This window comes from Chiloscyllium punctatum, chromosome 48 (genome assembly GCF_047496795.1).
Source record: "Chiloscyllium punctatum isolate Juve2018m chromosome 48, sChiPun1.3, whole genome shotgun sequence".
Classification (NCBI taxonomy): Eukaryota; Metazoa; Chordata; class Chondrichthyes; order Orectolobiformes; family Hemiscylliidae; genus Chiloscyllium; species Chiloscyllium punctatum.
Window position 1 is genome coordinate 40,871,545 of NC_092786.1, and position 270,168 is coordinate 41,141,712.

The 270,168-nt window shown below is 41.2% G+C and overlaps 2 protein-coding genes and 1 long non-coding RNA gene across 8 annotated transcripts; 2 read left to right on the forward strand and 1 right to left on the reverse strand.

Annotated features, from left to right (window-relative positions):
* Positions 1-18,047: 18,047 nt before the first annotated feature.
* Positions 18,048-158,605, reverse strand: LOC140468923 (SHC-transforming protein 1-like). Of its 5 annotated transcripts, none has more exons than XM_072565035.1 (13): positions 150,495-150,512; positions 110,224-110,352; positions 90,660-90,730; positions 56,241-56,304; positions 55,151-55,270; positions 53,065-53,118; positions 41,667-41,718; positions 39,992-40,130; positions 39,643-39,820; positions 35,692-35,764; positions 32,616-32,804; positions 27,326-27,579; positions 18,048-19,486 (listed from the first exon to the last, which is right to left on the reverse strand). In XM_072565035.1, the coding sequence occupies exons 1-13, from the start codon at positions 150,495-150,497 to the stop codon at positions 19,370-19,372; spliced, it is 1,443 nt and encodes a 480-aa protein (XP_072421136.1). In that variant the 5' UTR covers positions 150,498-150,512; the 3' UTR covers positions 18,048-19,369. The 5 variants fall into 5 exon arrangements, with proteins under 5 accessions (XP_072421136.1, XP_072421137.1, XP_072421138.1 ...); XM_072565036.1 differs by lacking the exon at positions 150,495-150,512 and adding an exon at positions 158,562-158,605 and having other exon boundaries at positions 18,049-19,486; XM_072565037.1 differs by lacking the exon at positions 150,495-150,512 and adding an exon at positions 150,135-150,151 and having other exon boundaries at positions 18,049-19,486.
* Positions 111,187-128,665, forward strand: LOC140468924 (uncharacterized). Its single transcript, XR_011955885.1, has 3 exons — positions 111,187-111,467; positions 115,819-116,220; positions 128,523-128,665. It is a non-coding gene; the product is annotated as an uncharacterized lncRNA (long non-coding RNA).
* Positions 158,606-225,585: 66,980 nt separating the features above from the next.
* Positions 225,586-259,138, forward strand: LOC140469166 (regulator of G-protein signaling 7-binding protein-like). 2 transcript variants are annotated; one of them, XM_072565477.1, is made up of 6 exons: positions 225,586-225,817; positions 226,110-226,276; positions 237,565-237,695; positions 241,097-241,256; positions 243,154-243,224; positions 247,504-248,434. In XM_072565477.1, the coding sequence occupies exons 1-6, from the start codon at positions 225,752-225,754 to the stop codon at positions 247,563-247,565; spliced, it is 657 nt and encodes a 218-aa protein (XP_072421578.1). In that variant the 5' UTR covers positions 225,586-225,751; the 3' UTR covers positions 247,566-248,434. The 2 variants fall into 2 exon arrangements, with proteins under 2 accessions (XP_072421578.1, XP_072421577.1); XM_072565476.1 differs by lacking the exon at positions 247,504-248,434 and adding an exon at positions 258,623-259,138 and having other exon boundaries at positions 225,588-225,817.
* Positions 259,139-270,168: the final 11,030 nt, after the last annotated feature.

Here is a 270,168-nt window from a genome sequence, read left to right on the forward strand (position 1 = left end):
TCAACATTCACTTCCAGTATTACCATTGCAGTGGCAGCAATGTGAACCAGCTACAAAATGCACTATGATCACTCACCAAGCCTTCTCTGGCAGTATCTTCCAAACCTGCAACCTCTACCATCTAGGAGTGCAAGGGCAACAGATGCCTATGAAGAATATAACTAGTTTGATCTCCTCCCCTGTGAGCCACACACTATCCTAACTTGGAACTATATTGCCGTTTCCTCATTGCCGCGGTGTCAAAATCCTGGATCTCCTTTGCTAAGAGCGCTATGGATGTCCCTACACTCCATAGACTGCAGTTCAAAAAAAGCCAGTTTTCTCTAGTGTGGGCAATAAATGATTGCTTAGACAGCAACACCATGTAGTAAACTGATTTAGCTCAGTTGGCTAGAATGTCAGTTTGCAAAGCAGTGTGATGCCAACTGTGTGGGTTCAATTCCCATCACCGGTTTGAGGTTACCATGAAGGACTCTCCTTCTCAACCAATTCCCTCGCCCAAGGTCTGGTCGCCCTCAGGTCAAATTACCCTCAGTCGCTTCTCTCTCTGTTGAGAGAGCAGCCCCTATGGTCTGGAAAGACTATGGCAACACAACAAACACCCTTGTCCCATGAACAAAAATATAATAAAGTAGAATTGCATTATTTGCTAGCAACATTCTTGTTTAAATGATTGGATAATATGTTCTAGCATTAACTCATGGTATAAAAGTACTGACAAACAACTGAACTCTGTATTAAAAGCCCAATAACAATTCAAGCATATGGGCAGATGCAGTAGGTGTCTTTTCAGTCTCCAATCAACAGTCTTCTTAACTGCCTCGGCATGTATTGGATTTATAAAGATTTGCAAATGAGATGGTGGCAACGTACCAAATCATAACATTGCTTTTTGCCAGTTAATATCAAAGGACATTGATCCACTATAAAACTTTTGAAATTTGAGCTTCTAAAGTTTGATGCATTTCAATATGAAATTCAATATTAGAAATAGTCTAAAATACTTCTATTTAGGAGCACACAAACAAAAAGAAAAATGGTGGCAGATGGGGGAGGAAGTTGGTGTTACCTCTTGCTCTCGTTCATAATCTTCCCTGTCATACTCCTCATCCTCATGTTGGGTTGGCAAAGCCACGCTGTCAAAGTCCATTGACATAGTAAGAGGTTTTTTAAGAGAAAGAACCCTAACAGAAATATAAAAAGTACAATTCTTTGTTTAAAATTCAAACTGTAATTACATGATTAACTTCCAAACATAGATAACATTAACACAAAACAAATAACTGTTGATGTTGAAAAGTCTGGAACAAAAACAGAAGTTGCTGGAGAAACTCAGTAGATCTGGCAGCATGTGTGAATGGAAAACAGAGTTAATGTTTTAAATCCAGTGACCCTTCTTCAAAACTGATTGTAGGTAAGAAAGGTGGTATTTACAGTGAATGTTTGGGGAAAGGGTTTAATCAGCTGAATATCAGCTTTTCTTACCGTCCATCCCTTTGTCTCCTTGACTGTCATTCTCTCTATAGGTACCATCCCCAGCTATCTGCTCGCTCTTTTCCACACCCCTGTCTTCAGTATAAATATCACCTTTTCCAAGCTACTATCAGTTCTGAAGGAGGGTCACTTGACTGGAAACATTAATTCTGCTCTCTACCCATACATGCTGCTAGACCTGCCTGAGTTTCTCCAGCAATGTGTGTTTTTGTTTAGATAACATTAATATTTGGATTTAATCACTTGTGTTAATATCGTGAAATATAGTAAATTATCACATTATGTAGTTCTTTGGACTCCCAAACACCTGGTACACATTGGTGGTACTATCATACCTAAGTCACAAGACCTTAATTTTAAGTCTTATTTCAGAGCTTGAGCACAAAAATGAGCAATCCCCAGCATTTACTGAAGGTGTATTGCATGCCCAAAATGCCATATTTCAGATGAGACATTGGAATTAAGATCCCTCTCCTTGCTTTGATGGATGTAAAAGATTCCAAACACAATATCAAAAGAGCTCTGGGGTTTATCCCAGAGCTGACCAACGTTTCCACAAACAAAATAAAGAAAAATATCTACTCATTATCACAATGAGGGAGTTTATTATGCGCAGCATTTTTCAAGTTACAACTGTGGCTACACTTCAAAATAATGGTTTATCAGCTATTAAACATTTTGAGATATCTGATGATCATGTAAATCGCTGTAATAATATATAATATATCTCACTGTACTTACCATCGAGAAAGACATGAAGACTTGGAAACTTGAGGATTTAGTGGTGTTATTTTGGGAACAGCCCATATCATAGTAGAGGAGGTGTTGGATGTATTAGAATGTACGAAGGCGGATAAATCTCCTGGTGCTGACCAGATATATCCAGAACACTTCAAGACACAAGAGAAGAAATTGCAGGGGCCCTGGCTGATATTTTTGCATCATCAATAGTCATGGGTGAGGTCCAGGAAGACTGGAGGGCAGCAAATGTTGTGCCATTATTCAAAAAGGGCTGCAAAGGCCTGGGAACTATAGACCAGTAAGCTTAACATCTGTGATGGCTAAGATGCTTGAGAAGATTCTGAGGGATAAGATATACATGCATTGGAAAGACAGGGTTTGATTAGGACCAGTCAGCATGGCTGTGAGAGTGGTAGACCATGCCTCACAAATTTGTTAGAGTTCTTTAATGAAGTGAACAGGAAGGTTGATGAGGGCAGGGCTGGAGACATATTGCAATACATAAAGACTAAGGCTTTTGATAAAGTTCCACATAAAGTCAGAGATGTACAGCATGGAAACAGATCCTTCAGTCCAACCCGTCCATGCCGACCAGATATCCCAACCCAATCTAGTCCCACCTGCCAGCATCCGACCCATATCCCTCCAAACCCTTCCTATTCATATCCCATCCAACTGCCTCTTAAATGTTGCAATTTTATCAGCCTCCACCATATCCTCTGGCAGCTCATTCCATACACGTACCACCCTCTACGTGAAAGCGTTGCCCCTTAGGTCCCTTTTATATATCTTTCCCCCCTCACCCTAAACCTATGCCCTCCAGTTCTGGACTCCCTGACCCCAGGGAAAAGACTTTGCCTATTTACCCTATCCATGCCCCTCATAATTTTGTAAACCTCTAAAAAGTCCCTCAGCCTCCGACACTCCAGGGAAAACAACCCCAGCCTGTTCAGCCTCTCACTGTAGCTCAGATCCTCCAACCCTGGCAACAACCTTGTAAATCTTTTCTGAACCCTTTCAAGTTTCACAACACCTTTCCGATAGCAAGGAGACCAAGCAATATTCCAACAGTGGCCTAACCAATATCCTGTACAGCCGGAACATGACCTTCCAACTCCTGTACTCAATACTCTGACCAATAAAGGAAAGCGTACCAAACGCCTTCTTCACTATCCTATCTACCTGCGACTCCACTTTCAAGGAGCTATGAACATGCACTCCAAGGTCTCTTTGTTCAGCAACACTCCCTAGGACCTTACCATTAAGTATATAAGTCCTGTTAAGATTTGCCTTCCCAAAATGCAGCACCTCGCATTTATCTGAATTAAACTCCATCTAACACTTCTCAGCCCATTGGCCCATCTGGTGCAGATCCTGTTGTAATCTGAGGTAATCCTCTTCACTGTCCACCACACCTCCAATTTTGGAGTCATCTTCAAACTTACTAACTGTACCTCTTATGCTCGCATCCAAATGATTTATATAAATGACAAAAAGTAGAGGGCCCAGCACTGATCCTTGTGGCTCTCCATTGGTCACAGCCTCCAGTCTGAAAAACAAACCTCCACCACCACCCTGTCTTCTACCTTTGAGCCAGTTCTGTAACCAAATGGCTAGTTCTCCCTGTATTCCATGAGATCTAAGCTTGCTAATCAGTCTCCCATGGGGAACCTTGTCGAACGCCTTACTGAAGTCCATATAGATCACATCTACTGCTCTGCCCTCATCAATCTTCTTTGTTACTTCTTCAAAAAGACTCTATCAAGTTTGTGAGACATGATTTCCCATACACAAAGCCATGCTGACTATTCTGAATCAGTCCTTGCCTTTCCAAATACATGTACATCCTGTCCCTCAGGATTCCCTCCAACAACTTGCCCACCACGAGGTCAGGCTCACCCGGTCTATAGTTCCCTGGCTTGTCTTTACCGCCCTTCTTCAACAGTGGCACCACGTTTGCCAACCTCCAGTCTTCCGGCACCTCAGCTGTGACTACCGATGATACAAATATTTCAGCAAGAGGCCCAGCAATCACTCTTCTAGCTTCCCACAGAGTTCTCGGGTACACCTGACCAGGTCCTGGGGATTTATCCACTTTTAACCATTTCAAGCCATCCAGCACTTTCTCCTCTGTATTCTGGACATTTTGCAAGATGTCACCATCTATTTCCCCACAGTCTATATCTTTGATATCCTTTTCCACAGTAAATACTGATGCAAAATATTCATTTAGTATCTCACCCATTTTGTGTGGCTCCACACAAAGGCTGCCTTGCTGATCTTTGAGGGGCCCTATTCTCTCCCTAGTTACCCTTTTGTCCTTAATATATTTGTAAAAACCCTTTGGATTCTCCTTAATTCTATTTGCCAAAGCTATCTCATGTCCCCTTTTTGCCCTCCTAATTTCCCTCTTAAGGATACTCCTACTTTCTTTATACTCTAAGGATTCACTCGATCTATCCTGTCTATATCTGACATGTGCTTCCTTCTTTTTCTTAGCCAAACCCTCAAATTCTTTAGTCATCCAGCATTCCCTATACCCAGCAGCCTTCCCTTTCACCCTGACAGGAATATACTTTCTCTGGATTCTTGTTATCTCATTTCTGAAGGATTCCCATTTTCCAACTGTCCCTTTACTTGCGAACATCTGCCTCCAATCAGCTTTCGAAAGTTCTTGCCTAATATCATCAAAATTGGCCTTTCTCTGATTTAGGACTTCAACGTTTAGATCTGGACTATCCTTTTCCATCACTATTTTAAAACGAATAGAATTATGATTGCTGGCCCCAAAGTGCTGCCCCACTGACACCTCAGTCACCTGCCCTGCCTTATTTCCCAAGAGTAGGTCAAGTTTTGCACCTTCTCTAGTAGGTACATCCACATACTGAATCAGAAAATTGTCTTGTGCACACTTAAGAAATTCCTCTCCATCTAAACCATTAACACTATGGGAATCCCAGTCGATGGCTGGCACATGGTAGGCTGCTCTGGAAGATTAGATCGCATGGAGCCCAGAGCGAGCTGGCAAACTGGATACAAAATTGGCTTGATAGTAGGAAACAGAGGGCAACAGCAGAAGGATGCTCGTCGGGTCGGAGGCCTGTGACTAGTGGAGTGCCTCAGGGATTGGTGCTGGACTTATTACTGTTTGTTATCTATATCAATGATTTAAAGTAGAATGTAAAAAGCATGATTAGTAAGGCTCTTGATGACACTAAAATAGGCTATATTGTGGACAGTGAGGAAGGTTGTCAGAAATTGCAGAAGGACTTCGATCAGCTGGGGAAGTGGACTGATTAATGGCAAATGGAGTTTAATACAGATAAGTGTGAAGTTTTGCATTTTGGAAAGTCAAATCAAAATAGGAGTTACACAGTGAATGGTAGGGCCTTAAGGAGTATAGTGGAATAGAGGGATCTTGGAGTTCAGGTTCAGTTCTCTGAAGGTGGAGTCACAAGTAGACAGGGCAGTGAAGGTGGTATTTGGCATACTGGCCTTGATCAGTCAGGGCATTGAGCATATAAGTTGGGAAGTTATGTTGCAGTTATATACGATGTTGGTGAGGCCACACTTGTAGTATTGTGTTCAGTTTTGATCACTTTGCTACAGGAAGGATGTTATTAAACTAGAAAGAGTGTAGAAGAAATTTACAAGGATGTTGCCTAGACTCAATAGTCTTGAGTTTATAGGGAGAGGTTGGACAAGCTAGGACTTTTTTCTTTACAGCATAGGAGACTAGGGGAAACCTTATAGAGAGGTGTGCAAGATTATGAGGCATGGATAGGGTGAGTGCACTCAGTCTTTTTCCCAGGGTTGGGGAAATTGAGGACTCGAGGGCATCAGTTTAATGTTGGAGGAGAAAGAATAAAATGTAAGCTGAGGGGCAAAGTTTTTTTTTTAAAAACACAGAGGCTGGTACGCATATGAAACAAGCTATCAGCGGAAGCGGTTGAGGTGGGTACACTAACATTCAAAAAGCATTTGGGCAAATGCATGGACAGGAAAGGATTAGAAGGATATGGGTCAAGTGCAGGTAAACAGGGTTAGCATGGGCAGACATTTTGGTCAACATGGTCCAGTTTAGGCCAAAGGGCCTGTCGTTGTGCTGTAGGAGTCTATGACTGTATAATTAATACTGATAATGTAAGAACACCTTCGCCTCCAAAGTCTCTTTTCTATTACCCAGACCATTCAGAAGCCCCCATTTGATTCCATTCTGGTCTATGGATTTTGTTATCAGGGCATCTCCACTCAGTTTTTCTTAATTCCACATGATCACTCCCCAAAGAATCCTTCATTGCCTTCTATCCTCATTTTTATCCATATACCCTCCTTTGACAGGAAGGCAGCCAACCTATCACCTGTGCTGTAAGAAATAATCTGTAAGTCAGACCAAAATTTATTTTCAGCCAAGTATAAAAAGATTTGATTCCATCATCTTTTCCTCCTTACAGACTTTATTATTACTCTTCTAATAGACAGTCAAGCTTCCTGAAAATATTCTTGTTTGCCTCATTTTTGGGGTCAATCTGATGCAACAGCTTCTCCACCACAAAGGCAGCATACTTCATTTCTCTACAATAATCTACCTCCATGCCTAACTCAACTTACTCACTGTATCACTGATGGTCACCTCCAGGCACAATTAATTCAATGCTTTCCCAGACAGCCTCATGTGCTGCACTATCCAAAAAGCTAAACTCATTTTATATTCTATTCCACTCATAATCTGCACACTCTTTCAACTGAATAATCCTGTCTGCACTGCCCTACATGAGTTCTAGGGCATTGTTTGAATGAGAACTTTAAATTTTGAATTTAACTTGTGGATGACCTCACCTTCCAATCTTTGCAACTTCCCCTGGCATTAGAATCTCTATTACTAAATTCTTTTAATTTCCACTTCCTCAGCCATATAAATATTAACAATTGCTGAGACTCAATTCATCTCACAACAGCATCTGGTTACAATAATTGAGAAATCAATCTTCATTTGCAGTAAAACCAAACAACTGATGTAAGAACAGAAGAAGAAACCTGGAAGAATATATCTAAGTCTGCTGATGACATTTAATTAAGTGGGAATGTAAACTGTCAGGTAGATGCAGAGGCTGAAAGTACTCTAGATAGGTTGTAAGTGGGCATCAAGGTGGCAACTAGGAAATAATGTGTGGAAGTGTGTAAAAATTCACATTGGTAGTGAAAACAAAAGCATAAGTTTTTTAAAAATGTGAACTTTGTAATTAATGTTTTTCAGAGGGACTTGGGCATACTCATGAAAGATACGCAGTTAACACACAGGTACAGCAAGTAATTAGAAAGTTAAATGACATGTTCTCTGTTGCAAGAAGATTAGAATAAAAGAATATAGAAGTCTATCTGCAACAAAGTGGGGTTTTGGTGAGATCACACCTGAAGAATTGTATGTAGTTTTGGTCTCAAAATTTTTAAGGACATTGGAGGCAGTATACTAAGGCTCACTCCATTGGCCCCTGGGATAACAGGATTCTATGATGAGGGGATGAATAAGTTGAGCCTCTAGACTCAAAGAATAAATGACCTGATTGGAACACTGGGGTGCGTAAGTGGGAATAAAGCCTCTCTTGGCCCAGACATGCTGATTTACAGTACTTTTTATTCCACATCCCTCCTGTAAGTCTTCTGAATGCTTATCACATTGTATCATTATATGGCTAACCTCCATGAGCACCTGCTTGACAGAACATCAGCTCCTAAAAAAAAAGAACTGGGTTCTATTCTATTAAAAATCACTGTTTGGCTAACAGCTGCAGAGAATATTTTTACACTGGTAATCACCTTCAATAGACCTGTTGTTGATGTGTTATAATTAAAATGAAAACCCTAAGCATGGGGAAAATGCTAGATGTTAGACTTAACATTTTCTTTAAAATAGGCCACTCTTGTCACGGGCAATTAAGGATAAACAACAAATGCCAGCCTTGCCAGCAACACCTAAGTCCCATGTTCAGAAGAGAACACATTTAAGATACATGTGACCAACAGACAAAAGTAACCACTGCAAACTTGGTTGGAAATGCAACTTTTTTAAAAAAAAAACTAAAATTAGTCTGCAATGATATTAAAAAAGTAATTATATATGTAAGAGTGGCATACATTTAAGTTGATTACATTTTAAATCAAAATAAGAGCTGCAAACAAAAAACACCACGTCGGTCTGTTTTTGCAACTGATGTCATTGAATACTGTAAATTGATTGCCAGAGTGTTTATAAATGTGAGTACACTTAAGCCATGCACCATTATAATCATTATTCCAAATTTACAAGTGGATAAAGCATTTTGCTAAATAGTCAGGTGACAGATTTGTCAAAGTTAAATGGAAGGTACTGTACCAGCATGGATTCAAGGTTGGTTAAGTGACAGAAGAGAGCAGTGTCGAACAGTAAGTTTCTTTGGACAGCAAGATGTCAATTGTATAGAAAGAGCTTCCCAAGAGGCCAGTATGAAAACCACTGCTTATTGATGCTAATGACCTTCAATTTGGGAGTGCAGCGCACAACTTCAAACTTTGCAGATGATCTAAAACTTGAAAGCACTGAGCCGATTGGGCAATAGTGAAAATGGTAGAATGGGTGGACAGATAAAGCGATGCAGAGAAGTTTGTAACAATATAATTTGGTAGGACAAATAAAGAGGAAATATAAAACACAATTCTGTGGGACCTAAGATTTAAAAGGGGCAAAGGACTGAAAAACAGGATAAGGCCACTCCGCCCTTTTAGTCTGCTCCACTATTCAATAAATCATGGCTGATTTCACCGTGGTTTCCGCTCCCCTTTCCTTTCTGCATCCACAACCCTTAATTCTTATCTATTGAAAATCAGGCTTGATCACATTCATTCCCACATCAGATGTTAGATGGAATTGTACAGTTTCCTACTTTATGCCTCTCACCTTTCTTGAATAAAGGTGTGCATTTGCCAATTGTCGATGCACTAGATTATTTCCAGAATCTAAGGACTCTTTGGAAAATCATAACCAACATGCCTACTAGCTGTGCTGCAACTTCTTTTAAAGACCAAGGATAGAGACATTATAGTCCTGGGGACTTGTCAGCCTTTGCTGCAGTAGTTATCCCAGTACCTTCTCCCCAGTGATGCGACTATTTTATGTCCATCCCTCCTATCACCTTTCGATTTTCAATTATCTTTGAGAGGTTTCCCAAGTCTACCAACAGGTAATCTGACATGAAGTGTTATAAATATTCAAAGCCTCCACCATCAGCTCACTCTCTAGGTTACCAATACTACTTAGTCATTCCTAATCAGACACTTGTAGAAACCCATTTGTTTTACTATTATTGGAGGCTTTCTACATTGTTATCATTTTAGTTATGCTTTGCATGTTTCTAGAGTTCGTCCAATCATTTGATCAACCACTAATCTTTGCAGATTTGTACAATATTTCTTTCAATTTAATACCATCCTTAATTTCCTAATTTAGCCACAGCTGAAACATCCTTCTCAACCAGGCTTTCTTTCTCACCAACACAAGAATTATTAATCACCATCTCCTTAAAAATCTGAAGGGTACCATCTCACTTTTCAACTAGGTTTTCTGTTTGCCTTAGTCAGTTCTGCCTTCACAACCTCATACAGGCCCAGATTTCCCAATAGCCAAATAGTAGTTTTTGCACCACAGTTGGGAGTTGCACGGCAGGACCCCACAGAATCCCCAACATAGCTGACTTAGGTAACTCCTGATGAAACTGATGATCCCATCAGCCAATTCTTCTACACCTAGAAACACAGTCACTGAATTTGGATCTTTCACACCCCGGCACCCTAATATTTATACTTGTCTTATGACTTCCCTTTCACAAAAGCTGTCAAAACAGCCACCTGTGATGCTCAGAATACAACTCAAGTATACTGCAGCTACTACTGTGAAAAAGGGAACATTGTTTGACTTCTTTCAACTCCTTTCACTTAGAAGGACCTGTCAGATCTAATGTATACTCCACATTTCTGAATGGAACCGGATGGAAATTTGCCAGAAATGCAAACCACTTTCTTAAAGGAAAAATATTGGATTGAAGTAGTGATTGCTCCTCAACTTTCTTAAGGTTTTAAATGCTACTCACTGACCACACTTCTACGTATCGACTTGAAAATGAAATTCTATCATGCTGTGGTCCCTGTCACATGCTTTAACATGATGTTATTGATCAAAGCTGTTTTATTGCATATAACTAGGCACAACAGCCTACTCTTGGGCTGGTTCTAGAACAACTGTTTTCAGAATAGTTTCTTAAAGCAGTATGAACTCATTTTCCAGTCATGATAAACTTAAATGAAACAATGATTCTGCATCAATTGGCTTATAAACCCTCTTATGGTATGAGAAACTGCAGAAACGATTTATGAGGATGTCTTCAAGGATGATGAACTTTAATTATGTAAACAGATTGGAGACGTTGGGACTATTCTCCTTGAAGAGAAAGTTAACATTTGATAAAGATGCTCAAAATCAGGAGGAATGAAGAGAGAGTAGATAGAGGGAAACTATTCCCATTGACAGAAGTACGGAGAACCTGAAGACACCAGTTTAAAAGATGAACGTCAAAAGCAGCAAAGATAACAGGAGAGAGAGAAAAAAAGTTAAAAACACAGTACATAGCTAGGGTCTGGAAATGCACTATTTGACAGTTATATCGGATATTGGCTTTCAAACGGAATTGAATCATTATCTGAGGAGGAAAATAGTTACAGGAACCCAGGAAAAGGCATGTAGCTCTTTCTGAGACAGCAGTCATGATGGGCCGAATTTATGAAATAGAATTGCTCATAATGCAGAGAAATTGCGTCTCGATTGATGATGAACACGACCACAAATAAATATATTTCGGCCGCTTATAGAAGGATTAACCGTGCTGCTGGTCGGCTTTGGGAGGATGGAAGCTGCGATTAAACCTCAAAATAAGTGAAACTTACCAAAGTTGAAATTAAGGCCAGAACTTGTGGACTTTTCATGCCAGTACTTAAAATTACTGGCCCTGGCAACCAGATAAGAATTATACCATCAACCAGACTTCAGAGAGGGACTACCATAGAATGTACCATCATCACGGCCTCAACTTGACTTTACATTATAAACCGGGCGACGTATCTTGAATGGCAGCCGAGTGTAACCAGAGATGGCCCGGGCTGCGATAGGAACCCAGCTCTGTACCAATCGACGGCTCGGTAGGCGGGACTTCCGACGCCAGTACAATTTGTCCGTTACAGGCGCGAGGATTATTTGTTCGAAACCTGGCGCTCGAACGCCCGCGGAGTGAGGCGGGAAGAGCGCTGCCACCTACAGTTCACGACTTTGTCACGTGGTTCTTTTGCGCACTCCGATTGGGCAACGGCCGCCGATGATTGACAGGTGGAGGAGGCGATCGATTTTAAGATGCCCGGCGAAAGGTCATTGGTAATATCAATTTTGTAGATTAAGAGGAGTAAATGAAATGATGGGCATTGTTAGAAGACTGTGAGGCAGCAGTGCTAACCACTGAGCCACCATGCCACCTCCCTCATTAGAACAGTTCTGGTTTGCCCCATTTTACCACCACATCTACATTGTCTTGTAATTTAAATTTTTCTTCCTGTTTACCACATAACCAATTTTCATGTCACCTTGTAAGTTACTGCTCAAAATATCCGAGTTAGTGCGTAGTTCATTAATGTACATTACAAACAACAAGGAATCCAGTACTGAACTCTGCCCTTTGTTTCCAGATTTCCAGTAAAAAAATACCTTCAACCATCACTTTCTGCCTTCAGTTACAAAATCAATTTTGGATCTCACGGGCTCTTACATTCTTGTTCAATCTCCAGTATGAAACCACATCAAAAGTCTGACAAATCCATACAGACTACTTCAACTGAACTACGTTGATGAGCATAGCCAGTGACCTCCTGAAAAACTCAAATCTGACTTGACCAGATGACCCATAACAAATCTAAATTAACCGGCCTTGATTAATCCTTAAGTCTGCAAATGGAGATCAATTACGTGACAGGAATATTTTCCACAAGTTACCCTACTGCTGATTTTAGATTCACTGGTCTGTAGTTTCCAGGCTTATCCCTTACAACCTTCCTGAATAAAGATCACACTTGGCTGTATTCCAGTGTTTTTCCAGATGCTGCCTGACCAGCTGTGCTTTTCCAGCACCACACTTTTTGACTGTCTTCCAATCTTCCTGTGGTTGGAAAGGATTTGAAAATTAATGTCAGGGCCTGTAATTTTCTCCTTTATCTCCAACAGTAACCTGGGATACATCTTATCTGGGCTTCAATATTTATCCACTTTCAAGTCTGCTAAACCTGTTTATATCCTCTCTCCCTCTGAATTTGTACGAGTATATCACAGCTCCCTCCTTGATTTCTATACCTAGATTGCATTTGTCTTCACTGTAGAGAAGGACTAAGTATTCATTTGAAACCTCAGCTGTATTTTCTGACTCCACAAACATTGCCACTTTGGTTCTTAATAGGAGTACTTCATTCCCTGGTTATTAAGTTTCCCCCAATATATTCAAGACACTTTTGGATTTTTTTTTGTTTTGCCCACCATATTTTGTCATGGCCCCGCTTCACTGTCTTAATTTTTGAGTTATTCCTTTTGCATTTTCTGTACTTAGAGGGCTTCCTTTGTTTTGAGGCCCTAGAATCTACCATAAACTTCCCTTTTTCTAAAACTCCTGTTTCCAACCCTGTACACTCTCAAATGTCCAGATTATTTGGATTGTTGGTTCTACTGACTTCCCCTTTACAGAAATATCTTGGCTGTTCACTCACTATTTCCTTGTTGAATGACTCCCACTGCTCTGATGATTTACTTATAAGTAGCTGGTCTCAGTCCAATTTGGTCAGATTTTGTCTTATTGTCAACCTTCCCCCAATTCAGAATCTTTATTTCGAGTCCATTTTTTGTCCTTTGCTATGACTACCTTACTGAGTTATGATCATCATCAATGAAATGCTCTCCTATTGTCTTTCCACCTGTTGTCCAGCTTCTTTCCTTCGTATCAGGACAGCAACATCCCCTCTTTGTAGCACTTTTTAATGTGCTGAAAAAGCTTTCTTGGATATATTTTAAGACTTCTGTACCCCCTCTAAGCCTTTCACATTTTATCTATCTGTCTTTAATATTGGCGAAGTTTGCCTACATAAATTGGTCCTTCTATCTCTCTCAGATGGTTGAGAGGTCTACAGTATACTCAACAATGTAATTGCTCCTTTTTACATTTTAAATTTAACCTATTTTTCTAAATCTTTTCAGAGAGGTTATTATAAAACTCTGAAGCAGATGGGAATTGAACCTGAGCTGCTCAGTCCAGGGGTATGGCTTTAATTGAGGAACCTTCTAAAATGTCACCCCTAGTATTTGCAGTAGTTGACTCCTTGATCAATATTGTGACATGCTTCCTCTTTTCACCCTCTGTCTAGCCTGAAGATTTTATAATTGAGAGTGTGGTGCTGGAAAAAGCACAGCAGGTCAGACTTCAGAGGAGCAGGAGAATTGACGTTTCGGGCATAAGCCCTTCATCAGGAATGAAGCCGCCTTTTCCAGCACCACACTGTCAACGCTGATCTCCAGTATCTGCAGTCCTCACTTTCTCCTTCCTGAAGATTTTATAGCAGGAGTATGGAGCCAATAGTCTTTCATTGCTAATACAAATAGTTTAAATAATGATATGGTATGATATGCATCTCTTCAAATCAGCACCCTCGCATCTACCTTACTCGACTCCTCACATTAAAAATAAATGCCATTCAGCCTTGCTGTGCTTAAGTTGACTATATATGCTGTGTCTTCCAAACATATTTTTTCCCCAGCATGACCACTTGAATCTCTCCATCTACTCCAATCCTTCCCTATCCAAACGTGCAACCCTCCATCCCAACCTCCATCTCACCGTCAAACCAGCTGACAAGGGAGGCACAGTGATAGTTTGGCACACCGATCTCCAGCTCACCGAAGTCTCACTAACATCTCCTCCCACTATTCCGTCAATCACGACCCGACCTCTCATCACCAAACCATCATCTCCAAGACCATCACAATCTCATCACCTCAGGAGATCTCCCATCCACAGCTTCCAACCTCATTGTTCTCCAAACTTGCAACACCCATTTGTCTCCTCCCCAAAATTCATAAACCTGACTGCCCTAGTTGATCGATCATTTCTGCCTACTCCTGCCCCATTGAACTTATCTCGACTCCATCATGTCCCCTTTGGTCCAGGAACTCCCCACTTACATTAGGGACACCACCCTCACCATTCACCTTCTTCATGACTTATTCCCCGGTCCCCAACACCTCATTTTCACCATGGACATCCAGTCTCTCTACACTTGTATCCCCCATGAGGAGGGCCTCAAGGTTTCTTCCTCCCACAAACCTAAACAGTCCATGTCCACTGACATTCTCATCTGCCTGGGCAAAAATGGTCCTCACCCTTAACTTTTCCTTTCAATCTTCCTACCTCCATAGAGGTGGCCATGAGTATCTACATGGGTCTGAGCTATGATGGCCTCTTCATAGGGTACGTGGAACAGTCCCGCTTCTGTAGTGCCCATGTAACTATCTCCCACCTTTTTCTCCTCCACATCAATGACTGTATTAGAGCTATATCATGCTCCCACAAAGAACTGGAACAGTTCATCCACTTCGATCAACCTTCCCCCAAATTCAGAACCTTTATTTCCACCTTCCGTCTTGACCTTAAAATTCACATGGACCATCTCTAAAACCTCCCTCTCCTTTCAGGACCTCTCTGTCTCCAGCAACCGACTCAGCACCAACATCTATTATAAACCCACTGATTCCCTTGGTTACCTCGATTACACCTCCTCCCACCACCCCTGCTAAAATATGATCTCATACTCCCAATTCCTCCACCTCTGCCATATCTGCTCCAGGACATTCCAGATGTTCTCCTGCTTCAAGGACCGCAATTTCCCCTCCCGCGTGATCAACAATGCCCTCAACCGGATCTCCTCCTTTTCCCGCACCTCTGCCCTCAAACAAAAAAACCCTCAACCACAATAAGGAGAAAGTCTCCCAATCTTCACAACCCACCCCACTAACCTCCAAGTCCAAAGCAGCATCCTCCACCACTTCTGCCACCTGCGGTCTGAACCTAGCACCAAAACAATTCTCCTCCCCTCTCCCCCCTCCCCCCCACCCTGTCCAAGACCCTGAAGACTCATTCCAAGTCCAGCTGTAATTCACGTGCATTTCCTCTTGCCTGATTTATTGCATCAAATGCTCCCAATGTGGTCTCCTCTATATCAGAGAGGCTGAGTGCAAACTTGGGAACCAGTTCGGGAAACATGTGTGGTCTGTACACTCCATTTAACACCCACCTTCTTGTTACCAGCCATTTCAACTCCCCCAGCATATTCTTCCTGGGCCGCCTCCACTGTCAACACAAGGCCACATGCAAACTGGAGGAAGAACACTTCATCTTCCGTCTCAGGAGCTTACAACCATATGGCATTAATATAAAATTCACCACCTTTCAAACCTCCCCACCCACCTCATCCTAGGCCCAAGCCCTTCCTCTCCCCTTTAACCTTACTATCTTCCTTCCCACCCATCCACTCCAACCTTCCCACTGACCAATCACTGCCACCTCCTACCTGCATCCACCTATCACCATCCCACCCACCCTCTCAATTTCTCAGCCCCCTTCCCCTCCCCCAGTCCTGATTAAATGTTCCAACCTGAAACACCGACTCCCCTTCTCGGATGCTGCTTGACCTACTGTGCTTTTTCAAGCTCTGCTCTTTATCCACTCTGACTCTCCAGCATCTGCAGTTCTCACTATCTCTAAACAGGACTAGCAAACCTGCACCCCTCCCCGAAATGTTTACCATCATTTCAGATTTCCAGCAAGGGCAGTATTGAGCTATTTGGGGGGGTTGGGGGGGAGGTAAGGAAATGTTGGATTATGAGATTAGTGAAAGTTATGCTTTTTTATTTGGAGAATCAGCTTGTTTATTAGCATGCTGGAACTGAGATAATATTGCCTGTGCTGCTTCTTTACCTAAAGCATTGCTATATAGGAGGTTCTTGGATTGTTAAGGTTTTGAACTCTCCTTCCTCTTTTTATCAGATGAGGTGTTTATATTAAGACCACTGTTCAATGTCATGTGATCCAGTCACTAGGATAGGAAAAGTGCAGCAATGGATGAAGGTTTGCTTGCTGAGCTGCAAGGTTCATTTCCAGATGTTTTGTTACCCTACTAGGTAACATCTTCAGTGGGCCTCAGGCAAAGCAATGCAGAATATTCCTGCTTTCTATTTATATGTTTGGGTTTCTTTGGGTTGGTGATGTCATTTCCTGTGGTGAAGTCACTTCCTATTCCTTTTCTCAGTGGGTGGTAGATAGGGTCTAACTCTGTTTGTTGATAGAGTTCCGTTTGGAATGCCATACCTCTAGGAATTCTCGTGCGTGTATTTGTTTGGCTTATCCTAGGTTGGATGTGTTGGCCCAGTCAAAATGGTGTCCTTCCTCATCTGTATGTGAGGATACTAGTGAGAGAGGGTCATGTCTTTTTGTGGCTAGTTGGTGTTCATGTAACCTGTTGGCTAGTTTTCTGCCTGTTTGTCCAATGTAGTGTTTGTTACAGTCATTGCATGGTATTTTGTAAATGACATTAGTTTTGTTTGTTGTCTGTATCGGGTCTTTCAAGTTCATTAGCTGCTGTTTTATAGTGTGTTGGTGGATTTGTGGGCTACCAGCAGCAGCTAATGAACTTGAAAAACCCTAGACAGACAACGAGCAAAACTAATGTCATTTACAAAATACCGGTGCAAGGACTGTAACAAACACTACATTGGACAAACAGGCAGAGATCTAGCCACCAGGTTACATGAGTTAGACCCCATCTACCACCCCGAGAAAAGGAATAGGATGTGACTTCACCACAGGAAAAGACGTCACCAACCCAAAGAAATCCAAATATATAAATAGAAAGCAGGAATTTTCAGCATTGCTTCCCGTGAGGCCCACTGAAGATGTTACCTAGTAGGGAAACGGAATGTCTGGAAATGAACCTTGCAGTTCAGCAAGCAAACCGACATCCAAAACTTCACCTGAGCTACAAATCTTCTCAAAACTCACTAAAATGCTACAATTTATATTGACATGCCAACTTCCACTGAATTCAGAAGGAGAAAAGAAAAATTCCAGAGCTTGCGTGAACAATACAAAAAAAGTGCCAAAACCATATGGGCTTGCATTGATTTGTACTGCCAAAATGAAATTTCAATTCGTCATAATCAACCTCTATTCAAATTTAAGTTGTGCAGGGTGTTGTACATCCTTCCACTGTTGTGACAGTTCACTAATGACACAAGGCAAATCTTTACATCAACAAGGCTACAATTATTTAGTTTTGCCACCAGAGGGAGATGTTGTTGAGAAATAGAGGGAAGATTGCTATAACAATTTATTTTAAATGTAGCTATGTTGTGAAGATAGCTTTCTGCAGTTTCAGATGGTGACTCATCACAGACTTTCATATTAATTGTATTAATGATCATTTGGGATTACTTGAGAAATAACTGCATTTCCGTTTGGCATTTTAACAGGGTTATTATGCCATGACATTCATTGTGAAACTAGGATATAAAACAAACTTGCTGTATTCCAATATATTCATTGTATTACAGATTCCATTTGCAATCTATTCAACATTATAACTTAAAATAGATGAAGGCACTTGAGTAGTTGAATAATAAAATGCTTTATGCTATTTAATATATCCCTCGCTGTTTAAAAATCAAAGCATCATGAGATAGCAATGAACAAAATAACCTTTTATTCTTCACGTGCACAGCATACCTGCACAAAATTATTTACAAATGATACTGCATTAGAAGTCATGCATGATTCACAATTTTAAGCATTAAAAATACTTCAACTGATTTTCTTTAATAAACTGTTTCAATTGGATGAAGTTATCATGCAATGGAAATAACTTATCTGTTCCTTGAAATCTGGCATCAAGTTAGACTGATAGAAATGGGATATGTTCAGTAAAATAAATTGTCCAATGTTTTGATGCAAGGATGAAGGTAATTGACACATGTATATTGTACTTCAGTGTGGAAACCCAGCCAAAAATATTAAAAATATCATTCTGCTTCCAGAATTCTAACTTTCTCCTTGTTACTATTCACAATATTATAAACAAGCGGATACACATAGAATTAATTTGCTTTATCTAAAATTATCCTGCATTTATCAGCTATGAAAAAGTTTGATCCTGCAAAATTTATTTTCCTCCAATAGCTTCAATACACTAATTAACATAACATGAATATGAAAAATCAATATTCCTTTAGAAATGTATTTATTTAATATGATATATATATTATATATATACACACACACACACACATGGATACATGTGTTTTTGTATTTGTGATAAATCTTTGAACACTCAAAAGAAAGGGAAACAGTAAAACCCTGCATTGGTAAGGTGCTTTTCAAAGCAATATGGGCATTAGTACTGAAAATGCAAACTGCATTGGCACAGAGCAAAGGCATTACTAAAACTCCATTCCACTTCCTAAACGTTTTTGCTTATTACAATTCTGGCGTAAAGGCAGTGAAATAGTTTCCAAACAAATGATTTTAATGTACTGAATACTGCAAATAAAATCATTTGGAAAAGAAAAGCTTGTTCATATGCGTAATTTCTCTTTGGAATCAAGGCACATTTTTATAGTCTGCATTTCATTGGGATTGACCTTTGCACGTTTTCAATGCCATTTGTGCTTAGAAATAAAGAAAACAAACATTCACACAGTATGTAACTACACTTATTATTTCTTCATTTATATTCCTTAAAATATTATATACATTGACACATTAAATTTATTACTTTCTTGTAGCAAACACCAAGTCAGAGGTACAAAGTGATTGTGACCATTGCAGCCTACAATGTTTTTAAACATTATTTTGAAAACAACTCTGCAATCAATCTGTGGGTAATCGTTCAGAAGACAGCTTTCCAAAAAACCTGCACAAGTGCAAATTACTATATCTGCAAGCAGACTATTTGTCTGAGTTCTTTAATGTTTGTTTTAGACAGTTCTTTTAAGATACAGTTGGTTTCCTGATGAGATGATTGGCAGCTGGTTGTCCACGTGGTAGCTGATCAAATGACTGACACTATCAAATATGCAGTCCTTTGTTCTCACCTTTTATAGGAGAAAAAAAATAGGGATGTATTTAAATAAATTAAGTGAAAATTAAAGATTTTTTTAAGAGCACAAAAATTCTCCAGTGTGAAGAATGCAAAATACAGTTTCATTTTTAGGTAATGAACAATAAAATTGTTAAATGTTGCACTGGAAGGGCACAAGTTTAACATACTGAGCTGTCAGTATGAATTACATTCAAGTTAATAAATCAGCACAATAGAAAATACAGTTGGAAGCTCTTTTCTTGCAAAGGAAACAGTAAACCCTTTATTGCTGCATGCATACTGGAGGAATAAGGTGCCAGAGTTCCTTTAACCTTCAATTAATTCTCTGTATTTGGAAATATTTCTTTTTGCATGCAATTATTTCCCTAGTCGTCTTAAGCTGTCTGCATTTGACATGAATTTCTGTATCATAATAATTTTCTCACTGCATCTAAACTATTCACTTATACCTTTTAATCAGGACTATTGTGGCTAAGGCAGATGAACTTAGGGCTTGGATTTGTACCTGGGAGTATGACATTATTGCGATCAGAGAGACTTGGTTTAAGGAAAAGCATGATTGTCAAAAATGTTCCAGGATATAGATGCTTCAGACAGGACAAGGAGAGAAGTAATAGGGAGGAGGCAGTGGGGGGGGGGGGGGAGGAGTTGCATTGCTGGTCAGGTATGATATCACGGCTGAGCTGAAGGAGAACACTATGGAGGGCTTGAGCAATAAAGCGTTATGGGTGGAGTTGAGAAATAAGGGTGCACTTACATGGGTGGGGCTATACTACAGGCTCCCCAACAGTGAGTGAGTGTGATGTAGAAGAACAAAGAGGTAAACAAATTATGGAAAGATGTAGAGGCAACAGTATGGTAGTGATGGGAGATTTTAATTTTCCCAACATTGACTGGGATACACTTAGTACCAGAGCACTGGATGGGGCAGAATTTGTAAGGACCGTCTAGGAAAGTTTTTTCTACAGCAGTATGTCAATAGTCCGACAAGGGAAGGGGCCATATTGGACCTGGTGTTGGGGAATGAGCCAGGCCAGGTGGTAGAAGTTACAGTGGGGGATTTCTTTGGGAATAGTGACTACAATTCTCTAAGTCTTAGAATAATCATAGACAAAGATGAGAGTGGTCCTAAGGGACGAGTACTAAACTGGGCCAAGGTCAATTATATCAAAATTAGGCAGGAGCTGGGAAATGTGGACTGGGGGCAGCTAATTGAAGGGAAGTCCACATTTGATATGTGGGAAGCTTTCAAAGATAGTGCAGGATAGGCATGTCCCTTTAAAAACAAGGGATAGGAAAGGCAAGATTCGTGAACAGCGGATGACAGGAGAAATTGTGCAACAAGCCAAGAGGAAAAGGGAAGCGTACATAAGGTCCAGGCAGCTTATAACAGAACGGGCCTTGGAGGAATATCGGGAGAATAGGACCATTCTTGAGTATTGAGTACAGGAGTTGGGAGGTCATGTTGTGGCTGTACAGGACATTGGTTAGGCCACTGTTGGAATATTGCGTGCAATTCTGGTCTCCTTCCTATCGGAAAGATGTTGTGAAACTTGAAAGGGTTCAGAAAAGATTTACAAGGATGTTGCCAGGGTTGGAGGATCTGAGCTACAGGGAGAGGCTGAACAGGCTGGGGCTGTTTTCCCTGGAGCGTCGGCGGCTGAGGGGTGACTTTATAGAGGTTTACAAAATTATGAGGGGCGTGGATAGGATAAATAGGCAAAGTCTTTTCCCTGGGGTTGGGGAGTCCAGAACTAGAGGGCATAGGTTTAGGGTGAGAGGGGAAAGATATAAAAGAGACTTAAGGGGCAACTTTTTCATGCAGAGGGTGGTACGTGTATGGAATGAGCTGCCAGAGGATGTAGAGGAGGCTGGTACAATTGCAACATTTAAGAGGAATTTGGATGGGTATATGAATTGGGAAGGGTTTGGCGGGATATGGGCCGGGTGCTGGCAGGTGGGACTAGATTGGGTTGGGATATTTGGTCGGCATGGACGGGTTGGACCGAAGGGTCTGTTTCCATGCTGTACATCTCCATGACTCTATAAACGAGGAATAGTTTAAGGGGTCATGAAATAGCTTTTGCGTGAAGAATTAGGGAGAATCCCAAGGCTTTTATATAAGAATCAAGAGGGTAACCAGAGAAAGAGTTGGTCCACTAATGGATAAGGAAGAAAAGGTTGTGTGTCGAACCTGAGAAACTGGGTGAGATTCTCAAATGATTACTTTGCATCAGTGTTCACTGAGCAACAGGAGGTGATGAATGTTGAGATTAGAGATAGAAGTTTGGTTACTCTTAATCACGTTGACATAAGGAGGGGCGATGTGTTGGGTAGGCTTAAGGATATTAAAGTGGACAAATCCCCAAGACCGGATGGGATGTATCCCAGATTGCTGAGTAAGGAGAGAGAGGAAATAGCGGAGGCCCTGACAGATATCTTCGTAGCATCCTTAAACACAGGAGAAGGTGCCGGAGGACTGGAGGGTTGCTCTTGTTGTTCCCCTGTACAAGAAGGGTAGTAGGGATATTCCAGGTAACTACAGACCAGTGAGCCTGACATCAGTGTTAGGAAAGTTAATGGAGAAGGTACTGAGGGATAAAATCTATTTATATTTGGAAAAGAATGAACTTATCAGTGATAGGCAACATGGTTTTGTGTGGGGTAGACCATGCCTTATCAACTTAAGAGTTCTTTGAGGAAGTGACCAAGTTGATAGATGAAAGAAGGGCTGTAGATGTCATATACATGGACTTCGGGAAGGCGTTTAATAAGGTTTCCCATGGTCAACTAAAGGGGAAAGTGAAGTCACATGGTGTGCAGGGTGTTCTAGCTAGGTGGATAAAGAACTAGTTGAGCAACAGGAGACAGATTAGCAGTTGAAGGGAGCTTCTCAAAATAGAGAAAGGTGACCAGTGGTGTTCCCCAGGGATGAGTGCTGGGGCCATTGTTGTTTGTAATATACATAAATGACCTGGAAGAGGGCATTGTTAGTCTGATCAGTAAGTTTGCAGATGACATGAAGATTGGTGGAGGAGCAGAAAGTATAGGGGACTGTCAAAGCATACAGATAGACTGGAGAGTTTAAAAATCACAACACCAGGTTATAGTCCAACAGTTTTAATTGGAAGCACACTAGCTTTCGGAGCGCCGCTCCTTCATCAGGTGATTGTGGAGGACATAATTGTAAGGCACAGAATTTATAGGAAAAATTTAGTGTGATGTAACTGAAATTATACATTGAAAAATAGCTTGATTGTTGACTCTTTCATCTGTTCGAATACCCTGGTGTTGTGTGATTTTTAACTTTGTACACCCCAGTCCAACATCGACATCTCCAAATCATGACTGGAAAGTTAGGCACAGAAATGGCAGATGGAGTTCAATCCAGGCAAATGTGAGGTGATGCATTTTGGGAAAGCTAATTCTAGAGCGAACTATACTGTAAATGGAAGAACCTTGGGAAATGTTGATGAGCAGAGAGATCTGAAAGTTCAGGTCCATTGTACCCTGAAGGTGGCTGCATAGGTGAATAGAGTGGTCAAGAAGGCATATGATATGCTTGCCTTCGTCAGATGGGGTATGCAGTATAAGAGCTGGCAGGTCACGTTAAAATTGTATAAGACTTTGGTTCAGTCGCATCTAGAATACGATGTACCATTCTGGTCACCACATTACCAAAAGGATGTGGATGCTTTGGAGAGGGTGCAGAGAAGGTTACAAGGATGTTGCCTGATATGGAAGGTGCTAGCTATGAAGAGGGGTTGAGTAGGTTAGGCTTGTTTTCATTAGAAAAAAGGAGATTGAGGGGGTCCTGATTGAGGTCTACAAAATCATGAAGGGTATAGACTGGGTGGATAGAGATAAGCTTATTCCCAGGGTAAGGAATTCAGTAACGAGAGGTCATGCGTTCAAGGTGAGGGGTGAAAAGTTTAAGGGGGATGTTCACGGCAAGTATTTTACACAGATGGTGGCAGGTGCCTGGAACATGTTGCCAGCAGAGGTATTAGAGGCAGGCACGGTTGATTCATTTAAGGTGCATCTGGACAGATGCATGAGTAGGCGGGGAGCAGAGGGATACAGATGCTTAGGATTTGAGAAATAAGTTTAGACAGTGGATTTGGATCGGCTCAGGCTTGGGGTGCCGAAGGGCCTGTTACTGGGCTGTAAATTTTCTTTGTTCTTCTTTCTAAACTGCAGAAAACAATTAATGCTATCTTAAACATTCTGCCTTGAATTCTGTCAGCACAGTCTGCACTAGACAGCACAACTAGAGTAAAAATGAAAGCTTAAAATTGACCCAAGAAAGAAATGCTTTATTTTTCCTCCAATAATTTTTCTACTGCTGGTGTAAAATGCCATAGACTTGAGAAGCATTCAGCTACATTGTTTGGGTTGGTCAGTTAGACAATCAGTGAAAGCCAGCGGGTAATGAGTCTATAATAGTGCTCAACCTGTACCTATTCTTGCCCATTCTCAGCACTAACAGATTTTCCACTGGGGACAATGGGGTAATGATTAGAAGTGGAAATCTTGGTTGAATTTTTCATTCTTAGATCAAGGTGCTTGAGGTCATTTGCAGACACCAATGGCAGTCCTAACTCAGCACCGCCTTGACATCAACCTAGGACTTCTTGCTCTGTATGAATTAATGCTGAAAATGTGTTGCTGGAAAAGCACAGCAGGTCAGGCAGCATCCGAGGAACAGGAGAATCGACGTTTCGGACATGAAGGGCTCATGCCCAAAATGTCGATTCTCCTGTTCCTTGGATGCTGCCTGACCTGCTGTGCTTTTCCAGCAACACATTTTCAGCTCTGATCTCCAGCATCTGCAGTCCTCACTTTCTCCTGTATGAATTAATACCAACTTGGTCAATATAGTTACACAACCATGATTACAGACTACAAGGGAAAAAAAAAGTTGTACCATGGTTAAAGGGAGCTAAGCAAATAAAATAGGAACTAATACACAAAATCCAATTTATTTTGCAATACAGTACATTTTAAATAGCAAGAACAAAAGCTATGACAAGCAGAACACAAAGATAGGTGAGAATACAATAATAATTACTTAAATGAGTTGGTTAGTCTAAACATTTGTAAGATAGATTTCTTGACTGAGTGACAGACTCTTCCAACTTTCACAGTATATTCTTACAAAGAATGCATTAATGTTTTACAACAGATTTTAGGAGTTAAAATAATTAAATCTTTACTAATTTGAGAGTTGAAAGAAATTTTCGGAGAAACTGACTAAGACTGATCTGTAGAAGCAAACAGATATCTGCAACACTGGGGCTACAGCTTCATTCCCAGATATAGAAGGACCTTAAATTGCATAAATTATAAAATTTAAATTGATGTGAGCTTTTCTTCTTTTTTGAAGCTGGTTGACAAATATTCAAAATGGCAGTAGATTTAAGGACAGTGCAGCCCTAAATTCAATCGCATCTGAGCCGACTACACTCAACTTGACTCCCTATTTAACTGATGTCGGTTTCTAGTCAAGCGGATTCAAACCAACTCAAATCCCTGCAGAACACCACAGATCACCAAGCTCCGGACTGAATACTTTCCATCTACTACCACCCTCTGCCTTTTATGAGCCAGCCAATTCTGTATCCAGACAGCCAAATATCCCTGTATCTCATGCCTCCTTACTTCCTGAATGAGGAACCTTATCAAATGCCTTTCTAAAATCCATGTATACCACATCCACTGTTATACCTTCATCAATATGTTTTGTCACATCCTCAAAGAATTCAATAAGGCCTGTGAGGAATGACCTGCCTCTCACAAAGCCACGCTGACTATCTCTAATCAAACTTTGCATTTCTAAATAATCATAAATCCTTTCTCTCAGAATCCTCTCCAATAATTTGCCCAGCACCTAAGACTGACTGGTCTGTGATTTCCAGGATTATCCTATTCCTTTGCTTGAACAAGGGAATAACATTTGCCACCCTCCAGTCATCTGGCACTATTCCAGTGGAACAGGGAGGACGTAAAGATCCTCTCCAAAGGCACAGCGATTTCTTCCCTCGCTTCCTGTTGAAGCCTTGGGTATATTCCATCTGGCCCAGGGGACTTATCTATCTTTATGTTTTTCAAAGTTTTCAGCACATTCTCCTCAACATTAACCTGTTTGGGCATATCAGCCTGTTTCCTGTTGTCCTCACAAACATCAAAGTCCCTTTCAGTAGTGAATACTGAAGCAAAGCATTCATTAAGGACCTCCCCAACCACCTCCAACTCTAGGCACAAGTACCCTCCCTATTCCTGAACAGCTCAACTCTCTCTGTGGCTACCTTCTTGTTCATCACGTAAGTGGAGAATGCCTTAGGTTTTCCTTAATGCTACCCATAAAGATTTATTATGCCCTTTCTAGACCTCCTAAGTCCATTCTTCAGTTACTTCCTGGCTACCTTATAACCATCTAGAACCCTATTCTATCTTTGCATCCTGAATCTTAAGTAAGCTTCCTTCTTCCTCTTGACAAAATGTTCCACAACCCTTGTCACCCAAGGTTCCTTCACCCTACCATCGATTCCTGACCTCAGTGGGACAAACTTATCCAGCACTATCAGCAAGTGCTCCCTAAACAACCTCCACATTTGTTGTGCATTTCCCTGAGAACATTGGTTTCCAATTTCCATGCCCAGTTCCTGTCTAATACCATTGTAATTCCCCCTCGCCCAATTAAATACTTTCTCATACAATCTGCTCCTATCCCTCTCCATGACAATAATAAAGGCCACTACCACTGAAATGTTTTCTCACCGAGAGATCTATCACCTGGCCTGATTCGTTGCTAAGCACCAAATCAAATATGGCTTCCCCTCTAGTCAGCCTACCTACATTTTGCATCAGAAGTCCTTCCTGGACACACCTGACAAAAACTGCTCCATCCAAACTATTTGAACTAAGGAGGTTCCAGTCAGTATTAGGGAAGTTAAATCACCCATGACAACAACCCTGTTACTTCTGCGTCTTTCCAAAATCTGCCTTCCAAACTGCTCCTCTGTATCTCTGTTGCTATTGAGGGGTTTGTAGAAAACTCCCAATAAAATGACTGTTCGTTTCCAGTTTCTGACTTCCACCCATTCTGACTCTGTAGACAAACTCTCCTTAATAACCTCACTTTCTGCAGCTGAGATACTATCCATCTCCTCCCCCCCCCCCCCCCCCCCCGCTCCTTTTGAAACATCTAAACCCTGGAACATACAACAACCATTCCTGCCCCTGTGATATCCAAGTCTCTGTTATGGCTACGAAATCATAGTTCCACTAAAAACATCATAAGAATTTATAAAAACATGTACCAAGTCCATTAATCTTCATTTGGAGACAACAGACATAGGAGATTAAATCAATGTGCTTTTAAATGAAGATCTTGTACTGTTATGTCAACACACTTACAGCCAAGGCTAAGGAACAAGTTAGCCAATATCAATAGTTCAGTATTTTGACAGAATGTACCACAGAGTGAAATATGCAAAGGGAAATGAAAAAAAGAAATTGTAGTATTTGTATGCATCATCAGCCTGTCATATTAAGATGCCTTGATGAACCTTAAGACTTGTACTGCAGGCCACCACAATGCAACACCATCAAGACTAATGTAGTAACATTTGCCAGGTAACAAGATTGTAATTTGTAGATTGTAACTTGTTGTAGTAACTTGTGTTAAAATTAAAAGTATTTCATATTTTTCATGGTAGAACAGGATTTGCTAGATATTTAATACACCTCTGCAGTTGTTAGTTTGCCATGGCATTCTTTAATCTTAAAACTTTTATTGTTATAATTGCTTCTCCACGCTAATACTTACCAAGCCTTCAGGATCCACCAGTAGTAAATGCTTAGCTTGTCCTCCCTGCAGCCCAGTCAGTACATATTGTTCTGGTGTGGTCACGCTTTCCCGTACCAGAAAGTCACCATCTTTTATCAGCAGCCTTTCAGCTTCCTGTCTGCTCATTCGTCCACGGTACCAGACTTCCTTTGCCAGCTGCTCTCTCATCGAAGACAAGGTATTGGACAGTGGGATAGCTGTAGTCCTGTTGAATGTTGCAGCATCCGCTTGTTCTGTGGTAAAATAATCAGTTTGGAAAATTATTGTAGACACTTATTTACTCTAAAATAATCAAAAAAACGAAGGACAAAACACTCACTACAAAGATAAATAGGCTGAGGACAAGCAGTCAGCATCACATAACACTAAATGTTGGTCCTGGATTACATCTGGAATTTTACTGTATTTCATCACTGGAGTATTTTTGACATTTGTTTTCGTTCTCCTTCTCTAAAAAAAAGGTGTCAACTCATGGTCACACATACTTTTCCAGATGCCATCAACTCTCTGGAACCCTACTAACATGACCATTTTTCAGGTGTATTACAAAACAGCAACATTTGTAGGATCTTTAAAAAAGATGACAGAGGAGATAAGAAGTGACAGACTATTGTGGAAGTAATGGACCAGTGATCGGGAAAATATTTATGGCTGAGTTTACCCTCCCTAATCTGAGGATGCCAAAGTCAACTAAAGCACTTTCACTAACACCCTTTTGTGTTAGCCAAAAAAGGCCAGCAAAGTAAATTGGAGAACTTTGCAAGTTTTATGCTTCAATATCCTACTTTGTGACGCAGTTAACAATTGATCCATCAGCAGAGCACCCAAATTATTTTGTAATTGAATATTAATAGCGTAGAAGTGTTTTGTTCAACCACTTAGCAGTCTTGGTGTTAATGTTAAAGCGTTCTCTAATACAAGACAGCTCATTTTTATATTTGTTGTAACACCGCCGCAATGCAACATGTTCAACATTGTTATCAAATGTCTATGAAGACAAGGCAGAGTGTTCAGATAAATACTGCTACACAATAGTCCAGAACGACATTTAGATACCCTTTGATAGTTATGTTGTTGTTTATTACTTCTAGTAATCCAGCACAACCTCGATGGTCTTGAACTTAAGGATTGTATTAATTGCATTTGACCTTTGAATTGAAAAGCAATTTAAGGATAAGTATACACACATGAAAGTAAGTGTATATTCATACGGTAGTAATTCTCTTAAATTTGTAACTTTTATCTTTGATTTCACAGGCACAGTAAAGAACGACAACAGTGGGTCATCTACCAGAGAGCAGTGGAGCCCAGGTCATTGAATATAGTTTAGGTGGAGTTATATTTTGATCTACAAGGGAGTTGAGGGTTACGAGAGAGCAGGCAGAATAGTGAAATTAAGACCACAATCAGATCAACCATCATCTTAAGTGATGGCAGAATAGGTTATAGGGCTCAAAAGGCCTGCTTCTTCTGCAGTTCTCTCCTTGTAAGTAATTCTGACCCACAGCAACTTAATCTCCATCACAGTTATGGAAAGGAAGCAGGTCCCAAACCCACCTCAATTCGAACTGGGATTGAACCCCTTCCTGTTGGCACCAATCTGATCCATATCAACCATCCAATCCACCAAGCCAATTGTCAGCTATTAATAAATCAGAATTGCTGTGGCAACATGCACTTTCACATGGATGTAGTAGCTTGGAGCTATGGATTGTGACGGGATAGGCTCCAATTTACTTTCATCACATTGTTGACCAGCAATCTCTCCTCACCATTGACATATGTTTCGAAGGATTACAAGATCATACTCAACCTGTTTGACTGCATTCTGAATGCAATTTCCTTTTCCATCAAATCCTATACTTGCTATTTCTGCTCCTGGTTCTTAAGTTCTTGTAACTGCTACAAATATGTTCTTTTGCTGTTTCTTTAAAAGAATGTGATTTTATTTATGGACTACCACAGACTATGTCTGGATTGCATTTTTTCACAAAGTTAAATTAGTGGACTGACAGCAGAGGCACTGATATCTGATGTGCTCATTAGTTAGAACCATATGTTGAGTTAATTTCCTGCAAATTAACAGGAAAACATAGACAAATCATATTACAGATAAGTCAAATTTCCAGAAAAGACTATCAAATGGTTTACTTACACTCTAGTACAATACCAGTTCAGAATGCCTTAAATGATTGCAAAAACAAAAAAAGTGAAACAGACAAAACAAAAATCCTGCAGTGCTAATGACTGCAAATCAGAAATGGCTCGATTCCAGTTCGGAGGTTTCATCAAACCCTTGCTTGCAAATGAAATGCTTCATCTGCACTAAGCAGATGATCTAATTTAATGTTTTAATTTCCATCTGGACCCTGCAGAGCAGGGGTTCTATTAGCATACAGTTTATTGGAAATGTGATAGCCATTTCCTGTGGGGATAGTCATACATCACAAGGACAAATCGTAGTTGGGTGGCTCTGTAAAAAAAAACAACTGCATTTTCAAAATTGTATTCTGCTTCATAGAAATGTTAATTTGATCAATAATTGTGATGCAGTTTTTTTGTAAAGTTAAATAGATTTTGAAATGCTGTGGAGAAGATAGCAAATGTGACACCAATTCATTGTTCTTTGATGCATGTGCACCAGGTATTACAATTTGGAGTATACTTAATTGAACATCTATGATATAATTATGAATAGGAAGCAACTTTGTTCATGAAAACCTAAATTTATTGCTGTGGGCTATAAGAATATAAAGAATTACCAGCTGCTTCTGAAACCAACTATCAAGGCATTGTCCACCCTCCTACAAACACACTCTCCAGTATTTACCTCAAGCTGCTTTCTCCACTTGCCCAACTGAACCCTACACCCTACCCCACTCTGAGTATTAATCCCTCTATTACGTATTTTGCTGCTACCCATCCGCCTTAAGCTTCCAATTAAATCTAAAACGTTTTGGCTGGAATAGGATCTATTGAGTATTCTGAAGATCAGTCAAGTAAATTTGCCACTTGAACTGTTGTCCAGATTTTGGTAATATCCTTGCTGTTTATAACTGTCTTGAGAGAGAGCAAAAAGGAGTTCAAAGATTATAGTTGGGTATCAACCAAACTAGGTTCATCTTCCTTCATAACAAATGGAGCAATAGATACTGGTTAAATGTTTCTGCCATATTCTCCTGAATATTTCTAATGAACAAAATCCTGTTCCTTAGACATAGTTCAAAGGGTGTGATCAATGCATCTTTTTGGTCAAGACTTAGCTTCTACTTTAAATGCAGCATTTGCAACCCACTTGTTACATTGCAATAATACATGTCTGTGTTGTACATTTGAATTTTGTCACAGACTATTCAGTTTTGCTGCAAAATGTTTCTTCAGGGATTAACTGCACATATTTTGATAGATTAACCAAGTAGCAGATAACCTCCCTTTCAAATTTACATAACTAGAAATATGGGCATTGCTGGCTAGGCCAGTATTTATTGTACATCACTAATTGCCCAGAGGGCAGTTTTCTTTCTGCATCTGGAGTGACATGTAGGCCAAACTAGGCAAGGATAACAGTTTCTTTCTCCAAAGGAGATTTATGAACCAGATGGGTTTTACCTGAGAATCATAATGGTTTCATGATCATCCAATTCCACCATCTGCCATAATGGGATTTGAACCCAGATCCCCAGAACATTTTCTGGATATCTGGATGAATAGTCTCACAGTAATACCATTAGGCCATTGACTCTTCTTGGAAGTTGAGGTTTGACTGATCAACAAATGGTCAGATTTTCAGACGACCATCAGATCAATTTGCTGACCAAATTATAACAATGTGGTAAAAGGACTGATCTTGTGCTTCTCACATCTAATTCGGGATATATCCAGAGCAAAACAGTAGGTGGTCAGGCTGGGAGATATTCTGGCTCTCTACAATTTGCAGAATTTTCTGCCTTACAAACAAATATGTGCATCATTATCAGAGTAATTCATTGGGATGGGAAATATCAAGCACTAGATTTACCATCCTTGCCCTCATAGCAATAGTAGAGGATACAAATAAGCATAACTGCAGTTTGTTTCGAAGATGGACAGGATTTTATGGTTAAGTAGACTCCACAAGATTTTAATTGATTATAGTTAATGGCCTAGTTTCAACTGATCACTCTACCTTACAAATAAGAAAAATAATTTTGTCTTCAGCTTCCACTGGCTGGTACCCTACCCTTAGATAGCTGAAGCTTACACAGTAGCAAATACACCAGTTCTTGCTGTCAGGGACAATGCAGGCAGCTATCTCTATCCCTGACCAAAATAAAGATTTTTTTTTCAGGAAAATTAACCAATGTTATCATGGAATTCCACCCACGTAGCAAATTCCATTCAATGCATCTCCTAGAAATCCCTACCAAAAATGATTGTAACCATTGTGTGTCCATGACTCAAGCCATCTAGTCAGTTTGATAGCCAATGCCAAAACCACAGCTATGCTGTTTTCTTAATGGTATATTCCTTCACTTTTAGTTATATTGATCTACTTTCCTCCCAATGCTGACACTTAGAGGCATTGTACATCTGCAACTTGAAGCTTGTTAATTATAACATGAGAATAATCCAAATGAGAACTCTGAATTTCAGATTCAAAGCAAAGCAGTGAGTGGGACATTTCAAAAAGAGTGGGGGAGTCAAAACATTTACCATGTCATCCTACAGCATCATTAACTGTCCCCAGCTACACTATCTTGAAGTTCTAAAATATTGGATGTGCTTTTCATTAAAGTTTTAATTGGCAGAATTAACAAATATATCCTGTGCAAATAACTAAAAGTTATATTTTTAAAAAACTGCCAATGGTGGAGATCACAAGTACAGAAGAAACTTCCAACATTAGCTCAAGTGTGAAAAAGGGAAGTTGCAGATTTTGCACCTGTTATCCATTCCACCAGAAGAGTAGAACGGGCAGTCAGCCCACTACTGACAGCTTTGTGCTACTCACCCAAGTTGAATAATTTCATCTATACTCAGAAAATGCTTGAAGTATTCAATAGATTCCAAGATAAATCGTCCATGGTTAGTGGCAAGAAATACCTCAAATGGGTTGAACATTTTAAAAGATTCAGTTATCAAATGTGAAAGTTGCTGTCAAATTAATAAAATAAACAGCCTATCCTTAAAAGATTACAAAACTACAGAGGCTTCTGAAGCCTGTGTCAATAGTAGCACAACAATGAACTTCAGTTTTGGATGGAAATTCTCAGTCTTTGAATTAACTTACTTTGGTCATATATATCTTTGCACAAGTTAGCAAAGATCTGGCCAGTTGCTCCATTCCTGGCAGAAGAGGTGGGTTTCTCCACATTCTGTGTGTTCATGTAAGATGGATCATCAAAAAGATCAGACCTGCTGCTGGCTTTGGTTGGCAGAATGTTTCTATTAGTTTGTGGAAATCTAGTCCATGAATTGCCTGAAATATTAATTATGTAGGATCCTTACTTTATAGAATCATTGAATTATTGCTTCGACAATAAAAGTAAATATGGAAGTTGCATTTTGTATTCTAAAACAGGTTAAAGTAATTCTGAATTTAAAGCAGCTGTTCATATGCAGATAACTCAGTGGAGCTGTTCAATCTACTTGGTAAATATCTGTTCCTAGAAAACCTTTAGCCATAAGTAGTTCCAGAGGACATCATCTAATATGCTGTAGAACAAAAGTTGTGTGTACTTATTTCAATTACATCTCACACAATAAATCACAACTTAAAAGTCTGAAGCATGCCCATGCTTAAGTAGCCAACAGAATTGAAAACCAAGTCACAAAACATTCACAAAATTTAAAAATAGGCAAGCCACCAGCAATAAGAAAAAAAAACTGAAAAAAAAGTAGGATAAAGAAGCACAAAAAGAATTAGCTTTACCAATTCTGTACCACTGTGTATATATAATCTCTTCTACAACTTCAAACATACTGCTTTCAGTGGTTTGGTGTCTGAGTGATAACTGCCAGCAGAAGAAACTCAAAAGCATCAAACTAAAACCCACTGGATTTTGTCCATGATTTACAGTATTTATAAAACAGGCCTGGATTTGTCACTCAACTTGCCATCTTCCAACATATATTGCACTGACTTGCCACCACCTCTCGCTGGCAATAAATGATAGACAATAAATTCTAAACTTGTTGTCCTTTGTGTCTATCAGTGGAAATGTTTAAGACTCAGTACTAAAAGTCTTAAAGTAGTCATTACTACACGTGAAACAGAAATTGTGCTTTATGACATGTAAATATCAAAACCAATAAAGCATAAATATTGGAACTTTAGCAAATGTAGGTAGGAGTCAACAGTGAAATTTAAATTCAAACACGGCATACTGTTTGTACAACAAGTGAGACTTGAAATTATTACGTCTTAACTTTCCATGAATATTTGGTCATATGTTTTAAGTGACTGCACATAAAAGAAATTCAGTTATGAGTTTTCCAATTCAGAGAACAATTGAACTAAAGACAATGTAGGAGGAGATGAATAATGACTGAATACTAAGATGAGACAGATGTGTGGATTGATGAGAAATGACAGTATCAGAAACCAGAATGCCAGGGAGGTCTGAATACTATGTGAGCATTTAGAAAAGTAGTCTTTGAAGGGAGACAGTGGCATAGAGATGTCATTGAACTAATAAACTAGAGGCACAAGCTAATACTTTGGAGCACTGGTTCATATCCTACCAGTGCAGATGGTGCAATCGGAATTCAATAGGGAGCTTACTTTTCAATTCCAGAAGTGGTAATCATGAAACAACAAATTGTTGCAAAATTCCATTTCCATCTAGTTCACAAACGTCTTCTAGGGAAGGAAGTCTGCCGATCTTACTTGGTTTGGCCCATGTTACTCGAGTCGCAAACCAATGTGCTTTACTCTTAACTACCTTCAAAATGGCTGAGCTGACCACTAAGTTTAAGGTGAATCAGGATAGTCAACAAAAACCTGCCTTGCAAAAAAAAAGGTTGAGAGGAGATCAAAAGGCCCAAGCACACATGGAAAAACATGGTGACAAGAGACTTAAAATGTTTTGTATTTGGAAGAGGAATGGGTGACTTGATAGGAAAAGATGGAGAAGGGTGATCAATTTATATTTTGGTGACACTACGGAAAAACTGGAGAAGCTCAAAGGTGCTGAAAACAAACTGGTTAACGAGTAATGAAAGTACTGGAAAGCTGGTGAAGCAAAGAAAACAGTGTACAGAGGGAAAAATGTTCTGAGCTGAAGGAGATGATTGCATGAGTAATTAAAAGTAGAAGGGGCAAGATGCACAAGATAATGGGTAACATGGGAAACATGTTTAAAGGAGGTTTGGATGGCTGAGTTCTGGGAGGTCAGATTGAGATGCAGACAAACATGCAAAACAGTTGTAAAAAAGCTCTAAGAGTGGAAGGATTTTATCGACATAGAGCACGGAATGTCAAAAGAGGAGGTGAGAACAGAAGTGAGATAAATTCCTGTAAAGGACGAGTGTCATAACACAAAAGGCTGATATTAGGAAAGACAGGTCTGACAGAGGGTAAAGTTCAGGAGGAAGACTGAGATGCAGGTAAGAGTTGAGTTAGCAGTAATCTGTGGGAAAGAAAACAAAGCCCAGAGATTGGATGATCCTGAGCTCAGTAAAAAGCAGAGACTCTGACAAGGAAGTACAGAAGTGAGATTCAGAAACCACATTGTAAAGTCAAGGGAGATGGTAATAGGCTTTGGAGCTGGGATGCAGGATTGAGGACCTTCCTGGCAGCTGATTAGTACTTCTTTCCTAGTAAAAGCAAAATCCTGCAGGTGGCTAGAAAATCTCAGTGGATCTGGCAGCATCTGTGAGAAAGAAACGGCTTTAATGTTTGAGTCCACAATGATTTTTCAATAGAAGTCATATTAGAATTGAAGCCTTAAAACTTTTTCTCTCTGTAGATGCTTAGTTTCTCCAGCACTTTGAATCATATACTGAGAGTGTAGTAAAACCAAAGTAGCAGCAACAAACCAATCAAAAACTCAACTGTGATTTGATTGAATCCAATTCAAAAGATACCAGCCAATCAAAATACTGAATCAAAAGGAACAAATTAAAACCTCATAACATAGCATTAAGCTAACCAAAAAGCTGAAACATTCAGTTAAGTATACTCAGTAACCAATGAACAATATCCTTAATCTTCAATTATTTATCTCCTAATCCATAAAAGAAAATCACAAAAATATGCAATTTTTAAAATAATCCAAAAGCAGAGTTACAATATTTATGACTAATTAAAGAAACGCAAATACTAAATTTTACAATTTTTAAATCCGGGAAGGTACATTACATACCTGCCATAATGAAAGTTTCTTTGTGTGGGTCTGAATAATTTTCATAAATGGTAACAGATGATGGGCTAGCAGTCTGTGAAAACAACATATTCAATGTCATGGAACAGCAAACCATTTTAAATAAAGTGCAATGTATAAAATTACTTTGTGTACAATAACTCAGTCAGACAGCAGAAAGATAGGGCAGAAAATTTCAGAGGTTGCACAGGATGGAGAGTTTGTAGTTTCCACAATCTTGGAAAGGACTGATAGACCATTATGAGACTCACCCTGTAATCTTAATATTGCTGCAGATGGGGTAAAGTGCCTAACTGAGGGATTTCCATCGTTTGTTCGTCCAGTGTTTGGGAGCTTCCAGTCAATCAATCCGATTAGCCAGAAGTTCTATCATTCCAAACAGCACCAAAGGTCAATAGTAGGCACCAGTGCCCATGACAAGAGTGGTACATCAGGCTCAATAATCAAAGTCTTAAATTTTATGGGCCAAAATGCTTGGGTCAAGGGAGGGCAGTGTCAGCACTGGGCCCCTGATTTCTCTGACTGGCCCTTATCAGAACTGTCCTGACAAAAGATAAGTTCCTGGATTTTAGGGTGGGGGCACTCAACGTCTTTGGGAGTGCTGCCCGTTTCAGGTGCTCTCTCTGTCTCTCTTCCCTCCTCTTTCTTAAAGGTCTTTAAAAATGGCCTGCCCATTCTCATCTAATGCCTACATTAACTGTTTTTCTTTCCTGCTTTGATTTAATTTGAAATATTATTAATTTACAATGGAATGTTGGCTCTACAAAGGGCATTGTTCATACTTTTATATCCAATCAAGCTTCATCGAATAATGACCTCACCCATGTATAACCACATCTAAATTCCAGTAGCCACCAGTGTGTTCCTTACGGCATCCTTTACCGTTACATGTTTGTAAGCCCCCTCCTTAAATTATATCACTAAATCCTTAAAGCTTTCAACAGCCACTGGATTTCTCCAAGAGTTGGAGGAATCAGCTCCATGCAGGCATATTTCCAGAAGGTAGTCAGATGAGGCTCAGAGTAATTAGCAACAGCAAAGGAGAGTTTTGGGCCCTGGGTCACTAGGTTGTGTAACAGCTGCCGAGCCATGTCCACCATGTTTCTGTATATTCTTCGGGTTGATTGAACTTTAAATAAGCACAATAGATCCTGAATTATTTACATTTGGTGGGCAAGCTTCCCATTTGGAACCCACCCACTGTATTAGGGGATTAGTTTGAGGTGAATGGGAAGGTGGTGGGCTAGCCACTTGACCTATTTTAAGTGACCCCATGTTGGAAACACTCAAAGGGAATATGTAATTTCCAGACCATCATCACTTTTATAGCATCTCACACAAAAGGGTACATATTGTGAACAGTAAAATAGGAAACTCAATTTTAAATGCAAGGAGTCAATGAGCTGGAATTTTAAAGAGTTTTGAAGTATACATGCAGGAGGCCATTCAACCCATCGAGCCTGCTCCTCAATCAACAGGATCGTGGTTGAGCATCCACTTCATTATCTTTACCCGACACTATCCCAATTTCTCTCTACATCATTGGGCTTTACAAATTTAGCTCTCTTTATTTTGCACGCAATTCAATGAGTGAGGTTTCACAGTCCTTTGGAAAAAGGATTCCAAAATTTCCCTCGTATCTTGAACTTTTGTTGCTGTCCCTCAACAGTAATAATATCCTTAAATCTCAGGGAACAAAATGTACATGGAACTCTTGCAGTCTAACCAAAGTTTTTTACAATTGAACATTATTCCACTCATCTTGTACTCAAATCCTCTTTTGATAAAAGCCAATATACATTACCCTGCATGTTCAGTGACTTATTGACAAGGAGGCACAGCATCTTTTATACATCTATAGACTCTCACCATTTAAGAAACACTCTGCATCTGTTCTTTCCACCAAAGTGGTAACCTCGCATTTTTCCACATTATATCCCATTGTGCATGTTCTTGCCCATTCACCAAGTCTGTCCAAGTTCTCTTAAAGTCACTTTACATCATCTTCACAGCACACATTCCCACAGTTTTGCATCATCCATAACCTTGGATATATTACATTTAGTCCCCACATCCAAATAAATGAATATATTATGAACAGCTAGATCCTAGGTACTGATCCTTATGGTACTCCACTGGTCACAGTCTGCTAGAGTGAGAATTACTAGTGTATTCCTAATGTTTTCTGCCTGTTAACGGATCCTTAACCTATGCCAATACGTTACTTCCTATTCCATGTGGTTTACATTTTGCTCACACAACTTTAGCCTTTTGAAGTCCAAGTAGGTCATGTCCACCAACTCACCATTATCAATTGTTAATAAAATTCTGAAAAATAGGCATTTTATTTTAATCTTAACTCCCTTTGTTAGCTAGTTACTTGACATTTTTGGGTTCCTGTGCCTTGAAGGATTGCATAGTTGCTCTAAACAACATAATTCTTACACCTTTTAATATACGCCCCATCCACCTTAGCCAGTGTACCCCAACACCTCCATTATTTCATTTGTTCAAATTTACACTGACTTGAAATCAAATTCTCTTACTTTCAAGCATAATGTACAATCATATCCCGTTACAGTCACACATCCCTAAAGGTTCTTTTACAACAGGACTAATTAACCCTTTTTGTTACATAATAGTAGAGCCCAGTAAAATAGCATATTCTCATTAGTTCCTCAACATTTTGCTTTAGAAAACAATCCCTAAAATACTTCAAAAATTCATATTATCATCCACGCAAACACTAATTTCCTGATTAGGGCTATGCTCCACCTTACCACTTCTGTTTGGTGCCCTGTAAACAGCTACAAATGTTTGCTACTCTTTGTTTCTTAGCTCCGCTTAAATAGATTCTTCCAATTGAAGCTGCTCCATTAGAAAGTACTGATTTGATCCCTCATCAGTAACACATCATGTGATTTTTTTTTGCTGGTCTTTCCTATATGATGAATATCCCATAATATTCACTTTCCCAGTCTTTGTCACCCTGCACCACAATGCATCTGTAATGGCTATTGCCCTAGCCTTCTTAACCTCAGCATGCCCACTAGTGCGCCCATGGTACCACAGCATCTCGTGTTTCATGGATCACTGCCATCAAGGAGGGCCTACTCAGCAAACAAAAAAAAAGGTGATTGTGTCAATGCTGCAGCGTTAACTGGAGACTGGGGAAAGATGTCTCAATGGTGGCAATCAAGATGCAGAACCTTCAGCAAATCAGAATCCCTACTGTGCAGATAGAGACCATCCAGCCCATCGAGCCGGAAGTCCATAAGACCTATCCCTGTTCAGCCCCTCCCTGTTCTACCATCCAATTGAATCACGGATGATCCGATACTGCTCTCACCCATTTCCCTGCCCTTTCCCCGCAACCCTTGAATCTCCTACTAATCAAGAATCTCTCTCAATCTTAAATATACATTCTGGATTCTGGCGTTACAGCTCTCTGTGACAAGGAGTTCCAAGAACCACTCAACTCTCTGAAGAAATTCCTCCTATCAGTCTTAAATTGGCATCCCTTAAATGTAGGATGAAGTCTAGTCCTGCTGGGAGGCAAACCCAAGACTACAACTCCAATACTCAACCTGCATTTTGCACATTTCCAGTACCAACTTCAGATCATCATGTTGGCAATGTCATTCTTTCGCAAATGTAATTTTCCATTCCTGCTACACAAATATTATTCATCCAGCTTTATCTTCTAGTCTGTTTAATAATGATAACTTGCACTATAAAGTTGGACTTGGGTTTCCTCTGCACAACTAAAGAAATAGAAGTACATAGAAGATGTAAAATCTTTCAAATAATTTCCAGCAATTCATATTCAATGCTAAAATGGCAGTCACCCTTTTGAAATGGGAATGTCTATATAAAGAATCTCATACCCTAGCTGTATCTGACATTGAAATACTACCAAACACTATCACTAACCTGTGAAAAGTCTCCATCTTTTTTTATTTGGCTGTTATTACTGTAGACTGCCGAGTCCTCCTTTCCTTTTGCATTTTCTGGGCTTCCTGGTGGTGCTAGTTTACCTGCCGTTTCATTGTAGTATCCATGGTTCTGATCTTCATCACCCTCCACATTCCATATTGCAAGGCCTGGCCTTCTGCAACACAAGAACAGCGCAAAGACTCTATAAAACATCTGCAACCACTTCATCAGATGATCTTGTTTTATGTAGTGGCCTGTATAAAAACCATTTCCTGGGTATTAGTTTGTCATGCTTATTAATGTTTTAAATTTTTTTTTAAAATTGGGAATATTCAGATATACTGACCTTTCATTACACCTTTCATTAGGTGTAATAACTACAGGTGAATTCTTCAAGTATTGTTTAAATCGAAGTTCAAATGCTTTTCCTATGGTATTTATAACATCCTGGGCTAAATCATCAGAACACTCTACAATATGGCAAGCTGAAATATAATGCAAAAAGAGTTTGATTTTGCCAATGAAATTACAGTAGAAGGTTACATGAATTCTGACACTTCCATTTCAAGTTTAACACACTCTAAAAGGAAGCAACTTTTATTATTGCTAAATATTGTGAACACCAATAATTAAGTACAAAAAAAGGATTAGTATTTAGCTCATGATGTACTTCTTCACTTGGTATCAAAGCATGGAATTGAACATTTTATGAAATAGTTAAGCAACTTGAGTTCTACATATTCACAGTGATCAAATTTATAGTAACTCCTGGCTGAATAGAATTGTGGCACAAAATTTGTAGTCTGCCTTTCCAATTATTCTAGTGATGTATTTTCCACAGGCATCAGAATAAAAAAAAAATGTTTAAAACTTGCAAAATTAAACAACCTTTACTTCAAGGACGGTGATACAAATAGAAATTGCCCATTAAGTAGATGCAGCATGGGTTCGTGAAAGGCAGGTCATGCTTAACTAATCTACTGGAGTTCTATAAAGATATTATGAGCATGGTAGACAACTGGGAACCAGTAGATGTGATGTATCTAGATTTCCAAAAGGCATTTGACAAGGTGCCACACAAATTGCTGCTGCATAAGGTAAAGTTGCATGATAATGTATTAGCATGGATAGAGAATCGGTTAACTAACAGGAAGCAAAGATTGGGGAAAAATGGGTGCTTTTCAGGTTGGCAATCAATAACTAGTGGTGTACCTCAGATCAGTGTTGGCACTGCAATTATTCACAATTAACATAAATGATTTGAAGTTGGGGACCATGTGTAGTGTGTCAAAGTTTGCAGACTGGAAATATATTCATTGGAATTTAGAAGAATGAAAGGGATCTTACAGAAACATAGAAATAAAGCGGATGTTTTTACTGCTGGGTAAAACCTGGACAAAAGAGGGTATAGCCTCAAAATTAGGGGCAGCAGATTTAGGACCAAATTGAGAAGGAACAACTTCAGCCAGAGGATTGTGAATCTGTGGAATTCCATGCCCAGTGAAGCAGTTGAGGATTCTTTGTTGAATGTTTCTAAAATGAAGAATTTTTTGAACAGTAAAGAATTTAAGGGTTATGGCGAGAGGGCAGGTAAGTAGAGCTGAGGCCACCAAAAGATCAGCCATGATCTTATTGCATGGTGGAGCAGCTTGAAGAGCTAGATGGCCTGCTCATTTTTCTTTTGTTGTTTTTATGTACAGTATAATCGCCATAGTATCATTAGATTTATTAGAGTCATAGAGATGTACAGCATGGAAACAGACCCTTCGGTCCAACCCGTCCATGCCGACCTGATATCCCAACCCAATCTAGTCCCACCTGCCAGCACTCGGCCCATATCCTTCCAAACCCTTCCTATTCATATACCCATCGAAATACCTCTTAAATGTTGCAATTGTACCAGCCTCCACCACTTCCTCTGGCAGCTCATTCCATACACATACAACCCTCTGCGTGGAAAAGTTGCGTTGAAATGGATTGCATGAAAGAAATTGCTGACAATTCCGAAAGCAATTACATACCTCTTTGATTTACTGGGTCCTTGGCAACGTAAGCTACATAATCAGTTGTATCCTAAAAGAGGGAGTTTTACAGTTATCATTCATAGCTTGTCAAGATTGAGTTCAACATCATTGTAATAAAATATCTGAAATTCAATGTGGAAATTCAGAACTGAATACTCCATTAGAAACTAGTGTGGAAATGCAGTTTCTGCATAAAGGAAATAGGAGACTCTATATGCAAAGTAAAACAAGCCCTGTACAGATAAAAACCACATGTGCTGGGAAATTGGAAAAAAAAATACAAGTCTTAGAAATATATATGGCAAGGGTCTGCCAATGCCTGAAAGAGAAAGCTAACTTTATGTTTCACAGATGTCCCTAACTGACTTGTCATGATCACGCAGGCAATGTTTCACTAAATTGCGTGGGTGCACTTCTGTGCTGCAATGTACAAAACAGCACAATAAACAGGCTGTACACAAAGAAAGAGGAAGGAGAACATTGCTGACAAAACAGCATGAACATAAAAGGGTTCTGTTGCCTTACAGTAACAATTCTGAAGAATCTTACCAAAAATGCTAACCCAATTCTCTTGAATACTGACAGAGTTTCTAACATTTACACAAATCCTGAACATAATGATCACTGCAAAAATTTCATTAAAAACAACTAACCTAAAAAACAAGGATTCTCATGTCCTGATAAAGGCACACAATTTTTAATAATTTCTTAATCTTTACAGCTCCAGATTCTGCCAATAAAGTGAGGTAATAAAAGTAAAATAAACAAGACTCTATTGCCTAGCAAATATTCCATAAATTGCAGAAGCCTTCTTCAGATAATCACAAAGCCGCAGCTTGATTGGAATTAATTTTGGAACCTACCATTTGAAATTAAGCATAATGACAAACATATAAAGTCATATTAATCATTTCACAAGAAATAAATATTCATGTTGTTGTGCAAGGAAAGATAATCACTGACAAATCAGCAACGCTCGTGAAAGAATTGGCACTTGGGGACAGAAGTGCTTGTTCAAAACTGTTGGAAATGCCTCATTAAAGCAGAAATGTGCTTCTGGCATTTCCTGATCGAGTCAGAGAGTCACACAGCACGGAAACAGGTTCATCGGTCCAACTTGTCTGTGTTGACCAGACATCCCAATTTGATCTAGTCCTATTTGCCATCATCATTTTGTCAATATCCTTCTAAATTCTTATTTTATAGCCATCCAGATGTCTTTTGAATGTTGTAATTGTACCCACTTCCACCATGTCCTCTGGCAGCTCATTCCATACACACACCATCTACGTGAAAAAAATGACACCTCAAATCCTTTTTAAATCTCACCCCCTTCACTTTAAGCCTATGCCCTCTAGTTTTGGACTTCCCTTGACTATTCACCCTATTCCTACCCCTCATGATTTTATAAACCTCGATAAAGGTTACCCTTCAGCCTCTGACACCCCATGTAAAAAAGCCCCCATCTATTCAGGCTCTCCCTGTAACTCAAACCCTCTAGTTCTGGCAGCATCTTTGTAAATCTTTTATGCACCCTTTCTAATTTAAGAACATCCTTCCTATAGGAGGGTGACCAGAAATGTGCACAATATTCCAAAAGTGGTCTCACCAATGTACTGTACAGCTGCAACACAACATTCCCAACTCCTATATTAAATATTCTGACCAAAGAAGGCAAGCGTACCAAATGTCTTCACCATCCTGTCTACATGTGACTGTACTTTCAAGGAACTATGCACCTGCACTCCTAGGTCTCTTTGTTTGGCAATGCTACCCAAGACCTTACCATTAACTCTACAAGCCCTTCCCTGGTTTGCCTTCCCAAAATGCAACATCTCTTGCTTATATAAATTAAACTCCATCTGCTACTCCTCAGCACATTGGCCCATCTGATCGAGGACCTGTTGTACTCTGAGGTAATCTTCTTCACTGTCCACTACAGGACCTATTTTGGTGTTATATGCAAACTTACTAACCGTACCTCCAATATTTATATCTGTTTTGAACCAGACCAGACTCAACCCCTTAAAATATATTAAGTGGCTAGCTTAGACCCTAATCTTTTTTAATTTTAAAGGCAAGTGCCAGGCATTTCACTCCGATGCAATTCAATTGATCAAACTACCAGATTTGAAGCAAAATACACCTTGTTTATACCCTATACTTAAAATACAACAAAAGAAAGAGGAAATTGGAATAACGCAACTATAGGTAGTTCATCTACAATGCAACATTTGTGTTTTGTGCAATTCCACATTATAGAAAAATCGTGCTTTAGAAGCAGAGCTTAAAGTGTTGGCGATATAATCCCATTACAGCCAATGCACATTTTAAATGTTCATGCTTTAGAAAGAATCCCCAATTTGTCAATCATGTTACAGTGAACTTACATGAACAAAATGAGCATTATAGTGGAATGACCTGTATTCAAAAATGTCAAAGAAATTTGCCCAATAGGTTAGAGATCACAAAGCACAGCTCGAAGTGAAATTGACAAACAGTTTATTGCAAGTGATATCACTGGAGGAGAAAACAGACTAGCTGACAGTCTGCACAGACAATTTGATTTCTCTTCCCAGAGCTGAGGATGAGACCAGTTTTATAGTAATGCTGCACAATGACACAGATTAAGAACTGGGAAAATACAATATTTCTGAAAATGGAGTAATTTAGTTGCAAGGGTGCTAATTGGAAAACAGTTTATCGGATGAATGTCCTGTTCCTTCACACAATGCAACATCCTGTCAGTATCATGGTTCCATTCAACTTCCCAGGTAGGTGCTAAAGTCTTTTCTGGAGTGGTGAGGTGCTTCCACTGTCCTGTGGTACCGATCGGTCTGTCCCACTCTGTGTGGCTTTGCTGCTGCTGGGTTGTGAAACTGCCCTGAGGGCTTTGAGCCTCTGTCATGTCCATGGGAGTTTGAAAGCGTATTCCATTGTCTGTGCATCATCTGACCCAGTTAGTGAGCTGCTCGGGAATTCTGGGTGTCCTGGTACAATTTGGCCTATCGTGGGTTAGCAAATCTTTTCCCACAGAAAACCTAACAGAGTAATAGATTTTACTACTAAACAAGTAACTTGCCATACACACACCCTTGGCAAAGGTAATGTCGATAAAATAGATTGTCTCACATAATTCTAGCAACCCAAGAGAAAAAAAAATCAACAGAAAATTCAGTTTCCAATCCTGCTGCTACTGAAAAAAACTAAAAATCCAGGTTTTAGATAGCTTGACCACACCCAGACTGCTTCCAATGTTCCAACTTTAAAAATAAACCCAAGGTCTCACAAATTGTTTACACTATAGACCGCTCAGTACCTCTGCCTTAAAACCTCCCTTCCATTAAAAAAATGACAAAATACACTTCATAAAGCCACAGTATCATCACACATCCAAATCATTTATAATGAATGTTGAAAAGCAGTGGACCCAGCACCGATCATTGTGGATACTGCATGCCACAGGCCTCCAGTCTAAATAGCAACACTCCTGCACCACCCTCTGTCTCCTATATTTGAGCCAATTTTGTATCTAATTGCCTAACTTCCCTTGGATACTGTAATTAAACATTACCAACCATTCCAATATGCAGAACCTTGCCAAATGGTTTGCTGAAGTCCAATTAGACAACATCTACTGCTCTGCTTTCAATCATCTTTGTCACTTTTTCACAATACTCAAATCAAGTTAATGTAACATGATTGCCCATGTGCAAAGCCATGTTGACTATCCCTAATCGGTCCTTGCCTTTCCAAATATATGTAAATCCTGTCCCTCACAATCCCTTCCAACAGCTTACCCACCATCAACATACAGCTCACCGGTCTATAGTTCCCTGGCTTTTTCTTACACCCTCTCTTAAATGATGACACCACATTAGCCAACCTCCAGTCTTCTGGCACCTCACCATGGCTGTTGATGATGCAAGTATGTCAGCTAGGGGCCCAGCGATCTCTTCCCTAGTTTTCCGCAAACTTCTGGTCAGACACTTGATCAGGTCCTGAGGATTATCTACTTTTAAAGGACTTCAGTACTTCCTTGTCTGTAATATGAACTCTTTTTAAGACTATTTATTTCCCTACCTTCCATGTCCTTCTCCACAGTAAATTCTAACATGAAATATTTGTTTCATATCTCACCCATCTCTGGTGGTCATTCATAGACAGTAACATTAAACTTTAAGGGGCCCTAATTACTCCCTAGTTACCCTTTTGCCCTTAATGTATTTGTAGAATCTCTTTGGATTCTTCTTAACCCTATTTGCCAAAGCTATCTCATGTCTTCTTTTTGCCCTCCTGCTTTTGCTCTTAAAGTATATTCCTTCTACCTTCATACCCTTCTAAAGGATTCACTGCGTCTCTGTTGTCTACACTTGACATATATTTCCTTTATTTCTTGACCAAAGTCTCAATTTCTCTAGTCATTCCAGCATTCCCTACACACACCAGCCTTGCCCTTCGCACTAACAAAAACATTCTGTCTCTGAACTCTTGTTCTCTCATCTTTAAAAGGGCTCCCACTTCCCAACTGTCCCTTCACCTGTGAATAGCCTCTCCCATCAACTTTTGAAAGTTCCTGAGGTAAAAACAATGACTGCAGATGCTGGAAACCAGATTCTGGATTAGTGGTGCTGGAAGAGCACAGCAGTTCAGGCAGCATCCAAGGAGCTTCGAAATCAACGTTTGGCAAAAGCCCTTCATCAGGAATAAAGGCAGTGAGCCTGAAGCGTGGAGAGATAAGCTCGAGGAGGGTGGGGGTGGGGGAGAAAGTAGCATAGAGTACAATGGGTGAGTGGGGGAGGGGATGAAGGTGATAGGTCAGGGAGGAGAAGGTGGAGTGGATAGGTGGAAAAGGAGATAGGCAGGTAGGACAAGTCCAGACAAGTCATGGGGACAGTGCTGAGCTGGAAGTTTAGAACTAGGGTGAGGTGGGGGAAGGGGAAATGAGGAAGCTGTTGAAGTCCACATTGATGCCCTGGGGCTGAAGTGTTCCGAGGCGGAAGATGAGGCGTTCTTCCTCCAGGCGTCTGGTGGTGAGAGAGTGGCGGTGAAGGAGGCCCAGGACCTCCTTGTCCTTGACAGAGTGGGAGGGGGGAGTTGAAATGTTGGGCCACGGGACGGTGTGGTTGATTGGTGCGGGTGTCCTGGAGATGTTCCCTAAAGCGCTCTGCTAGGGAGGCGCCCAGTCTCCCCAATGTAGAGGAGACCGCATCGGGAGCAACGGATACAATAAATGATATTAGTGGATGTGCAAATAAAACTTTGATGGATGTGGAAGGGTCCTTTAGGGCCTTGGATAGAGGTGAGGGAGGAGGTGTGGGCACAGGTTTTACAGTTCCTGCAGTGGCAGGGGAAAGTGCCAGGATGGAAGGGTGGGTTGTAGGGGGGGGAGGCGTGGACCTGACCAGGTAGTCACGGAGGGAATGGTCTTTGCGGAAGGTGGAAAGGGGTGGGGAGGGAAATATATCCCTGGTGGCCTGGTGGTGGGGTCTGTTTGGAGGTGGCGGAAATGTCAGCGGATGATTTGGTTTATGCGAAGGTTGATAGGGTGGAAGGTGAGCACCAGGGGCGTTCTGTCCTTGTTACGGTTGGAGGGGTGGGGTCTGAGGGCGGAGGTGCGGGATGTAGACAAGATGCGTTGGAGGGCACCTTTAACCACGTGGGAAGGGAAATTGCGGTCTCTAAAGAAGGAGGCCATCTGGTGTGTTCTGTGGTGGAACTGGTCCTCCTGGGAGCAGATCCGGCGGAGGCGGAGGAATTGGGAATACGGGATGGCATTTTTGCAAGAGGTAGGGTGGGAAGAGGTGTAATCCAGGTACCTGTGGGAGTTGGTGGGTTTGTAAAAAATATCAGTGTCAAGTCGGTCGTCCTTAATGGAGATGGAGAGGTCCAGGAAGGGGAGGGAGGTGTCAGAGGTGGTCCAGGTAAATTTAAGGTCAGGGTGGAATGTGTTGGTGAAGTTGAAGTTGATGAATTGCTCAACCTCCTCGCGGGAGCACGAGGTGGCACCAATGCAGTCATCAATGTAGCGGAGGAAGAGGTGGGGAGTGGTGCCGGTGTAATTACGGAAGAGCAACTGCTCTACGTAGCCAAAGAGACAGGCATAGCTGGGGCCCATACGTGTGCCCATGGCTCCCGATGCGGTCTCCTCTACATTGGGGAGACTGGGCGCCTCCTAGCAGAGCGCTTTAGGAAACATATCTGGGATACCCACACCAATCAACCACACCGCCCCGTGGCCCAACATTTCAACTCCCCCTCCCACTCTGCCGAGGACATGGAGGTCCTGGGCCTCCTTCACCGCCGCTCCCTCACTACTAGACGCCTGGAGGAAGAACGCCTCATCTTCCGCCTCGGAACACTTCAACCCCAGGGCATCAATGTGGACTTCAACAGCTTCCTCATTTCCCCTTCCCCCACCTCACCCTAGTTCTAAACTTCCAGCTCAGCACTGTCCCCATGACTTGTCCGGACTTGTCCTACCTGCCTATCCCCTTTTCCACCTATCCACTCCACCCTCTCCTCCCTGACTGATCCCCTTCATCCCCTCCCCCACTCACCCATTGTACTCTATGCTACTTTCTCCCCACCCCCACCCTCCTCTAGCTTATCTCTTCACGCTCCAGACTCACTGCCTTTATCCCTGATGAAGGGCTTTTGCCCGAAACATCGAGTTCGAAGCTCCTTGGATGCTGCCTGAAATGCTGTGCTCTTCCAGCACCACTAATACAGAATTTTGAAAGTTCCTGTCTAATACTGTCAAAATTAGCCTTACTCCAATTTAGAACTTCAACTCTGATCAGATCTATCCTTTTCCAGGACCATTTAAAAACTAACAGAATTACGATCACTTGCCCCGAAGTGCTCCCCACTGACACCTCCGTAACTTCCCCTACCTTATTTTCCAACAGAAGGTCATATATGATGTTTAAATGTTTTCAGTTCCAACCAGTACAAGTTAATTCTGTTTTCATTTTCTCCTGGTTTTTTTTGTCAGATCAATATCTTGAAGTAAAAATATTGGAACAAAATGTCCTTTGAAGAGTTTTTTTATTTGCAGTCCAGAATCTCCATTGTTTAACAGTAGCAACTCTGCAAGTAGCAATCTACTTTAGGATCATTTTGATTTCATCAGATTCTTTACTATCTTAAACATGTTCCCTTGGATTTGAAATTGATTCTTACTTTACATTTTTTGAATGAATGGAATAATCTATCCTTGAAACATCCCAGTAGCTGTTACTGCTGCTTCCATATTGTATTGTATTGTATTTTTAATAGATGAAAGAAGGGCTTACTTTCCCAGCTAGATTTTGCCCTGCACTCAGACCTAGCACATAATATTTGGTGAAAATGTCATTGGTATTTGAGCCAAGCATCCATTAGTCCTCATGTTTGTCTTGCTTCAACAGAATGTTACAGCCCATCACACTAGTATACACAAAACAAATGCTTCCCTGAGAAAACTGCAGCCTAATCATATTAACATGCATTTCAATCAACAGTAACACAGACTCTGGATATGTTAAACAACCGACCGTTTTCATAAGCTGTCTATTAACACCCCTCTGAAGTACATATGGATATTTTATTAGGTTAGAGGTGCTATATAGTTACAAATTGGTGTTGTAGCCAGGGTGGTAGAAGATACCTTAGCAGTTTAGTGAGCAGTGGTGCAACAGATGACAGATTGAGCGCACTAGACATGATTCATTTTACATTTTTAATAATAACAAAAGCTGCCTAAATATTGCAGTAGAAAACCTTTGTTGAGCTTATCACACAGCCAATGCAATGGTTTTGAAAAGATTTCAAATTTAGGGTGTAGGTTTGCTCGCTGAGCTGTCGGTTTGATATAATTACCTGGCTAGGTAACATCATCAGTGGCAACCATCAAGTGAAGCGAAGCTGTTGTCTCCTGCTTTCTACTTATATCTTTCTCCTGGATGGGGTTCCTGGGGTTTGTGGTGATGTCATTTCCTGTTCGTTTTCTGAGGGGTTGATAGATGGTATCTAGATCTATGTGTTTGTTTATGGCGTTGTGGTTGGAGTGCCAGGCCTCTAGGAATTCTCTGGCATGCCTTTGCTTATCCTGTCCCAGGATAGATGTGTTGTCCCAGTCGAAATGGTGGCTTTTTTCATCCGTGTGTAGTGCTACGAGGGAGAGAGGGTAGTGTCTTTTTGTGGCTAGCTGGTGTTCGTGTATCCTGATGGCTAACTTTCTTCCTGTTTGTCCTATTTAGTGTTCGTGGCAGTTCTTGCATGGAATTTTGTAGATAACGTTGGTTTTGTCCATGGGATGTACTGGGTCTTTTAAGTTTGTTAGTTTTTGTTTGAGAGTGTTGGTGGTTTGTGTGCTACTAGGATTCCAAGGGGTCTTATTAGTCTGGCTGGGTCCGCTACGTAGATGACACATTTGTCATCACAAAACGAAACAAGATAGAGACATTTAACATCATCAACAACACCCTACTGCTCAGCAAGCAAACCTACACCCTAAATCTCAACCTGAGCTCCAAACCTTGCAGAGCTTTCAAAGCATTCTTATTCGCTCACAACACATCATCCCAGTTTGTGATAATGTGACCAAAAATAACTTGAAAGATTTGATTTGCAATATTCATTGAAATTGTGGTAGAAACTGTGCATGGTACCCAGTTAAAAGCTTCTTCAAAAATCTCACTGCAGCATGATCAGTAGCTTATCAAAATTTCTTGAACGGCACCTTTCCAATCCCTTCAACACCTGGAAAGACATGGGCAGATGCATGAGAACATCACCAGCAAGTTCCCCTCCAAAACAGGGTGTTGTATTACTTTAGAAGTTTTAGCTATTCCTTTATCACTGCTGGGTCAAAAATCATGGAACTTCCTTCATACCAGCAACTTGGGTGTATCTACACCACATGGATTGCTGAGGTCCAAGGTGGTGGTAGCTCATCATTACCTTCTATGGGGAAATAAGGATGGGTAATAAAAGCTGGCATTACCAGGAATGCCCACATTCTGAAAGTGGATAAAAGAGTTAGTTATTTGGGATGGAGTTCTAGCCACCATTTGTGGTGGAGTACAATACAGTCCCACTGCCTTGCTTCCAAAATCCTAAAATAACAAACAAGGAATGTTGCATCTTCTGGATTCTGAAATGTTCAAAATAGTCAACCTTTTAGCTTCAATTGCTGTAGCTTTATCAAGTGTATTTCTCTGAACTGAAATACTGCTGGATCTCAATACAGACTAGTGCAGTGGTGAGAAATGTGGTGTACACATTAACATATGGTTCCTTAGTCATATTGAAATAACAATCTAACACTGGGTAATATTTTTGGAAACATCTCATTTTTGCATGTTTGGATGAAATAAATCTGCTTGCCAGTATTGTGGAAATCCATTATATTGCAATTTGTAAATCACAAATTTGCTTATAGCAGGAGGATCCAATGGCTTTCAAGAGCTAAATCTTTATTTTTACATAGGAAGATGAAGATAAAATGAGGAGTCCTCTTATTAATGCCATGATATTTTTACTTTTTTGACCCCAGCATGTACGTTATATGGAACTTGTGTTCTAGATTGAATAAGATGCATTTTTTGTGAAAAAGGTACAATCCATATCAATCTTGCAATTTTACTCAACTGGCATTTATTTGTAATGTTTTATGATTTAATGATAGAATTTCAAACTGCCAGCATAATCCAGATTCCTGTACCTTTCTTGCAAATACAGAATCAATTCAGTTTTTCTCTGAAATTAACTGAACTGTGCATTAACTATGCATTCACCAAACACTACTGAATAAAACTTTTTTTTTTAAAAAAAGGACATAGTTGAAAATATTTCAATGTAACATGAGAAAATGATACTTTTAAAACATTTGAAATATTTGAAATTAATTAGAAACTGGATTCTGTCACCTGATACATTATATCTAGTGGAATAGATAAGAGAGAACCAGTGAGATATATTGGTTTTTCAGAAGACTTTTGAAGGTCCCTCATAAGATGCTAGTAGATAAAGCTAAAGCACATGAGGAACGGGGGTAATACATTAGCATGGATTGAGGATGAGTTGATGGATAACAAACAAACAGAGTGGGAATAAATGGGTATTTTTCTGATTGCGGTACCCATCTCGCCTGCCAAAGAACAGTGTTAGAACTCCATCCATTCATAATATAATAAATATCCTAGATGAGGGAACCAAATACAACATTTTCAAGTTTGCTGATGACAAAACGAAGCAGGATTGAGAGTTGTAAAAAGAATGCAAAAAGATTATCAAAGTGATTTAGACGAATTGAGTGAGTGGGCAAATATGACAGATACATTACAGTGTAGCTAAAATGTGAACTTATGCACTTTGTTGTGAAAATCAGAAAATATAATATTATTTAAATTATAATATATTGGAAAGGTCTGATGTACAAAGGGTATCCTTGTACACCAGTCAATGATAGTAGACAGGGAGATGCAGCAATCAATTAGAAAGTCAAATGGTACAGTGGCCTTCATTCATTGCAAGAAGATTTGCGTTCAGAAGGAGAGATGTCTTACTGCAGTTATACAGGGCCTTGGTGCGACCACAGCAGGAGTATTGAATGCAGTTTTGGTTTCCCTACCCAAGAAAGGATACATTTGTCAGAGATAGTGCAGCAGAGGTTTGGTAGACTGATACTGGAATGGCAAGCCTGTTGTACGAGGAGAGATTGATTCAACTGGGTTTTATTTTCTGGAATTTTGAAGGATGAGAGGCAATTTGATGGAAATATGCAAGGTTATAACAACTGGACATTCTGGATACAGGGAAGAGTTTTCCTTGTGTGGGGAGTCTAGAATCAGAAGGGTATAGACTCAACATATGGGGAGACTATTTAGGTCAGAGGCAAGGAAATGTTCCTCTGCTCAGAAGGGTAGAGAACTTGTGGAATTCTCTACCACAGAAGCTTTTGGAGATTAAGTCACTGAATATATTTTTAAGATTTCAAAAGTATCAAATGGTAGGGATAGAAAGTACAGATATGATACTGAGATAGAGATCAGCTAAGATCATAGCAAATGGCAGAGCAGGCTTAAAGGGTAGAGTAGCCTTCTCCTACTCCTGCTCCTAAGTTTCTATTCTATCTGGCTCTTGTTCAGTTGAAGGGACAGGTATGATGGTCATTGTTTGATGCAATCTAGAGAGGCATCAGGCAGGTTATGATGGAGTGTTAGGAAGTAAGTAGCAAAGTGCGACTGTTGCCTGTGAAACCCAATAACTGACTAGCAAGAGAACTAGTCCAATTATAATTGACCTTTTGCATAATTTTTGTAGTATTTAATCACATATTCCACTACTAACAATGCTGATTCAAGACACGTTTCCTTCTGCAGATATAGTGACATGGGACACTACTCACTGGATCTCCTCCAGAAGCAAACGAGATCGACTGCATGTGGTGGTTGGCGATGATCTGTAAAACAAAAAAAAAAGCACTTCCTAAACTGGAACGGAATTTCCAATATTTCTTTTTCTACTTTAAAATTATACCTAAATCCAATATGTATATTTCAGCTAGAATGAAACAGATTTATAAGCCTTTTATTCCCATTTGTGCTAGTACTTTGTCAGTATATCAGCAAACGTTTTTTTAAAAACAGAGGGGAAGAGCTACCAATTTCACTGTAAAAATTAACAATGTTTACTCTCCATTTTTTCTAAACATATGAAGAGTGTAAATATGTCACTTGTAGTTTTAGTATCACTAAGCTTTGGAAGAAGCCAAATGGACACTGGTCAAGGAACCCCCAATGCTTCAGGAACAACGGACAATTTTAATTCCAGTGAATGACTTGAATGAATTAAAATCATGCCTCATCCTTCTCCTGGGAACTTTGCAGCTCTTGGAATAGAATTTTATTTATAATGTTAACATTTCAGGTCTACAACCCACACCAGAACAGTAGGGTCCTTGAGTCAGTCGGTGAGTAGAGTGCTGTGTTGTACCCTTTTTCTCCCGGAGATTGTGCTTCAAGCATAGTCTTATAATTTTAGATCCCTTGCATTTTCTCCACATTCCCCCTCATCCTTTCAGCGCATCAACTATTAGCATAGTTTCTTCGTTCTTTTAATGTCATTTCATTTCTTTATTAGGATCACATGTTATACCAAAAACAGATTGTAAGTCATTTAACTCACCACTCCATCCCCACCACCAAAATATCTTTTATTGAAATGTTGAGAGATTTTGCATTCTGTCTGACATGTACAACCAATGTAAATGCTGGCACACAAGGAATTACAAAGTGAAAGATGACTCATCTGTCTTGTCTTGCATAACAGTCACCCTGCAGGTCATAACCAACCAATATAATCAAAACCATTGCTTCAGGATCTTATATTCTTTGCTGGATGAATAATGGCATTTGTTCTGAAACTTAAACAATATATTTTTGCCACGATTACAGTCCTAAAAGGTGTTCATATCCTTCTCCTCCACAGTTTATCCAATTCCTAGAATGTGCTTAGTACTACAGTAGGCTTGGATTGCTCTCCACACTTTGAAGGCAAGTGTTCAGTGCTAGGATAAATCATTATGGCATTTTGGTTTAAAAGACAGAGGGGAAAAAAAAGTTTATTTGGTCGCATTGTTGGAAATAATGAGGCTAATTTCTAAGTATACAATGGATTTTATGGGGCTCGCATGATGTAGTGGTAATGTCCCTACCTCTAAGCTGGAAAGTCTGGGTTCACGTCACACCTGGAGCAGTGGTGCGTCATAACACATCTAAACAGGTTGATTAAAAACATCTCCACCGATTGGATGTTATCTCAGGCTAGTAATATAGTCAATTTAAATGCCAGCTAGTTAATGTTGATTTTACTGCTCCTCGGATGCTGCCTGAACTGCTGTGCTTTTCCAGCACCACTCTAATCTAGACTCTGGTTTCCAGCATCTGCAGTCATAGTAAGTTAATTAGGTTAAAAACAATGTCTAATATATTTTACTTTTGTTTGCCAAGTGACTGTAACGAACATGAATGTCATGTTTATCTATTCTGTTTTTTTCCCTGTATCCTTTTCTTCACTGAGTCAATCAATACTCAATGTGGAACTGTAAATGTATTCAGTTGGTCCCGATTCATTTTGCATGTGCACTTCATAATTAAATAGGCCTCTGAATAAAAACAGAAGAAACGGAAAGCTTATGAAAGAGGTTTTAAGTTACTGCTCACAAAGTTAAAATATAATTTGCTCAGATTTCTTGCTGTTTTAGGAATTAAACTGAAGCAATCTAAACCAAGAGAAGAGGAATTTTGTGCTGGGCCTGTTTCAGACAGAATGCTGTCAGGAAATAGTACATTATCAAAGAACAGAAGAACAAAAAAAATCCTTCTCTTGGGAAGCTTTGCTAGATTGGCTCTGCTATATCACAGTTTAATCATTCCCAAGTGTTAAAGTTGCCCTCCTACAATATTGGGATAGTCCCAACTCATGGCACTTACCTGTTTGGAGTGTGGGATCGTCAAGTTAAGACTGTTCACAGAGATGGTCATTATGATGTTCATTCCTGAAAACTGAAGGTTACTCTTCCCCAAGATTGTAGACAACCCTTTACTGGGAGGCTGCAAGTTCAAATATGACCATAGTTATTTGTTTCCAAATCTTAAGGTAGAAAATGTGAACAGCATCAAAATGATCAATGCACTCAGTTTATCTTTTATATTCCAACTTCACTAGGTCACAATGGGGAAATATTGATAAGCCAAACTCCGTGATGGGGCCGAGGGAGAACAGAAGCACTCTCCTTACAATGAGGCTTTAAAATATCAGTGGTGCAACCTGAGGTACTAATCACCAGTCCCCTTGATTTGAAATTATATTCAAGGAAAACAAATTCAAGTATGTTCTAAAAGTCAGAAATGTTAACTAACCTGCATGATTTAAACAGCCAAATTAAAACTCACTTTGTTTAAAAAAAACCTTTAAAAGTTCCAGTTTCAATTACGAAATTCTTGACTTCCTGTAATTTCATCCCTCCTTGAAATCTATAGATTTTTCAAATTTTGGTGTCAAGCCTTCTCTTATACAGTTTTCAGCTTTAATGCTGACTTGGTTTGCACATTTCAAACTTCACATTGTTAAAATAATGGTTAAACTAAGATTCTTTTTATAGTGGACTATGATAAATATTTTAAAAAGCAGTGTGTTCACTCAACAGTTGAAACTGGTGCTCAGTTCCCAGTTTAAAAAGAAACAAGACTGAATTCTAAGAAACTTGGGCACTTCAGTTTTATCTCAGCTCTACAGCAGTTTTAGACCAAACATTTCAAAAGGAAAGTCTTTAAGATGCATTTGATAAACTGACTAGACCAAGGAACACCAGACTGAAAAACACAAATGGAGGATGGAAAAGATTATAGGCAAGTAACAGATGCCAATTAACCCACTCACTTCTGGAGTGTAAATTTCAAAAATTACAGTAATTGTATTTTGTTTCTTAATGCTCTAATTTAGGATTCATTTCAAATCTGTATTTGTTTAATTATAAAAGGATGAACAATGTGCGATACACCTCCTGCTCAGACTATTTACCTTTCTTCTTCTCATGGCCCCTTTTGCACCTGGCACAGCCTCACACACTCTGCTTATTGCTTCTCTGTGGAATGGAATTTACTGCAGTTATTGATATGTACTGTTCGTCACTGTTATTCTTTCAGTCAAGTAAAATTGCAGAAATTAGTTGGGTCAGAATATGAACAGTAAACTCATGGGACTCCAAGCAAATTATTCAGACAGAATCAAAAATATAACATTGAATATTGCAATAGATAAACAGAGCACTGGGCCCTTGAAGTTTACCTGTGTTTTATTTTCCACAAGTCTAATTTACTCTCACAGGCCTGCTCAACCCTATATCTCCGTACCAAATTGAGAGAATAGAAGGTTATGATGAGAACTGGTAAAATCAGCAAATTGAGGTAACATTCTTCACTTTGAAGTCCAGATCATTTAGAAATAAAAACAGCCCCAACACGGATCCATATGGAACACTGCTCAGCCACATCTGAAAAATGTACCTAATTAACTTTTACTACCAATGATCCAGTAAAAAAGAATTATTTTATTGCTCATTAATATTACAATGTTTTCATACTTTGTCTGCATCTTCCTAGCTTCAGTTTTTGTTTTGGAAATGGTCTTCATTTTTCTTCTCTCTCCCATAAGCAATAAATACTTCAGTGTTGTTTGACATCCTTCCATTCTTTCAATACACTCTTGGGTCTCACCAGAAAGTACTCGACTGTACCTTTCCCAAACTATTTCAACGGTGATTTTTCATTTTATCCACCAATTATTTTCCTTCCAATTAATGTAAACAGGGCAGTTATCTCTATTTCATTATAGTTTACTTTGTTCCAGTCATTAGGAATCTTAGGAATCGTTAATCAGGGAGGACAACACCTGGTGTATTACTTGCTTAACAACAATTCTGTTGTTTTCCTTTCCAAAAAGGTGCTGAAATGACATCTGACTTGTATCTCATGAATGGTCATCAAACTGAAACTTTAACTAAGTTTCTCGCTCCACAGATGCAGCTTGAACCGTTGTGTTGCCAGCACTTTTTCCTTTTATTAAAAGTAACAGCAATGGGAAGTGATTGAATATAAAAACGTATGTGGAAAGAAATACTGTAAATATGTACCAGAATATTTTATAAGAAAGAGGTATTAAAGAATATACCAGAAATCTACAAAATGCACACATTAAATCTTTCAGGTATATTTCAGACTATATACTGGAAATACATTTAGCAGGACACAAAGTTTTACAACATACGGTACTTAGGCTGGGACGTGTTCCAGGCATATGAAGGAACAACACATAACTGAACACAGTGATTCATGCCCATACAGGGGTGAGAATTGAAAATCTTTCATTTAGAATTCCAAACGAACATTGACCAGAAAGAGAAAAAAAGAAAAATAGGTTTTGGGACACTGACATAAAAGAGTCAATGCCAGGGTGAAAGGGAAAGCTGTCAGGTATAGGGAATGCTGGATAACTAAATAAATTGAGGGTTTAGTTAAGAAAAAGAAGGAAGCATATGTCAGGTATAGACAGGAGAGATCGAATGAATGCCATGAATAGGAAGGGTTTGGAGGGATATGGGCCAGGTGCTGGCAGGTGGGACTAGATTGGGTTGGGATATCGGGTCAACATGGACGGGTTGGACCAAAGGGTCTGTTTCCATGCTGTACATCTCTATGACTCTATGACTTTAAATGGCAAACATTCCACAGTTACCTAGTTATTCCTAAACCTGTTATGACTCTCCTGTTCTTGGGCTACAAAGTTAATACTACATGCAATGTTGTGTGTTCTTTTGTTAAACACATCCTCTAAATATAATATTTGTGACAAAACACTTTTCTTACCAAGTTACAAATCTCACAATACCAGCTTATAGTCCAACAGGTTTATTTGGAAGCACTAGCTTTCAGAGCACTGCTCCTTCATATACCAACATATTCCTCTCAATCACCAGTTTATTTATTAGCAAAGCTCTCATGATTTCAAACCAATTGGAAGGCGTCATATGTCTGTATCTGCGTTTCAACTTTAATCCTGTTAGTCTCCCAGTTTTATTTATAGATCAAAATCGTAGGTTACACTAGGGATTTTTATGCAATTTCTTGGAGTTGCAAGAAGTGGTAAGGCCAGCATTTGTTGCTGATCCCTTATTGCATTTATATTCAGAATATTAATGCAGAAACTCTAACCCAGTTATCAAAATCATGATTTACAGCTAATTCCTTTCACATACTGGATACTTACCAGATCTCAGGTGCAGCAGGGACGGGTGCAGAAGGGAGAGCTTTGGATCATTGGGAGATAAGGACTACTCATGGGGAAGATGGGACCTAAATATGCTGATGAAAACAAAAAAAAAAGCTGGAAATCACAGCAGGCTGTGTAGCATCCGTGGAGTGAGAAAAAGCTAAAGTTAGGAATCTAGATGACACTTTAATCAAAGCTGATGTGAAGATTATTAACTTGTTCTCTCTCCAAATGCTGCCTGACTGCTGTGATATCTAGCATGTGTTGTTTTCAGTACAGATTCCAGCATGTGCAGTAATTTTATCCAAAAGGTGCTGATGGTTTGGCTCTTAACAGAGCCAGAACCAATTACCTTGTGCATTTCTAGTGCTGTTGGGAGGATTTAAGTTAACTTGATTGATAATCAGGATGTTGCAATAGTCTGGAGAAACCGGGTACACCTTAGGATTAGGAGAAACACAAGGCACTAAACTAAGAAAGAATAAGGATTTGAGTGGAGTCAGAGTAAAATATGATACAAATTTGTACACATGCATAGTAAAGCTAAATACAGTAAATATAGTTGGTGAGCTGCAGATGCAGGTAACCAGATGGCATTGTGATGTGGCAAAACCAGAGACCCAAGTCAAAATAAAAGGGTGGAACTAGATGCTAGTTATACCTGAATATAAGGTGGTATTCAGGAAAGTGAAGAAAGCATTACAATATTATTTAAAGACTATTACAGAGTGAGAAGAACAGACACGTTCTGGTTAGAATTAACTAAATTTAAAGGTGGTATAACTCGACTGGGTGTATTCTACAAAACACCAACCATTGAGACAGATGTAGAAGAACATTTGAGAGTTGCAGAAACTACATCTTTATAACTTCAATTATCCTAATATAGATTGTAAAGGGCACGGACAGAATGAAGAATTTTTGAAACGTGCAAGGATGAAGTTTTCTTGATCAGTATGTCTCCAGCTCAACAGGAAAGGTGCTGTTGCTGGATCTGGTTCTTGAGAATGAGATGAAACAAGCATGAATAGTAGAACAATTAGGGAACAGTGATAACCGAATCATTTTGCTTAATTTAGTTATGAAAAATGACAAGGAAGAAACTAAAAAGATATATATTCAGAAAAGAGCTAATTTTAGTGTAATGACTGCAGATTTAGCCCAGGTAAACTAGAATCAATGACTGGCAGACAAGTGCCTCACTGTAGCATGGTGGAAATCAAATGTTCCTATTTCTAGAGTTGTCACAAAAGTATGCAAAACTCCTGTCTGTCTAGCTTAACAAAAGTGATGATCCAAGTTTCTGCACTCAACAAGAATCAATATTTATTATAAATAGATTCTAACTACAGGTAAACAACTACAAATTGGCAACATGCAACTCTTTTGGGTAAAACTCTTCATAAACTCCACATATGCACACATACATACAAACAAACCAAATATGTTGATGTTATAAGTGGAAGGGAAATCCGAGAAGGCAGCTCGATGGTACTTGTCCACAGGGCTCATGAGATGATGGTTTTGGCTTGCCACAACTTACTGTTCCTCAATCTTCCTTCTCTAGGTGCTTTCACTTGCTTAGGGGGCACAGAGCAAATGGTTCACAAATTATGACGTCTCTGATTAGTAATTAAGTGCAACAGCATACAGCAGCTGATGTGGGAATATAAACTGGCTTTCTTTAGGCTTTGACTGGTTATTACTGCACAGAAAAGGGCACCATATTACCAACCAGAGGTCAGAGAGGTGTACAGCAAGGAAACAGATCCTTCGGTCTACTTGTCCATACCAACCAGATAGCCCAACCCAATCCAGTCCCACCTGTCAGCACCTGGCCCATATCCCTCCAAACCCTTCCTATTCATATACCCATGCAGATGCCTTTTAAAAATATTGCAATTGTCCCAGTCTCCATCACTTCCTCTGGCGGCTCATTCCATACATGTACCACCCTCTGCGTGAAAAAGTTGCCCCTTAGGTCTCTTATATATCTTTCCCCTCTAACCCTAAACCCATGCCCTCTAGTTCTGGATTCCCCACCCCAGGAAAGAGACCTTGTCTATTTACCCCATCCATGCCCCTCATGATTTTATAAACCTCTAAGTTCACCCCTCAGCTTCCGATACTCCAGGGAAAACAACCCCAGCCTATTAAATCTCTCCCTATAGCTCAAATCTTTTCTGAACCCTTTCAAACTTCACAACATCTTTCCAATAGGAAGGCGACCACAATTTCACGCAATATTCTAAAAGTGGCCTAACCAATGTCCTGTACAATCGCAACATGTCCCCCCAACTCCTGCACTCTATACTCTGACCAATAAAGGAAAGCATATCAAACGCCTTCTTCACTATCCAATCTACCTTCGACTCCACTTTCAAGGAGCTACAAGCCTGCACTCCAAGGTATCTTTGTTCAGCAATATTCCCTAAGACCTTACCATTAAGTGTATAGGTCCTGCTAAGATTTGCTTGCCCAAAATGCAACACCTCACATTTATCTAAATTAAACTCCATCTGCCACTTCTCAGCCCATTGGCTCAAGGGCTTCTCGCCTGTTCATACCTTCAACTTGTTCAGCTACTAGTGAGCCACACAATTGTTGGCAGGTAGATTAACTAGGTAAAAACAATGACTGCAGATGCTGAAAACCAAATACTGGATTAGTGGTGCTGGAAGAGCACAGCAGTTCAGGCAGCATCCAACGAGCAGCGAAATCAATGTTTCGGGCAAAAGCCCTTCATCGGGAATAAACTAGTCAACTCGACAGAATCACCAGCTAGTTGTTGTCAACTAAATTTAATTTTATGCACACCACCCAGTGCCAGTCCATCTGCAATAACTTGTCCCTACTGCTTGAACAAGAACAAAGTAAACAACACAGTGAATAAATCCTAGTAGCTTGTTTTTTTTTAATTCTTCTACGATTCTTAATTTTTAAAACAGCTGTTTTTCGACTGTATTTCGGTCCACAGAAATACAGAAAAATAAAAAGACAGTCTTTACAACCGCACAAAACAATGGGTTGTCTATATAGAAGAATTAGTTCAAACAGAGTCAAGGTGCATTCCTATGAATGGAAAAGGGAAGGTAGTTAACACCACAGCTCCCTGGATAACAAAGGATTGAGAGTAAAGTATTAAAAAGTTGCCCATCACAGATATCAGGTTGATAATACAAGCGAGAATGAGGCTGAATACAGAAAGTTCAGTGAGAAAATCAAGAAACAAAAAAGGCAGAGAGAAGAGGAGACTGGCAGCTAACAAAATGGAGTCTAAAAGTCTAAAGGTAGAAGGGCTGTAAGAGGAATGGGATTAAAGATTTAAAAAAGGATACCAATTATAAAAGGCAAGAAGCATGGCTGAAGTGCTAAAGTTATACTTTGCATCTGTATTTATCAAAGAAAATGTTGTCCAAGTCATAGTGAAAGAAGAGATAATTGAGATAGGAGATAATTGAGGTACTGAAAAAAAACTGGCCGTATTTAAAGGTTTTAAGAGAAAGGTGCTAAGTCACCAGGACCACATGGGATGCAAGTAAAAGGTACAGAGGGAACCAGGGGTGAAAATTGCCTTAGCACTGGCCATAACTTTTCCAATATTCCTTTGATACAAGACTGGAGAATTTCGAGATGTACTTTTGTTTGAAATAAAATAATGCTAAGAATAAATGCAGCAACCATATGTCTATCAACTTAAACTTGATTTTGATAAATCTCTTAGAAACAATAATCTGAATACACCCTACACACAGTCACTTGGACAAGTGTACATTAATTCAGGAAATCCAGTGCAGACTGGATAAAGGCAAATTTTGTTTAACTAATTTTCTGATGAAGTAGCAGAGTATGTTGATGAGGACAACACAGTTGATGCAGTAACAACTTCCAAAAGATGTTGATAAAGTCCCAGATAATAGCTCTTTGCCTTGTGGGTTTATGCCCACATCTGCGAGTTTGGGTTAAAGATAGTCTGGTTAAGGAGAAGGCAAGATTTGTAACTGTCTTGAGGCCACTACTTCTTTAAAACACTGGTTATTGTATTTTAAGATTCAATACTACAATACATGGTATTCAGAAATATATCAGGCTGTAGCCTTATTTTCCATAAGATCTACCACCTAACGATAGTCTGTCTACTCCATGTGCTTCTCCGGGCATGTTTCACATGGCAATACTTCAGGCTTTTGCCTTGCTCGGATTTTCTCTCTCTCTCTCTCTCTCTCTCTCTCAACTCTATCCAGAAAGTGTTTTTTATGTGCAATGAGAAGCAACTAATCACAAGGTAGCTCCAGAGTCTGAAAGTCTTTATTTACAAAACAATGGCTTGACAGCAAAGTTGAAGCTCATGGAATGTAAGGGATAGTGGTAGCACAGAGATAAAGTTTCCTGTCACTCAGCCAACAGAACACTGGTTGATCTTTCAGAGCGGAGAAAGGATAGACTTTAAGATGACACGGAGAGGTTACTAAATGAGTGGGCATAACGGTTGGTGAAATTCAATTTAAAAGAAGCTTGTAAGTGTACACATTTGTAGCAGAATGAGGAGGGGCAATATCAAATAAAAGGTGCAAATCCCCAAAGGGGGTGTGAAAACAAAGGGACCGAGATGAATCTATGCAGAAATCATTGATGTTGACAGCACTGAAGCTTTGAATATTGTTGGAACTGCACTTCTCCAGGCAAATGCGGAGCATTCCATCATACTCCTAACTTGTACCTTCTAGATGGCAGACAGGCTTTGGGGAGTCAGAAGGTGAGATATTTGCCACAGTATTTCTAGTCTCTGACCTGCCCTTGTAGCCACGGATTTATATGGTGAGTCCAGTTGATCTTCTGGCCCATGGTAACCCCCAGGATGTTGATAGTTTGGGATTCAGCAATGGTAGTGCCATTGAACATCAAGCAGTGATGTTTAGATAACTCTTGGAGAAACTCATTGCCTGGCAATTGTGTGGTGCAAAAGTCAGTTTTCATTTATCAGCCTAAGCCTGGATATTGTCCAGGTCTTGCTGCATATGGGCATAGACTGCTTCAGTATCAGAGTCACCACAAATGATGCTGAATGTTATGCAATCATCAGCAAACATCCCCACTTCTGACCCTAAGATGAGGGAAAGTCATTGATGAAGTAGCTGTAAATTATTAAGCCTAGAATACCACCCTGAGGAACTCCTGCAGAGATGTCCTGGAGTTGAGCCAACTGGCCTCCAACAACATCAACCATCTTCCTTTTTGCTGGGACTAACTTCAACCAGTGGAACATACACCCACCCTATTCCCATTGATTCCAGCTTTGCTAGGGGTCGTTGATATCACATTTATTCAAAAATGTGAGAGGTCATGGGCAGTCACTGCCACCTCTCGAAAATAGCTCTGTGTCCATATTTGAACCAAGGCTGCAATTAGGTCAGGAGCTGAGTGTCCCTGATAGAACCGAAATTGAGTGTCAGTGAGCAGGTTATTGTGAAGCAAATGCTGCAAGTACTACTCCATTCAACAGAAACAATGGTGACATGAAACAAACTTGTTTTTTTTCTTTTCCCTCATGCAGCAAGCAGTTAGGATCTGGAATTCAATACATGAGTGTGTGGAGGAGACAGACTGAATCGCTGTTTTCAAGAAGACAATCTGAAGATAAAAGTATGTGCAAGGGGACATAGAAAAAAAAATGGTTAGGCCTTAGCACTGAATTGCTCTTGAAAAGACCCAATAAGGACATGAAAGGCTAAAGGACAACCTTTTTTGCTCTAAAACTTTGATTATTCCAAGTGTATATTCTTTAAATAAAGGTGAATATTGGTTTTGGTCTAAAATCCCCATAAAACCTCATAAAACACTAAAGCAACTTTTAAATTTATATTTTTGTTTCATTAAAATTGTGCAGTATAAGCTGACATTTTCTGTAGAAGAACCAACATAGTTTTAAAGGGAGGTTATGTCTGACCAACTTGATTCAATATTTTTGAAGATGTAACAAGCTGTGGAGATGAGAGCAATGCATTTGACACAGTTTACTTGGACATCAGGGAGACCTTTGATAAGGTCCTGCATGTGAGATGGATTGAAAAGTTAAGAGCTTACGGGATCCAAGGAAATTTGGCAAATTTGATACAGAAGCCCAGCATGGACTTCCAGCCTCAAGATAAAGCGGAATGTGGACTGGAGTTGCTCCAACTGCTTTTATTTCTCCCCTGCCTCTCTTTGTTTGCTTTAGAAGGATTGTAATGCTGAACTTTTAAACTTTACTCCTTTATTTTTCTGATTTATACCTAGGTCCCTTTGCACCTAAGAAGTGCCAGAAATGGCAACTTTGTATGCTTTTCACTGTAATCATGCATCCCTGTACTTGAGAGTATGTGACAATAAAACTAACTCTAGTTCTAATTCTAAGAATTGCTTCCTGCCACTCAGACAAAGAATGATCAAAGATGTTTTGTGATCAGATGTCGGTGTCTAGTTGGGTTCCGCAGAGATCAGTGCTGAGACCCTTGCTGTTTGAGAGTTGTACAAACAATCTAGATTTGAATTCAAGAGAGTTGATCAGTAAGTTTGCAGATGATATACAAATTGGTGTGGTGGTAAGTAGTGAGGAGGATAACCTTAGATTACAGGAAGATATCAATAAATTGGTCAGATGGGCTGATCAGTGGCAAATGACATTCAAAACAGATAAGTTTGAGGTGATGCATCTAGGCAAGTCAAACCCGACAAGGTACTACATGACGAATGGTAGTGAGTGTGCAACTATCTTTAGGGACTGGTGGACAGGTAGATAAAGTGATTAAGGCAGAATATGAGTTACTTGCCTTTGTTAGTTGAGCCAGAGAGTTAAGAGTAGGAAGGCGATGCTGGATCTTTATAAAAGACTGGTTAGACCCCAGGTAGAGTATTGTGTGCAGTTTTGGAATCCCCATAATAGAAAGGATGTGATAGCACTGGAGAGGCTATAGAGGAGATGTTGCCAGGGCTGGAGAGTTTTAGTTAGTACAGAGATTGGATAGCCCGAGGTGGTTTATCTTGGATCAGAGGAGATGGGGGAAACATGATTGAGATGTACAAAACTATACAGGGACATAGACAGGAAACTCTTGGTGGACATATCAATGACAGGGGGGAGGGCCAGACATAGATTTAAGGGGGTGGTGGGAGGTGTGGGGGAAAGGTAGCTTAGAGGAGATGTGAGGAAGTTTTATTTTCACCTAGAGGATGGTGGAAGTCTTTAACTCACTGCCTGGAATGGGGGCCGAATCAGAATCCATCATAACATTTAAGCAGCACTTAGATGCACACTTCTGATGCCAAGACATATAAGACTAATCAGTCAAAATGCTGGAAAACGTGATTAGAATAGTTAGGGTTTTTTTGAGAAGTGCAAACTTGATGGGCCATAGGGCCATTTTTTTTTGTGATGTAAGACCTCTGTGATTCTATAATTTCTCAATATGACCCTCTGTTCAAAGTTAGGTCTGGAATTTGCTGATCCTTTAAAAACAAGCTTTCATAATGCAAAAGTTTCAGTGTAATCACAATCAGAGGTCCAAAGTTTAAACAGCAGGGGTAATTGAGCAACATTGCACTTGATATTTAATAACAGAGTCACTAATGATCCTCACAATGTGGGCCCAACATACTTCGGCTGAGAGCCTAGCTGTAGACAATATCACATTTGCACATGGGTGTTAGTGAATAGATGCGGTGACTGATATTTTAGACTCTCAGATTCCATGGAACTGTTCCTCTGTCCTCCTGGTAATGAGAATTTCCATCAGGAAGATGGAAGCACCTTTCTTAAACATGCGTTGGCAGCAAATTTGGATGTCTTCCCATTTAGGAAAGGAACAACCTCACTCCTAGAAACTGAAGCTATGCATTTCTGCAGTTCCAACAGTAGATTGAGTCTTCAGAGATTAAATTCACTATACAGAATGTGCATTTCTATTTGCAGTAATCTGATCACTTTTTTTCCCCAAAATTGGGAATCAGCTACTTTGTACAATGTGTGGTCACTAATACTGACCGAATCACTCAAAAACTTTGAAGTGACGGTCTACCTATTAATATATTCAGGTTTTATTGTCCAAATAATGATTCACTTGTTTTTAATGCTTGGTTGCAATTAATGCTCAGACATTTGTGTATAGGAGTTGGGACATCATGTTGAGGTTATACAGGACACTGGTGGGGCCTATTCTGGACTGTGTACTGTTCTCGTCACCCTGCTACAGAAATGATATTATTAAATTGGAGGGTGTTCTGAAAAGATTTACCAGGATATTCACGAGAATGGAAGGTTTGAGTTAGAAAGATAGGCTGGGACTTTTTTCACTGGAGCATTGGAGATTAAGCGATGACCTTATAGGTGGTGTTTAAAATCATGAGGAGCACATAATAACAAGGGTCTTTTCCCTAGGGTGGGTGAGTTCAAAACTAGGGGGCATATTTGTAAAGTGAGAGGAGAAAGATTTTAAAAAAAGGACAGAAGGGGCAACTAGAGTGGTTCAAACGTGGAATGAACTGCCAGAGGAAATGGTGGATGCAGGTTCTGTTCTACCATTTAAAAGATATTTCCATCTAAATGTTTTTGGGACTAGTTGTGTTTGAGAACATGATCGGTGTTGACTAGTTGGACAGAACAGTCTGTTTCCATGCTGTGTGACTATCAAAAAAAAACTCAGTTTCTTTCTTTGCATCATGCTCTGATCAAATGAGCAGCAGAGAAACAGACATGTAGCATGAACAGTCAGAAAACAATTTTTTGTGAAAAGTGAAGTGTCCACAATAATAAAACAAAAGCTACTTCACAATGATGCAGTATTATTTGAGATCAATCATCTACAAATCTAAATTTCATATCTGCACCAATCCTATCTTTGTCCAGATTAAAAGCAATTTTTGTATGAATTTTCAGCAGTCAATTGAATAATAATACCTCTCATCTTCTATCAATTGCTAATAATTCACAAAAAGGAATCACATACTCTGCTGTAAGTTAAAACTTAGAAGAATGCACCTTTAGTAATCTGTATGATGATCACAAATATATCGATTAACTAAAATGGAAATGATGGCCATTGTACCTTCATGTAAATTGGGGGGAAAACAAAAATCAATAACAAATTTCCTCCATCCTTCAGTTCTCTTCTGAATATCACCCAGCCTGGGTCAGAGCTACTGATCCAGCAACAGCTCATTAATAGAAACTGATGAAAGTAGACTGAAATACTCCTACATCTCCTCTCAAGCTTCTTGAAACTCTAGCATAACTAATCGCTACCAAATCATGACCCTGAGCATCCATTGTACAACGGAAGCAATTTTCAATTTAACAATTATGTGCTATTCCATTTGTATCAGTAGCTTCTTCTGGAGATATGCAATAAGGTATCATCCATTTTTTCTTCACAATAAAATGCTACTGTGCTATAGGCAATTAAAATTGAAAGCATTACTATACAAGGCACAATGCAAAGGCATTACTCTAATGTATTTTATACATAAGTATTTTAAATTAGACTTATACAAGTATTGCTTCAAATAACCTAACCATATTTATGCACCATTTCAAAAACAAAAACCTGTATTTATATAATGCCTTTGGCATAGCAAAACATTGAATTCCTTCCCAGGAATGTCATCAGATAAAATTTGCCACCGAACAAGGATATATAGAACTTGGTCAATGGGTGACGATATAAGGAGTTCATCTCAAAAGTAACTCAACAGTAGAGACAGATTTTGGGACGGAAAAAAAAATAGAGTTTATGGACTTGATAGCTGAAGGCACAGTGTGGTTAAATGGGAGTGTTAAATTAGAATTACACAGAAATCTCAGATGTTAAACTAAAACAAAGAAGTGCAGTTGCTGAAATGAAACATATAAAAACAGAAATTGATGAAGAAATTCAGAAGGGTCACATGATTTGAAACATTAATAATTTTCTCTCCCATAGATTTTGCCGCAACTGAGTTTCTCCATCAATTGCTGTTTTTGTCTCAGATGCACTTGGAGGAGATTATGGCCAGAGAGAGGCAAGATCATAAAAAGTTCTGAAAATAAAGATGAAAACTGTAAAATTAAGGAGTTGCTCAAATGGGCACCAATGCAGGTCGGCAAGTACAGGGGTGGTGGCTGAACAAGACTTGGTACAAGTTAGGAAACATGGAGAGTTTTGCAGAATCTATTTATGCAAGGAACTATATGAAAGGCCAGCCAGGAGTGAATGGTATAGTTAAATCCTTAGAAGAGAAAGGCACTCATTCGGGTTTCTGCAACAGATGACCTGAGGCAGGGGTAATGTTGAAGGTTCTTAGAAGGTGAAACTTGGCAGACTTAGTGATAGAAGCTCATTGGGAAGTCACACACTTATGAACAGTCTTGTTCAGCCTCAGGCTGTTTCTTAGGAGAGGACTCTAATTGATGGCTACGATTGAAGACAGTTGTCTTCCCAATAGAAACCTCAGACCACAGCACAGCAATGAGTAAAATTAATGAATTCATTGTTTTAATGTATGGGATAATTGTCCTAACAACTGTTCATTTATTCTGGAGACAGGCTGAATTAATCGGAAAATGGCAGATAAAAATCACAAGATTAAGATGATAGCCAGAAGACTATAAAGGCAAATAATAGAAAGGCAAATAAAAAAAAAGGTCAGTGTTGCATTGGACAGAGTGGCATATCCTGGTACATGCCCACCTAGGACTACCATCCCCTCCAAACATGTCATTGCAGAAAGTGGCCTTTTAGCACCCAGGGACTCCCAGTAGAGGGGTGCAGCCATGGTACAACTTGCCAAGGGGTGATGGGCATCCCTCAAATAAGTTTTGGAAATTTGCTTCAATCTTTTGGTGTATGATGGGTGCGGGTCTCGTATCAATAAAGATCTCCTCAATTTGCGATTCAGACCACATTTTTGCCATGGATTCTTCCCTCAAAAGTAAAAAGGAACGAAAGGATAAATCCTACAATTTGACCTTCTCAAATAGACCATCACACATTTAGAATGGACAAAAAATAAACATGGTAACCAAACATGTTGCCTTCTTGTACCCAAATTCTCACTCTGTACCAGTTGCATAAAGTTCTGCCCAGGGCTACTGAATTGTAAATGTCCCCACTTACTTTGCAGTATTCAAATAGTTGGAAGAAATGCCTATATTCCATAATTTACAACCCTCCCAAATTTGCAGGAACATACTCAGCTTGGAAGAGATGGACCTACGCACTAAGATTGCTTGACAACACTTTTCTGGAGCTGGTTCTCGTTCTCCAGGATACCTGACCAGTCCCATCTTTTCCACTGACACACATTTCATGCATGTTTCCCTTTCTCTCTCTCCTGAAAGAATCAACAAACAACCTTAAGGTAGGACCAGTTGAAAAAGACTTCTTTCTCTCCCCATTTTAGTGAAGTATTTAGTCAGAGATGTATAGCTGACCAGATATCCTGAAACTAACTCGTGCCATTTGCCATTTTGCCCATATCCCTCTACACCCTATCTATTCATGTACCCATTCAGATGCCTTTTAAAATGTTGTAATTGGACCAACGTCTACCACTTCCTCTGGCAGTTCATTCCATACATGCACCACCCTCTGAAAACATTTGTCCCTTAGGCTCCTTTTAAATCTTTCCCCTCACCTTAAACCTATGCCCTCTAGTTTTGGACTCCTCTATTATGGGATAAAATCTTGGGCTATTCACCTTATCCATGCCCCCTCATGATTTTATAAAACTTCTATAAGGTCACCCCTCAGCTTGTGATGCTCTAGGGAAAACAGACCTGGCCTGTTCAGCCCCTCCCTATAGCTCAAGTCCTCCAACCCTGGCAATATTCTTGTTAGTCTTTCCTGAACCCTTTCAGGTTTCACAACATCCTTCCTACAGCAGAGAGATCAGAATGGAACACAGTATTCCAAAAGTGGCCTAACCAATATGTACAGCTGCAACATGACCTCCCAATTCCTATGTTCAATGCACTGACCAATAAAGGCAAGCACATCAAATGCCTTCTTCACTATTTTGTCTACCTGTAGCTCCACTTGCAAGGAATTATGAGCTTGCACGCAAAGGTCTCTTTGATCAGCAACACTATCCAAGACCTTACCATTAAGTGTATAAATCCTGTCCTGATTTGCCTAACCAAAATGCAGCGCCTCACATTTATCAAAATCTGCTACTCCTTGGCCCATTTACCCATCTGATCAAGATCCTGTTGTAATCTAAGACAACCACCTTCGCTGTCCACTACATCACCACTTTTGGTCTCATCTTCAAACTTATTAACAATTCCTTCAGATTCACATTAAAATCTCCATATAAATGACAAAAAGCAGTGGACCAGCACCAGTCCTTGTGGCACACTGCTGGTCACAGGCCTCCAAGTACAAAAAGCAAACCTCCAGCAACACCCCGTCTCCTACCTTGGAGCCAATTTTGCATCCAAACGGCTCTTCCTGTATTCCATGTGATTTAACCTTGCTAACTAGTCTACCATGTGGAACCTTGTTGAATGCCTTGCTGAAGTCCATATAGATGACATCTATTGTTCTGCCTTTATCAATTTTCTATGTCACTTCTTCAAAAAACTCAGTAGAGTTAGTGAGACAAGATTTCCCACACAAAGTTATGTTGACTATGTCTAATCAGTCCTTGCCTTTCCAAATATGTGTAAATCCTGTCCTTCAAGATTCCCTTCAACAGCTTGTCTACCACTGACATAAGGCTCATCGGTCTATAGTTCCCTGGCTTTTCCTTACCACCATTCTTAAATTGTTAGCCAACCTCCAGTCTTCTGGCACCTCGTCTGTGCCGGTCAGTGATACAAATATGCCCAGCAATCACTTCCCTGGTTTCCCACAGAGGTCTGGGGTACAACTGGTCAGGGCTGGGATTTATCCACCTTTATGCTTTTCAAGACATCCAGCACTTCCTCCTTTGTAATATGGACACTTTTCAAAATATCACTATTTATTGTCCCAATCTTCCATATCCTTCTCCACAGTAAATACTGATGCAAAATACTTGCTTCATATCTCACCCATCCCCCACAGTTCCATACATAGTCAATCACATTGACCTTTAAAAAGGGCCCTATTGTCTCCCTCATCACTCCCTTAATGTAGTTATACAATTTCTTTGGATTCTCCTTAACCTTAATTACCAAATCTATGTTCCCTTTTGCCCTCCGGATTTCTCTCTTAAGTATACTCCTCGGGGGATTCACTTAATCCCTGACTCAAGCCTCCTTTTTCTTGACCAGATCCTCAATTTTTCTAGTCATCCAGCATTCTCTACACGTACCAAACTTGTCCTTCACACCAACAGTAACATATAGAATCTCTGGAATTCTGGGAACCTGAGAAATTTCCAAATATCAGCATCTTTTACTACCTTATAAAAACTCTCAGCGGAGCTATTCTTCTATTCAAAAGACCCAAGTCTATCTGACTTCCCATCTGAAATAAAATTTGGTATGATGATTTTTGTTATTCTACAGCTGTCAATATTTTTGACATATTGATAAGATCTAAAAATTAAAATTGATGCAACTATCTCACTTGTCATTTCTTTTTAAGAGCCCAGGATGAAGTCCTTTGGGACTGGGGCACTTATTAAATCCGCAGCTCCAACCATTTACTCAGTACCATTTCTCTGGTGATTGGGATTTTTTCCCCACCGAGTTGCTCCCTCCCATTTCTTAATTTATTGCTGTATTGGGATGTTACTTGCATCCTCCACAGTGAACGTAGAAATACCAATTCCATTCATCTGCCATTATTCATTCTCCGATCTGGCTTTTACCAGCCCAATATTCACTTTGCTAACTTTTCTTTAAATATTCATAGAAACTCTTATTATCTTTAGTTATTTTTCTGGCCAGCCTTCTCTCATTCTGTAATTCTTCAGTTAAAACTTAGATTCTGGACCATAGCTTAGGTTTAGCCTGTTTTTTTCCATTTGTTTAAAAATGTTTTGTTCACAATAAATGTGTTATATTTGAGTTTTATTAAATAAGAAATCTGGTGAAAGTCTCTTAATCTAGGAAGTAGTAATGAATGGAATCAACTTAGTCATTTTTGGGATTTAATTAAAATACTTTCACTAAAAATACAGCTCATGGGTTTGTAACCAGAATATTCCTCCCAAAGTGATACAACATGCATACTCTTAAGAGACAAATGCAGAACTCCTCTAGAAGAAACAGTTGCCTCAATGAACAAGTGGAGTAATATTTCAAGTGTTCTCAGGATAGCCAACTTACAAGGTATCTCCAGAGATTGGAAACAAATACAGAATTTGTGGCAGAAACTAGTACTGTCATGCCCCAGTACTTTGTGAGCTTTCAGTCAATACTTTGTAAACGGAGACACAAGCAAACCATTACAATGGTTGCCCTAAATCATGTGATCCTTGGTCTTTGAACTACAGATAATCAAGTCTCAAGTAAAGATCATTCAAATTGGACATTCAGATTCAGAGATCTTATGAACACTTTAAAAGATTAAACCAACACAAAGGACTATAGAATTTCTAGGCTACTTGTCTATTTCATTCCAGACAAGAGAGGGAGGATATTGAATTTCAAATCTGTGGCAAATGGGGTAAATTCACTCCTATCAACATTCCATTATATTATGATGGTGTCCTCCATTCAAGGTGGACTGGATAAATCGAAGATGTTAAACAATATAGTGTTGGAATATACAAACACCACCCATGTTTGGAAAATTACTTTAAAAGTCATTATGAGGGAACCATGTTGTTGTCTACTTTTAAAGTCAACTACAAGCAGCTATGCACAGAGATTCATCAAAACCATCAAAGCAGCAAGGAAATGCACAAATCTGTTTAAGATCATTGAAGTATATCCAAGTACTATGCAGTTAATAATTCAGCTTGCAACCTAACATGAACTTAAAAAGTATGTAAATTTGATAAACCACAGTTTGAGAAAGGAGAAATCGAAGCATATTAAGCAAAATGTTAGAATTATAGAATCCCTTCACTGTGGAAACAGGCCATTTGACCCAACAAGTCCACACCCACCATCTGAAGAGTATCCCACTCAGACCCATTCCCCTACCTTATTACTTTACATTTCTCCTGACTAACGCACCTAACCTAACATCCCTCAAAACTATGGCCAATTCACCTAACATGCACATCTTTGGACTTTGGGAGGAAACCGGAGCACCCAGAGGAAACCACGCAGACACAGGGAGAATGAGCAAACTCCACACAATCACCAGAGACTCGATTAGAATGGAGGTCCCTAGTGCTGTGAGGCAGCAGAGCTAATCACTGAGCCACCGTGTCATGGACTTTCTTGTAGCTGTACTCCCAAATCTTATAGCAATTGCTTAAATTCTACTACGGCAAGTCTAATTTACACTGATTGTCTTTCACTGACTGTTCACCTCGGCTGAGGAAAACAAAAGAGATAAATCTGTCACTGCTCTAATGGCCTCCGTATATTACAGCATTCACAGTCCTTATATGTAATACTGCCTTAATGTGAAAACATTAACATTGTCTAACAGCAAGTTCGGTTACTAGATGTTTACCAAACCATGAGTTGCTTGGTAAAAATGTAAAATTTTCATAACCTAATTAAAAATGGATAGCCCAGTCACCTTGGACTATCTTGCCATTAACATAGCGCATGAACATCATGCCTAACACAGGTGTTTAACTTAGAAGAAAAAGGTTGTAGATTACTATTTGAAATAACACTTTTATGAATTAAAACAAATATTTATAGACCACTATTTTATGACTTGTGCCACGTTCTTTGCTACGGTGATACTTTAATAAAAAAGGTAGGCAGCACCAAGATGGCAGAATGCAACATCTGTACTAAAGAACATAGGAACAGGAGTAGGTAATTCAACACTCCACAGCCTGTTCCAATGAGATCATGGCTTGTCTGTGGCCTAATTCCATATACCTGCCTTTGCCCTATATCCCTTAATAACTTTGCCTAGCAAAATCTTAACTATCTCAGATTTAACATTCACAACTGGTCCAGCATCCATTGCCATTGGTGGAGGAGAGTTCCAAATATCTTCCACATTTTCTGTGTAGAAGTGCCTCCTAACATCGCTCCTGAACAGTTTGGTTCAACTTGTCAGATAATGCCCTCTAGTTCAAAAATATCCAAAATGTGGAAATAAATTTCTTTATCTACCCTGTTTTTTCCTGTTAAAATCTTGAAGACTTCAATCATATCACCTTTAGCGTTCTAAATTCAAGAGAAAACACTTCTCATTTGTATAACATCTTCTCATAACCCTTAAAGTCCAGATATCATTTTTGCAAACAACATGTAACTTATATTGTTATACCACAACCTATTCTCTAGCAATTTACAAAGAATATCCACAAAACATGTGTAAATGTAATAAATCTTGGCACGTCTATGGTGAACTAAATGAGTGTAATTGTGAATGACATATTTTTCCTCCAAAGTGGTAAAGTGTGCATAGTCATTGTAATTTCCTTTGCAAATTGACTAAAAACTATTATCTTATCAATCATGCTGCTCAGAAGTTTCCTTCAGAATGCTTTTCATAAAAGGTTTATCAAAAGAACTTTCAAGTATTACTGCAATTAAAATAAATGATACAGATGTTGTGTTATTTTTAGGGAGATGTAAAACATTTGCTAGTTCCTCCATTACAATATCAATCTTATCTGAACAGCTGCTCCAAAAACTTTCAACTGTACAGCCATATGTCCGCTGCTTAATCCAGCAATATCTTCAACGTCTGGGATGACCTCTCCACAATATAATGTTGCCCAGATTGGGCCACTTCACTCTGGTGACCAACACAAGAAAAGTTCATGTATATGGATACCTAATTGGACCAACTCTTGTTACACCCCTTTACATCATAAGTCACATACTTGATAGGGTGACCCAGAAGGAGTGTCTTATATGCTCCCAATCTTCTCGAATCAGAATCACTGAAAGAACTGGTGAGTCAACAATATTAAAATAATGGACATATTATACCTGTTGTACATTGTATCTATTCTTAACATTTAGCGTTGCACTGATTAGATTTCCTTACTACATAATAGTCACATCAAAGAGCACAGTCCAAAGTGACCAGTAATAGCAAGCAATGGTCCAATGAAAAGCCTGTATCCATTAGCTTTCTTTTTATGTTGCTTAACAGAGTCAGGTGACCTAGTCTGAACAACATGCTATTGCTGCTGTAGACCAAAAATGATATATAATTATTTGAAGTAACTGCTTCGTTTTGTGCAAAATGTATACCAAACAACATTGACACATTTCTAATGTATTTCTTCTGTTAGGTAGGAATGTATTGAAATGGGATCAACTTCGAATATACTCATGTGGAAAAAAATTTGTATAACTTCTTTAAGAACTTTTGAAACATTTACCATGAAGACAAAACAATCACTATATTTGAAAACTTAATCAGTACACTGAGGAGGATCAAAGGCCCTGTATAAAAGATCGGATGCAAAAGGTCATTTACATAAAACCTCAATGCAAAGAGTAGGTTGCTTATAAAATACTCTGTAAAATCAAACATAATTAATCTGGTAAACTCTTAAATCGGAATGACCAGTATCTTGTCTTTAAAGAGATAGGGGAGAAAAACAGTGCCAAACAGGACAGCTTGGATCAAGGTGGGAAAAAAAAATCAACTTTCAACTCTTCAAATTGAATTATAGATCATTTGGTTATTATAAATCATTGACAAGTTTTTAGACATTTAATACAATAATTTCATCATGTAGCTATATATAGTTATATAATTTGGCATATTTAAGATATATCCATATCTATATATTAAAAAAATTAATATGACCTTATCATGTATCGTTCTGATACCGATCTTTTATTTTGAATTTGTTTTAAAGTGAGAGGAATTGTAAAGGACTCATTTACAGGATTATTTTTATACTTTGAAGATAGTCTAAAGCACTTTGTAGTAAATGAAGTACGTTGAAGAAAAATCACAGGAACCAAATAGGGAAACACTGGTTATTTTGCACACAGCAAGGTCCCAATCACAACAGAAGTGAAGGGACAATCATTCTGCTAAGTGATATTGGTTCTGGTTAAAATGTTGGCCAGCACACTAAAAAGTCTCCTTGCTGTTCATCACGTAGTACCCAAGATAACAGATGGGCCCTGTGGCTTAATATTTAATCTGAAAGACAACTCAAGCAAATAAATGAGCAACAGTTCAACACTGGACTGAAAAATCAGCATCATTTAGTTGCTCAAACCTCTGGGAGTGTGGCTTGCACCCACAATATTCTGACTCAGAGCCAACTGCACTTCCATTGAACAGAGAATAAGGTACATTATTTATTTCAGTTTTATGTGCAATAGCATTCTCAGCTGGAAATAAAAAAGGAGAGAACAGGTAAAAACATAAACTAAAAATATGCATACAAGTGAAACAAAGACAATTAAAATTTAATAAGAGTATAAATTATTTAATATAGGAAAAAAAATGGAAGATACACCTATATAATGGATGGCATCAAATGATCAGTGTGAAGTCAGAGATCCAGGGGTATTAATTAGACTTGACATCATTACTGAATTGCCATGTGCTATAGCCAAAATGGATTGCAGAAAGTTACGCACAGCAAAGTCATATAACATGATGCAAGTTAGAGAAAGTCATGCTTCAACTGAGCAGTACTCTTATTCAGACCACATCTCCAGTATCATGTCCAGTTTTAGACACCGTGAAACAATGAAACCATTCAAGGAGTCAGGAGACTGAGTTAACAGGAAAATTGGAGAAGTAAGGGCTCATCAGCCTTGAAACGATGTGGCTGAGCAGAGAAATCATTTTGAAGGCTGTAAATAGTAGTCAAAAAACCAAATATGACAACGGTTATTTTGGACACAGCAGGATCCTATCAAAAATTGGCACAGAGGGCCAGGCAGTCTGCATGGTGATGTTTGTGAAGGGTTAGAATTTGTGAGCAGCACAATTTAGGAAAGACGTGAAGGTTTTGGAGAGCATGTGAAAGCCAAATACTAGAACAGTAAGTAGAAAGAGGGATTATACTTACATGGATAGACTGAAGACTGAAGAACCTGGGCCAAGAAATGCCAAAGGAGGAAATTTAATCAAGTTATTTAAAATTATGAAGCGATTGGACAGGAGTAACTAAGAGAAATGGCTTTCATTAGCTGAAGAGTCAGTAAGATGGTACAGATTTAAAGATGATGGCAGAAGAACTATTAGTGACATGAGAAGCTTTTCCTAAAATGCAACCAGTGCCTAGAAGTTGGAATGCATTGCCTGGTAGTTAGCCTGGTGAAAAGAACATCAATGGTAGTCTTCAAAAAGGTTACTGGATAATTACTCTGAGGGGAAAAAAAAACAGGAACACAGAGCATGCGAGTGGAGCTAACTATGATTACTCTGAAAGAGACAAACAGATTCAATGACCCGACTGATCTCCAGTGCTGTACTATTTGATAAATCTGCTACTTCAATTTAAACAATTACACTGTAATTGGAAGGTAAATGTAAAATTTACAGATATTTATTTGTATCTGTATCAAACAGATACAAACATTTTCATACAATGAGCATTTTCAACAAGTAGGATTTAAGTTATGGGGAGGTCAGGCAGCATCTGAGGAGCAGGAAAATAGATGAAGGGCTTTTGCCCGAAACGTCGATTCTCCTGGTCCTCAGATGCTGCTGACCTGCTGTGCTTTTCCAGCACCACATCCTCGACTCTAATTTCCAGCATCTGCAGTCCTCACTTTCACCTTTAAAATTATGGGTAACATACTTCAGTCACAAAATTGAAATGAATCAGTAAAAACTGGATGCAATAGTAAAGGATAGGTGGGTTATGAATGATCCAATTACATTCCTCATTTGTTTTAAGCTATCTGGGTGGAATATGGAGTGTGGTTTCTGCACTGACTCAGTTTAGTTGGGGAAAAAAAAATCAGTAGTTTCGCCATTGCCATTATACAGCACATACAGATCGTGAATGACATAAAGCAAGAATATTGTATATCTTGTTGACAAAGAAAGATACAGAACTCATATGTTGACTCTTTTGTTTATAGAAATCCAATGTGAATGGCACATTGTTCCTGATGAAGGGCTTATGCCCAAAACATAGATTCTGCTACTTCTTGGATGCTGCGCTTTTCCAGCACAACACTCTCGACTGATTACATCCACAGCCATTTCTTATTCTCACTCTTTTGTAATGGTCTGTTCCCATTCACTCGGTGGCTTTCATCATTTCTTTACAACGCAAATACTTATTTTCTGATTCTTTACTTCTTTATACATCTCATTTATCCTCAGTTAATTGTACCATTATTTAAAAAGGTCACATTTCTCCACAGTCAATTGTGGTTACCAGCCTAACACCAAAAAGTGTCCACCAATTGAAGTTATTTATGCACGACTGGAATGTCTAAATTTAGCATAAATCTCTATCAGTATCTTATTTGGGCTCAAGTTCAAACATCAACCACCCCCGTTCTCACTAGACACTACAACCAACTTAAATTTGTGTCAATGCCTAAGATTTGGAATGTAAGTAATGGAATCTCATGATTTGCATTTTGTTTTTAAATATAGCTTGTGTCACACAGTGTCAGTGGTTAAAGATTGTGTTCCCAATAGAGGTTGCTATTCAAGCTGACCATCAAGAGCCATCTGTACATATGTTTTAGTGACATTGACCTCTAGTAACAACAAGTCTCAGGTGTGCTAGTATACTCTGAGCCTGCATGGGTGATGTCAACTAGTGCACTGACATTCAACGTGAAGAGAGCAGAATGATGTTAAGCATTTCTCCCCCCAGCAGAACTGGTCCAGAGTGGGGAAAGCAATCAGTTTTTAAAATAAAATCCCAAATCAACTAGAAAATGAATGTATTGACCCAAGTTTTATTGATTTTTCCCTTCATGGGTAGGTTAAAGGAAAATAAAACAACGATGGTGTTGGTAAATAATGATAGAACATTACAGCAAAGAACGAACTCATTTGGTCTAGTATTCTGTTTCAAAAGGGAACGATGACTGATTGATCAGGAGTATTATTGGTAGGCAGTAAAATCTTTCACCTTATTCTGATTACTGGGATGTAGTTTAGCTGACTTCAACAACCACCAGTGAGATTTTGTAAATGCCTGAAAGCAAATTTCAGCAATTACAGCATTCAACATTGTAGTTCATTCATGAACTGAGAGCCTTGTGATGAAGAATTCAGCTACTTGATAAAGTTCAACAGCATATTATCTCCAAACTTGTCCCTGTCAAATGGAAATGCTGAAGTGGCAATGAAAAAAAAATCGAAGGAGCCAGAGAAGTAGAGCAAATCCAGAGCAAATATATACAGGTCAATCATTGAGTGGAAAAGCAATCATACTGAAGGCATGAAGTGTACGGCAATACAAAGACAAATATGTTACTCTGCACACAAACTGCTCTTTCAGTAGCAAAAAGGACGACTGAAGCCAAATATAGTAACAGGTGGGAGTAACTTAAACCAAGGCAAAAACCACCAAAAAGGCAGAGTTCATTTTGACGAGACTTAAACCATTGCCAGAATAGAGCATTGTCAGTCAGGGTATAAAACTTCAACACTCAACAAGAGAGAGTCAGCCTAAGTGGCAATATAGAGCCTGCAGAAAGCAATTATGACCGTGATCATATATTGTGGAAGTGAACACCAGATACGTCTCGGTGGTTGAAATGGTATACAGACAACAGGTGGAACTGTTCCTCAACTACACATGGTCAATCAAGATAATACCAGCCTAGTCCATAGATCAACCATCAGACTAAAATGAAAAATGAAACAACAGGTACAATGGAATGACATGGAAACAGCATTCCCCAAGGAAGGAGCAATTGTACTCGTATATTCATGGTCGGTGTGTGGGGTGTCATTCACTTTTCATCCAAGTGATGCTCCTGAAGGTCTTGCAAAATTAAATTTGGAGGGGGAAGGGAGTCAGCTGGGTTCACTGAAAATTTCTTGAAGTTATTGCACAAGTTGAAGCCTGTTATTTAGAGCCGTTAACACAGATAACTAATTTGAAAAGGACAGTTGCAAACAATGCAAATAAATCTGAGTGAGTCAACTGGTTCATTGTGATTCCAGAGTAGCTCATTATTCATTAAATAAATGAAAATAGCTACTAAATATCCATTAACAATCTGAACTAGAAATAGCACCATTGACTCAGATCATGGATATTTCCATATATGAACACTTTTCAAGTGCAACAACTACTTTATAACTGGTGATCCACAGCATAGATGAGGATCAGCAACTTAACCTAGAACAGGGCAATTTTAAATTATAACAGACAAAAAAATTACAATTATGGGATATGTTCAGTATGGAAAACTGTAGATTTTTCGTTCCAATTACATTTCAACAGCTCATAGATTGGGAATGACTCATTCCATCAATTATAATGGGCTGTAATTGCACTCATTAATATAAATTGAATTTCCTTCAATTAGATACATGACAAGTTTGAAGGTTGATCGACCTATTATCTATTCTATAATTATTTTCTAACGTCCCCTATCTTCAATGAGTTTATACTATGTACTGTATGACATGAAACAAAGCATGTATAACACACCCCTATTGGGTTGAGATTTACGTTAAGCATGTACTTTAGTTAGTTAGTATCTGTATGTACTGCAAGAAGATTGTCAGGCCTGACAAGAACAGCACATCTGGCTGAACCCATGTGAATCTCAAACTGAAGTCAAGTGTCATCCAGCTTTAGTTTTGACAAGACAATTTCCCTTTTGTTTGCCTACACAGACGATAGTTAAATCCTGTTTTGAAATCATATCTCAACAACAATCCCTTTGCCAATTTTGCTTTTTCTTTTGACAAGGTTTCCAGTAATTTCCTTAAGTCTAATCCAATGAAATCATTGTATAGTAATGAAGTGCTGGATTGTATTCCTGCAATGAAAGGCTCCAAAACTAAACCTTTCAACCCTTTTACACCAAGCTTCAAAAAAGTTGAAAAAAAAGATTCTGATGCACTTTTGAGTCACCGACTTAGGTCATAGAAAAATTTCAGCAATAAAAAAAATTGAAAAATCTTAATATCAATTATCATTTTCTGATGCAGATTATAAAAATTCAAAATCAAAAAAGAGATTAATCTTTCAGACTTTGCCAAATGAGGAAGGTGCTCTCAATAATGTAATGCAATTGCAAGTATATTTATCAAGATACATTTGCAATTTTGCTTTACTTTGCACAGAAAGAAATCACAATCCCCAGAACAACAGCAATCAGTTCACAATGCTTACTTCGATATGCACTATTATTTCTCTATGTATATCCTTTCAAAGGTTAGAGAAACGCCATTTTACAAATCATTTTATTCACCTCAGTCTTTTAAAATACTTCATTAAATCAATACTGAAAGCAATTAACATAACAACCTTTAGCTACAGCCTTATAGGGGTTCTTGTGGCACAGTGCTAGTGTTCCTACCCCTGAACTGAGACACCCAGGTTCAAGTCCCACCTGCTGCAAAGGTGTGTAATAACATCTCTGAACAGGTCAATTGGAAAAATAGGCTAAATGCAGTCTTATTCTATTAAAAAAATTAATAAATTGGAGTTGAAGTCAAGGAGAAGTGTGAACTAATTTCTTCTCACCATCAATTACGCTCACAACCATTAAGCCTCAAACTGCCCTGTCTGAAGTAGGGACATGGAAGTGGAGAGTTTAGTTGATAGTGAACAGCAAAGTGGATTAACTTATCCAATAACCTGTTACTAAAGCAGTTGATTATGACAACGAACGTGTTTCTTATTGCTTTCGTAGGGCTGGTTAGCTGACACGAGAATGAACATATTACAACTTAGTGTCATTATAGGTATTTAGAATCATAAATGGAGATCATTCAACCCATAGGTGTTGCCAATGCCCTTTTTAAAAAAACAAATTCAATTAATCCCACCACCACATCCAATTTCTGAATAATATCAAAACACAAAATATGTGGTTGTAAAAATACTTAGTAGGTTAGGAATATCAACATGCTATAATTATGTGGAAATGGGTAAAATATATTTAAATAAAGAGAAGAGAATTAGACATCATTCACCACAGTCACAATAAATCTTAGTGAAAAATCAAGAGTTTTCAGCACTACATAAAGAGAGAGCAAGAAAGAAAGGAGGAAGAGGAAATAATGAGTGAATGAGCAAGACAGTGCGAACATCTTAGAAAATCAAGAGAGTACAGGGCCCTTGAGGGACAGCCAGCAGGCAAGACTCTATGGGAGGAAGCACAATCCATCAACTCAGCCGTGGGGGTTAAAGGCCTTGGAGTCACAGAGCTTTCTGAAAGCAAGACTGCAGATTTTTAAAAAGTGTACTCACATGGGAATAGTGATATAGAGTAAAGACAAAAACAACAACTGTACCAACCAATAATTAAGTTGATTTCCAAGCTTTCATTGTCCAAATGGGAAGACTGGCTGACACTTAATTCATATATAATATGAATTTTGGGATTTTGATAGATGGACTTAAAGGTGGCCTTATCTTCACCATGGACATCCAGTCCCTATACACCTCCATCCCTCATCACGAAGGCCTCAAAGCCCTCTGCTTCTTCCTTTCCCACCGAACCAACCTGTACTCTTCCACTGACATCCTCCTTCGACTGACTGAACTGGTCCTCACTCTGAGCAACTTCTCTTTCCAGTCCTCCCACTTCCTCCAAACCAAAGGAGTAGCCATGGGCACCCGCTGGGGCCAAGCTATGCCTGCCTCTTCGTCAGATATGTGGAACAGTCCATCTTCTGCAGCTACACTGGCACCATCCCCCCACCATTTCCTCTGCTACATCGTGCTCCCACGAGGAAGTTGAACAGTTCATCCACTTTACTAACACCTTCCACCCAGACCTCAAATTTACCTGGACCGTCTCAGACTCCTCCCTCCCCTTCCTAGACCTCTCTATTTCTATCTCGGACGACCGACTCAACACGGGCATTTACTATAAACCAACTGACTCCCACAGCTTCCTAGATTACACCTCCTCCAACCCTGCCCCCTGTAAAAACGCCATCCAATATTCCCAATTCCTTCACCTCATTTGTTCCCAGGAGGACCAGTTCCAATACCGAACAACCCAGATGGCCTCCTTCTTCAAAGACTGCAATTTTCCCTCAGGCGTGGTTGATGATGTCCTCCGCATCCCCTCCACTTACCGCTCCTCCGCCCTTGAACCCCGCCCCTCCAATCACCACCAGGACAGAACCCCACTGGTCCTCACCTACCACCCCATCAACCTCCAGATACATTGTATCATCCTTTGTCATTTCCGCCACCTCCAAACAGACCCCACCACCAAGGATATATTTCCCTCCCCTCCCCTATCAGCATTCTGGAAAGACCACTCCTTCTGCGACTCCCTCGTCAGGTCCACACCCCCAACAACAGAACCTCCACTCCTGGCACCTTCCCCTGCAACCGCAAGAAATGCAAAACTTGCGCCCACACCTCCCCCCCTTACTTCCCTCCAAGGCCCCAAGAAATCTTTCCATATCCGTCACAAATTCACCTGCACCTCCACATATATCATTTACTGCATCCGCTGCACCCGATGTGGCCTCCTATACATTAGGGAAACAGTCCGCCTACTTGCGGGACGTTTCAGAGAACACCTCTGGGACATCCGCACCAACCAACCCAACCGCCCTGTGGCTGAACACTTCAACTCCCCCACCCACTCCGCCAAGGACATGCAGGTCCTTGGCCTCCTCCATCGCCAGACCATGGCAACACGATGCCTCGAGGAAGAGCACCTCATCTTCCGCCAAGGAACCCTCCAACCACAAGGGATGAATGCAGATTTCTCCAACTTCCTCATTTCCCCTCCCCCCACCTTTTGTCAGTCCCAAACCTCAGACTCAGCACCGCCTTGTTGACGTGCAATCTTCTTCCTGACTTCTCCGCCCCCACCCCTCTCCGGCCTATCACCCTCACCTTAACCTCCTTCCACCTATTGTATTCCTAACACCCCTCCCCCAAGTCCCTCCTCCCCACCTTTTATCTTAGCCTGTTTGGCACACCCTCCTCATTCCTGAAGAAGGGCTTATGCCCGAAACGTCGATTCTCCTGCTCCTTTGTTGCCGCCTGACCTGCTGCGCTTTTCCAGCAACACATTTTTCAGCTCTGATCTCCAGCATCTACAGTCCTCACTTTCTCCTCCTTAAAGGTGGCAGTGACCTGGAGGTTGGGGGTTGCGGGGGAAGATGCATGGCTTGGGTCCAGTTTAGAACCAGCAGAGCATTTGGCCTTATCAAATACAGAGCACATCAAAAAAATTACCTAAAGACACTCAAAGAAATACAATTTAACAGAAGCCTGGAATTTAAAAAATCTCAAGCACACAGTCAACAGTGGAGATCAATATACATTCTTAGTTAAATAGAACACTAATATTGCAACAATTATGCCAACCAACACATTAACATGCCAATGATCCATCAGCTGCTCTGATGTTCTGCACACGGTAATCAGCATTCCAACACCAATTACAGCATTGACCTCTAATTCCAGAAGTTGCTGCCATGCATAGACCTTAGGAGATCTGCACAGTTGAAGGGGGAAGAAAAGAATCAAGGGAACACTGCAAGCCATTTGATCCAATTGATACATGCTGGTGTTTATGGTCCACTTGGGCCTCTCCCACTCATCTTCACCTAACAGGGGCATTTCACTGAAACTTACTGAGAGGCCTGGATAGTGTAGATGTGGAGAACAGGTTTCCACGAGTAAGGAGAGACTAGGACCAGAGGGCACAGCCTCAGGGTGAAGGGAGAACTGAGATGAGGAAGAATTTTTTCAGCCAGACAGTGATGAATTGTTTGAACACATTGCTGGAGGAGGCTGTGGAAGCCAAGTCATTTAAGACAGTGTCTTTAAGACAGTGATAGAGGAGTTATTTATTAGTAAGGGGATCAAAGGTTACAGGGAGAAAGCAGAAGAATTGGGTTGAGAAGCACAGCCATCATTGAACAGCCTAATTTTATCTGATGATCTATCAATATGACTTGCTATTCCTGCTTCCTCATTGACTTGTCTGGCTTCGCCTTAAAAAATGTGTCCACATTACTTACTTCAACTACATGGTATTGGGTAAAGCTCCACATTCAACAAATTCAAACCATTTTCTAGTCGAAGCAGTTTCTTCTCAATTCCAGGTTAGAATTACTAGGCACTCTTACCTTTATTGGCTTCCCAGAAGTGAAAACTTTTTTTTTGTTTTTGTTTCTAAGTCATGGGCATTGCTGGCAAGGCAGCATTTATTGTCTATCCTTAATTTCTCTTAAGAGGGCAGTGAGTTCACTTCTTGAACATATTACAATCCTCACAGTCAAGGTAAACCCAGAAAGAGGGAGTTCCAGGATTTTGATCTTGTGACACAGTGAAGTAATTGTTTACTCCATCCTCCTGCCAAATATGGTGGGTCTGTGACATGGAGAGGGATCTTGCAAGTTGCAAAGTTCCCATGCATCTACTGCTCTTGGTCTTCAAGGTAATATATATCACAGATTTAAGAGATGCGTCAAAGCAATCTTAGCAAATTGCTCTACTACGTTTTCTAAGTGATACATACTGCTCAAGCTGTGTGCTAGTGATGAAGAGTGAAAGGTTAAGATGGTGGATGGAGGGCTAACCAACTAGGTTACTTTGTTTCTGAAGATGCACTCGTCCAGGCATTTGGGGTGTATTCCTTTACATTTCTGACCTGACCCTCTCAGATACTGGATAGGGTCTGAAGAATCAGGGGGGGCAATTTACTTATAAAAGAATTCCTAGCCTTGGACCTACTCTTGTAGCCACAATATTTGTGACTGGCTTAGTTCAGTTTGAGTAAAGATTACACTCAAGGATGTTAACAAGGGAGACATTAAGCAATGCTAATTCCTCAATGTCAAAAGACATTTAGATTTTGCCTAATTGGAGATGGTCATTGTTCAGTGCAAACGTTTCAGCTGTGTCTGAATGCTGTTCACTTTTGTTGCATTAGACACAGACTTCTTCAGTAACTGAGGATTTGCGAATGATACTGAACACTGCAATGATCAGTAAACATCCCCATTTCTGCCTTTACAATGGAGTCAAGGTCATTGGCAAAGCAACTAAAGATGGTTTAAGCCTAGAGTACTAAACCACAGTGCAGAAATGTCACATGACCAAAATGATTGGCCTCTAACCTAACACCAAGTTGGTTCTGGTGGTATGATTTCAACTAGTAAAGTGTTTTCATACCACCCACCACCCGTCAGGTTCAATTCTGCTAGGGTTCTTTGATGCCAGATTCAAATCAAACACTGTCTTGATATCATTGGCAATCACTCATGTTATATCTGAAATTCTGCTCTGTTCTCCATTTTTGGACCAAGGTTGTAAAGTGGCCCAAAGATTAAAATAAAAGATCATAAGGAATAGGAGCAGGACTCATTTGGCTTACCTAGCCTGCTCTATCATTCAACGGGATCAGGGGTGAGCTGATTGTGGCCTTAGCTCCACTTTCTTGCCTGGCTTCAGAACACTTGCTTCCCTTGTCAATTAAAATATTTCTGGCTCAGTTTTAAATGTATTCAATGATCCAGCCTCCACAGATTTCTATGGAAGAGATTTCCAAAGACTGACAATCCTCAAAAGAAGTTCCTCTTCATCTGTCTTGAATAGGAGACCCACCAATTTTAAACTGTGTCCCCTAATTCTCCATACCATGAGAGGAAACATCATCTCAGCTTCATCTCTGTTAAGGTATCTCAGGAATATGGGCCCCAGGCTTTCACACAAGGCAACTCATCCATACCAAGTAAAGTGGCTCCAGTACAGAAATATCCCTCCTTAAGTAAGGAGACCAAACTTATATAGAAAACATTTGGACATCTCATCAATGCCCTGCACAGCTGCAACAGCATTTCCCTTTTATACTCCATTGTCCTTACATGAAAGGAAACATATCATTCGCCTTCCCGCTTACATACTGTGCCTGCATGTCACTTTTTTGTGACCTAGATCGTGTTCTACTGCAGCATTCTGTCATTTCACATTTATATAATATTCTGTATTTGTATTCTTTCTGCCAAATTAGACTACCTCATTTTCCCACATTATACTCTATCTGCCAATTTTTTTTTACAAGCTGAAATTAACTCACCAACATTGCTTTGCAGCCTCTTTGTATCGTCTTCACAGCTTGCATTCCTAACTATCTGTGTATCAGCAGCAAATCTGGCTACATTAACAGTCTATCCATTGACCTAATAAATAGTTGCAAGCCGCATGTACAGTCCCATGAGTGAATGACAATAAACTGTTCAGAGGCCGTGATTAAGGCAAAGTTGGAGCACTCCACAGGATGTTACACTGCGTGCCACATTAAAGGTGCTCCTAACTAGCACGTGTTTGATCCTAAAAACGGATGTCTGGTGGAATAATCACCATTCCAGAGTCTATGGTCTCATTTCAAACAGCAATGACTACTTCCTTCCTCAAATTTCTATTACAGTCGAAAAATTGATTTGAATAATAAATTGGGTGTTTATGCTTCAATATTCATTGCAAATTAAATATTTGGATTAATTAATATATAATTAGTCATTGTCCACAGAGGACAGGAGGGCATCTTTCTCCAGCAAGCGGTTAGATATATATAGTTCAAAGGAGACCACTCCACAAAGTGTGGCGCAAACAAGGAGGTAGAACCTTCATGAACTACCAGGATCAGGGATTGAACCTGCCCTTATCAATATTGTTCAACATTACACTTTAGCTAGAATTAACCAAGCCCCACAATATTTAGATGAACACTACTTTTATAAACAAAAGCAAACAGTCTTTGGTATATCTATTTTTGCAACCATATCATTCCACATCAGAAACAATACTGCCAACTTCCTCAAATTAAATCAGACTAAGTTGTAGTCAAGATCTGCATAAGATTTTAAAATCGGAAATTGGTTAAATAAAATTTCCACTGAATTATTGTGGTTGTACATTAGTGTTTGATCCACTGTCCCATTAAGGAAAGCGGTTAATTTGCTTTACAGCACCCAACATGACTTTTCACCTAAACAAAGCCAATTAAACCCCCATCCCCCACCTGAGTAGAACAGTGTAGTTTTGAAGGAGGAGGAAGAAATCTTCGACATGCTGAAAAAAATGTTTGTTCATTTTGTGCCAGGAAGGAAGTTTGAATGCAACACAGTTTTTGCTGGTCATTTTATATTTAATCGGAGTAGAAACTCTTTTGCACACATGACTGATACCTAACATTGCAGCCAGTATTAAAGAGGAATTCAGTGAGGAGAGTGATAAAACAGCGAGGGAAATAAAAGCCTCTCATGAAGGGTAAAAAAAGTTAGGAGTGAAACATGGAAATAAATGTACTGATCAGATGAGACCTCAATTTTGCATATAAAGTGAGTCAAGCCTATTGTCTCATTTGTCAATCTCACTTTTCTTTGTCCCCCGCAGTTGTGCTGGGGCTGACCATATCAAGAAATGCACACACTACTGAAAACGAAATAACTTCAACATCAGAAAATGTGTCATCATCTGGAAACAGCACCTTTGCAATGTGTGCTAGGAAAATTTGTGATTATTAGAACATGGAATTTAATATGCTTCATCTTTCTGATTCATTTGCGATTAGAGGCCTATCCAATACCTGCCCTGTGACAATTTAAAGCTGGGAGTCAAGTTAACTGCTTTGAGACTAGACTGCAGTTCTCGTTTGGGAGGAAGTCACATCTTAGACAGCTGCCAGCCCATCAGATAGGCCAGCACTCGGCAGCTCCACCACTCTGAGGATTGAGGAAAATCTAGGGTTACAGAGTCTGAAAAGGGTGAGGGAGGCAAGGACCTAGGATCAAGAGCCCCAAAAGGTGTGTTAAGGCAGGGCAAGGAGATAAAAACTTTGGGATATGGACTCCTGGGACACACAAAGGAACTGCCAAACTTTATTTATGGTGTGTGCCTCTCCTACCACAGGTACAAAATGTTGACAACAGCTGAATTAGGCTCTTCAGCTGTCACCAATTAGCCACTAAAAGATCTCAATTTGTCCAAGACAGGGTAGCCTGCCTGAAACCTTCCTCTATGTAAAAATTTCAGATAGGCTGGGGGCAGAAAAACACCCAACTGGGCTTTTTGTAGATTTCCCACCTTCAAGAATGTTGGCAGAGGGTGAGCAGCATAAAAACCATCCATTTTATTGAGACAAATTACACCAAGTAACTGTAAAATAATGTCATTCATTGTCATTACTGCTAAAACTTTGGGGACTGGGTAGCAATTTCACACAGCTTTGTTTTTGAAATGAAATGGGACAAGCCAAATTGCAGGGACTCAGCACAAATACAATGAACCAAGTGGCCTCCTTCAATGCTGCAACTATTCCACATTTTGCTGCTGAAATTTTACAATGATGCATTTTAAGAAATTCTACAGTGGAAAGACAAATTTCTGACCAGATAGTTATATTGACAAAAATCAGTAACCATGCAATACACTATTTATAATTTTTGTTAACCAATAACAGGCAGCACAGTGGCTCAGTGGTTAGCACTGCTGCCTCACAACACCAGGGACCCAGGGTCAATTCTGGCCTTGGGAAACTTTTTGTGTTGAGTTTGCACGTTCTCCCTGTGTCTGCGTGGGTTTCCTCCAGGTGCTCCAGTTTCCTCCCACAGTCCAAAGATGTGCAGGTCAGGTGAATTGACCATTCTAAATTGCCCTTAGTGTTAGGTACATGGGTCTGGGAGGGTTACTCTTCAGAGGGTCGGTGTGGACTGGTTGGGCTGAAGGGTCTGTTTCCACACTGTAGGGAATCTAATGTAAATAACTGAAAAATCTGTATTCTTATCCATCTTATTCTCTCAACTGAACACAGATCTGTAAATTGCACAGAATCACAAAATATATATTTACTATACCTAAACCAACTTTCCTTTCCTACAAGATCAAGAACACTTTTGAAACATCACATTCAAAAATTTGATTTGTAATTACCACTAAACAATGTGGCAAAGTACATATTTTAACAATGCAGTTCTGTCTTCTCCAGCATGACATTTTTCCTTTGGTGCTTACCTCGTGACTTGGGTTCTTGTATTGAAATCAAGTGACCTCATGGATTGTAACACTTCGACACAGCCCATATACTGGGGAACAAAAAAAAAGAGGAAAATCAGCATGAAAAGTTTAAAAAAAGTTAAATTCTTAGTGATCATGAGAGCACAATTTTTAATTTCTTTTAAATATAAATAGAAGCCATAAAAACACGCAAACTGCACCATCATGAGCTCACATGCTGAAGCATTGATAGGACCCAGGGCTCCTAATGAATCCCTTTAGCCCTCAGAAAAAGCCACAGTTGAGGCTTCTCCTAAAGCACAGGAAACAAATAGAGTGGAAGATGAAATTCATTTAACTGATGTGAAGTCCTAAAAAGTAATGTGTTTTCCCTTTAGTTTTAGTAGGGTGTACAATAAAACTGGTAAAATTGGTGTAACTACACTTCAAAGCGTTGAGACATTCTAAGGTCATAAAAAGCTTTTAGTTTGTGCTAGCCACTGCTTTCTTGCTTTTACCAACAGGGAAGACATTCACAATAGCATTTGTCAATATGCTCATTTTATAAGATTAGATTAGATTACTTAGTGTGGAAACAGGCCCTTCGGCCCAACAAATCCACACCGCCCCACCGAAGCGTACCCACCCATACCCATACATCTACATCGACCCCTTACCTAACACTACGGGCAATTTAGCATGGCCAATTCACCTAACCTGCACATCTTTGGACTGTGGGAGGAAACCGGAGCAAACCCATGCAGGGTGTGCAAACTCCACACAGTCAGTCGCCTGAGGCGGGAATTGAACCCGGGTCTCCGGCGCTGTGAGGCAGCAGTGCTAACCACTGTGCCACCGTGCCGCCCACAGCTAGTCACTGATTTCTTCTGCATAAGCCTAGACACAGCAGAACAGGGACTCTATTGTATAGCTTCAATGTAGGTGGTTTGAGCTTTATAGTCTGAAAGGCTGTAGGATTGCTCTCTCCCAAGATCACCTTAAGCCAAATGGATTGGGAACAAACTTAAAAGGAGGAGATTCAATTTTCTCCACTGTCTTTCTGGGAAGGAAAAGAATAAAGAGGGGAACAGAAACTGGATAGCACTGGGTGGAGAAGATATCAATTCTGTTCTGTTTGGGCTTTCCAGGAATGGGTATGGTCAGTAAGCACCACTAATAAACAAAATGGTAAATTGTTTGCTTATTTCTAAGCTTGTAGTGCCACCAAGGGATTTAGGAATACTCGTCCTGGCTGCACAATACCTTAGGGATGATGGTGTGCCCTATTGTCACCTCCCTAAAAATCCGTTTCTAATAAGTGAGGCAACTATAGAGGGTCAGCAGAAAGCTTGCTCTGTTAATTGAACTGAAGCTAGAGAGACCAGCTTTGGGACTCCTGTCTGGAAGCACATGGTACTGAAAGCAGTCCATAACTAATTTCTACCCCAGAGCTGGTAATGAATTGGGCCTAAACTCTCAATATATCTGTCACAGTCGCTATAGCAGGATGAGGGGCTCAAGGATGCAAAAGTGTGAACATCTAAATGTGCACAATGCTTGATGTTCCATATTGAAATGTTTGCTTTTTTTTACACATTGAGAACATCTCTGGCTAGGTCAGTCTTTATTCCCCATCCCTTCTTGCCCAGAATTTTAACAGTCAACCACATTGGCTATGGGTCTGGAGTCACAGAAAGCCAGACCAGGTAAGGGTGCGTTAGATGGATTTTTCCAACAATCCACAATGGATTCACAGTCATCATTAGACTCTTAATTCCACCATCCACCATGCTGGGATTCAAATCCAGGTCCCCAGGACATTACCTATGTCCCTGGATTAACAATCTAGTGATAATACCATGAGGCCATTGCCCCTCACAGCCAAACCCATCTAAAAACCTGACCAAGAAGAACACCAAGGTGAGTGATATTGCCAAAACATTCAGTTAGAGGGATTACATGAGGGGACAGCACAGGAATTGAAAAGTTTGAGATCATCAGTCCAGAAACTTAAAGACAGGCACACTGGTTAGAACCTGCTGCTTAAAGATTGCAAAATTCTTTTCATCCTGGAATCAGTTTTCTTGCAAAATAAAAAAAAATTCTCCGCTATACTTTGAATCAAGAATAGCGTTTTGGAAGAGTCGCACTGGCAATGAACAGCTTCCTCCAGCAAAGATCCTCTGGGTGGTTATTTTATAGTAAGGGTCAGTAAAGGACACAATAGCATTTGTCAATATGCCCTCAAGATTAAAATTTTATACTGAATCTGGATATTTTGATTGAACTTCACGAGATACAAGCTCCAGGAGAATTCCATGGCTGAAAACCACACCTTGTACAAAACAATGTGTTAAATGAACGGCAGGTCTCTACCTCGAGGAAGCAACACTCTAGTAAATAAAGTGCTGTAGTAAATAACTCTTAAATGAGCCATTTCCAGATTCAGTCACTATGAGCAATCTAACCACCACTGCAACAGTCCAGATCATTCAATTCCCTCATTTTCTCCCATTATACAGTCACCTAATCAGTCTAAACAAAAAAAACTTACTCAAAAGCTATTAGAATATTGTTACACACCAAACATTTTGCATTTAAGACAAGGGTGAACTTGAATTTTTTAAAGGTCATTGCAAACAAACTATTCTTGAGAGGCAAACACGTGGCTTGCCATACAAGTCAATTATTTTTGCTTCTTCATCTTCACAGGAAATAAAAGGCTACTCAGTATGTGATTCATTCTTTGAGGTTATGATTAAATCCAACCTAGGTGTCTTGAGTTTGAGGAGGGCAGAGCAGTGGACGTGATCTATACGGACTTCAGTAAGGCGTTCGACAAGGTTCCCCACAGGAGACTGGTTAGCAAGGTTAGATATCATGGAATACAGGGCAAACTAGCTGTTTGGATACAGAACTGACTCAAAAAAGGTAGAAGACAGAAGGTGACGGAATATAAATTATTGTTTTGAATATAAATTATTCTGGAAGACAGTTGATCTCATCTCTGACTCATCCCAGTTACAGTGGCATAATTGGAGGATATTTGCATTACACACCTCTGACATTCAGCAATATCTACATATTCATTGGAAGCAGGCTGACTCAATCACTCTGCAGGGTTACAGGGGCAAAATAGTTGTATAGCTGGTCAAGCAAATCAGAGGTTGAGTGTTCAGTTCCAAATATGTCAAATTCTAAAACCAAATGTTTAAAAATTGTTATTTTGCGGGTAGTGATCAGAAAGAAATAAAAACACAAATGAGAAGTCTTTTGGACTGCTTAAAAAAAACCTGTAGCCTCAGAAGAACTTAACAGTTGGTCTTCAACAGGGTTTGGGAAAAGGTGAGAAATGACTCAATTATCACTTTTTCACAGCAATGGTATGGAAGTGTCTCATTTAAAAGGAATTCAATTGCATTGTGTATGAAGTGCTGGTAGTTTATTACTTGCAGGGAATATTCACTGAAAAATTATACAAAAACAAACTACCTCTGCCCAGTATGACCTACACATGAATCCAATGCCTTGTGGTTCATTGATACTTAATATCCTCAAGTGTAGAGCTACATGAATACTTCATAAAAATGACTACTCGGCAGCAACAAGGAATGGGGAAGTTAAAAAAAATCTTTTGTTGTATCCTGAGAAGTAAAACAAAAATAATCCAGACTGCAATTTTCAAAGATGAAATTACAGGCATATAAATTAATTGATCAAATAATTGCCCAATAACAATAAGTTCTGTATTAACATGACTGAATTCACATGAAGCAGGAGCAAATTATTGCACATGCTGGAATCTGTACTGAAACAAATAAAAAGCTGGGGATCACAGTGGGTCAGATAGCATTCCTGGAGAGAGAGCAATCTAACGTAGAGTCCAGATGACCTTTCTTCAGAGCTGACAGGAGGTGTCGAGAGGGCAGCTCTGAAGAATTATTGTCTGGAATTGAAACGTTATCTTGCTCTATCTCCACCGATACTGTCTGACCTGTGACTTCCAGCACTTTTTGAATTCAAATGAAACTCTTGCGTAAATTGTGATGAATTAACATAACAATGCAATATAATCTTAGTGTGCCAGTCATTTGGTATGTTTCTTGGTCACAGGACCACCATTCTCCCATTTCCCTTCTCTGAAATTTGGAGTGGTTAGTCATAATGCATGATGTCAGAACAGTATCTGATGTCCGTCCTACAAGCTTGTCACTTTGTGCTGACTCATGGTTTTAAAAAAAACCATTATTTTCTCTCTTCTCAGAGCCACTCACAATAGTGATTTTGAAAGAGGAGGAAAGTCTTGCATTTGAGTAGAAATGTAGAAAGCAGATAATCATATTTCTTCATATGATATTTATATAGTGGGGGACAAAAGCAATTACCCCAACAGTCCAACCATCTTTTCCCCTGTCAATTAATTCAGAAAACCATTCAAAACTAAAATGACGAAGCTGCTGAAAACTGGGAAGGAGTTGAATGTCAGGTTCACTATCAATCAAACGATGATCCCTTCTTGAATAAAAAGAAAATCAAGCATTTCCTGGAGATCAGAAGCTAGGAATTTTGTAGTGAGAAACTCTCTAAAGGCTGTCTATCATCTACAAGGCACAAGTCAAGAATCTGGATAGATGCAGTTCCAACAACACAAGAAATTCAACACCATTCAGGACAAAGCAGCTGCTTAATTGCTGAAGGTAGAGGATGTGGTGCCAATGAAATATATAGTGGTGGAAATAGATCCCATGTGTAAGTTGCACCCCAGAAATTTACCCCAAACCTAGAACCTCTACCACTTAGAATGATAAGGTGAGCAGCACTGAACACCACAACCTACAAGTTTTCCTAAAAGCCACATACTTAGAAATACATTGCTGTTCTTTCAACATTGCTGGGTCAGAATCTCAGAATTGTCTTCTGAACAACACTGCTTCCCTACACCCCCTGGCCCACAGCAATTCGTCACTACCTGTTAAAGGGCAATTAGTTATGAGCAGTAAATGCTGTCCTAACCCACAATGTGCACATTCTGTGCCTGAATTTTACAAAACTTATCACCTCTGGTTCTTCCACCTATTATCTTAAATCTATACCCTCTGGTTATCAACTCTTCAGCTCTTGGAAAGACAAGTTTATGTTCATCTAAAACCTTTATGATCTTACTTTATTTTAAATGAATAAGCCTTTTTGAACCTTGGAGTAAGTAAATTTTGTTTGTTGACATTAGTATTTCAGTCAAATGTGCACAATGCAAGCATCAGAAAGTGGTAGTACAAGGATTTTCAAACACCACATAAATACAAGCTTAAGAATTTTTTTGGGTTATGCAGTTCACGTAGTGAAATACCATTTGCCCCCTCCCCAATTCTTGCAGATACTTTATTCTATTGCTGCAAACCTTCCGGAAATAAAAAAAAAACTTGAAGTAAGCCTCTCAGTGCTCTTTACTTACAATTCATTTGGTTAGTCCAATTTGATTGGGAGGATTTTTTTTGTTTGAAATGAACTGTCTTTTAGTTATACGTCAAATTCATTTGCACAGTATAGTCATACTATCTTTCTTTACAATACAATAGACTTTCCATTACTTGAACACCAGGTGTAGCAGCATGGGAGTGCTACAAATACTTAATGACATATGGAGTGAAGCTTGATTTTATTTTTTTAAAAACTCAACTGGTTCACCCAAGCATTGTATAAGATTGTAAGAGTCTGAAGAATTAAATGCCAAGAAGTGCATTAAGCCCTGCTCAACAGGACAATGCCATATGGACTCAGTCAGGGAAAAACAGATATTGAACTCAAAGGACTAAGACCTGAAATTGAGGTCTCCCTCAGACTCAGTAAGAAACGTCCTCCTTACCAATGTAAATAGCATCCCTAGTTGTTATTTGCGGCATTATTTTACAAAAGTATTCTTATTTGACTACCAGATCATTTCTCTCTATCACACAAGACCAACCGGCCTAGGAGGAAATCCTAGGTGGCTGCAATCCACCAGATGGAATTTACACCAGGATGAGCTGTGAGGAGAGTTCTTTTTTTCAACACTGGGTATTTCAATAAGTTAATGTGTGTTATAATCAAATGGGAAAGTTATGCTAAACTTGTACTGAACCTTGATTAGGCCATACTTAAGAGCGCTAGATATAGTTCTGGTCATTTGTTTCCAAACAAAAAGGAAATAGTGGCATTGGAGAGGGTACTGAGATGACTTACAAGGATGATACTAAGAATTGACAGTCTTCAAAATTGTTCAAGATTTTGATAGAGTAGATACTGAGCAAGTGTTTCATGTGGTGTAGAAGTTATTCAATATAGTCAGTTAAAAAAACTCAATAGGAAATTCAGAAGAAACTTTGGCAAGAAGGTGGAAGTGTACATCTATTCAAGGGGAGGCTTTGTGAACATTCAGAGGGAGAAGAGAATGGATGGTTATACTGTGATATGGACCAGGCCAGACTCACTCAAAACATTTCAAGAAAGTAGCCCGGACCCTAACTTTGCTAGTTGTTTTAAGCAGGTGTAAAGTGAATATTCCAGGAGTGATGCAGCTGGTCAAACCATTTAGTTTAAACAAAACAGAATTTATTTACAAGATCACCGAATGAAGCACAAAAAAAAACAGAATACCTTAACCCATGTTAAAACCTAACAGGTTAACCCAACTTAAACGATGCTATTCCAAATTCCTGCAACAATCCTCAAACATCCCTTGACAAAACAAAAGAGTTAGTTAAAGGGGGAAGAGAGAGGGAAAGAGAGAGAGAGAGAGGGAGAGGGGGAGAGAGAGAGAGAGAGAGAGACAGAGAGAGAGAGAGAGAGAGAGAGAGAGAGAGAGAGCGAGAGGGAAAGAGAGGGAAAGAGAGAGAGAGGGGGGAAAGAGAGAGAGAGGGAAAGAGAGAGAGAGAGAGAGAGAGAAAAAGAGAGAGAGAGAGAGAAAGAGAGAGAGAGGGAAAGAGAGAAAGAAAGAGAGAGAGAGAGAGAGAGAGAAAGAAAGAGAGAGAGAGAGAAAGAAAGAAAGAAAGAGAGAGAGAGAGAGAGAGGGGGGGGAAGAGAGAGAGAGGGGGAAGAGAGAGAGAGGGGGAAGAGAGAGAGAGGGGGAGAGAAAAAAGAAAGAGAAAAAGAGAGAAAAAAGAAAGAGAAAAAAAAGAGAGAGAGCGAGAGAGAGAGAGCAAGAGAGAGAGAGCAAGAGAGAGAGAGAGCAAGAGAGAGAGAGCAAGAGAGAGAGAGAGCAAGAGAGAGAGAGAGAGAGAGCGAGAAAGAAAAAGAAAGAAAAGAAAGATCCAGCATGGAACACCTTCGTCCATGTAGCTGTTTCTTGGACCAGTAGCTCAAAACTGACTGAGCTGGGCTGGGAGAACTGGACAGTCCCCTTGCATTGTCCAAAGTTTTTTTTTAAATTGGAAGGCATTTTCAAGTAATTAAACCCAGACTTTTCAGAATTGCTGCTTTTATAACCTCTCCGAAAAAAAAAGCCACGCGCAGCATAGCCTTGTTGATGGAGCAGCATCATCAGAACTGATAGATTTGATGACAAAGGTCAGAAGAACTTGAGCACAGCATAAATTTTGTCTTGAGCTAACTGGCCAGAATGTGTGTTGTATATTCCATGTAATCCAATGGGGAATGAATATGTTGCCAAGTCTGGAGGGGGAGAAAAAAAAGTAATGTACCTAAGCCGAGCCAATCTCTGCTTTGGTATACCCTGGAGGATCGATCATGTCATGTTTTGACAAGTTGTTCCATCACACTGGGCTCAAAACATTAACTGTTTCACTCTCCAGCGATGCTGCCAGACCTGCTGGGTTTCTCCAGCATTTTCTGCTTTCAATTCAAATTTCCAACATCCATAGTGTTTTGTTTTACTTTACCAAAATAGCATCCATTGAATGTGTTAATTACTTAGCAATGCCTAAAAATACTTCAACTCTCTGGGTGGGAAGCTATTGGGATCAGATTAGAATGGTGATTTTATATCACACTCCCATATCTCTATTTCACTGTTTAGTAAAACTGGGGAAGGTGTACAACCAATGCTCTTGATTTGCCTATCGAGTTAGTTAGTTTTAAATCATTTCAGAATTTGCAAGCGCCTCTTGATAATTTGCCTTTCCTCTTTTTTTAAATTAAAAACTTTGAATGAATCATAAAGTTTTTCTGTGGTTTAATGTTTAATAGCGATCTCCACAATCAAACACAAATTTTCATATAATTAAACCATTTCAAGAGCAGTTAATTTTTAGATTTCGATTAGGGTCTGAAATTCCTCAAGCCCTGTCAAATCTGAATGTAACAATCTCCTGAAGTAACAGGAATCTGCTCAATATGACGACTGGGTTAATGGTTATTCAAGTGACTTTGGAGGAGACATTTCTAAAAATGCCAGGATTGTCCAAACCAAATCAGGAATCACCAAAATTGGTGTCTTTCTAATTTGCCGTTTGAACACTCCTTAAGTCAAAAGGTGACTAATTGTACCAAAACAAGCCCCAAAGAACTGTGGATGCTGGAAACCAGAAACAAAAAAATTGTTGGAAAAACTTGGAGTCACTGGACCTGAAACATCAATTTTCCTTTCTCTCCACAGATGCTGCCAGACTTGCTGTGTTAGAGTCAGAGTAGTAGAAATGTACAGCATGGAAACAGACCCTTCGGTCCAACCCCTCCATGTCGACCAGATAACCAAACCCAATCTAGTCCCACCTGCCAGCATCCCTCCAAACCCTTCCTATTCATATACCCATCCAAATGCCTCTTAAATGTTGCAATTGTAGCAGCCTCTACCACTTCCTCTGGCAGCTCGTTCCATACATGTACCACCCTCTGTGTAAAAAAGTTGCCTCTTAGGTCTCTTATATCCTTCCCCTCTCACCCTAAACCTATGCCCTCTAGTTCTGGGCTCCCCAACCCCAGGGAAAAGGCTTTGCCTATTTACCCTATCCATGCCCCTCAATTTTGTAAACCTCTATAAGGTCACCCCTCAGCTTCCGATGCTCCAGAGAAAACAGCCCCAGCCTGTTCAGCCTCTCTTTATAGCTCAAATCCTCCAACCCGTCTTATTTTCTGTTTGTGAGATCAAACGTGCATACGCTTTGTCTATATTTTCAGCAGAAAATGATGAAGTCAAGCACATCTGCATCACAGATCCTAGCATGTTACACGCACTTCCATCAATAGCAGTATACTGGTCTGTGGATGTGAGTTTTGCTGGATGAAATCGCCCTTCCAACTGCACATATTCCCAGGCTATTTACATACATATCCAGAGATCCAGATGACCTCCAACTTCAGATTAATCTTCTCGGCCAATGATCAGTGCAAGCTAGATGCTGAAGATTGCAGTCATTGACAAAACTGCGCAGCACATCCTGACTTTCAACGTTAAACTTTTTTTTCCCTGACTTCATGACACACTCAAAAGGGTATCAAGGGAATTCAAAACTTGAAAATAGGTTTTTAAAGAGTAGAACAGTTCAATGAAAATGACATTCTATTGAAAGTGACCAAGCAAAAAAAAAAAATACCCACCAAGGCAGATTACTTTCCTTGTTAAAATGACAAACCAATGGTAGATTGCCTAAAACAAAATAGGAGTTTGGATAGGCTACACTAAATATCATGATCCAAAAATAAAATCAGTCCAGCCGATAACATGGTTAACTGCTTAGTATTAAACATCATGGTCAACAACTTGGGACCTGTGAGATGCAGAGTTGCCAACCTGTGATTGCTCAGAAGATCAACACTGAAAACTATGAGAATAGAGACTGTCTGACACATAACTTTAGGGACGTCTATAGTTATTTGTGATTTAAAACTCTGAGTAAAGAAAATATATTGACCATTTGTCAAAATCCTGTGCAGTAGATGATTGCATCCAAGTGTTGCAACATGATTGGAAGACAGATCACGGTAGCCAACTTTTGCAAGAATTACCGATATTACATATGAAAATACAAATGCATTAAATAATGTTAATATAAAGAAATTTCACCACGTCCTCAGGTATTTTGTCCTTCAAAAAGAACAGATGGGGTCCTACTGATACTGTCACTGGATTAGTAACCCAAAGGCCCAGTCCAAACACAGTGAGGACATGGGGTTCAAATCCCATAATGGTGCCTGGTGGAATTTAAATTCAAATAATAGAAGAGAAATCTGAATTTGAAAGTTGATAACAATAATGATGATCATGAAACTTATTGTTGATGACCATGATTGCCATGAAAATCCATCTGGTTCAATTACTTTTGAGAGAGAAATCTGGCCAACATGTGACTTCAGGTCCACACCAATGTGGTCAATTCTTAAATGCACTCTGAAATGACAAAGCAGGCCATTCAATTCAAGGGCAATTATGGATGGGCATCAGCTAGACATACCAAGAAAGAATAATAAAAGGCTCTAGGATTCATCATCGCTCCCCAGACTATCAAGTCAATTTCATCCAGCATCAAAACACAAACTTACCTTGTGTTTCCTTGACTCCATTCATACCAATTCTCTAAGTATCCAAAACCAACCCCTACAATACCCGACATTTTAAATACTTTTATCCTTTCAAGTTCCAGTCACTTCAAAACACATCACCAGACTCCCCCCTGACAAAACTCACTGAGGTCCTTGTAAGCCATCATGCGGTCTCCAACAACTCAATGTACCCACAAAAGTTATCGCTCCGAAAATCTACATTCATATCTCGGTTTATTCATGCCAGTTTACATTCTAATCACTGCTACAAATGACATTTTCTATCCGACTCTATTGTTTCAGCACTTCCAATCTCTCTGAAGCCTTTAGAAGTGTCAGAAATTGCAACATCCTTTTACAACTGCAATTGCACCCTCTTGTTTGTATGAGTATTGAGAAATAGTTTTAATAATCTGGTCATGTTTATACAACTGGGTGGAGTGATCTTCAAAGATGGCGGCATCAACAGTTATTATTAGGAGATTGGAAGAGTACAGTCACAACTGAGTATCTTTCTGGGGATACGTAGATTAGATGGAGACATTTTTCCACTGTTTATAGTATTTTGCATGTTCCTGATAATTTGGTTGTGGGAAGAGGAAACCATTAATATACCTGACTGAAGCAGGCCCAGATGTATATGAAACACTAACAATTTGTTCAGTCTCGCTAAACCAAAAGACACACCAATGTCAAATGTTTTCTGTAAGCTTAAGCAGCACTACAACAAAAAAACTAAATCTGTTTGGACCAAGGGATCAGTTTCCTAGTGAGAACAGTTTATCATAGCTTTGGAAAACTATCCATCCATTCTAAGTTTGAAATCATCCCTTTCACTCGTAAGAACCGACACAAAGTATTCAAAAGAACCCGACCGATGTCCTCTGGCTTCACGTACAAATTATCACCATGGTTGTTAGTGGGCCCTACTCTTTCCCTCAATGTACTTGTAAGTTAGGGTTGTCCATTATTTTTCCTACCATTATTCCTTCACGTCCCCGCCCCACCCCTTTTTGTTCTCCTAATTTTCTTTTTAAGTTTCTCCTTGTACATTCTATACTCACCATGGGCTTCTGCGGTTCTGAGCCTCCTTTTTCTCTTTATCTAATCCGGCACATGCCTGCAATGACAGTGAGGATTTTCTGGACTTATTGGTCCCACCCTTTTTCTCTATTCGATGATGGCCCTTTACACTCCCTATTTCCTTCTTAAAAATGTGTTGCACTGCTCTGACACAGATTAACCTAAAAATGATCTGCTCCCATTCCACTCTGGACAAATCATACCTGATGCTATTAAAATTCAGCCTTACCCTAGATTAGAACTTGATTTCAAGCCTATTATTGTGATTCTCCATAGCAATCTTGAATCTAATGGAGTTATGATTACTGTCTGTAAAATGCTCATCCATTGATACTTCAACCAATTACCCAGCTTCTGACCTAAAATTAAGGACCACCACTCTCTCGTAGAACCTTCTACATACTGGCTGAAAAAAAAAATCTCCTGGAGGTATTTTAAGGATTCCATTCCCTCTAAACGTTTTACACTAATCACTACCCCAGTTAATGCTGGAGATGTTGAAATCCCCTACTATCACAACCCTGTTACTTTTATACTTCTCTGATATTTGCCTACGTATTTGCTGTCCCATTCCTTTCAGATTGTTAGGGGGCCTAAAGTATACTCCCAGCAATGTGACTGCTCTTTTTTGGTTTTTAAGTTCTACCTATATGGCTGCATTTGGCATATGCCATCTACCAGCCACTTTAGCCAATTATCAATGGCTATACATTGAGTTGCCTAAATCTCTTGCTCCTGAAATAACCAGTCGGAAGCTATCTATCTCACCACCACTGACTGACCTTAAGGTGAAGTTTATGGTGATCCCAAATAATTCCTCCTTTGACTCGACAACTTAATTTTGACCGTGCCTTCATGCCTTGAAGGAGCAGCACTTCCAAATAAACTTGTTGGACTATAACCTGGTGGTGTGTGTTTTTTTAACTTTGTCCACCACAGTCCAACACCGAATCTTCCACTTCATGATATGTAGACAATAAGACTAGAATATATTAGGACTAGAATTAGGCCATTCAGTTCATCGAGTCTGTCCTATCATTCAATCATGGCAGGGTGGCACAGTGGTTGAGACCCGGGTTCAATTCCCGCTTCAGGCAACTGTCTGTGTGGAATTTGCACATTCTCCCAGTGTCTGCGTGGGTTTCCTCCGGATGCTCCAGTTTCCTCCCACAGTCCAAAAGATGCGCAGGTTAGGTGAATTGGCCACGCTAAATTGCCCGTAGTGTTAGTTGAAGGGGTAAATGTAGAGGAATGGGTCTGGGTGGGATGCTCTTCGGAGGGTCGGTGTGGACTTGTTGGGCCGAAGGGCCTGTTTCCACAGTGTAAGTAATCTAATCTGTATGTTTCTCAACCCCATTCTCCTGCCTTCTCCCATAACCCTCGATCCCCTTACTAATCAGGTACCTCTCTCTGTCCTAAATACACAAATGACGTGGCCTCCAAAGCTTCCTGCAGCAATGGGTTCCACAGAGTCACCACCCTGAAGAAAGCTGTGCAAACTGCTGGTATAATAAAAATGTTGAAATTCTACCCTTGCTTTTAAGTGTGATTAAAATTGGCCCAGTTAGAGGAAAAAAAAATTAGATAAAACAATAAAGGGTCAGGAAATTACTTTGGGCTGATATGGAAATTAAGTGTAAGTACAGTTCATAAATCGGCCTGTCTGATTTTGAAAAAGCCAATTCCATTCTAACAACCTGTGCCTTACATTTGGAACTGATATATACTGGTACGTTTGAGTCTTCTAGTCTGCTTGGCAGGCCAAGAGTAGAACAATTTAAAAAAAAGGAAATTGCAGGGTAAAGAGGGGAGGAAACAGACAAGAAGATCATGAAAAGGAAAAACAGGCTACTTCTAATCAAATCAGCAAAGACACTTTTTTTTTTCAAAATAAGATATCAGCAACTGATATAGATTTTCTCCCAAGTACAATCGATTCTAAATTTGCAGTTTACAGGTCAATTTAGGATTTACCTATGCACCTTTTTCTATTTCAAAACCATCCAATCCACTGATACATCAATCTGCAGAACTATTCCAAATGAGAGCAGGGAAAGAAAGAGAGTTTATGATACTAATTAATCCAATTTACCCAACATGTAAAACGTTTCAGATCTGGAACTTCTTTTCAAGAGCTATATAATTCTCAAAAAAAGTAATAGAGGACTCTGTGCTTGGAAAACTAGGGAAGTTTGTAACCAAATTCACAAGATGGGAGTACCATCGGTTACAACTGACAGTTACGTTTGCTTATAACAGTTGTAGAGGAAATTTATTATTAAAATGGAAGTCGCAAAGGAAACAGCTGCACATCTGGGGCGGCACGGTGGCTCAGTGGTTACCACTGCTGCCTCACAACACCAGGGTCCCAGGTTTGATTCCAGCTTCGGGTGACTGTCTGTGTGGAGTTTGCACATTCTCCCAGTGTCTGTGTGGGTTTCCTCTGGGTGCTCCAGTTTCCTCCCACAATCCAAAGATGTGCAGGTCAGGCGAATTGGCCATGCTAAATTGCCCACGAGTGTTAGTGTTAGGAGGGAAATGGATCTGGGTGGGTTACTCTTCGGAGGGTCGGTGTGGACTGGTTGGGCCCAAGGGCTTACTTCCACACCGTAAGGAATCTAATCTAGAACACATCATGGATCTTCATGGTGAGGATGAAGTGTACATCACCCCCAATCTACCAGTCTCGCTATACAGTATAGAACATCCACTAAGACTTCAGGGTACTGCACAGGAGTATTATACCATTGCCTTTACTGTGCAAAAGGATGATTTCAAACATCGAGAACATGGGAGTTGGATCATGACCTGATGTATGGTAAAACAAAAAGACATCACAAAGGGGGAAGGTTTGTTGCTTCAGAAACTATTTATAGTACATCTTAGGGTTTAGAGTTGGGGATCATTTAGCTCAGTTGGCTGGATGGCTGGTTTGCAATGCAGAGTAACACCAACAGCACAGGCTCAATTCCCACACTGGCCGAGGTTATTACTATGTCTCCTTCTAAACCTCTCCCCTCACTGAAGTGTGGTGACCCTCAGGTGAAACCACCACCAGTCATCTCTTTCTAATGAGAGAGCAGCCTTATAGTCTGGTAGGAAAATGACGAAAATGACGAGGTTTGAGAGATGATCAAGTTTGGCTGTTTGTGAAAATAAATTTACTATACCAAGATTAATTCTTCAAATCAATTGGAGTCACACTACAAGTAGATCTCAGCAAGATTGGCAAAATACATTCCCATCATTCTGACATTGGAATGATCAAATGTCTAAGAGATCATAGCACTCATGTTGTTTGGCTATCATCATAATCAACATTGACCTACAAAACAGAACATTTATGGCGATAAAATTTATTTTCCTGAATACTCAAAAAATAGTTGTGGCATTCATGTGTAGGTGAAAAAGAATTTATCTAGTTTAATTCAGCTCTTATATCAGTTCCAAAAGTATTAGAGCCAACATTGCTGGTTTAAAGTAACTAAAAAAACAGCAAGTTAAATTTCACTTCATCAGCTGGGGCATTTACAGATCTCATTTATTACACTTATAATCTGTTGATTTTCTATGAAAACCAAAAGTTAATGGTTTTATTATTCAGTTCTACTCCCCTCCAAAAAAAAAGAAAAATTGTCTTTCAAACCAGGTGGCCCACAGAAACTTCAGATTTATTCTGTTTCGCAGTGTTGGTCTGCCTTGCCAATGTTAAGAGACAAGAGACTTCACTGACGCCTGCTAGATTGTGTCACAGATCCATTTTTGGCTGCTGTACTACTTTCTGCAGGCAACTGTTTGGCCCATTACAAAGGTGACACTCTCAGTCTATTTCCACAGTATCTTTTGAGTTGCAACCTGACTGGGCAGTACAGTATGATTCAGTGACCCAAACATCCATTTTTTTTAAAAAATGACATTTGTTCTTGTCTGGTCAGTTGTGTCTGCAATTCATTTTTTGTGTACTGGTGCATGTACTTGATTGGTCATAAACAGAGGACAGATGTGGGTAATGAACATCCATGTTAATGTATACACTTCTTGTATTTTGGGAATGTTGCAATATACAAGTAATGGTTGTGTGCGCATATATTTAAATATTATGTGAACATATATAATTCTCTGAATAAGACAAATATTTTGCCCCATATCCAAAGTAAATAAATGTCTAGTAATAGCTCATTCTTAATATGTTAATAAAAAAACTACTGCATGTCAGCATGAAAGAACAGCTAAAGATCTAAATATATATTCAGCATCATGAATGATGGATGAAGTGGCAGAAGTAGTGACTCACTGGAGCTAATCTACTTCCTATGAGACTTCATAGATTTTTCTGACAGATCTGGCGAAATGCCAGAAATATCCATGTGTACATGCAGCTTCCGAATGAATCATACTTCCAAATGGCAAGGGTAAATCTTACTTTCTCTTTCCATGTGAGACACAGGTAGAAGATCAAACTGTCATATCTGTTTATTACCCTATAGATTAAATATGTACTGAATGCTGAATGGATGGAATGCCTGGTTGAAAGCTATCTCTGTACTTCTGTCACTGAGTCATCTTCCAAGCTACATCACTCCTTACGCTATGGCAAATGGATTTGAACATTCTGGTCCTCAACTGTCAAATTTCTCCCTGACTTCATCTCACACTCTCTTAGTTACCCATTTCAGTTTTAAGTACTTTCATGTATCTGTTCTTGAGATACTCAGTTACCTCTCAACTCCAACTCATTTTGTTCACCATTTGGCGTGTGTTCATTCAACTACTTTCCCCTATTATCAAATATCACAGATACATAAATGCATAAATAACAGTGCATATAGCAAGCGTGAAACTGACAGAGGAAAAAGGCAGTTCAGTACCATATGATAGAATTAACCGCTCAACGGTATGGTTATAGGTGTGATAGAAGCAAAACAGTCATGTGTTTAATTGTTGATTAGGTAGAGAGACACTGCAAGGGACACAGGAACCCAGATGTGAAACCAAAGTTTGCACAGGGAGAAAGACATCAACATGAGGATTAGGACAATTACTGCTGGAATGGGAGAAATCTATCAATAACTCATTGAAAGCATTACAGTTGTTTTGTAAATTTGTATTAATAGCATTATGCATTGACATTTCCATAATTTTTACAGCTCAAAGAAATTACTATTTTAAGTTCACAATTGCCAATGTCTTGATGGTTTATACAAACAAATGCATATTTGCCTTCAAACTCTCACGTTGTTCAAAGAAAGTGAATAAGAATAATAAACAGCAGGTCCAAACACATCAGTGGGACCATACAAAAATTCCAGGTGGTGCAGCGAGCTGTAAAGTCCAAAGATGTGCAGGTTAAGTGGATTGGCTATGCTAAATTGCGCTGTAAAGTCCAGGGATGTGCAGGCTAGGTGAATGAGCAGGGTTATGGGGATAGAATGGGGGTGTTGGGTCTGGTGGGATGCTCTTTGCAGGGTCGGTGTAGACCAATAGGCCAAATGGCCTCTTTCCACATGATAGACATTCTATACTTCTAACCTTGGTCTTCAGCCGTAGGGCTCTCGGAAACTCAAATTAAAAAGTTCAGGCATCTCAAAAGACAGAGGTATTCAACTGAATGCATTGTTCAACACACTTAATTATATTAAAATGTTATACAACTATATTGAGACAGGAGTGGAACATGCTGCATGGAGAATTTTACTACACTTTCTGTACAAGACATTTCAGCTTGAAAATTTGTGTACTTTTCTATTAATGAAAGTATTTTACAAACTAATTAAGTAAGTGTCTTTTTTCAAAGTTGAGAGCACAATCAAAATTGCATCTGAAAGGAACAAAATGATATTGGGAGCAATCTTATTAGCTTGTGTTTTTATTTTTAAGCAGTGGATTTTGTAGACCGAGAATCACTTCCTCACATTATTCTCAATAATTGGAAATTCAAGCTTATTTAGCTCTAAAATAGTTGCATTCTTTACTAGATCAGCTGCTAATGGCTGAGATTTTGTAATCCTACTTTAACCAACTACAAGGATGACATAAAACTCGGTATGTAAAGTGTCAAACCAGACAGTGTCACAAAGTGTGAGCTATAAAATCCAAATTAGATGTCAAGAACATTTTGTAATCCACTCTCTAACTCAAAAATTTATATCAGATGATCTGATAATTAACATCTAAATGTAAATTTCTACTTTCCTTCATTACTTACACTACTTTGTGCACTGTTTTTAGCTTTAAAAGAAACAATTTATCTGTAGATGTCTACTATCACACATCAATGTATTGAACATGAAAACTCTATTTTACTTTATAAAAATATATATTGCATGGTGTTGTTGATGAGAGAAAGCCCTTTGAAATTTATATCCTTAACAATTTGTAATAGTAAGTCTACAGTTTAATTGATTGCTTTAGAAAAAGCAAAATAAACTTGCATTTATATAGGACCTTTCAACTTCAGATTGTTCCAAAGCACTTGTCAGCCAATTAAGTCTTTTGGAAGTTTCAAAATAAAAAAGGTTGAGGAATTTCTTCAAAGCCCTTAATCTTTGGAATTCTCTACCCAAGATAGCATCATAGGCAGGGTCAAAGACAGATTTTTGACCTACAAGGGAGTCACGTAGGCTGGAAGGTAAGTTTAAGGCCACAATTAAATGAACCATGACTTACTGGATGGCTGAGCAGGCTCAAGAGAACATATGGGCCATTTCTACTTCTATTTATGTTGTTATACAAGTGTGGTTCTTGTTTTGATTTGAATGCAACAGTCAATTAGTACACACAGTAATGTGATAATGAGTAGATAATCCATTTTCATGTTGATTCAGGGACGATAACTAATGGCCAGGACACAGGAGATAACATTTTTGTTATTCTTCAAAATAGTGGTAGAGGATGTTTCATGTACTCATGAGAAAACACACTGATTTGATGATTTACCCGAAAGCTGCCAACTCCAACAGTACAAGTGCATCCTGAGGTGGGATTTGAATCCCTAACTTTCTAGCTCAGCCACTAATATAGTGGACAAGGTGAAGCCAATTGAAATTTTAATTTTTAAGTTTCTGTTCCATGAAGAAACAGCAGGCTTGATATTTCCACTTCATTGTTAGTTAAAGAAAAAATAGACAGTTTATTAGACTTTTTTAAAAAGTTGCTAGAAATTGATGAGGAGCTAATTAATTGCATGAAATGTCCCAACAAGTCTGACAAGGAAGTGTAGCATAAAGTGTGATGGTGCATTTCCTGACAACCCACACAGGTACTTTAAAAACACAATAATAAACAGACAGATTTAGTACCTTCTATAAATACCAGTCAGCACTAACCACAACTTTACTTGCTGTCTATATATGTATTAATTGCCCGTCCAATTAACAAAACCTTGTTTGTTCCACACTTGTGAACTGCTCTGGTCAACAGTGTAGCTGATCTAGTTCATTATTAATGAATTATTATTATGCCTATGCCAACACTAAGAAATGGAATGGGGAAAAAAAATCAGGTGATACAGAAATAAGAAATTTCCTTCGTTTTATGCCTAAATTACACGCACATTTTTGAGAGTCACTCACGGCCACTGTTATCAGGAAACAGGCGACTATATAGCCTGCAGCTTCTAAAGTCTAAAACAAATCAATATTGTTGCTTGGAATATTCTGTCTGGATGCCTGTTTCAAGAGAGGCAAATTCAGCATGGGCCGTGATCTGTACATTATATTAGCGCTCTTCACTTTGTTTTTTTTTGTTCCCATGTCTTTGCTGTTTAAAGGACTGCGGTCACATATAACGAGTTCTCACACTTCATGACTGCCCTGATTGAATAGTTTGAGATCAGTTTTCTACACAAACCAGGTAAATGTATTCCGAATCACAAGTGTAAATAAGTAATAGGTAGAAATCTGAATACACTGTTCAAAACGCATTTTCAAAATAAAGCTTACATGTGCTTTCTATGACAAATCCAGCATGAGTCAAAAGGACAATAGCTGTTAAAAGTATTAATTTTTTTTTTAAAAAAGTTACTTACTCTCACAGCGTAAAGTGCGCCAGAGCCGAGAACATCGCCCCGAGGATGCGGCGACACTTTGGCCCAGTCTTGGCTGACGGGTTGCCCCCCTCCAAACTGCATTGTGCTAGCGGCCAGCTTGTGGAGCTCCTGTTTGGGGTGAGGGAATGCAGAGAAGCAGCTGGTTAGGTCGAGGGCGGAGGAAGAGAGACTCGGAGCGTCAAAGGTGTCGGTGCCTTTCACCCGGGCTATTTCCTTGGCGCCCAGTGACAAGCTCTTGAGGCCGAGCAGGCTGGCCGGGTTAGACAGTTTCAGGTTGGTCATCTTGGGGATGCACAGACCGGTCGCAGCATGCCCTGACTCGGCCAGGAGTTCATCTGCCGGAGAGCCGGGCGTCAGTGGAGAGCAAGGGGACGAGCTGGATGGATTCTTGACCCTGAGTGAAGCGGTGGCCGGGGGGTCGTCTAGTGATGTTAAAGAATCGTTTCTGAAACGACTGTACTTTGCCCTGTGAAGCATGCCCGGCGTTCTGAGAAATCCTTCTACATATGATCCGGTAAAATTACAACCGACACGTTCTCTCATAGCCCTGCCGCTGGAAATGATCCTGCTCTCCGGGAGCTTTTGAAGTTCAGAAAGTACCCACAGGCTAGACCAGACCAAAACCGGGTTGGTTTCATCGGCGTGTCGGTGATGTCCTGCCCCTCATGCTAATTGCTATTTCCCAAACCCCCCCTCCCAAAAAAAAACAAATACAGACGCCGCTTTGATGTACTGTGTCCCCCGTCCTCAAACTACAATGATGTACAAGTTTGGATCGTGCTGCTTTAAACGGGGGAGGACGTGGAGAAAATGACTGGCGTCTCCCTCCGAGCTACTGCCCAGTCAGCCGACCCACTGAACCCCCCTCCCAGAATCGAACCAATGATGTATCCACCACGAAAGACAACACGGGGCTGAACACCAAAAGCCCCTGTGTGGCTGGATCACCCTTTCACCCAAGACTAAAAGGTGGATCCGATCGTTACAGTTTCTCCCCTCCCACGACCTCTTTAATAAAACCCAACAACGCTGACGCTGGAGAGGGGGAGGGCTTTCGTAAATCCGTCTTCCAAATGCTCCTCTTCAGGGTCGCTGCATAATCTCTTCCTTTTGGGGGGAAAAAAAGCTGACACTGCTTAACCGGGAAAATGGTTTAAGGTGGCATTCCCGCTAAACGGGAGTGACCCGAGCTGCGGGTTACAAACGGGAGACACAGCGGTAAGGTCAGTAAATCGAGTGGACAATGGGTATTGGTGCAATTTTTATGAATGAACTTTTTGTGAATGAGTTTGTTTCTCTCTTTCCCCCCCCCCCCGCGTGCACTTGCTAATAAATCTGTGAATGAAATGCAGCTCACTGTCAGTGACTGACAATCCCTCGGGTGGTTTCCTTTCACCCAATCAGCACAAGGCTTTCTGACTCATACACCGCAAATACCATAAATGCCCACCCTCCTTATATACCCATCTGCGTTTTATATGCAAAAACAAAACTTATGTAGCGATAGCAGATAGCACAACGTTATTAGGAAACGATCGTCTGCATTATGAACATCGACATTGAAAAAGAAGATTAAAGCCTTGATAAATTTCCACGACTTAAAAAAGGACGTCACGGACACTTGGAAATATGGTATTAATCCCGTGGGAAGGAAATGATGCATCTATCGGAGTTTGGAGTTCCTTTTATTGACTGTTGGTTCAATCTCCGGTCTACTGCGACTTCCTGAGACTGTTAAATTTACTCTGAAGACATAATGAAGCTACGAGGCGGCCAAACACACAGGAAGACAGGAATTGTGTGGGCTGGCAGAGAGGAAAAATAATCTGGTTTTGTTCGTTTGAATTTCAGGTTTCGTTAAATATCGACAATTAAACCAAGAGAAGAATATTTCACTTAAACCTGACTCTCCCTGTTGTGAATCACAACAATGACGTGCGACATGAATAATTAAAGCGTACAATTCATTTAGAGAATTAAAATTACCTCAACCGAGTCACTGGCAGGGAATATCAGAAGTTTACCGATGGTGTATTCTCATTGTGGGCACCAGTACTCTATATTTTTTTCTTATTTTAAATAAAAAAGTTATAATTTTAACTGCTGACATAATTGCCTCTTAAACCAGAATTTCACAAACATCCAATCTCGTTAAAAGCTAGGCTCCGGAAGTTGCAGTAGACTTTTGAGTCGATTAAAAGTGTCTCCAGTAAATGACGCTTTAATGTACTCCGAGCAGTTGATGAGCCGTTTCACTGCTTCTCTTAAGTAGGGGATGGAAGGCTATTATTTTATTACTGTCGGGGTCACATTTTCCCCTGGCTATGTTAGCCATAGCACACAGATTGTTGGGACAAAGGTGCAGAGGCAATTTGCTACAATGTACTTTCAGCCTTTGATCAAAGACGAGGGCTCTCGACTTAGTGCAAAACCCTTTCCTACAGTTTTTGTGGGCCTATGCTCACAAAGATGTCGGTCCCCTAAACTCATTCAGCTCCCTAGCTGACAAAAACAATCTAACTAACGTGAGCCGAATTAATATCCAAGTCTCGGTGCCGCCTGGATCACTACCACTAATCCAGAACCCGTTAACAGTATCAGTCCTCCCCAATTTACCTTTTTTAAACTGTGTTGGTAGGGAATAGCTGGGAAGATTAAAGTGACTTAAATTACCCTGCATCCTAACATAACCCTTACCCACTTGATTTTGTAATATGAGAGAGATTTAGTCGCAAGGCAGCATTAGTTACATATGATTAATTCCTCCTGGTGCTCCGGTTTCTTCCAGTAATCCAAAAATGTGCAGGTTAGGTAGAATGACTACGCTAAATTGTCCAAGGATGTGTAGCCATGGGAAATGTAGGGTTACAAGGGTAGGGTGAGGGGTGTCCTTTGGAGGGTTGGTGTGGACTCGATGCGCCGAATAGTCTGCTTCCACACTGTAAGGATTCTATGCATGATCACTATGAATGAGAGAATCCCTACATGTGGAAACAGGCCGTATGGCCCAACAAGTCCACATCAATCCTCCGAAGAGTAACCCACCCAGAACCATTCCCCTACACTATATTTACCCCTGACTTAATGCAACTAACCTACACATTCCTGAACACGATGGGCAATTTAGACTAGTGATTCTAATTCTATTATACCTTCTTGGTTAATGTGATATAATCAGACATAGCAGAAGTAGGTTATTCAGTCCATGGAGTTAACTAATCATTCAAAGAGATCATGGCTGATCACTTTCACTTTCCTGCCATTCTCCCATACCCTCCATTCTCTTACTGATTAAAAATCTGTCCGTCTCAGCCCTGAATGTACTGAACGACCAAATTTTACAGCCCTCTGTGATAAAGAATTCCACACAATCTCTACCCCTCAGAGAAGAGATTTCTCCTTGTCTCTTTCAAATGTGTGCAATCCGTTATTCTGAGATTATGCCCACTAATCTTTGACTATGCCACAAGGGCAAACAACTTTTCCATATCGACCCTATTGAGAAAGTGTATAAGGTATGAGCAGGCAGGGAAAGAGTTAAATTTTGGGTTATGTGGGACCAAGACTCAGCTAGCATGACTTGGATCAGATGAGAACTTGCAGTAAACACTGAGGTGCTGAAGGAAGGTAGTGGGTTGACGAGGTGCAAATGGGTTAAGAACACTCATTGTATAACACCAGGTGACTTGATCTTTACTGTTGATGCTCACCTATTGGAATGGTCAATCAATCAATATAGATGTTGCCTTATTTGGATGCTGCTCCCTGTAAGTGACTACAGAGCGGGAACCTCGATTATCCGAATGAGATGGGTGGGAACTATTTCTTTCGGGTAATTCATTATTCGGTTAATTGATCCAATGCATCTCCTCTGGGGCTCGGAGTTTTCTGAAGTTTCCTTTTTGCTTGCTCTGCCTGCCTTGCTCCCTCTCTCTCGGTAAAAACAATGACTGCAGATGCTGGAAACCAGCGTCTAGATTAGAGTGGTGCTGGAAAAACACAGCAGTTCAGGCAGCATCCGAGGAGCAATAAAATTGACGTTTCGGGCAAAAGCCCTTCATCAGGAGTACAGGCAGAGAGCCTGAAGGGTGGAGAGATAAGCTAGAGGAGGGTGGGGGTGGGGAGAAAGTAGCATAGAGTACAATAGGTGAGTGGGGGAGGGGATGAAGGTGATAGATCGGGGGGAGGGTGGAGTGGATAGGTGGAAAAGAAGATAGGCAGGTAGGACAAGTCATGGGGATAGTGCTGAGCTGGAAGTTTGGAACTGGGGTGAGGTGGGGGAAGGGGAAATGAGGAAACTGGTGAAGTCCACATTGATGCCCTGGGGTTGAAGTGTTCCAAGGCGGAAGATGAGGCGTTCTTCCTCCAGGTGTCTGGTGGTGAGGGAGCGGCGGTGAAGGGGGCCCAGGACCTCCATGTCCTCAGCAGAATGGGAGGGGGAATTGAAATGTTGGGCCACAGGGCGGTGTGGTTGATTGGTGCTTTTCCAGCACCACTCTAATCTTGCTCCTTCTCTCTGTCTCAGGTTTTGTTTCTGAGCAGACACACACTTTTGTGTCTGCAGCATTGCTGAAGACTTCCCCCACCCTAATCAGTTCAAAGGGATTGACACAGCGAGCATTTGCTAAATCTGCTCCCTGTTCAGGAGACTAGGCAGCAGCACACAGTGCATGAGCCCCTGTCCACACCCACCCCTCCCATCTGGATCCCCACCCAATGTCTGCCTCAGCCTGCCCCCCAAACCCGCCCCTGTCTGCCCCTCCCACCTTCCCCCCTTCCCCCACCCCAACCCCTGCACCGTCCATTTCCCCCAATCCCTCTCTGGGGCAGTCAGACTGGACACCAACAGCAAGAATTCTGCTGCCTTTGGGGTGAGTCTCAAATAGCACGCGTGTGCACACATGCGCACACACAACTTTTTGCTGCAACTTTTTGACATGTTTTACCTTTACTCTGTTTAGGACAATGTTGGAGAGATTATCTGGGGAAAGGGGAGGGGTTTATGATACACCCCTTTGTAAAACTCCATGGAAAGTGTGGGGAGAGAGAGGTGCCTGCACTCCCTTTAATGACCAGGACTGTTCTCGGCAGCATTTCAGTAAGCTGAGTTCATTTTTAATCATTGTAAACAAACAATGCGATCAGCGTTGGAAACACCTCTTTGCTGTAACGTTTCTATTGGAACCTTGAGATCTTCTTCGGATAATCCGAAATTCGGATAATTGATATTTGGTTAATTGAGGTTCCTCTGTATGTAATTCCTTAAGAATCTGCTGTTCGAGAGAAGACCAAGAACTCATGTCTCTATACACATGGGCAGTCATTTTCTCTCTTTGCGCCCCCCCCCAGGGCCTGGAATAAAGATGAAGGAGTTAAAGCCATATTGTGTCTCTGAGTGTTTACTTTGACTGATAAGGGAATAGGAAACAGGAGGACACTATCAAATCTGCTAAGAATCTTTGAGTGCGAGCAGCAGCAGAGGTAGGATGAACTCGGAAGACTGCAGATAAGGTAAGGCAGTTTTTATTAAAATTACTTACCGGTAACGGGCAGTGATGTTTTCCTCTTTCACAGAAGGAGCGGTAGCAGCGGAGGAAGTGACGGGGACCAGAGGGGTAGCTGGGAAGGATAGCAGTGAGTATAAATACTCACCCTTCGACACCAATGGCCATTTTGAGTGTGAGCAGCAGTGGAGAAGGAGCGGGAGCAGTGGAGGAAGTGACGAGGACCAGAGGGGCAGCCGGGAAGGAAAGCAGTGACCATATATATCAGCAAGGTGGCTAAACCTGAGACTCTACTACTATAGTGTCTCCCACCCGCCCTCCTCTTCTAACCTAGTTAATAAGCAGGAAGAGCAGGAGCGACGACCAGGGAACTGCCGGTAATATATCTGGGCAGTGGCTGAACCTGAGACACTACACGTGTTGTGTCTCCCACCCCACACCCCAACCAAAAATAGGACTCTGGTTTGTTAAGGTAAGGATTTTCTATTTCTTTATCGGTGATTGGTTAAAAATTTACTTTTCATGGTTTATCTATTAATTGGTTTTTAGAAAAAGACTATAGCAGAGAGGTATTAGAAAGTATTTTAACTCTAATTTATACAAAGTAATAAAGTTATTAACTAAGCAGAGATGGCTGGGCAGGTGATGTGCTGTAGCTGTATGATGTGGGAGCTGGCTGATCCCATTGTGAATGGCAGTGACCACATCTGCAGCAGTGGCTGAACCTGAGACACTACACGTGTTGTGTCTCCCACCCCACACCCCAACCAAAAATAGGACTCTGGTTGCTGGAAGAACTCCGACTCAGTTGATGATCTGGAATCTGAGCTTCAAACACTGCGACACATCCGGGAGGGGGAGAGTTACCTGGACGCTTTGTTTCAGGAGGCAGTCACACCTGGGAGATTAAGTAATTCACATTCAGTCAGTGATCAGGGACATCAGAGTGTGACTGTAAGTGAGGCAGGTAGGGGGAACCGGAGTTCAGGAGTGCAGGAGCCTTAGCCCTAGACCTTGTCCAACAGGTATGAGATTCTTGCTCCCTATACGGATGAGGAAAAGGGCTCTGGACAGGATGAGCCAGCTGACCACGACACCATGGTGCAGAAGGCCATTCAAGAGGAGGGAGCAAAAAGACAAGTAGTTGTTATAGGGGATTCTATAATTAGGGGGACAGATGGTATCCTATGCAAGCCGGATCGGGAATCTTGCATGGTGTGTTGCCTGCCCGGTGCCAGGGTGCGGGACATCTCCGACCGGCTTGAAAGGATATTGGAGCGGGAGGGGGAGGATCCAGTTGTTGTGGTCCACGTTGGGACTAACAACATAAGGCAAAGCTAGGGTGGAGGACCTGTTTGCGGATTATCAAACATGAGGACCTGTACTTCAATTTCCTTCCTAAAGGGTCATAATCTCTGGATTACTGCCTGAGCCACGTGCCAATTGGCATAGGGATAAGAAAATTAGGGAAGTAGACACGTGGCTAAGGGATTGGTGTGGGAAAGAGGGATTCCATTTCATGGGGCATTGGCATCAGTTTTGGAACCGGGGGGATTTGTACCGTTGGGACGGTCTCCACCTGAACCGATCTGGAACCAATGTTCTAACGAAGAGGATAAATAGGGTGGTCAGTAGGACTTTAAACTTCTGAGTTGGGGGGTGGGGGGGGAAGGGAAAGTGAAAGCAACGGGGAGTATGGAGTTAAATAGAAAGATAAGCAGCAGGATAGCATGTGTGCACGTGGATTTAAGATTGAGGCAGACTAGGAATGCAGCAAAAAGGAAGGATAACTTAGGACATCTTATGACTTCCAATATCTCTAATGATAAGAAAGTTAGCATTAAGGCACTTTACCTGAATGCTCGTAGCATTCGTAACAAAGTAGATGAACTAACAGCACAGATCATCGTGAATGATTATGATGTAGTAGGCATCACAGAGACATGGTTGCAGGGGGTTCAGGACTGGCAGTTAAACATCCAAGGATTTACAACTGATCGAAAAGATAGGGAGGTGGATAGAAAGGGCAGGTTTGCCTTGTAAGTTAAGAACAAAATTAAGTCTATGGCACTGAATGACATAGTGTCAGATGATGTGGAGTCTGTGTGGGTGGAATTGAGGAACCACAAAGGCAAAAAAACCATAATGGGAGTTATGTACAGACCTCCTAACAGTGGTCAGGACCAGGGGCGCAACATGTACCGGGAAATAGAGAAGGCATGTCAGAAAGGCAAGGTCATGGTGATCATGGGGGACTTCAATATGCAGGTGGACTGGGTAAATAATGTTGCCAGTGGATCCAAAGAAAGGGAATTCATGGAATGCTTACAGGATGGCTTTTTGGAACAGCTTGTCATGGAGCCCACAAGGGAGCAGGCTATTCTGGACCTAGTGCTTTGCAATGAACCAGACTTTATAAAAGATCTTAAAGTAAGGGAACACTTAGGAAGCAGCGATCATAATATGGTAGAGTTCAGTCTGGAGTTTGAAAGAGAGAAGGCAAAATCGGATGTAATGGTGTTACAGTTAAATAAAGGTAATTGAGGGAATGAGAGAGGAACTGACGAAAATCGACTGGAAGCAGAGCCTAGCGGGGAAGACAGTAGAGCAAAAATGGCAGGAGTTTGTGGGTATAATTGAGGACACAGTACAGAGGTTCATCCCCAAGAAAAGAAAGATTATCCAAGGAGGGATTAGACAGCCATGGCTGACAAAGGAAGTCAGGAAATATATCAAAGAAAAAGAGAGATCCTATAAAGTGGCCAAGAGCACTGGGAAATCAGAAGATTGGGAAGGCTACAAAAACAAACAGAGGATAACAAAGAGAGAAATAAGGAAGGAGAGGATCAAATATGAAGGTAGGCTAGCCAGTATATTAGAAATGATAGTAAAAGTTTCTTTCAATATATGAGAAACAAACGACAGGCAAAAGTAGACATTGGACCACTTCAATGATGCTGGAAGGCTAGTGGTGGGAGATAAGGAAATAGCTGGAGAACTTAATAAGTACTTTGCGTCAGTCTTCACAGTGGAAGACATGAGTAATATCCCAACAATTAAAGGGAGTCAGGGGTCTGAGTTGAGTATGGTTGCCATTACAAAAGAGAAAGTGCTAGAAAAGCTAAAAGGTCTTAAAATTGATAAATCTCCTGGCCCCGATGGGCTACATCCTAGAGTTCTGAGGGAGGTGGCTGAGGAAATAGCGGAGGTGTTGGTTGAGATCTTTCAAAAGTCACTGGAGTCAGGGAAAGTCCCAGATGATTGGAAGATCGCTGTTGTAACCCCCTTGTTCAAGAAAGGAGCAAGACAAAAGATGGAAAATTATAGGCCAATTAGCCTAACCTCTAGAATCCATTGTTAAGGATGAGGTTTCTAAATTCTTGGAAGAGCAGGGTAGGATTAGAACAAGTCAACATGGATTTAGTAAGGGGAGGTCGTGCCTGACAAACCTGTTAGAATTCTTTGAAGAGGTGACAAGTAGGTTAGACCAGGGAAACCCAGTGGATGTGGTCTATCTAGACTTCCAAAAGGCCTTTGATAAGGTGCCACACGGGAGGCTGCTGGGTAAGGTGAGGGCCCATGGTGTTCGAGGTGAGCGACTGGCATGGATTGAGGATTGGCTGTCTGACAGAAGGCAGAGAGTTGGAATAAAAGGTTCTCTTTCGGAATGTCAGCTGGTGACAAGCGGTATCCCGCAGGGTTCAGTGTTGGGGCTGCAGCTGTTCACGTTATGTATTAATGATCTGGATGAAGGGTCTGGGGGCATTCTAGCAAAGTTTGCTGATGATACGAAGTTAGGTGGACAGGCAGGTAGTACTGATGAAGTGGGGAGGCTGCAGAAGGATCTAGACAGTTTGGGAGAGTGGTCCAGGAAATGGCTGATGAAATTCAATGTGAGCAAATGCGAGGTCTTGCACTTTGGAAAAAAGAATACAAGCATGGACTACTTTCTAAACGGTGAGAAAATTCGTAAAGCCAAAGTACAAAGGGATCTGGGAGTGCTAGTCAAGGATTTTCTTAAGGTAAACATGCAGGTTGAATCTGTGATTAAGAAAGCGAATGCAATGTTGTGATTTATCTCAAGAGGGTTGTAATATAAAAGCAGCGATGTGCTACTGAGACTTTATAAAGCTCTGGTTAGGTCCCATTTGGAGTACTGTGTCCAGTTTTGGGCCCCCCATCTCAGGAAGGACATACTGGCACTGGAGCGTGTCCAGTGGAGATTCACACGGATGATCCCTGGAATGGTAGGTCTAACATACGAGGAACGGCTGAGGATCCTGGGATTGTATTCATTGGAGTTTAGAAGGTTAAGGGGAGATCTAATAGAAACTTATAAGATAATACATGGCTTGGAAAGGGTGGATGCTAGGAAATTGTTTCCGTTAGGCGAGGAGACTAGGACCCATGGGCACAGCCTTAGAATTAGAGGGGGTCATTTCAGAACAGAAATGCGGAGACATTTCTTCAGCCAGAGAGTGGTGGGCCTTTGGAATTCATTGCCGCAGTGGAGGCCGGGACGCTAAATGTCTTCAAGGCAGAGATTGATAAATTCTTGATGTCACAAGGAATTAAGGGCTACGGGGAGAATGCAGGTAAGTGGAGTTGAAATGCCCATCAGCCATGATTAAATGGCGAAGTGGACTCGATGGGCCAAATGGCCTTACTTCCACTCCTATGTCTTATGGTCTTAATCTTGTGTTTCAGTAAGATTACCTCTCATTCTTTTAAATTCCAATGAGTACAGGCCCAACCTCTCATAAAATAGTCCCTCCTAGCCTGGCATGAACCCTAGTGAACCTTCTCTGGATTGTCTCCAATGCCTGTATAAATAGAACATTTCAGTGCAGTATAGGCGGTTCAGTCCTCGATGTTACACCGACCCGTGAAACCCATCTAACCTACACTATTCCACTCTCATCCATATGCCTATCCAATGACCACTTCAATGCCCTTAAAGGTTGCTGAGTCTATTACTGTTGCAGGCAGTGGGTTCCACGTCCCTGCTACTCTGAGTAAAGAAACTACCTCTGACATGTGTCCTAAATCTATCACCCCTCAATTTAAAGTCATGCCCCTTGTGCTAACCATCAACATCCCAGGAAAAAGGCTCTCACTGTCCACCCAACCTAACATCTGATCATCTTATATGTCTCAACTAAGTTACCTCTCAACCTTCTTTTCTCTAACAAAAACAGCCTCAAGTCCCTCAAATTTCCTCATAAGATATTCCTTCCATACCAGACATCATCCTATTAAATCTCCTCTGAATTCTTTTCAAAGCTTCCACATCCTTCTTATAGTGCAGTGACCAGAACTGCACACAATACTCCAAGTGCGGCCACACCAGAGTTTTGTACAGCTGCAGCATGACCTCATGGTTCTGAAACCCGATCCCACTACCAGTAAAAGCTAACACACTATGCCTTCTTAACAACCCAATCAACCTGGGTGGCAACTTTGAGGGATTTATGTACATGGACACAGAGACCTCTCTGCTCATCTACGCTACCAAGAATCTTATCATTCGCCCAGTACACTGTTACTCCTTCCAAAGTGAATCACCTCACACTTTTCTGCATTAAACTCCATTTGCCACCTCTCAGCCCAGCTCTGCAGCTTCCCTATGTCCCTCTGTCACCTACTATCCACAACTCCACTGACCTTAGTGTATTCCCCAAATTTACTAACCCAACCTTCTAAGCCCTCATCCAGGTTGTTTGTAAAAATGACAAACAGCAGTGGCCCCAAAACAGATCCTTGCGGTATACCACTAGTAATTGAACTCCAGATTGAACATTTCCCATCAACCACCACCCTCTGTCTTCTTTCAGCTCGCCAATGTTTGATCCAAACCGCTAAATCACCCTCAATCCCATGCCTCCGTATTTTGTGCAGTAGCCTACCATGGGGAACCTTACCAAATAGAGACCTGGGTTCAATTCCCGCCTCAGGCAACTTCTGTGTGGAGTTTGCACATTCTCCCAGTGTCTGCGTGGGTTTCCTCTGGGTGCTCCGATTTCCTCCCACAGTCCAAAGATGTGTAGGTTAGGTGAATTGTCCATGCTAAATTGCCCGGAGTGTTAGGTGTAGGAGAATGGGTCTGGCTGGGTTGCTCTTCAGAGGGTCGGTGTGGACTTGTTGAGCCAAAGGGCCTGTTTCCACAATGTAAATAAATAATCTAATCTAAAAAATGCCTTACTGAAATCCATATACACTACATCAATGGCTTTACTCTCATCCTTCTCAAATAATTAATTAAGGTTTGTGAGGCACGAGCTACTCTTCACAAAACTGTGTTGACTACCCTGAATCAACATATTCCTTTCGAGATGATTATAAACCTCTTATAACCTTTTCCAACATGTTACTCACAACCGAAGCAAGGCTCACTGCTCTATAATTATCAGGGTTGTCTCTACTCCCCTTCTTAAACAAGGGAACAACATTTGCTATCCTCCAGTCTTCTGGCACTATTCCTGTAGACAATGACGACATAAAGCCAAAGGCTCAGCAATCTCCTCCCTGGCCTCCCAGAGATTTCCTGGATAAATCACATCCTGTACAGGGGATATATCTATTTTCACACTTTCCAGAATTTCTAACACTTCCTCCTTGTGAACCTCAATCCCATCTATTCTAGAAGCCTGTTTCTCAGTGTTCTCCTCGACAACATTATCTTTTTCCAATTAAATACTGACAAAAAGTATTCATTTAGCACCTCTCCTATCTCCTCTGACTTCACGCACAACTTCCTACTACTGTCCTTGATTGGCCCTAATCTTACTCTAGTCATTTTCTTATCCCTTATATAAAGCTTTAGAGTTTTCCCTGATCCGATCTGATAACTTCTCATGTCTCCTCCTCGCTCAGCTTAGCTCTCTCCTTAGGTCTTTCCTGGCGACCCTGTAACTCTCAAGCACCCGAACTGAGCCTTCACATCTCATTCTAACGTGAGCCGCCTTCTTCCTCTTGACAAGAGATTCAACTTCCTTAGTAGACCATGGCTCCTGCGCTCGACAACTTCCTCCTTGTCTGACAGTAACATACTTATCAAGGACACATAATAGCTGTTCCTTGAATAAGCTCCACATTTCTATTCTGCCCATCCTATGCATCTTGTCTAATCGCATCGTAATTGTCTTTCCCCCAGCTGTAGCTCACACCCTCCCATGTATACCTATCCCTTTCCATCGCTAAAGTAAACATAACTGAATTGTGGTCACTATCACCAAAGTGTTCACTTACCTCCAAATCTAATACCTGGCTGGGTTCATTACCCAGTACCAAATCCAATGTGGCCTCGTCCCTTGTTGGTCTGTCTACATACCATTTTCTCTGTTCTTACTGAAACATGTAAATCCCAGAACCTGCTTGCTGGTGCCCTCTTGAGACCCTGAAATCTTATTTTGGACCTCCCTATTCTCAAACTCCTCTACACTCTACCTACAATTTCAGTTCCCATCCCCCTGCTGAATTAGTTTAAACCCATCCGAAGAACATTAGCAAATATCCCCAGGATATTGGTACTCCTCTGGTTCGGGTGAAGGCCATCCTGTTTGTAGAGGTCCCACCTACCCGAGAAAGAGCCCCAATTATCCAGGAATCCAAAACCTTCCCTCCTGCACAATCCCTGTTGTCATGTGTTCAACTCCTCTCTCTCCCTATTCCTCGCCTCGCTAGCACGTGGCACGGGCTACAACCCAGAGTTAACAACTGTTTGTCCTAGCTCTAAGCTTCCGTCCTAGCTCCCTGAATATCTGCCTTAAATCCTCATCTCTCTTCCTACATATTTCGTTGACACCTACGTGGACCATGACTTGGGACTGGACCCCCCGGATCCTAAAACACCATCAGAGACATCCTGAATCCTGGCACCTGGGAGGCAACACACCAAGCATGAGTCTCTCTCGTTCCCACAGAACCTTCTATCTGTCCCCTAACTATGGAGTTCCCAATGATTTATACTCCGCCCTCTTCCCCCTTCCCTTCTGAGCAACAGGGACAGAATCTGTGCCAGAGACCTATGCCCCATTGCTTACCCCTGGTAAGTCATCCCCCACAACAGTACTTTACTTTAATAATAGGCCCAAAATCTGTTCAGGTATTCCAAGTATTTTGTGTAGTTTCAGCAAAACTTCCCTTCTTTTAAACTCCATTCCCTTTGAAATTGCTTAAGTGGTTTAATCATGGATATTGTACAAACCATGGTGATTTAATGGCTCATATACTGTAGAAATCAAGTAGTAGGACTCTTGTGGTGCAGTGGTTGTGTCCCTATCCCTGGGTCTGAGAGCCCAGATTCAAGCCCCACTTATTCTAGAGGTGAGTCACATGTCTGGAACAAGTTGATTAGAAATATCAAGTAAATCAAGCAGTTAGTACTAGAATCATATGGGAGGGTAGGTAGCAAGATGGAATCAGAAGGTGGATGTATTTCAAGATTTTTCTTGATTAAAGATCTGAAAATATTTTGCAGAGCTTCAAAGCTCCTCCCAGTTCTATTATTTCTTATTAATTTTTAACATGTCCATGTTTTAATTCAGAGGTTAATAAGAACACCGTGTACTAGGAATGTGTAACTCACTATCTGGGTTAAAATGACATTTTATGGTAAGTAGTCACCATGCCTATGCTACATAAAGAACATCAGATGTGTTTCCAAGAATGGAACACAATCATGGGTTTCTGATGATGCTATTAATTGTGAATGTCAAACTGACTTGGCTCATTAAGCTCTGTGATTAGCTTCGGAAGACACACAGACATCTGCAGTTTTATATAATGTTTGCACTTGCACTCTCCTTGAGACAGCTGAAAAACATTGAATCCAACATGACTCACTAGTGGTTTGGTTTTGGGGGTTGGAGGTGGGAATTGCTTTTGTCCCTTGCATTGCTGAACAGTGCACAGGTGGTGTGGTATTATTGGTCACATTCATATGCAACAAATGAAAGGTGATTGAGGCTTAGATAAAAACAAATGCCTTCACAGAAGTAGCACTGGTTAGGAGGTTATTTCGTACAATGATTTTCAGCATTTTTGAAAATCCTGAAGTTGTTCCCTCACAATACTGCATCTTGCAATCTACTAATAGTCTGTCTATAGTTCAATGGAGAAAGTAAGGCCTGCAGATGCTGGAGATCGGAGTCAAAAGGTGTGGTGCTGGAAAGGCACAGCATTTGAGGAGCAGCAGAGTCGATGTAGACTCTGATGTTGTCTGACCTGCTGTGCTTTTCCAGCGTCACGCTTTTTGACTCTATCTATAGTCCAATGGTAACCAATCTCACTCTGTCTCCTCAGTTTTAGATATTATGTTCTCACTGATCCTGACATTGTTACCTTGATTACTTCATCAATACTTACTTCTTTACATCTGCCTCTTGACTTTAGCAGATTTTCAGAAAAGGGGTTACTTTTCCCCAGAATTGTAAAGCTTGTTTAGTAGGTACTATGCAAACAACCACTACCAGGTCAATATTGGTAGAGGATGAACCATTAGTGAGTCTTAAAAAGAGGCAAGAGACAGCAATAACCTCACATTACATTGGCTTGTTGGTCTTAATTCTTGTATCTATCAGGAGACAAGGATGTCATCTATCTCCATTGGGACCTTGAACTAAGCTCCTTTATTCAACATCTAAGACTGTAGAACATCATCGGATTGGATGGAGCTTAAATAAGTTTTCAACATTAACTTTTTCTATATTTACCTTATACAAAACCTCCCTGTTGCAAGCTTTTTTGTCCCCAGGATTAACATCTTTTTTTTTGGCCTATAATGACATTTATATTTATCACTACTCTATCCACTGAGTCTCTGATTTCAGGAATTTAGATAGTGTGGAGGTTTCACAATTCTTCCAGAGCACATACCCTTTGGCATTGGGAGATTGTTAAATCACGAGCTTGAGGACTGTTGACCTTGATTCTGATCTTGAACTTTATTGATTTATAAATCATTTCTCCTCTGGAAGATCTTTTATCTCTTGAATATCCTCTGCAGAGGATGTTGCTTCCTCTAAAATTGGTAATTAGTCCTAAAGTACCCCTAAGCATCTGAATTGCTGTTGCAGAGGAACTCTTCCCTGCTAACTCTGGTAGGTGCTCCATAACACCATATGGTGGACCTTTTAATCTCAAAACATCCGTCATAGAAGATGTTTGCTCTTTGGAAATAAGTACTTTTTTTTGCAGTATCCTAAAGCCAAGTAATTGTCATTAACCATGATCTCTATCTGTGGACATTGTCCAGGCATCCATGCAGTAGTATGCAGCTCACTTTCATTCTGCACAAGAAAATCTACCTTCTCAATCTGCTGATACATCTGTGTTGAAGTCTCTTAAATGTTTTAATTCAACCTGTTGAGTAGTTTGAACAGCTTCATTCACTCTCTGTAGATGTCTACCCAATGAACCAGTCATCTTCACCTTCTTGTTCCTGTTACTCAGCATAATCTCTGACCCTGATACTGATCATTCTTCTTTGGAAGATGAAGGATTGAAATCTTGCGCTTTAACTTGTGTTTGCCTCATCACCGAACATCACAGTCAACACCACTGATTCACTTTGTTCACCAAACCGTCAAAATTTCTCAAATGGGTTCAGGTGGGGTATCCTGCCCTTGCTTGTTCTCAATCTTCTTTACAAAACAATGTTGATTTTGTTCTTCTTTTCTGTCTTCAGTAATTATAGGATTCCTGACAAATCTGTATAATTCCAGATTTCATAATGAGCTATATGATCGTTGACTTTTCTTGAGATCTCTGGCTGCCATATTGCCAATTGAGCCACAGCTATACACTGGCCATGCCTAAATATTTCCAGTGTTTCCTTTCCAACTCCTCTTTTCAAAGAGAAGCAGGAATAACAAGTCTTTGGTCATACATTTGTAAATCATTTCAGTTTGAAATGCTGTCAGTGCTGAAAGTATGTGTTCTCAACCAATTCACTGGACTTTCGATCCGACAATCCTTTCATGCAATACTGGTGAGAGGGAGCACATTCTTGGTTTTTTTTTGTTCTTGAGCCTCTTTTGGCTTGCTGGCCAATTCATCATCTCAGCTAAATGAGAGATTTACTTTATGGCATTGTAGGTAATACAAATGGATTTTTCTTCTTTTTGGGTTCCCATGTAAGTTTATGGACCCCAATGAAATCTTTTATTGGTTGTCGTTTGACCAATTGATCATGGCTTGTTCCTGGACTAGTTGTACCCTTGGACCGAGTTGATATCTATCTGTTGACTCAAGGATGTTTGGGTCAAGACTACACGCTAGCTCAAAAGTGAAAAGTATTGATTCTGAATCACAAATACATTCTTAACTCTCTAATATTTTTTGCATTGCAGAGTTACTTGTAAATAATTGAGAATGATGCAACCAGGACCATTGCATTTCATATGTGTAAGCTATGGCTTCTGTTTTGTCAGCCATGATGTTTGATCTGATCAGGCAGTGTCACTTATCCTTGTATCAATCTTAAAATTAATAAGATGTTTATTGCCAGAAACAAATTGTCAAACTCAAGTCAGTTAAGCTATAATTTCTGAGCTGAAAAATGTGTTGCTGAAAAAGCGCAGCAGGTCAGGCAGCATCCAAGGAGCAGAAGTGCTTATGCCCAAAACGTCGATTCTCCTGCTCCTTGGATGCTGCCTGACCTGCTGCGCTTTTCCAGCAACACTTCTTTCAGCTCTGATCTCCAGCATCTGCAGTCCTCACTTTCTCCTAAGCTATAATTTCCCCCAGCAATGACTGGTATCTTTTCCAGTGGTGGTGGTGGTTCTATCATATTAACATCTTTGCATGAATAGGCATGAGGCACTTGACTGTACTCTTCAAACTGCACCCTACTTTGGTTCATCTTATGGCAATGTGTTAGAATTTTTCAGATGTAGCATTCCTTTGCCATAGTTAGGCTCTCCTTGTATTTGATAGACTGGCACTGACCCTTTGTGTGTCTACCCTTTTTGTTGGTTTGTCATGTGTAACAGTAGAGTGTTTTTGACCTTCTGATTGATTCTGTTGCCCTTCTGTACTAAATGTGTCTTTTTCCTTTCAGGATGCAATCCCTGTGATTCCTCCTGGTTTCTGCCTCCAGTTTGATTTGAATAGTTTTCTTCAAAAAAGTAAAAAAAAAACCTTTCCTCATACTATAGAAGATCTGAGAATTAAGTCCAACCACAGTTTTATCTCTTATGAATTCAGACTTAAAAGCTCCTACATGCTTTCCTGCCATGATCCTGTAAATTCTGGGCAAATTAATTTGCATTAGAGATGGACCACTAAGTGACATTTGTATTTCAGGGAAATTCTGGCCTGGTGAACATTCAAGGGGTTCAGCCAACCCCACTACGGAATGAGAATCCTAGGACTATATTTCACATTTTGTGCAAAGTATTCCTGCCTTTAGCAACAACATTATAATGCAAAAAATAGTCTGCAACATGTTTCCTGATTTTACTATTTTATGCATTATTTGTTGCTGCAATGCATATATTGAGTTTGTGCAAGATGTACTCTTTGCTATTGATTGGATTGAGTCATACATTCAATCCAAAGTCAAACATGTCAAGGTCTTTTCGAATGCTGAATATTAGATCATATTCCTGCAGTTGTCAGAAATCAACAATAATTTAAAAAAACTATTCTCAGATGAACTTGCAATTGTGCCTGACAGTCGAAGCAATAACAATTTATCTATATCCAATTAGTGACTTTAAACTCTACTAAGACTAACAATTTTAAAAATAAATTATTTTTGAATGTTTACAGATTTTTTTGTAACATGCTGAACAAAGAGAATCTTACCATCTCCTCTTGACGCTCTTGGTCAGGATCATTGCTGAATCCCTTTGTATCAACAGCCTGGGAGTTACATTAACTGGAATTGGACCAGCCATATAAAGACTGTAATAGACAAGCAGGAGGCTGGAAGAACACAGCAAGCCAGACAGCATCAGAAGGTGGAGAAGTCAACATTTCAGGTACAAACTCTTCTTTGAAGGGTTATACTCAGAAAGGTGACTTTCTCCACCTCCAGATGCTGTCTGGCTCGCTGTGTTCTTCCAGCCTCCTGCTTGTCTACTTTTAGATTCCAGCACCTGCAGTCTTTTGTCACTATATAAAGACTGTGGCTGCAGCAGCAGATCAAAGGCTGAGAATTCCATGGTAAGAAACTCAACTCCTGCCTCCCCAAAGCCATCTATCATTTAGAAGGCACAGGTCATACCTCTGATGGAATACTCTCCACGTGCCTGGATGAATGCAGCTCTAACAATACACAAGGAACAAACAGGAGAAAACAGCCCACTTGATTGGCAGCCCATCCATCATGTTCAAAATTCACTCCCTTTCTAATCAAACCCAGGCAGCAGTGTATAACAGCAGCAAGATGCACTGCAGTCATTTTCCAAACATATTTCAACAGCATCTTCCGAACCTGCAACCTCAACCACCTGGAACAATAAGGGCAGCAATGCATGAGAACACTACCTACACAGTCCCCTTTAAACCACACACCATCCTGGCTTGAGGATGTACTTGCCTTCCAAGGACTACAGCAATTTAAGAAGGCAGCTCCAGGACAATTAGGGGTGGGGAATAAATGATTGGTTAACCAATGATGCCCAGATCCATAAACTGATTTAAAAAGTGGATTGCATTGAGAGTCCAAGGACCAAAGTATGTCATTGAGCATTAGAAATTGAATAATGTGGGCTAACAAGAATGTTGACAATTTGCATTTACAACTCTGCTTTAAGATTTCAATATTGCTAATTTGCTACTCACTAAAACCTACATAATATTCACATCTGAATAGAACTCTGAACTTCTAGAACACCAACATATATATTTTCCTGTTGTAAAATTAATGTTTTTGATATTGATGTCTTTAGAATGTGTGGCTGACCTATTTCTATTTTCCTTATGAAATAGCATTGAAGCATATTTCCAGTGCAATACCCTTAACATGTTTCCCACATCAGCTTTTGCTTGCCTTAACAGAATAGTTTCAGGAAGTTTAAAATGCCACCTTGTGGTTACAAGTGGGAATGTCTTTAGTTTGTCTGAACTTTCCAATTGGTATTATTTTTGCGCTGATAGCAATCTATTTAAATACCATCAATTGGAAAGAGCCACACTTTTCTGTCCTCCATAATGCAGGTAAAACAGACATGATTAGCACATGATAGAATTCTGGAAAGGTAACTAAATGAGCTGTCAGCAATATATTCGCCTCTAATTTGAAGGAATCTGTATTCAAGATTATGCAAAGAAGCATGATAGGTACTTTGGAGGGAATGCTGCATTATCAGAGGTATTGTCTTTCACATGAGACATGAAATGGAGACCCAAGAGTGGGGAAATTATCTCTATGGTCCCTCAACCAACATCACCAGAACTGGTCGTTCCTGATGAAGGGCTTTTGACCGAAACGTGACTTTGCTGCTCCTTGGATGCTGCCTGACCTGCTGTGCTTTTCCAGCACCACCCACCCCTCTCCCACACCCCCCCAACCATCTCATTGTTGATTGTTGGACCTTGATATGTGCAAATTCGCTGCTGCATTTTAGACTAATGCAACAGTTGACAACATTTTAAAATCAGTTGCAAATGTTTTCTTTGACATCAAAGTCACTCCCTTTTGAACATCAGTAAATGGACGACCTGCAGTGTGAAAACAGGGTGCATCACTGTTGAAATCATTTATTGAAGAAAATTAGGTGGGGAAACTAAAAAACTTAGTCAAATAAATAGATTGATGATTTTTTTTAGGAGAAGTAGCTTAATGCACAGGTTAGTGTGAAAGTTTCACAGGAGTGAACCAAGGCAATCTGCTGCCAAAGTTGAAAATTGATTGAACGGGGAGCCGAGCAGGGAAGACAGTCTAGCAGCAATGACAGGAGTTTCTGGGGTTAATTTAGGAGGAAACATCAGAAATTCATTTCAATGATGAAGCAAAGGGAGAGGATGAGACAACCCTAGGGAGGAAGTCAGGGACAGCAGAAAAGCAAAAGAAAAAGCATATAATGTGGTGAAGATTAGTGGGAAACCAGAGGACTAGGAAGTCTTTAAAGATCAGTAGAAAATAATTATAAAAGCAATAAGGGAGCAGAAGATGAAACATGAGAATAAACTAGCTAGTAATATAAAAGAAGGTTGCAAGTGTCTTTTTAGATAGATATGAAAAAGACGAGAGAGACAAGAGTAGATATTGGACCACTGGAAAACAAGGCTGGAAAAGTCTTTAATGAGGAATAAGGAAATAGCAGAAGAACTGAATAGGTACTTTGCATCAATTTTCACAGTAGAAGATGCCAGCAGCCTACCAGAACTTCAAGAGAGTCAAAGGACAGAGGTGAGTGTAGTGGCTATCACAGGGGAGGAGGTGCTGGGGAAGCTGAAAGGTTTGAAGGTGAGTAAATCACCCAGACCAGATGGACTACACTCTGGAGTTCTGAAGGAGATAGCCGAGGAAATTGCAGAGGCATTGGAGGTGATTTTTTCAGGAATCACTGGAGTCTGGCAAGGTCCCAAGGGATTGTAAAATGGTTAATGTAAAACCTTTATCTAAGTAGGAAGGAAGGCAGCAGAGAGGAGATTATAAACCTAGTGGCCTTACGTCAGTCATTGGTAAGATCTTAGAATCTTGCAGAGTACTTGGAAGTACATGGTTAATAAGGCTGAGTCAGCATGGCTTTGGTGAATCGATTAGAATTTATTGAGGAAGTACTGAGGAATTTATTGAGGAAGTTATACAAAAGAGAGCCAATGGTTGTGATCTATTTGAATTTCCTGAAGGCCTTTGACAAGGTGCTGCGCAGGAGACTGCTAAAGAAGATAGGAGCCCATGGTGTTAGGGGCAAGGTACTAGCATTGACAGAGACTTGGCTGACTGGCAGGAAGCAGTGATAGGGATAATGGTGTCTTTTTCAAGACAGCAGCCAATGTCTAGTGAAGTTCCTCAGGGATCCATGTTGGGATCACAGCTGTTCAAGTTAATGCATAAATGATCTTGATAAAGGAACTGAGGGAATCGTTACTAAGTTTGCAGATGACATAAAGATAGGTGCAGGGACAGGTAGTGTTGAGGAAGCAGGGAGGCTGTAGGAGGACTTGGACAGGTTGAGAGAGTTGACAAAGAAGTGGCAGTTGGAATATAATGTGGGAAAGTGCGAGATGCACTATTTTCTAAATGGGGATAGGCTTGAGAAATCTGAAGCCCAAAGGGACTTTGGAGACTTAGTTCAGGATTCTTGTAAGGTTAGCATGCAGGTTGAGTTGGCAGTTAGAAAGGCAAATGCAACATTAGCATTCATTTCAAAAATGTTAAATACAAGATCAGAGATATACTGCTGAGGCTGTATAAGGCTCAGGCCAGACTGCTTTTGGAATATTGTGAGCAGTTGAGGGCCCCATTTCTAAAGAAGGATGTGCTGGTATTGGAAGGGCTCCATAGGAGTTTTACAAGAATGATCCCGGGGATGAAGGGCTTGTCAAATGAGGAGTGATTGAGAACTCTGGATCTGTTCTTGGTGTTTAGAGGGATGAGGGGTGATCTAATTGAAACTTACAGGATACTGAGAGGCCTGGATAGAGTGGACGTGGAGAAGATATTTACATCAGAGAGACTTCGACAGAGAGCACGGCCTCTGAGTGAAGGGATGAGCCTTTAGAATTGAGGTGAGGAGGAACTTCATCGGCCAGAGGGTGGTTAATCTGTGGAACTTATTGCTGCAGAGGGTTGTGGAGGCCAAGTCATTGAATAGACAGTATTTAAGACACAGTTAGATAGGTTCTTGATTGGTAAGGGGATCAAGGAGAAGGAAGGAGAATGAGATTGAGAAATAAATCAGCCATGATTTAATTGTGGAGCAGACATGATGGGTTAAATGGCCTCTATCTTATGGTCGTAAGGGGATAGAAGGATATGGAGACACGTAAAGATGGATATGTAGATTGGAACATCCAGGAGAAAATTAGGACTTGAGGAACTTGTAAAATTAGAGTTGCCAATGTCAGAGAATTAAAAATTTAACATGTTAGATGGAAGCAAACCTGTCTTGGTCGAAACTGCAGCAGTGAAAAATCAGAAATTAGAGCTGCTTGTAACATGAGTGACACAGTACTAAGGGCTAACTTACACATGGATAGAGTTAACTAAATCAACGTTAATCCTGTGGAGCATGAATTCTCGGAGTCTGTATGACTTGGGTACATGGAGCAGTATATTGAGGAGCCATCTCGGGATTTAGTATTGGAAGAACAGGCTAATTAATAACCTTGTTGTAAAGGAGTATTGGTAAATAGTGACCATTATGTGATAGAATTTCACATTGGGTCTGAATGCAATACTATATTCTGAAAGTAGGATTTTAGATCTCAAGAAAGGACAGTATGATGATATGAATAATAAGTTGGCTACGGTGGATTGGGAAAATATGTTTAAACATGTGATAGTAGACAGGCAATGGCTAGAATTTAAATAAATACTACATTGTCTATAATAGAACTACATCCTTCTAAGGTTCAAATCCAAAGGGAAAGTAAATTAATCATGGTTAATGAAGAGTTAAATACTTAATTACATCAAATTAAGTGGTTTATAAAGATGTCAGAAAAGTGAAAACCTGGAGAATGGGGAGCACTTAAGAACCTAACAGAGAGGAACAAGAAACTCGTTAAGAAAGGGAAAAAAGAATATGAAAACAGACTAGTGAGGAAAAGGAGGCTGATTGTAAAAGCTTCTTTTGGTAGGTGAAAAGGAAAAAGGTTATTTAAGACAATGGTGGGCCCATTACAGGTGTAGACAGGAAAATGTGTCATGTAGAACAGGAAATGGTGGAAAAGCCATCTGTCATCACAAACGACAATACAGAAATACTCATGAAACTGAAGAATTGAAGGAAATCTGTACTGGTAAAAAGGTAGTACTTGAAAAGTTAATTTAATTGAAGGTTGATAAATTTCCTTGACAGATGAACTATATCCCAGAGCTTTGAAGGAGGTGGCTATAAGAGATAAAGGATGCATTGGTGATTATTTTTCAAAATTCAAGAGATTCTGGAAAAGGTCCTGTGGACTGGAAAATAGCAAACGTAACCCTACTATTGAATAAGGGAGGAAGTTGGAAAATGGAGTACAACTGACCTATTATTTTGACTTCAAAGGTTTTCAAAGAAGGAACTTTGAACTTAGTGATCTGGGAGTAAAGTGATACCAGTGAGAGGGGGTGATGGAGGAATGGAGTTTTTCAAAAATAGTAGAGAAAATGTTAGAATCTGATATAGAAGATGTGATAACTAGACACGTAGAAAAGAATGGTAAACTTAGGCAGAGGGTAGATTTATAAAAGGAAAATAATGTTTGACAAATTTGTTAGAATTGACACTGACAGAAACATTAACAATTTTCATGTTAGGACCCCAATAAAAATCACAATTTAAAGGTAATACTTCCACTTATACGTAGGAATGGATATGAACAGATATTTTGCACTAGGGGAACTATGAATAGACTAACATTTGTTGTAAGAAAAGCGTAGTGATCCAACAATTATTTTTCTATATGGAACTAATACTAAAATGTGTCCCAAACAGCAGAAAATGAATTGAAAGGCAGTAGAAGAATTAGAAGGGCAAACTGAGTTCATGGCAAAGAGTTTGAGAAAGATTTCAAAGATGGGATCACAGGTAATAGCATAGGGTCTAAGTAATAGGTTTTCTGTAGTAGGCCCTAGATTTAAAAGTCCAGTTACTGATTGAGCAGAAACAAGACAAGGAAGAGACCGGCATCGAGAGTTGAAAGAAAGTGTAGGAAATCAATCGGAATGTAGTTCCAGAGAGGTAACAGAGGCATTTTCAAAGAAGGAAATTGAACTTTTGTGATCTAGGGGAAAAGAAATGATAGCAATGAAGGAGTGATGGAGGAACAGAGTTTTGTAAGTTTAAAAGTTTGGGAGGCCAGAATGAAGTTTTTGAAGAAGTTAAGTGTTAAGGTAAATCAGAAATGGGTCAGAATTTCTATTTTAATTGTGATAGAATCACAACAGTACAGGAGGAGGCTAGTTTCATCAGTTTCCTGATGAAGGGCTTTTGCCCGAAACGTCGATTTCGAAGCTCCCTGGATGCTGCCTGCACTGCTGTGCTCTTCCAGCACCACTAATCCAGAATCTGGTTTCCAGCATCTGCAGTCATTGTTTTTACCTAGTTTCATCAAGTCCTTGCTAATTCTATGCAGTGTAATCCACAGTCCTATTGCCCTGTACTATCCCTGCAGTCCTACAATTTTATTTCCTTCCAAAACATATTCAATTTACTTTGTGTCTGCTCCTCACAAGCACTGAGGCTCAAATTAATACGATTTGCTAATTCTTCCTCATATATCCTGCAGGAGACCACTGAATCCAGTGAAATTATGGATTTTTCAGTATTGATCACAAACGAGTCAACCTCATCGAATTATCAATGGAGCTTTGCTACACAGAAACATAGATATTGCTAAATTACTCAGCTGGTCATACAACGATGAATTGTGTTACCGGATTAAACAGGCAATTGATTGTGTTACTGAGTCCTGGGATAATTAATTGTGTTACTAGGTCAAGCAGCAATTAATTCTGTAACTCGGATTATTGCATTACTGTGGTTTTGAGAAGCTCTTGCCCACATTAGACACAAGAAACCGCTGGGATGGTGAACGGCAATGACAGGGAAAGCAATGGATGAGATAATGCAGCAAAACTCCTATATAGTCTGCTCACCCCCATGTACAAAGGCAGGAGTTAGAGAAGAAACCAACAAGACAAAGGCATCAAGGTGACATCAGGAAGTGACTGTCATATTCCTTCTATTTTCAGTTAGACAGGTTAAGTACCATTGATTTAGCTTCTTTGAAAATTTCATACAGGTTTATTTAATGGCTCGGCCGATAACTTGCATTTTCAGATAACCATGTTTCCAGCATTGCTTCTGTTAGACTGCAAGTGCAGTTGGTCAAATGGTTTCATCCTGGACTTTGGCTGATTAACAGATCTAAAATTTAAAGAAACTTAGCTCTTAAAGCAATAGGAAAACTTGATGTAATTGAAAAAGTTGTACAATCTTACAAGGAACAATAAATGTTGGTACTGATTAAACTGATATATTCTGTGTAGCCTACATTGTTCTCATTTACCTTGGAAGTAATTTGAGCAACACATGAGGCAGGTTGGCCTACATCACCACCAACCCCCGGGTACTATTTTCTTTGACAATAACCTTAAATCTGTGTTGCCTAGTCCTTGCACCCTCAGCAAATGGGCCCAGGCTTTCTTACCTTAGTAAACTATTCCCTCTGTTCAACTGCTCTATCAAACCTCTCTTCAACCTCTTTTGCTCCAAGGAGACTATTTCATCATATGGTTGACTTGTGCCTTGTAGCTGAAGGACATGTTTTGAAGAGAGAGGAGGTGAGTTGCTTTCTGCAGAATTCCTAGCTTCCGAGCTGCTTATGTAGACACTGTATGTATATGGCTAGTCCAGCTCAATTTCTGGACAATGCTAACCTCCAAAGTGTTGCTGCTATTGAAAGGTTTGAGATCTTGGGCTTTAAATGCTTTAATCTGCTTTGTTTTCAGCTAGTGAAGTTTTACCAATTCTCAGGCAAAATACACTTAAAGAAATGGTTTAATTACCTAATTACTTTTACTTAGGACAACAGCTGATCTTTTTATCTGTAAAAGATTGAGATTTTAAAAAGAGATAATATTTTACTAAAGCTGCTTTGTTTCTTCTCAATTGAGATACTCAAATCAATTTATAATCCAATAATTTAATATTGGTATAATCTAATTTCATTCAGTATAGACAATTTAGTATTGTATTATCAGGGCAGCAGTGAAAATTTGTTATTACTCTGCTTTCAGACTTTTAATGATGTGAGCAGCTTTAAATTCTTACAGCATTAAATCAAAAGTAAGAGGAGAGTCAGTGCTATAGAGAACAAAATGGAGAGAATACCAAGTAAGATAGAAAAATGTGTAATAAAAACACAAAGTGTTGAAAAAACTCTGAAGGTCTGACAGCATCTGTGGAGAGAGAAACAGATGTTACTGGCTGAGCTTTATGTTTTTTGGTGAGCTGAAAGTCATGTTGAATTTTTTGGAAAGATTCCCACCTCGAAGCCTGGCAGGATTTCTTCAGTATCTTATCAAACATTAACCACATACCCTGCCGGTATGGTTTTCTGCACACTATTCTATCTCCATCTTGCTACGCACCGTTCCCAGAATATCCACTTATTCCCTGCACCTAGACAAGTACTGTCAATCTGGAGGCCTGGACATAGCAGACAGAGGGAAATTGGTGCCCCCCTCCCCACCTCCCCATACAGGCAGGGTTCTGGAAATTCTGCTGAGTGGAGTGATGCAGAGGTAGAATATCATATTGTGCCAGGCCCAGCAATGGAGGCTGCGATACCAGACCAGCCTGGTCAATGTTGCCACCAAGGTCAGTGCAATCTACGTCATCTGGGGAAATGACCAGCACTTTGGGCCCATTGTGTTGCGTTGTGTCTGCTTACTTGGGTTTGTTGCTGAGGAATCGGCAGGTTGTGTTTATTGGGTATCCATTTTTCTGGAAAAAGTTGTATAGATATTTTTCTTTTTCTTGTAGTTCTTGGGTGCTGCAGTATGATGTAGCTTGTTGAAATAATGTCTTGATGCAGCTCTGTTTGTGGGTGTTGGGATGATTGCTTCTGAAGTTAAGTATTTGGTCCGTTGTTTTTCTGTAGACGCTGGTTTGAAGTTCTCCATTAATTGTACGTTCAACTTTCACATCTAGGAATGGGATTCTGTTGTCGTTCTCTCAACTTTTGTGAATTTTATGCCTGTCAGGATATTGTCTACAGAATTTCAATGAGCTACATCACACTGCAGCATCCAAGAACTACAAAAAGCAGGAGAAAAATATGCAACATTTTCCAGAAAAATAAACACAATCCGCCGATTCCTCAAAAAAAAGCCCAAACAAGCAGACACAAAACTATAGTCACATTACCTTACATCAAAGACATATCAGAAATGACTTCCAGACTACTCAGACCCCTTGGCATCATGGTAGCCCACAAACCTACCAGCACACTTAAACAATGAGTAATGAACCTAAAGGATCCATTGGATACCACCAGCAAAACTAACATCATTTACAAGATACCATGCAGAACTGTAAAAAAACACTACATCAGACAAACTAGCAGGAAATTTGCCACCAGGATTCATAAACACCAAGTGACCACCAAAGGACATGACCCACTATCACTAGTTTCCATACATACAGACAAAGAAGGACACCACTTTGACTGGGACAACACACACATCCTGGGGCAGGCAAAACAAAGACACGCACGAGAATTCTTAGAGGCATGGCATTTTAACCAGAACTCCATCAATAAGCACATCAATTTAGGCTCTATCTACCTTTCCTTGTAAAGAAAGAACTGGAAATGACATCATCCACCTTAAGAAACCAAGACCGAATAAATAGAGAGGCGGGACATACCACCAGCGCTTCACCAGACACTCTCACCGATGATGTTACCTAGTATGGTGACAAAACGTCTGAAAACAAACCTTCCAGCCCAGTGTGCTAGTTTACATACTTATCACCAACCTGACCTAAAATCTCAAAAATCAATACTACTATCCTTTAGTCAACAGCCAATTTTTGTGTCAACCTACTTCGTGTCTAAATCATTAATATCTACCACTAACAGGAAGTAACACAACATTGAGTCTCTGGAAAATTCTGGAAACTGTTTTCCATGCAGAAAAAAAAATAGTCATTGTTCCCTGTCACTCAGCCAATTTTGGATCCAATTTGGCACATTCCACTCTATCTATGGGCTTTAATCGTCCTGACCAATCTGCCATATGGGACCTTGTAACATGTCACTAAAGTTCATATGGACAACACCCACTGTGCTACTTTCAATCCTTTTTGTTGCTTCCTCAAAAGCCTCAAATAAATTAGGAAGACATAAATTTCCCCAAATAAAACCATGCTGACTCTCCGTGATTAATCTATGCCTTTCAAATAACAATTAATCCTATCTCTCAGCACTGTTCCTAATAAGCTGCACATCACCAAAGTCAAACCGATTGGCCTATAATTATTTGGCTTTTCCCTAATCCCCTTTTTGATTAATGATAGAACATTCACAGACCTCCAATCTTCTGGTACCTTGCCTGTATCCAGTTTGGCTTGGAAATTGATCTTTAGAGCATCAATTACTTCTTCCCTGGCTTCCTTAACAGAGTAGGATACAATTCATTTGGCCTGAATGATTTATTCACCTCCAAGGGAGGTCAGTACCCTCTATACTTCCCTTCTCATTTTGGTTACTTTCACACTCCTCTTTAACTAAATCATCATCATTCCTCTTTTTTGTGAAGACAGAAACAAAATACTTCTGAACCCTGCCTATATCTCCTGCTGAAAATGTGTTGCTGGAAAAGCGCAGCAGGTCAGGCAGCATCCAAGGAACAGGAGAATCGACGTTTCGGGCATAAGCCCTTCTTCAGGCATAAACCCTGCCTATATCTCCTGCATCCATATACCAGCTACTATTTATATATCTGATAAGCACAACCCTTTCCTTAATCATCCTTTTGCTCCTACTGATAAAAACTTTAGATTTTCCTTAATTTTACTGATGAGTATTTTTCCATATTCTTTGTTTTCCAAAGTCCCTTTTCTAGCTTCACTTCTGTACTTATCTAAGCTTTCTAAAGTATGACTTTTTTTAGATTACCATAATGTTTTTTGCTTTTGGATAATCTGAGGATGCTAGATTAGGCTTACTACCCTTTGTCTTTGTGGAGCCATGTCTACATTGTGACTTAGCATCTCACTTTGGAATGCCTCACACCAAATTGTCACTGACTTTCCAGCATGTGGAGTCATAGAGTTGTAGAGACATACCAGCATGGAAACAAACTGTTCAGTCCAACTCGTCTATGCTGACCAGATATCCTAACCTAATCTAGTCCCATTTGCCAGCACTCGGCCAATAGCCCTCTAAACCTTCCCTATTCATATACCCATCCAGATGTCTTTTAAATGTTGCAATTGTACCAGCCTCCACCACTTCCTCTGGCAACTCACTCCATACACGTACCACCCTCTGTGGAAAAACTTGCCCTTTAGGTCCCTTTTATATCTTTTCCCCTCTCACCCTAAACCCTGTTGTTCTGGACTCCCCCATCCCAGGGAAAAGACCTTGTCCATTTACCTTATCCATGCCCCTCATGATTTTATAAACTTCTATTACATACTCCTCAGCCTCTGACACTCCAGGGAAAACAGCCCCAGCCTATTCAGCCTCTCCTTATGGCTCAAATTCTCCAACCCTAGCAACATCCTTGGAAATCTTTTTTTGAACCCTTTCAAGTTTCACAACATCCTTCTGATAGGAGGGAGACCAGAATTGCACATAATATTCCAAAACATGTCCAAGCCAATGTCCAGTACAACCGCAACATGACTCCTCAAATCCTATACTCAATGCTCTGACCAATAAAGGAAAGCATACCAAATGCCGCCTTCACTACCTGCAACTCCACTTTCAAGCAACTATGAACCTGGACTCCAAGGTCTCTTTGTTCAGCAATGCTCTCTAGCATCTTACCATTAAGTGTATAAGTCCTGTTCTGATTTGCCTTTCCAGAATGGAACACCTCACATTTATCTAAATTAAACTCCATCTGCCACTCTTTGGCCCATTGGCCCATCTGATCAAGATCTTGTTGTATTCTGCGGTAACCTTCTTCACTGTCCACTACACCTCCAATTTTGGTGTCATTGGCAAACTTACTAACTATATCTCCTATGTTCACATCCAAATAATTTATATAAATGACGAAAACCAGTGGACCCAGCACTGATCCTCGTGGCACTGCACTGGTCACAGGCATCTAGTCTGAAAGGCAACCCTCCACTATCACTCTCTGTATTCTACCTTCATGCCAGTCCTGTATCCAAATGGCTAGTTCTCCCTGTATTCCATGTGATCTAATCTTGCTAACTAGTCTACCATGAGGGATCTTGTTGAATGCCTTACTAAGTCCATATAGATCACATCCACCGCTCTGTCCTCATTAATTGTCTTTGTTACTTCTTCAAAGAAACTCAATCAAGTTCGTGAGACATGATTTCCCATGCACAAAGCCATGTTGACTATCCCTAATCAGTCCTTGCCTTTCCAAATACGTGTAAATCCTGTCCCACAAGATTCTTTCCAACAACATGCCCACCACCGACATCAGGCTCACTGGTCTATCATTCCCTGGCATCTTCTTAACACCTTTTTAAAATAGTGGCACCACCAGTCTTCCAGCACCACACCATGTGACTATCGATGATACAAATATCTCATGAAGGGGCCAAGCAGTTACTTCTCTGACTTCCGATAGAGTTCTAGGGTACAATGAACAGATCCTGGGGATTTATCCATCTTTACCACCTTCTAGATTCATAGAGTCATAGAAATGTACAGTATGGAGACATACCCTTTGGTCCAACCCATCCATGCCGACCAGATATCCCAACCCAATCTAGTCCCACCTGCCAGCACCTGGTCCATATCCCTCCAAACCCTTCCTATTCATATACCCGTCCAAATTCCTCTTAAATGTTGCAGTTGTACCAGCCTCCACCACTTCCTCTGACAGTTCATTCCATACACGTACCACCCTCTGCATGAAAAAGTTGCCCCATAGGTCTCTTTTATATCTTTCTCCTCTCACCCTAAACCTATGCCCTCTAGTTCTGGACCCCCTGACCCCAGGGAAAAGACTTTGTCTATTTATCCTATCCATGCCCCTCATAATTTTGTAAACCTCTATAAGGTCACCCCTCAGCCTCCGACGTTCCAGGGAAACAGCCCCAGCCTGTTCAGCCTCTCCCTGTAGCTCAGATCCTCCAACCCTGGCAACATCTTTGTAAATCATTTCTGAACCCTTTCAAGTTTCACAACATCTTTCCGATAGGAAGGAGACCAGAATTGCACACAATATTCCAACAGTGGCCTAACCAATGTCCTGTACAGCCGCAACATGCCCTCCCAACTCCTGTACTCAATACCCTGACCAATAAAGGAAAGCATACCAAACGCCTTCTTCACTATCCTATCTACCTGCGACTCCACTTTCAAAGAGCTATGAACCTGCACTCCAAGGTCTCTTCGTTCAGCAACACTCCCTAGGACCTTACCATTAAGTGTATAAGTCCTGCTAAGATTTGCTTTCCCAAAATGCAGCACCTCGCATTTATCTGAATTAAACTCCATCTGCCACTTCTCAGCCCATTGGCCCATCTGACATTTTTCAAGTTGCCACCATCTATTTTCCCACATTCTATATCTTCCAGGTCCTTCTCCACAGTAAACACTGATGCAAAATACTTGTTTAGTATCCCCATAGCTCCTATGGTTCCACACAAAGGCTGCCTTGCTGATCTTTGAGGGATCCCATTCCCTCCCTACTTACCCTTTTAACCTTAATGTATGTATGGAATCCCTTTGGATTCTCCTTAACTCTATTTGACAAAGCTATCTCATGTCTCCTTTTTGCCCTCCTGATTTCCTTCTTAAGTATATTCCTTCTGCCTTTATACTCTTCTAAGGATTGTCTCAATCTCTGCTGTCTATACATATGCTTCCTTCTTGTTCTTAACCAAACCTTCAATTTCTCTAGTTATCCAGCATTGCCCACACTACCAGCCTTGACTTTCACCCTAACAGGAATATACTGTCTCTGGACTCGCGTTATCTAATTTTTGAAGGCTTCCCATTTTCCAGCTGTCCCTTTACCTGTGAACATTTGCCCTCAATCAACTTTTAAAAGTTCTTGCCTAATACCGTCACAATTGGCCTTCTTCCAATTTAGAACTTCAACTTTTAGATCCAGTCAATCATTTTCCATCACTATTTTAAAACTAATAGAATTATGGTCGCTGGCCCCAAAGTACTCCCCCACTGACACCTCAGTCACCTGCCCTGTCTTCTTTCCCAAGAGTAGGTCAGATTTTGCACCTTCTCTAGTAGGTACAACCACATATTGAATCAGAAAACTTTCTTGTACATATTTAACAAATTCTTCTCCATCTAAACCCTTAACATTATGGCAATCCTAGTCTATGTTTAGACAATGTTTAGAAATTTAAAATCCCCTACCATAACCACACTATTATCCTTACAGATAGTTGAAATCTCCTTATGAAATTTTTTTCTCGATTTCCTGCTGACTATTTGGGGGTCTAGAATACAATCCCAATAAGGTGATCATCCCTTTCTTATTTTGCAGTTCCATCCAAATAATTTCCCTAGAAATATCCTCCCTAAGTACAGCAGTAACATCAGTGAGAGTCTATGGTTAAGCGCTGGTGGAAGTCCTGCCTCTCTATTTTTTCTTACCAAATGCTATAGAAAGGATAGAAAGGTGGGCAAGAGAGGAGAAGGAGTGGTGTTTTTGATAAGGGAAAGCATTACTGCTGCCAGTCCTGTCCATCCCTGATCCACATCTCTCTAATTGCTACGATATCCCAGTCTCATGTTCCTAACCATGCCTGGAGTTCATCTGCCTTCCCAGTTAGGCCTCCTGCATTGAAATAAATGTTGTTTAATTCATTAATCCTACCTTGTTCTCTGCTTTGTTCCTGCCTGCCCTGACTGTTTGACTTGCTCCTTTTCCCAACTGTACCAGTCTCAGATTGATCTCTTTCCTTACTATCTCCCTGGATCCCACCTCCCCCACCTTACTAGTTTAAATCCTCCTGAGCAGCTCTCTCGGGATTATATTATATTATATTATATATTGTATAGCTTGTATTATAGCAAATCTCCCTGCCAATACATTAGTCCCCTTCCAATTCAGGTGCAATCCTTCCTTCTTCTACCCCTGGAGAGATTCCAATGATCCAAAAATGTGAATCTTCTCCCATACACCAGCTCCTCAGCAATGCATTCATCTTCTCTTTCCTCCTATTCCTACCCTCACTAGCTCATTGCACTGGGGGTAATGCAGATATTACTGCCCTTGAGGACCCCCTTTTTAAATTCCTGCCTCACTTTCTATATCCTCCCTTCAGAATCTCATCCTTTTCCCTTCCTGTGTCATTAATTCCAAAGTGTACAATGACCTCCTGCTGGTCCCTCTCCCCTTTGAGAACATTCTGCATCCTCTCTGAGACATTCTTAATCCTGGCACCAGGGAGGCTACACACCATTCTGATTTCCCGCTACCAGCCGCAGAGGAGTCTGTCTGTGCCTCTGACAAGAGAGTCCCCTATCACAATCAATCACTTGGAACCTGACATTTCACACATTACATTAGAGCCATTCTCGGTACTAGGAACTTAATTGTTCAAGCTACATTCCCCTGAGAGTCCATTACTCCCTACATTTTCCAAAACAGCATACTTGTTTGAGATGGGGATAGCCATGGGAGATTCCTGCACCACCTGCCTTTCTCTCCAACTTCCTTCTATCTATCTGACAGTATCTGCAGTCTTTCTCCCTTCCTATAACTGCCAGCCATCACACCCCCTAGCGCCTGTAAATTCCTTATTGCTGCTCCAACCGATCCATGCGATCTGATAGGATTTCTCGGGCATTGGGACTGTTTCTAGGGAAGGTGAGACCCATACAAGCCAGATGATTTACACCTAGACAGGATTGGGATAAAAATTCTTGCAAGAAGATTGGCTAGTGCTATGGGCAGAGTTTGGTTTAGATTTGGCAGGGGAACGGGAATCTGAGGAAAGATTTGGCGCAGAGAATGGTAGGCATAAACTTAACAAATTACTCTGAAAAACAGGTACGCTTTCAACATTTAAAAGGCATCTGGATGGGCACACGAATATGAAGGGTTTAGAGGCCAAATGCAGGCAAATGGAACTAGATTAATTTAGGATCTCTAGTCGGTATGGATGAGTTGGACCAAAGGGTCTATTTCTGTGCTGTATGATGCAATGACTCTATCCCAAGAATATGGATCTGTCTGAAATTTTAGCACTTCCATCTTTCTTCCTCCCCTGCTGTAAAGCTGAGCATGGTGTTCCTAACTTGTCTCTGGTTGCAAAAAACAACTATTTTCCTTGGCAGCATCCAAATGGAATATCAATTATCACCAGACTCAGAGGACTCCTACTCTGATGATTTGATCTGCTCAGACTGCCAAGAGGTCACTCATGCTGCCTGTACACTTTTAACCTGCTGTGTGACCACCTCCGTAAATGTGCTATCCACATGGTCTTCGATCTCATGGATGTGCAACAGTAACACCAGCAGCCACTCAACGTCAAAACTCAGAACTCCAGCTTTTTCAGCAAGTGACATTTCTTGCAGATGTGCTCATGGTGAGTCCATGACTATATACATGCAGCAGGACTTACACTCCACCTGGCTGAGCTGAACTGCCATTCCTTAGTTTAAAAGAAACATTTATTACACTGAAGCTTACCAATGCTCATCAGTTTCTTCCCTTATAACAAAGTAAGAGCCAACTACAGGAGGCTGAAAGCAATCGAAAAAAAGGAGCACTTCCTCTATCCTCCTGATCAAATTCCCGAAACTCCCACTTCACTCTCTGAACATCCAAAGCGTCATTCAATGCAGACAAAGGGGCTGGGTCTGTGTTTGGGTCAGGTGCTGTTTGGAGAGTTGCTGCAGACTTGATGGACTGAACAGCCTCTTTCCACACTGTCGGGATTCTGTAATTCTATGACTCTAAGGCAGCACCAAAAGTGGTCTCTATTTACACTTCCTCAAAACACCTAACTTCAGCTTCTAAAAACTGGATTAAATTGTTAATTAAACTAATTCACTAGCTACAGCTTCTTTAAGAGCTATACATCACTATATTAAGGCTGCAATCAAACAAAACTTCTCTTAAAAAGTGTATTGTTTAGATAATTGCTAATTTAAAGAAAGAACTAGATTTCCAGTTAAAACATACATTTTGGGAATCTCACACTCTCCATCTCAAAAAGGTCAGGAAACAATTTTGATCACACAAGTATCCTATTTTTATTTCAGATCTCCATTGTCCACAGTACTTGCTTTCAAAGAAAATTGTTCAATGATTCTACTAGCGCCCAAGTTTTATCCTCCTAATACTCCATCTCCAAAATCAGCAAACGCTTGTTTCTCTGTATGCAAAGTCATTCCCTAAAGCATAATCACAAACTTGCCAATGTGTATTTTTAGCAACTTCAGCCTTTGGTGACTTCCTGAACAGCCAGTGGCTAACCAATTAGTGAGCTTAGTGTACCTCTCTGAGACAATATTGTGGGTCATAGTCACAGTGGGATGCTAACTGTAAATTACAGACAGAACACATCTGTTGATGAATCAGTCCCCTGCCTGTTCAGGACACACAGTCATTTATAATGTAGGCATTTCCTTCAAGTCTGAATTAACGTCCTCATTGACAAAACAATATTCAAGAGTGAGCAGTTCCCAGCTTTCCCTCTATCCTTATATTCACTTCTTTTGGAATTATTTGCTTAATTTTGCTTGTAAAGCTATTATAAATTCTGTTTCCAACATTTAAATAAAAAAAAAGTACTGGAGAAATGCAACAGGTCAGACAGCATCTATTGGAGAGAGAAGGTTAACTCTTTAAGTCAAAAGAATCATATTGGATTCAACATGTTCACTCTGTTTCCCTATCCACAGATCCTGCCAGACTGGCTGAGTTTGTCCAATATTTACTGTTTCTACTTCCAATACTGTTTCTGACAGGACTTTCCATGTCCTTACAGCCCTGCCCATTAAAAATTCACACATCGGTCTCTTTGTGATAATTTCATATCCTCAAATTACTAACCACAGGAAGCAGATTTCAAACTATGTCAAAACCTTTTGTAAATCTGAACACCTCTGTCAGAGCTATTTTAAATTGCAACGTGTGCAGGAGAACTAAAATCCTTCAAACTGAAACTGCAAGAGAAAGAGAATCAGAACAATTTTATTTTTAAAAAAACAGTTGTAGTTATAATTTTCCACTTTTTAAAAAAAATGTTGCTTCTGTCCAGTTAGGAGTACATGATTAAACATCTTTAAAAATGTTCAAGCAGAAAATTTTTGACACATTGCATTTATGCCAACATGGAACATTAGCAGTCACCTCTATGGGCATATGTAGTGGGAAAAGGGATACACCTGGGTAAAATTGTGCCTTGTTTTATTTTATATAACTGTTACTGACACCAACCCTCCCAGATTTATTCATTGAATTTTAAATTTCACCAGCTGACATACTGGGGATTTGAATCCATATCTGTAAAGTGTGGGCTTTTGGACCTGTAATTCAATGACATTACCTCTATATCACCATCTCCCCCTAAAATTGTGTCTTTGATCTTAGCTTTAAATTTTTTTCACCTGAATGAATTAAAGCCTTTGTTTGGGATGTTTTTTTACAAATTGAACACCTAATTTTCATTGTAATATCACAAGACAATTTCCATCACGTAAATATCCAGTGTTGGAATGATAAGATTGCTATCTAACAGTCACCCTTTAATATACCATCCATCGTCCCTGCCATTGTCTCAGTATATTTCTAGCTTTATGACCTTGCAGGACTAGTTACCACATCCATTGCCACAGTAGGTGATGTATGTCACTGATATTTCCCAGTAAAACCCCTGAAAATGAGGAAAGCTGATGCTGTTCTGATTTAAACCCAACTCACCCTCCATTAGTACAAGCTGGAAAATCTTTCAAAAATGTTTTGTTTTAAAAGTAGCAGGAGTAAAGGAAAACACAGATATCAAATCTGTCCATCTGTTCTGAAACTTGAACTCCTATTTTAAGATCCACATTTGTGGTTCTGTAGATTCAGTAATTGTCAAGACATTAGGCAGGAGCACTTCCAAGACAGATGCATCAGTACAGCTGACATATTCAACAATGGTGAAAGGGAGAAGTGACTGAGTGTTATGAAGAAAAACACCTCAAATTGAAACTCAAGAAGAAAGTGTATGACTGATTGTCTGTGCTGAACATAATCCCTTCAAAGAGGTGTCTGCTGTCAGGGTTGGATTTTTGTCCTGCGACATTCTTTTGGAAATTTGATTTTCTATAAACAACATAAAACAAGAATGCAAGTCTGCAGTGAAGTGATTAGGTAAGAGGCTTCAGATTCTTTCCATCAGTGACTTGACCAGGAATCATATGCACTCTTACCATCTGTCATTGTCATGAGTGGAAAAGAATTACACTTTAATTCTCAAACCCTTTCAGATGTGTTATGAAGCCCTTCACATCCTGGAGCATGTCATTCACACTCTCCAGGAATTCCAACTCAGAGGCAGGGGCAGTACTCACTGCAACACAAGACTTCCCCTAACACTTTGTAACTTTGTAAACTGTTCATTAATCTGAGTTTAAGTCCTTTACTGGGCTGACTTACTCTGAAGTGATAGTTTTAGGGCAGTCATTCACAATATAGAGCCACTACTATATAAAACAGAAGCGCTGGCATTAACACAATTTCTCTGCTAGAATGGTGGACAAGTAACAAATGACAGGCTGGCAAGGCAGCCATGCGACTTGAGGGACATTAACATTATATCCATTGAAAGAGGATAGCACCAAAAGGATATAGTGTGGGCAGAAGCCATGAGACAAAAAAAAAACATGGAGCAGCTGTGTGAGCAGAAAAACCTAAAGTTATTGAAGCAGGAAAATCTGTCAAAGGAATGATTTCATGATAAGGATTTCTGAAATGCTTAATACAATTTGCAGTATCTTCATAATGGATTCCCTTTGACTATGATGAGTTGATGGTAATACTGGACAAGTCAGATTCCAGAGTGAAACATAGCTTGATAGACCTTTATATTTGAAATTTGGTTACTGTGATGATATGTCATTGAACATATTCACAAGAGGCTGCCACTGTTAATAAAAAGAACATTATTTTTATTCTATAATAAACCAAAGCTATATCTAGAAAACAATTTAGTACAATCTTATTTAAAATGGTAAAAAGGAAGATTCGATCCTTTTTCCCAGCAATATCCTATACAGGCACACAACACCAGTGAAGTGTCAATCTTATCTTTGCTTTAAAACTTTTTACTCAACCAACAAGGTTGCAAGCAGTTCCTTCCAATAACTTCCTGTCCCTTCACCGGATGTGTCCCCGAGTCTCACAGGTGCAAGACTAACTCATTGACTTTTCTCACTTAATTCTAAGAAAAAAATCAAAAGGACTGATAAAACAGCTTTAGATTTCCTTTCACCAGTGGTGGCCGGATCAGTACCACAACTAAAAACTGCCCTTCTATTAGTATGAATCTTTTCTTCTGACTTGCAACATGCTTCTCTCCAACTGGACTTATTTCTGCCTCTGCCTCTGCCTCTGGCTCTCTCTCTTTCTCTGGGTCATAAAAGTTCAAGTCAACAATAAGCAGTAATAATCTCACCAGAGAGTTTCTTGAGTCATTTAGCTTAAGTCACATGATTTCTGTCTCCATCTCACTGTTCAAAATAACTTTGATCTTCACAGCACTGAAAATCAAAAATCCATTTACATCAACTTTAGAATTCAAGCTTCCAAATAAAAATAATAATATATTACAAGCCTTCAGCACAGTTAGTGATATTTTTCCTGTGATCAATGTGGATAACGGAAATGGAATGAATTTACTCTATTCACCTGAATGAAACTGCCTCCTTAAGAAATTATATTACAAATCCAAGCTGGTGGATAGGAGTCCACTGACTTCAACATCTGTGTTCATGAATACTGTCTCAGCATATGAACCATTTGCCCAGCATTGAGAGTTTGTAACTTTCCCTGGCTCCTCTCTGGACCTTCAAACTTGAGATTCCTCATATCTCATCCTCTTCATACTTGAGATCATTCTTCCAATGAATGCTTACTTTTGGACAGTAGTTGCGACCACGGCTGAAGGCAAATTCTGGGGTTCATGTGCTTTCTAAGGCTTTGGGAAAATTGCTTTAGACCCTGTGTTAAACAATCCCAGTACATGCCTAATATTTCATTAAGCTGTCAACTCTTCCAGACATTGAAGGTAATGCATCAATTATTACTTTCTCAATGTCCTCAATGTTATTTCAATGCCATTTATTGTACTCTAAGTGGTATATTAACCAAAATAAATTGGCAGCATAAACCTATTTTGCAAAAGCATGAGCAGTCACAAATAAAATAAAAATCCTGCAGAAATGGGATCTAATATATCCAAAAGCTATGATGATCTGCAGTGTTTCTGAACAAAGAAAGATGATTCACTTCTACTGTGTGAGCATTTGCATAAATATTGCAGAACTTTTTCAAAATCAAATTCCAGAATAACATTCATGACTTACTGTACAAAGATCAGTTCCACAGTTAGCAGAATAAACGCTGAGTTAGCTGTGATGGGATATTTGTTAATTCCCAGTCTCAGATATTTGCTTTTATCCTATTCAAAAGGAAAGTGATTGAGCATAGGGCAGTCCATGTTCACGAGCAACAAACAGCTGCATGCAGTATACAGTAACAGATCAGGAAATTGTGTGGGACTGCTTTTTTTTTTGCGAAATAAGGCACATCAAGCTGTTCTAAAAGCACAGGAAATAATTTTGTAAGTTCCTTCAGAAACACTGCAACCTATAAAAATATAGGTTTTGCCAAAATAAATACAGTGTAATTCATACATATTGTAAAAAATATATATCAGGCTTTACCATCAGCGGTGAGTCCTTGTTTATCAAGTCTGTTTTCCAATTTTTTCAAATACTGCAGCTGAGAAAACACCTCAGCTTTCTGAAATGCATATTCTTTAGACTTTCTAAATGGCCCAGTTGATTATTTTGTTGCCTACTCAGGATTGTATTCCATTTACCAGGATATGACTAGTGGGTTCCCCTGGGCTCCAAACCAGGGGCCTCATCCACAGGATTAGATGGAGGAATAAAAGGTTATATATGTTAGTGTACTGATGATAATAAGTCAGATTGCGCAGTCAGAAAGACAAAATGTGGGGAACTTTAAAATCATCCTCTTTGGGCATAAAGAGGCGAGATTTTCCAGCTGGTAGTAACTCTAGAAAAATTATATTTGGAGATCCAAATATAGAAATAAATAAGGCTTGTACTGATCACTGTGAAAAGAAGACCATGAGACATTTAGCTTATTGAGTCTGCTCTGTCATTCAATGAGATCATGGCTAATTGGATAATCTTCAACTCCTCTTCCCTGTCTATTCCTGTAATCCTGATTCCTTTACTGGTTAGAAATCTGTTTAGATTACTAAAGGGCAGAAACAGGCCATTGGGCCCAACCAATCTGCACTGACCCTCTGAAGAGTAATCCACCCTGACCCATTTCCCTCTGACTAATGCACCTAGCACTATGGGCAATTTACCTAGCCTGCACATCTTTGGACTGTGGGAGGAAACCAGAGCAAACCCACACAGACACTGGGAGAATGTGCAAACTCCACACAGACACTCACCCAAGGCTGGAATTGAACTTGGGACCCTGGTGCTGTGAGGCAGCAGTGCTAACTTCTGAGCCAGTGTGCCACCCCACTGATCTCAGCTTTGATTATACTTAGTCACCCATCCTTGTCAGCCCTCTATAGTAAAGGATTCCACCTTCACCACCCTCAGAGAGAGTCATCACGATGTGTAATAATTCATGCAGGAAATGCAGCTGCCATTGTTATCTAGCCCCAGCTCCCACAGCACTATGGGTCATGACTGGATCACAGGTTTTATGTTGATTAAAGGATTGGTATTGGTCAGGACACCTGGGATAACTGCTGTTGTTCTGCGAAGTAATGCCATGGGATCTTTTACATCTCCCAGAGCAAGCAGATGGGACTTTGTTTACTGTTTCAACCAAAAGATGGCACCTTCAACACTGCGGCACTCCCTTGGCCCTGCAGGTAAGTGTCAGCCTTGATTCTTACTCTAGTCCTGGAATGTAAATTGAACTTAGAATTCAGTAACTTTGAGAATGCTACTAACAGAGCCATAGCTCAAAGAAAATCACTGGAAGCAGATGGACAGGAGCAATTTTAAAAAAAAAGAAATCTAATGGAATGATTCACATTTATCCAAACTGGTCAGAATCAAAAAAGGTGAAAATTAAGTTACGTTCGGATTAGTGCAGTTAGCTCCAACGCTGAACCAGAGGTAGGATATATTGACCTTGGAGGAAGATTGATACCAAATCATCAGCTTAATTCTGAGCATGAGAGGATTAAAAGTGGAGGTGGGTTGCGTAGATTAGGGCTTGTCTTTGCTTGAGTATATGAGAGTGATCTAACTGAGACAGTAAATGGAGTTAAACTATTTCCTCTGGCAACAAGTTCAGCACAGGGAGAGTAACCTTAAAATTAGAACTGGGCTGTTCTGGAGTGATATCAAGAAACACTTTGCTATACAAAGTGAAAATCTGGAGCCTTTCTTAGACAAAAAGCTGATGAGTCACAGTCAGTTGAAAATTTAAAAACTGATTTTTGTCAGGCAAAAGTAAGAATTGTTTCTAACTAAATATTAGGAAGACCAAAGTCTTTCGTCGCGTGCCCCCCTCCCAACGCCCCCACCTCCCGCGTCCATCACAACCTCTACTCCTTAGCAAATATTCCAGTCTCTCAGCATGGAACTGCTTAAGGTTGAACCAACCTGTTTGTAGCCTTGACCTGCAGATGAACTCCTGACTATATATTTGCACCATATGTAAAATGGCCTGTTTGCACCTCTATAACAATGTCCAACTCCAGCCTTACCTTAGCTCACCAGCTGTTGGAATTGCCATACATTCCTTTGATGCCACTGGATCTGAATATTTCAACTTACCCATGCAGAGCTTCCATCTCCCTGAAAGCCATCTGAAACTGTGCTTGTGATCAACATTGACTCCCTGGACACAACCTATATTCAGGACGCCAAACACGCCCTCCGCCTCCTCCAAGACTTTTGTTTCCCTGAACCCCAGTGCCTTATCTTCACCTTGGACATCCAGTCCCTGTACACATCTATCTGCCATGACAAAGACCTCCAAGCTCTCCATTTTTTCCTCTCACACCAATCCACTGACACTCTCATCCACCTGGCTGAACTGGTCCTCACCCTCAACAACTTCTCCTTCCAATCCTCCCACTTCCTCCAGACCAAAGGGGTAGCCATGGGCACCCGCATGGGCCCCAGCTCTGCCTGCATCTTTGTCAGATACGTGGAACAATCCGTCTTCCACAGCTACACTGGCACCATTCCCCACCTTTTCCTCCACTACATCAATGACTGTATCAGCACTAACTCGTGCCCTCACAAGGAGGTTCAACAGTTCATCAACTTCATCAACACCTACCACTCTGACCTCAAGTTCACTTGGACCATCTCAGACACCTCCTTCCCCTGTCTAGACCTCTCCAGCTCCATTTCTGGAAACCGACTCAACACTGACATCCAATACAAACCTACCAACTCCGACTACACCACCTCCCACCCTGCCTCCTGTAAAATGCTATCCCTTAATTCCAATTCCTCTGACTCTACCAAATCTGCTCCCAGGAGACCCAATTCCACCACAGAACACACCAGATGGCCTTCATCTTCAAAGACCACAATTTCCCCTCCCACGTGATCAAAAATGCCCTCCAGTGCATCTCCTCTACTTCTTGCATCTCCGCGCTTGAACTCCACCCCTCCAATCACGAGAAGGACAGAACCCTCCTGGTCTTCACCTGCCATGCCACCAACCTCCAGATACAACACATCATCCTCTGCCATTTCTGCCACCTAAAAACAGACCCCACCATCAAATATATATTTCCCTCCCCAACTCATCTACATTTCGAGGAGACCATTCCCTCCGCAACTCTCTTGTCAGGTCCATGCACCCCCACCAATCCACCCTCCCCTCCTGGCACCTTGCTCTGCCATTGCAATACGTGCAAAACCTGCGCCCACACCTCCCACCCTCACTTCCCAAAGTCCCCAAGGATCCTTCCACTTCCAACAGAAATTTACCAGTACTTCCACACACGTCATCTACAGCATCTATTGTTTCCAATGTGGTCTCCTCTACACTGGGGAGACATGATGCTGACTTGCAGATAGTTTCAGAGAACATCTCTGGGACACCCGCACTGACCAACCCCATCGTCCCGTGGCTGAACACTTTAACTCCCCCTCCCACTCCACCAAAGACGTGCAGATCCTGGGCCTCCTCTATTGCCAAAACCTAACCACCCAACACCTGGAGGAAGAACGCCTCAACTTCCGCCTTGGGACCTTCCAACCACACAGGATCAATGTGGATTTCACCAGTTTCCTCATTTCCCATCCCCCCCCCCCCCACCTTCTCCCAGTCCCAACTTTCCAACTCGGCACCACCCTCTTGAACGGTCCTACGTGTCTACCTTCCTCCCCACCTATCTGCTCCACCCTCCTTTCTGACCTATCACCTTCACCCCCACCTTCATCTATCTACCGTTTTCTAAGCTACCTTCCCCCCAGTCCCTCCTCCTCCCATTTATCTCTCAGCCTCCATGGCCCACAAGCCTCATTCCTGGTGAAGGACTTATGCCCGAAACGTCGATTCTCCTGCTCCTCGGATGCTGCCTGACTGGCTGTGCTTTTCCAGCACCACACTCTTTGACTCCCTGGAGTTATATTTAATATTCTTTTCAAAGCTCTTCTGCCACTCCCACCCATCTCACCAGTCTTTCTTATCTCCCTAGTATTGATACTCCTCTGAGTCTTGATTCTAAGTGATCCCAGATTTTAAATGTAGTGGTGAATGTTCTTCATTTTGGGGATGATGTCTACTCAGGGTCATGAGCTTTTTCTGTAGGTCTTCATAGAGTCATAGAGATGTACAGCATGGAAACAGACCCTTCGGTCCAACCCGTCCATGCCGACCAGATATCCCAACCCAATCTAGTCCCACCTGCTAGCACTTCATCTGACAGGGCAGGATGATTTTCCACCCAGCGATCTTTGGCTACTTAGGACAGGTTGTCCCATGAGGTAGTCAGATCTGGAGTACAGGATTTCTGCCCTGTTCTTTACTTCTCTGCCATTGCTCTGCCTCAAAATTAAGGTGCTGTGATCAATGGTTTACATAGCTCAATGGGCAAGTTGATGCCATTTTGGATAATTGTGACAAGCTTCCTCACAGTCATTACTGTCAAGACTATCTGAGAGTTGAGAAAACAGGATCTGGTTATAGGAAGATACTTTTCTGCCATCCAGAAAGGGCCAGGTCCATTAAAATGGATTTTGCAGCTTTTTGTTTTACAAATGCTTGTGTATCTGGCTTTAAGCAAACAGTGGCATTTATTCAATAGTCCTCTGATTGAATCTGAAGGATGCAGCAGAAGCATTAATGATGCAAATAACATCCCTTATGTTTTGCTGAGCATCTTCTGAACTCCCAATCTCTACCACCTAAAAGGACCAGGGCAGCCAGACACATGAGAACACTACTGCATGCAGGTTTCCCTTCAAGTCATATTCACACTTTGCTGACTTGGAAGTCGCCATTTCTTCACTGTCCCTGAGTCAAATTTCTAGAATTTCCTCCCAAGCAGCATTCTGGATGTTCCTACACACCAAGGACGACAACAGTTCAAAAACACAACCCACCTTCTCCAGGGCAGTTGGGGATGGACAATAAACGCTGGCCCAGCTAGTGATGCCTGTATCCCTTGAGCGAATAAAACAAAATGACCCACCACCCAGATCTCACTGCAATATAGGAGCATGTTTTCTTCAACACAATTTTGCAATTGCTTTGTGATGATATGACTCATCACTGGCTTCATTGTCTATTTAGCTGCCTGGGCCCTAAGCTCAGGAATTCCCTCCCAAAGTCTTTCCTCTCACACTTTTTCTTTCTTTAAGACATTTCTCAAAATCCAACTCTTTGACCAATTACTAATACTGTACATTCTTAAGTCACTTTGTGTTAAATGTTCTTTGACAATGATCCTGTTAAAAACTCTGGGAAGTTTTACTACATTAAAGACAGTATGTTATTACAAGCTGTTGCTGTTACTGGCATTAACGCTCCAAATGGTCTCTTACATGATTTTTCAGATAATTCTGCAAGCAAATTATTCTTCCACATATGCTTATCTGGGCTCCACTCAAATGCATCCATGCTATTCACCTCAACTAATCCTTGTGGTAGTAATTTCCACATTCCTACTCCATATTATTTACTGTCTTGTATACTAGTAACAATGGCATTAATTGTACTAACAATCTATCTTTTTTAAAAAATCAACAATATGTCAAGGGGCTCTCACTTTACATGTGGCTTTCACTGACAAGAAAGAGGAAAGCCAGATAGAGGAGATTTTAAAAGCTTTGAAAACACACTTTGGATCCCATATTAACATTATTTATGGACAGTTTGTGTTTAACATCAGAGCTTAGGGGAGAGGGAAAGACTATTGATCAGTATAGGGCCACACTGCTAGATCTAACTGAATCGTGAATTTGGACATGAAAGATGATCTCATCAGCATTAGGGTTATCTTACTGTAAGCGGGATTCTACTCTACTGAGAAAGGAGAGATCTATTCTCAAGAAAACTATCAAAACATGCAGAACCTCTGAAATAGTCAACCAAATGCTCAACGCTGATTAATGTGACAGTAAATATTTGCATCACTCTGAAAGACATTCCAGGCTGAACAAGAACAACAAATCGAAAAATTAGTAAGAAATATTTACAGAAAAGCCAGCAGAAAATCAAAGGCCAGAGGGTGGGATATAAATACTGGGGAGGACATCATAGAAAGAAAAGGAGAGTACGCCCAACATGGATAATGCAATGCCTTAATTACTGAGGCTGAATTACTTTGATTAGATTAGATTAGATTACTTACAGTGTGGAAACAGGCCCTTCGGCCCAACAAGTCCACACCGCCCCGCCGAAGCGTAACCCACCCATACCCCTACATCTACATCTACCCCTTACCTAACACTACAGGCAATTTAGCATGGCCAATTCACCTGACCTGCACATCTTTGGACTGTGGGAGGAAACCGGAGCACCCGGAGGAAACCCACGCAGACACGGGGAGAACGTGCAAACTCCACACAGTCAGTCGCCTGAGGCAGGAATTGAACCCGGGTCTCCGGCGCTGTGAGGCAGCAGTGCTAACCACTGTGCCACCGTGCCGCCCACCGCTTGCAAGTGTTTAGCTAGAAAGAAGCAGAGCTAGAAATATGGCTATTGGGGAAGTGCCAGCTGATGATTCAGATATATATTTTCACACATTCCCATTTGGAACACAGTTTATAATTGCACCTTCTCATTCCCTGGGAGCACGTATCAGCACAGATACCTGATCCCACTGATACTGCGAATTATGGCATAGGACGGACTTTTTATTTTCAAAGTCATTCGTTCGTGCAATGTAACTGGTTGTGCCACACCTAACCTGGGAATATTTGATGCTCACTGTGGAGGTCTGACTTTCTAATCCCACACACGGCCTTGCCAGAGCCAGCTGCTCATGGTTTCCCCTCCTGTCATTTGACGGTCCCTATTGGAATGAGTACAAAGAGTCTTAACCCTGGGGCAACATAAAAGAAGTGTTCTGTTCCGCTGCATTCGTCAAGGGGTTTAACTGGGAGCCAATATCAATTGTCGAGAACAGGATGAGGGTAAATCGAGCTCAGTGTGAATTGCAACATGATCAGCTTATTTCCAGATGACTACAATAAAATTCATCACCCACATGATTAATGAACACGTCAGTTAAGAAGTTCCAATTTTCTAGGCATTGCAGGTACAGAATGCACATCACTGTTTCTGATTGCATCTGATTCTATCAAGTGCTTGTATCAGCCACAGTACATGTTGAAATATTGGCTCAGGTCGCAGTGGGGCACAAAGACTGACTGCTCAGACTTCCCGCATGAATAGTTCCATACCTCAGTTACATTGCTGGAAAAATGGCTCCTCAAATGACACCCTTGAGAAGGAATGCAGTAGGGCAGCACTTTAACTGTACCTGGAGGCAAGCTTCAAATAATCAGGAACATAAGAGAGCTATAAATACTTCACTGAGTAAACAAAAAAGATGAAGCAAAAAAGATAGAGATGAATCCCTCTATGGCAGGAATGGAGAGAGAGGGAGTGCAGACCTTAGCCTTATCCTCATCTCACTGGGGGAGGGGCAGCAGTTCCAGGCAGTATCTGCATTTGGTGAGTTGAAATAATAATGCTTACTTCATACAATTAATGTGTCAAATTTGATGCAAAAGTTAATTAATTAACACGGAACAAAATTCAGAGATCTCTTCCATTATTTTCTCTGGCTTGACTGCCCTTTTGGACTGGAAGCAAATGAAGTTCCTCTGAGATTTTAATGGATCTTCCCTTTAGTTCGGAGCAGTAACCATGTTCATTTTGTGCTCATTATTGGCACCACTTTGTCAATCCTGGTGTTATTTTGAAGTTGTACAATGTATTTGATACCCAAGAAAACTGAGCTAAATAGATGGTGATGGGCAGCCTCACTTTTCAGCTTTGCTGGTCTAAGTGAAGCCTGTAAATCCCCACATTAACAAATCACAGCCACAAGTGTGGCGGGGTCTAGTGGAGAATGTACGAGAAGCATGAAGTGGAGCTGCCAGTTTCAGAATGCTGCTAGAGAACAACCGATGACACTGATAGCTTGCAAAAACATGCTCAACGTTTGCCAATCAAGTGCATTAATTGACAAAAGACAAATGCTCAGGGTACAGCTTGAATTCTTTTCAAAGATAAGTTCTACTTACGCACAAAATGATTTTTCTTCAACTTTCAGTAAGACCAAACGACTGCAGCATGCAACCCGTATGAGATGAAAGAGGAACTTGGTGTTGAATAACTATGCAGTATGTTATAAACAGAAAAAAGGAGGAAGTAATGAGAGTAATATCTAGAAATGTATTTTAAAATTATTACTGTTTTTCTTTGTTACTAGGTTGCATTGCCCTGCATAGACACTTATTATTGAAGTAGTAACTATCTATTAATTTCCAACAGTACTAAAAATATGAAATGCATTTGACTATTGACCAAGGAAACATTTTGTTGTATACCACTAAAGTTGTAATAAACTCCCAACAGGACAAGTCTAAATATTCCTGTTAGAGGTCCCATCATTAGCTAGAGATTATGTACCATTGAGTCATAGAGTCATAGAGATGTACAGCATGAAAACAGACCCTTCGGTCCAACCCGTCCATGCCGACCAGATATCACAACCCAATCTAGTCCCACCTGCCAGCACCCGGCCCATATCCCTCCAAACCCTTCCTATTCATATACCCATCCAAATGCCTCTTAAATGTTGCAATTGTACCAGCCACCACCACATCCTCTGGCAGCTCATTCCATACATGTACCACCCTCTGCATGAAAAAGTTGCCCCTTAGGTCTCTTTTATATCTTTCCCCTCTCACCCTAAACCTATGCCCTCTAGTTCTGGACTCCCCAACCCCAGGGAAAAGACTTTGCCTATTTATCCTATCCATGCCCCTCATAATTTTGTAAACCTCTATAAGGTCACCTCTCAGCCTCTGACGCTCCAGGGAAAACAGCCCCAGCCTGTTCAGCCTCTCCCTGTAGCTCAGATCCTCCAACCCTGGCAACATCCTTGTAAATCTTTTCTGAACCCTTTCAGGTTTCACAACATCTTTCTGATAGGAAGGAGACCAGAATTGCACGCAATATTCCAACAGTGGCTTCACAAATGTCCTGTACAGCCGCAACATGACATCCCAACTCCTGTACTCAATACTCTGACCAATAAAGGAAAGCATACCAAACGCCTTCTTCACTATCCTATCTACCTGTGACTCCACTTTCAAGGAGCTATGAATCTGCACTCCAAGGTCTTTTTGTTCAGCAACACTCCCTAGGACCTTATCATTAAGTGTATAAGTCCTGCTAAGATTTGCTTTCCCAAAATGCAGCACCTCGCATTTATCTGAATTGAAATCTATCTGCCACTTCTCAGCCCATTGGCCCATCTGGTCCAGATCCTGTTGTAATGTGAGGTAACCCTCTTCGCTGTCCACTACGCCTCCAATTTTGGTGTCATCTGCAAACTTACTAACTGTACCTCTTATGCTTGCATCCAAATCATTTATATAAATGACAAAAAGTAGAGGGCCCAACACCGATCCTTATGGCACTCCACTGGTCACAGGCCTCCAGCCTGAAAAACAACCCTCCACCATCACCCTCTGTCTTCTACCTTTGAGCCAGTTCTGTATCCAAGTGGCTAGTTCTCCCTGAATTCCATGAGATCTAACCTTGCGAATCAGTCTCCCATGTGGAACCTTGTCGAAAGCCTTACTGAAGTCCATATAGATCACATCTACTGCTCTGCCCTCATCAATCTTCTTTGTTACTTCATCAAAAAACTCAATCAAGTTTGTGAGACATGATTTCCCATGCACAAAGCCATGTTGACTATCCCGAATCAGTCCTTGCCTTTCCAAATACATGTCCACCTGTCCCTCAGGATTCCCTCCAATAACTTGCCCACCACCGAGGTCAGGCTCACTGGTCTATAGTTCCCTGGATTGTCCTTACCACCCTTCTTAGACAGTGGCACCACGTTTGCCAACCTCCAGTGACTTCACCTGTGACTATCAATGATACAAATATCTCAGCAAGAGGCCCAGCAATCACTTCTCGAGCTTCCCACAGAGTTCTCGAGTACACCTGATCAAGTCCTGGGGATTTATCCACCTTTAACCGTTTCAAGGACATCTACCACTTCCTGCTCTGTAATCTGGACATTTTGCAAGATGTCACCATCTATTTCCCTACAGTCTATATCTTCCATATCCTTTTCCACAGTACATACTGATGCAAAATATTCATTTAGTATCTCCCCCATTTTCTGTGGCTCCACACAAAGGCCGCCTTGCTGATCTTTGAGGGGCCCTATTCTCTCCCTCATCACCCTTTTGTCTTTAATATATTTGTAAAAACCCTTTGGATTCTCCTTAATTCTATTTGCCAAAGCTATCTCATGTCCCCGTTTTGCCCTTCTGATTTTCCTCTTAAGTATACTCCTACTTCCTTTATACTCTTCTAAGGATTCACTCGATCTATCCTGTCTATACTTGACATGTGCTTCCTTCTTTTTCTTAACCAAACCCTCAATTTCTTCAGTCATCCAGCATTCCCTATATCTACCAGCCTTACCTTTCACCCTGACAGGAATATACTTTTTCTGGATTCTTGTTATCTCATTTCTGTAGGCTTCCCATTTTCCAGCCATCCCTTTTTCTACGAACATCTGCCTCCAATCAGCTTTTGAAAGTTCTTGCCTTATACCGTCAAAATTGGCCTTTCTCCAATTTAGAACTTCAACTTTTAGATCTGGTCTATCCTTTTCCATCACTATTTTAAAACGAATAGAATTATGGTCACTGGCCCCAAAGTGCTCCCCCACTGACACCTGAGTCACCTGCCCTGCCTTATTTCCCAAGAGTAGGTCAAGTTTTGCACCTTCTCTAGTAGGTACATCCACAAACTGAATCAGAAAATTGACTTGTACACACTTAACAAATTCCTCTAACACTATGGCAGTCCCAGTCTATGTTTGGAAAGTTAAAATCCCCTACCATAACCACCCTATTATTCTTACAGATAGCTGAGATCTCCTTACAAGTTTGTTTCTCACTTTCCCTCTGACTACTGGAGGGTCTATAATACAATCCCAAGAAGGTGATCATCCCTTTCTTATTTCTCAGTTCCATCCAAATAACTTCTCTCGATGTATTTCCGGGAATATCCTCCCTCAGCACAGCTGTAATGCTATCCCTTATCAAAATAACCACTCCCCCTCCTCCTTTGCCTCCCTTTCTATCCTTCCTGTAGTATTTGTATCCTGGAACATTAAGCTGCCAGTCCTGCCCATCCCTGAGCCATGTTTCCGTAATTGCTATGATATCCTAGTCCCATGTTCCTAACCATGCCCTGAGTTCATCTGCCTTCCCTCTAATGCCCCTTGCATTGAAATAAATGCAGTTTAATTTATTAGTCCTACCTTGTCCCTGCCTGCCTTGACTGTTTGACTCACGTCTATTCTCAGCTGTACCTGTCTCATATCGACCTCTTTCCTCACTATCTCCCTGGGTCCAACACCCCCACCTTATTAGTTTAAATCCTCCCAAGCAGTTCTAGCAAATTTCCCTGTCAGTATATTAGTCCTCTTCCAATTTAGGTGCAATCCGTCCTTCTTTTACAGGTCACTTCTACCCCAAAAGAGATTTCAATTATCCAAAAATGTGAATCCTTCTCCCATACACCAGCTCGTCAGCCATGCATTCATCTGCTCTATCCTCCTATTCCTGCCCTCACTAGCTCGTAGCACTGGGAGTAATCCAGATATTACTACCCTTGAGGACTTCCTTTTTAAATTTCTACCTAACTCTCCCTTCAGAGTCTCAACCTTTTCCCTTCCAATGTCATTGGTTCCAATGTGGACAATGACCTCCTACTGGCCCCTCTCCCCCGCGAGAACATTCTGCACCCTCTCTGAGTCATCCTTGATCCTGGCACCAGGGAAACAACACACCATTCTGCTTTTTCTCTGCTGGCCACAGAAACATCTGTTTGTACCTCTGACTACAAAATCCCCTTACACAATTGATCTCTTGGTTGTTTGTGCTATGTTCCCCTGAGAATCCATCCCCCCCTACATTTTCCAAAACAGCATACCTATTTGAAATGGGTATATCCACAAAAGACTCCTGCTCTAGTTTTCTACCTCTCTCACCCTTCCTGGAGTTAACCCATCTATGTGACTGTATCTGAGACTTTCCCCCCATTCTATAATTGCCATCCATCACATACTGTTGCTGTTGCAAATTCCTCATCGCTTCTATCTGTCTCTCCAACCGATCCACTTGATCTGATAAGATTCTCAACCAACAGCATTTATGGCAGATATAATCCGCAGTAACCCTTAAACTCTCTTTAAACTCTGACAATAAGTACATCTCACTGCAAAGGCCAGTTTTGCTCCTTCACAATCTACAGACTCGGAAAATAACACCATCGTATTCCTCTACAAACACTGCCACAGGTTAAATTAACAGCTATGGCTATAATTTTAAGTCTAATCAAGAGACTTATCTCCAAAAACATATAATCAAGAAAGAATCCACTGTACTCACTACTGCAGCCTTTCTCTTGGATAGACTTAAAACAACAATTACCTTATCTGATTCTATGCTGTGAACTTCGTCCAACAGTTCCTCCGAGATTACTTGTAAATTTCACTGTTTGTTAATTTTCCCAGATGCACTCCGATGTCCAGCCATACACGAATTCAAACAGCAAAGGCAGTAACTATGCAGGTTTTCTCTCTCTCTCTCCTGCACTGGCCTCACCATGTGCTTCCTTTGTCTGCTCTTCTCCCTTTTAAAACTGCTGTTGTTTTGACTTTTAATGATGTTGAACTCATTCCCCAAATGCAGTCTGTTTTTGACCTGCACGCCATGAATGCAATTTTGAAAATGAAGTTTTCGTCCTAAAAACTTATCTCAGTTTCTATGTACATTCAACTCCCACTGTTGCTAACATTTCTGATGGGATTCCTCCTTTCTCTGTTATTTTATGAAGGCAGGTGTGGATGAAACAAATCCACTGCAGTAATTCCCCAAATTGTCTTGATTGCATCATTCAAACCCACGACCACTTCCATCTCGAAAGACAAGGGCAGCAGATACATGGGAACACCACCACCTTCAGGTTTCCCTCCACATCACTCACCAGCCTGACTTGGAAATAGATCACTGTTCCTTCAACCGTCGGTCAAAATCCTGGAATTCCCTCCCCAATAGCTTTGTGACTTTATCTACAACACATGGACTGTGTTGGGTCAAGAAGGTAGCTCACCACCACCTTCTCAAGGGCAGATGGGCAATAAATACTGGTCCAGCCATTGATGCTCATACCCCATGAGTGAATTTAAACAAGGTTCAGTTGCAGATGTGAATTTCCTTTCGCTAATTATATTGAGACAGCCAAGTGATGCAGTAATGCCCCTTAGGGAAGTAACCCTATTTACTTGGCCTGATGCCAGAGTAGTTGATCCTTAATTGCCTTCTGAAGTGACCTATCCTATTGTAACAGCAATAATTCAAGAATAAAGGATATGCGTCTTCTTTATCCATATTCCTATTCCAATCAAGAGTTGGGAAAAAATGCCAGCTTTTACATAATCAACCACTTTCTTTGAATGGATTTCTAAAAGGTCTATATACCTGGATTCGCCTGTTCAGAATGTCCCATGAAAGCTGCCTTTGTAGATTGCTGTTCACTAAGGGGTAAGCATAGATTTGCTTGAAGATGATCTGCAGACTGTGTCTCGGTCCAACTCCATCAGTTACAATCAGGTCCAGCACCACAACCCTGCACAAATCATATTATCTATGCTGCTGCATAATCCACCATTTTGCTGTATTGAGAGCACAAAATGTTAGAGTAGATGGTAAAAGAAATCTGTAGCAAAGAAACTCAGCAATACATTGACGATCAAGTCGAAGATCTAGGTTTGAAATTCATGTTCTGAAAGAGCAGATTAAATGGTAAATTTCTAGAGAGACTGGGAATACATGTGAAAAAATAGAGATTGCCGGAAAAACTCAGCAGGTCTGGCAGCACCTGTGGAGAGAAATAGGAGTTAATGGTTTGGATTGAGTGACCCTTCCTCAGAACTAAAAGTAAAAGATATAGCATATTACAGGATATACAGTGTCATTAGGGGTCTGTATCTCCTTATGCTGCATTGTGAGATGGTGTGGTAGCTGGTACTGTCTGGTTTGAATATCATTTATTACTGAGAGGGAGAGGCTTGAATGAGGCTATGCTTTGAAAGGTGATCTTGCTGTCTAGAGAGCCCAAAGGTTGGCACAGATGGTGAAAGACAACACCCACCTGCAGGAAAGCTCTCAACAATACAGTGATGATCAAGTAGAAGATCTAACTCAACCATGATGGATGCCAAATCTTCCATCTACTTTTTTTGGTAAAGACAAAGGTATGGCATGTTGCACAGTGTCCAGTATCATTTGAGGATTTTGTATGTCCTTATGTTGCATTCCCTGAATACCCTCTTGAGCAAACACTTGCAAAGCCATGTTATAAGATGAAGGTACTTTGTAACCTAAACCAAGCACATCCAGCGAGCACAAAGGAACTCCCTAAACACCAGCTGCATCTACCAAGAATAGCTTTCAAATCCTAAGAGCTCAGGAAGAGGCAGTTGAACAGATAGTTTTGATTTGGAGAACTCCTCAATCTCCTCACTTTGATAGAAAGTGCTCCTCCCATTCAGTACAAGACCTGAGGGTGAAGCAATTGTTGGAAGCGATGCTGTGATGGGGAAGAGGTGCTTAAAATTGACCAGAGAAACATTTTACAAAGAAGCCTGATTGCCCTTGAGCAGGACTAGTGTCACTACACTTTGTACTGAGATAATAAAGCAATTGATTGTATAATCAGAAATAGTAATCTGTTTTTCACTCAGTTAAAATCTCAGACCACAATATTCTATAAAGAACACAGGGACTTAACTGTCCAATGTAATAAAGAACTGTATTTCAAAAAAGGATATTTGCTTATATCTGTCTACACTTACAGAGCTCAATAAGTGTATAGCATGGCCCTCACTTTTCATAATATATTAGCGGACCTCCCATAAGGAAAGAAGTATTTTATTGAGCCTAATATTGGCTGACACTCATGGATATGACTGAGACAGCACTGAATTGTCAAAGATGCTATTCTCAAAACAAGAAGTCGAACTGAAAATTTATCTACTTGCTCATGATATTCAGAAAGATCTCATTTCACCATTTGCAGAAAATTAAAAGAATGAATTCTTCTAGATTGCTAATAATTATTCGTCACTTATCCAGTACAACTAAAAACAAATGAACTCACTGCTATTTGAGGGATCCTCTTATTACAGATTAATTTTCACAGTTACCTGCATGTGTAAAACTAACACTGCAATTCAAAAGTACTTCATGACACATGTACCATGTTATTCAACGTGTTTGAATGTGATAATATGAAGAAATATTTTCTTTTTGAAATGTTTCTCTGCTGCTTTCAAATTTTGTAATTCTCTGTGTTACCTTCTGTTTCTGTACACTTCCTTTCTCTCTTCTCCCTCAGAATGATTCTAAGACATTTCTTTACATGCTGGAGGCGAGACCTTAGTGTTTACATTTAAGTTCCCTTCCTCACATTTTTTCTATCACTCTGGAATTTATCCTTCTCACTGTCTGTTCTTGTTGCACATCTGAATGTTGCTTTCACACATGCTGATGCACTTATGTTTGCTCTATTATGTCTGTAAATAACTTAGCTCATATTATAGAATGGCAACTAACACGTAGTTGATGGATACTAAATTTGGTTTGGGGCAGGAGCTGGCGTAACTGCAGGAGAAGCTTCAGCTGGGTGGATGGAAGATGCAGGATGGGGTGAGGAGGGGTAAGTGGGGTAATAGTTCAGGCTGGTTATGTGATCCAGTGGGTTAGGATACTGACAGTGATTGACTATGTTAGCCCGTCCAATCTGGAGCCTGGAAGCATGCAGAGCTGGAGCAGGTCAGTAAATGAGAAGACCTTAGAAGCATTTGATGGAGGAGCTCAGCGAAAAAAACCTGGCATCATCCCAAATTATTGATGATGCCTGGTACTACTACAATAACCAGGAGTTAGTAGTCAAGCTGAACTCCAGGGAAGGCAATCTGAGATGTAGTTGAATTCATGACACGAGGTGACACATACATACACACAGACCCCACCCTCCAACTGGAATATTGCATGCAATTCTGGTCTCCCCACCACAGGAAGGGTTCAGAAAACACTTACAAGGACGTTGCCAGGGCTGGAGGGTTTGGGCTATAGGGCGACGCTGAATAAGCTGGAGCAATTCTCCCTGGACCTTCGGAGGCTGAGGGGTGACCTTTTAGAGGTTTATAAAATCATGAGGGGCATGGTAGGGTGAATAGACAAGGTCTTTTCTCCAAGGTAGAGGATTCCAAAATTAGAGAGCATAGATTTAAGGTGAGAGGGGAAAGGTTTAAAAGGAACCTAAGGAGCAACGTTTTCATGCAGAGACTGGTGCGTGTATGGAATGAGTTGCTACAGGAAGTGGTGGAGGCTGGTACAATTACAACATTTAAGAGGCATCTGGATGGGTAAATAAATAGGAAGGGTATATAGACATGGGGCCAAATGCTGGCAATGGGACTAGAGTAGAACATAGAACATAGAATTTTACAGCACAGTACAGGCCTTTCAGCCCTTGATGTTGCACTGACCTGTGAAAATAATCTGATGCCCATCCAACCTACACTGTTTCATTATTATCCATATGTATGTCCAATGCCCATTTAAATGCCCTTAACATCAGTGAGTCTACTACTGTTGCAAGCAGGCCGTTCCACACCCCTTCTACTCTCTGAGTAAAGAAACTACCCCGATATCTGTCCTAGATCTAACGGCCCTCAATTTAAAGCTATGTCCCCTCGTGTTAGCCTTCACCATCTGAAATAAAAGGCTCTTACTGTCCACTCTATCTAACCCTCTGATTATCTTACACGTCTCAATTAAGTCACCTCTCAACATTTTTCTCTCCAGTGAAAACAACCTCAGTTCCTTCAGCCTTTCCTCATAAGACCTTTCTTCCATACCCAGGCAACATCCTAGTAAATCTCCTCTGAACCCTTTCCAAAGCTTCCACGTCCTTCCTATAATGTGGTGACCAGAACTGCACGCAATACTCCAGGTGCAGCCTTACCAGTGTCTTGTACAGCTGAAGCATGACCTCTGGCTCTGAAACTCAATCCCCCTACCAGTAAACACCGACATACCATATGCCTTCTTAACAACCCTATCAATCTGGGTGGCAACTTCCAGGGATTTATGCACCTGGACACTGAGATCTCTCTGTTCATCTATACTGTCAAGAATTTTACCTTTAGCCCAGTACTCTACATTCCTGTTATTTCTTCTGAAGTGAACTACCTCACACTTTTCCACATTAAACTCCATTTGCCACTTCTCAGCCCAGTTCCTCATCTTATCTATGTCCCTCTGTAACCCACAACATCCTTTGGCACTATTCACAACTCTGCCTACCAGAGTGTCATCCACAAATTTACTTCTACGCCCACATCTATTTGTAAAAATGACAAACAGCAGTGGCCCCAAAACAGATCCTTGCAGAACATCACTGGTAACTGAGCTCCAGGATGAATATTTCCCATCAACCACCACCCTCTGTCTTATTTCAGCTAACCAATTTCTGATCCAAACCACTAAATCACCTTCAATCCCGAAACTCCATATTTTGTGCAATAGTCTACCACGTGAAACCTTATCAAATGCCTTACTGAAGTCCATATACACCACATCAACTGCTTTACCTTCATCCACCTGTTTTGTCACCTTCTCGAGGAACTCAGTAAGGTTAGTGAGGCACGACCCACCTTTCACAAAACCATGTTGACTATCCTTAATCAAGTTATTCCTTTCCAGATAATTATAAATCCTATCTCTTATAACCTTTTCCAATACCTTACCCACAACCAAAGTAAGGCTCACTGGCCTATAATTACAAGGGTCGTCCCCACTCCCCTCCTTAAGCAAGGAATGAACATTTGCTATCCTCCAGTCTTCTGGCACTATTCCTGTCAACAATGATGACGTAAAGATCAAAGCCAAAGGCTCTGCAATCTCCTCCCTGTCTTTCCAGAGAATCAGAGGATAAATCCCATCCAGCCAGGGGTTCTTATCTATTTTCAGATGTTCCAAAATTTCTAAAACCTCCTCTTTGTCTACCGCAATCTCATCTAATCTAATAGCCTCTATCTACATATTCTCACATAATATTGCCCTTTTCCAATGTGAGTACTGACAAAAAGTATTCATTAAGTACTTTTTCTATGTCCTCAGATTCCACACACAACTTCCCACTACTGTCTTTGATTGGCCCCAATCTTACTGTAGTCATTTTTTATTCCTGAAATACCTATAAAAGGCCTTAGGGTTTTCCTTGATCCTATCTGTCAACAACTTCTTTTGTACCCTCTTGGCTCTTCTTAGCCCTCTCCTTAGATCTTTTCTGGCTAACTTATAAATCTCAAGCCCCCTAACTGAGCCTTCACGCCTCATCCTCATACAAGCCTTCTTCTTTCTCTTGACAAGAGCTTCAACTTCTTTAATAAACCATAGCTCCCTCTCTTGACAACTATCTCCCTGCCTGACAGGTATATACATATCAAGGACTCACAATAGCTGTTTCTTGCATAAGCTCCACATTCCGAGTGTGTCTATCCCCTGCAGTTTCCTCCCCCATCTGATGCATCCTAATGCCTTTCCCCCAGTTATAACTCTTGCCCTGTGGTGTGTACACCTATCCCTGCCCATTGCTATCATAAACATAACTGAATGGTGGTCACAATCACCAGAATGATCACCTACCTCCAAATCTAACACCTGGCCAGGTTCATTCCCCAGTACCAAATCCAATATGGCATTGCCCCTTGTTGACCTGTCTACATAGTGTGTCAGAAAACCCTCCTGCACACATTGAACAAAAACTTACCCATCTAAACTACTTGAACTAAAGTATTTACAGTCAATATTGGGGAAGTTCCAACAAAACTAGCCTGTTACTCTTGCTCCTAGTGAGAATCATCTTTACTATCCTTTCCTCTACATCCCTGGAACAATTCGGACGCCTATAGAAAACTCCCAACAGAGTGACTTCTCCTTACCTGTTTCTAACCTCATCCCAAGCCACCTCAGTGGATGGGTTCTCAAATATTATCTCAGCTGCTGTATTACTACCCGTGATCAACAATGCCACAACCCCCTCTTTAACATCTTCTCTGTTTTTACTGAAGAGGTTAGGATATAATTAGGTTATGATATCTAGTCACATGGACGAGTTGTACTGAAGGTCTGTCTCTATACTGTATAGCTCTATGACCCTAACTAGTTTATTATGTAGAGCAATGCCAACAACATGAGTTCAATTCCTGCACACACTCTCCTTCGCAGCCTCTCCCCTTGCCTGAGATATGGTGATCCTCAGGTAAAACCACCACCAGTTGTCTCTCTGTAATGCAGGAGCAGCTCTACTGTTGCATAGAACTATAGTGACTTTATTAATAAGGTATTTTAGTGTTGAGTAGTAACATATAATCATCCACTGGCTCAGCTGCCTTTTTCCAATCTTTTTGAGATACCTGCTGTAAGAAATATGGGTTTTTATATAAGTTTCCTTGTATTATGAATTTCAGATAATAGTACTTTATAAATACATGGGCTTTTAGGTAGGCTTGCTGCTATGTGAGTAACTGTGATAATTACATTAGATATTAGGGATAGCACAGTGTAAGAGTCCAGACATTTATAGGAACAAAACGTGGGGCGTTACAACAGTTCAGTAAGACCTGAGGGGCATGGATAAGATAAACAGACAAGGTCTTTTTTCTGGGGCAGGGAAGTCCAGAACTAGAGGGCATAGGTTCAGGGCGAGAGGGGAAAGATATAAAAGGGACCGGAGGGCAACATTTTCATGCAGAGGTTGGTGTGTGTATGGAATCAGCTGCCAGAGGAAGTGGTCGAGGCTGATACAATTACAGCATTTAAAAGGCATTTGGATGGGTATATGAACAGGAAGGGTTTAGAGGGATATGGACCAAGTGCTGGCAAATGGGACTAAATTAGGTGAGGATAGACGAGTTGGACCAAAGGATCTGTTTCCATGCTGTACATCTCTATGACTCTATGACTGAATGGAAATTAAAACAGATTGAATCTGTTAGCTAACTCTATGGTTTAACAGTAAGAGGCAGGAAGACTTTAAGTAGTTACTCTGAGTGCCTTCTTTTGATTGGAACTTGTGCCAAAGAACAATTTAGATTCCAGTTCATCTATATGTCTTAGACATTGCTACTTGTAGTCTAGGATGTAGCTTCGTGCATCACTGGCCAATTGATATAATTGTTAATGGAGTATCAAATATATTAATTGTGCTCTGAATGATGTGAGCCAATTGCTTTTACCAAATATAATAGGAAAAATCCTGGATGCAAGAACTAGAGAAGGATAGAAAGGGCTTTCCAAAACGGTGCAGTCCACAGACGTATAGATTTCAAATTTCACAGAAGAAACATTGGAATCACTCAGCCTGTAAGCCTGACAAGAAATGTACAATGTGAACATCAAGAATATGTTTGTATTGAGCATAACTAATTAAATTGTACTGAGGCACATCAGAGTGAAACATGGCATCTTGAGAAAACATTAACTTCTATTGCATTTTCTGTTATTTTCAATGTGAAATGAATTGTGATTAGCTGTATACCTGACATAGAACGTATACTGTAATACGTAATGGAAACTATTGCAATTGTATTGAGGCACCAAAGAATGGAACGTGCTACATGGGGACAAATTGAATATCATTGCACTCCCTATAATTTTCAAGTCAAAATTCTTTTTGCATTGTGCGTCTACAAATTTTAAAGTATAACATTTATTTTTGGAAAGAAAAAGACAGAAGAGAGAAAGAAAGAAACAAGTCTGACTTGACCAGAACTAGTGTTGGTTTGTGTCCAAGCTTTTCTGTAGAGTAAAGGCCTGTGTTACACTAACTATTCCATGTTGTTAAGTATTGCTTTGGCACTTAATACATTCTGGTATTTGTTACACCAAAATCTCTGACTCCAATTTTTTGACTTAGCAAGGACCTTAGTAAACATTGAAGTAACCCAGAGAACATACTGCCGTTTGCAAGTTCAGAATTTGAATGTTGCTGAGACATCTTTTTTGAGGATTTTCATTTTGCGCTCGAGATAATTAAAAAAAAAATGCCAAAGTAAACAGAAAGCAACCCTGAAACGGTGTGCTTCTGACCACAGTAATCATATGCTGCTGTGTCATGTGGATCTGCATTACCCTGACACCATCTGAATGGAATATGGATGGAAGGTGACTGTTTCAGTTTGAGTCTCTTCTGACTGAGGTGACCCTTTGAGCTGCTGCAGCCCTTTACTTGGATGAATTCTCAGAAATAAAGAGGTCACTCATATATTAAGCTAATTAAATTGAACTAGTCCAATAAAGAAGGTTGGGTGTTCACTGTAAGTGCTTGGACAGTAGTGAAGACACAAGTATGGTCACTTGTGTCACTGAACAGAATCTGGGCTCACGTGTGGAATGTATGAAATACTAGCACATAATCCTTGTGTGCCTACTCTATTGACAGTCTTGCAGTGTTTTATTGGCTTAAAGTCAAATTGAGAGAATGAAGAGATGCTTTGTACTTGTGCGTGATCAATTTGCTGTTGATCTGCACGGACTGTTACCAAACGTCTTGGAAAAGATAAATCTGGAACACTGTTTTAAATCAAGCCCAGCCTGTAGAACAAGAGATCACAGTTCAAATTAATGAAAGGAAATTTGGGGCTGATGTTAGAAGCACTTCCTGACACGGTGATTATATATAGAATGGACATCTGGGTGTGGTAGAGGAGGGAGAAAAAAAAACAAACTGTTTTAATCCTCTGAAGAATGAACAATACTTTCTTTCTCTGATGAATAATCAATGATAGCTTCCTTCACCTATATTTATGTTACTAGCTTGAATAATGTTATGCCAAATTGACTAAAAGACGTAGGTGACTGATCTCAGTTTAACCATCATGTTATGTTGACCAGTTCGAATACAAGTTCTGATCAGAGATTAGCACCTTCTATGTATAGTCATTTCTATCTGAGTAAACAAGGGGCAGGCCCTGACTATATGCATATTAGACTTTGTCTTTTCTCAATAGCTTTCTTTTGTATACAGCTGCAGGCACCATTTTGTTTCTAAGAAATCATGTTACAAATGGACTGAATTCTGCACACATTACTTTCTGCTGCACTAAATTAATGCAGACCAGATGTAAAGATCAACCCTGATTACTGTGGTTGTAGGAACAGTTATAGGAACAAGACAAGGCCATAAGGGCCTCAAGCCTGCTTTGTCAGTTAGCAAAGGTATTTCAGCCATCCTGCCCAAAGCCCATCTCTCACAATTCCCTTCCAGTCCAAAGTCCAACAACCTCAACTTGATGACAATAAGTATCCACAGCTGTCTGGAGTAAAGATTTCTCAAGATTCACAATCATCTGAATGAAAGTATTTATTTTCATTTGAGTGCAAAATGTCCTCTTACCCTGACTCTCCATCCAGCGCATGCGGCCATTTGGTGCCCTATCAAGCTCTCTCAGAATATTGTATGCTTCAATGAGATCAGCTGTCGCTCTTCCAATCTCCAGAGAGTAGGTCTGTGGTTCACTAAATTTCTCTTCATTAGAATCAACCTCTTTTCCCATGTATCAATCTTATGAACCATCATTGCATCTCCTCTATGACAAATATTTCCTTCCTTAGGTATATGAATATGAAAACTGTAAACAGTACTCGACCCTACTGTTGTTAGAATACTGAATGGACTCACAAACTCTTAGCATTTGCCTGCACCTGTGTTTTTGTTTTTGCCACTGTTTACCTTTTATTTACTTCTCTATGCTACTTAACTCTGTGATCTGCCTGTATTGCTCACAAGACAAGCTTTTCACTGTGCCTCGGTACACGTGACAATAAATTCAATTCAATTCAATTCAATATGTTATTATGTATAGTGAAAATAGACTAACAATATTTAACTTTGACTTTCATGGACTAAAAATAGATTTATTGACCTGAAAATATTGCTGTGAACACCTATGTTAAGAGAAATTCATGAACCTATCAGTAAACAAGAATCAGTCTGAGCCAAAATTTAAATGTTTATAAAAGACAGTGAAACCCGAATTCTAAATGTTACACATCTTTCTGAAAGTTACACTCTATATGTTAGCTGGTCAACAAGAACTGGAAGACTCAGTCTCTCTCAACCTACCCAGTAAAAAGCAACTTGGAACACCAGCAAAAAATTAAGAAAGAACTCAAGGACATCTGCTAATTTGCCATTATGGAGGAAACAAGAGAATAGCTAAATAGTTTATATATTATATTTATATTTCTACAGTCGTGGTGATTTCTTTTAAATTAGTTTTTTTTGAGTCTTTAGAATGAATTTTGTTTAGTCCACATCAGTAGATAAACAAGCTCATGAGAGGCATGGATAGGGTGAATACACTCTGTCTTTTTTCCAGGGTTGGGGAATTGAAGACTAGAGAACATCAATTTAAGGTTAGAGGTGAAAGAATAAAAGGGAACCTAAGGGTCAACTTTTTACATAGAGAGTGATACTCATATAGAATGAGCTGCCAGTGGAAGTGGCTGAAGCAGGTACATTAACAACATTTAAAAGGCATTTGGACAAATACATGGATAGGAAAGGATTGGAAGGATATGGGCCAAGTGCAGGGAAATGGAGTTAGTGTGGACAGACATTTTGGTTGGCATGGGCCAGTTTGGGACAAAGGGCTTGTCTCCGTGCTGTAGGATTCTATGACTCTATGAAACTCCAGGTTAGAAGTTCAGAAGAAGTTTCATTCACCTTAGGAGGAAACATCCAGTGCTTAGAAAGTATTTTTTTCTTGTTTTAATTCGAATTTTGAGCAGTCATGTGAAGTCTTTCAATGAAGATGACTGCATAGACCTGTGTTCCTGAGTACGGAAGAGTAGGGTGAATAGCTTACCTTTGAATAAAGAGTTAGTTTTAGACTGAGACCAGAAGTATTGTGATAAAAATAGGTAGCTGTGGGAGTCGGTGGGCTTGTAATACATTAAAAAATGGTGACATTTCAACTCAGACAATGCATTAAAGGTGTAGGGTTAGAGTCTGTCTGCATCCCAAGCTTGAGTCAGACTGGTTCTATTTCCAAAGCAAGAATTTATAAAATGTTATATGGATTGACTGCCTGCAGATTGTGTGCTTTTTGAGCAAAGTAGAATGTAACTGCAAATGCAAATTCATCCCATAGACTTATATATAAGTGTGCGTGTGTGCATGAGGGAGAGTTATCTTGACTACACCTCCTTCCACCCTACCGCCTGTAACAACGCCATCCCTTATTCCCAATTCCTCCACCTCCACTGCATCTGTTCCCAGGATGACCAATTCTACCTCAGAAAGTCCCAGATGGCCTTCTTCTTCCATGATTGCAACTTCCCTTCCCATGTGGTTGATGATGCCCCCCAGCTCACCTCCTCCACTTCACACACCACTGCCCTTGAACCCCATCCCTCCCAATGCATCAAAGACAGAACCTCCCTGGTCCTCACCTTCCATCCCACTGACCTCCACATACAACGCCTCATCCTCTGCCACATCCGCCACCTCCGCTACCTCCAAACGGACCGCACCACCACAGGTATCGTTCCCTCCCCATCCCTATCAGCATTCCCTCCACGACTCCCTCGTCAGGCCACGCTCCCCCCCCCCCCCACCCCACCAGACCACAACCCACACCTGGCACCTTTCCCTGCCATTGCAGGAAGTGCAAAACCTGTGCTCACACCACTCCCCTCACCTCTGTCCAAGACCCCAAGGGATCCTTCCACATCCATCAGAAATTTACCTGTATCTCTCACAATGTCATCTACTGCATCCGTCGCACCTGGTGTGGCCTCCTCTACATCGGGGAGACAGGACGCCTTCTTGTGGATCATTTCAGAGAACACCTCTGGGACATCCGCACCCACCAACCCCACCGCCCCAACTCCCCCTCTCACCCTGTCAAGGACATGCAGGTCCTGGGCCTCCTTATGTTCTGCCTTGGGATTCTGCAACCACACGAGATAAATGTGGATTTCAACAGATTCCTCATTTCCCCTCCCCCACATTAGCTTCCAACTCGGCACCTCCCTCCGGACCCATCCATCACTGACCCCTCTGACCTATCACCTTCTCCCTCAACTTCATCCACCTATCACTTTCCAAGCTACCTCCCCCCAACCCAGCCCCTTCCATTTATCTCTCAGCCCCAACCCACAAGCCTCATTCCTGATGAAGGGCTTATGCCCGAAATGTTGATTCTCCTGCTCCTTGGATGCTGCCTGACTGGCTGTGTTTTTCCAGCACCACAACCTCTACTGTACTCCCTGAACACCCGCAATTGTGTAGCCAAGTTCTGAATGAACGCCATCTACAAGTTTGCTGATGACATCACCTTGGTAGGATGATTCAGAATACAGGAAGGAGATGGAGGGCTTGGTATCATATTGCAATGAGAACAACCTCTCACTCAATGTCAACAAATCAAAAGATCTGATTATTGACTTCAGAAAGAAAGGAGGAGGACATGTTTCCATCAACACCAATGGAGCAGAAGTTGAGAGCGTCAAGTTCCTAGAAGTGACAATAACTGTCAACTTACCTGGGACTTCCCACATGGATGCAATGGTTAAGACAGCGCAACATAGAGTCACAGAGATGTACAGCATGGAAACAGACCCTTCGGTCCAACCAGTCCATGCCGACCAGATATCCCTACCCAAACTAGTCCCACCTGCCAGCACCTGGCCCATATCCCTCCAAACCCTTCCTATTCAAATACCATCCAAATGCCTCTTGAATGTTGCAATTGTACCAGCCTCCACCACATCCTCTGGCAGCTCATTCCATACATGTACCACCCTCTGCGTGAAAAATATCCCCTTATGGTCTCTTTTATATCTTTCCCCTCTCACCCTAAACCTATGCCCTCTAGTTCTGGACTCCCTGACACCAGGGAAAAGACTTTGTCTATTTATCCTATCCATGCCCCTCATAATTTTGTAAGATCACCCCTCAGCCTCCGACGCTCCAGGGAAAACAGCCCCAGCCTGTTCAGCCTCTCCCTGTAGCTCAGATCCTCCAACCCTGGCAACGTCCTTGTAAATCATTTCTGAACTCTTTCAAGTTTCACAACATCTTTCCGATAGGAAGGAGACAAGAATTGCACGCAATATTCCAACAGTGACCTAACCAATGTCCTGTGCAGCTGCAACATGACCTCCCAACTGCTATACTCAATACTCTGACCAATAAAGAAAAGCATACCAAACGCCTTCTTCACTATCCTATCTACCTGTGACTCCACTTTCAAGGAGCTATGAACCTGCACTCCAAGATCTCTTTGTTCAGCAACACTCCCTAGGACCTTATCATTAAATGTATAAGTCCTGCTAAGATTTGCTTTCCCAAAATGTAGCACCTTGCATTTATCTGAATGAAACTCCATCTGCCACTTCTCAGCCCATTGGCCCATCTGGTCCAGATCCTGTTGTAATCTGAGGTAATCCTCTTCGCTGTCCACCACACCTCCAATTTTGGTGTCATCTGCAAACTTACTATCTGTACCTCTTATGCTTGCATCCAAATCATTTATGTAAATAACAAAAAGTAGAGGGCCCAGCACTGATCCTTGTGGCACTCAAATGGTCACAGGCCTCCAGTCTGAAAAACAACCCTCCACCACCACCCTCTGTCTTCTACCTTTGAGTCAGTTCTGTATCCAAATGGCTAGTTCTCCGTGTATTCCATGAGATCTAACCTTGCTAATCAATCTCCCATGGGGAACCTTGTCAAACGCCTTACTAAAGTCCATATAGATCACATCTACTGCTCTGCCCTCATCAATCTTCTTTGTTACTTCTTCAAAAAACTCTATCAAGTTTGTGAGACATGATTTCCCACGCACAAAGCCATGTTGACTATCCCGAATCAGTCATTGCCTGTCCCTCAGGATTCCCTACAACAACTTGCCCACCACCAAGGTCAGGCTCACTGATCTATAGTTCCCTGGATTGTCTTTACCGCCCTTCTTAAACAGTGGCACCACGTTTGCTAACCTCCAGTCTTCCGGCACCTCACCTGTGACTATCAATGATACAAATATCTCAGCAAGAGGCCCAGCAATCACTTCTCGAGCTTCCCACAGAGTTCTCTGGTACACCTGATCATGTCCTGGGGATTTATCCACCTTTAACCATTTCAAGGACATCCAGCACTTCCTCCTCTGTAATCTGGACATTTTGCAAGATGTCACCATCTATTTCCCTACAGTCTATATCTTCAACATCCTTTTCCACAGCAAATACTGATGCAAAATATTTATTTAGTATCTCCCCCATTTTCTGTGACTCCACACAAAGGCTGTCTTGCTGATCTTTGAGGGGCCCTTTTCTCTCCCTAGTTCCCCTTTGTCCTTAATATATTTGTAAAAGCCCTTTGGATTCTCCTTAATTCTATTTGCCAAAGCTATCTCATGTCCCCGTTTTGCCCTCCTAATTTCCCTCTTAAGTATACTCCTACTTTCTTTATATTCTTCTAAGGATTCACTCGATCTATCCTATCTATACTTGACATGTGCTTCCTTGTTTTTCTTAACCAAACCCTCAATTTCTTCAGTCATCCAGCATTCCCTATATCTACCAGCCTTCCCTTTCACCCTGACAGGAATATACTTTCTCTGGATTCTTGCTATCTCATTTCTGAAGGCTTCCCATTTTCCAGCCATCCCTTTACCTGCGAACATCTGCCTCCAATCAGCTTTTGAAAGTTCTTGCCTAATACCGTCAAAATTGGCCTTTCTCCAATTTAGAACTTCAACTTTTAGATCTGGTCTATCCTTTTCCATCACTATTTTAAAACAAATACAATTATGGTCGCTGGCCCCAAAGTGCTCCCCCACTGACACCTTAGTCACCTGTGCTGCCTTATTTCCCAAAGGTAGGCCAAGTTTTGCACCTTCTCTAATAGGTACATCCACATACTGAATCAGAAAATTGACTTGTACACACTTAAGAAATTCCTCTAACACTATGGCAGTCCCAGTCGATGTTTGGAAAGTTAAAATCCCCTACCATAACCACCCTATTATTCTTACAGATAGCTGAGATCTCCGTACAAGTTGTTTATCAATTTCCCTCTGACTACTGGAGGGTCTATAATACAATCCCAAGAAGGTGATCATCCCTTTCTTATTTCTCAGTTCCATCCAAATAACTTCCCTCGATGTATTTCCGGGAATATCGTCCCTCAGCACAGCTGTAATGCTATCCCTTATCAAAAATACCACTCCCCCTCCTCCTTTGCCTCCCTTTCTATCCTTCCTGTAGCATTTGTATCCTGGAACATTAAACTGCCAGTCCTGCCCATCCCTGAGCCATGTTTCCGTAATTGCTATGTTATCCCAGTCCCATGTTCCTAACCATGCCCTGAGTTCATCTGCCTTCACTGTTAGGCCCCTTGCATTGAAATAAATGCTGTTTAATTTATTAGTCCTACCTTGTCCCTGCCTGCCCTGACTGTTTGACTCACTTCTGTGCAGCTATACCCCGTCTCAGATCAACCTCTTTCCTCACTATCTCCCTGGGTGCCCCCCCCCCCTTAGTAGTTCAAATCCTCCCAAGCAGCTCTAGCAAATCTCCCTGCCAGTATATTAGTCCCCTTCCAATTCAGGTGCAATCCGTCCTTCTTTACAGGTCACTTCTACCCCAAAAGAGATTCTAATGATCCAAAAATGTGAATCCTTCTTCCATACACCAGCTCCTCCGCCATGCATTCATCTGCTCTATCCTCCTATTCCTGCCCTCACTAGCTCGTAGCACTGGGAGTAATCCAGATATTACTACCCTTGAGGACCTCCTTTTTAAATTTCTACCTAACTCTCTGTAATCTCCCTTCAGAATCTCAACCTTTTCCCTTCCTATGTTGTTTCTTCCAATGTGGACAATGACTTCCTGCTGGTCCCTCTCCCCCGTGAGAACATTCTGCACCCTCTCTGAGACATCCTTGATCCTGGCAACAGGGAAGCAACACACCATTCTGCTTTTTCTCTGCTGGCCACAGAAACGGCTGTCTGTACCTCTGACTACAGAATCCCCTAACACATTTGACCTCTTGGAAACTGATGTACCCTTCATTGCATTTGAGCCAGTCTCAATATCAAAAACCTGACTATTTGTGCTACGTTCCCCTGAGAATCCATCACCCTCTACATTTTCCAAAACAGCATCCCTCTTTGAAATGGGTATATCCACAAAAGACTCCTGCCCTAAGTGCGTACCTCTCTTACCCTTCATGGAGTTAACCCATCTATGTGACTGTATCTGAGATTTTCCCCCCTTCCTATAACTGTCATCCATCACATACTGTTGCTGTTGCAAATTCCTCATCGCTTCTATCTGTCTCTCCAATTGATCCACTCGATCTGATAAGATTTGCATCCAACAGCATTTATGGCAGATATAATCTGCAGTAACCCTTAAACTCTCTTTAAACTCCCACATCTGACAAGAAGTACATATCACTGCAAAGGCCAGTTTTGTTCCTTCACAATCTACAGACCCAGAAAATAACACTGTCTTGTTCCTCTACAAACACTGGCCCAGGTTAAATTAATAGCTATGGCTATAATTTTAAGTCTAATCAAGAGACTTATCTCCAAAAACATATAATCAAGAAAGAATCCACTGTACTCACTATTGCAGCCTTTCTGTTGGACAGACTTAAAATAACAATTATCTTATCTGATTCTGTGCTGTGAACTTCGCCCAACAGTTCCTCCAAGATTAGTTGTGCATTTCATTGTTTGTTAATTTTCCCAGATGCACTCTGATGTCCATCGATACATCAAACAGCAAAGGCAGTAACTGTGCAGGTGTAACATCTCTTCTTCCTCAGGCAGCTCAGGAAATTCAGCATGTCTATAAGGTCCCTCACCAACTGCTACAGATGCACTATAGAAAGCGTTCTATACAGGTGCATAACAGCCCAGTACAGATATTGCTCTGCCCAAGACCATAAGAAACTACAGAAGGTTTGTGCTGAGCCCAGACCATCACAGAAGCCAACTTCCCATCCATCGACTCCATTTACACTTCTTGTTGCCACAGAAAAGCTGCCAACATCATCGAAGACCCCTTCCACCTTCGTAATGCTCTCCCACAACCTCTTCCATCAAGCAGAAGTTACAGAAGCTTGAACATATGCCCCAACAGGTTCAAGAACAGCTTCTTCCCTGCCATTATTAGACTAATGAATGGACTCTCTAACTTCAAATAATGTCTTTCTTGTTAATGTTGATCTTGTTTCACAAACATCCTACGTAGTGTAACTTGTATGCCTCACTCTGTTTAAGTACCCTATGATCTGTATATCCTCGCTTATATGATCTGCCTGTACTGCTTGCAAACAGAGCTTTTCACTCTACTTAGGTACATGTGACAATATATCAAATCAAATCAAAATACAGGGGCATGGATCTAAATTGGATCTAAAATTGGCTCAGTGACAGGAAACAAAGGCTGGTTGAATGTTTTTGTGAAAGGGAAGTAGTTTCCAGCAGTGATCCACAGGGATCAGTATTGGGTCACTTGCTGTTTATGGTTTGTATATCAACAACTAAAACCTAAACATGGGAGTCCATGATAGGGGAATTTGCAAATGACACAAAAATTGACCAACTGGTTATAAATAAAGAGGATGACAGGATGATAGAAATAGTTTGGCTGAGTGGGCAGAAAAGTGGTGAGTAGAATTCAATCTGGAAGCATGCAAGGTTATGCATTTGGTGAGAGCAAATAAATCAAGGATGTACACAATAAATGGGAGAACATTGAGAGGGATAGAGGGAACGATGGATATTGGAGTGCATTTCCACAAGTCCATGAAAGTAGCAGGGTAGGTAGACAAGGTGGTGAAGAAGGCATATGGTATGCTTTTCATCACTGGGTAAAATATTACCCAGTGGGCGGCATGGTGGCACAGTGGTTAGCACTGCTGCCTCACAGCGCCAGAGACCCGGGTTCAATTCCTGCCTCAGGCGACTGACTGTGTGGAGTTTGCACGTTCTCCCCGTGTCTGCGTGGGTTTCCTCCTGGTGCTCCGGTTTCCTCCCACAGTCCAAAGATGTGCAGGTCAGGTGAATTGGCCATGCTAAATTGCCTGTAGTGTTAGGTAAGGGGTAAATGTAGGGGTATGGGTGGGTTGCGCTTCGGCGGGTCGGTGTGGACTTGTTGGGCCGAAGGGCCTGTTTCCACACTGTAATGTAATCTAATCTCTATTAAAGACAAAAGCAGGGATGAAATGCTGGAACTATGTTAGACACTGGTTAGGCCACAGTTGGAGTTTTGTGCACAGTTCTGGTCACCACATGACAGAAAGGACCTTTTTACTCTCAACAAAATGCAAAGGATGTGAACAAAACAGTTGCCAGAGCTTAAGAATTGTAGTTATGAAAGATAGAAAAGGCTAGAATTATTTTCCTCAGAACAGAGGAGGGAGCGGGGTGACTTTATTTGAGATGTACAGAACAATGAGGGGCTTGCACAGAGTGAACAGGGAAGATATGTTTCCCTTAGTGGAGATGTCAGTTACCAGGGGACACAGAGTTAAGGTGATTGGTAGATGGATTAAAGGGGACTTGAGGAGAAACAAACATTCTCATCCAGAGGGGTGTGGCTGTCTGGAATTTGTTGCCTGGTTTGGTGGTTGAGGAGGAAAACCCCCAACTCATTTGAAAGGAACCTTGGGTGTGTCCTTCAACTGGTGTAAACTGCAAAACTACAGACCAAACATTTCAATATCAGTAGTTCAGCGAAAAGTCACCCTAGTGATCTTCCTGTGCTGGAAAATAGTTCACATTTTATAAATAATGTGGTCTGAAAATCAAAGCTCTCAGGATGCTGTTGATATATTTTGAAGCTGGTGTATTTTTGGTCTGTCAGTTGTTTCAGGTCTGTGTTCTAAAAAGGGACGGTCACAGCAGATGTACATCGCCGCTACGGCTCTCTAGTTTAACAGAGATAACGAGAAAGGTGCTCACATTAGCAATTAAACCAGGAAGTTCTAGAGAACAAAATGGGCATTCACAGCTGAACTCTTAAGGTATAGAAACCACAACAATGATATTTTTGACACCAAAATGCAGAACAGTACCACAGGCTATTGGCATCCCAAGGAGTTGTACCAGGGAATAATCACATAGCAACAGGAAGTACGATGCAATTAATTTTTGGATGATTAAATTTTAATAATGTCTTCCTTTCCCAGGGGGAGGTGTTCTTTTCAGTAATGCTGCATGCCTTTTGTGGACAGAATTATCAAGTAGGTAGAAGGAAGCAGTGACATATAAACCAACAAATTTTAAAGTTCAAACGAATCAATTGGGAAGATAAAACATCACCGCAAATATCCTTTTCAAAAAGGGGACTAATCTGAGAAGGTCAACCCTGAAAATCAGATTGAGTCCTTTTCTGCCAATTGATATCTTTTATCGATATGGGTTCAGAGGATTCTTTTAGGAAAATGAACCTTGTACGACTTGGTCAGCAATATACATACGTGAGGACAGAATAGTTAGCAGATTCAGGTTTATTGAGGACAGAATAGTTAGCAGATTCAAGTTTATTGCTACAATTGCCTTTCTGAATTGGGTCACTCAAGGGCAAGATCATTTAGTAATTTAATTGTCACAAACAGGTGCGGAAAGGGGATATCAACTCCTTACTTTTTAACTTCTCTCAGTCAGTCGCACACAGCTACCACAATTTTATTTAAATATGGCCTGAATCTTATTTTGCTTTTGCACTAAGTAAGAGTTATGTCAGGGTTTTTTTTTGAGTGTTTTTCTGCACAAGGCCTAGCAATTTCCTTTGCCCTGTCTTATCAAACTTGCCACATTAATGACTTAGCTGAAAATGTGTTGCTGGAAAAGCGCAGCAGGTCAGGCAGCATCCAAGGAACAGGAGAATCGACGTTTCAGGCATAAGCCCTTCTTCAGGAATGAGGAAAGTGTGTCCAGCAGGCTAAGATAAAAGGTAGGGAGGAGGGACTTGGGGGAGGGGCGTTGGAAATGCGATAGGTGGAAGGAGGTCAAGGTGAGGGTGATAGGCCGGAGTGGGTTGGGGGCGGAGAGGTCAGGAAGAAGATTGCAGGTTAGGAAGGCGGTGCTGAGTTCGAGGGATTTGACTGAGACAAGGTGGGGGGAGGGGAAATGAGGAAACTGGAGAAATCTGAGTTCATCCCTTGTGGTTGGAGGGTTCCTAGGCGGAAGATGAGGCGCTCTTCCTCCAACCGTCATGTTGCTATGGTCTGGCGATGGAGTCGTCCAAGGACCTGCATGTCCTTGGTGGAGTAGGAGGGGGAGTTGAAGTGTTGAGCTGCGGGGTGGTTGGGTTGGTTGGTCCGGGTGTTCTCTAAAACGTTCCGCAAGTAAGCGTTTCAGAGAACGTTTCAGAGAACACCTCTGGGACACCCGGACCAACCAACCCAACACAGCACTACCTTCCTAACCTGCAATCTTCTTCCTGACCTCTCCGCCCCCAACCCACTCTGGCCTATCACCCTCACCTTGACCTCCTTCCACCTATCGCATTTCCAACACTCCTCCCCCAAGTCCCTCCTCCCTACCTTTTATCTTAGCCTGCTGGACACACTTTCCTCATTCCTGAAGAAGGGCTTATGCCCGAAATGTCGATTCTCCTGTTCCTTGGATGCTGCCTGACCTGCTGCACTTTTCCAGCAACACATTTTCAGTTCTGATCTCCAGCATCTGCAGTCCTCACTTTCTTCTCGAACACATTAATGACTTAACCTGCCCCTATGGAATCCTTCTGTCTGATTCCAGCCCCATCTTACCACATGCCGTTCCTGGAACAACACGCCTCTCAGTGGATATCTCAGAATTCACTGGCATCCCATATACCCATACCATCTTTAAAATCCAGACAAGCTCTGTCAGTCAGGAGCTGCCCTCATGGTTCCTGGCATTTGCCCCAGATATGGCAGACATCGTGGTGGTCAGCACCTCACAGGCAGAGCTCTTGAAGTCCTGCTGGATGAGAATTCCTCCTTCCCCAGGACTAACAGTGGAAGTCACAAAATTAGGCCATGCTCAGTCTCGTCCAAGGTCGTCACTCAGTCTCAGCCGTCTATAGGAATGCCCAGCACTGTACAAGAAAGATCAATGAACGTTCCCACACCAAGAGAGTATATTGGAGGGGGAGGGGGAGTTAAAGCATTCAGCCACAGCGCGGTGGGGTTTAGTGTGTGTCCCAGATCCGATAATTCCTTCCACATCAGACAGAGACTTACCTGTACTTCCACACATGTCATCTACTGTGTCGTTGCTCCCGATGTGGCTTCCTCTACATTGGGGAGACAGGACGCCAACTTGAGGAAGGTTTCAGAGAATATCTCTGGGTCACAGGCACTAAACAATCCCATTGCCCCATGCCTGAACTCTCCCTCCCACTCCGCCCAAGGACGTGCAAGTCCTGGGCCTCCTCCACCGCCAAACTCCAGCCACCCAACACCTGGAGGACGAATGCCTCATCTTCCACCTTGGGACCCTCCAATCACTCGGGATCAATGTGGATTTTACCAGATTTCCCATTTCCCCTCCCCCCGCCTTAATCCCAGATCCAACTTTTCAACTCGGCACCACCCTCTTGAACGATCCTACTTGTCTATGTTCCTTCCCACCTATCACCCTCACCCCCACCTTCATCTACCTATCGCAGTCCCTGCTACTTTCCTCCCAGTCCCACCCTCCCTCCCATTTATCTCTCAGACCCCTTGGGCCAACCCCTCATTCCTGATGAAGAGCTTATGCTGGAAATAGCGATTTTCCTGCTCCTTGGATGCTGCCTGACCAGCTGTGCTTTTCCAGTGCCACATTCTTCGACTTTGAAACACTTAATAGTAAAGTCCTGGGGAATGTTTCTGTACAAAGAGACCTTGGAGTGCAGGTTCATAGTTCCTTGAAAGTGGAGTTGTAGGTAGACAGGATAGTGAAGAAGGCATTTGGTATCCTTTCCTTTATTGGTCAGAGAATTGAGTACAGGAGTTGGGAGGTCATGTTATGACTGTACAGGACATTGGTTAGGCCACTTTTGGAATATTGTGTGCAATTCTGGTGTCCCACCTATCGGAAAGATGTTGTGAAACTTGACAGGGTTCAGAAAAGATTTACAAGGATGTTGTCAGGATTAGAAGCTTTGAGCTACAGGGAGAGGCTGAATAGGCTGGGGCTGTTTTCCCTGGAGCATTGGATGCTGAGGAGTGACATTATGGAAGTTTATGAAATCATGAGGGCCATGGATAGAATAAATAGACAAGGTTTTTTCCATGGGATGGAGGGGTCCAGAACTAGAGGGCATAAGTTTAGAACGAGAGGGGAAAGATATAAAAGAGACCTAAGGGGCAACTTTTTCACGCAAAGGGTGATGTGTGTATGGAAGTGGGGAGACTGGTACAATTACAACAGTTAAATGGCATCTGGGTGAGTATATGAATAGAAAGGGTTTAGATGGATATGGGCCAAGTGCTGGCAAATGGGACTAGATTAATTTAGGATATCTGGTCGGCATGGATGAGTTGGACCGAGGAGTCTGTTTCCGTGCTGTACATTTCTATGACTCTATGAAGGCCTGGACTGAGACCTGAGACAAGTTTCCTTTCTTTGTGACTGTGTCAGTAAATGACCCTGGTACCTTCAACTGAGGGGAAAAAGCACAAAAGGCAAGGCAATGCAAAGCATGGATCTGTGAGCATCCAGGTGGGCTCAGACTGAGTGAGCTCAATAAGAGCAAGTGAAGAACCTGGAGATACAGCCTGTTCCAGTCCATGAGCTGGGTGTATGTCCCTGAATGCTCCATCTCCTTGCTGCAGAATGGCAATGACATGTTGATGCAGTATTGAAGTGCAGAAGTGACCTGTAGGTGAATTAGAGATGTGCCCTGATGATTCTTACAGGCTGGTACATGGTGGATGCCCATGTCCATGAATGTGGGGTGTGTGGGGCTGGTGCCATTGTGTATATCATATCACTTTGGTATCCAGTTGAGAAAAAGTTTAAAAGTGACATCAAACATGTACAAAAGTTAAATAAAGTGGAGGGTGAGGAGTGTTTAATACAGCAGGAAAGTTAAAACATATGCACTTTGAAGTTCTTTGTGTCTTAGTGTTGGGAGACAATGTAGCTGTTATCTGGTTTCCTCAGCAGTAGTGGCATATGCTGAAATTGTTAGTCAACGGTTGTTTTCTCAAGAATTGGAGATGCCGGTGTTGGACTGAGGTGTACAAAGTTAAAAATCACACAACATCAGGTTATAGTCCAACAGGTTCAATTGGAAGCACACTAGCTTTCAGAGCAATAAGAGCTTGCTCTTATTGAGCTCACTCAGTCTGAGCCCACCTGGATACTCACAGATCCATGCTTTGCATTGCCTTGCCTTTTGTGCGTTTCCCCCTCAGGTGAAGGTACCAGGCTTCCTGATGAAGGAGTGTCGCTCCGAAAGCTAATGTGCTCCCAATTGAACCTGTTGGACTATAACCTGGTGTTGTGTGATTTTTAACTTTGATTTCTCAAGGTTGCCTCTTCACCAAGCACTTCTTTTAAAAGACGTTAAGTCAGAGACACACTTCCAGCTTCTGTTGTTTCCTTTTCTATCTGTTCTGCCAAGCTAGAAATATGGTTTGTTTGTACATTCCTGACTCTAGCTTTATTGTATGTCCAAACTCAATTCACCGCAGGCAACCATTCATCTCCCAATATGTGAATTTGCCATGCAAATATGGATTAAAGGAGAGATGTGAATTTTTGTCACAGTTCCTTAGTTGTGTAGTTGTACTGTCTTTGAGTGTTTCCTTGCCTTTGACATTTTCAATGTAGCCAGTTTGGTGTTTTCTGTTTAGATTGTCAACATTTGCTGTGGTGAATTTGAGGTCAGTATTTGTCCACTTTCAAAATCAATTTAGTTCATGAACACCTCAGGAGTTAAAATCAGATGATAGAAGTTTGATGTCAATAGTCTACCATTATTACATACTTATTAAACTCAGCTGTATTTAATATGGGGGGTTGGAGGGTATCAGTTAGCTGGACTGTGATGCAGAACAATACCAGCAGTCTGGGCTTGATTCCGATTTGGCTAGTGTTACCATGAAGGTCCTGCCTTCTCAACCTTACCCTTGTCGAAGGCATGGTGACTCTCGGGTTAAGCTAAAAACCAACTATCTCTCTCTAAAGAGAGAATGGAACTGTGATAGATTTACCTTTGCATTCACGTAAGTGGAACTCCAGAATAATATTACTGAAAAAAGATGTATTTTGTCCAATCTGTACTCATCAGGATAATGCACAAGAAAACCAATTCAAGGGGGAAGATCAACATGCATCAATATGGATGAGAGTAGACTGCTGATTGAGTGGTAGAGAAAGTTCCATGTAGAATGTACCATTAATAATGATTGACAATTAACATCTCAGACTTGTTTAAACTTTACCCAGGCAATTCGACTGTTTGGTGGAGGCATTGCTCAGAGAAATGAATCAGCTAACAGCAGGCACTTGTTTTACGTGTACATATTCTTTCTGGTATTAGAGAACAAGATTGAGGATGGGAAAAATTTCTGGCTGTAAGAGCTGCTCCTTTGTTTCAGGTATTTTCGGTGCTGGAGGTGATTTCCTCAAATTTCAGGAGCAGCAATTACAGTTTTATATGCTGTTGCATTTTTTTGGAACTTTGGGGGAAAAAAAGTCCAAACAACAGCAGATTAAAAGGGAGAAGAGCAGACAAAGGAAGCACATGGTGAGGACAGTGCAGGGGGGAGAGAGAGAGAACCTGCATAGTTACTGCCTTTGCTGTTTGAATTTGTGTATGGCTGGACATCAGAGTGCATCTGGGAAAATTAACAAACAGTGAGATTCACAACTAATCTTGGAGGAACTGTTGAGCGAGGTTCACAGCACAGAATCAGATAAGGTAATTGTTGTTTTAAGTCTATCCAAGAGAAATGCTGCAGTAGTGAGTACAGTGGATTCTTTCTTGATTATATGTTTTTGGAGATAAGTCTCTTGATTAAACTTAAAATATAAGCCATAGCTATTAATTTAACCTGTGGCAGTGTTTGTAGAGGAATAAGATGGTGTTATTTTCTGAGTCTGTAGATTGTGAAGGAGCAAAACTGGCCTTTGCAGTGAGATGTACTTATTGTCAGAGTTTAAAGAGAGTTTAAGGGTTACTGCGGATTATATCTGCCATAAATGCTGTTGGATGCGCACCTTATCAGATCAAGTGGATCGGTTGGAGAGACAGATAGAAGCGATGAGGAATTTGCAACAGCAACAGTATGTGATGGATGACAGTTATAGGAAGGGGAAAAGTCTCAGATACAGTCACATAGATGGATTAACTCCATGAAGGGTAAGAGAGGTAGGGCACCTAGGGCAGGAGTTTTTTGTGGATATACCCACTTCAAACAGGAATGCTGTTTTGGAAAATGTAGGGGGTGATGGATTCTCAGGGGAACGTAGCACGAACAGCCAAGTTTCTGATATTGAGACTGGCTCAAATGCAACAAGGGGTACGTCGGCTTCCAAGAGGTCAATTGTGTTAGGGGATTCTGTAGTCAGAGGTACGGTCAGACGTTTCTGTGGCCAGCAGAGAAAAAGCAGAATGGTGTGTTGTTTCCCTGCTGCCAGGATCAAGGATGTCTCAGAAAGGGTACAGAATGTTCTCACGGGGGAGAGGGGCCAGCAAGAGGTCATTGTCCACATTGGAATTAACGATATAAGAAGGGAAAAGGTTGAGATTCGGAAGGGAGATTACAGAGAGTTAGGCAGAAATTTTAAAAGGAGGTCCTCAAGGGTAGTAATATCTGGATTACTCCCAGTGCTACGAGCTAGTGAGGGCAGGAATAGGAGGATAGAGCAGATGAATGCATGGCTGAGAAGCTGGTGTATGGGAGAAGGATTCACATTTTTGGATCATTAGAATCTCTTTTGGGGTAGAAGTGACCTGTACAAGAAGGACGGATTGCACCTAAATTGGAAGGGACTAATATACTGGCAGGGAAATTAGCTAGAGCTGCTTGGGAGGCTTTAAACCACTAAGGGGGGTGGGGGGAGGGGGTTGGGACCCAGGGAGTTAGTGAGGAAAGAGGTTGATTTGAGACAGGTACAGCTGAGAATAGAAGTGAGTCAAACAGGCAGGGACAAGGTAGGACTAATAAATTAAACAGCATTTATTTCAATGCAAGGGGCATAACAGGGAAGGCAGATGAACTCAGGGCATTGTTAGGAACATGGGACTGGGATATCATAGCAATCATGGAAACATGGCTCAGGGATGGGCAGGACTGGCAGCTTAATGTTCCAGAATACAAATGCCGCAGGAAGGCTAGAAAGGGAGGCAAGAGAGGAGGTGGAGTGGCATTTTTGATAAGGGATAGCATTACAGCTGTGCTGAGGGAGGATATTCCCAGAAATACATCCAGGGAAATTATTTGGGTGGAAGTGAGATATAAGAAAGGGATGATCACCTTATTGGGATTATATTATAGACACCCCACCAGTCTGAGGGAAATTGAGAAACAAACTTCTAAGGAGATCTCAGCTATCTGTAAGAATAAGAGGGTGGTTATGGTAGGGGATTTTAACTTTCCAAACATCGACTGGGACTGCCATACTGTTAGAGGTTTAGATGGAGAGGAATTTCTTAAATGTGTACAAGATAATTTTCTGATTCAGTATGTGGATGTACCTACTAGAGAAGGTGCAAAACTTGACCTACTCTTGGGAAATAAGGCAGGGCAGGTGACTGAGGTGTCAGTGGAGGAGCACTTTAGGGCCAGCGACCATTATTGTATTTTTTTAAAATAGTGATGGAAAAGGATAGACCAGATCTAAAAGTTGAAATCCTAAATTGGAGAAAGGCCAATTTTGAAGGTATTAGGCAAGAACTTTCGAAAGCTGATAGGAGGCATATGTTCGCAGGTAAAGGGATGGCTGGAAAATGGGAAGCCTTCAGAAATAAGATAACAAAAATCCAGAGAAAGTATATTCCTGTCAGGGTGAAAGGGATAGCTGGTAGGTATAGGGAATGCTGGATGACTAAAGAAATTGAGGGTTTAGTTAAGAAAAAGAAGGAAGCACATGTCAGGTATAGACAGGATAGATTGAGTGAATCCTTAGAAGAGTATAAAGGCAGTAGGAGTATACTTAAGAGGAATCACAGGAGGGCAAAACGGGGACATGTGATAGCTTTGGCAAATAGAATTAAGGAGAATCCAAAGGGGTTTTACAAATATATTAAGGACAAAAGGGTAACTAGGGAGAGAATAGGCCCCCTCAAAGATCAGCAAGGCGGCCTTTGTGTGGATCCACAGAAAATGGGGGAGATACTAAATGAATATTTTGCATCAGTATTTACTGTGAAAAAGGATATGGAAGATATAGACCGTAGGGAAATAGATGGTGACATCTTGCAAAATGTCCAGATTACAGAGGAGAAAGTGGTGGATGTCTTGAAACGGTTAAAAGTGGATAAGTCCCCAGGACCTGATCAGGTGTACCCGGGAACTCTGTGGGAAGCTAGAGAAGTGATTGCTGGGCCTCTTGCTGAGATATTTGTATCATTGATAGTCACAGGTGAGGTGCCAGAAGACTGGAGGTTGGCAAACGTGGAGCCACTGTTTAAGAAGGGCGGTAAAGACAATCCAGGGAACTATAGACCGGTGAGCCTGACCTCGGTGGTGGGCAAGTTGTTGGAGGGAATCTTGAGGGACAGGATGTAAATGTGTTTGGAAAGGCAGGGACTGATTCGGGATAGTTAATATGGCTTTGTGTATGGGAAATCATGTCTCACAAACTTGATAGAGCTTTTTGAAGAAGTAACAAAGAAGATTGATGAGGGCAGAGCAGTAGACGTGATCTATATGGACTTCAGTAAGGTGTTCAACAAGGTTCCCCATGGAAGACTGATTAACAAGGTTAGATCTCATGGAATACACAGAGAACTAGGTAAAAACAATGACTGCAGATGCTGGAAACCAGATTCTGGATTAGTGGTGCTGGAAGAGCACAGCAGTTCAGGCAGCATCCGAGGAGCAGTAAAATCGACATCTCGGGCAAAAGCCCTTCATCAGGAATAAAGGCAGAGAGCCTGAAGTGTGGAGAGATCGCTCCACGCTTCAGGCTCTCTGCCTTTATTCCTGATGAAGGGCTTTTGCCCGAAACATCGATTTTACTGCTCTACATGGAGAACTAACCATTTGGATACAGAACTGGCTCAAAGGTAGAAGACAGAGGGTGGTTGTGGAGGTTTGTTTTTCAGACTGGAGGCCTGTGACCAGTGGAGTGCCACATGGATCGGTGCTGGGCCCTCTATTTTTTGTCATTTATATAAATGATTTGGTTGCGAGCATAAGAGGTACAGTTAGTAAGTTTGCAGAAGACACCAAAATTGGAGGTGTAGTGGACAGCGAAGAGGATTACCTCAGATTACAACAGGATCTGGACCAGATGGGCCAATGGGCTGAGAAGTGGCAGATGGAGTTTCATTCAGATAAATGAGAGGTGTTGCATTTTGGGAAAGCAAATCTTAGCAGGACTTATATACTTAATGGTAAGGTCCTAAGGAGTGTTGCTGAATAAAGAGACCTTGGAGTGCAGTTCATAGCTCCTTGAAAGTGGAGTCGCAGGTCGATAGGATAGTGAAGAAGGCGTTTGGTATGCTTTCCTTTATTGGTCAGAGTATTGAGTACAGGAGTTGGGAGGTCATGTTGCGGCTGTACAGGACATTGGTTAGGCCACTGTTGGAATATTGCGTGCAATTCTGGTCTCCTTCCTGTCGGAAAGATGTTGTGAAACTTGAAAGGGTTCAGAAATGATTTACAAGGATGTTGCCATGGTTGGAGGATCTGAGTTACAGGGAGAGGCTGAACAGGCTGGGGCTGTTTTCCCTGGAGCGTCGGAGGCTGAGGGGTGACCTTATAGAGGTTTACAAAATTATGAGGGGCATGGATAGGATAAATAGACAAAGTCTTTTCCCTGGGGTCGGGGAGTCCAGAACTAGAGGGCATAGGTTTAGGGTGAGAGGGGAAATATACAAAAGAGACCTAAGGGGCAACTTTTTCACGCAGAGGGTGGTACGTGTATGGAATGAGCTACCAGAGGATGTGGCAGAGGCTGGTACAATTGCAACATTTAAGAGGCATTTGGATGGGTATACAAATAGGAAGGGTTGGAGGGATATGGGTTGGGTGCTGGCAGGTGGGACTAGATTGGGTTGGGATATGTGGTCTACGGGATGGACTGAAGGGTCTGTTTCCATGCTGTACATCTCTATGACTCTATGACTCTATAACAAGGCTGTGTATATATGCAGGTTCCACTATACTGAAGTGTACCAATCCTTATTGACAGTTAGAAATTTGTTGTCAGCATAATTCTTTGCAAACTCATGATTATCAAGCAGATGTTGTTCAGTTATAGAATCACATCTAATATTAGGTACAGTACTGCAAATGTTGCAAGTATGGGCTTGTTGGTCAGTACATTGCTTGTTGTGAACAGCTGAAGGGATTTGCTATACAGTATATATTCAGTCTTTGAGACATGCAACCTACATGCCTGGCAGCAGACCAGCAGTGAAATTCATGTACAGTAATATGTTACATTTGTACAACACATAAATTGGTTTTCTGTCTCTATAGCAGTAAACACCACCCATGTGCTGCAGCATAATAGTGGTGTGAAACAGTCCTGCAAAATAAAAACACGCACACACACAGATTAGAGATTCTGGCCTCTTAGGGAACAACTATTCTCTCAACCCATCGTTTACCTTTCATGTGCTTTGTAGTTTTCTATATGTTAGTCTATATAAAGTGTGCCACAAAGACTGAGTTCTTGTTGAGTAAGATATTAAGTTTACAATGGTACTACATCACAAACTTACATATATAGTCTATGTCCTGACTAGACTGTACAGTATAAACATAATTTAACTGTCAGAAGTCACATGTCACTGACAAAGGAGTAGTGTTCTGAAAGCCTGTGATTTCAAATAAATCTGTTGGACTGCAACCTGGTGTCATGTGACTTCTCACTTTATCCATCTCGGTCCAACACCAGTTCCTCCACATTATAATCGACTGACTACACTTGCTCCAGTTTATAGTCCAACAGGCTCCATTACACAGAGTCACTGGCAGCTAGGCAGGTACCTTTGTACTGGAACAATACATGTTGTGATGTTTTTTAATGGACTTAAAGATACAGGCCATCTGGTCTGGAATCTATTCATAATGCAACAACCCTGGCAGCTTCAGCTGGATAAGCCTTACATTCTGCAATTCTCTTTCTAGGCCATTTCAATGCTCCATCACTCTTATCTCTTTTAGCCTTCCTCATAACTGTAGAGAGCTGCACATTTATCACATCCAGAACATTTGCTCAATCATTGTAAGTATTCAACTGTATCAAGGTGTATCGATGAGATAAATTTTGAGAGAATTTACTCACAACATTTCAGTACATACTGCATGTCCCGAAATACCATCATTCGGAAGGAATTTGAAGTTGAATGCCTCGTTACCCTCTCAAATTAACATAAAAGAACTACTTAGAGAAGAGCTTGGAGGTATTGTTACTGATCTGGACAATGTTACCTCCTCAGCCAACATCACCAATACGAAACCTATTACAGTAACTGCTACTTTTATTCAATGCAGTTTTTGAGAACTTGTTATGTACAAATTAGCACCAGTTTCACAGGGCCTCAACAGCATTTATTGACTGAAGTGCTTTGGGTTGTCCTGAGCATGTGAAAAAATGTTCAAGAAATTTTCTTTGTATTTTCAATTAACTTTATTTTCAAAGAAATGCAGTTGAGAAAAATCTTACTTTATAATAAAGGTTATGAAAATTTCTACAAATGTATTTGTTTGAACCATCTGTCACTATTACCATTCTCCTCCATTAATAACACATGAGTACTTTTAATTCAAACTAATCAGCAAGGCCCAAAAGTGAATCATGGCGTGATTATTGCTATCCTGATCTTAATGGTGAGATCTTCAGTTTTCTAATTGGCAGCTGATTTAATTAGTTTATTCAACCTGTTTTGGCGCCTGTTCTAATGAAATTTATAGATAGCTATTTTTGAACGGAACTACAATGGCTTTATTTACAATTTAATTACAGAATGAATAAATATTGCCCGATGATTCTGGCAGCTCCCCATGTGGTATTTTGTTCAAGCCTAAACATAGATTTGTGCTGGTACACATATTAACTTAAAGCCCTATGCAGTTGCTGACAATTTTCAACTTTACAAGTGGGAACTAAAATACCTGGAAGCTAAAAATAAGATTACTTTTGTGTAATGAGGTATTTGTGAGGTCTGACGAACTTCCTGCAATGGCAGTGAAAATCACTTTCTCTCATGTACCATTCAAGAATTCCCAAATAAAAATCCACTTGACTTCTTGTGACTGCTGTCTGCTGGCAATTGCTGTTATTATACCTGCAACACTAACTCTACCTTCAGCTTCACACTGTGCACCTGTCAATTAAACATGCTCAGGCCATCTGTTGTCAACACCACTCATCTCAGTGAATGTCCGTGCTTGCTGTAACATCACAGCTCTTTCACAATTCAAGCTCCATCTTCAGGGTCATCATGCATTCCCAAGTCAGGTTCCCCGTGGGTTAAAGAAGCAACTAGCAGACATCCAGTGGGCTGATTATTTTATTGCTCAGCTTCTTTGCATAGACTTGAGCCTGTTGGCTGTATTTTTGCTTGTTACACAGGAGGTTCTGAGTTCAAGGACATCCAGCACTTTAATGAGGGAATGCAATATTGTCAGCAATGCTGTTCTTTTTAAGCAACATTAAGCCAAAAGCAGCTCATTGGACGTAAAGTGTTTTGAGCTATCTTGACATATGATAAGGCAAAAAATAAGTGGCACTTCATTTTTTTCTTCCAGATGTGTAACTCCCCGCACTGTTTATAATTAACCAGTGCGGTGCATTAGAAAAGGCAATTCTTAATCCACAATTGAAGAGCATAGACATCTGATCACCAAATATGGAGTAGATAGTTCTCTTGAGTGGGAGGATCAGAAAGCTTTCCAGAGTTAGCAGTTAGGGAGATTAGAATAAGGGAAGTAAGGCAGTGAGCTGTTCTGGGGCTAGTGTTGAGAGTGTGGTGCTGGAAAAGCACAGCCAGTTGGGCAGCATCCGAGGAGCAGGAGAATTGACGTTTTGGGCATAAGCCCTTCATCAGGAATGAGGCCTGTGGGCCAAGCAGGCTGATGGATAAATGGGGGCTGAGGTGGGGTTGGGGGCAAGGTAGTCGAGAATGCAATAGGTAGATGAAGGGGTGAGGGTGATAGGTCAGAGAGGAGTGTGGAGAGGAGAGGTGGGAAGGAAGACGGACAGGTAGGACAGGTCAAGAGGACAGTGCTGAGCTGGAAGGTCGGATCTGGGATTCGGTATGGGGAGAAGAGATGAGGAAACTGGTGAAATCCACATTGATCCCGTGTGGTTGGAGATTCCGAAGGCGAAAGATGAGGTGTTCTTCCTCCAGGCATTGTGTGCTAAGGGTTTGGAGATGGATGAGGCCCAGGACCTGCATGTCTTTGGGGGAGTGAGACTGGCAGTTAAAGTGTTCGGCCACAGGGCGATGGGGTTGCTTAATGCGTGCGTCCCGGAGATGTTCTCTGTAGTGCCCCACAAATAGGTGTCCTGTCTCCCCAGTGTAGAGGTGACCATATCAGGAGCAATGGATACAATAAATGACGTGTGTGGAAGTGCAGGTGAAGCTTTGATGGATGTGGAATGCTCCTTTGGGGCCTTGGAGGGTGGTGTAGGAGCAGATTTTGCAATTCTTGCGGTGACAGGGGAAGGTGCCAGGAGGTGAGGGTGGGATTGGTGGAGGGGGCGTAGACCAGACGAGAGAGTCCCGGAGGAATGGTCTTTACGGAATGTGGATTGGGGTGGAGAGGGAAATATATTCCTGGTTGTGGAAAGTGGATGAGATGGGCTGGAGGTCTTTGAAGAAGGATCTGGACTACACCTTTTCCCACTCTGCCTTCTGTAAAAATGCTATCCCTTAACCCTAATTCCTCCACCTCTACTGCATCTGCTCCCAGGAGGACCAGTTCCACCACAGAACATATCAGATGGTCTCCTTCTTCAAAGACACAAATTCTCCTCCCATGCAATCAACAATACCCTCTAGTCATCTCCTCCACTTCCCGCCCATCCACCCTTTAACACAACACCTCCAACTGCAAGAAGGACAGAACCCCTCCAGTCTTCACCTTCTATCCCACCAACTTTTGGATACAATGCATCATCCTCTGCCATTTCCGCCACCTACAAACACACCCCACCACCAGAGATATATATTCCACCCCACCCCTATCTGTGTTTCAGAGAGATCATTCTCTCTGCGGATCTCTTTTCAGGTCCATGCCCCCCCCCCCACCAAAACACCCTCCCCTCCCAGCACCTTCAACTGCCACCACAAGAATTGCAAAAACTGCATCCACACCTCCCCCACTTACCTTCATCCAAGGCCCCAAAGGAGCCGTCCACATCCATCAGAGGTTTACCTGCACTTCCTCACACATCATTTACTGTAACCGTTGCTCCCGATATAGTCTCCTCTACAGTGGGGAGACAGGGCGCCTACTTGCGGAGCACTTCAGGGAACATCTCCAGGACACACACATGAAACAACCCCACTGCCCCATGGCTGAACACTTTAACTCCCCCTCCCACTGTCCCAAGGACATGCAGGTCCTGGGCCTCCTCCATTGCCAAACCCTTACCACCCGACGCCTGGAGGAAGAATGTCTCATCTTCTGGCTTGGGACCCTCCAACCACACATGATCAGTGGATTTCATCAGTTTCCTAATTTCCCACATCCCCAACCTTATTCCAGATCCAACCTTCCAACTCAGCACTGCCCTCTTGAACTGTCCTACCAGTCCATCTTCCTACCCACCTATCTGCTTCACCCTCCTCTCTGACCTATCACCTCACCCCCCCACCTTTATCTACCTATCACATTCTCAGCTACCTTTCCCTCCAGCCCCTCCCCCCTCCGTTTGTCTCTCAGCTCCCTTGGCCCACCAGCCTCATTCCTGATGAAGGGCTTATGCTCGAAACATTGATTCTCCTGCTCCTCAGATGCTGCCTTTCCTGTAACACACTCTTCCACTCTGATCTCCAGCATCTGTAGTCCTTAACTTTCTCCCTTTCCTGGGGATAGGCAGAAGCAAAGGTAAAGCTGCAGGACTCAGTGTAGGAAGCAAACAACAGTGGAAGACAATGGAACAGGACAAGTCAGATGAGGAAGTAGGCAGCTAAAAGGTTGCCAACATTGGATTTTGCAAATTGAGTTTGAATATTTGTTAATAGGGATGATTTGTGCAAGTGAATGGATCCAAATACTTGGGAATCTTTGGGGACTTTGCTGTTGTGTGTTGGTGGTAGATTGGAATTTTACATTGGGAACTTTGTAATCTTGCATTTGGTTTCTTTAGAATCACATTAGTTTTTGTGGAATATTTTGGTATTTTAGATTCTTGCACTGATGTCCTTGAGGCTTCATGGATTGAGGCTTGAATATTTTACATAAGAAACAACAAGAATGTTTATGTACAGCTGGTTAATTTGTTTTGAGGTTCAGTTGGAACAATGCAGTCAGGTTTGCCAACAATATCAAGACTTGTGACCATTGTAGGAACTTTCAGGTCAACAGGAAATTTAAAGTGTATTTTTTCACATATATATTTTTGTTAAAATGTGTTTTATTAACATTCAGGTTTAATAATAACATGTTTGATAAGTCGCAACTTTTGGTATACTGAGATATGAAAAATCTGATTTAATAATTCAATGATTTGCGACAGAGTATGATGTTATTCACTTCTCATTGTGGAATCACATGCAGCCTATTCACTGTAGCAATGAAATGCTTGTCCCAAAAGATTGGTTCGCTCTGTGTCGTTTGATATAGTTGGATATTGAGTGAAAGTTCCCCCAGTTGTACCTAATTCACTGAAGAGGAGGAAAACAACACCAAACTGCCATTCCTAGATGTCACAGTAGAGTGAACAGCCAATGGGGAACTTCAAATCAGTGTCTACAGGAAAACAACATGTAAGGACCAAATATTGAACTACAGAAGCAATCATCCCAACATCCACAAACAAAGCTGCATCAGAACATTATTTCAACAAGCCACCACACACTGCAGCACAGAGGAACTACACACAGCAGAGGAAAGTCACCTATACAGTGTATTCAAAAACAATGGGTACCAATGAACACAGTCCACCGATTTCTCAGCAACAAACGCAAGCAAGCAGACAAAACCCTAGCCAGATACGGCGGAGAAATTGGGAATACGGGATGGCATTTTTGCAAGAGATAGGGGAGCGAGGTGTCAGAGATAGTCCAGGTAAATTTAAGGTCAGGGTGGAATGTGTTGGTGAAGTTGATGAATTGCTCAACCTCCTCGCGGGAGCACGAGGTGGCGCCAATGCGGTCATCAATGTAGCGGAGGAAGAGGTGGGGAGTGGTGCCGGTGTAAACTCTGACACCTCGCTCCCCTTCCTGGACCTCTCCATCTCCATTAGTGACGACCGACTTGACACTGACATTTTTTACAAACCCACTGACTCCCACAGCTACCTGGATTACACCTCTTCCCACCCAGGGTAGATGCATTGGCAAGGTGTTCAATTTACATCCACTGAGGTCATGATGTACCATTCAATTCTTTGAGCCTTTCATTCCGTGAAAATGTTTTTCATAATTCAACATACACCAAGGAAATCAGTCTGGAAGTACGTACCTAATGTTTTGTTAAGGATTTTTTAAGATTCCTCTCTGAATCATATGATTTACCCATGATAGACTGAGGCTCATACCAGCCACAGGAGAAATGTAACTACATTCTCATTGTCTTTATTTACATTGGAAATGGCAATAGTTAATTGGAAAAGTTGAAAGTAGACCTTAAGGTTAAATTTAAGGTTTCTCAGAATATCATTTCACGGCTTGAGCTTCCGGCTCTTTTAATCTTTTCTCAACCTTGTATAAAGCCAACTGTTACTATGATTTAAAAGATAGTATTTGTTACAACTGCCCGTGACTGAGCAGTATAAAACGGCCAATAGCTGCCCATGGCTAATGCAGCAAAACATGGCTGACAGTAGTTAGAGACCTTTGGGATGTATTTGCTGAATGTAGTCTTCATAAATAAAATGATAGTAGCTCTGTAGACTCAAGGTTACTGGACTGGGATAGAGTGTGCAGCTGCAGTTGTTCATGCATAAGATATAGATAAGTCATTTAATTAATGAATCTCTCTTGAATTATTTCATCAATCTGTTACAATAGTAATAGTGGGTTTTAGTTAAGATTCCTCAGATAATCATAGATATAGACTCCAAAGTAGTACACTGTACACAAAAAAAAATCACTGAAAGCATTAGAGGAAAAGATTCAAACCAGACTCAGTCAGTAAAAGCAACCCCCCATATCATTACAGGGAGATAAGATATCTGGTAACATCATGAAACCACATAGGACCGAGGGTGGACCATAAGTCTGTCCATCTCTTTGTTGTTTGGTGATATTAGATTAGATTCCCTACAGTGTGGAAACAGGCCCTTCAACCCAACAAGTCCACACCGACCCTCCACAGAGTAACCCACCCAGACCCATTTCCCTCTGGCTAATGCAGCTAACATTATGGGCAATTTAGCATGGCCAATTCACCTGACCAGCACATCTTTGAACTGTGGGAGGAAACCGGAGCACCTGGAGGAAACCCACGCAGACACAGGGAGAATGTGCAAACGCCACACAGTCACCCGAGGCTGGAATCGAACCTGGGTCCCTGGTGCTGTGAGGCAGCAGTGCTAACCACTGAGCCACCGTGCCACCCCTTCTTAGCTTAGTTGGAAATACGTTGAAATTGCTGAGTGCAGTAGTACCTCCTTCAGGTTAAGGACTATCAGCAACTAAACTGTGTACATGACAGCAAGTAAATTGCTGAAGCAAGCTTGAACTGTACAAGATGCAGTACCAGTGATCCACTTACAAAAGCACTGCTGACCAATACTAAACAAAGGGAGGGCGGAGCATGTGTGTTCTAAGCTTAAAAAGTATAAGACATTCCAAAACATTTTGTGTGCTTTATTGCTCTGGAGGAATGAAGTTGTACTGAAAATAAAGTTGCAATAAAGGTTACTTGAAACCACCCCTGACTCAGAACTTCATTGGAAACTATGAGATCTAACAGTGCTCCATAAACTGGTTCCAGTTCACTCTGTTGATATATTTTTAAAAATAACAAAATGATTCTGCCTTATTTAATTTTCAAAAGCCCACCAGATTAGTTTTTGGTAATTTATGGCAAAAAACATTAACAAGAATTTCATTCTTGAACAGTATAACAATGTTAGTTATTCTTCTCTCCAATTGTCCCACTAAGATATTTTAATTCCTTCTTGAATAACCTTGGACTGTCAGAATTGGAATATTAATCATCTCAAATGAGTCATGTTTTTATTGAAAATAATAAACAAAATGATCTCTGCAGTCCAGCCATTTTGGCAAAAGAAACACTTCATGCAACTAGGAGGCCTTCACAAACATATTCAGTGCTCTTTTTGAGTCTGAAAGTTAGATGCATTTGACCTGTAAGTATTTAAGTTCACTTCAAATATATATTAACTGCAACAGGGGGGCAAGAGTCATCAGAAACTCTAGATTGTAAGGCTCTCTGTCATCATTAACAGTTCTTAAGCTGAGTGTCTGTATAGTTTTCCAAACTATAAAGAAGAAAGTCTTCATTTATATGGTGCTTTTCACAGCAAGTGATGTCTCACTGTGTTTCAAACCAACGAAGTACTTTTTGAAGTGTAATAACTGTTGCAATATGGGCAACAGAGCAAACTCTCGCAATGACAATATGATAATAAACATTGTGATATAGATTAAGTGATAAATATTGGCCAGGACATTGAAGATAACTCCTTTCTTTAAAATAATGGCCTGAAATGTTTTACATCCACTTGAGCAGGAACATGGTGGCCTTGGTTTAGCACCTAAAATAAATGACACTTCCAACAGTACAGTGCTGTCTTAACACCACTGGAATGTTAGCTTCAGTTCTTGTACTCAAACACTACAGTGGCACCTGAACTCAGAAACTTCAGAATGAAGCCATTGGCTTTCAGAGTTCAAAATTATTATTTTTCTTTATTCTTTCATGGGTTGTGGGCATATCTGATATGACCAATATGCGTTATCCATCCCTAATTGCCCTTGAACTTATGGCTTGTTAGACCATCTCAGAGACAGTTAAAAATTAGACACATTGCTGTGGGTCTAAAGTCACATGTAGGTTAGACCAAATAATGATGGTAAACTTGTTTCTGCAAAGGACATTGGACTGCCTTCAATTCTGGCCTCCCTGCTACAGGAAGGATGTTGTGAAACTTGAAAGGGTTCAGAATAGATTTTCACGGATGTTGCCAGGGTTGGAGGGTTTGAACTATAGGGAGAGGCTGAATAGGCTGGGGCTGTTTTCCCTGTAGTGTCAGAAGCTGAGGGGTGACCTTATAGAGGTTTATAAAATCATGAAGGGCATGGATAGAGTGAATAGCCAAGGTCTTTTCCCTGGAGGATGGGGAGTACAGAACTAGAGAGTATAGGTTTAAGGTGAGAGGGGAAAGATAAAAGAGACCTAAGGGGCAATTTTTTCATGCAGAGAGTGGTGCGTGTATGAAATGAGCTGCCAGAGGAAGTGATGGGGGTTAGTACAATTACACTATTTAAAAGGCATTTGGATAGGTATATGAATAGGAAGGGTTTAGAGGGATATGGGCCAAATGCTAGCAAATGGGACTAGATTAATTTAGAATAGCTGGTTGGCATGGACAAGTTGAACTGAAGTCTGTTTCTGTGCTGTACATCTCCATGTCTGTAAACCAGATGAGTTTTCATGAAAATCGACAAAACCTGTTGTGGTCTCTCTTATTGAGGCTAGTTTAGAATTCCAGATTCATTGATTGAATTCAAATTTCACTGATTACTGCAGCAGGACTTAAAGCCTTCTCCCTTAACAGTAGCCTGGGCCTCTGTATTCCCATAATGCCATGTTGTACAGTCCCAGGGATTAATTCAAGAGCATCTTGGCACAATTACCAATTAGTCAAGACAACCTCACGTTTCTGTAATAAACATACATAGGAACAACTTAAAGATTACGATGTGCAGCTTCCTTCTGACTCAATCCAGGTTGTGTCAGTTATTGACTCTATCTTCATGTGCAACAGAAATTAACTGACTTCACTGCCAGCTCCCATCTCAATGCCAGCTCTTCCTGCTGAGCAACAGATTTCTTTGCATTTCATAGCATAAGGGATGAAAGATCAAGTTCTTTTTCAGCATATCACTTGCCAATTTCAGCCCCCTGCCTCCCCATTATGACAGTTTCAGTCACCTGCTCAGTGAGATTGCTGTCGTGAGAGATTCCTCAGAAGGTGATTGGAAAGGGGTGGACTGTGGTCATGCTTATCATTTGTCACAGCCTCATCAGAATCAATAGGTACCCAGGAGCAGGATTTTTTTTGGCTAAAATTGCATTTGCTGGGTTGGGGGTGGGGGAATCCAAAATGCACAACAAAGGATCCAGAGTGTCTGGCATCCAGGCTGGGGGACAGTCAATGCAAGACCTCATCATTGACTTCACTAGTTTCTAAATAGCCCCTCCCCCACCTCATCCCAGATCCAACCCTCCAACTCAGCACCACCCTCTTGACCTGTCCTACCTGCTCATCTTCCTTCCCACCTCTCTGCTCCATCCCCCATGACCTATCACAATTACCCCCCTCCCCCACCTGCATCCACCATTCGCCTTCCCAGCTACCTTCCCCCAGCCCCACCTCCACCCCCCCCACACCACACTTTGCGATTCTGACTCTCCAGCATCTGCAGTCCTCACTTTCTCCTAATGCAATACTCCACTTGAATAAGTACTTGAGTAATGTTAGATCTTGTGTAAAAGTCAACCCTGATATTTTCCCCCCAAAAAAATCACTTTTGTATGCATCATGTTTATGTCAATCCCCAACTTTAGCCAAGTATCTAACTGCGTTCTGAAGAAGATTCATACTGGATTGAAATATTAACTCTGTTTCTCTCTCCAAAGATGCTGCAAGGCCATCTGAGTTTCTCCAGTTTTCTTTGTGATAACCCCCCCCCCTTGCTGATGAGGTCAAACTTACCATGGGACCAACTGCCTCAACAGAGTCCCAGAATAGTGCACCATTGGAGCTACTTGTCCAGCTGCTCATGTCTTGACATGGATACTTGGCTCCTATTATACTTAGAGAGCAGGTTAGTGGGTAACATCTTCAGCTTGACTGCTCTGCCATGGTGAGGCAATGGGGAGAGAAGGGGGATTTCAATCTCTCCAAATTGTTACCTGTATAAAAGTTGACAGCAACCCCCTACTTGTTGAATCAAAATATAATCATAGAAATGCAACTTTGTCATAACTGTGTATGGTGATGGGAGATGCATTTTTGTGACATAGTTAGGCATGGCTTGAGAACAGCAGTACGGGTCACAGTGTGACAATTCCCCAGCCCCATTTGTGGCAGGTTCATGGTTGGCAGGTCTATCCCATATCGAAAAGACAGGTAGTCAATTAAATTCATAAAGTGCCTTCTTAACGATTGGGGAGGCTGGGATTTTTGAGTTGGTCTCTAGTTGCCTCACATGATGATTTAAAAATAAAAAGTGGGGGAGAGAGTGTTCTCTTCCTTATTGAGAAGCCCCATCAGCCATGTACCCTTTACCACAGTCTACTGCTTCATTCAAGCTGGAAGCCCTTGACTAACCCTCCAAACTCAAGAGCCCACCCAGTTCCCATTTATTTGGACAGGAAACCTGCTTTCATCCCAATTAAGGGTGCACCTCTGTGAAAGCCCCAAAGGGTGACTGTCTCCTCCTCTTCAGGGACTTGCTTAAACCCATTCCCTCATCTGTTTGGCCCACAGAGGGAACATTCCAACCTAGATAACAGTGTACTCCTCTCTCCATCTCTCTCTTTTCATAATGAATACCACCACTGCACACACCCCCATCTCACCTCCCAAATCACTGGCACTACCTTTACATAACTTTACATCATTACAAAATGATGAAGTTTGTACAGATATTTAGATTAGATTACATTACATTACAGTATGGAAACAGGCCCTTCGGCCCAACAAGTCCACACCGACCCGCCGAAGCGCAACCCACCCATACCCCTACATTTACCCCTTACCTAACACTATGGGCAATTTAGCATGGCCAATTCACCTGACCTGCACATCTTTGGACTGTGGGAGGAAACCGGAGCACCCGGAGGAAACCCACGCAGACACGGGGAGAAGGTGCAAACTCCACACAGTCAGTCGCCTGAGGCGGGAATTGAACCCGGGTCTCTGGCACTGTGAGGCAGCAGTGCTAACCACTGTGCCACCGTGCCGCCCACTAATTTGGCAAATTTGGCAAAGAAAAATTGCCAGGTCATGTGATTTAATGTATTATTTTGTATTTAAGTTAATTTTCACATCCCAATAAGTCTTTTTCTCACTGCACCAATGGCTCACACTTTAAGTTGTTTGTCATCTCGGTAACCTTTGGAACCTTTCTTGCTGGGGTGTACTGGAAACAATTGGAAGCTGGTGCTGACAATAACATTGCTGTTGCTGTAAATACAAGCTCTCTCACCAACATTAGCCGGTTCCACGTCACTCTGCATGCCCTGTGCACAATGTTGAAAAACAGGAGCTGAAATACATCCAGAAGAATAACCAGTTAAAGGCGCATTGTCTGAGTGAGAAATATTGCAACCTTGCCTGGGATTTCAGGCTGAGCTGGGAGCAGGCTGTGGTGTAACATTGGGTAAAGTTGTGGAAAGTGCTGTACTCTCTGCTACCATATTACCTTAGGCCAACTGAGCCCCTTACGTGACCAATTCATATTTTCTTCAGTGTTTGATGGGTGCCCCCTCACTCAATTCAACCTGGCAACCTTTCTGTGGGCTTATGCCATGCCCAGCAGCAATAGCCACCCCAAATGGAAGAACCCCTACCTTGCAATTAATCTGTCATACTCCATGCCCCCTGAGGAAACCTCTTACCTCATCAGGCCTCGTGACTGAGCTTTGATCGCATCATCTGTCACTGCCATTTGCCCACGTATTGTGACTCACCTGGTGCAAGCTCTTCAAGCTGACTACATGCATCCTCCAAGGTGTGCATCAGACCCTGCCAAGGTAGGTGTGAATGACGCAGGGCACTTTGATGTTCTGGCTTGTGCTGGCATCCTCACCTTCCAGGTGGACAAATCGTGAAGCCAAACATAGGTCAATCTGAAATGCAGATATGGTTTTTGCATGCGATATTTGTGGTTAACATTTGTGTGTCCCTGGGTAGATAGGAGACATGAAAGCACCTCTGAGGCTGTGAGGGGAGATGGCTTCCCCCTCCCTGCTCCCCCATGTCTTCATACCCGTTAATTAAAACTTTATTTCTGCATTGATTTAGAGAAGCAATTTACCTGATCAATTCAGGTCATTTGAGAAATTGAAAATTACATATGTAATAATTAAAATAATAATGAATCAGAAAAGCCTTTTTGATCATGTAAACAAAAAATCCAGTTGACCCAAGTCGAACATTTTGCATTCCCAGTTTTGCCTGTGAGCTTTTTTTTCGTACAAAGTAATTGAAAAGCAATCACAGCTTCGTCATCGCAGAAAATAACGGCACAGCCTTGTCAAATATTAATACACTTGAGTTTCAAGCGTAGGGGATGGTTCAGGAAAAAAAATCTGAAAAAAAACCATAATTATTTTGATAATAGAAGTTATTTCCAGGAATTGTTTTTGAACTTGCCTATTGATTATTCTTGCTGAATAGTGTTATTATTTGTTACAGGTTAAGAGTTACATCAACACTCACTGAATGGTTCACAGTGAGAGGTGTGAAGCAAGGATGTGATTTATTTCCTCCTCATCCTGTCTAAATTAATTCATCTACAGATTACCCTTGACAACAACCATCTTGTGTTTATATTGGCATTGCATTTCAAATTCTCATCATCTGGCATGGAAACAGCATCACTTGGATTCTACTGTATGCATAGAAAAGAATAAAGCGGGCATAGCATTTTAGAATCAGACTTGGTTCTCTCATAGCTCCACATTGTTATATATAAAAACAGCAGAGACCATGCATTTTTTTGAAAGAATTTATTGGACAAACATCGCAGTTAATGTTTCCGCAAATCTTTAAAATGTCAGATTTTCTACCATGCTGTTCAGAATAGGAGTTAAATTTGAATGTGATCATTCCCCAAACTACTGCTTTTAAAGCTATTGCACTGCACTTTGTCCTGAATTCTTCCTTTTGTATGTGTCTTCAGTGCTGCAGAAGCCAGCATTCTGTGAGAACAATTGAGGTACACTCAGTTAAAAGGAGTTGTTGCATTTGGCTGCTCCAAGATCTTAGTGACATATAATTCTGCCTTAAAAAAAGGAGTGGGGCTAGTTGCAGGTTTTTTCCATCAGCTACTTAAGCCAGTACAAGGGTCACTGAGAAAGAGTTCAATGGTGATAAGCAGTGGGATGAGAAGTCAGTATGTGTGACAGGTAGACAAATACTCTCATGTTGGCAATGTTACTTTTAGCTGAACTGCTGGGAAGGCAACTAATCTGTGGTTTACATGTAGGAGACTGAGTGACAGATCAAGAGCAGTTGTGTTGTTAGAACTCAGGAAGAAGTTCTAGGAGGTTGAACACAGCTAAGTGTTGGGGTTGTGGCTCAGGAGATGTCTGGGGAGACCTGCTGATTCAGAAGAAGCCAAGCGCCATTAATAACTCAGTACAGATGAGATTGGGGGTTGGAAGTTCCACTTTATTTGTTTGACAAAACTGAGCTCAATTAAAGATCAGTGGTCAGAACATGGTGGTTCTGGCTTAAAATATCCAGCCAGTGAAAAGCTGGAGTTCTGCCTGTAGATGAATGCTGTAATGAATTTTCTGGACTCCAAGTGAACATAGAGCCAGGAAAGAGGGTGATTGACCTGCAAGGGAGTAGTCATTAAGGTATTCCATGATAGAACAACTAATGATAGGGAGGTTCAAGGTCAGATTGGCATAAGCAAAGAACTGTACTTATGAAGTTTAATAAGATTTAATGATCCATCATCTCATTAATGTCTGGTGAGAACTGCTGACAAATTTATAAGCTGGGTCTTGATTGCATTTGATGTGCACTTTGGGATGTTTACTTTGTTTGTTTTTCCATGTTTACCAAGTTAAGTTTAACGGCATTGTACATTGTATTACTGTTCTGATGCTGTATGGTAAAGCTTATTGCTATTTGTTCAAATTCATAGAATCTTGTGACTTTATTGTTTTAGTCATTTCCCTGAACATCACAATTTGTCTATACTAAAAACAATTATTTGTTTCCTACTGTTATGGTCCTGGTTGATGTTAATGCTGCACAAGTCAGATCCCAGATCCCAGACTGAAGTCTGCCTTCATTGATCATTTTTTGGGGTTTTTCTTTGGTTTTAAGGTGATGATTATTCACAGAAACACAAATACACAAAGTTACATATCTGGCTTTAACAATAAAACAGAAGTTTATTATGCTTAGGAAATTAAAAGGATAATAAAATTAATCTCTTTGCTTTCAAAACATACAATAAAACACAATCCACTAATACCCACAGCAGTCCTTTACAGTACAATCACCAGAGAGAATTCCCATTGCTTTCAAATCTATAGATTTGTCCTAACTGTGGCTTCAATTTCTTAAATACTTGCAGACACTTAAGTTCTGAAGAGTTATACTTGACTCAAAACTTTCACTGTGTTTATCTTTTCACAGATACTACTGGACATGTTGGGTGTCTCCACTACTTTTCTGTTTCTGGCCATAACTTTAAGTTCTTGTTAGCGTGGAACTAGTGAGTGAATACTGCATATTTCCATTGGTTGCAGTCGAGACTATTGGTGAGGATGTAACAATGGGGGAACAGAGTATATTGAACAGCCACAATTGGATTTGTGCATTCAACTGCATGACTGGGTGCCATTCATTTCTCTCAAATTTACCTGCTTATAATAGTGAGCACTCACTTTAATTCCAAAAATGTACTTTATTAAAAAAAATCTTCATATACATAGTCACATGATTCTATTCAGTCTTTACAGTTGGAGAAGCAACAAACCCAAAGCATTTCTTACTTAAAGAAGACTATATTTACATATATTTGAGGCACTGGGAGGGCCCAATAACTGAATGGGCCTTCGTTTAACTTTGGCAGAAAGACCTCAAGTCTTGCCTCACTGCACCTTGGAGGCACCTGCCCCAAGCTTTAATGTGTTCCCCAGCATGTAGTCCTGGACTAGAGGGCGGCAGCAGAGAGCGGCGGGAACTGGGCGGAAGCGAAGTCAAAGCGCAGAGGCGAAGAAGTTGGGAGAAGTTGATTATGCCACAGTTGAAGAGGGTGAAGACACGACTGCCAAGCTGATTCAGTGTACTGCGTGCATGATGTGGGAGGTCAGGGACTCTGGTGTAGCTGGCTCATATAACTGTGGAAAGTGTGTACACGTTCAGCTTCTGACAGAGCATATTGCAGCACTGAAGAAAGAACTAGATGACCTCAGGCTCATCCGAGAGAACAAGATCTTTCTGGACAGGACCTTCAGCGAGGTTATTACACCAAGCATACCAGAAGAGAATAGAAGGGAGAAGACAATGAGGAAGGCAGAGATGAGACAAGTGCAAGAGACCCGGGGGAAGTACCTGTCAGGAACAGGTTGAATCTCTTGGAAACCGTAGAGACAGATGTCACTGCCAGTCCGAGAGGCGGTCTGGTCTGCCAATCAGCAATTGGCGTGGAGGCAAAGCTAAGGAGTCAGACATCACACAGAGCTGTGGTAATAGGGGACTCCATAGTGAGAGGGACTGAAAGGGGTTTCTGCGGCAACAGGCGGGATTTGAGGATGGTGTGTTGCCTTCCTGGTGCCAGGATTAAGGACATCGCAGACAGAGTGCAGGGAATCCTCAAGGGCGAAGATGAAGAGCCAGACATTGTGGTGCATGTCGGCACAAATGACGTCAGGAAGAAGAGGAGGGATATTCTACAGTGGGACTACGGAGAACTCGGAAGAAGGCTGAAAAGCAGGACATCCAGGGTGGTTATCTCTGGCTTGCTTCCAGTTCCTCGGGCTGGAGAGGTCAGGAACAGGGTGATAATGGACTTGAATGTGTGGCTGGGGAACTGGTGCAGGAAGTAAGGATTTAAATTCTTGGATCACTGGGGTATGTTTAGCGGTAAGGATAAATTATACAAGAGGGACGGATTGCACCTTAATAGATGGGGGACCAACATTCTGGCAGGTAGGTTTGCCGCTGCAACACAGCTGCGTTTAAACTAAATAGCGAGGGAGAGGGGACAAACTGGAAGTTTAAGAAGGAAGTTAAAGGGAAAGTTAGAACAAGAGAAGTCAAGAAAGACAACGGAATCAATGGAGCAGAAAACTCAAAAAAAGGATCATGCCGTAAGGTCAAGTGAAATAGGGATTGATAGGAAGGGTGAGGGGAGTAACAAATTAAAAATATTATATATGAATGCATGAAGCATTAGAAATAAGGTGGATGAGCTTTAGGCTCATTTGGAAATTCGCAGTTACGATGTTGTGGGGATAACTTCGACGTGGCTTCAAGTGGACTGGGCTTGGGAAATGAATATTCAAGGATATACGTGCTATCATAAGGACAGACTGACTGGCAGAGGGGGTGGGGTGGCCCTGTTGGTAAGGAATGATATTCAGTCCATTGCGCGAGGGGACCTAGAATCAGGGGATGTAGAGTCAGTATGGATAGAACTGAGAAATTCTAAGGGTAGAAAGACCCTAATGGCAGTTATCTACAGGCCCCAAACAGTAGCCTGGATACAGTGTGTAAGTTGAATAAGGAGCTGAAATTGGCCTGTCGCAAAGATACAGTTGTTATGGGAGATTTCAACATGCAGGTAGACTGTGAAAATCAGGATGGTACTGGACCCCAAGAAAGGGAGTTTGTGGAGTGCTTCCGAGATGGATTCTTAGAACAGCTTGTGCTGAGCCTACCAGGGAGAAGGCAATTCTGGATCTGGTATTGTGCAACTTACCAGATTTGATCAGAGACCTCGATGTAAATGAGCCATTAGGAGGTAGTGACCACAATACAATAAACTTTAATCTGCAGTTTGACAGAGACAGGGTAGAATTGGAAGTGACAATATTTCAGCTGAATAAGGGGAACTATGGAGCTATGAGGGAGGAGCTGGCCAAAGTTCACTGGTGCAATACCCTAACAGGGATGGCAGTGGAGCAACAATGGCAGGTAGTTCTGGGTATAATGCAGAAGATGCAGGATCAGTTCATTCCAAAAAGGAAAAAAAAGATCCTAAGGGGAGGCAGGGGTGGCCGTGGCTGACGAGGGAAGTTAAGGACCACATAAAGACAAAAGGGAAAAAGTATAAAAAGTGGGAAATCGGAGGACTGGGAAGCTTTTAAAGAACAACAGAGGATTACTAAAAAGGAAATACGCAAAGAAAAAATAAGGTACAAAGGTAAACTGGCCAAAGGTATAAAGGAGGATAGTAAAGGCTTTTTTTAAGTATGTGAAAGGAAAAAAAATGGTTAAGACTAAAATTGGGCCCTTGAAGACAGAAACGGGTGAATTTATTACGGGGGACAAAGAAATGGCAGAAGAGTTGAATTGGTACTTTAGATCTGTCTTCACTGAGGAAGACACGAGCAATCTCCCAGATGTAATACTAGCTGAAGAACCTGAACTGAAAGGAATTTATATTAGGCAGGAAATGGTGTTGGAGAGACTGTTAGGTCTGAAGGCTGATAAGTCCCTGGGACCTGATGGTCTACATCCCAGGGTACTGAAGGAGGTGGCTTTAGAAATCGTTGATGCATTGGTCATCATTTTCCGATGTTCTATAGATTCAGGATCAGTTCCTGCAGATTGGAGGGTGACTAATGTTGTCCCACTTTTTAAGAAATGAGGGAGAGAGAAAACAGAGAATTATAGACCAGTTAGTCTGACCTCAATGGTGGGAAAAATGCTGGAGTCAATTATAAAGGCCGAAATTATGACACATCTGGATAGCAGTAACAGGATAGGTCAGAGTCAGCATGGATTTATGAAGGGGAAATCATGCTTGACTAATCTTCTGGAATTTTTTGAGGATGTAACTCTGAAGATGGACAAGGGAGATCCAGTGGATGTCGTATACCTGGACTTTCAGAAAGCCTTTGATAAAGTCACACATAGGAGATTAGTGAGCAAAATTAGGGCACATGGTATTAGGGGCAAAATCTGACATGGATTGAAAATTGGTTGGCTGACAGGAAACAAAGAGTAGTGATAAATGGCTCCCTTTCTGAATGGCAGGCGGTGACCAGTGGTGTGCTGCAGGGATCAGTGCTGGGACTGCAGATTTTTACAATGTACATTAATGATATAGATGGAGGTATTAAAAGTAATATTAGCAAATTTGCTGATGACACAAAGCTGGGTGGCAGGGTGAAATGTGAGGAGGATGTTAGGAGATTACAGGGTGACCTGGACAGGCTAGGTGAGTGGACGGATGCATGGCAGATGCAGTTTAATGTGGATAAATGTGTGGTTATCCACTTTGGTGGCAAGAACAAGAAGGCAGATTACTACCTAAATGGAGTCAAGTTAGGTAAAGGGGCAGTACAATGAGATCTAGGTACCTCAGTCAACGAAAGCAAGCATGCAGGTACAGCAGGTAGTGAAGAAAGCTAATGGCATGCTGGCCTTCATAACAAGAGGAATTGAGTATAGGAGCAAAGAGGTTCTTCTACAGCTGTACAGGGCCCTGGTGAGACCGCAGCTGGAATATTGTGCGCAGTTTTGGTCTCCAAATTTGAGGAAAGACATTCTGGCTATTGAGGGAGTGCAGCGTAGGTTCAAGAGGTCAATTCCCGGAATGGTGGGACTATCTTATGTTGAAAGATTGTAGTGACTGGGCTTGTATACGCTTGAGTTTAGAAGGCTGAGAGGGAATCTGATTGAGATGTATAAGATTATTAAAGGATTGGACACTTTGGCGGCATGAACCATGTTTCCGCTGATGGGTGAGTCCCGAACCAGAGGACACAGTTTAAAAATAAGGGGTAGGCCATTTAGAACAGAGTTGAGGAGAAACATCTTCACCCAGAGAGTGGTAGGTGTATGGAATGCTCTGTCCCAGAAGGCTGTGGAGGCCAAGTCTCTGGATACTTTCAAGAAAGAGTTGGATAGAGCTCTTAAGGATAGTGGAATCAAGGGTTATGGAGATAAGGCAGAAACAAGATACTGATTGAGGATGATCAGCCATGATCATAATGAATTGTGGTGCTGGCTCAAAGGGCAGAATGGCCTACTCCTGCACCTATTAGATAAAAACAATAACTGCAGATGCTGGAAAGCAAATACTGGATTAGTGGTGCTGGAAGAGCACAGCAGTTCAGGCAGCATCCAACGAGCAGCGAAATCGACGTTTCGGGCAAAAGCCCTTCATCAGGAATAAAGGCAGTGAGCCTGAAGTGTGGAGAGATAAGCTAGAGGATGGTGGGGGTGGGGAGAGAGACTCCCACTGTGACCTACAAGAATCTCAGGGAGTCCCTCTCCCACTGCAACACTGCGAATCCTCTTGCAAGGATGCCTGCCTTGAAGAAGTTTTCCTCCTCTCTCTACAAGAATCTCAGGGAGTCCCTCTCCCACTGCAACCTCTATGCTACTCTCTCCCACCCCCACCGTCCTCTAGCTTATCTCTCCATGCTTCAGGCTCACTGCCTTTATTCCTGATGAAGGGCTTTTGCCCGAAACATCGATTTCGCTGCTCGTTGGATGCTGCCTGAACTGCTGTGCTCTTCCAGCACCACTAATCCAGTACTCCTGCACCTATTGTCTATTGACCATGGAAAGTGCCAGTCAGAGTCAACTGCTTGCTCTGGAAGACCAACAAGTGTCGGGCAGACCTAAGAGCGACTTTCACTGAGCTGTTGGTCCTCCAGGCGCAGCTGATGTTTGTCTTGGTCTGCATCCCAGGGAACAGACCGTACAGCACAGAATCCAGCATTATAGCACTCACCGTTATTCCTTTTGCAATATCCAGTCCATTGTAATTAATGTCAGTCAGAATCTGTCATGTAAAATCAGTGAACTTACCATCATATTACAGTGTACTGTATAATACTAATCAGTTTTATCCAAGCTGATGCACAACAATGTGAATACCAAACCTTCTTGACTCATTAGAAGAAAGCATCATTTTAACTGGACACATTAGTGTGGATGTAAGAATAACATAAAGGATTTGTGATTTTTTTTTACATAATTGGCTAAACAATATTCCCTATACATGGCAGTGGTTTGTAACGGCAACTACATTATATAGCACCTCTAACATCTTCAAACATTCAATTGCACTTGTGGGGGTACTATTAAACCTGGTTATTGAGCCACATATTAAAACAGCCGATCCAAAGAATAGTTAAAGCAGTAGGTTAAGAGAAGTGTCTTAATAAGGGAAAAGGGCCCCAGGTGGAGAAATGGACAAGATTGGAAAAGTTTAGCCCCAGGGAGATGACAGCAGAATCAGCAAGGCTGAAGTGATTACAAGTGGCAATGTACAAGAAGCTACATTTGGAGGGGCACAGAAGTCTCAAAGACATTTTGCATTGTATTATCATATCGTGATAGGAAAGGGACAAGATTTTGGAGGAATTTGAAAATGAGGAATTGAATTTTAAAATGGGGGTAATGCCAGACCAAGAGACACTGTAAATCATTGGGGCAATTTCTAAATGTAACTTGATTTAAATTACAATAAGGGCAACAAAATTTTGGTTGAGTTCAAGTTTATGCAAGATGGAAAACTGCCCAGGAGATCAATGGAATAGTCAAGTGTAAAGGCAACAATAGTATGGATGAAGGTTTTAGTAGCAAATGTGATGAGGCAAATATGGAGTTAGGCAATATTATAGAGATCAACATAGACAGTGCTCAGATGATATAAGGCACCAGTGAGTTCTGTTTAGCTTCAGAACGAGTGATGGAGTCAGTGGCTAGTGAATAGAGTGAATAGTTTTGAATCTTCCCGGTATTTAGATGTTGAGAATTTATACTCATCTAGCACTGAATGTTGGCTAAGCAGTGTGACAGATCAAATACAATGGGGAGGCAGTGATGAGATAAAACTGAATGTTATCAGTATGCGAGTGGGGACTGGATATCATTTTGGATTATATTGGTGCAGGATAGCATTTAAATGAGGAAAAGGAGGAGCCCAAGAAGCGACCCTTTGTGGACCCCAAAGCAAATGATGCAGATATGGGAAGAGATTGGTGATACAGGTGATTATCTGGCTATGATCCAGTTGAAAGAAATGGAACGAGGTGGAGACAATGAAGAGGAGGTGATAGAGTAAGATTAATTTACCTCCCCATGTTAGAGTCTGTAGGCAGACTGACAAGGATGAGATGAGACAGTTCCCATGTTCACCATCACACAGGACATTGTAATCTTGGTAAGGGTTGTTTTGCTGTTGTGGCAGCAACCAAGGCCAGTTTGGAGGAATCCAAGCATAGAATTGTGGGAAAAGGAGTCACAGATGTGGGACGCAACAATAATGTTCAGGGGCTTTGGAAAAGGAAGGGACATTGGCGATGAGGGTGGCCATTTATAAAGACAAAAGGTATTTTCAGAAAAAGGATAATTATGGCAAATTTAACATGGGCGGGGATGATATCTGAGGAGAGGGATATATCAACGTCAGCTAATGTGGTATTCAGGAAAAAAAGTTGGTTGCTCAAAAATTTGATGGAAAAGTGGTCAAGAGAACAGAAGGTGGGTCTCCTTGCCAATTTGAGCTTGGACAGTGCAGAATAGGATACAAGAGAGAGCCTAGAGAAAGGTGAGAGGTTAGTGCTGGATGCAGGGAAGGGACCGTAATTTCAAATTGGCTCAATGGACACTTACGAGAAAAGAATGGAGAGGCTGGGTATGCATCCATTGGAGTTTTGAAGAACGCAAGGTGATCTTTTTAAAATATACAAGGTCCTGAGAGCACTTGACAGAGTGGAAACTGAAACTTTTCCCTGAGTGGAAACTTTTCCCTGGTGGGAAAAGCTACAACTGGGAGACAAGCTTAAAACATCTAAAGGGAGTTTCCCATTTGATTTTGAAGAAGACAAGGGCATCCCAGATGTGATTGAGCATATCAGTAGGTGGCCAGGATAAAGGACGTCCAGGATAGAAAAGTGCCTCAAGTTTCTGATCATTCCAGAAAGTATTACCCAAAATATACAGACAATTAACAGGGTTTTAAAGCCAGGTTTGCAATAGAATGGAGAATTGATGTGGTGGGCAAAAAAAAATTGTACATGTAATTGAGAAAATTATATTATCTTACCTTTATTAAAAAAAGGTTAGATAACCATCCATTTCTACCATAAGCTAATTATTAACTTAGTCTGAGGTAATAATTATAAATGAATAGGGAGATAGCAAGATGTGCTTATGTGCAAGTCTGTTAGATCACAGTTTGTTTTGCACACCAGGAGTTCATACCAGGAGGTGACTCATTAATGAATAAGTGAAGAATGCAGCTTCCTTAATAACTTAGCCTCAAACGTAGGAGCTGACGGCTGTAGACAGCCGAGAGGCACAGAATCAATTATGCAGCTTGAATGCTGCTATAGACTATGAACTCAGGATGTTATTTATGCAATTTCCAGACGTTACAAACCAATATTAGGAAATTTTATTAAAGAAGGTAATATAAATGGTGATTCACATGACTGATACTGTGCAGGCAGGAAGGGATGGAGTATTCGCAATGACGGTATTTGTATTAGCGTACACAAGGTAGCTGTGTCTCGAACTCCAGACCAAGAGGTCCAGGTTCACAGTACACCTGCTCTAGTGGTGTGTGATGATATGTCTAAACAGGTTGATTTTTAAAAATTTATTTATGTGACATGCAATGTTATGTTGATGTTCAGAGAACATACCAAGTGAGGTTGTTTGCAATAGTTATTAATTGCATGCTATGAGATACTTCTTAGATTTTATAAGTTTGATATAATATGATTGTTCATTTTGGTTGGTGGAGCTAATTAAATTACAGAGAAAACTCCTCTGGTCCAATGAATAGATCCATTACAATAATGAGCTACATAAATCACGGTTTTTCTGCATCTGGATTAGTGGTGCTGGAAGAGCACAGCAGTTCAGGCAGCATTCAACCCCAAGGCATCAGTTTAGTTTCAATCTCTATGTCACCAACATCTGACAGCATATCCAAAGGCATAGTTCAATTATCTCTTTGCACTTTGACACTTGTTCAATGAAACTAATTTCAAATAATTTCTGGTTCTGTTTCTTGTCTTCCTAACCATACTACATTCAGATATTGTGTAGCTACTATTGAGGAGATCTCATGAGGAATGTGTTAATATGGTATCATGGATTCATGCAGCACAGAAGAAGAGCATTTTCCCTGTCGTGTCTGTTCCCTTAAAATTAACTGAGTATATGTGCAATTCCCCTTTGAAATTTACTGTTTCAGCTGCTTCCATCAGCTGTGCAGACCTCAGAACACTTACTGCTTCATAATATTCCTTCACATTTACTCCAGCCCCAACCCACTCAATCCTCACCATCCTTTAACGGGCCAAAAGTTCAAATCTAGGCCAGGATGATGAAATTATAATCTTCTTCTATCTGGTGTATCTGACGAGCTTGGATAGACTCAGGTCAGTGCATAGTGGGCACGGGCTAATAACAAAAACCTATAATTTGACTGTAAGTAGCAAAGTCACTCAGACTTGTTGTCAGAAGTGGTAGAATTACCAAAATTGGAGGTGTAGTGGACAGCCAGAAAGGTTACCTCAGATTACAACAGGATCTGGACCAGATGGGCCAATGGGCTGAGAAGTGGCACATGGAGTTTAATTCAGATAAATGAGAGGTGCTGTATTTTGGGAAAACAAATCTTAGCAAGACTTATACACTTAATGGTAAAGTCCTAGGGAATGTTGCTGAATAAAGAGACCTTGGAGTGCAGGTTCATAGCTCCTTGAGTCACAGGTAGATAGGATAGTGAAGAAGGCATTTGTATGCTTTCCTTTATTGGTCAGAGTATTGAGTACAGGAGTTGGGAGGTCATGTTGCGGCTGTACAGGACATTGGTGAAGCCACTGTTGGAATATTGCGTGCAATTCTGGTCTCCTTCCTATCGCAAAGATGTTGTGAAACTTGAAAGGGTTCAGAAAAGATTTACAAGAATGTTGCCAGGGTTGGAGGATTTGAGCTATAGGGAGAGGCTAAACAGGGGGCTGGGGCTGTTTTCCCTGGAGCGTCAGAGGCCGAGGGGTGACCTTATTGAGGTTTACAAAATTATGAGGGGCATGGATAGGATAAATAGGCAAAGTCTTTTCCCTGGGGTCAGGGAGTCCAAAACAAGAGGGCATAGGTTTAGGGTGAGAGGGGAAAGATATAAAAGAGACCTAAGGGGCAACGTTTTCACGCAGAGGGTGGTACATGTATGGAATGAGCTGCCAGAGGAAGTGGTGGAGGCTGGTACAATTGCAATATTTAAGAGGCATCTGGGTGGGTGTATGAATAGGAAAGGTTTGGAGGGTTATGGGCCAGGTGCTGGCAGGTGGGACTAGATTGGGTTGGGATATCTGGTCGGCATGGACGGGTTGGACTGAAGGGTCTGTTTCCACGCTGTACATCTCTATGACTCTATAATTGAAAGCACTGTTGCAGTATGAATAGGAAGGGTTTAAAGGAATGTGGGTCAAATGGTGGCAATTGGGACTAGATTAATTTAGAATAGCTGGTTGGCATGGACAAGTTGGACTGAAGGGTCTGTTTCTGTGCTGTACATCTCAATGACTCTATGATTTTCTGAGATTTACTGCTTTACACTGAATAAGTGCAAGGACATGGAAACAAAACCTATAAACTGTATTGCAGGGTGAGAATATGAGCTATGACAGAGTACACAAGCAATTTCCTAGATTGACCACAACGTAGCAACAACTTGAATTTTCACAAGGTATACCACAGCTCTAATGCCAAACAAAATTCCACGTTTTTTTTTCAAATACATTCAAGAGACATCAACGGCAAGCCAAATCAGCAGAGGTAAACAGGTAGGAGTGAAAGGGTTGCTGAAGAGATGAGATTTGAGGGCATTGATAAAGGTACAATAGGAACATAAACAGTAGAGAGATATAAGGGGAGAGCTCCAAAGAATGATTAAGAGGACTCCCACATAGATCTATCTGGTTACCTCTGTGGGAGATGGTGTTGTAATGTTAACGTCCTGAACTAGTAATTCAGAGCCACACGTCAGATCCTATCATGACAGCTTGTGGAATTTGAATTCAACTGGTTCCTCGTCAGATTGTCTGAATAGTGGCAAATGGAATTTAATCATGAAAAGTGTGATGAGATGCATTTTCGGAGGACTAAGAAGGCAAATGGGACACATGCCTTTTTTATTATATTATACATGCAGGAATAGGCCTTTGACTTCGAGCGTGTCCCACCCATTATTAGCCACGGCATTGAAGACACAAATACAAAGAGCTTATAATGTTAGGCCACAGCTAGAGTACTGTGTGCAGTTCTGGTCTCCACATTACAGGAAAGATGCAATTGCCTTAGAGAAGTTGCAGCAGAGATTCACCAGTTTGTTGCCTGGGCTGGAATGATTTAACTATGAAGGGATTGTTTTCCTCAGAACAGAGAAGGCTGAGGTTGGGAGCAGATTGAGGTGAACAAAGTTCTGAGAGGCCTGGACAGAGAAGATAGGGAGGAACCTTTCCCCTTACTGCAGGGGTCAATAACCAGGGCTCACAGTTTAATCTTTTCACCCAGAGGGCTGTGGGAATTTGGAACTCACTTCCTGAAAAAGTGGTCGAGGTTGGAAAGCTCAAGATATTTAAGAACTATTTAAATGAATACTTGAAACACCATAGCACACAAGGTTATAGGCCAAGTGCTGAAAAATGAGCTGAGAATACATGTATGTTTGCTGTCCAGCGTGGACATAATGGGACATTTTCTGCACTGTAAAAACATTAAGACTCTAATAATTGTCCTAAACTCCCATTTGATTGATGAGTATCCTTTAAGGAAGGAAATCTACCATTCTTACCTGGGTTGGCCTACATATGACTCCACATCCAATAGCAATGTAGCTGACTCGCAATTCCTTAAATTCAATAATAATGAAAGATGGGCAATAACTGTTGTCCTTGCCAGTAACACTCACAAACCATGGAAGAGTGAACAAAGAGTCCTTTACAACCATGAAGTTACTTCATGTGGGTCAACATCCAAAGATGTAATATCAATTTAATTTAATATAGATAGCTTTCCATAAATATCAACCTAACCATTCTAGAGTATGGCCAGCTATTTGGTTCTGGGAATGATGAGTAAACTCATCCAAAGTGATATCATAGAATCTCTACAGTGTGGAAACTGGCCATTCAGTCCATCGAGTCTGCTCCGGCCCTCCAAAGAACATCCCACCCATACCCACCCCTGCCCTATAACCCTGCATTTCCCATGATTAATCCATCTAACCTATATATCCCTGTATACTCTGGACAATTTAGCATAGCCAATCCGCCTAACCTGCACATCTTTGGACTGTGGGAGGAAACTGGAGTACCTGGAGGAAACCCACACAGACACGCCCTTGGGTGGAATCAAACCAGGTCCCTGGCACTGTGAGGCGGCAATGCTAACCACTGAACCACCACGTTGCCCCACATACAAATCTCAAATTCTGAAAAGCAGTGCATTGTGCGTTTTTAAAGATCTGAACAATATAATTATCAAATACACATAAGCCTGATCATTTTCAATATTGTAATTTACGTTGTAAGTTTGCTCGCTGAGCTGAAAGATTTGTTCTCAGAAGTTTCATCACCATGCTAGGTAACATCACCAACCGCTGGTGAAGCGCTGGTGTACTGTTCTGCTTTCTATTTATGTGTCTTGGTGTGTTGAGGTGGGTGGTATCACTTCCATTTCTTTTTCGGAGAGGTTGTTAAATGGGGTCCACATTGATGTGTTTGTTGATGGAATTGCGGTTTGAATGCCAGGTCTCCAGGAATTTCCATGCATGTCTTTGTTTAGCCTGTCCCAGGATGGATGTAGTGTCACAGTTGAACTGGTGTTCTTCGTGGTCATGTCTTTTGATACTAGTTGAAATACTTAGTAGAAGACTCACACCACTCCATCCACTCCACCCTGGAATTCCTGAACATCAAAGACACCAAGGTAGAGGACGATGAGGTCATGGTTTCCTTTGATGTGACATCAATAAACATCACCCTGGCCAAAGAAACACTGGCCGCACTACAAGACAAACCAAGGACACAAACACCTGACAGCACCAACTCCATCAGCAAGGACAGCATCCTCAAACCAGTCGACCTATGCCTCACAACCCACGTCACCTTCAATGACAAGACCTACAAATAAATCAACGAGACACCCATGGGATCACCAGTATCAGGATTCTTGGCAGAAGTAGTTATGCAGAGCTTGGAATGAGCAGCCCTCCCTATGATCCAGCCCAAGCTTTGGGTCCACTATGTGGATGATTCCTTCGTCATCACAAAATGGAACAAATTAGAAGAAACCCACAAACACATAAACAATATCCTTACTGGTATAAAGTTCACCAAAAAGGAAGAGAACAACAGCAGACTCTCCTTCCTCGACATCACAGTGGAACGAACAGTCAATGGTGAACTGCAGACCAGTATCTACAGGAAAGCAACACACACAGACCAGATAGAACATAGAACATAGAACATAGAACATAGAAGAATACAGCGCAGTACAGGCCCTTCGGCCCTCGATGTTGCGCCGATCAAAGCCCACCTAACCTACACTAACCCACTATCCTCCATATACCTATCCAATGCCCGCTTAAATACCCATAAAGAGGGAGAGTCCACCACTGCTACTGGCAGGGCATTCCATGAACTTACAACTCGCTGAGTGAAGAACCTACCCCTAACATCAGTCCTATATCTACCCCCCCTTAATTTAAAGCTATGCCCCCTTGTAATAGCTGACTCCATATGTGGAAAAAGGTTCTCACTGTCAACCCTATCTAACCCCCTAATCATCTTGTACACCTCTATCAAGTCACCCCTAAACCTTCTTTTCTCCAATGAAAACAACCCCAAGTGCCTCAGCCTTTCCTCATAGGATCTTCCTACCATACCAGGCAACATCCTGGTAAACTTCCTCTGCACCCGTTCCAGTGCCTCCACATCCTTCCTATAGTATGGCGACCAAAACTGCACACAATATTCCAGATGCGGCCGCACCAGAGTCTTATACAACTGCAGCATGACCTCAGGACTCCGGAACTCAATTCCTCTACCAATAAAAGCCAGTACGCCATATGCCTTCTTCACTGCGCTATTTACCTGGGTGGCAACTTTCAGAGATCTGTGTACATGGACACCAAGATCCCTCTGCTCATCCACACTACCAAGTAGTCTACCATTAGCCCAGTAATCCATCTTTTTATTACTCTTACCAAAGTGAATCACCTCACACTTAGCTACATTGAACTCCATTTGCCACCTTTCTGCCCAGCTCTGCAGCTTCTCTATATCCCGCTGTAACCTGCCATATCCATATGTAGATACTCAACTACAGGAGCAATTAGCCAACACTTACAATGGAGCTGCATCAGCACATTATTTAAATGAGCCACAACACACTGCAGCACCCAGGAACTCTGAGATGCCGATGAAAAACACCTATACAACGTATTCAAGACCAACGGGTCCCCAATAAGCACAGTCCGCTGATTCTTACACAATAAACCTAAGTAAGACACAAAACACCCAAAGACTCTAGCCACACTACTATATACATCAGAGACACCTCAGAGATGACGACCAGAATACTCCGGCCCCTTGGCATCATGGTAGCCCACAAACCTACCAACACACTGAAACAGCTCCTGACGAATCTAAAGGACCCTGTACCAACAACCAGCAGAACAAATGTCATTTACAAAATAACCCTGTAAGGACTGCAACAAACACTACATCGGACAGACTAGCCACCAGGATACACAAACACCAACTGGCCACCAAAAGACATGACCAGCCATCACTAGTATCCTTACACACAAATAATGAAGGACACCAGTTCGACGGGGACAATACATCCATCCTGGGACAGGCTGAACAAAGACACACGGGAATTCCTAGAGGCCTGGTATTCAAACTGGAACTCCATTAACAAACACATTGATTTGGACCCCATTTACCAACCTCTCAGAAAAAGAACCGGAAGTGATATCAGCCACCACAACAGACCAAGACACATAAATAGAAAGCAGGACAGTGCACCAACGCTTCAACAGAGGCTCACTGATGATGTTACCTAGTATGGTAAAGAAATGTCTGAGAACAAATGTTTGTGGGCAGCACGGTGGCACAGTGGTTAGCACTGCTGCCTCACAGCGCCAGAGACCCGGGTTCAATTCCCGCCTCAGGCGACTGACTGTGTGGAGTTTGCACGTCCTCCCCGTGTCTGCGTGGGTTTCCTTCGGGTGCTCCGGTTTCCTCCCATAGTCCAAAGATGTGCAGGTCAGGTGAATTGGCCATGCTAAATTGCCCATAGTGTTAGGTGTAGGGGTAAATGTAAGGGTATGGGTGGGTTACGCTTCGGCGGGCCGGTGTGGACTTGTTGGGCCGAAGGGCCTGTTTCCACACTGTAAGTAATCTAATCATCTAATCTAATCTAAAACAAATCTACCAGTTCGGTGAGCAAATTTACAACCTGAACCTGAACCTGAGCTACAAATCTTCACAAACATTGCATTGTAATTTATAGATTGGTCTCATTGTTACAAGCAGATTAACCAATCTTTGAACAATTTCAGAGTTGAATGAACCTCCAGAGATTAGTTCAGAGTTCACAGACTCACCTTCACTTTATATATTTGTAAAGTGCCCCTACCTCAGAGAAGGACAAGCCAAAGTACATTTCAGTGGGCAGAGAACAAAAGAAGCAAGAGAAGGGAAACCAAAAATGAATTTAGTAAGTGCAGCAAATGACAGGAATGAGGCAGCAAGACAGAGGGATTTTGAGTCGTAGAGTCATATCTCAAGGAAACAGTGCCAAACATAATCCCAAACTAAACTAGTCCCACCTGCCTGCTCCTGGCCCATATCCCTTCAAATCCTTTCCAATTTATCCAAATATCACATTGCAACTGTGCCCGCATCCAGCACTTCCTCAAGAAGTTCATTCCCAACACAAACCACCCTCTGTGTAAAATGTTTGCCCCTTATGACTTTTTAAATCTCTCTCCTCTCACCTTAAAAATGTGTCCCCGAGTCTTGAAATCCCTTGTGCTAGGGAATGTATACTACCATTTAATGACCTATCATTAACCCTCTCTATACCCATCTTTATTTTTAATCCTCCACAAGGTCACTTCTTAACCTTCTGTGCTCCAGTGAAAAAAGGTCCCAGCCTATCCAGCCTTTCTTTATAACTCAAACACGGCAACATCTAGCAAATCTCTTCAGAACCTTCTCCAGCTTAATAATATCCTTCCTATAACTGCGTGACCAGAAGACAGTTCTGTCTTAAAGGGCAACTTTTGAGTTAGAGGAAGAGAGAAATGAGGCATAATCAAAAAGGATCAATGGGTGTCAAAGGGGGAAATCAGCTGAGAAAGGTTAGGACAAGAGTTTGAAGGGTATTAAGAATAGAGGGAGAATCTTGTAAGTCAGTTCCTTGGGGTATATAGCATGAAGGGAGAGCGCGGCTTTATGAAAAATGTGGGAAGCAAACTTTAACTCGGAAGTGAGGGTGGGAGGGTACTGTAAATAAGTTGCCATTTGTTGTACAGCGCAGTATCAGAACACTGAATCTCTGAAGCACAACTCTGAAAGAAATGGTTTGTGTTGACTGACCTGTCTTCCCTATCAATGAATAGGAAATATTTTATAAGAAAACAATGGCTCAGTGGTTAGCACTGCTGCCTCGCAGCGCCAGGGTCCCGGGTTCAATTCCAGCCTCGGATGACTGTGTGGAGTTTGCACGTTCTCCCAGTGTCTGCATGGGTTTCCGCTGGGTGCTCTGGTTTCCTCCCACATTCCAAAGATGAGCAGGCCAGGTGAATTGGCCATGCTAAATTGCCCATAGTGTAAAGTGCATCATTCAGAGGGAAATGGGTCTGGGTGGGTTACTCTTCAGAGGATCAGTGTGGACTTGTTGGGCTGAAGGGCCTGTTTCCACACTATAGGGAATCTAATCATAGAAAACAAACTTAAATTGGGCACCGTGATTAGGAAGCTGCCCAATTTTGGATCCAACACAAGGGGAAAATCCCACATTAGTTGTGCCTTGAAGTGACAGCCACCAGCTGTTTCTGGGCTGAGACAGTGAGAGATACCATCAACAGGTCATTCACTTCCTTTTTATTTCTAAAGCATACATTATTCATTAAAATAAATCTCTATATTTATACGTTGTCAAAAAATGCTGTTGGGTTCTATACAGGAGGGTAAAAAGTAAGGATTTGAGTCTGAGGCATCAGGAGGGTCCAATAACAGAGCAGACCTCCATTTAACTTCAGCAGCAAGAGCTCAGACTGTGGTCTTTCCCAACTCGAACTGAGAGGGGGTGTCTATGATCCCCCCAGTATCAGGCGCTGTGTGATCATTGTAGACAAGCAGGGAGTAGAAGTTGAAGATGCATCTTCCTGGCTGCGCCTGACTACAGCGGGGAGGGGAGGGGAGGGGGGTTTACGGAAAACTGAGGAGAAATTGGATCTCCATCGCATTGAGACAGGCGAGACGGTGCGGACGATCCGGGGACCCGCGGTGTCCTGCCCGCTAGATGGATGCGGAACCGAGGGTGGACGGCACTGGCTCTCGGTTGGAATGAATGACTGTCGCTGGCGGGGAGACGCGGGGTAACATGACAAAAGGACAAATCGGAGAGTGTAACCTGGTAGGTTGGTCTCCTTACTTCCTCCTGTCGGTCGAAATGTATCACACAGCATCTTGGAGCCAGTAAAGTCTCAATCAGTAAACCGACAGCTCAATGTCCCCTCCCCCTTTCAGATATAAAACACCCAGTGTTTACAATTCACTGCATCGCCTGCACTCACACCGCGCCCCATTCCCTAACTGAGGGAGTTTGGGATCTAACAGTGACCAGAAATGCCCCCAATTTGTCTTGTTGCTGCCTTTTAACTCTTGCCTCCTCGTTCCCCCCCCCCCCCCCCCACTCCCCGCCTCAGGTCATTCAGGATTTGAACATTCAGGTCGCTCTCTTCAGGGAACTGGTCATCTCCATCGGCAATGGTTCCTGTGACAGCCCGGCCGTCCGCAAGGAGATACGGGATGTCAGGGCCACGTGCAAAGCTCTGGCCAAGCAATCCCATCAGGTCTGCTCCCCCCTCTACAGGTAAGCCCAACCCAACACAAATCCTACATCCCACCCAGGGGCGTTAGTGGAGCCAGGGGCTGTTTCTGTTCTGTAATCAGGTCAGCCAGGAGGACCTCATAGAATGAGTCTCCTGATTGGGACAGTTAATCAGAGAGCCCTGGCTGACACATAAGAACAGGAGTTTTGAGCCAAAATGGCTCAGTGTCAATAATTTGGTGATGGGATACCAGCCTCTGTGGAGTTATTTCAGTGGCTATGAGAGGAAAGCATGCTCCTGAAGAACTTCGCTCACAACCATTGTCTGAGATGGGGTAAGCAATTCTGGCACCATGCTGTTATTTGGGAAGTTTGACTCATTTGGTCCTGACTTTGAAGACTGGGCCCAGTATGTGGAAAGAATGTGTTCGTTTTGCTGGGCAGATGAAAAGCAAAGAGTAATTCTCCTGAGAGTTTGCGGATCCGCAGCTTTTTTTCAGTTCTAAGGAGCCTAACTTTCTCTCCCTGAGGCACAAAATAATAAAACCTTTCATGAGTTGATGGATTTAGTTAAGGAATATTATGACCCCAAGCCTCTCCTGATTCTGAGATGCTATTGGTTTCACTTGGCAGTTCAAGAATCATGGGAATCTGTATTGGGATTTTTGCCTAGGCTAAGATAACATGTGACTTTGGTTTAACCCTTAATGAGATACTGAGAGAATCATTTAGTATGTGGGATTAATCATGTGACCTACTAGCGGAAGTCCAACCTGACTTCAAACAGGCACTATAACTGGCTTTATCATTGGAAAATGCAGCAAGTGGAGCATATGAGTTGCAAAATATTCCAGTAGAAGTGAACACCCTCGCTAGCCTGATTGAGCTTGGGGAACAGCACTTGACTAAAGTGAATTGCATTGTCTCACTCAGGTCATATCCTGAACAGAAGGACTCTAGGTCAGCCCACAGCAAAACCCCAAAACAAAGCCAAGCCTTGGTCAAACAGTTAACATTTTCTTCAGGATCCAGGCCAGCAAACCATTACCATTACTGCCAATATGTGAACTCAAGACAGCAAAAGAGTTCCACGAGACCCAAATGGAGTAAGAGAACTCATAGGCTGGTATCCAGGACAGTGCACACCCTGGAAAGTCCGCTTACAGCTGGCTTGGAACAGTTAAATCGCTTAGCAACATCCAAATCAGAACCAAATCAAAAGAGATATCTGGTTAAATGGTCACCCAGTTCTAAAGGAGATCAATACTGGCGCAGAACCAGTCTTTAACAAAATTTGCTCTGGATTTAAACCCTTCGGTTTGCACAAGACCTTGGCTAGACTGAGAACCTGTACTGAGGAATCTTTACAGATTAAGGGTGCAACTTCAGTTCCAATCTCTTTTGAAAAGCAGCTGGTTCAGTTACTACTGATTGTGCCCATGCTTGATGGGGAAAAATTGGTTGAGAAAGATTCCCTGAGATTGGCTTGACATTTTTTGGTTAGAAAATGATTTCCTGAGTGAAATCCTAATTAAATACCCAGAAGCACTTCAGGAAAGTCTTGGTGCTATCAAAGGAGCCAAGGCCACCTTACGTGTTGACCAGGAAGCAATTCCATGACTCTGCAGTTCCTTGATTCAGCAATTGCATGATTCTGAAAGGCCTGCCCAGTGCCATTTGCCTTTCAGGCAAAAGTAGAGACAGAAATCAGGAGGCTGGAAAGTGAAGGAATCATCAAACCAGTCCCATTTGCGAAATGGGCAGCACTGATTTTATTGATTGTGAAGCCCGATGAGTCAGTTTGCCTTTGTGGGGATCTTAAACAAACAGTAAAATACTTTTGCAGCTGGATAAATAACCAATCTCTTGCCTAGAGGATTTATACGCAAAGCTGGCAGGGGGGGCTGACATGAGCTATGCATTCCTGCAATTGCAGTTAGATGAGAATTCCCAGAAGTATATTACAATTAATACCCATAAGGATTTGTATGAATATATGAGTCTGCCATTTGGAGTATCATCAGCCTGTGCAATTTTTCAACGGACGATGGAGAACATATTACAGGTTCTACGCCAGATCGGCATTTATCTAGATGATATGCTAATAACAGGGAAGACCAATAAGAAGCACTTAGAGAACCTGGACATAGTTCTTAGACATTTCTCCCTGGCAGGTGGACGCTTTAGAAGTAAAAATGTGTGTTCTAGGCACCTCAGGTGACCTACTTGGGCTTGACAAGGGTTGACAAGACTGGGTTACACAAGTTGGAAGATAAGGAGAGGCCAATCAAAGGTGCCTTGGCTCCCATGTCTGTATCTGAGCTTAGGTCTTTCCTTTGGCTGGTGAACTATTATGGAAAGTTCAAACATAACCCGGCCTTCAGCCTGGCAGCTTTCCATCAATTTTTTGAAAAGATTTGGAAATGTTTGCGTAGCCAAGTCATAGATTTCAGGGAAGTGATGAAACAGCTAATATCCACTAAAATGTTGGCACACTATGATCCCAAGCGAGATCTGGTGATGCGTCCCCATACGACATCAGGGCAGTTTTAACTCATAGGTGGCCCAAAGGAGAGGAACATCTAATAGTGTATGCATTCAAGACTTTGGTTAACGACAACACAAAATGCCCAGATAGAGAAGAAATATTTGGCGGTCATATTTGGAGAAGGTGAGGATTGCAGATGCTGGAGATCAGAGTGAAAAAGTGTGGTGCTGGAAAAGCACAGCTGGTCAGGCAGCATCAGAGGAGCACGGGAATTGACATTTCGGGCATAAGAGGTCGTATTTGGAACTAGAAAGTTCCACCAATACCTTTACGGATGTAAATCTGTAATAATAATAGATCACAAATCCTGCCAGGTCAACGTAAAGAGTTAAACATTACACAACAGCAGGTTATAGTCCAACAGGTTTATTTGGAAGTACAACCTTTTAGAATACTGCTCCTCAAAAGCTTGTACTTCCAATTAAACCTGTTGGACTATAACCTGGTGTTGTGTGACTTTTAACTTTGTCCACCCCAGTCCAATACCTCCCCATCATAACTTAAAGAGGACAAGGCAGTGCTTCAGGTCAAATTCAGGGATGGGCTCTGATTCTAAGTGCGTATAATTAGAAGTTGGAACACCGTCCGGGAGGCCATGTAGCAAATGCGGATGTATTGAGCTGCCTTCCACTGGCAGATACACCACCATTGGTTCTGTCACGGGGGAGTCCATAATGTTTTTAAATTTTGTGGAGACACTTCCCGTCACAGCTGACAATATCAGACCTGGTTCAAGCAAAATTGAAACAGTTGGTGGTGATAGGGGAAGCCAAAGGCCCATCACAACCAGAATTGAAATCTTTTTAAACCTGGAGAGACTAGATCACGGTAGAGCACGGCTTATTATTATGGAGAGCAAGAGTGATTGTCCTTAGCAAAGGTCACCACCAGATACTTGCTGAACTCCTCCAGGCGCTTCCAACATGAAGATATTGGTGAGAATTATACAAGTGGTTTGAGATGTGGCTCTTATTTGAGAGGTGTAATAGTTGTCAACAATGGAAAAATAAACTGTTTAATGTTTTAAAAAATAATGTATGTTCAGGTGAACTTTTCTTTGGTCATCTGAAGTTTTACTCAGTGCAAGTAGGACTTTTGTTTGGTAATTTTGGTGATCCAGTTTGAGTGGTCATGGTTTCCAAAGCACAGTCTAAGCAGTTTCCTTCAAAAACTGTGTTTTACTTGCAGGTAAGGAAAAGTTACACAAATCAGATGGAAAAGGCCTCTGGGTTTTCAGTGTTTAACTGTTACATTCATGACATACCTCACTTTAGATCATAGAATCATAATGTTATAGAGTCACATAGCACAGAAACAAGCCCTTCGGTCCAACCAGTCTATGCTGAACATAGTCCCAAACTAAGCAAGTCTCATCTGCCTACTCCTGGCCATATCCTTCCAAACCTTTCCTATTCACATACGTATCTAAATATATTTTAAACCTTGTAATTGTACCTACATCCACCACTTCTCCAGGAAGTTCATTCTAAACATGAACTTTGACATATGTAAAAAATTTGCCCCTCATGTCTTTTTAAAATCTTTCTTCTCTCACCTTAAAAATGTGGCTCCAGACTTGAAATACCCCCTCCTAGGGAAAGGACAACTACCATTAACTCTATCTATATTCCTCATTATTTTATATATTATTTTCTATAAGGTCACCTCTCAACATCCTACACCCCATTGAAAAAAGTCCCAACCTATCCAGCCTTTCTTTATAACTCAAACTTTCTATAGGTGGCAACATCCTGGTAAGTCTCTTCTGAACTCTGGTTTAAATATGCATTCATAAAATGTGGACAAACATTTCTTGCCCATTCCTAATTGCCCATTGTGTAGTTAAGAGTCAGTCCCAATGCTATGGATCTGGAGTCACATATAGGCCAGACCAGGTAAGAATGGCAGTTTCCTTCCTGAAAATGATATCAATGAGGCAGATGGAATTTTCCAACAATGGGCAATAGATTTACACACTCCATTATACTCTTAATACCAGATTTTTATTGAATTCACATTTCACCACTGATGTGATGGAATTTTGAACCTGCCTCCCAGAACATTACCTAGGTCTCTAGACTAACAGTTCAGTGATAATATCATTATGCCATCGCCACCCCAATTTCATTTGATTTTCACAGAATCACAGAATTGTTACAGTACAGAAGGAGCCCATTCAGTCATCATGTCTCCACGGGCTTTTCTAATGAGCATTTTCGCTATGGCATTGTTGTATTTTGATATTTCGATTCTCCCAAATACAGAGATATCTTAATCCCGCCGTAATTTGTCTAAGTGCAACAAAATCGTTTCTTTACTACCAAAGGTACATGCCTTTGTGCATCTGTGCAGTACTAGGAATTGTTAATAATAATTTTTGACTTGAATTATCTGGCAGCTATCAGTTGTTTTGGGCAACATTTTTACTATGGCTCACCAGAAGCCTTATCTAAAGACTTATCTACTTGGAAGACTTTAAATGTTCTATCACAATCCTGGATTACAGACTTTTAAAAAAATGTAATTGGGTAACTATAGTACCTCCTGGCAGGATTGTAAAAGTGATACAGGTAAGTATTTCTGGTAAATGCAAGAAATGAATCAGACCAAGTGCTGGAAAATGGATTTAAACAGATGAATGTTTAATAATGATGTGGACACAATAGGCTGAAGGCTCCTGCCTGTGCTGTAAAAACTCTTAACTTACATTGATATAGCACCAATCATATGTGGGATATCACAAGTATTTAATTGTCTATGAAGTACTTTAAGTGGAGCAACTGTTCTTTGACACTGGTAGTTTTCCAATTACCTCTACTCTTAGCAAAGCAAGGAGGGAAGAGTCTCAAATTTATGTCAGCCAGAGTGAGAACTGAACCTGCAATGTTGGCATTATCCTGGATCACCCATTAGGCAGCAACAAGTAAGGTAAGTGACTAGATCATGTATATGATTGGCATTGGATAATTGAAGTGCAGAAATAGCTCAGAATCTTGTTTATTGATAGAGATAGATTAATTTGAAGTGAGTGTCTAGATTTCAATGAAGTGGACTGTTAAAGTGGATTAATATAGGTATAATTCCTGACAGCAGCTCAATAAACTGCTGGGAGGAAAAATAGAGGAACAACAGAATCAATAGGACAGTGAAAGAAAATTTTGATTCCTGCAATGTTGAGGTTCAGTTATACAACCAATCATTTGTTGGCATTGTCAAATCCAACCAACACAACAGAAATTTTTTACCATTGGATTCTCTGCCACAGTATCCTTGACATGCTTAAACAAATTCAGATTAGTTTAAATGCTCCACATAAAAGTTACACAAGAACGAAATATTGTCGATGCTGGAAGCCCAAAATAAAAACACAAGAACATTGTGAAATCATCAGAGGACGAGAATGTTGAAGCTTCAGGATAATGGCTTTTCTGATTGAAGAAAGAAAGGTCATCAACCCAAAATATTACCTTTGTTTCTCTCTCCATGAATGCTGCCTGATCATCTGAATAATGATTAGTTTGCAGTGCTTAAAAGGAACATTTGCTGATGTTCTTCCTATCCTGCTAGTAACATCGCTGCAGACATAACAGCAAATTGCTCTTCCCATCACGGAAACCGGGATGATCTGTCTATACTACAGATCTCACTGAAACCATCACCCACAATTATGCAATTACTATGTAATGTCTAACACAGGGTTCTGCAGGCATGATGTAAAACAACTGAAAGGTTGTTTTTCTCCACCTTAACTCTAAGTCAGCAGGCTGGTTAGCACAGTTGGCTAGTGTATAGTTCAGAATAGCACTGGTTTGATTCCTGTTCCAACTGAGATAGACTTGGGACCCTGCTTCCTCAATTTGTTCCTGAGAGTGGAGGCAGTGGCAACCAGCAGTGAAGAAACTAGTTCAGGATGAAGCATCAGCAATGACTTCCTTTTATGTTGCTTGTCAAGTTTATTCTGGAGACAGCATGAGAATGAGTAGATTGGTGCTTTCATTAATAATAAATCCCCTGTTGTGGTATTTACATTAAAAGTCTGAATATTCTGTCTTTTTCTGGGTCCTACATGCAAATGTACCCAAATGATACATTTGAACAGCTTGTTTAAACTGTCATAACACACATCTGGAGCAGGTTGGACTTAAACCCAAGCCTCTGGCTCAAAGGTAGGGACACTACCACTGGATCACATGAGCCCTCAAATACACACACAGAATAAGGGAGCTGGACCTTACTTTGGAACAAGAGTTAGTTATCCCCATTCTTTCTGAAATCCCAGAATTATTCCTGACATCCTCCCAGCTGGTTCTACCTCTTGCCTTGTGTGTTTCTGTTTAGCTTTAACCATCTTTCCACAGATGTATTTATTCTATTTGTACTAACAACCAGCCAGAGCCTAAAATAGCATATACTTTCTTGTGTATCACGAGTGGAAACACAGTAATCAACACAGTTAATTTCAAAGTACAACCTTCAGAAAATGAAGTTTAAAGTAGTGTAAAAAGTGGATAAGTTAACATGATTAAGTCTAAGCTGAAAATGTGTTGCTGGAAAAATGCAGCAGGTCAGGCAGCATCCAAGGAGCAGGAGAATCGACGTTTCGGGCATGAGCCCTTCTTCAGGAATGAGGAAATTGTGCCAAGCAGGCTAAGATAAAAGGTAGGGAGGAGGGACTTGGGGGAGGGGCGTTGGGAATGCGATAGGTGGAAGGAGGTCAAGGTGACGGTGATAAGCCAGAGTGGGGGTGGGGGCGGAGAGGTCAGGAAGAAGATTGCAGGTTAGGAAGGTGGTGCTGAGTTTGAGGGTTAGGACGAAGATAAGGTGGGGGGAGGGGAAATGAGGAAACTGGAGAAATCTGAGTTCATCCCTTGTGGTTGGAGGGTTCCTAGGCGGAAGATGAGACGCTCTTCCTCCAGCCGTCGTGTTGCTATGGTCTGGCGATGGAGGAGTCCAAGGAGCTGCATGTCCTTGGTGGAATGGGAGGGGGAGTTGAAGTGTTGAGCCACTGGATGGTTGAGTTGGTTGGTCCGGATGTCCCAGAGGTGTTCTCTGAAACGTTCCGCAAATAGGTGGCCTGTCTCCCCAATATAGAGGAGGCCACATCGGGTGCAGCAGGTGCAGTAAATGATGTGTGTGGAGGTGCAGGTAAATCTGTGGCGTATATGGAAGGATCCCTTGGGGCCTTGGAGGGAGGTAAGGGGGGAGGTGTGGGCGCAAGTTTTGCATTTCTTGCGGTTGCAGGGGAAGGTGCCGGGAGTGGAGGTTGTGTTGGTGGGGGGTGTGGACCTGATGAGGGAGTCACGGAGGGAGTGGTCTTTTCGGAACGTTGATAGGGGAGGGGAGGGAAATATATCCCTGGTGGTGGGGTCCGTTTGGAGGTGGTGGAAATGACAACGGATGATACAATGTATATGGAGGTTGGTGGGGTGGTAGGTGAGGACCAGTGGGGTTCTGTCCTAGTGGCGATTGGAGGGGCGGGGCTCAAGGGCAGAGGAGCGGGAAGTGGAGGAGATGCGGTGGAGGGCATCGTCGATCACGTCTGTGGGGAAATTGCAGTCTTTGAAGAAGGAGGCCATTTGGGTTGTTCGGTATTGGATGTGGTCCTCCTGGGAGCAGATGCGGCGGAGACGAAGGAATTGGGAATATGTCTAAGTTTAAGTCCTAAGTTTGGATTGTTTAAAAATTAGGGCAGCTTGTTTCAACAAAATATCAGATACAAATAAATATTTTGAGCAGATGAAATCAAATAAATTTGTAGCCAATACAGAATCATACAATGTGGAAAGAGGCCATTCAGCCCATCGAGTCCTCACAACCCTCTGAAGAACATCCCACCCACAACCATTCCCTGCCCTCTCCCTGTACCCCTACATTTTCCATGGCCTAATCCATCTAACCGACACATCCTGGACACTATGGGCAATTAAGCATAGCCAATCCACGTAACCTGCACATCTTTGAATTGTGGGAGCAAACTGGGGCACATAGAGGAAACCCACAGAGAATGTGCACACTCCAGACATAGACAGGCACTTGGAGGTGGAATTGAACCTTGATCCCTGGCACTGAGCCACCATGCCGCCCCATTAATTAATTATTAATTGTGCAACACTATTTTGTTCCAATTATGACTTAAAGTAAGCTTCATATCTATTCATAAATTCTAGAATGTAAAATAGATTTTGCTTCTAATGGGAAGATCTGTTAGATTGTATGAAAATCAGGGTGAGCTAGCAAATTGGATACATTCCTGATGAAGGCTTTTTGTCTGAAGCGCTGATTTTTCTGCTCCTCAGTTGCTGCCTGACCTGCTGTGCTTTTCCAGCACCACTCTAAACTTGACTCTGATCTCCAGCATCTACATTCCTCACTTTCACCTAAATGGATACAAAATTGGTTTGATGGTAGGAAGCAGAGGGTGCTTTGCCTTTTCATATCAGGATGTTTATCAGACTGGAGGCCTGTGACTAGTGAAGTGCCTCAGGGGTTGGTGCTGGATCTATTACTGTTTGTTATCTGTATCAATGATTTGGATGAGAACGTACAAGGCATGATTAGTAAGTTTGCTTTTGACACTAAAATAGGCAGGATCTTGGACCATGAGGAAGGTTATCAGAAATTGCAGCAGGACCTTGATCAGCTGGGGAACTGGGCTGACAAATGACAAATGGAGTTTAATATAGATAAGTGTAAGGTCTTGCGTTTTGGAAAGTCAAGTCAAAGTAGGAGTTTCATGGTGAATGGTTGGATGTTAAGGAGTGTAGTAGAACAGAGAGATTTTGGAGTTTAGGTTCACAATGGTCTGAGTCAATGGGAGAGATTGGACAGGCTAGGACTTCTTTCTTTAGTGGATAGGAGCCTGAGGGGGGATGTTATAGAACTGTAAAAGATCATGAGAGGCGTAGATAGGGTTAATATACTCAGTCTTTTTCCCAGGGTTTGGAAATTGAGGACTAGAGGACATCAGTTTAAGGTTAGAGGGGAACAAGTAAAAGGAAACCTGAAGGGCAATGTTTTTACACAGAGGATGGTACACATATGGAATGAGCTGCCAGCAGAAGTGATTGAAGTGGGTACATTGACAACATTTAAAAGGCTTTGGACAAATACATGGATAGGAAACGAGTAGAAGGATATAGGCCAAGTGCAGGGAAATGGGGCAAGTGTGGATGGATATTTTGGTCAACATGGAACAGTTTCCGTGGTGTAGGACTCTATGACTCATTATGACCTCCATAAACATTATACCTTCAAAATCTGGAAATTACACAAACTACAGTCCCATATCAGTTGGATGGTTGGGTAAGATTTACTGAATAAGAATACTAGAAAGAGAATGTGCTAAAACTAAAGGTTATTGCAAATAAAGACCTGATATAGGAATGTACAGAGGTGTTAACTTGTTAATGAGCTAATATGTTAGAATATGAAAAAGGCAAAGGGGTAATAATGAAAGCAAGCAAACTCAACAATATTAAAACCGTGTTTTCAAAATAAACAAAAGTGGTTTGAAAAATAATGCATCTTAACTAAGACCCAAAATACTTCCTTTTGAATCTTACATACAATTCCAGTTCACACATAAGAATGTTCCTGAATACAAGGTGGAGAAATGGATATTGAGCAGCACCAATAGAATGGAGGTGGGATGCAGAAGCCTAATGCATAGGCAATGAGACAGATATTGTAGAGCTGATCAATTCCACAAAAGCATCTTTTTTTAAACTTATGGATAAAGATTAGTTTTTATACTGTCAAGTCAAGGCATGATTTTTTCATAATCTATGGTTAATATCATCCAGGAATAAAATAAATGATTGCTGAGGACCTCATTTGTTACTGCTGCTATTCAATTTTGTATTTCTGTTGTCACCAATTAACTTCAACATAATTGTACACTAAAACACAGGTCTGTTGACATAATGAGGACACTATCCTATCTAGTTTCAATTTAAACTTTTAAAGTAATTGTGGATATTTAAAGACCCTATTCTAATCCATATTTAAATGTCTCTTGTGCTTTCTCACATTTAAGCCACATCGTAAATATCACAAGCGTCCATTTCTGCAGTGCATAGAATATAAAATAATAGCATTATCTTTCAGATGATGCAGAAACCCACATAATACTGAAAGTAATCTACATTTAAAAAGATGAATTATTCACCGTCTATTTCTTGCCTGAAAAATGGGTAACTGATCAATAAACAAATTGATGCCCAATTCAATCATTAGATTGGCTTTGTGAATGGCCAGAAGTTCCACCCAAATAGATAGGAGGCTATTTACATATACATACTGGGGTGATATGATGACTGTTAAATCCAGATTACATATTAAATGTACACTTGGGCAAAGCATTCATCAGTTCCTCTTAGTCCCAACAACAGGCTTGATGGATTGGCTTACAACATGTAGAAGGCAATTTTCATCTTACCGAAATCAATATTCAGCATTCATTTCCTGTCAAACCCTCCTGATTATGTCATTGGACTGATTCCATGTATGCCAACAATCCCTTTTGCTCACACGACAATCTCTTCCCCCTAACACTTATGTTGTAGATTAAAAGGAAACAATTGTTGCCTGTGATATTTTGTACATTCGAAACCTTGCATGTGTAGAAAATGTAATTTCTGCATCTGTTTTACCAATTATCGATAAAATATATGTGTACATTATTTATTTGAAAAACATTTCAAAGAAAATAGCATGTCAAAGCCATACAAATAATGTATTTCTGATTGAATAGTTGCTCATTTTTGTGTTGCAATTTTTATAGCCTCGAAGATGAAGACTTGCAGCCTGGTATCTGCAGAATTCATATACTGTTTTATGGGTGTCTGGAGATGTTTATAACTGAAATGCTTAAATCGTTATACTTAATGGAATCTTTTCAAATTCGAAAAAAAGGTATTTTTGAATTTACTGATATCCTTCCGTGTTAAATTAGAAATTGATAATTAAGAAATGAATATAAATAGAAAAATATTCATCTATTTCCTTATATGCCAGGAAAAAAAAAGAAATATACCTTTAGCAAAGGTATACTACTAGCTGTAATCATTGCATTTGGGAATAAGCTGGATAAGGACACTATTGGTAATTATTCTGTTTTCTGTATCAGTATGGAGATCAAAGACAGCAAAAGCCTGATTTTGAAAGCAAGTGATTATGGAAAGCATTACTGAAGCTTTGGATTTTCTCAGTTAAATATTCCTATCATGGAACCATCCAAAAGGAATTAGTTTCAATACAGATTGGATTTCATCAGATTGCAGTAGACTTGATCAATGACCAGTGCAGAGTCAGATATTGGATGCTGCCATTTCCATTTGTGAAATGCACACAGCATCATAGTATAAACCAGAGTATCTTAATAATGCTAGACGTCTGGTAGCAAAGAGGGCTATTGCATAACTATTATCAAAGAATTTATTTGCATTCACAAAATTTATTCTGATTTGACTTGACAATTTATTGCAATATATGAAGAAAACTAATTTAAATTATTTTCAGTTAAAATACTAAACCCACATATTAAATAATATTTGATCTTAGAAACATAAGCCTGATACTTTATTTGAGAGTAAATTGAAATACATTTATACCTGGAACTTTGCATTTGCGTGGTCTTTATTTTGAATGTACAAAGCTGCATAATTGGAAAGAGAAAGGTGAACTTTGGGTGGGGGAGAAGGGAAGAGGAGGAGGAGGGTGTTGTGGGATCACTGATTTTGACCTTGGTGGTTGACAAGGGTAAAGAACAACTGAGAGATTTTTCTTAATACATTTGAACAAGCCAGAGCGTTTACAATTTGCTCCAATAACATTGCTTTGTTGTAATATTAAACAATCACTGACAAGCCTACAAGGAACAGTCATATTCAGTACTGACATGGTATTGGAAAGAACTCCAGAGGCAAGAATAAAGCCTTACATTCTATACCATGTGAACCGTTTAAATTTGTACAGAGCTGTGGTGCAGCTGTACTGTTTCTGATGTGACTCTTGTGCTTCTGCTGTTATCATAAGCCAACAGATAACTCTCAATGCAGCTACAACTTGCTAACATTCTATATACTGATATGGGTTGGAAGGCCATTTCTAAAATCCATGGTCTACATAATCTTGGTCTAAATCATGTCTAAAACATGACAGTTTTTCTTTGCACCTTACTGTATAGAATATTAATCATTGGATGAATATGAAAAAACTAATACTGTTTATGTCGACAAATTGAATTGAACCCATTCTACTACCAGCTGTTCCAAATATTTCCACTCTTTGTTAATTTTGGTGTTATTCAGACATGATTCTAATGACAAGGAACTGAATGTTTGTGACTGAAGAGACTTAAGCATACATCTCAGAGAATAGTTCACATTAAAGAACCTTGTTCAACTTGATCATTATTAACTATTAAAAATTAACCAGTGTAATTTGTTTGATCCTCCTCCATTTACCAACAATGATTTAACCACAGCCTACTTTAAAATGGAGTAGCAATCCATCTGCAAAGAATTCTGGTAAAATTCTTTGCAGATGAATTACTTCCAATGCCATTCATAAAATCATTGATGAAGAGGAGAAATAGAATGAAGCTAATCAGTGGTCTCTATTGGCCTTCTACATTTTTTTCTTTATTCTTTCATGGAGTGTGGCATTGCTATTTGTTGCCCTTGAACTGAATGACTTGCTAAGCTACTTAGCAAATAGCTACTAAGCTATGGATCTGGTACCATATATAAGCCAGACTAAGTAAGGATGGCCAGTTTAACTTCCCCAAAAAATGACAAGATAGGCTTTTACTTAATCAGTGACAATGCTCATCATCACCCTTAATTGCACTTGCTTTTTATTCCAAATTTGATTTAATTGAATTTAAATTCAATCAATTGCTTTGGTGGGTGAACAGCTGTGATAAAAATCACTCTTTACGATGTGGTCACCAGACCCAAAATATCTATTCACATTGGGAGTTATACTCACCCATCTAACAACTTTAAGTTATTTGAATAGCACCTTGTGTCTTCAGATTGTTGAAATGTAATTCCAATGAATATTTGTTTAGTTGAGATGTTGCACTTTAAAGCACTGAAATGGATATTTATAGTGTCAACAGAAAGGGGCTTTCCCTCTAACTATTGCTGGGATACAACTTCCAGGCCATATCATTAAACTTAAGTACTACTAGGATTAATGATGTCATTTAGCCAATAACATTCTTTTCCAGATGCTAAGGTGTACATCACTTTTGCACCATTGAATATTATCTGTTGCAGCCATAAAGACAGATAGATGAGTGACAGTTCTCCTGCCATTTGGTCATTGCTTTTGGCCTCTGTTTTATCCATACCCTTTCTCACACCTTGCCTCCAGGTACTCCGGTCAGCAGTGAAGATGTGCCACACATTGACCCTGAACCCAGTCAACATGAAATTGCACTTACAGATGTCCTTGTATTGCAATTTGTTTAGAGCAAGCTCACCAAAGAACTTGTCTTGAGAATGTAGTTGCTGTCCATTCAGTTAACATGACCTAGCCAGAGTCACCAACTGGCTCATGAGGCCAAACATGCTGGAGTCCCTCCACCTTGGGTACTTCCATATTCAGCACTTTCTCCTACCAGGAGATGCACAATATTTGACTGAGACGGCAGGGGTGAAACCTTATCAGCTGTCAGGCTTGTATTACTTATCCATGCTTTGCTGCTTTAAATGAGCTTGGCACCAACCGAGCCTTGTATTTTCAGTTGGCTTGCTATTGGCCCACACTTAATTTTTCAACTTTGATACAACAGCTGCAATTTTCATGGAATCCCTGCAGTGTGAAGCAGGCCATTTGGTTCCTTGAGTCCACGCCAGCCCTCCAAAGAGCATTCTCACCCTGTCCTTGTTACCCTGCAATTCCCATGGCTAATCCACCTATCCTGCACATCTTTGGACTATGGAGGAAACCAGACCACTCAGGGGATCCCATGTACTCACGGGCAGAATGTGTCAACTCTACACAGACAGTCGCCTGAGGGGGGAATCAAACCTGGATCCCTGGCATTGTGAGGCAGCCATGCTAATCGCTAAGCCCCTGTGCCACCCCTTTGGTGACCTTAGCATCAAAGACAATAAAATCTGCTTGAAAACAATCTTTTATTATAGCTAACTATGCTTAATGGAGAAATCCAAACTGAAATGAATTTGTAGACCTTAATTGGAAATGATTTAAACGTCAACTATCTTCATAATAATAAAACAAAATACTATTCCTTGACTTTTTTCTAAGCTGCTAACATTTAAAAGTGTCTTCCCCTTCAGAACAAATTATTTGTCCTACTCCTGGAATTCCTTATGAACGCGAAGAGGAACATTCCCAGGCGCCATTCCTAGAAGACATCACCTACTCTTCATCTTCACAAGAGCTGGACATGTTGGCATCTCACTTAGACACAGCACTGGAAATGGAATGTACGGAAAGGTAAACTCTTTGGGCTTTAATGTGGCCAAGACATACATTCACACAAGAATAGATCAGGTCAGTTAAGCGAAAAATGACCTTATCCATACCAACAGGAGACATTTAAGCAAAACAACAAATGGCACAGCAGCTCACTGGTTTGCACTGCTGCCTTACAGCACCAGGGGCCTGGATTTAATTCTAGCCTCGGGCCACTGTGTGGAGTTTGCATATTAGATTAGATTAGATTACTTACAGTGTGGAAACAGACCCTTCGGCCCAACAAGTCCACACCGCCCCGCCGAAGTGTAACCCACCCATACCCCTACATCTACATCTACCCCTTACCTAACACTACGGGCAATTTAGCATGACCAATTCACCTGACCTGCACATCTTTGGAGTGTGGGAGGAAACCGGAGCACCCGGAGGAAACCCACGCAGACACGGGGAGAACGTGCAAACTCCACACAGTCAGTCGCCTGAGGCGGGAATTGAACCCGGGTCGCTGGCGCTGTGAGGCAGCAGTGCTAACCACTGTGCCACCATGCCGCCCTCTGTCTCCCTCTGTCTGCATGGGTTTCTGCCGGGTGCTCTGGTTTCCTCCCACAGTCCAAAATGTGCAGGTTTGGTGGATTGGCCATGCTAAATTGCCCATAGTGTCCAGGCTAGGTAGATTACCAATAGCTAATGTAGCGTTACAGGGTTATGGGGAGGGTCAGTGCAGACACGATGGACCGAACAGCTACTATTTGCATTGTAGGGATTCTATGATTCAAACAACGCTGAAAATCTGGAATTAGTATCAGTTTTAACTTTGTTTGGATAAACCCATCATCAAAATTCTTCAGGATAGCATAAGAGTCCTTCTCTGGGTCGAAATAAAACACAGGTGGGACAGTAGTAGGTTGAAATTAGGGATCAAATGTGCTGTTTCACAAAGACTGAGTAAATTCATTCTTTTTTGAAATGCGTGGCCGAGTACTCAGCTCAGACCTATGAAAAGGCATTTTTTAAAAATGACTCCCATCTGAAAGAGGGTGGAAAGGGGTTGGGAGATTCCCTTAAACAATTAGATTTTGGGCACAATTCAGCTGGTAATGGCAGATAAGTGGGGTGGGGGCTTGAATTGTGGAGATGCAGGGAAGTTGGGAACATGCTGAGGTAGGTGATCCTGAATTCCTCAAATTCAAAACAACTGCAAAACAAAGATGCTTCATCTTCCTCCATCAATTTGTAGCCCTTTATTCTGAATACTGACTTCCAACAACTTCAGACCTTAGTGTCCCCCATAAATTTCCCATGAGAGCCTTCCAATTGAATGGGTAGGTTTCCCTTGTGTGGTATATGTGTAACACATACCCCTTCAGAAATGAATAGTTTGTCTTAAAAGCTGGTATCTGCCTTTACATTTTTTGTACTTTTATTCTTTTGATCAATTTAATCAGGGCATGAGCTTTATATTTGATTAACCTTACTTTTAACATTCTACTTGGGACATTTAAGCGACTGCTGGACATGCATATGGATAGTAGTGAATTGAGGGGTGCGTAGGTTGTTATTTTATTTTACATTAGGATTAACCCTCGGCACAACATCGTGGGCCAAAGGGCCTGTTCTGTGCTGTACTTTTCTATGTTCTGTGGTCAATATTTGAAGGTGTTTTCCATGGTAATTATTGTCTGAAAATATTATAATTTGTTCTATGAATGGAACTACCTGAGTGAAAAGTAGGAAATCATTCAAGTAATGACAGTGGTTTCATCATTAGTTTGGTTGTTTGTTATGGATTTAATACAGATCAGAAGGGCATTGAAACACAGTAGCTCACAGTCACAAGTTCATAAATTATCAGCATTGTATCAAAACGATCTTCAGTTAAAAAGTATCTAAAAACTGCTTACGTTTGCCATTTCAGTGATATTCAGGAAATGCGGTACCTTCTGAGAAATCTCAGGGACTCCATACCACACTATCTTAAAATACAGGGTATGTACTTAGTATATTTTCAAGTGTAAAATGTTTAAAAATGTTCCCTTGAGAAAATGTGTTTGATTTATATTTGCATACTATTTATACATACAACACAGAAGGAAAGAGTAATAAACATGTTAAGGTTTTAAGTGTCGTGCTTTTAAATAGCGATCAGACTATATTAGCAGCTTTATAAAGGTACAATATATGAGTGAGGTGGCAATGGGGTATAACACCACCTGCTCTGGGTTCAAATCTAATGATGATAAAGTTATAGTTTAAAATGAAAGATTCCTTAGGAATCTCAACCTGATTCATAGGCATGCAAATCCAACCACAAAACACGATTGGTAAACAAAATGGGAAAATCACTTTCATTGATTATAGACTTTCAAACCGGACCCAAAGGATTCATGAAAGAATCGGGAGGCCATCAGAATCCTGCCCTTTTGCTGCATTTGTTAATTTACGAATGTGCTATTCTTTGTGGTGCCTTACTAATAAAGCATGTTTTTCACAAACAGGACATCTTCCACTGTTTTAGTAGTGAGAGGAATGTGGGCTCTGGAGTGAGCCTAAGAATGGGAAAGGAAGAGAAATGGAGGAGTGAAGAGGGTTACCTCAGATTACAATGGGATAGTGATCACATGGGCCAATGGGCTGAGGAGTGGAAGATGGAGTTTAATTCAGATAAATGCGAGGTATAGCATTTTGGAAAATCAAATCTTAGCAGGACTTATACATTTAATGGTAAGGTCCTAGGGAGTGTTGCTGAACAAAGAGACCTTGGAGTGCAGGTTCATAGCTCCTTGAAAGTGGAGTCACAGGTAGATAGGATAGTGAGGAAGGTATTTGGTATGCTTTCCTTTATTGGTCAGAGTATTGAGTACAGGAGTTGGGAGGTCATGTTGTGGCTGTACAGGACATTGGTTAGCCTACTGTTGGAATACTGTGTGCAATTCTGATCTCCTTCCAATTGGAGGGTTGTTGTGAAACTTGAAAGCGTTCAGAAAAGATTTACAAGGATGTTGCCAGGGTTGGAGGATGTTGAGATGTTGAATAGACTGGGGCTGTTTTCCCTGGAGTGTCAGAGGCTGAGGGGCGACCATATTGAGGTTTTTAAAATCATGAGGGGCATGGATAGGGTAAATAGACAAGATCTTTTCCCTGGGGTGGGCGACTCCAGAACTAGAGGGCGTAGGTTTAGGGTGAGAGGGGAAAGATATAAAAGAGACCTAAGGGGCAACTTTTTCACGCAGAGGGTGGTACATGTATGGAATGAGCCGCCAGAGGAAGTGGTGGAGGCTGGGACAATTGCAACATTTAAAAGGCATCTGGATGGGTATATGAATAGGAAGGGTTTAGAGGGATATGGGCCAGGTGCTGGCTGTTGGGATTGGATTGCGTTGGGATATCTGATTGGCATGGACACGTTGGACTGAAGGGTCTGTTTCTGTGCTGCACATCTCTATGACTATGTCTCTAAGTGAAATAAAAGTGGATACAGGGGATGAAAGAGGGAGAAGGAAAGAGAGAAACTGCAGGAAAGGAATTCTAAGTAGTGAATCAACATTTTATCTGGGGAATAAATGGGGAGATGGTACTGCAGTGATCAGGATGCTGGACATTAATCCAGAGGTTCAGGCTTATGGCATGGATGGGAGCAGTTGTTGGTTTGCTTGTGGATGGAATTTAAATTTAATGATTGTCTAAAACTATCATGGATTTTTGTAAAAACACACCCAGTTCATTATACACTTAAACAAAGGTATCGTTGACTGGCCAGCATTTATTGCCTGTCCCTAATTGTCCTTGAAAAGGTGGTGGTGAATTGTCTTCTTAAACCACTGCAGACCACGTGCTGTAGATTGACCCACAATGCTCTTAGGGAGGGAATTCCACAATTTTGACCCAGCAACAGTGATGGAAAGGCAATATATTTCCAAGTCATGATGGTGAGTGGCTTGGAGGGCAACTTATGGTGATGGGGTTCCCATGTATTTGCTACCCATGCCCTTCTGGTTGGAACTATGCCCTGGAACATCAGTTTGGAAGGTACTATCTGACAATCTTTGGTGAGTTTCTGCAGTGCATTTTGTAGATAATACACAGCTGCTACCAAGCATTAGCGGTGCAGGGAGTTGGTGTTTATGGATGTGGTGCCAATCAAATGGGTTGCTTTGTCCTGGATGGTGTCAAACTTCTTGAACACCCATCTAGGCAAGTAGGGAGTGTTCCATCACACTCCTGACTTTTGCTGTGTAGATGGTGGATAGAGTTTGGGGTGACAAGAGCAGTATTTGAAGCCTCTGATCTGCTTTTGTAGCCACTGTATTTATACGGCAAGTTTGCTGATCAATCATAACCCCCACGATGTTGATACAAGGCAATTCAGAGATAGTAACACCATTGAATGTCAAAGGCTCGTGATTAGATTGTCTCTTATTGGAGATGGTCATTGCCTGGCATTTGTGAGGTTACAGGGATAAAGTGAGGGGGTGTGGGACTGGTTGGGATGCTGTTTGGAGGGGTGATACAGACTTGAAGGCCGAATGGTCTCTTTCTGCTCTATAGGGTTTCTATGAGTCTATGACACCCATTAGCCTCTTTTGGTAAACAATAAAGTAATGGTAGGCATTGTCAATAATGCTATCAAGTGGCATTTTCACTGGAAATATGTGCATATTGTTGCTACATTTAGGTTTTGCTGGGGCCAAACAGCCCCAGAACTCATGACAGCCTTGGTCCAAACATAGACAAATAATTCCAGGGGTAAGGCAAGAGACACTGTGCGTATTCACACCGGGTCAAACCTTACCTCTGTGTTATCATGGAGACCTCTCAACATTGAAGGCAGTGGGAATCAGAGCAAAACCTCTCAATTCATTGAAGTCATACTTAGCAGAAGAGAAGATAGTTGTGATTTTTGGAGGCCAGTTATCTCAGTCCCAGAATATTGTTGCAGAAGTTCCCCAAGGCTGCCTAAGCTCCATCTTCAGCCACGTCAACAATAACCTTCCCTCCATAAAGTCAGAAATTGAGATATTTTCTGATGATTGCACAACATTTAGTAACATTTACAACTTCTCAGATACTGAAGCAGTCCATATCCATATAGATAAACACTTGAACAATATTCAGGCTTCCACTGATAAATGATAACTGCCATTTGTGCCAGGCAGTGACCATCTCCAATAAGAAAGAACCTAAGCATGTCCATTGCCAAATCCCTCACTATCAATATCCCAGTGGATTACCACTGACCTGAAATTGAACTGAACTAAACATATAAATACTATGGCTACTAGAACAGTTCAGAAGCTGGGAATCCTATGGTAGTTCACCTGCTGACTCCAAAGCCTTTGAAAAGTCTACAAGGCACATATCAGCAGTGTTGTGCACTACTCTCCAATTGTCTGGAAGATAGTGGGCAAACAACACTCAAAGTCTGATACCATCCAAGACAAAGCAGTCCACTTGATCAGCACCCCATCCACTGATGCTCAGTGACAGCAGTGTGAACTATAGAAGATGTACTGTAGCAAACTACCAAGCCTTCCTCAATAGTACCTTCTCAACCTATGACTTCTACCATCTAAAAGGACAAGGGCAGCAGATGTACGGGAACAGCACCACCTGCCAATTCCTTTCCAAGTCTCTCATCATCTTGACATGGAACAATATCACTGTGTCATAGAGTCACAGAGCTGTACAGCATGGAAACACACCTTCAGTCTAACTCATTCATGCTGACCAGATATCCTAGATAAATCTAGTCACATTTGCCAGCATTTTGCCCCTATCCCAATAAACCCTTCAATGCATATACTCATCCAGATGCATTTTAAATATTGTAATTGTACCAGCCTCCACCACTTCCTCTGGCAACTCATTCCATACACCCTTTGCTATTTCTGAATCAAAGTTCTGGAACTATTCTGTTAACAGGGTTCAGTGTAACTACACCACATGGAATGCAGTAGCTTATATTGGAGTCTCACCCCTGTATTCTCAGGGACAATTAAAATGGGCAATAAAAACAGGCCTTGGCAACAGGCCCCATATCAAATGAATGAATTAGAAACAACTGTTCACTATTTCTCAGTACACAAAAGCTTCCTCCTTATTTGTAGCAATAGCTTAAAACAAAAATGTCTGATGCAATAACTATGGTTTTTGTTCGTTTTTTTTTGTTCATTCCTCTCCCCTCTGTATATGTCTAACTTGTTTCACTTTCTTCCTGTTTTTCATGTTTACCACTCACCATCAGAAATGTTCTGTGTTAAAATTGCAGGAAGCTGCCTGGGAACGATAGAATGGGAGAGAGACCCCAAATATCCAATGATAGGATTTTGAAGGATGTGGAGGAATTGTCTGTGAAAACAAAAACTGGCGAGATGGCTTCTGCTAGATGCAATTAGTCTTAACTGACCAAACCAGGAATGTAAATTCATAGTGAAATAGGAGCTATACTCTGTGTCTGGCTGTTTTAATGACCTATTTGGGTGAAATTATTCTATTTTCAGAATACATATCACCTTAGTGAGCATTAACGCTGTCCCCCAACTTAATACAGTTCCACTAAAAGGCAAATTTTACTGCACTTCCATTGACATAGAGTGATCTGACTGAAATAACTCCTCAGAGACTGAGAACCATCACCAAGTCACCTTTTTATTTACACATAGGGAGTCTTTAACAGTGGTCCAGCCACCTCAGCCAACTCTCAGAGTGAGCAAAACCTCTGACATTCCTGTTTGTATTTTTTTTTAAAACAAGAAGTGCAGAAAACTTTATTCAGTTTCCACCACCAGGAAGAGAGGAAGTACCCAAGTGGCCAGTGATAAGCAGTGCCCTTCTCAACAAAGAACAATGCTAAGTGATCAAAAAAGTGAGGGGGGAGGGCAGGGAATAAATCAAAATAGAGTTGGACCGGGCAAATAATATACTCCACTCCCTGCAGTGTCCACAAGGGGAAGACTCCAGATTTTTTTTCAATTTTCCTGTTTTTTTTATTTTATTAAACAAATTACAAAAACAGTTTACAACAAACAGTTACATTTACAGCTGCATACAAGAGACAACAATTTTACAAGGGAGAGGAGCAAAGCCAGGCCCCAAACCCTACCGTTCAAACAGTTTACAGGGACATGAGGACAAACCCCAAATCCCAGTTTCACAAATAAAAATATAAAGAGACATCAACAATGACATTTGTACATTAGACAATACTGTTACATACAAAAGTGCAAAGATTCCAGTTTATTTTTTATTTTATTAAACAAATTACAAAACAGTTTACAAATAACATTTACAGCTGTACAAGAGATAGCAATTTTACAAGGGGGAGGAGCAGCAAAGACTCCAGTTTTTTTTTCTTTTTTATTTCTCCCAACACCCATGGTGTGTGTGTGTGTGCAGGTGTGAGACACAGTGAGAGACACAAGGTGCACGAATCTTTATTCCATGTCCACCACCAGGAAGATAGGAAAACACCCGGGTGGCCAGTGACAAGCAGTGCCCTTCACATCAAAGGGTAATGCTGTGTGATCAAAACAGTGAAGGGGAGGGTAGGGACTAAATCAAAATAGAGTTGGGGGGGGGGAAATAATGCACTCCACTCCCTGCGGCGCCCACCTCTCCCTGAACAACTCCAGGGAGTTGGTGGACACCGCGTGCTTCTTCTCCAAGGACACCCAGGCTCTAACATAACCGCGGAAGAGGGGCAGGCAGTCGGCCCTAACGACCCCCTCCACGGCCCACTGCCTGGACCTGTTGATGGCCAGTTTGGCCAGGCCCAGGAGCAGACCCACGAGGAGGTCTTCAGACCTGCCCTCCCTCCTCTGTACTGGGTGCCCGAAGATCAGGAGCGTGGGACTGAAGTGCAACCAAGAGCAGAAGAGGAGGTTTTGGAGAAAATCAAAAAGGGAGTGCAAACGCCCACACCCAATATATACATGGTCCACGGACTCCACAGCGCCACAGAACAAGCAGTTAGGCTGGAAGACTCCAGTTTATTTTTTTTTTCTTTTCTCTACAGTGAAAGACACGAGGTGCACGAATCTTTATTCAATTCCTACCACCAGGAAGATAGGAAACACCCAAGTGGCCAGTGACAAGCACTGCCCTTCACATCAAAGGGCAATGCTGTGTGATCAAACAGTGAAGGGGAGGGTAGGGACTAAATCAAAATAGAGTTGGAGGGAGAAATAATGCACTCCACTCCCAAAGACTCCAGTTTTTTCTTGGAAAACACCTAAGTGGGCAGTGACAAGCTGTGCCTTTAACATTAATTTTTTTAATATATTAACCCCCACACTACCGCCTAACTGCGGTAGTGCTTATTTTTTCCCCTGCACCCATGGTGTGTGTGTGTGTGTGTGTGTGTGTGCAGGTGTGAGACACAGTGAGAGACACAAGGGTGTACGAATCTTTATTCAATTTCTACCACCAGGAAGATAGGAAAAACACCCAAGTGGCCAGTGACAAGCACTGCCCTTCACATCAAAGGGCAATGCTGTGTGATCAAAACAGTGAAGGGGAGGGTAGGGACTAAATCAAAATAGAGTTGGAGGGGGAAATAATGCACTCCACTCCCAAAGACTCCAGTTTATATCTGGCAGCCAGGGCTCCCTGATTGGACCAGATTAACAGCCCCAGTCAAAGAATTCCAATCACCTGGCTGACTTTGTTACAATCACTGTCCTCTAGGTCTGGGGACATAGGCCTATTCTTTTTCTTGTAGCCTCTCGGGTCATTTTCCCAGCAGCTCCAATTCTCCTGACTCAGCCTCAGATACAGGCCACATATACTGAACTGTAGCCCATCTCTTGATCGCAGAAGAATTTCATCCTCTTCTTCAGGTGGTAAAAAGTGACAAGGCTACAATCTTAGACAAGGCTTACATCTTAGACTCTGCAGTTTCTTCGATATTAGATGGAGGGAGAGAAATCACAGGTTCTGACAGCTGTTCTGGCTATTCTGAGGGGCCACATATAGAGTCATAGAGTCATATAGATGAACAGCATGGAAACAGACCTTTTGGTCCAACCTGTCCATGCCAACCAGATATCCCAACCCAATCTAGTCCCACCTGCCAGCACCGGCCCATATCCCTCCAACCCTTCCTATTCGTATACCCATCCAAATGCCTCTTAAATGTTGCAATTGTACCAGCCTCCACCACTTCCTCTGGCAGCTCATTCCATACATGTACCACCCCCGTGTGAAAAGGTTGCCCTGTAGGTCTCTTTTATATCTTTCCCCTCTCACCCTAAACCTATGCCCTCTAGTTCTGGACTCCCCGACTCCAGGGAAAAGACTTTGCCTATTTACCCTATCCATGCCCCTCATAATTTTGTAAACCTCTATAAGGTCACCCCTCAGCCTCCGACGCTCCAGGGAAAACAGCCCCAGCCTGTTCAACCTCTCCCTATTGCTCAAATCCTCAAACCCTGGCAACATCCTTGTAAAATTTTTCTGAACCCTTTCATGTTTCACAACATCTTTCCAATAGAAAATAGACCTGAATTACACGCAATATTCCAACAGTAGGCTAACCAATGTCCTGTACAGCCGCAACATGACCTCCCAACTCCTGTTCTCAATACTCTGACCAATAAAGGAAAGCATACCAAATGCCTTCTTCACTATCTTATCTACTTGTGACTCCACTTTCAAGGAGCTATGAACCTGCACTCCAAGGTCTCTGTTCAGCAACACTCCCTAGGACCTTACCATTAAGTGTATAAGTCCTGCTAAGATTTGCTTTCCCAAAATGCAGCACCTCACATTTATCTGAATGAAACTCCATCTTCCACTTCTCAGCCCTTTGGCCCATCTGGTCCAGATCCTGTTGTAATCGGAGGTAACCCTCTTCGCTGTCCACTACACCTCCAATTTTAGTGTCATCTGCAAACTTACTAATTGTACCTCTTATGCTCGCATCCAAATCATTTATGTAAATGACAAAAAGTAGAGGACCCAGCACCGATCCTTGTGGCACTCCACTGGTCACAGGCCTCCAGTCTGAAAAAGAACCCTCCATCACCACCCTCTGACTTCTATGTTTGAGCCAGTTCTGTATCCAATTGGGTAGTTCTCCCTGTATTCCGTGAGATCTAACCTTGCTAATCAGTCTCCCCATGGGGAACCTTGTTGAACGCCTTACTGAAGTCCATATATAGCCCTCATCAATTCTCTTTGTCACTTCCTCAAAAAACTCAATCAAGTTTGTGAGACATGATTTCCCGCACAGAAAGCCATGTTGACTATCCTTATGTTTTGCTCTTGCTCCATTTGAGAGTTTGCAGCTTTCATACATGCAGGACCACCCTTCCTACCTGAACTTTGTACATCAGGCCACCTGATCTCGCATCAACCATGCCTGACCCAAGCAGGGCCATTTCCGTGGTTTCAGCACCAACTTTGTTCCCTGAAGTAAACAGCCTGTCTTGCTTAGAGGAGTCTTGTGTCTGGCATTGGAGTTCCTGATGCCATTTCACCCTTTTCCCCGGTCCAGGAGAATCAGATTTAACCTGCTGTGGAGTCTTCTCCCCATTAGGAAGTCTGCTGGACCAATCCCTGTAGTTGCATGAGGGATGGTCTGATAATCAAATAGGAATTGGGACAGTTTGGTATCAAGTGAAGCTGTAAGCTGTTTTGTTAAGCGTGCCTTCAAAGTTTGGATTGCTCTTTCCACCAGACCATTGGACAATGGATGGTATGAAGCTGTCCTTTATGCACATCCAGTCACTTTAAGTGGGCATCTACAATGACTAAAAATGTTGAACCCATGAAAGGGCTAGAACAGTTGATGTGTAACCGAGTGTAGGGTTTACATGGCCATTTCCATGAAAGTGGGGGAGCTGCTGGTGGTAATTTTTGTCCGTGTTGGCACTCTGGGCACTGCCCCACTGATGTGGCTATGTCTGCATCCAATCTAGGCCACCAGACATAATCTCTTGCTAACATCTTCATCTTGTAAGCCCTGGATGACACTGTGGAGTTCAGCCAGTATCTGACTGTGACCTTTGCTTGGGACAATCACCCTTGGTCCCCATAATGAAATGCCCGTTCTCTACGGTGATTTGGTCTTGCCGGGTCCAGCAAGGTTTCAGTTCTGGTCACGATGGGTCTTTTGTTTCCCCCATCAACACCAGCTGATTCAGTTTTGCCAGGGCCAGATTGCTCTGCATCCAAAGTCTGATTGGAGTAGCAGTGATTGGAAGGGCATCCAGAAAGTTTAAAACCAGAATGGACTCTTCAGGTGGCACCATTGACAGTAAATCTGCCAGTGGGAGGAAGCTCAAGGCATCCACATTTGCTACTTGGTCTCCTGTATAGTGATTCAACTCATAATTGTATTCACTTAAAATGAAAGCCCATCACTGAATTTGACCTAAAGCTATGGGTGGCATGACGCTGTCCTCCGAGTAGCCTGAGCAGGGATTTGTAGTCTGTTGATATTACAAAGTTATTGGTGGAAACTCCTCACACCAAAGGTGACCACTAAACATTCCTTATCTATCTGCGCATATTTACGTTTTGCATCAGCCAAAGTCCAGGAAGCATATGCTATTGGGCATCCCTGTCCATTGAACCATCTGTGAGCCAACATTACCCCAGTACTGTACAGGAAGGCATCACATGTCAACACAAGATTTCGCTTGAGATCATAGTATGCCAACCACCTTAGATGAGAATAGCTGCTTCTTCACTTTCCTAAAGGTTATGTCTTGGCTACGTAATCATTTCCGAGGCTGACCCAATCTTAATAGCAAATATAATGATGCCAAGATGGAGGCCAGATTATAAATGAATCTTCTATAATAATTCACCAATCCGAGGGAAGACCTAACCTCTAGTACAAAAGTGGAAGGCGGAGCACCTGTGATCACCCTCCAGTGGGTGTAACCCAGTCTTGTCAACTCTGTAGCCCAGGTAGGTCACTTGGGCTGCCTGGAATACACACTTTTCCCTTCTACAGTGTACTCACACCTTGGATAGATGTCTAAGGACTATGTCTAGGTTCTGTAAGTGCTCTTTATTGGTCTTCCCTGTTATTAGCATGTCATCTAGATAAATGGCAACCTGGGATAGACCTTGTCAAATGCTCTCCATCGTCTGCTGGAAAAAGGCTGATGATTCTCCAAATGGCAGTCTTCTATATTGGTACAAACCCTTATGGGTATAAATTGTTGCATACTTCTGGGAATCCTCAGCTAATTGCAAATGCAGGTACACATGGCTTATATCTAGCTTTGTGAAGGACAGCTTCCCCACCCACTTTGCATATAAGTCCTCTATGTGAGGGATTAGGTATTTATCCAGCTGTGAGAATTGGTTTATTGTTTGTGTAAAATCCCCCTAAAGATTAACAGACCCATAAGCCTTCACAAACTGGAATGACTGGTGTTGCCCAAATCGCAAACTGAACTGGTTGGATGATCCCTTCACTTTTCAGTTTCCTGATTTCTGCCTCTACTTTTGCACATAAGGCAAATGGCACTGAATGTATCTTGTAGAATCGGGGAGTGGCTTCTGGTCAACATGCAAGGTGGACTTGGCTCCTTTGATTTCCCTAGACCTCCCTGAAAATCTTCCAGGTATTTAACTAGGACCTCACTCAAACATCGAGAGTGTGGTGCTGGAAAAGAATAGCAGGTCAGGCAGCATCCAAGGAACAGGAGAGTTGACGTTTTGGGCATAAGCCCTTCATCAGGATGCTGTCTGACCTGCTGTGTTTTTCCAGCACCACACTTTTCGACTCTGACCTCCAGTATCTGCAGTCCTCACCTTCTCTGAATCAGGAAATGACCCAATCAAGGTGAATCTTTCTCAACCAATTTTGCTGTGTCAGCCCCAACTATTTACTACAATTAGTGATAACTGAACCAGCCGCTTTTCATAAGAGAATTGAAGTTGTCCCCTTAGTCTGTAAAGGTTTGCTGGTGTAGGTTCTCAGTCTAGTCAAGGTCTTGCGCAAACCTAAGGGTTAGAATCCAGAGCGAATTTTGTTAAAGGCTGGTTCTGAAATCACTGCTACAGCTGCACCAGTATCAACCTCATTTAGAACCAGGTGATCATTTAACCAGGTGATTGATTGTTTCCGATTTGGATGTTGCTAAGCCCTTTAACTGTTCTAAACCAGGTGTGGGTGGACTTTCCAGGCTGTGCACTCTGCTGGATACTGGCCTATTGGTTCTCTTTTTTAATGTAGCCTAGTGGAACTCTTTTGCTGTCTTAAGTCCACATACCAGCAGCAAATAATGGCTTGTCAGCCCAGATCCTGAAGAAAATTTTAACTGTTTGACTGAGGCTTGACTTTGTTTTGGGGTTTTGCTGTAGGCTGACCTAGAGTCCCTCTGTTCAGGATATGTCATGCAATTGCTTTTACTCAAATGGTGCTCCCCAAACTCAGTCGGCCTGGCAAGGGTGTTCACTTCCATCGGCAAACCCTATAACTCATAATCTCCACTCGCCACATTTTCTAGTGACTTAGTTGTAGTGCATGTTTGAAGTCCAATTGGGCTTTGGATAGTAAACACTTCTGCATGGTTACATCTTTATAATCCCACACAAAAAAACAGTCTCTCAGCATCTCATTAAGGGTTAAACAAAAGTCACATGCCTCTACCAGTTGTCTTAACCTTGTCAAAAATCCTAACATGGATTCCCCTGGTTCTCAAACTGAGTAAAACTGATAACATCTTAGAATTAGAGGTGAGTTGGGTCTTAATATTCCTTAACTAAATCTGTCAAAAAGTTTTAGTGTCTGGTGCCTCAGGGAAGGTTCGGCTCCTAATAACCAAAAAAGCTGTGAGTTCACAAACTGTCAGGAGAATTATTCATTGCCTTTCATCTGCCCCAATGTCATTTGCTTGGAAAAAAAAATGAAAAAGTTTCCACATACTGGGCCCAGTCTTCAGAGGCAGGATCGAATGAGTCAAGGTTCCCAAATTGCAGCATGATGCCAGAATTGCTTCATCCAACTCAAAGACGACTATTGTGAGCGAATTTCTTCCAGAGAGTATTTTTCTTGCCTCTTGTTGCCACTGAAATAACTCAACAGAGGCCTGTATCCCGTCACTAAGTCACCCTTTATTTACATCTGGAGAGTCCTTGACACTGATCCTGCTTCTGGGAGAAAGTGAGGACTGCAGATGCTGGAGATCAGAGTCAAAAACAGGGGTGCTGGAAAAGCACAGCCGGTCAGGCAGTATCCGAGGATCAGGAGAGTCGACATTTTGAGCATAAGTGCGTCATCAGAGTTTATGCTCAGCTCCTCGGGTGCTGCCTGACCGGCTGTGCTTCTCCAGCACCACATAATTGACACTGTTCCTGCTTCATCACAGCCAGCTCTCAGATTGAACATCACCTCTGACATTCCTGTCTATAAGTCAGCAGGGGTCCCTGACTGGGACTGTTAACCCGGTCCAAACAAGTAACTCATTCTGAGGTCCACCTGGCTGACCTCGTTACAATCACTCCATTGACAAATACATCTGTTTAAAATGGTAAGGTTAAGGAGATTTGAATGAGTAAAGTAGAAGTATACCAGTTCTATTAAATCGGTGTTGACTTTGTAGAAGATGGTTATGTATTTGAATCCTTGGCTCAGCAATACAGATATGCACTTACATGCTTTAATATTATCTGGGTGATAAAGCAAGGAAGGGGAAAAACTGGACAAAGTAAATATATAAACATCATTCTGGTTGGAGCATAATTTAGTTTCTCAAAATGTTTTCAAAGATCAATTTTACATGTAAACATTATAATATAAGCATAGAAATGCTAATTACTATAATTGGTTAGACAACTTTCTTTTAAATAGAGACGTTAGAGAAGAGCGATGATATCAATTCACTTTCAAGACTGTCCTCTGCAATCTATTCCTGGTGTACAATGCAGGCATAATTACATGCATCCCTAGCACATTAAATTACAAGTCCTGTGTGTTATGTGGAGGTGTTCCCGTTCTCACTTGTTATAGCACTATTCCTTTAAAACATCTGGAAACATTTTGTATGCAAATATTTTTTAATTACCCAAATTTAAAAGCTATGATAGGGCAGCAGAGGAGTTTCATCAAGATGATACTGTACCTGGGATGAAAGCCTTCTGTAATGGGGAGACTAAAGAATTGGTGATTTTTTTTTAAGATTAGATTCCCTACATTGTGGAAACAGGCCCTTTGGCCCAACAAGTCCACATCGACCTTCGAAGAATAATCTACCCAGACTCATTTCCCTACATTACCCCCTGACTAATGCACCTAACACTATGGGTAAATTAGCATGGCCAATTCACCTAATCTGCACATTTTTTTGAAATGTGGGAGGAAACTGGAGCACCCGGAGGAAACCCACGCAGACGTGGAGAGAATGTGCAAACTCCATACAGTCGTCTTTTCTCCTTACAGAAGATTAAGGAGAGATTTAATAAAAGGTTTTGATGATTTAGAATGCATTTCTCAAAAAAAAGTGGTTGAGTAAATGCAATATTAACTTTCAAAGAGAATTGAATAAACAGGTATACTTAAAAAGGAACTGAAAATGTGTTGCTGGAAAAGCGCAGCAGGTCAGGCAGCATCCAAGGAGTAGGAGAATCGACGTTTCGGGCATGAGCCCTTCTTCAGGATCATTCACCTGCTCCTTGGATGCTGCCTGACCTGCTGCGCTTTTCCAGCAACACATTTTCAGCTCTGATCTCCAGCATCTGCAGTCCTCACTTTCTCCTAGTTAAAAAGAAAGATGATTTTAAATTGGGAAAACAGCATATGAGAATGTGACTAAAGATTTAGCAGACACAAATAACCTCCTTCAATGCTATGATTCTCTGGAGATTAAACCTACACCACATAGTTAAACAAAGCTGTAATGCTGAAAAGTTGTAGCTTGTATTTAACACAGCCTACGCAGTGTTGTCCACTCATAAGATTATACTGTTAACTGGACTATGTTTATTAGTTGTCTTATGCAGCTCAAAAAACAGTAGCTCCAAAAAACAGCAGCTCCAAAATCCATCAGATGAGGATTGCTAAAGTAAATGTGTGAAATGGTTGACTTTAGCATTGGAGCTGAAGTCAAGGAGACAATGTCAACAAAGCAAATCATCATCCAGTTTCCAGTGCTCTGTCTCCAAATGGCACTATTATATTGGGTGGATGATACACTTCCATTAATAACTGTTGTTTCTTTTATTCACTTGTGGGATGTGGGCATCACTGGCTGGCCAGCACCGATTGCCCTTGAGAAGGTGGTGGCGAGCTGCCTTCTTTTAATGTGCCTGAAATTTAGCAATTTAAAAAAAGGATTGAAATGTTAATTTCCCCGTGATTTATGCAGCTTAATACTAAGTTAATTACTGTCCTTAAACGGGGGAAGAACTGTCTTGATGGATTCCTTCATGCTTATTGTTAGGTGAGAGTCAGTTTACCTGAGGGCTGCAATTCTTACTCAATTACATGAAAATTCCAAATGAGTGTGATTGATCAGGGAAAGAACAGCACAATATCCATTTTACCCAATTTAAACATGGAGGCACTACAGCCAAATATCACTATCGTCACAATCTCCCCAAAAAGAAAAAAAGTAATTTTGACTCAAAAAGAGAATTATTTTTGTTATATAACAGCAATACTGCAGTTACCACAGTGAAGGTAGAATTATGGAAATAAATTAAATGAATAAACACTAGGTTGATAGCAATGAGACACCACATTAGTTCAGTTTCTGTACACTTCTTGCAATTGGTATCAGGCGATGACCTGGTCCTATTATGACTCTGGAATGCTGTTGATACAAGACAATTGTTACATAATGTACAGGAGTGACCAAAATCAGATTCTGAGATTTTAGTTAAATGAGACAATGTACCAAAATATCAAATTGATATTTCCATTGCAGTAATGTTATTCAATAAGGAAATACAATATTCCAGAATCTTCATATTATCCAAGTGGAGATTAAGAGCAATGTAACAGCAAATTACTGCAGATGCTGGAATCTGTACTGAAAACAATAAATGCTGAAAATCACCGTGGGTCAGACAGCATCCATGAAGAGGGAGTAAACTAACTGATGAAGAGTTCAGCTAGACTTGAAACATTAGCTTGCTGCCTGACCCACTAAGATTTCCTGCATTTGTTGTTTTCAGGAGGTTAAGAACTAATACTTTGAAAGGTATTTATTCTGGGTTTATATTCTGTTTAACCCTGTAGGCTGGCACCATGCTTATAAAACAGATGTGCGCAAATCCACTAAGCTATATACCCTGGCTGGAAAATTTTAAACCTGAGTGGATTTGTGCATATCTGGTTCACTTAAAACCTTTGCCACTGCTGCCCAATTATTAAAACTTTGATAAAACCAAAATGTGTTAATTTTCCTATATCTTTCCCCCCACAGATGAAACCTGTTTGTTGACCCCATCTCCCACGCATCTGAAAATTCGGAGGAGGAAGAGGAAGTGTGGATTATGTTGTATAAAGAAATGAAATCATTTACTGTGTCCTTCAATTTTTACCAATAAAATAATAGCTTGGGTTATTGGCATCATAGATGTTTAAATTTGTTTAAATATATTTGATTACAAAACACTCACTGGACCAAGTGCAATATCAAAGATACTGCTTTAGCCATTTTAATCTGTGGTGTAGTGTGATTACCAATACACAATTGTGTTACATCTGAATAGCACTCAGGCATTTTAGATTCTTAAAATGCCACGACACTGCTATTCAATGCTGTGCTGTCTTCTTTGTGCCTTGATGTTGGACTGAAACCCTCTTGTCTATGTTGACATATGAAATATAAAAAGCATTCACTTTCTTGAGTGTTGATTAAAGTCCGATTGTTAACTTGCTGTAAAGACCAATATGATCAGTGAGATGTGATTAAAATAAAGTCTATTTTGTGCGATAATGCTGCAGGAAGTACATTAATCTGTAAAAATAAATTGCATGCAGCAATAATTCTTAAATGTTTTTTGATGAATTAATAGTATACAGTACATTTAAATACAAAGATAGTAAGCTTTAAATACAAAGAACAGAGGAAGTACTTTATTTTACAATTAGCTACTGAGCATAGGTTGAAATCTTATACCCTCTGAATTTCTTCCAATCTCATTCTGGTTCAAAGCTACTGACCAGCTTCCAATTATTTCTAATGGAGACCCTTTGTAGTGTAAACAGCAAACAGCAAAGCAAAAACAGTTAAAATGATAAAATGCTCAAAGATTCTTCTTGCTGTGAAATTTGGGACGTATTAAATTTCAATAGTGAGAAAGTAACAGACAAAATCTTTTCCCATTAGTTTAAATCATGTGATGAGTAAACCTGTTAACAGCAACGCCAAAGGACATTCCTGGTTTATATTATGGGAGACTTCAGTATTAATGCTCAACATTATTTAAACACCTACAAGGTTAAAAAATATAAAGAATACCTCTACTATATAAACAACATAATTTTTAAATTTCACACATAAGCTATTTTCATGTCTAAGTAACATATCCCATTTGAACCAAAACTTTGGACTAAGAGTTTGTTTTGTTAAAAGATAGAGTCGGCATCCTTATTTTCATAACATCTAGAAACCCACTTTGAATGAGCTGGATTTAAACCCATGTCACGAAAGTAAATTAATTAGCCCACCCAGTGCACAACTTAATCTATTTTTTCTTTTACCACCATTTAGGACAAATCCATTTAAAGATAAATCAATGATGTGGTTACTTTATGGCATATTGAACCCCACCTTTAACATCCTAGAGAGTCTGACCAATAACTAAAGCAGCCATCTAAACATTGTGGCAAAAAGATCTCAAAGGCTTGGTATCTAGCAGTGAGATACAACCCAGAAAGCATGATTCATTGAATTGTTGCAGCACAAAAGCCCATAACACATAGGAGCAGAAGTAGCCTATTCAGCTCATCAAGTCTATTTTGCCATTCAATGAGATCATTGCTGATCTGATCTGATTCCTGATGAAGGGCTTTTGCCCGAAACGTCGATTTCGCTGCTCGTTGGATGCTGCCTGAACTGCTGTGCTCTTCCAGCACCACTAATCCAGAATTTGGTTTTCAGCATCTGCAGTCATTGTTTTTACCCTGATAATCCTCAACTCCACTCTCCTGCCTTTTTCCCATAGACGTTTAATCCATAAGGATTCAAGGGTTATCTTTTTTTCAATGCTGTTTATACTTAATAACCCAGACTCCACAGCTGTTTATGGTAAGAAATTCCATAGTTCCCTATCCCAGAGAAGAAATTCCTCATCTCTGGTCTAATTGGAAAACTACTTGTTCTGAAATTTTGCCCTCTGCTCATAGACCTTCTCACAAAAGGAAACATTTTTTCCTCATCTACCCTGTCAAATCCTCTTAAACTGGAAGGCCATTCAACCAATTGTGTCATGCTGACCCTCCTAAGGAGTAACTGATGTATGACTCTTTCCTTGCCCTCCCTGCACTCTCCTCTTTAGGCATTTAGAATGTTTAGAAAATGTAGAAATACAGGCTTTTCTGCCCAAGTCTGTGCTGGCTGAAAAATGAACCATGCAATCAAATCCCAATTTCTAGCACTTGGTCTGTTTTCCTCCAAGAGATTATAGGACTTCAGGTACATATCCAGACACTGAGTTAATGGCCTCTACAACCCTTTGAGACAGTGAGTTCCAGATTCCCGCTATCTTCTGGGGAATGTTTTTTTTCATATTGCCTCCAATGTTTTGGCCACTTAGTCACTGACCTCTCTGCTAAGGCTAACACAACTACACTGTCCAGACCCCTCACAAACATATATGTCTCAATCAAATTTCCTATGAACCTCTGTCCCAAAGGAAACAACTCCAGCCCATCCGATCTCTCGTACCTCCAATTTTCCTGGTAACATTCTTGCAAATCTCCTTTACGTCTTCTTGAGTGCAATTAAAATCTTTTTGTAATGAAGTGACCAAGCCTGCATACATACCACCCAACACTTGGAGGAAGAACATCTCATCTTCCGCCTTGGCACACTTCAACCACACAACCTCCCAACTCGGCACTGCCCTCTTGAACAGTCCTACCTGTCCATTTCCTTCCCACCTATCGACTCTGCCCTTCTCTGATCTATCACTTCCACCTGCACCTTCATCTACCTATTGCATTCTTAGCTATCTACCCCCCCCCCCCCCCCCCCCCGCCCCCTCCCATTTATCTCTCAGCCCCCTTGGCCCACAAGCCTCATTCCTGGTAAAGGGCTTATGCCCAAAACGTCAATTCCCCTGCTCCTCGGATGCTGCCTGACTGGCTGTGCTTTTCCAGCACCACGCTCTTCGACTCTGATCTCCAGCATCTGCAGTCCTTACTTTCTCCTTGTGGCCTAACTAGTGTTTTATAAGCTCTATCATAGCCTCCTTGTTTTTATATGTAATATTCCCAACTTGCCTGAATGAATGCAGCTAGTTTAGGATAAAACAACTCTTTTTGACCAGTACCCTATCCATCACCTTAAGCGTTTACACCCTCTACCACATGGATTCAATTTACACCATTTACAAGGTGCATTATTGTGACTTGTCAAGGTTTCTTCAACAGCACTTCCCAAATGCACAACTACCGAGAAGGGCAGGGCAGCCAGGACATGGCATAGTGTAGCATTATCTTTATGTTCCCCTTCCAATTCAGTCATCAGTCTGACTTGGAAATAGATCATTGCTCCATCATTTTGCTGAGGTGAAAATCCTGAAACTCCCTTACTAGCAGCACTGAGTGTATCTTAACTACATCCACTGCATCACTGAAAAATAAGTCTCTGCATCTTTTGCAAGAATAGCTAAGGATTCGGAACAATCCCCATATCCCTTGAAAGGATTTCTCAAAAATCTCAAGACCTATTGGGTACAGAAGATATTTGTAAATGCAACTACGTTTTTCAATATTAAGAATTTTGCTGCAATGTTTAATGTATATTATGTGACATACATTTAAAAAAGCACTGATGTGGGGGATTCAAGATGGCGGTGATCCAGTAGGTCTGCCCTGCTGAGCTCTGCACCAGAACCCAGACAAAGTGGTGCACTCACCCTCCCTTTATTACCTATTGTAGTTGAAATTGTTTTTTTGACCCCCAGAATTGTGTGTTAGTTTAAGATGACTAAAGGGAAAGAACTGCGAGGATTGCAACAAGCAGGGCACTCCCCTGCAGCAATGGACAGGTCGCCAACCATAGTGTTGGCCTCCGTGAGCGTTCCTGGGGACTTACCTAGGGAGGAGGGCCTGGTCTCAGAGAAGATCGATTCAGCAATGCAGGAGACCTGGACCAAGGTGGAACCTATCTCAGTCATGCTGCAGAAGCATCTCGGGCAGTGTGTCGTGGAGATGAAGCAATACACCGCGGCCTCCGAAACCGCGGCGGAATCCTCGGAGGGTCGGGTCCAGGTGGAACGGGAGGTATGGGCCTTAGTTTAGCAGGTCAACGACCTCGAAAATCGAGGCTGTCAGAAGAACCTCTGCCTGGTTGGGCTGCCGGAATGGGAGGAGGAAGGCCAGCTAGTCAACTTTTTGGAGCAATGTCTCCCACAGGTTTTGAAGCTGGAAGTTGAGATAGGTGGGTGCGGGTTGAGTGGGCCTACCGGGTTGCAATGCACAGGCCCAGGTCAGACCAGTGCCCCTGCCTGTGGTGCTGGAAGCCTCTAGAGCACTGGGAAAGGATCCACAGGCTCCGATATACAAAGGATCATGAATTATGCTTTTCCAAGACTTTTCTGCAGTCATGATCTGCAAGAGGAAGGCCTTTGATGAGGTAAAAAGGCAGCTGAGGGACTTGAATATCCAGTACTCCATAAGATATCTGGCAATATTACATCAGTATTTAATTTTGACTCACTGGAAAAGGCAAAGGACTTCCTGTTTACCTTAAAATAGACTGGTTGGTTCGAATAATATGGACAATAATGTTTACTTTGTTTTCTCTGTAGTTTGCCTGGTTTACCTCATTGTCAGGGTTTCTTTTTACATTTGGGGGTCCGAATTGTTTTTTCTTTTTCTTTCTCTTCTCCCTTCTCTCTCCCCTCCCGTAACCTTTGTTTTTTTTTTCCTCATCATTTCCTTTTTGTTTCTCTCCCTTCGTATGGGATGGGGCGTGGCAGTTGGAGGGGGTTATATATTTTTTTCTATCAGGAGTGTCTAGGGTTACAGTATGAATGGGACGGGTTAAGTGCCCACTTTTAATTTTCTTGTTATGAGATGTGTATAACATTTTTTTACTTTGTGTTGTCCGGGGCTGGGGCACGGCTTCAGCTAGAAGGAGCCACGGAGGGGTTAGTGGGTAACATGAGCGGCCCCTGTGGGTAAGGGGGCAAGTCTCCTTTCATTTGTGCTCTATTGGCAGGGGTTCTTAAATTTATATGAACTGTTTGCTGTTTTCACTTGGTGCACTATGAGCGGGGTTCTTCCTTCTAGCGGGTGGGGGGGGGGGGGGGGGGGGGGGGAGGTGAGGGGGGTGGTTTCGCGGATTGTTTCAGACGGCTATGACTAACCATTCACTTAAATGGTGCACTTGGAATGTTAAGGGGAGTCATTCACCAATTAAGATAAAAAAGGTACTTTCAAGCCTTAGAAAAAAGAGGGTAGATGTAGCCTTGTTGCAAGAAACACATTTAACTGATAAGGAGCACTCGAATTTACAGCAGGGAGGGTTCAGACGGGTGTTTTTTCATCCTTTAATTCGAAAAGTAGAGGAGTTGCTATATTCATCCAGAAGAATCTCCCATTTCAACTGTTAGACAAATTAAGGATGAAAATGGGCAGTTTATGATTCTTAAAAGATTTAATACATGGAGAGGAGCATGGGATTTTAAGTGTATATTGTCCCCTGGCACATCCCCTCAAATTTTTAATGGATGCACTTTCCAGGTTGATGGCTCTGGGGTGTGTCATACAATTATAGGGGGAGACTTTAACTGACTTATTGACCCCAAAGTGGACAGGCTGCCCAGGCGCCTTGTGGGTATGTCCCTGCAATTCAGGCAGTTGATACACCTGAACAGGGAGCTGGGGTTGGTGGATGTATGGAGATGTCTTCACTGAGGGTCGGAATTTCACCTTTTTCTCTTACCCACATAAGTGCTATACTAGGATTGACAGGTTTCTTGCCCCATTGACCTTTCTGAATTTGGTGCTGTCCTGCAGAATTGGGAACATAGCCATTTCTGATCATGCGGCAGTGAACATGGAGGTTAAGGCCGGTGGTAGCGGACTGGCGCAAGGATCCTTTCCTCCTGAAGGACAACAAATTTATTGAATATTTTTTGTGGGAATTTAAATTTTTTTGGGACATTAATTCAGATACGGCCAGTAATCCATCAGTGCTCTGGGAGACTGCCAAGGTCTATGCAAGGCATTTGATTATTTATTACTTGGCGACACGAAAGCAGCAGAGAGGAGGGCAGCAGCATATGTTTGAGGCTCGCTTGAAGGCAGCTGAGACAGCATTCTTTGACAGACTGTCTGTAACAAAGTCGCAGCAGATTACAGCCCTCAGGGCTACTTTGAATGTGGTACTCACCCAGACAGCAAAGGGGGAAATCTCCTTTGCGAAACAGAGGTTATACGCGATAAACTGGGTAGATATTTAGCCTAACTAGCCAGAAAGAAGAATGCCCTCCAATCTATCACATCCATTAGAGAGAGTGCTTGTACTCTTAGGAAGTTCTACTCTGACCTGTACCAATCAGAGGGCTATGAGGACAGATTGGCGAAGATGGAGTCCTTTTTTAAAACTCTGGACCCTGCCATCCTTTTTGAATGCCCCTCTGACAATCCATGAGATACAGGAGGCGGTGAGGCAGCTCCAGAGTGGTAAAGCGCCCAGCCCAGATGGACTTCAAAGTGAGTTTTACAATGAGTTTATAGACACAATGGCCAGGCCACTGTGGATATGTACAATTACTCGTACAGTCAGGACTGCATCCCATCCTCTCTGAGAGAAAGGGAAAGCCCAAGAGGATTGCACTTTGTACAGGCTCATATTGTTACTGAACGTGGATTTTAAAATTCTGTCGAAAATGCTGGCGTTAGGTTTGGAGAGGTTTTTGCCCTTCATCGTAAAGGAGAACCAGACAGGTTTTAGTAAGGGTCATAGGTTGACTAATAATTTTAGAAGAGTTTAGGGTAGGTTTGCTCGCTGAGCTGTAGGTTTGATATCCAGACATTTCATTACCTGGCTAGGTAACATCATCAGTGGCGAACTCCAAGTGAAGCGAAGCTGTTGTCTCCTGCTTTCTATTTATATCTTGCTCCGAGATGGGGTTCCTGGGGTTTGTGGTGATGTCATTTCCTGTTTGTTTTCTGAGGGGTTGATAGATGGCATCTAGATCTATGTGCTTGTTTATGGCGTTGTGGTTGGAGTGCCAGGCCTCTAGGACATGCCAGAGAATTGAACTATCTAGGAGGGACCTCTTTCGTTACTTTCAGATTAGGGACTTCACAGAAAAAGACTACATTAATGGTTAGTCCCTATAAGTTGGATATGGAGAGGAGATTGGTTCAGTCCATGGGTGCTCTCTCGGTCAGCACCCTCTATCATTTGTTAGGAGGTAGTGTCTTGAAGGACGTTGAGCAGCTGTGCGAAATCTGGACTCAAGAATTGGGGGTATGAGATCTCTTCAGAGGTGGGGCAGGATATTTGGGTGAACTTAAGGAAGATTTCGATTTGTAATAGGATGCAGGCTATGCAATTGAAGGTACCCCACAGGGCTCATTTGGCACCGGAGCGGCTTGTGAAATTTAAGACAGGAGCATCCCCAATGTGCCCCAAACGTAAAGCAGATGTTGGCACTCTCACTCATTGCTTGTGGTCATGCCACAAGCTTCGCAGGTATTGGGCACCATAGCGAGTGTTTTGGAAGGAGTCTTGGGTACAGAGGTCAAGGTGGATCTCATGCCCCTCCTCTTGGGTTTGCCAAATCACCCTTCTTTGGGCACGCATGGGAAGAAACTATTTAATATTCTTTCATTCTGTGTGAGGAAGAACATTCTAATAAACTGGGTGTTGAAGACTCCCCCGGGACTTTCGGGGTGGCATAGATTAGTTATGGAGCCCATTCCCCCCCGACTTCCTTATGAATATGATGTACTAGAAGCTGGAACTGTTTTATAGAACGCGGCAGCCCATTCTGAATTGTATAGATGCAGAAATATCGGCTATATTGGGCAGGGCCTTTGTGCAATCATGAGGACTATGTCTGGCAGGCCAGGTGCCCCTGGGAGGAAGAATTCCAAATATGAGCATGCCTACTAATGCTCCCAATAATGGGGAGCGTTGGTAGGATTGCCCGAGTGCGGTAACCTAACTGAATGTAATTTGTTACCCTGGTTCAACTTGGTTTAGTTTAGTTTAGTTTTTTTGTTATTTATTGAATTGTAGTCTTCGTAGGTTTTTTTTCCACTCTCCTCAGTGGTTTGTAGAGTAGTAGTTTATTTACTGTTATTGTTGTTATAAGATTGTTATACTTTTGTAATTTTTTACAAAATCACTACAAAATCTTTTTCTCAATAAAAATATTTACAAAAAAAAAGCACTGAATTAAGCAATGCACAGAACAACTCAAAACTCTGTGATGCAACATCTCAAAAGGCCAGGAGAGTGACAAAGTTATTAAAAAATTCTCAAAACGACAGAATCTTAATCTTGTTCGACATCTGTGATCGTATCAAGGATCAGATAAAATGTGGTTTTTCTCTTACGACTTGATTTTAGAAAAGTTATTCAAACTTGGTTAAGAGAAAGCCGGATAGACTCAACACACAAAAAGGCCTAATTCTGCTCTTCGAGCCTCACAACACAACTTGTACAAATAAAACAAGACTTTGGGAGCACAATTTATGGTTGCGAAGTAATCAGACACCAGAGACAAATCATTCAAATGTGAAAGCTGCACCCACCCATGGAAGATAGATATTTCTTTTAACAGACAACACATCATTATTCAAAAGGATTTCTCATTAGCTGCTACTGAAACCCTGAACATGCAACTGGTGGAAGCAATACACATATGCTAATATATCATATTTTATGAGTGCACCATCTGATCTTATAACCTTCTCATTATAAATCCTGTTATAGAATGATAGAAATGCAGGAGACCATTAAGCCCATCATGTCCATTCCAGCTCTGCAACTCTACCTACTCCTGACCATGTGCCTTCGCACCAGAGTCCTGCAAATATTATATTTTTGTCCACATCAGATAATTCACAAATTCACTTTCAAAGATCTTGATTGAATCTGCCTTCACAATATTCTCAGGCAGAATCTTCTGACCTTAACCATGTGCTGCATGAAGACATTTTACTGATGATTCGTTTGCTAGTTACCTAAACCAGTGTCCTCTGGTTCCTTCTTCCAGTGGGAATAGTTCTTCCCTATCTACTTTGTCTATACCTCTCATAGTTTTGAAGGTCTTATGATTTCTTAAAGAGATAATTGAAATATTACAAAGTCGAATAGAATTGACTACAGATTTTATTTCAATTAACTAGAAATAGAAATGCTACAACTTGATAATTCACTGCTTTTGTAGTGTGTATTTAGAAACTAAAAATCTGGGGATTAGTTATTAAAATTAAGCAAATAAAGAATTGCTGAACCAGTAACAATAAGCTGCTGATTTATGATATTTCAGTTATATCACAGGACTTTTGCATTAAGTATTTTGTTAATTAATTTTTGTTAGTTAGAGTTATGTTATTGGTTACTTCAATGCAATTTTGAAAAATATTGCAATGACAAATTGACACCATATGGGTGACAGCTGCTAGATTCTTTGATGGTAGACAAGCGAGATGCTGGAAGAACACAGCAAGCCAGGCAGCATCAGGAGATGGAGAAGCTGACGTTTTGTGTGTAACACTTCTTCAGGACTGGAGCTGGGTGTAAGGGGGTGTGGGATGCAGGATGGTGAGGTGGGAATAGGTGGAGACAGGTAGAGGGTACAACCTGATTGTTCGATGGAACGGACGAATCCAGTAGGTGGCTGAGAAGAATGGGAGGAGGAACGGAGGTTATTTGAAATTGGAGAACTCAATGTTGAGTCATCTGGGCTGCCCAAGCAGAAGATGAGGTGCTGTACCACCAATTTGCAGTTTGATTCATTGCAACAATGGAGGAGGCCAAGGATGGTCATGTCAGAAAGGGAGTAGGAAAGGGAATTAAAATGGGTGGTGACTGGGAGGTCAGGTTGGCCCCTGCAGGCCTGGGTAAGATGCTCGGCGCAACATTCCCTCAATTTGGTCTCCCCAGATTTTTTTATTGCAGTTTGCGTTATTATATTTGCATCTATTTAAATTGCTGAATTCGCCACTGTTAGAATATTGCGTGCAATTTTGGTCACCTTCCTATCGGAAAGATGCTGTGAAACTTGAAAGGGTTCAGAAAAGATTTACAAGGATGTTGCCAGGGTTGGAGGATTTGAGCTATAGGGAGAGGTTGAATAGGCTGGGGCTGTTTTCCCTGGAGTGTTGGAGGCAGAGGGGTGACCTTCTAGAGGTTTATAAAACCATGAGGGGCATGGATAGGATAAATAGACAAAGCTTTTTCCCTGGGGTGGGGGAGTCCAAAACTAGAAGGCATAGATTTAGGGTGAGAGGAGAAAGATATAAAAGAGGCCTAAGGGGCAACGTTTTCATGCAGAGAGTGGTACTTATATGGAATGAGCTGCCAGAGGAAGTGGCGGACGCTAGTACAATTGCAACATTTAAAAGGCATCTAGATGGATATATGAATAGGAAGGGTTTGGAGGGATATGGGCCAAGTGCTGGTAGGTGGGACTAGATTGGGTTGGATATCTGGTCAGCATGGACGGGCTGGACCAAAGGGTCTGTTTCCATGTTGTACATCTCTATGACTGTAAATATAAACAACAGCATTTTTCATGTTTAACAGATGTAAAGAAACAGAAGTATCCAGACCATTAGTACTGCATGGCCCAGTAAACTTCCTGAAGCATAATCAATCAGTTTAGCTATACACAACAGGAAGGGCTGATGAAGAGCTTATGTTGGAAACGTCCACTCTCCTGTTCCCCCGATGCTGCATGACCTGCTGTGCTTTTCCAGTGTAACCCTTTTCGACTCTCAACTTCTCCAGCATCTGCAGTCCTCACTTTCTCCTATACAAAACCGGTGCCAGATATGGTAGGACTGAAATAAGAACCCACCCTTTATACCGTTGTATTACTTCAGTCCAAATACCCAAGGGCTCAGGAATGTTAATAGGCCAACTATTATCAGCAAAAGCATTTAGGTGACTGTTTCAAAGCTCTGTAGGGGATTCCAATTCTAGATGGAAAAATGAAGACTAATTTGGTTGCAGAATCTAGTTTAAAGTAAAATCTTGTCAACTTCACACAAAGAATTAGTTTGGAATTAACTGATGGGTCTGTTGTCAGAAAATCTGAGAGACATCATTAAGGCTCACATTAGATAGGCTATTTAGGGAGCAACATAAAGCATACTTTTTCAGGAACCATACTCTTGCGTGGATTTGGGAGAGAAAAGTAACCCCTTGTTGGGAAAGGTCATTTATTTTGAAGCACGTCATTAACCAAATTAAAAACCACAGTACAAACCTTATGCAGCAGGGATATTGCTGCAACTTGAAACCTTTTAATCACAATGTTATCAAGAAAAGCTTCTGCAAAGCTTTTGGGCTTCTTAAAGATCATAGAGCAAGGAGACAAAACGGTAAAAGGAGTGAACATTTCAACTTAAATGCAAAATAAAACTGGCTCTTTAAATACTTGATTTTTGTTCTCAAACTGGCTTGTCATTTCACAGATTCTAATTATGTTCGATTATGTTGAGATTCTGGATCTAAAAATTCAGATTTGTATGAGTAATGCTAACAATGAATGGCAGATCATACTAGAATTTCGATTGACTGAAAGGCACAATACAATACAGATG

Excerpts from the sequence above, each read along its gene's own strand:
- LOC140469166 (XM_072565476.1), top strand. The coding sequence starts at position 225,752 with ATGACTGTCGCTGGCGGGGAGACGCGGGGTAACATGACAAAAGGACAA. Across the intron at positions 226,277-237,564 it reads GTCTGCTCCCCCCTCTACAG|CCTCGAAGATGAAGACTTGC; the intron begins GTAAGCCCAACC and ends CAATTTTTATAG. Across the intron at positions 241,257-243,153 it reads GAAATGGAATGTACGGAAAG|TGATATTCAGGAAATGCGGT; the intron begins GTAAACTCTTTG and ends TTGCCATTTCAG.
- LOC140468923 (XM_072565033.1), bottom strand. The coding sequence starts at position 110,787 with ATGAGAGAACGTGTCGGTTGTAATTTTACCGGATCATATGTAGAAGGA. Across the intron at positions 53,119-55,150 it reads CGATCCCACACTCCAAACAG|ATCATCGCCAACCACCACAT; the intron begins GTAAGTGCCATG and ends TTTGTTTTACAG. Across the intron at positions 35,765-39,642 it reads AAGATGGAGACTTTTCACAG|ACTGCTAGCCCATCATCTGT; the intron begins GTTAGTGATAGT and ends TTGTTTTCACAG.